Raw genomic sequence first — 288,358 nt, 5'->3', positions numbered from 1 at the left:
ATAAAATTTTGCCTATCAAACGGAACATCTAAAATTATATTGAAACAACTAAATGTATTACTGTGTTAAATATAAACTTCGATTAAACTTTGTATTCGTTAGAAGTATTTATTTTCCAATAAAAAATATTGTCATACCCATTAATTCATCGTACCTTTCAATAAATACAAAAAATATATTTCACACGCTATATGCCGATCAGAAAATGTTTGTAAACATTTTAGCAATTACTTGTAATACTCCAACGGTCACCTACTAGTTTGAAACTTCACTCCAGACTCTGGTAAAGTGTACATTCACGGTTTCGTCCGCTCAGATAAAAAAAATGGCTTCGCTGTCAATTAACACTCTTCACGTTGTACATTTAAGAGCAGAATCCGCTCCAAAACTTGGCTTTGAATGTCACGATCAATAATACCGTTATACGTGTAGCATAATAACAGTAATAATAACTAAGTTGTACACCGAAACTCTCTTTACACGTTTCGTCCTAATTTATATTGGTCGCCTAAAAAGGGAGTATAAAATTAAAATAATGATATAATTATTTTTCCTATATGGCTTGTCGATAATGGCATATATAATATATATAATACACTTAACTCTTTTTAACAAGGTTCCTTAGAAAAGTGTGCAAAAAAATATCGTGTAAAAAAATTTAGGCGACGTATGGTAAGCTCGGGAATGTTTCACAACTTTTAAAAAATCGATGCACTTCCGAAAAATATGAAGAAGAAGTAATAAGGAAGTCCGTATTAAATAAGTATTTATGAGACAAAAACAAATCCTTTTTATTACAAAAAAAATTAATTAGTGTACAATGAAAATTCGGTTCATAAACACAAACTTATTAAAATTCAAATTGAAATAAGGCAAGCAACTACTCATCGCTATCTAATAACAAGCGTGCACATTTATTCCGGACTGGATCAAAAATTCTATCATTTGTAATGTTGGATATGTTTATCACAACTGTCGAGTTGATTCAAATGTAGAAATTCGTTGGTTTTAACGGTTTTTTTTTATAAAGTAGATCAAGTCACTAACACATCTATTGGCATAAACAGTCCGACGGTTTGTTTACTTATGTGTATGGAGGGAGGGGGGGCGGTGTTTACAGTATTCCACCAATTGTATTTTGCAGTATAGATAATTGTTTGTGGAAACACTGTCAAAAGCTAGAATTTAAAAAAAAAGTTCGTTCGTGCTACAAACAAAAAATCGTGTAAAAAAGTATATTCATTGTTATTGGTGAACCATGTTTTTTCAAAATCATATAAATAAATACTGTGTAAAAAGAGAGTTGGGGTAATTTGGATTTTTGGCTACTTAGCCATCTTGTTTAACATTTTTATTTCAGGTGTAAGGTAGAATGTCCATTGCCGCACATTTTGACAAATTTTATACACCCAAATAGCTAAACTAACTAAATATTTCCCATAATTTATATATTTCTGAAAATGTTAAGTAATTTTAAAGAAAGTACTTCAAATTCTTGGCTAACATAGCAATCTATTAACGGATAACTGAAAAATAGTAGCGTGTTAAAATATTTTAATTACAGCGCCATCTATTATAAAATAACTTTACTATATCAACAATGATAGTTTTCGATTATGATCTGACAGTAGTTATTAAAATAAAAGCTAGATGGCTGATTACTCAAAACATCTAAAATTTATTAATTTATATTAGGACTGTTACTAAACATATCTAGTTAGCTCCATATATTCTACTTTTAACGACGTATGAATTGTGACAGATAGCACTACTTACCCCATTTTGGATATGATATTTTTCTTCACTTCTATTCTTACTTTTATAGCAAAGATATTGTGAATATATCTAATAAGTATATAATTTATAGATATGATAATGTTATGATCCATAAACGGTGAAAAATCTATTAATTATGTAATATTAATGAGAAAAATGAAAATAAGGGAGCTTCTTTTTAAAATTAAGGAACATGTAAATGCAAATCTTTGATAATTGGGTAGGTTAAATCTCAAATATATATGATACATTTTAACCTAATAAAAATAATGTAATATTGATGTTTTATAGACAAATAATTATGTAATTAAATACAGTAATATATTAACAAAAAGTAATATAAGTTGGTCATAACTATTATGCAAATTTTCAATGATAAAGTATTAAATTTCATCCTAAAATGATATAAATGTATATTATTAAGGGAATCGGAGAGTAATGTTGCTTTCTTAAGTTAAATTCATACTACTAGATTTAAAACAAGTTTTTATTTCTAATCGACTATATATTCACCTTCGTTATAAACAACCTTTTGCCATCTGGTACACACATTGTCAATGTCAGAGCCTTAAAAATCAATCGGTTATTCTGTAAAATATATCGACAAAAACGACATTACTTTCTGGTCTTCCCAATAGTTGTTTGTTTAAGTTAAATTTTCGTTAAGGTATATCTGTTGTTTATTGTTTTATAATTAATATTGATGTTTTCTATGAGAGTAAATAATGAATGAGCGACGAGCCAAGGAAGCTTTCATAGCCCAGTGGATTGTCAAGTTGAGATGTCATTGAGCAGGTTACAACACGCAAAACTAATTACGAAGTAGACCAAGGATTGTCAAGCGCAGCGTAGGATACCCACCCACAAGTTGAACAGATAGTCAAGTTGGAAGACGTTCGATACAGACTCATACAACATGTTCTGGTGGAAATCTACGAGGGGAGATTTATGTCTAACCGTTGACGTTCTATGACTGAAATAATGACAAGAAGTAATATAAATCCGTTACAATATTGAAAGAGGAACAATTAATAAAGACAGATAGATTTACTATCAAATTACCTTTGACGGAAATTCTAGCCAAGTTTAATCATATAATTTTCCAGGAGCTGACATTCTAACAGAAATGTTCGTTAGACCGTTAAATTGCCGACTATCTCGATCGCTAATTAATAGAGAACTGTCGCTAATATAATTGTTAGTTGTTTGACTTTGCACCTTGCGAGATTGAGGCAACACCGGCGGAATTATCTCATTTGCAGTACTAAGGATTCACCTTCATTCCGTCGAAATGCTTTATTCAATATCGAGTTATATAACTTTGTTATATTAAATGTAACTGGGAATAATTTTACTCTAACGTCTTATTCTGTTTAGTCATAGTTATTTAACATAATATATTTTATTTAACTGAATTGCGAAAAAGAAATAGAGTTATACTTTTTTTTTATGTACTTGTTGCATAAATCTCTTAGAACAAAAGATATTGAGTGATAAAATCTGTAACCAAAGAATAATGGGATTAATTGTAATTTCCATTTACGAAAATTTTGGAAATGTGAATGTTCTTGTACAGGATAAAAAGGCAGGTTAAAATTCAAGTTAAAGATATATGACTTAAAAAAAATCTGTTCCCAATAAAAGTCTGCAGTCTTTGAACATAACACATGTTCAAAGACATGCATAGGAAATGAAGTTACCGACGAGAAAGAGGAGGGCACGAGATATTGAAGAACAGCCGGCTTGATCTCTGTGCCTCGCTTCCTGCCGCTTACAAGAGGGGACTAGTACTTGTGCGCATGCTATAGTACGTACTAACAAATACATTAGATTTGATAAACCACAAATCACTCTTAAACAACACCGATACCTACCAAAGATGGTATTTAAGGTATTAAAATAAAAAATAAACCAAATTTCAATAGATATAACAGCTGGGTCCAACCATCGGAACGAGCCCATACTCAGACCGTGTTATAAAGTTTTGATACGACGCCATTTTGTATTATCACTTGAACGGTTATCAACATCATTACGTAAAAAACTTATTTATTGTTTTTATTCACGTGGATACCACGAACCTAAGACAAAGACGAATGTATGGTACAAATGACTTACGGCACTGAAACGAAGTCTCCCACTCTGGGCTCTTATGCTCAAGATTTCTATACGAGAGTGAATCATGAATGAGGAGATTAAAAAACGAACGTAAATGTAATATAAATTACATAGGCCAGCGGATTCGCCAAGCTGAAATGACAGTGGACAGGCCACATAGTCAGCAGAAAGGATGGTTGGCGTAGCGCAGAACGTAAAGAGTGGACAGAGAATCTTTTTAAGGTTGCTGGTTGCTAGTCGTTTCCAACTGTTAATTCTATCATTATTAAACTTAGAATATTTCTTCTGGCTGTCCGAAGTGTCGTAAAAAAATTATGAAGAGATGGACGATATTTTGAATCATTCTACCGAATTTAATACACATTTTAGGAAACAATGTGTTGTAACTCGAACGCTCTCTTTCTGGCTTAATGCGATATTAAGTTTTATCGTGTTACCGCTGAACATGTAAAAATGGCTTTCTAGCTGTACTACGGAAATTCAACGTAGCAGCTGTCTAGACCTGTGATATCCCTGCAATACAATAGGTCGCCGGTGCCGAGTATGCTGGTTAATTTTAACATGAACCAGTGAACACATTCGAGAGCCATCCGCGAGGTTTTGTTGAAAGATGAACACTCGATGGTAATGAGTGCTGTTATTTGTGTCGTTTTTTACATTTTTATTCTGCGTCTGGAACCACGGCCGGTTCTAAGATATTCTGTGCGCCCTGGGAGAAAAAAAAATTGATGTTCTTTCATATAAGAGTATACAAATTTACTGCAGATAATAAAATTGTAAAATAAGGCAAAGAATAAAAATGATACAATTAAGAATTGTCAAAAATACAATAGTTATAAACTTTCAAGCGGAAAAACATATTGAACGAATTTGAAAAGTTTAAAAAGTAACTTATGTTCTTCCTGTAGCATACGCTTGACATAAATTTATTGTAAATCTGTTTGTTTGAATCTGATACAGAATTATTATATTTTTCTATTGGTGCCTTCACAATTTGACGCTCGGTTTTTCCGCCCCTTTGTCCGACACTTTGTTGAACATACGCTAAAGCTTAAGGATAATTGCAATGTTTAACATTACCAGTTTTGGTTTTAAGTTCTAATTAGACGCTTTTATTTTCTGTATGGCTCACAATATTTCTGACGGGTATCTCTTTGCGGGGTTCACGCAAATAGTTTAAATAGGAACGGGGAACACTGTAGCCCTAATATTTACCAGGAGGAATGCACAAACGCGTTTATAGCCGACTGGCAATGTTACTTCCCCAGATTAGCTTTTAGAAGCAAGTCAGTTATTAACGAATGAAACTACAGCCGTGGCTGCATTGAGAGTAATTCGACCGTACCTAGTTTCCAACGAATCCGTACCGTATTTACCACTTGATTCCAATCCGTAGTTCCTGAAAATCCAGTTGGTTTGTTCATGGAATAAATCGCATACCAAACAGCTTCAAAGGGAGCAAAGGAGTTCGTTTAGACAAAATATTTTGTAAAATAAATTTAAATTATTTCTAACATCTATCTCAGAGAGACTATTTCAGTTATCCAAGGCAGCATTTGCAAAAGATTGTTAGGTGTATAATTCTGTTATTAGATTCTCTTATGAGTATTATAGGGTGCGCTTGGCACTGCAGTCTTTTTTATTTGATACAATTAACTATAAACATTTTGCCAAATATTAGCCTTTTATTCATTTGTGTATAGATTTTCTGGCAATTCACATTTGTAATAAAAACGGCGCTCACCGAGTACATACTCGTATACTTAAAACTATACTTGTTTCACTATCAACTTATTTTTGACAAATCATACTTACACAAGTCATCATTTTTGAACTAAGTATATATATAACTAACTATATACATAGTGTAAACTATCCACTGATAATATTAAACATTTTAAAAAGTGTCCAATTATATATGAAAGATCGAGAACAGATGATCTCTAGGGCATTAAGGTGTTGGAGCGGAGATTACTGACCGGCGAGCTTTACTTTAGACGTAAACGCGCAAGGTGGACAAACAAAATTGTGCATGTCGTCTTAAGACGTTAAATGATGGCCATTCCCAATCGGCCTTATTAAAAAAAATATGAGATAGGTCTATATTCGGCAGAGGACATTTTATGACTGAAAATATTGTAAAAGTGAATTACAAATAAATTTATGCACTAAAATCATTAGTGGCCCCTTGCCCACGGTAAGTATTAAAGCGTATAATGAGCACTGGAGGTAGTTCAAATAATATTGATAAATAATACGAATAAACAAATATAAACCTGTCATGATTCAGTAATAATACTACGTAATCAGTCTGTACAGTAAAATTTTTCAATTAACAGTATATTAACGAATTATCGTTAAAAATTGTAAAATGAAACATTCATTACAAGCGCTAATGGAGATCCGTTCCGATTCCAATTAAAAGAGCTTTGTCAGTGAAACTGTGAGATTTATCCGAGTGTGGGTGATTGAAAAATAAATTAGTTTCTCACAGTGACGCGTCAAGTACCCTCGCCTAGGTAAAACCGGAATCGGGAATGAGTTTAATAAGGACTTTTACTACGTGATTTCACACGTACTGTCGATTAGGTAGATTTATACCCGCAGACTGGTGATATCACTCCTGTACCCGAACAACTCGTTCAAGTACTCTAGTTTTATTGGTCGAAAAATTTTCGTGAAATCTATAAGGTACTTTATAAAAATTAAACTTCAATGTTACTATCATAATTTTAATTAATTTTAAAATCTTTACAAATGTCACTAATCAAACGAAAACTGAAAGAAGTATGCACCCATTTATACATAAGTTAAAAATTTACGAAATTAAAAAAAAATTAAGAGTAAAATTAAGTTAAAAGAAGCATTTACATAAGACGTAAAATATAAAAAGGCAGGAGACCGATAATATCACTGGCTCTATTTTGTACCCTACATGGCCATAAATACGATAAATATATAACCAAAAAATAATTAAACTCACGCATGGAATAATGCTTGCATATACACACACGCGTAGGCACGCGTGCATGTTAAAAGTTAAATATTACGTCAGGTGTTTCTTTAACTAAAATAAACCCTAATTTTGTATGAATTTATTAACTTCATTAACTGTGTCGTAAAAGGTAAATAAAATTACGTTCTGTCGCTTTCGCGATTGAAGCGTCGAAGGTCCTTAAACCATGTTCGATAAGTCTTACACAACACATTTTATAGTTCTCTCAGGAAATTTAATAATTGTGATGAATGATGAACGACACCGATAACGATTTGTATCTAAATCTATATACATTGTCATTTAGTAAGAAAAAAATTGGCTATGTGTACATGAAATTGTAATGAATATTTAAAAATCACTAGGCAGATATTTAAAAGTTATTTTTAAAGTTGGTAACCTTTGATGTACACGCCTTTCACGTTTACAACACGTATTATTAAATCGAATTTTACCAAATAAATATTTCATACATAGAATCTATTCATATACATTTTTATGAAATGTATACAGGGTGATTGGTTTTATGTGTAAAAGCTATGAAGTTTAGCTCGTTTGCTGTGAATTATTACATGGTTACACTCTATTTAAAATTCACTGGTTGGATAAATAATAAATAGCAAAATGATGAAATGCTATGAAAAGGCGTTTTAAAAAAATCAGATTACTGTGTATTAAATTTTTTTGGCACGTGTCTTCCCTAAAGATCGCTACAATGACCGGTCTTGCACTGCCCGCATCCGGCGACTTCCCAAAGCAAAACTAAATATAGTTTATTGTGTCCCCGCAGACTTTATACTGCCAGAAGTTAATGGCTTGTCACATTCAAATAAAAATTTCATTCATTCATTTTTCATTCATGTCAACTGATAGATGCCTACTGCATGTCACTGACCGTCTCCAAACATCGCCACACTGACCGAAATTAATTAACGTAACATACATCGCAATGATCACATTATATAAAGGGTAAATTGAAATAGGTGATAATGTTTTAAAGTTTTTTGTATATATATATATATATATACATATATATATATAAATATATATATATATATATATATATTTATATATATACATAAATATCTATATGGTACTTATGGTATATATATATATATACACCACTTAAAAGCTTTTAAACTTGTAACCAATCACTCTGTATAGCAAATTGCATAAAGTAACAAATTATATTTCTTAAATGTAATTTTTAAACAATTGACAACCCTGATAAATGCACATTTACTTTACATTAATTTAGTTTATTAATAAATATTTCTATTTTAATTCTACTCCATTAAATTTTTTGTATAGATTAATTCACCCGTTCCTGTCTGATATAAAATAAATCACAAAGCAACATCAGGAATCGTAATATCGGAGCAAGCCGCCTGCAATTTAGCTGTTACCAGCCTTAATAAAGGCGGAGTAGATGCTAAGAAGCTAGAGTTTGGAAAATCAGGTACAGGATTAATGATAAATAAAGAAGCTTTGAAACGAACCGTTTTTTATGCTTCATTATTACGGCCAGTGTATATTAAATTATTATAGGAAAGGTTTTATATTTGTGATACTATGTTACTGTTCTAAAAAGTCACCTTCTAGGTCTTGAAACACGCTGTCCACTTCAAATTGGCCCTATTAGAAATCTATGGGCCTGGCAAACTGATTTTCTACAGCTCTCGATTAATATGAGGGATATTTGAAGGACAGAAGACAAAAGTCTGCGACCTAGGTGAGTTTCGTGGTTTCTCACTTTGTTCATCATTGGAGAGCTGCTCAAATAGCCTTTGTAAAGGCTTTTCTCTGGATTTCTCATCGACATCCAGTTAGGAATAGGCAAGGACAATAGTCGAATGATAGGAACCGATATGATCTAGTGGAATGGTGAATTAGGTGTCCTAACGTAAAATAATTTTGGTTTACCAACTTCCAACAAGAATATATATTTCTCCAACAAGTTTAATGAAAAGCATGAGTATATATCATTTTTGAATAAAGAGCTTTGGATAGTGTGAACGGAACTTTATATCAAATGAATACAGGCTCAAATTTATTTCGCTTTGTGCTTGTTTCTCTCTAAAGTTAAATTACGGGGATAGTATTTCGAATTGATTGCGTTCCGTAGCGCGATATTATTCAATAATATATTATATCTAACATCTCTCATCATTTCTATGGTATATTTATGTGTGGTTGATTAATATCATGCAGAACATTTATAGATTTTAATATTATTTCATTTTACAATTTAGGAAAACTCCTAAGCTGTTAGTAAGGATTTAAAGTATAGAAGGCTATAAGTTTGCTGCTATGTATTAAATACTTAAAACTATGAGAAATCAAATAATATTATAACAATATAATACATATCGTTTAAGATGCATAGGATAAACAAATATAGCGTTATATTCATTTCTTTACATGATTATAACAAAAAAATAATGTATTTATTAAAAAATATAATAAAAAAAAACACACACACATGTGTGTGAGTTATTGAATGTACGTCTTATTGTGTTGTTAATAATAAAAAAATATAAACTTGTTATTGCTTTCTTTTAATTCGCACAACCTCAGCGTTAAAACTTAGGTACTTGGTAGTACGAATAAACGTGATAAGCCTCAAGCAGCAAGTTAGCCAGTATTTTAAAATGAAAGCATGATTAATTCTTCAGGAATCCTCAGTTCTATATTACGTTACCATTTGTACAGAAGATCTGTCGATGTTGTTCTGAAGATGAAGAATGAAGAAAAGTTTTGGGAATCAAAGTTAAGGGGGCGGTTAGTCAAAGAGTCTTTTTGAGGTAGCTTGAGACATACATACCTCTATCTCAAAGGATTGGGAGACCGTCGAGCTTTATTAAATCACCTAGGAGGCCGTTTCATGAAGTAACTAGGCCCATGGCCATGACTTTGGCATTCGATAGTTGTCAAAAATTTTAAATTATAGTTAGCCGAATTCGACTAAAATTTTGCATTTAGCCACGCATTTGAAGATTATTTTTTTTAAATAAATGATATAATCCAAACAATGAAATTGGAGTGCCTGTTTGTAATATTGAAATAATCACTTTTTACTATATTCATATTTGTGTACGGTGTTAATATCAAAATTACACCTTTTTAAAATTTTTGTCTGTCTGTTTGTTCCGGCTAATTTCTAAAATGACTGGACCGATTTTTACAATGAGTAATAAAGAGTTTAAATTAGATAAGAGATTTAAATAAGTGTTCCTAGAATATTTTTATTTTAGCAAAATTCTTGAACGAAAAAAGAATCTAAATATTTTTTGTTAAATTCAACGCAGACGAAATTAACGACACGGCCAGTCTTAGATTCCAAAATCCGTTAATTTAACATACAAATATGTTTTAAAATATAATTCTATATATATTTTTCCACCATTTATTTTTACGTATGTTTTCCAAGTCGCTGCTTATTTTGCTAGTCCTCTCTCGAGCATTTCTTGTTATTACAGACAGGGAAACAATTGAAGATGTAACGATATTGTCGAGCGCACTCAATAGTTGTATCAAGTTCTTGAGTGTTACGAAATGCATTGGTATTTATAAAGTATTTTAAAATTTGCAACGAATTCGTCTGTTTGTAATTTTTACTATTAATTTCACTGTTGTTAATTAAGATGGCAATTGTTCATAAATACCATCCGTTATCGAGTTTAAAGTAGAAAAATGAACATTTATTTTCGGTTGACACAACTATTCTGGGTTAGAAGTGACTGAAACGTAAAGGCACTTGGACAAGACCTCTTTCAAATAAATAACTTGCCTGGTTCCCTTAGGACTGTCGGTGCGAGTTGTTACATTATTTATTTCACGGAATATTTTTTCAATTAACTTTTCATAGTGGCTGGGTGAAATATTGTTTCGCAAAGGGGCGTGGTTTGGTCTCATACTTGCCTTTCATTTATTTATTTTCGCATATTATTATCTATTTACATTATAAATAATCCTATGATTCCATTACCCTTGTTTGTCATAGAAAAGCCCAATAGAAGCCGAGCACAAGCTAGAGGAACCCAATTTGATAGAAGCTAGAAAGAGTTTCCTCAATTAAACTTACATCATTACTTGCTTGACATTTTTCAATTTAAACTCTATAAAATCAGTTTTGTTGCGGTCCTTCCTGCTTCTTCTTCACAACTATAACGCCTTGCGAATAAGAGAAGAATCAGAGAAAAAATAGCTTAAAAAATAAATATGAAATATGCTGAATAAATTAATTTTACCTATATCTTTTACATTTAAAATAACGAAGGTTTAAAATTACGCCCTGATTTAAAAGAAGAGCCCACAATAATGTCACATCGTTTTTTTAAGCTGTATTTTCACACAAAAATCCTTCGTGAGTTTTTTTTAAAGGTTTATGTTTAATAAACTTCTTACATTTATTATATAAGACAGGAGCGTATTGTATAATAATTCCGAACATAGTTTCCAATAAAAGAGTCACTAATCTTACGAAGCGTAAAGAAAGGTATAGCAAGCCTATCTACATTTACACTGCTAACTTTGTGTACCTCGATATAATTCTTACATTTTTTATAATCTTATGCCTATAGATCAGAGTTCCCCAAACTTTTTTGGGTCGTAGACCCCTTGCCATGTTTTTCCGTGTTGGGTAGACCCTACTTACCTGATATTGATTTCCTGTAAATTTCTAACTGTAGTGAAGTTTAGTGTTAAAAACTTAAAGTAAAAACACATGTTAATTTATACATTTATTAGTTGAATTTAAATTAAAACTACTCAATATAAAATTTTGTATCTGTTATGTAAAATATACGTAACATTAAATAAACAAATTTATTACTTCATAGGTACTTTTATAAATAATGTAAATGTTTTGATATTATAAGATAGTATGATGTAAGTAAATAGGTACTATCAGTGTATGTGTTGAGATCCACTATCGTCGACCCCCATTTTCATTTCATGGACCCCCAAATTTTTTTTCTCTGACGTAGACCCCTTGCAGGTTGTCATAGACCCCTAAGGGTCGATATAGACTATGGGTCGATATAGACTATGGGTCGATATAGACTATACACTTTGGGAATCATTGCTATAGATATAAAATTAACTGCAACTTATTAAACTAATAGAATCAGTAACAAAAGCGCGGAAATATCAAGAGTTGCTAAAATTAATTTTCTTTCGGAAATGTATCTAATTTTTTACTGACTTTGATTATTGTTTTCTAAGAAATAAATTCAGATGCAAATGTCTATCAAACCTATCCTGATGCTACAATTAAATTAACTATGTAAGTAAATAGACAGACTTACGAACTTAGGTCCCGGGTTTGATTTCCAAGATAACATCTTGTATACTGCACACTTTGTGCATTTATAATTATAGATGGGATTGCTACTGCGAACAAATAAGTTTCCAAAAAATGTGCAGCAGCATCCTCTGTGTATTATAACAGTATACTGCGATTGCCAACCCGCCTGCCAAGCGTGGCGATAATGGTGAATCCCCCATAGACATTTTTGGTACACTGCGAATGCCAACCCGCCTGCCAAGCGTGGCGATAATGGTGAATCCCCCATAGACATCTTTGGTACACTACGATTGCCAACCCGCCTGCCAAGCGTGGCGATAATGGTGAATCCCCCATAGACATCTTTGGGGGAGGCCTATACCTTGCCTTGCAATAGGCGTCTGTGGACTGAAACGATGACATAAATAATGAGCTGAACAAAATTTTTGAATTTGAATTACATACATGGTTCAAGCTTAAGATAAACACAGTTTTCAATTATTCCTTAGTAATAGATGTTGCAGCGAAGTTAGGATCCTTGGCTATGTTTTGCGAAGATACACAGAACATTTTGTACATGAAAACCAACGCAATTGGAAAATACAAATGACAGAGGAACTATGAAAGAAATAACAGTATTGAGTTTATACGTCCATACTACAATAAAATACTTTTTAATAAATTACCACTTTAAAATAAACAGCGGCAGGGAATTTCACACGAGATCACGCCTAAAAGAAATAACCATTAATACTAGATTAATCGTTTTACATACAACGTTTAAAAGGTTGAAAGGTAAATATATCAATTTTTTCAATTTATTCCCATTCCATTTGTTCATTTACAGTATGTAATAACTTCGTGGAATTAATATAACTCGATAATATTAATTGGATACCACGGAAATATATTTTAAAACATTAAAAAATAGCATAATATTACAATAAATAAAATAAATTAATTAGCCAGAGCTTTCTTAATTGACATCGTCATTAGGTAGATCTTGACATCGTATGCCATTACTGGTAGAGGTGGAAAAAATTATTAGTTTGAGAATAAAAAGTACACAATAAACCAAGTCTTGTTAATAATAATTATATACTCTATACAATTAAACATCAGTAATTTAAAAGAAATCTTTTGTTACTGTATTAATAATAATTCACGTATAGTTCTGTTTGATTAATTTTATATTATTTTAATATATCGACGGACAGATAATTTGCTTGTACAAATATATATCTGAGTAAATTGTATTTATATGTTTCTATAAAGTTCAAGCGTATAATTATATGCTCACTTACAATATTACGGAAGTATGCTGAGTATTTAGAAGAAATATTTATTAGCAGTAATTATATTATATACATAGTTTTTTTATTCTCCGTGAATAAATTATTCAGAGACCCGTACGGTGGTGGCTAGTACGTAAAATGAGTCACAGGATTTCAAATTGATTGAAATAATTATTTAAATTTAGAAAATAAGTTTAATAATCACAATTGGGTGAGTAATTGACATGTGTTGGTTGCTAGTGTCGAACAAAATTTACCTTTAGCAGCTAATAATATATTGGTTACTTTTTAATTTGATAAAATAAATATTTATGTGAATAAGTCACTATACATTTCAAGTATCCTTTAAAAATTTATATTTGCTTTCATATCAAAGTAAGAAACTACACCGGATATTCGTTATTTCCAGCTAATGAAGCTGCTACAGATTTTCTAACCGTTTAGGATAAACGCTATTCGTGCCTCCATGGAAAATGCAAATGCGACATGAGCAGAAATGCAGGGTAAATAAAAAATCTATCCGCGTCCTATAGGCCCTTTAGTAACTAAGAATATCATAATATGTAACATACGAATTGTGAAGAAATTTATGCTATTAGTAAGGTTGTGGTATCACCCTTAAAATATTCACATAGTTCTAGCCGCTACCGGTCGGTCAAAACCATCAGTCGCGTGCCTACTCTCACAGCGAATGCACGCATAAATTATCTTTGGTAAAATCACTATCACTTACGCTGTCAATGTATAGGTCCTTTATTATAATAGTAAGAATTAGTAAGAAAAACGTTTTCAAAATTAGGATTACTACAAAGGTTGTCTGGTAGAGATCGCATCAAGCGATAATGCTGCCACTTGTACCTTTATATTAATTCTTTCTTTTAGTTATTATCTATGGTGTAGAAAGAAATGGAAATGTATAAATTACTACATATAAAACAAATTGTTTACTATCTGTTCTAGCTGATTTTGTATTGCTAAAATTTATTGACCTGTATTTCAGGGCGTATTTTTAGTATTAGTATTATAGTAGTATTTAGATATAGATGTAAAAGGTTTAAAGTTTTATTCACATTCAATTCTTTAAAGCTTTTTATCTATAACCGATCATTCCTTTACAAATAAGATTTGTACCTGTAGGTTAACTTACGATATATTTAAAGAACAGGGACTTGATAATTGGCAGGAATATTCCTTATGCGAAGTAAAGATCAGCTAACAACGAATTTCACAAAATACCACCCACGGGGATTGTGGGGGGCGGCCATTTAGGTCGCGAAGCGAGCGTGGGGCAGCTTATATATTAATATATATTTAATGTACCTATGATAAGAACATCACGTGTTTTGGTACATCATTATAATAATAACATATATTTTTAAATCGTTATTTCCTAAAGCGAACATATAATTTAATGTTAAATTATTATTATAAACATTTACCAGGTCTATGCGAGGGTGCAAATTTATTCGCATTCGTATGACAGGTAGCAAAGAACTTAAACGTTTCGTAATAAAATTTGAGTTTTTTTTTAAGAATCAATGAAATTTAAAAAAAGAGTGTACGTAGGCCAAAGATATACACCCGGCGGTAATAATTCACGCGTGAATTTGGCAAACAAGAGTCCTATTACGAAATGTTTACATTCACGGTTATCTGGTCTGCTTTAGATAAGGCGACGCAACAGGGTATACGATAATGCGCTGGCTCCACGCCAACGCTTCTATTGTTTTCAAACGATTGTTTAATTTAGGCACCATGAACTATCAAAAAGCTATCCTAAATGAAAGTTATATATAAGATATCAGATATTTCTTCTTAAATACAAATTTATAAAGTATTAACTTTTCGGGCTAATAAAGTTTTTTTTTTACCGAAAATATTTTAATCTTGACTTAAAAGTTTATGAACTTTTTTTTAATACTTTTTATTAAGAAAGTAATGTTGTATCGGCGTTATAACATCACTCAATTACTTTATAATATTAGAGTAAATATTTGTTTTAGTTATTGCATGACTATCATATATTTCAGCCAAAGCACGTCATCTGTTGGATACAGGCACTTTTTTTGGCTTCGGGAGGGAAATCTCCCGGATGTTCAAGATGTCATGCCTCTGGTGAGAGGAACAGGTTATGTGGGATTCTTACTAAAACCCCCTCGGTGATCGCCTTCTGCGCTATGCGGGGGACCGCAGTATTTCCCGGTCAGGTATTGCAACGCGGTCTTCCCTCGCGTTGTGCTGTTTTGGATAGCCCGTCCCGCGGTATGTGTGTACGGTTTACCCTACAGTATCGTTTAAGCCTTCCAGCATCTTACGTCATTAACAAGGTAACCTGTCTACCTTGCGAGTGAACGTCCTACGCTGCACTTGTCGGTTCAAGATCTCTACTTCAGAATCTTAAAGCCTCAGCGGCCATCTATTCTACGCGATAAGTAGCCTGTCCACACTACTTCAACTTACCAAAGGCTATCTCGGCTATTTTCGATCGTCTACGGATCACCCAACATGATTCAATCTCGTAGAGGAATCTCTAGCATAGCCTTCTTCATGGCTCGTTGAGGCAGTAACATATTGTAGGATTAAAAATTTTAAATATATCTTATATAATAATAAAACCTCTGTATGCGTTGTTTTTTTATATAATGTCTTTAATGAATATGTACTCGGCCTGTAAGGATGTTCTAAACGTTTGCTTCGATCACGTTTATCGTTGAGAAAAGTAAAATTATCTCTTTTGTAAAAAATTGCAGGGCATTTTGTCTGCGGCCCCTTATTTCATGTTCAATCTGCTACTATAAGTGAAGAATTGGAATTGAGTTTCCGTTGGTCATTGTTATATTTAACTTGCTGCGTCAGACTTCGTACGAAGGAGAATAATTGGTCTGACGTAGTCATTTCATGCACTATTTTAAAGTCTCAATAGCAAACAGCGCAAAATTACAATACAAAGTTTTGTATTTCATGCATTGCAAGATTATAATAATACGATGATGTTTAAATTCCAATGCTTTATGGTATATGATATTTTTTATTCAATTAAATATTTAAACCTTTTCTTCACGTTTAAGTTGACGTAAAATGTTTGACTAATAGTGACAGGCGATTTAATTTACTTTATGGTTTGTTTGGTAAAGTGTTGTATACGCTCGCTACATTTTAATTTATTCTCTTCATAAGTTCTCTTTGAAATTTTAAAAAATGGATTAAAAAAAAATCGCCATTTTCGTGACGTTCTCGGGCTTTGCGCTTAGCAATATATTTTGCGACTCTTTCGTTCATTTTAATTTGCTTGAGGTTGTTTGAAGCTGTAAATGGATACACCCACCAGCCTGAAATAGAATCTTTTTAGAGACGACGTTTGTATATCGGCTTTTGGGAACATTATAAAACATGTGGAGACATGTACTTCTTTTTTCCCAAATCCCAAACTCGGCTTGCGGGATATACTCCAGTAAATATCTTATGAAAGATACGTTGTCAACAAAAAATATTAACATCAAGTGATTTTCTATCGATTTTCAGATAAAGTGCCCTGTTAAAAAAAATTAAAACAATATAACATTTTCAAAGTTATTATTTCAATACTTACTGTGGATAATATCTCATATTGACATCGAATTGAATCTAACATCTGTTCGGATAATAAATACATGTCTTGAAAAACACTCGTGGGACTTTATATTTTTTAAAGACTTCCTTCCTATTTAATAAATATTGAAATAGCCTGCGAGTATATTATTTCCAAAGTGTGGTATTTTCTAGGAAGTGAGATATTATATTAACCCTTAGCACCCAAACGTTCTTTGATATTTTTTTTTATTTATCAACTGGAGCTCCCAAAGTATTATCTGTTATTTTATTATAAAGAATTGTAAATTCCCTATAGAAATATTTATCAACTCAGTGAAGTCAAGTACGTATTGAGTACGCAAAATTTGTTTTTGCTAAGTTTATTATGTCTGTATTTATTAATGTTGTACATTTACGATGACATTTGTAATATCCGGTTTAAATATCTGGGGAAATAATTTTCGAACATACACGTCATCTGACACATGTCTTTACCGCTAGCGAAATAGATTGAAGCGTAAGGTTTATAAATAACATTTTTTTACCCAGCAAAGGAAAATTGCGAAGGAGGATTTGTTGAAGTAAGGTTGTTGGAATATATTTCGCTGCGTCCGGTACTGTAAACTGACGGTTTTGAAATTAAAGCTAAGAAGAAGTTAAACTTGTTACAAAGCGGAAAATATTTAACGCCATTTGTTTTCCCATTGTAGGGAGTATATGGCTGGCAATATCTATGTGAATAATTTTACTTATGAATATCATTAAAATTTAGTAAAACAGCGAAGTAAATAGGATTGGACAAGAAATAAAGGTAACTGCAAGTACTGCAAGCTAAAGGTACTACAGTTTACTTCCATGAAAATTCTTCTTTTTTTTAGTGGTACACTCTAGTCAGAGTAGTTGTCACGCTCCGATTGGTTCTGGTGCCCCGGCTGCTCTAGCTAGGCGTCGCCACGTAGTTCGGTATTTGGAGTAGCGGGAGTATTCATTTATTGAGTTTTTAGAGGCAGTTTTAATGATATCTGTCCATCTTTTTGGAGAGCTTCCACGAGGCAAATATTCCATTGAGTCCTTATTACGGGTGACATATCCAAAGAACTTGGAGATTTGTATTTACAGTCGACGATAACATTTCTTTTATGTCGAGTAATTTGAGAAACGAAATGTTGGTTCAGTGCGCGGTCCACGTTTTGAGCATTTTCTAAATTAACTTGTAATAAATCCAAGAAGTTCACTTAACAACTCCTATTATAGTGTGAAGGATTTCTTAAGTGATAATAAAGTTAAGGAACGAATTCCTCTACCACTGTATTAAGGACTACCAAAAAAAAAACAGTCAGTGTTTATTTTGAGCTCTTTATTATTCTTATTACGTAAACAAATTACCACTCTAAAGTGATCCTTTATGGATTCTTACATAAATAAATAAATATGCTTCCACGATAAAATTATTCATATCTTTCCGTGTAAGTGAAAACTTAAATAAGGGTTGCTTTAGGACCTTAAGGGAACTAGATGCCGTCTTGACGAGAAAGAGGGAATCAATGATCGTGGTCTGGTCAACCATAGTAAAACTACCATCATGCCACCGCAAGATGCCTTGAGCTGTCCATGGCATGTGATACACTGTTTAATTTTTCTTCTACAATTACTATATATTTTTCCTAAGACAAGTCCCCAAACTAATCAAGAGTATCAATAGTCCTCTTAGCCTCTGGATGACGTCCTCAGGTGATTCAACTTACAAAGGCCGGCGTTAGGTGAAGTGGCCAGATATAAGGTGCGTTAGACTTCAGCGCACCTTTTCTTGGGAGGAGAAGGTTAGACTTTTTTCCATAGCGACGAGACTTCTTGGTCGATCGTTTTTGGAGTAACTGCAAATGTGTGAATACGCGTCATCGCTCTAACATGGAGTGATAAAGAAAGGACGTATGCAAATAAGTTTCTCCGATATAAAACAAAAACAAGGCTTTTTCCACCAAATTTTACCATATTTGCTATGCCTGGTTTTTAAGAAAGGTGTACCATTCGTCTTACGACACGAGACAGTTCAGTGGATGATAGCAACCCTAGCTTCACTGTCCATTTTTTTTCTACAAATGCTGTTAGGCATAACTACGACATTCTTAGCCAGACAATAAATAAACCAAGTATAATCTATACTGGCTTACCCAGGTTTGATACACGAAATTGCCTTGTGAAAAACTAACTCATGATATTTCTTTTTCAGCCATTTTATACTTATTCAGCGTGCATTTTTTAATTCTTAATTCAGATGGTCTTTAACATAAAGTTTCGTTATTCGTTCATAAGCTCGGACTTTCTTTGAATGTAGTTATTTTTAAAGCGACTGGAAAAGAAACGTTTTTCTGACGAAAACAAATTTTCGTACTATAAGAAATCTTCTTGGATCCTGGTTGCTGTTTTGTCAATAACAAACTCAGGCAATAATAACACAGAATCTGATTCTTTTCGTCAACCCCATTTTTCTGCAGACAACGTCATTTTAATATCAAGATTTTTGTACTGAATAGTTAATATGGATTGATTAAGTATTTGATGTACACGTGGCTTCATTATTTTTATTTGGTACTTTTAATGTACGTACATAATAGTACTAAAGATTGTAATATATAAAAATAGTTAAATACATTAAGCAGAGGTAACAAAATTGTTAATAAAACGAGTACCTTATGAATTTTAATAACCTAATGAAATTTATAGAACAGTTAATAAAGATTTCTGAATTAGTATTGAATTTAAAGACCTTTCATTCTATTAGAGGTCAGAAATATGAAGATAACATTAAACTTTGATCTTATTTCATTACCGTTTGTACAAAATATACAACGTTCTCCTTCTTTATCATGTACTTATATTTGTTCGTCATAATGGCAAATAAAACAAACATTTTCTATTACCAAATCGGCTACCAGGTTGTAAAACGTCTAGTTTGACTTGTGAGAGGAGTTTAAGAAAATCCATTTGACCATTAACAATTATATATAGGTAAATAACGTGAGGAATATCGTAATAACATATCCCTGTCAGACTGTGGACTTTTCATAGCAGTCATATTTGACGACAATCCAATCCAAATGTCATGTTTTAAAAACAGAAAACATTGTGTATTATAATTTATTGACATGAAAATAAAATGAAACTCTTGCAGTGTGTGAAACGAAAAACAATTTTGCAAGTAATTGTTGCGTAAATTTAAAATATTTAATTAATAAATAGAGTAATTACCCTGATAGGTGCATGTTTTTTTTGGATTGCGATAGTCACATAACTTTTACAGTAGTACTTTACAGTACGAAGTCTGTTAGGACAACTAGCAGTAATTTTTAAACATTTATTTTGACAGCATTGCAATGGTATACTCTATTATTATTATAAAGCCGTAGAAAGTAAAATAAAAAAATGATGATCATTACGCGCGTCGGTTTTTAAATAAACCAACAAAGGGACGAATCCTTTTAAAATGTATTTCGCACAATGCAATGGCACTCGATGGTGTAATCGTTTGACTGAATTTTCGGTATAAAAACAGTCGGCGGGAACGCCGCGCATGGATTACTACGCAAACAAACGCGTCAAGTGTTCAAGAGTTTTTAATTTCTTCTACGTGTAACGTTAATAGCTCCGCACGACAGTTTGTACAGCGGCAACCATTGCGATGATTGCTTTGCGTATATTAAACGCAATGCCGTGTACATATGTGTGTAGAGTATGATATATAACATTGCCAATTGCACACTACGATAGTATAAAAACTGTACAACTGAAGTAGCATTGAAGACCACATATCGTGTAGAGCAGATAGCCTCGGGAATTTAAGGTTCTGGATTAAGCTCTGGTTAAAGACTTCAGCCAGAAGGCCTAATCTTAAAGTCGTCGTAACACGTTGGAAGTAAGAAGCCTCCAACCGGTCATTTGCGGTTGTGGACATTCTACGGCTGAAATGAATTTGGCATTCTTAAAACAATATTTATATTGTTTTTTATTTTTAAAGTATATTAGTCTACATTATACAGATAAAGAGAACCAAATTGCAACATTTGTTTTATACTAACTTGGTATGAAGTCAAATGTAATTTTTGAAACTATCCATGAGATTGGTATTTGCTAAATATTTGTACGTCACAATTAAGAACTCACCTCGCACGTAGTATTCATACAAAAAAAGACGATCAAAACGGGGAAGAAAAAATTTGGAAGTAATCAGTGGAATGATTTGTGAATCACGTATTTTAAAAGTAAGGGACCGGCAGACTAAAGGAGACGCACGCACTAGTCCACGTTTAATCAATACGAGTAATACAGAAACAATTAGAGGCGCACAAACAAAGCAACTTAAGCCGTACTCAAAGAGAGATCGCACCGCTTTTTGTTTACCGAGGAAAAGTTTTTTTTTATTACCGATCAATTTATTTAATTAGCAGATAAACATGCTCAAAACACCAGAAATTTCTATTTTAGAGTACAACTTGAACAAGCTAGTGATAGTTAGGAGTTAGGTGTTAAATATCCAGAAGTAACGGCGTCATAATTATTAGGATTTTAGAGATTGTCTAAGCCTCTTTGAAATACCGTATCACAAAAATAAGATGGTCCTATCAACAAGACTCTACACCGGGTCATAAAGCTAGATACAAGTATGATCCTCATGGACAATATTTAAAAGAATGTTGAATGAGGAAACATAAAAAGGAATAAAAGAATTTGTGAAAGATGAACGCAGAAAAACACATCAAATACAGAATAAGTAAATAATTATTCATATAAAGGTTCCTACCCTTAAATACGTTAGGGGATTGATAAACCTCCAAAATGGAACTACAAAAATAAGGTGTGATAAAACACGCGCGTTTCTGACGTCATCTGAACACTGGCTGTCATCTATTCCTCTATCTTAATCCGCTGGCTTATGATTTATGGTCACATTTATGGACTCATAGCCTGATCTATAATTTGAACACCTTGAAATAATCCATTATGTTAGTAATAAAAAAATTTTCAATGAAGATACTACGTGATTTGGTTTACGATTGGCGCCAACATATACTTTATACTGTATTAAACCCTAGGGAGGTAATTTTAGAATGACCTTCATATATTTTGAACGTTGCTATAAAGTATCATTGTACAAAAATAAGATAATAAATATAAAAAAGGTATATGAATAGTGTAAAAAAGGATTTTAGCAATGTTATGGATAGACTACTAAGTATTGTAAGTAAAGGTGGTACTTGGACCTTTATGGTCCGAGCTGTTCAATATTTGATATTTTTCAAAACGACGGTTTTTTTGACAGTTTCAAAAGATATGCAAAAAGAATTTTTTTTAAAGTACTAAATATGTATTGAGATTAAACATTACAGTCAATTAAAAAAGAGGCTTTGGAACAATATCAATGTATTAAAATATAATTACATAAAAATGAAAAATGAATTCGGTTACATTTATAGAGCAACAAATAATCCTTCAAAGAGCCGCATGTGATTGGCGGAATGCAGTTTGGCCCTCCTTTATATATACCAATCTAATGACTAATGACGATGCCCGCGGTTGTTTAATAGGATTTTCAGCTTATAGTTTTAATAATAAATTCACTATTAATTATATTATCAGAATTAGATTTTAATTCTAAAACAAGTATTTTTTTTATAATCAAAAAAATTTATTGTAGTCTTTGTAATTTTTGTATGCCCGGAAACAACAAAAAAGACACTTGTTCGAAAAACTTTTGATTGACAAAATGCCACTTAGTTTGTTGAGCGCAATTGATACAATATAAACAATGAAGAGACAGAGCAAGGGAAAGGAATATGCTAGGAGTTTTGCTGTTAGATCAAATCAGAAAAGTCTAGATGCGCAGGAGTACAAAGATCACTGACGTAGCTCGAAGAATTGATTGCCTGAAGTGACAGCGGGCGGGGCGCAGGTTTTTGAGTAGCGACCACGGGTTCGGCGTGGGTAGGCCTCCTACTGATTGACCCGAGAACTGAGTTAAGGTAGCAGGAGGTAGCGCAGGACTGTTCATTGTGACGAACTTGGGGAGGAGGGGGGGTGCGCTTTGCAATGGGCGTCCATCCACTGAAACGAAAAATAACAAGATACATTATTATTATGAAAAATGTTCAAGTCGTGGTTATGTCAATATATTATTTTGTAAATACCACTGATATTTTTTTAACTATGGACAAAAAAGTAACTGTGATATAATAATATAGTAATTGTTTTATAATTTAATTATTTCAAATTATACTTTAGCATTCATCATACTACTTATTTTACGCTTGATATACGACATGCAAGTCAAGATATCAAAGCAGATTAAGAATTCCAGAATAATAACATCGAAGGTACATAGAGAGATACTAATAAATGTATATATCTACGATAACTTTTTTGACTACAAAACAATAACTTATATTTCTTGAAACTAAGTGTATATATGTCCCTACTGTAGGCCTACTGTGTTCTAGGCTATAAATGAGTGAAAGTTTAGTTGATTTGCTGACAATTAATGTATGGTACGTGCTATCCAACTGTTTATGGTTACAAAAATAATAAATTACGTTATTCGAATTACTACTAATTAAATGTAATTACTGTTAACTATCTATTCCTGCAGATTTTGTACGGTCACAAGTTATTGGCCTGTTGCATTTTAAAAGAAAAAAAAAAATGAATGTGCAATGTTTAAAAATGATCGTAGAGAGCGGATCAGAATTTTTTTTACATTTCTTCTTTGCAGAATAAAAAAAACATCTAAGTGGCCTGACAAAAATAGACATAAGTTTAAACGTCTAAAAAATCAGTAGAATTTAAAGTAAACCAACCAGAGAGAAAATATTAGTCTGCTAAACTTTACAACAAACAATTAAAAATAAATAAATATTAACTAGATGCATTTTTGCCGAATCATCCTAGAAAATAATGAAAGCTATTTTTCAAGGCATTTCGTATAAAAATAAATGCTTCACAGTATAAAATTTTATAGACGAATGCTCATTTCACCGGATATTACGTCCTCGGATCCGGTTTTCGTCCGTAATGAGGAAGGGAAATAATGTAAAAGCGATACCAGGTTGGAAAAAAATCTATATTTTTTATTAGTGAGTTCCTATTTTAAATAAATTTTATACTAAAATTCTGTTTTATACATTTAAAAAAATAATATTTCCCATAGAATAGCCATTGTTTGCAGTGAAGAAAACCGTCATAACCCAACGGGTTGGGAAGTTGAAGTGGTAGTGAGAGACCACGCGCGGGTAGAACTGTTGCTGGAGCCTGAAGATATTAGTGGAAACCATAAACTTGCAAACGCAACGTATACGCAGCGGATGTCCACCCATCTACAAGAAACATATACCTTTCGATCAAACATATAGGAAAGGCTCCGTGGCATTGGACGTCTTACGGCAGAAATGATTATGATAACCGTTTTTATTTGGCATAGAAGTTTAAAAATTCACAAATTATTGTTTAATAAATGTGTTTACTAAACTTTGAGTGATAATAAAAAAATGTTTTAAAGTTACTTTTTCAGTCATTGCAAGCAATTAATATTTGTAGTTACCGAGGATTGGAGGTTACATTACAATGAAAATACACAGCTTAAACCACTTTTTTAGTAACCAAGGGGTTCCTTTGAGATATGGGAGATATTCCATCAGATTGGAATGCCGAGCTCTTGAGCCGATCGGGCGGATGTTGTATGAAGTGAATGGGAAGGAACCGCTGCTTTGGTTGCCACTTGATAGACGTTAACCATGCCGGTTCGAGGTATAAGTTACATTTAAGAACGTATATGAACTCATTTAAGAAATTCTTTTTTAGTAAACTAAAACCTATATCGAAAATTTCAATACAAGATAGAAACGAAATTGATAATTACCTATGTCATATACTACGCGTAGTACTAGATATAGTTAAAATTATATTAAAATTCAAAAATTATTCATTCAACACGTCTAGTTGGATGTACTATCTTTTTGGATATGTATCTAACACCTAAGAAAAACCGGCGAAAGAGAAGAAACTCAGATCTGTACATTTTTTTTATCAAATTATGCTTCAAGCATTTTAAAAAATAATTTTATGTTCAAATAAATTAGGGCGCGAACACAAACTCCAAAGTATGACACCTTGTATGAATTAATTTACAGAGTAGTAACCATTAGTGTACAAACATATAATCTTTAACAATTTTTTTAAAATCTAGAAGTAAGAACCATTATCTATGACTATCTGGATATAAACGAATACGTGCTAATCTATAATGAGGTATATAAAATATTACTGATATTCACATTGATGCACTATCAACCTGGATAAACCAATAAAGTTTTTGTGGACACTTATTCAGAAACAATATAATAATAATCCTATTAAATATTTTTCTCAAAGGAATTTTACGTCTCTTAATATAAATAGCGCAAACAACTGAAAAGAGCTATTCGAACTGTTTATTATAAACATTCATTCCTTTCAAAAATCGCGTTTATTGCTGCAGCATTAATCCACAGAACGCCATAACATTGTGAAAGAAATATTTCCCAAAGATATTAGTATAATATCTCGTTATGAGAGAATAATTGCAAGAATTACTTCATTCGGACGCATTTATTAAAATAATATTTTTATTAAAATATTGACTTTTTAATGAAATAAAGAAATAAAAATAGTTTGAAAAGGAAAAGACGAGGTAAAATCTCGTATAACAAGGCACGGTTCAGGCGATTTCTTTAAAAAATAACTTCACCGCAATCGAGTCAACAAAGTCCGATGCACAAAGCAATGGTTAAGGGATAATTAGTTTCCTTTCATCGGCATCTAAAAGTATTTAAAATAGTATTAATATTTTATAACTAGCTAACGGAAAAATGTTTACATTGCAATTTTATTCATTACAGTGAAGGCTAAAAGTTACAATTAAAACTGTATCAATTAATTACGGAATTATTACGGATTTTCGAGCATATATTTATAGCTCACTGTTTTCAAATTACATTTATTCCTACGAATGTGTTGTGATTTTTAAATATATGAAGCAAAACAAGTATATATGCAAAGACAATCAATAAAACAGATTTTAATTATTTTTTAAATATATTATGATACATTACCAATTACCAAATATAGTAATATTACATGTCCATCATAATCATTAGAGGCGAATATCTTCCGACGACCTTAAAAAAATCATCTGTTTGCTTTATTGAAGGATGTCCAACGCTGTACTATTCGATATACACATATTGTATTAAAATAATAAAGTATATTTTTAGTAGTAGTCATGCTTTATTTTCGAATCTTTTTGGACTAAAAATGTCTCTCCTAAAATTTTATTGTTTCATGAAGTATTTGAAAAGAAGAAAGAAAGATTGAAATCTTTCAAATTTGGTTAATGGTGTCTGCAATTTCATGTGAAATAATTCAAACAGCTTCGTAATATATTATGTATATCTCAGACATGCACATTTCAATCAACGCGAAGCACTTGGTTGTTGGCGCTTAAAATTCAAATTACTTGCCTTCACCCCACCGCAGCGGGTTTAAAATCATGTTTCTATTTATAATACAAGCTGTGACAATATAATATAAGTGAGATTTTCACGCGGATTATATAAATACATTAATTTTAGTTCTTTACTATTTGATCTTCCGAAGGAATATTAATAGTCAAAAGTGATTGATTTATCGTAGTCAAAAATAATAAGTGAAGAAGATTGATTTATTAACAAGAAAATTCACAACACACCACACACGAAAACCTGTCCTTAGCTGTGAAATTAATAAACGCCAGTCAATCTCAGTCTGACTGAGGAGTTACCATACACATTATACATGTACATTATTAAATTTAAGGATGTCTAAATAACAATATCTTTCTTACAAAAAGGTGCTTATTCTCAATATAAATTATGTTCTTATGTGAACGGTTCTTAATGTTGAAAAATTTTAAAAAAGAATGAATGATTGATAGTTACAAAAATGTGTTATAACACTATTAATATATATATATATATATATATATATATATATATATATATATATATACATATTAGTCAACTAATATATGTATATATTAGTTGACTAATTGACTTAATATAGGTATATATTAGTTGACTAATTGACTTAATATATGTATATATTAGTTGACGTAGACGAACAAACGTCATTGCCATAGCCTATAGCTTTACCTAACGCGCAAAATGAAGGCTTCTGGGGCCTTAGAGTTCTGAAGTGCGGAATACGAAGCAACGTAAGACATTTACCCATAAAGTGGATAAATGATCATTGTAAATTCGTCGGGAGAGGTTGGATTCGTGCCGCTTCCAACTAGACGTGTTCGAAAGCTATGGCGGATGGTCTATGTTCAACAGCGGATGTTTTTATAGATATATATAATAGATTATATTTAAGACGTTTCATTAAAGAAAATTGATAGTCACTTGCTTAGTTCTTTGGTTAAAAAGATCTTATATTTTAAAAAAGCATTGTAATTAATTTTTCACCAGGATCGTGTATTTCGTTACGCAGGCTTTTATTAATAAATACTCTAATAAAAAGTAAGTACGAACGATAGGAACTGAGCGCAGTTGAGGGGCTTGTGGCGATCAATCGGCTCCAATGGAACCCGTCATTCGCCTGAAACCTAATACTATTCAATGTATTTATGTAATTAACTTTATAGGTGAAAATGATTTTTTTTTGCAATTATAATGCAGATAATCGTGAATACGAAGGTCTAGTCAATGTGTTAACGTTCCCAGTGAAGTCTTATGGCACTGAAACGTGATTTTTCACATGCGATGGAGAGAGCTACAGTCGGGATTTCTCTACGAGGTAGAATCATGTATGAAGTTTCGCATACAAACGGAAGTTGTCAAGGCAAATTGACAAGTTAAAGTGACTGTGGGCAGGTTTAACCGGCAGGCGCTGTGTAGGACGAGGGGTCTTAATGAAAGCCTCTGTCCAGCAGTGGAAGTCTGACACAAATCGTGACGACGACTGAATTACAAGATTTAGGCTTTCTCTACTACTATACTATAATAAGTGATAATGTTTTCATATATATCAAACATAAATCACAGTTATTCTCTGTTATTTTAATTCTTGAATATTATTGTTTAAAATGTATTAAAAAAAGCGTTTTATGCAAACAAGTATATGTAAGTACGAGTATTGAAATAATCGAATTTATGACCTTTGTTCAGTTTTGACGTCAAATTCATGACTTTTGCCCACCGGAGAGGATCATTCTCGAACATGCATTATTGTATTATGCCATATTATACTTACAGCTCATAAATAATAATGAGCCATGTTCCATATTTAATAAATGAAAGTACGAAAATCCTTGACGAATTTTTGTTAAATAATTTATTATGAAACAAAGCCTTTTTAATTTGAGTTCACTATAAAATTATATTACATCAAATATGTATACAATCGCTTGTATTGATCGGTTACTTTTGTTAGTCTTTTTCCACTAGTAATTCGAATATTTTTTGTAAATATAAATCTCACATTTTCATACCAATGCATTGCGAGGGGCGAATCATATTACAATATCCCGGATATTGTAATATGATTCGTGCATTGTTTTAAATTATGCCTGCATTTATAGTGTATAATTATTTTAATAAATAATTTGTTTCTACGTGATAAAGAAACAGTATACTGGTGATTGGTCAAATGAATCAAGGATTATTTACAAATTAGTGTATATAACCGCAGCGTCTGACTATGTTGTTAAAAAGAGGAGTAAGGAATTTACCGTTTTCGTTATAATGGAATTGTATCTTGTGAAATGAACAGCCTTTTTTTATGCTGTATTTCTTTTTAATACATTCGTGTGCACGAAATGTATATATATATTTTAATAGGTTTAGAGAACCTATTACTGCTGTGTGCGGTTCAAAAGGTTTTCAGTCTTTGATCGTAAACATTGTTGATTTTTCATTGTTCCTGTTTGTGCCCTGACCGGCTATTTAATTGATCGTTAACGGGCTTTCACGTCCATCGAGAATCCGATTTTGTTTTTACATTTCACCGGCGATTAGATATAACCAAATATATTATTTTAGATGGCGTCAATGAAAATTTTGATTAAATAAACTAAATCTACCATTACATGACAATAGTTATGTTTTTGCATTGAAATTTATCTTACTTTTATCTATAAAATCTATTCATTTTATAGATAAAAGTAAATATGCATGTAATCATGAATCGCATTGATTATTTCAGTTGAAGTATGATTTTTTATAAGATTTTTTATAGGACCGGTCACATGAATAGCTCTATATATGTATTTACTTATTTAAAAGAAATAGACTTTACGCTATGTAACCATTCTACCTATTAACCTGGAATTGTGCGGAGAAATCCTGTTGGCAGATGTATAAATATACCTTATTAAGAAAATCAAAATTATTTTTAATTTTTTTCACACCCCTTGTATTTGAGCTTTATATTATACTTTTGATTAAACAATCGCCGTACAAATATATGATCGATTCATACATTCTTATAACCTAGCCACTATCCGATTCGACTGCCCTCTTTACATATTCATTAACTATAAGATCTTTTTTGTGATTTTAATAAAATCATTTTATTATTTTATATCAGCGTCACAAAAAATAGAAAACTTTGACCTATGTTAATGTATATATAAATCGTTCAGTATATAATTTACACATTTACAATTTTCTAGTGAGACAACCCCTAGATGGCATCTCACATTTATCAAATATACAATAATTCGCACCCGGTCAAAATCAAACCACCGCCACTAGTGAGGTTTATTCGTAGACTGAAAGAGATGATAATTCCCAAATTATTATAGATAGAAGCCTTGCGTTTCTTTTGCCACACTATCTTCCAGCGTCGACGAAGAATACTACTTCAACAATCTGTTATGTATTTTTTTTTAAATAGTGCTAGATGGACTTAATACTGAAACAATTTAAAGCAAATAAAATAAGCAGAAGTCGTCATGAAGAAATGAATATATAGAAGGTTTTAGTACTATAAAAACACAGAGTGTTTTAAACGGTTAGTTCGATTTTCGGAAAAAGCTAACAATGTTAAAAAATTTCAATAATTACTAATCTTTAAAATATAATAAAGTATTTGTGTCGCAAATTATTTAATCTACAATATTTAAATTATTATTTGTAAAGCGTATTAGATTGGTAAATTTTAATATTACTCGAGTTTGAAAACCGGAGCAATGTTAAACGCATTTGTACAAAATACGCAACGGTACGTATGAAAGCGAATTAACGGAATTTGCATTAGACTGACGAAAGGTAATTAGGAGAGGCAGACGCGTGGAGTTGTTTCATCTGGCGTGTGTGCAAGCACGGCGACCATTCGACCGGACGGCGTTGGAAACGAGCTCACTGATCAAGTGGTTTAATTTCCTGCATGACGTGAAAGCGTACAGTTTCTGTTTGTCCAGACAGCAGTGTGATGCTGATTGCATGACGTTCACATTTCACCTGCTTCAACTGCCTTACGTAACGTTAATGCTCTGAATTTATAGAGCAAAGCGCGTACAATGTCGCAGTTTTACACGATCCTGGATCTTTCATGTTCGTATATAAATATAAATAAAAATGAATCATAAAATGTGAGAAGGGCGCGTCCAATTTGACAATTTTTTTTCACATATTGTTAAAGTATGCGGAAGCTTTGATGGTGGAAAAATTTAAAAAAGAAAAAAAAATTACTACAGATATAATGACTGGTAGATTAAAAAATAAATCCCTTGGAAAAATGTTCAACGTCAATTAAAATCAAAATGTTAATGCGTTGAATTGGTATCCAAGCGGTAGAAAACTTAAGGTTTTAAGTTGTAAGTTCGATTCTAGAGTTACACTCGCATATTTTTATACTTTGTGCATTAATTATAAAGAACTGCCACTGCTCACAAACAAGGCAGTACCGTCCTCAGAAATAATACCACACAACGATCGTCAACCTTCCTGCCAGGCGCGGCAATTATGGCATATCTGTCTTTGGCGGAGGCCTATGCCTTGCAGTGGGCCTCTAAGGGCGAAATGAAAAAATAATATTTCTTATCTTGTAGTGTTTGTAATAGAAAACTATTATTATTTTCATATAGTAATCATCGTTATTAAAAAATATAAATTAATACAGTAATCTCTTGTGAATTACATTGATTTATTTTCCCTATTAAACTACGACAGGGCAATAACTTTTAACAGTACGAAATCTAATATATATATATATATCTTAAAAGTAAATATGTATATATCTTAAAAGAGACTAAAAGGTTCCGGCGTACGAAACTCAGATTGTACAGCGAAATATTAAAAAGCAAACTAGGAACAAAACCTATATTATTTACGAACCTTAGAGCTACAAGCAAAGCCTTCTAACAACTTCATAACTTCAGTTTCATCTTTTAAGTTTCCCGTGAGACTTCGACACTGATGCCACTACAAGTTTTTGATCTGAGTTAACGCGTGTTGAGAAAATTTATGAAATGAAGGTTTTTAAAAAACACTGGAAAAATTAACATGAACATAACATTTATACGTTATATTGTGAAAAAATTGATTTTTCTTCGTGCATCATTTGAATTATAGTGAAGTAATAAGTAGTAAAAGAAGAACACGTTGTATATAAATGTGGAGAACGGTATAGAAAACTTATTTTTCTTAGTTAAGACAGTTAATGAAGTGATCAAACTTAAACATGTTTTTATTGTTTTCTCTTTTGCACTGCAATACATATTTTTGATAGTACGAAGTCTGACAAGTCAACCAATCATACTTGAAAATAATTGGTATATTTCCTACGTTATAACTACAAGGTAAGAACATTAAAAAGAAGTTTTTTTTTTCAAAAAATTCTATAATATTTTTAATAGATTACCGTTACGAATTTTAGTTAAAATTGTGAAAAGCGACCGTTTTCATCTTTTAATATTTTACATTACAATCGAACAATTGAACGCGACAAACACTCGGAATATTTATTACACTCTGAATAACTTCCGCCAGGTCCCTTCACTATATATATTCTTTGTTTAGCACCCGCTAGACTCGGAGAGTTACCGCATCAAGAATATCCCCAACATTTTTACAAAAGTTTTTCTCGCTAGTCAAGTTATGTTAAACTCAGTGTACGAAGCGAGACGTTGATTTTTGCAAACTTAAATAACGAGACACCTTTAGCGGCGCAGTTTGCGCATCCATGTAATGCACTCTCGTATGCTTTATTTTATCGTGAAGTGAACACACATAACATGAACCGGCAGAGCTACGAAAAATCCTGTGAAGAGTTACATAACATGGAAATGCATACCTGTCGCGGTTCCATCAACTGAATTAGACCCTTGTAGTACATCCACTCCCGTAGTGTCAATCACATCTCTACATACGGTTCTATACGTGTGATTGGAGTAAGGACGTGTAAATGGTTCTCTTTTTGTGTTTGTTTTCAATGGTAACAACGTATTGGAGCAATAAAATAGTTCCTGTTAAATTTTACTAAATTTATTGTTTTCAGCATTCTCTTTTGTAATGAAATAAATCGATATTAATTTAATTCATTATTACGAAATTGTGTTAATTAACTAATTGCACGAATTGGGCACATTTGACTTTTGTTCAATTCGTAATTGATATTGTATGAGGTCAATATTGAAATAAACTGGGTTGCCTAGGACAAAAGGATTTTATAGCTAGCTCTTGAAAAAATTGTAAAGGAAACACCAAAAAGAACTTAATATGCTTAGCTTATTAAATAATCTATAAATATAGACAATTAATTATTTTAGATCGCACTTTTTGGTTCACACACCTGCTTTCAAACATTGAAGCATTACACATATCATCAATATGACTATTTCAGCCATAAGACTCTCACTGCGAGACATAGGACTCTCCTATAGATTTCCGATCCAGGTGGCCAGTAAAAAACGGCCTGTAAAAACTTAAAGTTAAAGTTTTTGGCGCATTATTTTTACCATTAATTTTTTTGACTTATAAGTATTTATATTTTGGTAATTGTAAGAAATGTTTGATATAAGTTGAGATTTAAAAAAAATTACTCGAAATGACTAAGAAAATAAAATATATTACTATTTTTGTTTGTGTTTAAATGATACAGACGTAACTACAGCACTGTACGTGTACACTTTTCATTAATGTTTTGTGTTCGACCCTCGAGTTTGAGATCTAGCTAATGAATGTTTTTAATCCAGAAAAGTTGCTGTTACTGTGCTACAGGAACCTTCCCACCTTTCGTCCAATTCATAAGTTTATGTGCTGAGTCTGTGTGATAAAATCTATGACAAAGTTATAATTTTTAAAATATATACATAAACATGTGTCTCATTTTAACGAGCAAGTAAGAATTTTTTACAAGATATATAATTTATTTTTTATTCAATATTAGCCGCTCTGACAGACCTTACAGGCGTAAAGATTAAACAAAACGTCTTTCTGGATGAATTTTTTAGATTTAATGGTTTAATAATAAACAATGATTACTCGTACTTACAAACAAGTTCATTGTATTCCATTATTGTACACAATATATTTTTTTTAGTTTTGAATATCCGCAAATGTTTAACAACTAATGAGAGGTGATGTTAATTAAAAGGGAAAAGCGGACTGAAATTTTCACTTTTCTCCGGCCTTTTTTCATTTTTCTCTAAAACTTTCTAAGAAATATAAGAAGATTGTAAATAAAAAATCATTAGCAGAATTTGTTGCGCCTTTCTGGAGTTATAAGATATGGTAGAAGATGCGCAGTGCAGAATGTCTTCTCACGAGGTAAAAGACGCTGGATGTTCGCTTCCAACCGGAAATCAATGTGGGAGCCTTATTTCAAGTAGTTGAGGTTCTACAACTGAAATAATGATGATAATTAGAGAATATTCAACGAAGCTTTATTGTTGGAAAGTAGTATGTTCAAATTGCCTCTAATGTTATGAAAATGAATACAAAATTTAAAAACAATTTTTTTTTATTTAAAAATACAGGGAAAAATATTTATATCGTATTCCACATAAGCGTAAAGGACAAAAATGTTGGAACAATTTTTATATCTCCTGCACTCCTAAATGTATTTCACGTGTTTACGACTTGTTTAATTCGAGCATTAAATAAAGTTGTTTAATGGAAAATAGTTAGTGAGGAACGTGTGCCTTTGAGTTAAAATTAAACCATTATACCTGCCTCGCAAAGAGACGTTATCATGAAGCGCCCACGCTTTTTCATTCGGGTGCCGCGAAGTGACAGGCTTAAAGCGTATCATGATTAAAAGGGGATGAAAAGTGAAATAATTCATTAGCTCTTGCTAGCTGCTTCATAATGAAAAGCTTTTTATTATCTACACGAGTTTACTGTCTAGGCACCTATCACTTTGAATGTAAGAAATGAGATTGCGAAATTAAGGAGGCGACTTTAGAAGGTCTTATCATAACTTAGGTTTTAGTTTACCTGTCGCATGCAATAGGAGCTCTGTTAATGCGAAATTTCTCCTTACTAGAACATAAAAAAATATATGCGTTTTGCGATTCACGATCGTCATGATCATTTCAGTTATAGACATTTGAAGAATTAGAATTGGATTGTTTACAAGCGGCCTATATTCAACGATGACCTTAACAAAGTTGGTTGTTCGCCATGTCTAGACGTTCTACGCTGCGTTTGCCCTTCCGTGGTCTCCACTCCAGAAACGTAAGTACGCCAGTACCGGTGGCGATTTGTTCTGCGCACTATCTGGCCTATCCACTACATCTTTAACTAACTAATCCGCTTGGCTGTCTTAATATTATTGTACAAAATTTTATCACAGTAAAGTTTTGTTCTGAGTTCTATTACTTTATTTTGAACCAAGTTGTCCGTGGTGTAATACTATTGCTAGTGAATTGAAATTTAATATAAATCGGTATATAATACCAAATTTATATATAACAGGAGATTTAAGCTTATCAGTTGTGACACGATACTACAATCTATTTGTAATAAAAATGAGGTGACCATTTTCTTGTGTTCTATCATTAAGGAACCGGGTTTTAAGGAGAGTCATCATCATAATTTGATCGGCCCTAAAACGCTCACTGCTGGGCTTAGGTGTCCCTCAAAGATTCCGGTCACGACAAGTCGAAAGCGACTATCAATGTCTTTCGACGAACTTAATATGGTCTCCTGTGTGGTATGACGTCGTACGCTGCGATTGCCGATCCGTGGCTTCTACTCCAGGACTTTGAAGTCTCAGTGGTCATCTGTTCTAAGTGCAATTCGGCTAGTCACACTATTTCAACTTACCATTACAATTTTGGCGACTTAATCTAGTGAAATGAATATTTTAAATGCCCAAGTAGAGATTTCATACGTAGTTCTAGAGTTTAATTACTGCAAAGAAGTCTACGATAAGCTCCTTTAGGGCTACTGTACTTCAATTCAATAAAGTTATAAGTGGCAACGAGAAAAAAAATATTCCTCGATGACAAAAAAATAAATGTAAAGTTACTAAATATTTTATATTATATTTTCAATATAACCTATCGCTTTCGCTAGAATGAACTCAATTCAAATATGATGAACAATATATAATAAATAAATAACACATGTATTCAATAAAGTATTTTATTCACTGCGTCAAACAGCGAATGCTATTTATTAAGAACAGTATAGAATATTTCCATTGAATACAATTTCAAATCCATTGATGCGTAAAGCATTTAATGAGTCAAAAGTTAATTAATTGGGTGATAGATGACAAAGCTTTAAAAAATGCGTAAATAATATTTATTATGTAATTATACTTCAATAGGCAAAAGATAATTCCGGTGACATCGAACGTACTCCGTGGTAAATTTTGTAGCAAATTTAGAAAATTTGAGAAAGAAATGACTTATTGTAAATGGAATTGGATTATCACTCAAGGCCATCTTTCTAGGCCTTGTTAAGTTAGCGAAAAGTATAGGATGCTGTGGGAGGTATATCACCAGCAGTAAATGGCAAGAAATAAACAATTTAAAATAAAAAATTCCGCCGCCAAGGCACGGAACGAGAGGACACGATGTTACTATGAGCGCCTCTCTCTTCATCTCCTGACTGAAAGATGTTACTCTGCGGACGCAGTATAATTAGACCTATAGTGGGTAATAATTCACCAGAGGGGGCTGAAAAGGGCATGTACTCGTAAGTACTAGTTTTATGTACGCTCTTATGGGTGCTGTACATCTTTCCTTGAAAGATGATGAGGAGAGTCTGTGAGATTCTCCTCCGAGGTGTAAAGGGGCGGCAGTCGCTGTTAAGATTTTTATTTAGGGTCCTGCCATATAGAAATGACGGAGGAGCATCGCATTGTAGAGGTTTTAGTCGGTGAAAGTTCGATATAACCAGACATTGCCTCCGTAAGGAAAGTCTGCGTAGACATTAAGGAATATGAAACAAAAAAATGGGATGAATCTTTTACTCAAATTTTGGATCCAAGATTGAAAGGCGCAACAATAAAACGATAGCTAAAAACTTGGAACGTACTCTTAAGCGATCCAGGGTGCAATGTTCCTGTGAGTATGTACCAACAAGAGGATACTATAAAGGTCTTAAAACTGGTCTGGCTATTATAGCCAAAAGAATTTATCCTTAAAACATGGTGCCTACCATATTGTAATATACATATACCTCTAATATATCATTAATCATCAGCTAAATGCTTTATTATGTAATTGATTTAAATAAAAAATGAATGAGGATTCGAAGCAATAATTTTTAGCAGTAAAATTTATTATACATACGCTGTAATGTAAACAGTTTCACAACAACGATGTTGCAAGTAATAATTGGAAGATAATCCGTGACAGATTAGTTTTCAATTTCGGAAAACGCTATGATAGCGTGATATAAGCCGAATGTGTACGCAAAGCATATTGGAACAAAAAGATAGGGAGCATGCAACTTTAAGTTGGCAACACTTCTTGACAGTGTATTTTAGATCTTTCATTTTTGTAGTTCACTCGTATGGAAACCAAAGAAAATGTTTAACTGGATCGCTGTTAACAAAGTTCATATGTACTTCATATTATTAAAGCACCTTTAATAAAGATTTAATAGTTTTAGTAATGCTGGAACATATATTAAACTTAACATTGAATGTTCGTGGCCCAATTTCTAACCTCTAACCATCTGGCTTTATTTTAATGTTTTTAATTAATGTTTACCGGGTGGAATTGGCGTATAGAATTGTCGCTTACTCCTCCTGTGATGCGGCTTTTAAGCCGCCTAGGGGAAAATATTCTCGAATGATAAACAACAGCATCTCCGAAACACACTTGATACCCAATTGCACTTTACTCATTATTTGAAATAAAAATATATATATATATATATATATATAAATATCAATAAAACCTATAGAGGAGGCATATGTCTCGAAGAGGACACACTACGGCTAAAATGATGATGGTGACGATTCATCTTGCTCGACATTATTTCCCTCCCTGCTGACAACCTCAGCTCCTTCTGGATCAGCAGCCTTCGTGGGTGGCGTTCTGTTTTAACTCTAATTTAATTAGAAGATTTGGAATAAGATTCTCTGTATCTTATTTACTAATCAGGGTGCATACTTGTGGCAGAAGTTGTCTAGTGTAGTTGTATTTTTCACTAAAGTATCTTTTAATTTACTTTTCATTTTATGTATCATAAATGGGGCTATAAATATTGTTACAAGGATATTTTTTTTCTGGTACCAAAAGACGGTTCCCCAATGAATTAATATTAAATAGTAACTACTTTCTAGTACATCTATGTACACGGTTCCTTTAACCCAGACGCTCTCAGCAAGGCAAAGGCCAGCCCGAAAGATATCAATGGGGGATATACCATAACGCCACGCTTAACAGGTGGATTGACAATCGCAGTCATAATTTTAATATAATTAATACAAAAACTGGGCGAATATTAATCATGACGTTTGGTTGATTCAAAGGTTGTCTGGTAGAGATTGCCTTGCGCGATAAGACCGCGTCTTGTGCCTCCATATTTATAATTGTTTCTTTTAGTTATTATTTATAGCGAACCAAAAAGTGTATGTAGTATGATCAGTGTATATTCTATGGAGAGCTACCTCCATAGAACATACACTGCTTGACTTAAGCCTTCCCCAATATTATTTCGGCTTGATGGCGCAGTAGCTAGATTCATTTGCAAGCATGATTGTACGTTTATTGGAAATTGTGTATTCCAATTCTATTAAACTTTTTTTTTTTTAAATTGCAGTTGGATAATTAAAAAATCGAAGTCATTGGCTACAGTAATTGATTATCTTCAGTGGGATTTGTATACTTCTTTGTAATTTTGTAGTATACAGGGTGATTTGTAATAGATGTTTAAAGAGTTGAATGCGTATCCTAAATAAATGGTTTTAGCAATATTGAAAAACGAAGTGATAGCACAATAACAAAAAGAATATTTTAAATTCAGATTACAATGTATTTATATTAATTATTGTTTACTATCTGTGCCCGCAGGATTGGCGCTCCCAAAAGTAATTGGTGTGTAGCATTCAAATATAAAAAAATATAATTAATGTAACATATTGATGATTAGAAATAGATATATAAGCTTTATGATTTTTAGTGCCAAATGAGACATACATTCACCCCTTTGATGCTTTTAAACCTACAACCAATCAGCGTGTATACAGCTTCTTGATTGAGTCGACTCAATTCAGTTGTATCGTCTTTTGTTACAGCTTCATTTCACAGTGATATTATATTTCTTTTGTGTTTCATAACAATAGAAACTTCTGTAGGAGAATGAACAGAGTATATAAAGAAACGTCGGTTTGACTTCAGATCAATAAATACATATCCAGTTAATTGACAGAATCTGTCTTCCGTATTGAATACACATTTGAATGCTAGTGACATGAAGAGATGCGTCGAGGGCTGAGGCACTTCCATATTCAGTACCCGTATGCATCGATAGCATCAAGTCCTCGATGTTCAATCTCTACTAATATAGAGTTTCTTAATTATTTCGTATAAATAATTCATTTTGTTTTATATATACGGCGACGACAATTTAAATAACTTTATCTATATACACGACTGATTGTTTATAATTGTAAAAGCTCTAAAGTATTGTAATCACTTAATGCATCAGTCCATCAAAAACTCGATGATCATAAAAGTAATAAATAACCTATGATAAAATTATATATTGTGTACAGTCTGTGACTTTTTAAGGTACAATTGGCTTGTTCAATTCCAATATAAAAAATAAAATTATAGGAATATATTTAAGAGTGATCACTTTATATAACGTAAATGCAAATAGGTGCGAAGCTGTCAACATTTTAATGATAAATAAGCTACAAATTAATCTATTTAAAGCTTTTGATGAATACATAAGTTTCATATTGTATAAATAATCCTTTTTGTTAGCTGACATTATGCTATATGCAGCAATTTATTTAGTTACGATTTAATCAAGAGCGTGTATGCATCGTAATATGTTGAACATCAATGCTGCCAATCATTCGACACGTGTTAAATTTGGACTAATTACACGATAGTGAGATAGAAGCATAAAGGGAAGCTATCTTCAAGTATCTTATGAACCTTAAACGCTAATGCAGTTATTATGAAATTTTTTTGTAGATGGGAATATAAACATTTTATGTCATTCACAGAAAACGTAGTGCATTTGATGTGCTGCGTGTAATAATTTAATACTCTGAAAATGTACTAGACCTTATCTCAGTGCCACAATGATGATCTCACAAAGAAGAGAAGGATTTGGGATGGCAGCGAGGAGTATTCGAAGATCGAAGGTGGGATACGGATCCAACCTCGGATCGCGCTCGCTGTACGTGGAGTCGAGGGCGGGCGTCCGTCGCCAGAAGCGATTCATAAAGAGGAATCTTGATATATACAGCTGACTGGCTCAAGACTAGCACGTTATTTTTATCTGGTGTTTATTAATTAACATAGGTCTGTAATAGTGCATATTTAAAATTCAGTGAGCCATTCATCTGATTATTTAACTGTATATCTAGTTTCTTGAATATGAATCTTGCGCCAATACTTACATACAATCATACAATCTCTTTGGCTTGTAACGCTGCATTATTTATCATTGTCTTAGAATTACATTATCCTTTTTTCTTGTCTATATTTATTTAACTCTTTACTGTAAACCTCAAGTCATGGGGAAAGAAAACAAATCAGATATAAGCTTTCGCGACTTTTTCTCTTCATGTTTAATATGTCTTACATTTTTTGTTTCAGTATTTTGATTATCCGGTGTTTGAATTCAGATTTTCAATAAAAACGTATAAATAACCGTTAACAGGGGAAGCTAGGGCAGAGTTAACTTTATTACTTGTGCGGGTTTTTTAATCATGATTTTGTATTGGACGTGAGACCAACGCACTTTCGTAATAGAAGCGTATTTAAAGGTGCGCAATAGCGCGCCGAAAGTTTTGTTATCGATACAATATTCGACGGTTACGTGATGTTCTAAGTGAAGATCTTACTCGTTCGTGGTTGCGGCGGTTCCGAGCAACAGATTCAACAACTAATAACGTCAAGTACCAAAACATAGAAGTCGACGCGAACAGCTTGAAAAATAATCCGCGGCAAGTCGTGCGCAGGATAGCGACTGCTCTTCCTCCTTCTACTCAACGGCTACCCAACGCCATTATAAACGAAATAATGAAAGAATTTAAATTTAATTTCATTGTAATACATTTAATTTTCATTAATTATCTGTGTATTGTCTATGTATTTCATTATTAAATATATTAATCGATTTTAATATAGAAGGTATATCCTTATTCATTGTAGATTTCATAATTATTTTTTTTTCGTATCAGTCTATATTATTTTTTTTATTGAAATCCAAATCACATCAACCCATGTATAATTTGTAAAAAAAAAATTGCAAAGCGCAATAACACCGCAATTTTGAACTTCCGTATTAATATTATATTGTTTCTAATTCATTTTTATAAGATTTGTAATAGAGTGTGTTATTATTATTATTATAACAACCATTTGCCGAAAGGCAAATCAATGTCAATTTACTGATAATCTCTTGTTAATTGTTATTTAGTATGATTAGGTATGCTAGATAACAAAATTGATTTTAGTTCGTCATTAATTACTGATTAAATTATGATCAACAATATAATCTATGTCGTAATATCGTTTTTACTTGATTAACGATCATTTAGAACTTTTTTTAGAAAATTGGTAAATTTTTTCATTTTGTCTTTGAATAAAACATATATTTACTTATTAAATTAACCAATTTTGATTATTCATTCTTATTAAAAATTACTTTTTAAAAAAAATTGTTAAAATGGTTATTGATAGTTTGCAAAATATGTTAAGTTTTTTTTTGACAGAAGATCGCTACTGTCTCCCTAGCATTTATAGATTTCGCGGGTTCAACAGGATAGAGAGCTCAGGGCACGTCTTCTAGATCTTATTTTAGATTCCTTCGGCTGAGCCGTTACATATATTTTCGTTAGGCAATTAGAGTCTTTTTACGTTATTATAATTTTATAATACTTACATGTCTGCGAAATTTTTTTCTTTTTTTTAAGGTGTTTTAAAGAGTCTAACGCAAATCTTAATAACAGTACTTAGTATTTTTTTCTTAAACAAACATTCCAGGGAACCAAGGAGGTTAACGATATTATTAGAGTCGATTTCTTATATACTATGTTTAATTAATCTATCTTCATTGACATTTTAGAAACCGGCCGTTGGTGTTATGTTTAATGTAACGTTGCATCTAAAACTTTAGCATTTTTTTCTTCTTAACTAATTGTTATATCTAAGTTCGTATTACATTTACAGGACTGTCGCAGACCAAAAAAATAAAAAATAAAACGCACGTTGTGGATTAATATCAATTATGATACGCCATGGAATGATATGATTTTTTTTACAATTAATGTCTAAAACATTATGTGTATGCATCACAATGAATACACATAATGTTTTAGCAAAAACACGACATATTATATTGTACCCTATTTTATAAGGGATTTGGGATAAAAATATCGATTTTCATATATCGTCTCTGATAATGTTATTGTAAGGCCTATACACTCTTGTTAGGATTTTAGAAAAGATTTATTATTTTCACAAACCTCCAACAAGATATTCGGTTTGTGCACATTTGAAGTTGATTTTCAACTACGATATTAATGTTAGCGATAGAGTAAATACATTTTTGCTTACATCCTAACACGCCTTTTTCGGGTATTAATTGACGTTAAATTTCGAACTTCCTATTTTCGGAAAAATAGTTTCTTGTGCCTTAATGAAAACTTGAAAAATTAAGCGAATCAGTCAAACCGATCTCGAGTTTTGCGTTTTGAAATTAATTTAAATATCCATTCTGCTATGAGACTGGCTTATAAATGTATAAATAGCTTATAAATTTTTTGGCCAAAGAAAAGTACAATAAGTTGTAAAGTACAATAAGCAGCAATGTTTAATTTTTTTATTTCTTTTGTATTGTGTCTTATAAGGGAGCAAGAAAAATAATTAAAGATAAATAATTAAGTATCTTGCACTAACGGGTGTACTGTGGTATACATGCATGCATTATCTCATTATGAGGTTCTAAATTTTATATAATTTATATCCCATGTTCGGCTTATCTCAAAGATAGTGTGGGTGAATGTACTAAAACATTCGCTACGTCAAGTTTTAAGACGGGTGCTGGTGCGTTAGATTTTAAATTTAAACTACGTAGTTTTATATGGCGTAGTAATGAATAAGAAATGCGGACAACATAGTTGAGAAGTTACTTGAAAACTGACCTGTAGACATCATAAAGTTGAGTGTCTTGTCTCTAGGTGAAGAATATTTTAGAAAAGACGTGGTAAAATAGTAGTAAAAGACTGGCATACATTACATAGGGAGTATAAAGCATGGCCAATGTACACCAATGGCGAAAGAAATCGAGAAGATTCTTCAAGATAGTCTTCTAATGGTCGGAACATAACAAAGTTGATATTTACGTATAATTCAGCAAATAACATGTTAGAAGAAGTTTTTAACTTAAAATAATGAACATCTCTTAAAATAATAAAGTGATTTATTTTTAACTCTGTTTCGTTCGCTGTATCGAAAAGAAAGTTCGATATGATGTAGCGCAATATTACATAAAAACATTTAGAGCCCTGTTACTAATTACTTTAATGTGACAAAGAAGCTGTCCTGACAGATTTATGTCAGAAGCTAAAAAAATATATTAATGTAACACACTCATAGTCGCTTTATGGGCGATGCTCGCGATTTCACTACGCGATCAACATAAGAATCAACAATGAGGAGATACATAGACTAATGTAAGTAACAGAAATAGCCCAGAGGTCTGGCAAATTTAAGTAATAGTGAGGTCTCTCTGTCTGATCGACAGGCGAAGAGTTACCGGGTTAATAAGCGAAGAGTAACAGAGTTGTTAAGCCCTGGATTCAAGAGGTTTATGTTGGTGGTGATGATGAATGACGATTTTAGTGTTTATAGGTGATCACTTTAATTGATGGATTTATAAGAAAATATAAAACTTTAAAAACGTGTGAAGTTCATAGCAAACTGTCGAATAGCAAGGATTGAATAAACGTAATATTTATTGAAATTTTTTAAAGTTTACTCTTAGTCATCTAATTTTTTTCTGTTAAGAACCTTCTGTAAAATATTCGGAAACTTGTACAAATAGAACGAGAAATCAGTTTATATGTAATATGTATTTGTAATCACGATGTTCAGCTTATTTGCATTAAAACATATGTTTGAACATGACTCTGCTTTACAAATTTTCTCGTTCGTCTCGGTAACAAAGGCGGGCAAAAAAAGTAATGAAACTTTTGAGCTGCGGTCTTTTAGTCTGCTTTAGCTCTGTCACAAGCAGCGGCAATAATAACATGCACAGATATATTTATGTTAGGTAAAGGTGGATAATAAATGAATCTATTACAAAATGCAAATATCTATTTATATAAAAAATAACATTACAAAATTGTGGAGTTGTTTTCTTTGACTTTCTATGTGTCGGTTCAATACAAAGCTCGATGGAAAATGTGAACAATTTTAAACGCGCCCTTACTGATTACCTAAATCTGAATATTTTAAATTAACTTAAATAGATAGTCGTAATAAAACCTTTAACCTTTAACCACTGTTGCCTGGAGTCTGAACTCGGAGGTGACCAGAACGATGTATCTGGCAGTGCTCTTGCTGATAATTTTGTACGCAGCGAGTGTATGGCGCCGGGAGCTACGAAGTTGCTGGTACGCAGGCAGTTGGACGCGGTCCAGAGGGGCTTCGCTCAGGAAGATAAGATCGCGAGGACCCACAGGACCGCGTCCTTGCACTCTGCCCTTATCCTTGCCGGGCTGCTTCCTCTGGACCTACGGGTCCATGGAGCAGCCTAATTATTTTAAATGAAAGGAGGATTTTCGCAGCAAGTGGTAGGAGACCGGGATCTGGAGTTACCTGTCAGCTACTTGAGACTTCCACACCCGTCTGGGTAGTTTGGCTTGGAATTCTCCTGTCTGGAGGAAGATGAGGCTGCCCGACTTGCTAATGTGGCTGCCGATCTGATCAATTATAGCGACGGCAGCCGCATAGAGGATAAGGTAGGTGCGGAGTTCTGCGTAATGCTTTCCCCAAAAATCATTATTTTTGTCTTAAACTTCATTATATAATTATTGTACATCGATACATGTATGACGTACGACTATTAGACTATTACATCCTCCACCGTTTTTCTGTAGAATCCGTTGGAAGCGGCCTGTTTCAGCCTCGTTTGATGAGGTTAACAAAGTCACCAGTATATATCTTGTAATTAACTAATGCTTTTTTGTCCTCCTTTTAATCGTTTTCTCGAACAAAGCGCCCGCCCACTTGCGAAATCTTCAAATGCCTTTTGGGTAGTGTAAGCCAGGTCAAAACAAAAAAAATTGTTTGATATAAAGAAGTAAGTAGTTATTCATTTATTGTAATTAAGCTTTGCTTCGCTCCTAATCGAGTTAAAGTATTCATTTTAAATTTGACAAAAAACCCACCCGTACTTGTATAAAGTGAACACGGCTTTCTAATTTACTATGATCTAATTGGTATTTTCGTAACGTGAATACGTTATAGTGCCTTGCAGGCAATCAAGAGATGAACGTTTAAACGCTATTAAGGGATATTAATAGGCGGCTGTGGTGTGATGGCTTGTAAATTAACAATTCCAGCATGTTAATATACTGTGCGCGGAAGTACTATTCTCTGCCGCAGTGAGACGTGGGAGAACGATTAGCAAGACTTACACGAGGTATTTAAGAACAGACGGAGTGACGTTTGTTTACCTCCCTCGTTCTTCCACACGTATATTTGATCTAATTAGGTGGTCATTAGCACTTGCACACACTATATTAAATTTCATAAACTACCAATATTATAACTAGAGATTATACTCGTATATAAGAGTATTTTTCTGTAACGAGAACATGCGTTTATATTGAACGATCTATTCAACAGAGTACCGTACATTACGTTTCATTGTTTATACCTCAGTGTCGTCTTTTAATAGGATATCATTAGAATGGCGTCATTGTTTGCGTTGCGTGGGGAAATGTCGAGCCTTCTCCGCGACTATACCGCGCATAATAACGTGCTAATAAATACATATACGCTAGTCGTGACTCGCGGTCTCGCTTGTAAATAATTTTCTATTTTCATCTATTTAAATATCATCTACACATATGATACTACTTATTAAAAATTCTCTTGCAAACTTAGTGATATATCTATATGGTTGTGCGTAAATAATGATAGTACGAACAAACAGAATGGCTGATATTTTTTTATAAGTATTACGAAATTTCCAATGTGCAAACACAAAAATTTGACACTCCATGTAGGATATATGACGGAATCTGACCCGGCGAAACGATATTAGCTTATATTAAGTTAGTGGCCGAGTGATTTTATTGCCGTGATATTCACTTGACCGAATGTTGTACCACCGTTTAAGTACGCATATAGAGCGAGCATAAATTTTTAAATGAAAAGCAACTCTCATGTTGAAATTGAATTACGTTGTGACTGTATTTTACGTCTAGATCATCCACCATAGGTATATAGCTACATACACAATCATCATCAGAAAAGTATCGTTACTTATTCCATGGCAACAACCATATATCAAGGTGGACAGACGACTTTGTTAAGGTCATTAAAATAAGGTGTTTTCCTATGTTTTTCTCCGACAGAGACTAGAAGAGAGGTCTCGTTATATACTTAGACGAAAAGATATCAGATAAACTAAAAATCACTATGTGACCACCAACCAGAAGCAATCGATAATTTTGATTAATTATTACTACTATACTATTACTATTTAGAACAAAATCAATAGTTTAAGTAAAATTTGCTTTATCACAAATAATATGTGCTAAAAAAATATTTACTTTCATCTAGATAGCTGTCTGAATACGAAAGTCTTTGACCAATGTGTTTTGCGTTACGATGGACATCTTAAAAAGGTTTCAAGTCAAACAAAGATCTATCAAGAAGGCTTTGCTATATAATTTCGCTGCATATCATAAATAAGAAGACCTGCAAAATAATCAGGGTCACCGACGGAGCTTCAATAATTACTCGTCTGAAGAGACACTGGGTGGATAAAATCACTCGTGTAATTGATGGCAGTTGGAGTTGAAAGTTTCTCGAGTGGCGACCACGAGCAGACAGACGTAGAGTCGGTAGGGTGTGTAGTGATGAACTAGGTAGACCGACAGCATAAAGCCTGTACTTATTTTCAGCCAATAGACGCCTAATGCTGGGCATAGGCCTCATCCAAAGATCGCCACGACGACCGGTCTAGCGTTGCCGGGATCGGCCTTAACTACTTAATTCGCGTAGTCTTTATTAGCCTATTTTCATTTTTACTCTTCAACTTTTCTTATACATATTGTGCATTCTTACCTTTGCCAATAATATTGTTTGAAGCACCTCAGGGGCCCATAACACAATAATTCATACTAAGGTCACAGAGGGTTACTAATTATTTTGTCTATCCGCTGTTACGTCAATGCAATTTATTTGTAATTCTTATTATATGAAAGTGAATATTATTTTTTATTATCATTAAACATTATTCCACTTTGAATAAATTGTAATGATCGCTTGAGTACTTAATAAAAAAATACCGGAACAGCTGAATTTGATTGTAGCTAGTACCAAATTGACCTGTTTTATAATGATATCCCTCAGCTTAAAATAAAAGTACAATGATTTTTAAACGCGTCTTGATGTGAAACAGCCTATAACAAACATAGTCGAATTTTTTTGGGATTAAATTACCGTGACTTCAAAAGTCTCCAGGCGACGGCAGTAAATTACTTGCAGAACGAGATTTTCGATTTATGTTTATATAAATATATAATTGTGGTAGATAAAATTTTTAAATTATACGGACGTATTGTTTGTAATAGGATGATATTATAGATACAAAAGACAATCTACAAAAGGTCAGAATTAATTACGCATACGGAAGTTACTTAAAACAGACTGTTGAGTTTCTCTAAATATAAGAATTACCCGATCGTAGGCTGAAAATATACGAAATAGCTCGAATAATTATTCGTTTAAAGTGGCAGTAAGTAGGGCCCTTTTGCTTCGGCTTGTGCAACCAACTACAGTTGGGGAAGAAAGGTTCTAGAGGAGCGAGCGTAAGCCGTTAGATGCGGCGTGGGTTTGCTTCCCACTTGGTGGACTGACAACATAGCCAAGATTGCGGAAAGTAGACGTATGCGGGAGGTAAAGGTTCGATCATTGTGGTGATTTTTGATAGACGTCTACGCCTTGCATTGGGCGTCTATCAGCTGATAACTTACATTTTTAAATCAATATTTATGTAGATATAAAATAACGCAAATTTATGTGGTATATTATAAATATACAGTGATAGGAGAGTTCGCCTCGAGGAAGCATTTAGTTTCACTTTGATTGAGATGATTAAACTGTGTAGGCTAAATTATATCAAGCGTAACTCATAAACAATAGGTAAATAACAAGAAAGTACGCAGGTGACATATATATATTTTATTTGAGTCATATTTCCATGATTTGGTGTCAAATTGCTGACTCGAACGATAGACGGCCGTCGCATGTTACTCCGACGTTAATTCTTCCGTCGGATTCGCCGACGGCATCTAAAGCAATTTCAGTGATATTACTCATATAATCTATATTTGCGACTTAACTAAACTAACCCTTTTTAAATCTATAATCTTGTAATATTTATGTGGGTTTATCTCTTGTATTTTTTTAACAAAAACATAGAAATAGATTTCATATTGCAACAATAATTTTAACTTGCGATATTAGCGTATCGTTCAAGACTAAGGAATAAATTTAGCGTAAAAGAAATTACTTGAGCAGTAGTAGCCCAACGGAGTACGTTGGTAGGCACAGGTTCGATTCCTGGGATGCTATCTTACATAATTCACACTTGATAAATTAATTATATGGGATTGCCGCTTGTCATAAATAAGTTTCAAGAGGATTGGTAGCAGCGTTCACTGCGTACTATATACCACATTGTGAATGCCAACCCGCCTGTTAAGCGTATTAATTATGGTATATAGATATCTTTTGGAAAAGCCTATGCCTTGCAGGTGGCGTCTGTGGGTTAAAATGAGGACGACGACGATATATGACTATGTAATAACCTTTTCTAATCATGACTTAATTAGCATTAATTCTGTAATATAAAATCATATACAGGTCCAGTCATTATGACCAGATTATTGCCAAAGGATGCAAATTTTAGAAAGTTAAAATTGAAATATGTTTTTCAGTTACAAACGTAAACTTTAAACTTTATTATACTTACGCGATTAGAATGTAAATGGAGTTTTTTTTAACACAAACACTTATAACATTGCAACTCATTGTATATCTATCTATCTATGGGCTTTAGGCACGAATTTCGTATAATAAAATCTGAATGAATCTAATATAAATCATTATTTCTTGACTGCACTTACCTTTAATTAGACGGTTCATCTCTTTAACTAAGATGTAAACGAACTATTTTGAACATTAACAATTAATAATAATTGCTATTAAAAATTATGTTAATGTCAGTTACAAGTCAAAACTTTAACGTTTATTTTACTCATGCGTTTCATAGAATATGTAAAAACTTAATTGTATGCACTGATATTTCAAAAATTGACTCATAAATTAAGTTCTTTCAGAAGTGTAGATGATTTAACACCAAAACTCGTAACGGTGTCTATGAACAAGTGACTTCGATAATTTTTAATTGGATTTTTTTGAATAAAAGATACTTCATACACGCCTCTTTTATTTCTTTTGATTTTCTGTACAAGCCCGCAGTCAAACAGAAGCTGAAATTAATTGGTCCAACAGTTTGTTCATAGCTTCTTGGAAAAATATGATTAAAGTGGATCTGAACCATTTCAAATCAATACTAATAATTTGAATTTATTTCGCAAATTATTGTTTAATGCAAATTACTTGTTACTGTACAGTAATTTTTAATAACATATTGGTGATAAATTAGTATTGAAAAACAGTGAAATCACATAAAATATTTTTTTTCTCTGTTTAAACACGCTGTCACTTAAACAAAAGAAAAGTATAATGATTTATTCCACTTCTATTTGACGGTATCATGTTAATACTGTAAAATTCAGTTGTTTAAATGATAAAACGGGAATTGAACCTCATAATTTTGAGGTCGAGTACGAAGCAATATATTTTTTCTTAGAAATTAATTAAAATAAAATATTTCCAATTTTCCTTCTAGATATATACCCGTCCATATGTGGAAGCAGAGAGAATCACTTGGCATCGGGTGAAGCGTGAGATAGTCTGTCACCCCTTCCCCGTGGAAGAAAGTAACCTGATTGCAATATGTATAAATGTATAGGAGCAGAAGGAGAGTCCCGCCAATTCCGTCCAATCATCGGTTGCAGTGCAATTTATGGCGATGGACAATGTGTGTTAGATGCGATAGCAATACGCGAAGCTCCCAATGGCACAGGTCCCGCCCGCGACCGCCCGCACTCCGCCCGCGCTGTTAACTTCGTGCTACTTCTAGAGCGGCTCATTCGTACGCCAGTCGCCTTTCGACGCGGCGGTAAGCGGCGAGTAGTCGCTCCCTCGGCCCGAAAATGGGTCCCTCACTTAGATTACTTCTCTTTTTGAACTTACTGACTTTCGCGATCGGAGAAATAACCTGCCCGGCGAGATGCCAGTGCATCCGGAACGCGGTCCGCTGCCTCCACCAGGACCTCCAGGCCGTTCCGAAAACACCGACGGACGCTCACACTCTGTAAGTACGAAAAACTTTTGCCGAACTTTTTTCGGGTTTGCAGATTTAATGCACGGCGCGAGCGAAGCTTGCGAAAGATTTTGTCGCGTTTTTTCGGTTTTGGTGTGCCCGTATTTGCTATGCGAAAACCGGTTCTTGCAACTTGCATATTTAAATAGCCTGGTAATAAATACGCGGCGCCTGGACTGGTCCTCGAACGATGGTCCAAATGATTCAGCCGGTGTATCCTTTTCTTTCTGTATTAAATTAAAGTTTAGTGCTTGTAAAGTTCATAATTTCTTTAAAGATTTTCTGAAAGAGATTTCCACATCAAACCTTTTAAATCTAAAAAAATTGTGTTAAAAAATTTGAAACGTTTGAAACTTTTTATAAGCCTAATGCATAAAATTAAAGATGTGTGAACTATGATGCTTACGTATTTAAATGAAAATTCTTTTAGTTTTAAAATAGCTCGCGCCGTGCGCTGAAGCTCGCGAAAGTTATAGAAATATTATTTCTCTAACTTTCGCGATCATTTTCTTCGTGATCCGTATTTCTCAACGTTCGGCAAAGTATTTTTATTAATCGCTGCCTTTACGACTTTTTTATTATAGAAATAAGCTTTTATGCTATTACTTTTATTTGGCCAAAACTTGTTTATTATAGAATATTATACACAATAATTGATGAAATAATATTTATGTAGAAAGCAAAGGTAGCTGGTATTAAAGAAATAAAATAAATTAAAAATATAGTGTAAATCCGACGGCATTCGAAAAATTATTTATGGTTAAAATTTAAACAGTGTTATAAAATCGCGAAAGCGCTTTTTATAATTTTTTAATCTGATAACTTATAAAGAAGTACAATTGTTTTTCCAAAAAAAAAAAATTTTTTTTAAATATTATACCTCGTAATATTTAAAACTCGGAAATATGTAGCATATGTTTTAAAATACTCCCGAGAAAAGCAAAATATGGAATGAGAGAACGTCTTTATATATATATATATATATATATATATATATTCAACAATTAATTTAGTCTATTTAATAGTAATACTTATTTATTTCATTATTAATAGTCTTATTCGCATAGAATAGCTTATAGATCATTTGTGTACATTATGGTAAGAATGCCAGACGATTGCAATTTGCCAGAAACTAGAATCAGATTGAATTCTCCTGTAATTGCATCCTTGATCTTAAAGATACGAGGGTTCAAAAGTGCTTTGACTTGAGAACAGTCTATAAACAACGCCAAACGAGTTATTTTTGTGGTTACTTTTATAACAATCTTAATGCAATAATAGAGCATTAGGATATTTTATTTAAAGCAAGATAATTAGAGACATTAATACGGTACTAACCATTTTCCAAAGTTAAGATGCACGAGATAAAAATACAGCACAATGCAATGCATTTTAATCTTGGGTCGATATGCCTACTCTGAGCCGATACACGAATGTATACTATAGTCGCAATTGTGTTATTCTACGGATTGCCCTTACACACACGCGTTGAGTTTATTTTTAGCGACGTCTTTCGGCGTCGAACATGTTGTTTCAAAATTTACCGGTTATTTGATTGTTGTACAATCAGGACTATGATTTTTACTGACCCCTTGTAATTTTGTCAACAATTTGTAGAAACGAATCATGATAACGGCACGGATGATTTTTTTAATTTTATGATAAAAGTAATTTAATGAAAAATCAAGCTTATTTAAACAAGTTTCATTTTACATGTTAGTTTTACGGTTTATTCTGATTATAATATATATAACTGATCTTTTTATCTTATATGAAGGGTAGCTTTTAATCAAATGAGTACATATTTAAAGAAAAGGCATTAAATCCATTGTAAAAAGAAATAAAATATATAAATTAATATTTTATAATAGGATTCAAAAAAATTATTTTTTAATAGTTAAAAGTAATTTATTAATAGTAGGTAGGTAATTTTATTTTACCGTAATTAGAAATTTTACGAAGAATTATTCTACCAGTGACCAATGCTTAATATTTTAGATGAAAGTCATTAAAGTTGTCTAGCATATTCCGACAGAAATGAATCCGTTATTTTATCTCCTGTAAATCAGTTTTATAAAAGACTAAGTGTGATTGGATCACATTTATGTTTACAAAATCTTTTTGTAAATATAATTGTTTACAGAATTTGAAGACAGCAAGAACAGAAATGCAGAATATATTTATTTGCGACTAAAATATTATTTAAAAAAATTTTTTGGTCGCATGTGATAAGGTCGATCTCTTGACGCATTTCGACATCTTCCGGTCGACATAAATATTTATCAAACATGGGACATAATATTTTACATTTTATTAAAACGTTGATGCATTTTAAATGTTATTCAGACTTAAAGAGATTTATAAAGAGTTTATAAATAAACAAATTGGGAATAGTCATAGCAGAGTAAGAACGGGGAAGGCTTATGTTCAGCAGTAAACCTTATATTGCAGAAATAATAATGATGATGCTAATAATTATACAACGAGAGAGTACATTTGTGTGTTGCTTAGATCATCTTGCATCTAGCAATACATGAGTCAGAAGAAGAAAAGACGCAATATGTTTAATTTATATATGGAAAGAGCAAAGGAAAACGATATATCTTTTTATAATATCATCTCAGTAAGAAGTATACTTCCGCCCGGCCCATAGACCTCCTTATAGATTTACAATAGGACCAGTTGGATCCAGTCAGTATATAGAAGTTAAAAACATGCAGGTTTATAAAAAAAGACAAGAATTATATTCTTAACATAATAATGATTACACAATAGAGAATTTTCATATTGAAAATTGATAAGCTTGTATTCATCATAAGTTGTATAATACGTCTCCGCCAAGTTTCCTAGCAGTTACGTAGATTTCCCTGCAAAGATGAGACCCGTCTTTGTCTCGTTGGAGTGTTTGCCCGTCGATCCGTTCGTTTGTATGCTTTCAAGCTTGTTACGCGACGGTATCTGTATCATGACTACTAATTTTCAGCTGCGATATTTATTAAAAACTTTCCTAATTAGGCGCTAAAACCGTGGAAAACACCGAAATATTTTAACTATCATACGGTTTCGAAATAACTGCGAAAAATTATTAATTTTACCGGAATTCTAGTAAAAAGTTTGCGGATAACATATAAAGTCAAATATTTTTCAATACATCTTATATTATAATAAATATATATTATAATTTTATTCTATAATAACGGCCTTTAGAATATCAATAAGCATTTGTCTAGGTTTTTTTTTTTATAAAAGTTTGTCTATTATGTTCAACTTGTAAGAAGATGTATGCGATCTGTAATTTTAGAAAAAAATCTCTATTATTCGCTATGGATAATATATTACACGTTTCAAGATTCCATAATGGTTCATTAACTTTTGTGTTAATAATTTTAAAGTAACGAATTTTAATCAAATAATATAACAAAAGTACAATAATGCTATTTTTATGTTAGATTTTTAAAATAGTTAATGATTAAGAATATTAATTTGAATATTCGTTGGCAAATCGTCTTTCACAACGACGCCGTCGGTGTTCCGTAGTAATACGCATACATAATAGATTTCCATAATCTCACCTAATACTTAAAACCTCTTTAAGAGACTATTGCATTTCCTATTCGTTCATCTTTTGTAAAGAACGATCTTAATGTATTTATGAAAGATGAAAGCAAGGCACTGCCGACTAAAGTTAAAGTATTAAATCATGTACCGACGAAAACGATAAATCCGCCTCATTTCGTACCGGCTGCCTCTTCAAAAATAACGAGCTTCAAAATTTGCAACTACGGTAATCATTTAGCATTACATTCTTAAACATAAGTGTAATATATTTCACAGATATTAGTGTTATAACTATTTATTAATGTCTAAAATTCATTTTATTTTGGCACGCCAACAGAACAACGTATTTTAAATTTTCATACGCTTAATATGACATTGCATAAATTTGAATGTTTGCCTATTGTAGGCCTTTCAGCTTTGGTCATAATTAAGTTATTCAGAGCGTTAAACTATACGCTATAATATTATAAATTATTATTTAAAAAATATAAAAACAGATTTTTGAACAATAAAACTAACAACAATTTATTGATAGTAAATTAGTTCTTCAAAAGGTAATCCGAGACTAAAGAGTTTGCAGCAGTTTCACATTGTATTAAAATTTCCGTCGTTGGACTTCCACAGCTGACCACTTTGAAAGGAGACATTTTACTCTAGGCTGATGTCTGTCTCCACTACAGAACCTTAAGATCCCAGCAGCGATCTGGCATATGGCATTCCACATCTGCCATATTATAATCTAACAACTGTCCTATCAACTTGCATCCGCTGAGCTATGGGGTATTTTCGACTATCTACGGACCTCCCTTTTCCTGATTCAATCTCGTAGAGAAATCCTGCGCATAGCTGACGCGTTAATAAACTAAACTAGCTACTAATACAACAGTAATAAAAATAGTATAAAGGTTATATTATTATTCTAAAAAAAAATTATAAACGAAAAGAAAATAGAATATAAACTATGAAAACGCTGAGTTCACGGGTTCTGCAAATCTCTTTAAGACGATTGATTGCTAGTTCCTGTGGCAATATCGCGTCCTCTCAGACTGGGCTGCATAATACTAAATTAACTTGAAAAGTAGACTCACACTGGAAAAGTAAGGCTTCGCCAAATGTTTTGTTATTGGACAATAACAACGAGAATAAATAAAGATTTCTGATAAAAGTTATAAGTTTGACTCTCTTATTTGATAAATTTCTATTAAAGCTATTAATATTATTTATTGTTACATTTGTAAAGAACTAATTTTTGAAAAAAAAAATAATAATGTTTTATGGGAAAACTAAATAGCATTTAATCTTGTGTGAATTTCTATTATCTCGATATCCTAGTTATTTTTTTTAACTATATTTAATGGTTCCGAACCTCTTTTAATTCCTTACAGTTGTGCCAACATTTATGTTTCCATGAGTGTGATGGTTTTTGGTCACGGCTTCAATTTTAATATGCCGGAATACCGCCCTTACGTTGTTGGCGCCAACCTTAATTCTCGTTTTTAGTTAATAAGCTCGTGGATTCTCTAGTAAACTTTTTCGGTTCTGGCGGTTCGGTGCATCACATAGATTTTATGGAAGTAGTTGCTAGGACGAAAACACCATAGTTTGGCTTGAGTATTTAGTCGTTACGTGTTTAACATTCTGATTCAAGTGTGCCCGAAAATAAATCTCGACTTGATCGTGCTAACGGCACAGATATTTATTTTTACGTTTGTATAAGCGGTTCAGAGAATTGATTCGTTCGCCATAACAATTCCACCGAGACCTCTCGTTGAACTGTTCAAAATGACTAATTACGTGTGAAAAACTTTCATTTACACCATTGTTTATAAATATTATTAAGTGTTATTGAACTTTAGAACTTGCTTTTCAAATATAGTCATATTTAATTGCTTTTATTTGATGTGGTGAATGAAGTGCGGTGTTTTCTTTAATGTATTTGCGGCGTTTCTTTCAAATACCGATAGTACATACCATTTCCAAGGTATGTTATTATTGAATGGCGGCGGGGAATTATTGCGTTATATTGCCATTTAGAAAGATAAATTGAAAGGCTCTAAAATACTTATCGAAAAATTCCACTTACATACTTGGCAGGTATTGTTCACATACTTTTTACGACGTATACGTGAGAAGAGTCCGAAAAATAGATAGAGTGGAGCATTTATCTCTATACCGTCTATGAGTGGATTATGAATCGGTTTAATTAAATTGAAAGATTTTTCAACCACTGGTATTATTGATATTTCTTTATGACTCTAAAATATGACTAATTTACGGAGAAGAGGCTTTTGAAGTGTGGTGTTGAAAGAAAATATTACGCACTCTATGAACAGCAAAACGCACCAACAGGTTGATCCCTGAACAGACTATGTACTACCCACAATATGTTACCAACCAATATGTTCAACAAACTACTAGTTGTACGAAAAGTAAACGGCTGGTGTTATCAAGTCAATAACGGAACTCCGTATTATCATTGCTCCGAGAAAAGTAGAGAATATGCTATGGTAAGACCTCATCATAGATTACATCAATATGTTTCGAGACTGAAACGATATGAACTAATGAAGAAACGTTTGAGAATAGTTTTGTTTAAAATAGAATAGGTAATGATTCAAAATTAATGAAAATTTTACTTACAATTTAAGTTATGACTCGTAACGGAACAAATGTCGGCATATGACAGGAACGTTTGTACCTAACAGATTTGGAACGGAGCTCTTTAAGTATTTAGTGATTCACTTTACTTAAGTTTCCTCACAATTAACTTTTTACTTAATTCAGAGCGAATCATATTAATGAAAAAAAATTTATAAAACCACACATATGCTATCACGATGTTCTTTTCGATAATATTTAACGAGAAAGAAAACGTTAATCATTTTATATTTAGATAACTTAACCGCCGTACGAATATATAACAAAAACAATTATATAAATAGCAACAAACAATCTAGATAAATAATAAGGTAGTAATAATTAAGTAACATATACACAAAAAATAAATAACTTAGAAATTAGCGGTAGGGAAAAATTTAAAAATTTAAAGTAATAATTGTAAAAGATATTTGCCATTTGACGGATTATAGGTGGCTTAAATAATAAAAAAAAACTGACTTATACTATCATTTATCGGAACAAAAAGGAAGAGAAATTGGCACTCAACGTGGTGTCCGCCTATGCAATATAAGACCTCGGCAGCCTACCACTAGTCCTCGTGTGGAAACCGTCGTTGTTGTTGACTGTCCCGCATTCGGGAGGGCCTGAATCGAGACCGAACGCCGATTGGGCTTTAAAATAAGCCAGGAAACAATCTCCTCTATAATGAATGACGGACACAGTAGGCCAGCATTTCTAGTTTTGCAAAACGATTGTCAAACAAGTAACAAAAATGTATAAATGAAATTGATATTGGGCAATAGAAACAACAAAATGCAGAAATAAATTATATTAAATAATAATAAAATAGAATATAAATACCCCAAAAATCTGCGATAAATAAGAAAAAAAAATTATACTGTGATAATGTTAATAGTATGTAAAAATAAAAAAAAAACAATGTAATTTTTTTTCAAAAATAAGAAATAGGGGAAAAGGATAAGGCGGTGAACGAATGGCAATCAGAATAGAAGAGAAAGACCGATCGATTTGTGGTATAAAAGAATAGACTATGTGAAGGATGAAGCCAAGAATGAAAATAAAAAAGGCTGAAATATTAGTAATGCTATAAAACAACCCTGTCCCAAACCAGATAGGGGAAGCAGAGGTCCCCAATAACTGGCCATTAAAAATCCCTCGTGTAAATATCACTTGGGCGACAGGGTTAGCCAAGTAAAAAATAACACTTCTAAGCAATTTAAATATATCATGTACAATATCGGCAATTGTAGTCGCTTTAAAAATTTAAAAAGTTTGTCAAGTGTGCTGGTCCGTGGGTCACTGCCACTTCAACTTACCGATTCGCTGGGATAAGTCTGTTACTTTCATTCGTCTACGATCTCCTGATTCTCGTGGAAAAATCTCGATTACCCATAATCACATAGTCTATGGGTCGTTCAGTGACTAAGAAAGTGACTACGTTATTGCTTACAAGACCCGAAGTGAGAGGGCACGTTTCAGTGTTGTAAGTCATAACAATAGGGAACGTTTTATTTTATTTTAGTATCTTTTAATGGACTCTTTTACATTCTTTTCATGACGTAAACATATCACTATAAAAGTAAATTATAAAGCTTTAATAGGAGCTACATACTGTGAAGTCTTATATATATATATATATATGTATAAATGGTATGTAACAATAACCTACTTGACATCATTCTGTAAGACGTGAAGAAGTACGCTTATCTATTGTGGGAAATCGAACAAGAGATGAGGATATCCGCAAAAGAACTAAGATTACTTACAATGAAAGTTTAAAAATTGGTTGTACAAACAATGGCCTTTTGGGCGTAAAGGTTCTCTAGTGGCCTCGACGAGATAATAGACGTGGTAACAAATTGAGTGAAAGTAAGAGATACAACACTATCTCCCTTTTTGGTAATATCATACACAAGTAATAGTTTGAAATCGTTGACATATATTTGGCTGACAACACAATTCTGCAACCTATGCAAGATATTGTTATTCAATCTCATTTCACGCTGCACGATTTTGGTGAAACATGTTTTACATTTCAATACACCGAATGTAAGATAGTGATGTATCTTATTTCATGTTAATACTGTATCTCCATATAAGGTACGAACCAAAATAATAAAAAAAGTGTTTAAATAGATGCAATGAAAATTAATATAGTTTTCAAATATTTGTAAATATTTCCATTTTTGTAAAACTGTGTCAGAAATTATAACACAAATCCCGAGCATATTCATGTATGACTATTATAACAATTTCTCGTTTTTTAATGACTACCATAGTATAAAAGTTTCCCACATAAAAGTAAAAACTAATGATCTGAATAATTTAACCATTATGTAATAAGTTTGATTTTTAACTAGTGGACGTTCAACAGCTGAAATGATATGTCATGAATCTGTTACTAAAAATTTATATTTGATCGAGTAGTGGTAGCCCAGTGTTATAGGCTGTAACTTTCTATCGTGAGTCGCCGGTTCGATTCTCAAGAAACACTCTTATATAATTCACACTTTGTGAATTAGTTATATAGGATTACCACTACGTACACACAAGTTCGTCTTCTGCGTACCATAATATCACACAGCGATCGTCAATCCGCTTGCCAGGTTTGGCTATAATGATGTATTCCCCCGTAGTTCTCTTATTCTCTTATTCTCTTGGTGGAGTCTTATGACTTGAAAAAAGAAAAAAAATAAGTGGATACATGCATTTTAACAATAACAATAACATCTTTGACTTTGTTATATTTGCATTGTTTTTTCATTAATAATAATAATTAAAAATACTATTAATTAATGGTTAAAATAATTGTTCGATCTAGTAGGCTACGTTAAGGACTGTATCCATTTTTACCGAAATAAATAATAATAATTATTATCTGTACGTGCACACTCGTTCTTATCCTTAAAGAGTTCCAGTCTTTCGTATTATGATGTGAAGTACGCACTCGGTCGCCGCTGTTCTAATTCGAGTGCATTGCAGACGCCAGCGAACCATTACATGAATGCATGCAAAGATTTATGGACTCTGCGAGGAGTTCAGTCCGTGGTGTATTGTTACATGAGTTACGTAGGCTCGGTTTATTCTGCACACGAACTTATATAATACAATGTTTTCTTCTGATACAAAAATTCTCTTGAAATACGTTAATATGAAATAATAATAGACGACAAAGTTCTGTAGCCAGTAACAAGGCAAGCAAGGCTTTATCACATATTGTGGTGTTTATATTCACACTGTTCTGGAGAATGTAAATTGTGTGGTCACTTAATTCAACATGTCGCGGTATAAAACCGCAATGTATATTGTGGCTAGAAATATAAACATAATTAAACTGGTTTATTTACTTACATAAGTACATTCCTAGGAAAGCGTTCGCTTGTGATATTGTTTTAAAAGTATTTCAAATTTCATGATAATAAAATCACGTCGGGGATTGCTACTTGTTGCTCCGGGAAACTTAATTTACGCTTCGCTCTCTTTCGCAATTTTTAATTCATATCGAGATTGCTTCCATTGTGCTAATTTTAAAATGCTTATGTTTATGGTATATTTTGATATATCTCCTCTGTAAGTTGTTGAATGGTTTGTGTTAAACTTGACTTTTATTTTTTGTTTATCAAAACACCTAGTAAATGTCACTAGCTTTTACATATATATAGCTATTATATATAGCTTTTAGTACCTTTCGAAATAAAGACTCGTTCGGTATGGCGTTATATTTTTAAGGTTATGACTAAACAAGTGTAAAGTTTATTTAAATGTACCATTACTAACTTTAAAATTAGCTTAACACAATCCGATGATATTTTGATTATTAAAATTAAAAAAATATCAATTAAAAAAATAACATGGATGGCAATGGCATTTTTTCTTAGATATTGTTTAAATATATTTTTTTTGTTTACCAATAGACTATAAAAATTAAAATTCTGTCAATTAGGCACCTAATCTTTTTACTATGAAATGTAAAATAGTATTTACAAATAGCTCATATATGACATTTTAGAATTTTACAAATTTCTTATAGTCATGGCGCAATTCTCTAGAATAAATAAATGAATAAAATTTAAGAGCGTATATTTTTATGATTGAATTTCCTATTAGGAAACAAATTGTTATTATTAAAATTAATAAATTGTTTTTAATTATCGTATTTAGTTTCTATTTCGTACCCTGTAAAACATATAATTTGCTTCGCAATTTTTTTTTTCCGCAAGTTCTTTCCGTATCGTATAATGAAAATGTAAACGATTCGTGAATGAACACATTTACCGATACATCATTCTTATTTATATAGATAATAATATTATTTCATTATATATATATATATATATATATATATATATATATATACATACATTTTATAATTTGTAATAAAATATGTATGTATAAAGTTATCCATTTAAGAAAATTAGATACCGTTCTTTGTGATATTATATTATCATATAAAAAGCTATGGAGCTTGGGTACCATTATTCAAAAAACATAAAATTTTAATGTTATATTTTATTGTGTGAGTATAAACTCATCTCAATGTGAATGTAAAATTTCTGAAAAAGTACTTATATTTATAACAAGAGAAGTAAGGAAGTTCAGAATTAATCATTGAACTCCAGACAGAGCTATTCTCAATTTTGAATCAGGAATGCGGATATTCTTAGACGAATGAAAGTACATAGCCCAGTAGGTGGGTGAGTTGATGTGGCTGGTAAAATAGCGATCAAATGGCTGCTGGGCTCTTATTCTGGAGTGAATACACACTGGAAAACGTAGCGTAAGAGGTCCATCCACAAGTTGGATAGACGACCATGTTAAGATCGTCAAAAGACATTGGATGCAGTCCACCTCCAACTGGTCCTGTTGAAAATCTATAAGAAGAAGCCTTTGGTCAGCAGCTGAGGCCTTACTGACATGAGGATATATATTACAAGCTCCTGAAACCAGTCTTGCATCGTGGTTCACAATACTAGTTTTAAAATATTTTTAAAGTAGAGGCTTTGTTCATACACGTCTTAGTTAATGATCAAAAGTAATTGTTTCTAGTAGTTTTTTTCAGTGTAGTTTGTTCTCAGTGATTGATGGTCGAAAAAAAATAACACAATAAATATTTTGAATACCTAAGGAATGGAAAGCGGCATTGGAGCCGGTGCCTCATTATCCTGGACAAGCGCCGAATTTCCTATTCTCATTAAGCTCAAATTAAATGATCGTAGAAGAACGTCGCTAGTAAAAATATTCACGTTTTAGTTGTTGTTTTAGGTCTAAGAAGCACGATTTATAACAAATATAAAAATTAAATATAAATGTTTAGATAAAAATATAACCTGTAATAAAATACTATCTGTTGTAGATTTCCATGAAAGACTAAGAGTATTTATAATTGTGTGGGGCACATTGCATATGCAGCCGCGTTAGTTGGGCCGAAAAGTTCACAAGTGGTGATCACGAGCGTGTAGGCGTAGCGTAAATACTACGCCCACTAGGTCAACTGATGACGTAGTTAAATTCGCGGGCAGCGCAATGCCAGTGGTGATCTTTGTGGAAGGCCTATGCTTTGCAATGAACGGTCTATCTGTTGAAAAGAAGAAGAAGGAGTATACAATTTTATTAAATATTACTTCATTTACTTTACTTTATCCTATAAGTTATTAAACAATACATAAATTACAGAATTAATATTGACAGAAATAAACAGATACGATTCTTTTAAGTTCACGGACCCTTCTGCTCCATGAACTCAGTTCAGACCTGATAGGCGAAATTGAAACTAGAAATGACTTCCTCGAGTACTGTAAAATAATCATAATACAAGCAATTAATAAAAATAAAACTAGGTAAAAACAAAACAAAATAAAAACAAGACTGATGTAAAATAAATAATTAATTGTATAAGAAAACAACTGTGATAAATGTACCAAGTAAATAAGAACTGTAAAAAAATAAGAGGACGAAAGAAAGAGGAATAGAGTATAAGGGCATAAAAGAACAGAAATGTAACATGATAGACAGAAAAGAACGGATGATAAGATGAACAAGAGAAGATCATGAAAATAAAAAAAATTTATGTGAAAAAATAATTGTAAAAAAGGTCCCTGTCCCAAAAATCAGATAGGGGTACGAGAGGCCCCCAATAGCGGGGGTCATAAAAAAAAAAAAAAAAAAAAACTCAGTTCAGATGAAGCTGCAAAAGCCCTAGGTTTAGCAGCAACATCTACAGACAAAATGCAATGCAGATACGATTCTGATTTTTTCTTACAAAAGTCTTGTTGTAATCATTAGCACTTCATTCGTTGGACTTGCACTGCTATATATGGGCCTCCCTATAAATTTCCCGGTTAGAAGTGGACCTGCATTCTGTAATGGTCTCCACTCCAGATCCTCAAAGCACCTGTTAATTTCTATTCTTTTTGCTATTTTGTCTGTCCTCTGCCATGCGTGTCATCCTTTCAGTACTGGTTTTTAGTAAAATTATATATGATTTGTATGTTCTATTTAACTTTATCGTATTTAAACTGTCAAAAACAATACGGTTTACATTTCATTGGTAAACAAACAACCGATTAATCCTCTTAAGTAGACTTAGTGTGACGTATACTGCTGTGTTAGTTTCATTCATTGGTTAATGGATTTTGAGGGGTTGAACGTCAAAGGTTATCTACTCTCATAACAGTCGGATTAAACTGTTCACAGTGAAACATTCCAATAATCCTACTGTATTGGTAGCATAGGTAACGATCCGCACTGAATCAAGATATCCATTTTCATGTAATATTTTCATTCACGTTTGGTTACTATTCATGGTAACTTTTGTAAATTATTATTTACGTATTACGGAAATAAAAAAGTAATTAGAAATAATTACATTCTTGTAATCGTTAATTTATCGTTAATCAAAGGGAGTTTATTCATTAATACCGAATGTATCCCTGGGATCTGGGATAGCCTTTATAGAATATTCATTGCTTTTTTGTGCACACAATTTGCAATTAGCTATTTTATTATTCGCTACAAGATATAAATATTTAATATTTACTTTACTATATTTATTTATCAACAAACTCTGTTTTTATGTGGCATTTATTATTCACTACCTTAAAACATTTAATGTAATTTATTAGTACTTGGTAACACTACTGTATTCTCATATAACTTCATCGCTGTAAATAAGCAAAGACTACCATCTGACTAAAATTTCTAGTGAAAGTTGGTAGCGTACGTAATTTTATAATAAGAACGAAGTATGATACTACACGTGGTAAAATTACACTGAAAATATACCTTAATAAACTAATAGAATAACTTGATGAAAATTCCAAAATTATTAATAAACATATCACAGTGTGAAGGATTTTAAAGTGGTAATACATCCTTGAAATGAATTTCTCTAAACAAAAAATTAACAATAATTATGAGTGATCTAAAAAAATCACATATGCTTGTTGACGGTTCTTCACAGACCATATAGCACAAATTTTTAAGTCGAAGAATATTATCATAAAAAAGCTTTTGATATGATATTTGATTCAAGACACTTGGAATCCGCAAATCACAAAAAAGCAAATTTTTTTTTCTCTTTTGTTATCTGTGGTACGAATATCTTCGCGGTGACGTCAACGTGCATGGTCAATTTGTGCCTGTATGCAGAACATTAAAACTCATCGAACATGTGTTTGTTATTACTGAGTACTACTACAAATGTTTTCAATTAATTCTATTCATTTTATGATTAAAATTAGTCTCTTTGAAGATCGTATGCAGGCTGATTAGTGAAAAGTTATATCTGTACTGCCTTTTGTAGTTGTAAGAGCACTCTCATCCCTTTTGCAGGTGGGATCGTGTAAAATCCTTCTATGCTGACATCTACTCGGCAAAAGGAATATTACTTCCAAATTTCAAGTCTCTAAGCTTTACGGTTCCAGATATATCATTATGAGTCAGTATACAGTTCAAAGTTTACTATACATTTATAGATAGGTAGTTAGAATAAGACCGTTCTACACTATCGTCTCGCTACCGATACGTTTTTGGTGTTAATGTAAAACGTGCCTTAATTAGCATGAAAATTGTAATTAAAAACTTTTTCCATTTTTGATGGAGCACATTTTTGATACTTCATACATAGACTATTCTTTTATTATTTAAAACGCAATATTTAAATTTGTAAAATTTTAATTAATATTTTTTTAAATTTCAATTGTTTCTATTTCTTAAGGCGTGCCAAGTGCTTATTCAAAGTTTCATGTTACGCTTGCGACGTCAAAGTCGGTTACATAAAATATTGTTGTGAAATTTGATAATTCAGTCGATGTCAGCTTCAAAAGCAATAATGCAGGTGAAAATATTTTATATGAATTCAATAGAATGCGAAGTATTAAAATATAGTGAGAAATATGCGTTCTATACAAATGAGTCGCCAAATATGTTGCTGGGCACAAAAGCACAAAGCGGCTTCTCCATTTCTGATTATTAAAATATAGAGTGGACTGTAATAAAGCGCATTTCTGAAAATAATAAATAGTGATGTGTTTTGTCGATTGATTTTTTCATTAAACGAAAAAAAAATATCTATTCTATTCATAACATTATCATCAAGGGGTGGGGTCCTCCAGGTCTCCGGGATCATTCTTCCATACGATTTTGACGATCTCTGAAGGATTTCAAAAAATGCCTGCAAGTTTAAGCTCTTGATTCTTTTAAATTGATTCAGCAAGTTTTTTCACAGGGTTACAGCCGAATCTGCTCTTGATATGTCTCCTCAAAAACTAATAAGACAATTTAGGACTACGTGCAAGCCACCCAATGTCCTTATCGAAATTTTCTTTGGAAAAATTTTCTTACGACCTCCATGCTGGCATTAGACGAATGACAAGTTTATAGATACAAATAGTATTTTTTTTTTCGTTTTTCAATAAAACTGAATTAGTTAAAAATATTTCTTATTTGAAAACAGGAATGAAGAAGTCTTTAAATGAAAGCAGCCAATGTAACTCAACGAATGGACTAGTTGAAGCGGCAGTGGATGGGTGAGTAGAGACGGCAGCTGGAGCTTGAGGTTCTGGTGCGGAGGCCACAGGCCGATAAGATCAACGCAGGACTTTCGCCAACAAGGTGAAAAGACGGAACTTGTACAAATTACCTATTGCAAATTTGTCTTTGTCAAGCAGTGAACGTTTTCCGTCTGAAATAATGAAGGCGATGATATAAGTTAATACATAACATAAAATAACACAAAAGAGCTTCCTAAAGTCTGCGTGTGAGCAGGTATGAAAATTAACTTTCAAATGTTAGACACCTTTTCTGGTAATATTTATATATAGAATAGTATTTATGCCTGAAAATAACTTATTTACTGTCATACACATAGGGATATTCTTCTACAGAACCGAGCTAACTGTCAGGCTCGATAACGCTGTTCAAAGTTAGGTAGCAATGAATTGAAATTGACAGGGCGCCGAGGATAATAGCATTGACAAATGTAGAGCCTGTTTTGCGCATAGGAAGATGTAACGTTACGTTAAATTCATGTGGAAACAAAAAAATCTTTCAGCTTTAATATGCTGTAACTTACACCGATACAACTGTTTATTACATTCTGTCTACGAAAACAATTACGGAGTAAATATAACGACGGTTCAATAAAAAATGAAGTAATGAAAATAAGCGAGAATCGTCGGTGCTCCGCCGTAGCATCGCTTCCTCAACGCCGCCAGCTTTGCCGTTCATTAGAACTTTTTTAAAAGCTTAAATCTAAAAGCGTTTATTTTTTTTTCTTAAAGGCGAACTTACTCCATTACCGAGAGTAATAATAGAGCGTATATTAGGAGCCTGTTCTATATAGATAAAGGTTTTGAATTACATAAATCCGTAATTGAATTAACGAATAGCGAGCAACATATGCTGAAAAAAAAAGTATGGTAAATGCACTGTTTTGATTTTTTTATTTCATTTTATTTATTTACAGGATCTTTTGCGGAGGCCTTGTATATGTAGAAAATCTCAATTTGAGAGAAAATGGAATCATATTGAAATCCCCTATAAATGCATCTTTCTACTTAAATCAACGAGCGCTCCAAACGCGCCCTTGTTTGATAAAAATCTACAACAAACTCAAGGCTTATTTTGTGGTTATTTTAACCACCTCCTTAATACAGTAGTAGAGAAATAACTTCCCATGGTTATTTTTCACTTAAAAATCTTTCAATTCTAATAGGATTTTTGACAACTCAATGTTTTATGAACTTCTTGAATCTATTTTATCATAAATTTAAAAATATTATATGGGTGCATATATACGCTATCGAAATCGTAGAAAAAGTTTACCTATGATCTCAAATTCGCAGCAAAACTAAGTGGTCTCGTGTTTCTATAGAATTATCATGTAATGGGCATAGCGAGGGTGCTAGAGGAGATAGTTAATCCCTCTAAAACGGTTCCAGGCACAATGTTAGGAAAAACCGAAGTAGTATTTTAGTATTACATTTATTTTGTATAAATTGATATACTAAAAAGAAATAAAATAAAAATATAACAATAAAAAATATGCTATTTTTTATTTACCAAACCTGCTACTTTATATTTCGTACTCTGAAAAATTATTGACTTGGCCCAGTACTTACGGTACAAAAGCTGCAAGACGGTAGTAATAATGTATGTGTACATTTTCACTGTAATGCTATACTGAGTCACGTGATATTTTTTTACTCAAACGTTTTTTTATACTTTTTGTTTTGTTTTATGTTTTGTATATATTTATACTTATAAATTTTTGTTTATGATTGTAATTGACGTCAAATGTTTGACTGCTAGCGGTTCGTACTTACACTGTAGTTAGTAGATTTTTTCTTCATGAGGATCTTTTATATATCTTACGACTCGTAAACTAAATTAGCCGATTTGATTGAGCCAGTCTTTGGTTTTCACTCAGCGAAATGTTTAAGGATTGTTACTAATTTATGAAATTTAAATTTGTAACGCTAAATTTGGTCAATTATCTAATCTGTTCGCATTTATAATAATCGAGGAAATGAGGGGAAGTATTTATTTATAGTGATAGGTGACAGTTTTGAAAGCAAACTTTACATACGGGGATCTTTCTGATCGAACTGCTGAGAGCGTTGTCATACACCTATAAATTTTACATAAATTACAACTCTATTACCAAGAGGTAATGATGTCAATTCAAAAAACAGCTGGCTGCTTATCTTAGACATGCCTCGTCATCTTTACAGTTCCAGTAATTTAGATGTTTTTATATTTGCCGGGATAAATATTTTGCACCAGTAGAATGAAACCGATAAAGGTTTTATCTTTTTTATGTAGAGATATTTTAACGTGCATCAAACGCACTGTTTGCTTTCTACTTTATTGAACTACTGATATATATTTCAGTCAATTAAAAAAGAATTAAAAAAACGGAAAGCTAAAAGTGTATAAACCCAAAAAATACTAAAAACAATATTTTATATAAAGCATTTGTTTTTATATAAGTACTAAATATACATATCACATATTACATGTACATATTATCTAATGTAAAATTTACTTTTTTCTAACTTTTTAAAGCATTTTATTTTTCCTTTAAAATAGGTACAGCTTCAATGTAAGATTTACGTATTTTTAAAGTACGACAACTTGATGGCATAAACAAACAGTAGTAACACCACGGTTTCGAATTTCATACGTGATGTATCTAGTGATTTTAGAAAGATACGCATTCTGACACGAGATACACAGAGACACAGTGAGTACTGTAAAATTGTTTACTATATAGTAAACAGAATGATTATGTGAGAGTATAATCGATTCAAGAGATTCAGCAGAGTAACTGAGTAATTTTAATCCGTCATTGCAACGTCCTACACCGAAACGAATATTAACTGCCCTCACACATCCCTATCTTACTCCAGACTAGCTGTCGGTTATGCACTTGCAAGCATGCAGTGTGTCCAGAGGAAGCCGAGAGTCTCTACACAACACGCGTAAACATTAAGATATTGCAGACATAATACAGCTGTAAACAATATTTGTCAATCATCAATCTACAATGTGAACAGATGACCGGAAAACAATGAATGCAGCCCGCTTTCAATCACTCACGTCCAGTACTGGATATCCGGGGTAAATAAGAAATATGCCTAAAATTATAATCTCTTAATAATTCAATTATATTTGGTGTGAATAATTTTTTTTAATGAAATGCAGGTCATGATAAGTGTTTTTAAAGGTTTACACCTACTACAAATTTAGAAAAACTAACGCTCCATTATACCGTATATATCCGTGTGCCTGTGTAAATATATATACAAACTCTCTACGACAACTGTTAGATTGTTATAAATACTGAATTAAATATACGAAGTATAAATGTAATTCTTAAAAATTCACAAAAAAAATTACTTTTAGAAATCATACGCGTTAAGTCCGCCTTAGAATCATTGTTTGCCGGCCTAGACACGTTACGTATTTTAACAAATTATTCCTAATTAAAAAGTTCATACATCATGCATACTATGGAATGCAAAAGTGAGGTCGACGAACAATGACGAACACTGTATTATTAATGCGGACGGCCTGTTGTATTGATGATTTATTTTTTAGAGGCTGTCGAAAGAGACTTAATTAGAGAAGTAGCTTTTGAGACTGAGATCTCAGCTTCCCTCGATATCTATCTCGATATCACGTTTTATAACAAGGCAAATCGTGTAAATTAAAAAGATAGATGTCACTTGTTAAATATATATTTTAGAACGAATTGGCGAGGTCAGTGGACAACGATATGGACTGCATTATCAATACGGATGACCTATTCGTAGATTTTTTAAGGCAGTCAAAAATTAATGTCAGTTATCTATGTAGATAAATAGAGACTCCTACCTTTCCAAAATTTCCTGGCATTCGTAACAAGCACTAATAAGGTGCTGCATAGTGTTACAGCTGCACTAATTACAAACATGAGTAGCACTGATTTGTGGAAAGATTAAAATAACCAATAATCCAAAATAAGGTACAAGAAATTGGATAAATGGAAAACTAATGTCCATATGATATGACGACGATTAAATATTCAGATACTATCTAATAAAAGAAGTTCTAATTTGGATCTCACTAAAGTTCAGTTAGGCTTTATGTAAAGAGTTCAGCTTCCAATGGAACATCACTAAAATACACTTTACTCTCGTTAATCAACTTACCCGGCGAATGCAAAGTAGAAAAAAAGTTATCTATTTTGAAAGAAGCAAGAAGTAATTTTAATTCAAAACATTTCAGCCAAAGGCCGGGTTTTGCACGACTTGCTGTATTTACATTCATGTGTTTTTCTTTCACTTCTCGAACGAGATAAGAGTTAACTTTGTTGACACTGATTCTCAGATGGGACAGACTTATCTTAAAGATTGTGTGGGTGACTGTACTAAACACTCGCTACGTAAGGTTTTATGACGAGTGCCGATGCGTTAGATTTTAAATTTAAACTTTGTGGTTTAATATCGCGTGGTGAAGAATAAAAAATACGCACAACATAATTGACCTGAAGTATTATGAAGTTGTCAATCTCACTCTCGTATCTTTAGGTGGAAAATATTTGAGGAAAAAAGTGGTGCATTAGTAATGTTTGAGCCATCGTCATTCCTTTGTCAGACTACTAGGCGTAAACAAAAGTTTCATCTATACTTTGTTAACATACCCAAAAGTCGAACTAAACGGTTTGACAGCTCGTTTTTGGTGAGAGTCACCAAGATTTGAAACAACTGCCTGGGCCTATTTTTCCTGATAAGTTAAACTCTGGAGCCTTTAAGAGTAGAGTCAACAGGTTCTTTTGGATGGGCGTGTACCACAGACGTCTTCATGTACACTTTCCATCAGGTGAGATGGAAGACAAATGCCTATTCCATTACAACTATATATATATACAAAAATACTATATAGGAAATATACAACATTGCCAAAGTATTCATATAGTGAAGGAGAACGAAGCGTAATTCTCAAAACGATATGTACATTTTTGTATTATAATATTATGGTAGAAACATTCACACCAAATAATTTTTAAAAATCACTCGAAATGGCAACGTGAATAATCAAAATAAATTGTTTCTTTAGCGACACAAGAGGAAGAGTCCAGCGTTTATTTAATAGAATGTCTTTTTTTGGAAAATATTCAAAGTTTATTTTTGTATGTGAAACTATAATAGTTATCCGCCCAGACTTTTTAATGTCAGGAGTTTTGTGGCCTGTCGTAGTTCAATTTATATAAATTAATAAGTAGAAAGACTAAAAAGTTCTTTTAGTTACACATTAGATATTTTTAACTACGTAAATCATAACAAAAATTTTATAAGATTGCTTTATATGTTATCCAAGGACAATCGAACCATACCTCGCAACTATAGATCTATAGAAGAGAGGCCCATTGTCTACATTATTCAGGCAACACTGATAAAAAATCCACCCTCGGCGCGGACGATAGGAAAATCTATGTACGAATTTGCGCGTTCATTTTTTACAATCGAATACGCGCTATTGTTTTTTTGGATTACACACGTTGCATTAACACCACTCGATGCCGTTTTCGTGGGGTGAGGGGACACGAAAACCTGTCTAGTCGTTTAACATGCAGTCATTGCTTATGTTATTGCCATACTGTATATTTTGACATAAAATTTACAACTTTGTCTATATGAAGGTGATTGAAAGTTGTTGTAAATGGATAACCGTGTAGCTAGTCAGCAAAATCTTAAGATTTTTTACATCTGTTTCTAATCAGTCCGTATAAATATTTAATGGAATCAGGCGTTATCTTGCGGAAGTCCATCTTAAGTAAGAATAGAACCAATATTTAGCCACTTCCGCACATGCAGTAGTAGTCGTGCAACAAAGTGCGCCGTCCGCCAACTCGCTGATAAATGCGTATGCGGCAAACAATGCGAATCACACAACTGCCACCGCCAAATCACTCAACACGTGTTTCAACCCTCCACGCTGGCATCTTCAGGAGTTATATTACACCGATTAGTATCAAACACAAAGACTCTGTGGCAGACGCATTTATCAGCGGGCTGGTGGGCGGTGCACTTTGTTGCACGACTACTACTGCATGTGCGGAAGTTGCTAAATATTGGTCCTTTTCTTACTCCGTATAAAGTGGTTACTCTGAAATAAGACACATATTTTTCTTACTGGAATGCGACAGGTTAATAACTTCTGACAAGTTGATGTGCATTGATATTTGAATACCTAGCTGTATGGCTATCAGTTGATGTAGTTACATGGGTCCAAAAGTTTTCAATGTCCCATACGGATTGGATTAAAAATTTTTTTAAGTTATCACGTTTTGCTTCAGTATCAGTAAGTAGTTTTGCAGTGTGTGTAAAATTTTATTTACAATGTAATATGACATTGTGTTTAATAAATCTTTACGCAAATAAAAATTGTCTTTTACCTTTTATGAAAATATGGGATGTATAATTTACAGAGTCAAATTATAATATTCGTTTATCAATTACTTGAAAGTTTTGTATATTAAAAAAATATTTAAATAAACTTTTAAAATATAACAGCTTAAATTTAAAATGCAAGAAAAAATATCTAGAGAATATAACACAATTCACTTGCGTTCAGTTCAATAGTACAGACGTCTGCAATTGATAACACCAATATATAGACCGTTACCAGGTGTTCCATTTACATTGGTCTCTCTGACCACGGCATTGTGATGTTAACACAATACTGTTTGTAGTATTGAGTAGGGCGGCCGGTCATCGAAGGCGATTGTTCGGTGGTTGTCTTCATGTAGATTTTTATCTACTTTGTGGTGTTTAGTCAACTATTGTTTCAGTTTGATTGATCAAAGAATGTCAATTATTGGAAATAAATCTACAATATTTTGACAACCCGTTTTTAAAACCACGTGGATTATGGCACAATATTCTGTAAATTGAGCTAATTTAGACGTTCGGGTTACAAATTTACGAATTGCAGTTTTAAACATGTTTCTCTGATATGTTCCTTTCATATGAGCCATCTTTACCAAACATAATTTTAATAAATTCTCGTTTGATTTGTTCTTATTGCCTGTTTTTGGAAGCTTTAATACGGAACATAGAATTTTTTCAGAATTGAAAGTCAATTAATAGAATTTTATGATTTTAATACTGATTATACAAAAAAATATGTTTTATCTTTTCGTATCTTACCATCTGTTTATCTATCGAACATCACAAATATTTTTAAATCCATCTATTTGTCTATAAGAGATTTCTACGTATTTGTTGATTTCAATGATACACCATCACGATATCATTAAAACTCTAAGGCTTAGAGAGTTGGAATTTGGTAGGAATATTCCTTTCGCCGAACGGAAGTCAGTCGGAATATGCAAAATTTCTCCTACAAGGTGGGTTGAGGGGGCGCTTATTAAAAATGCATATTTTCAAAATATATTTCTTTTGAATATTACCAAGAGAAATGTTTTATGAAATTACACCCACAAAAGACGGTGTGGGCTACGCGAAACAAGCGGAGGATAGCTAATGTTTTATAGAGAAGGTTTTATAGATTGTATAATATAAATGAAAGTAGATAAAAAATTTGTGCGTGTTTTTATATATATATTTTAAATCAAAGATTATTAATTCATTTCGATCGATAGCCAGAAAATAGTATAAAAATGTACATTAATTTATTAACTTGTAAACAAAATAAAGTAATAGAATAAAGAAAGAAATATGTAAATAAAATTTAATGAATTAAGAAACTTATTAATACTCGGTACGAAGTTTTGTATATATCATTTATTTACTGAAACACAAGGATATGTACCACTGCTAATACCGTTTAGTTGTAAAACATGCAGAATTAATAACACGTTAAGCTGGATATTAAATCCCTGAGTAATATTGGCGGGGGAATAAAATGGTTAACAAAAAAATCCACCACGCGAAATGGAATGTTAAAAGCGTATGGAGTTAAACAGAAAACGCGGAACAGGGGCCTCTTTGCGAGGGTTGTTGCGTCCAGTTACTATGGAGAATTCACCTAAGCAAACTAGGCTGCTTGCAGATTCGATGGAATAAATCCAAAGCTCCTTACGAAACCACGAAAGGGTCTTGGCTAAACGCTTTTACCTTTTCTTCGTCTTAAAAAGTACAAAAAATATCTCCGTTCTTTCCTTTTTTCCTGTTAAAGACATTCCATTTAAATAAGCGAATAGATTCATCGTTGAGATGAAAGACTTAATAAAAAATTAACTCTTCAACACAGTAAATAAAAGTTAACAAATAAGTGTCGCTGCGGATCATTTTAAATAGATATTTGTATTCGAGTTAGGTTGATATTTGTCTTTAACTACTGCGAAAGTTGTCCGTCAGGCGACAAATTAACTTAAAACTTGATAATTACGTAGAAGCTGAATGTACAAACTCTGCAATTTGTTGTAGCCACGAAGCTCGGTACTGGCGTTATTTGAATTAACAAAGTTCCAGTTGTAATCGCTACTGCTATTTTAAAGATGTAAATGTAATGTTATACACATATAAAAAGCTTATTTCTAAGTCGAATCGGAAAACATTATAGATTTATGTGGGATGCTCCGTGTACAAAAATTTCCTGCTTCCCCATGGAAAATTCTATATATAAAAGATTCTCTTGCTTACTGATGTAGAAAGAGCTATGTGGGGACATTGGGTTTCTTGTTTAATGTAGGGATGACAAAATATGTGCAAACATAATCTGCCAAATGAGATAGGGTAAGTAAGAAGGGTTTTCTGGAAAGTTATATATAAAGGTAGCAGGTAGGTATTTTTTTTTTTTTTTTTTTTTTTTTTTTTTTTTTTTTTTTTTTTTTTTTTTAATGACCCCCGCTATTGGAGGCCTCTCGTTCCCCTATCTTGAGTGGGACAGGGACTTAATCTTTTAATATAATTTTTTCACAGAATTTTTATTGTCTTTCTCTTCTATCGTTCTTCACATAATCTTTCAGTCTTGTCTATCTTTCATGTTACATTTCGTCTTTCTTTCTCATTCGCTCTATTCTTCTGACATTCTTCCCTTTTTTCTCCTTTTTACATTTATAATTTTAATTTCATTTAACATTGTTTAACATTGATCTTATACTATTATTTTACATTTTTGTTCTTCTAGCTTTTTATTTTGTTTTATATTTTTTTATACAATGTTTGTTTTGTTTCTGTCGATGGCTTTTTTTACGATTTCTCGACATAGGGATAAAAATGTCTTTTTATTTTCGCCACTGATCAGGGAGGGTATTGTCTCCTCCCTGACTTGAATTCCAGACCGGCACTCGAAGCCGAACCGGAGTCCCCCGAATGCGGGACACCGGGCCACAAGGTGGATCACGGTCTGGCCCACGCCCGGTTCACAGAAGCACGAGGGGTCCTCCTTGAGCTTAAACCTATGAAGGTACTCAGAGAACCCCCCGTGCCCCGTGAAGAGCTGGGCCGAGACCGCGTCCACCTCGATGCTGCGGAGCACGCGGTAGGCTGAGACGGCGTCCGGGAAAAACATCCTCGTTACCGAAGCCGTCGTTCCTTCCACATACCTCCTGTTCCATTCGTCGAGCGACTCCAGTCTCAGTTGCCGCTTGACGAATGAAACAGGGCGCAGGTAGGTATTCTAAGGTACACAAGATAACCTGCTTATAGGAGAGAAAGAAAAGGTAATCGAAGAAGTCTTATGTATGTCTTATGTAATGCGGCAAATTGCACTGTTCTATATACGAAATACAGAGTTGTGTGAGCGGCATTTGACGGCAAAAGGAAAGATAGGATTCCAAAGCGGCTTCGGTGGAAGTTTTAGTCATTTTAGAGAGGCTCCTGGTCTCCTACAGAAACTACTGGTGCCGTTCAATACCATGTTTAGTAACGGTACGGAGAAAGCCCGATTTGCCTAGGACAGGGGTCCACTGTGCAGACTAACTTGATTTTACTTCATGTGGCGTCTCCTTGGTTCACTTTATGGATCGATGAAGGCTCTCACTCATGTTGCTCTATTCAAACTCTCTTTATTTTATGAAGGCAGAACCAAGAAGTAAAAAGAGTAATTTTCCATTCCTTAATAATAAAAAAAACACTTTCATATGATGTCCTAACATGGTAGATAATACAGAGAGAACTGAGATTTATTTTTAGTCCAATAATACTGATTTACGTATGTAAAGACGATATATTTAACAGATATTTTCTTTTGTAAATTTTCGAAATTCTACTGCGACGTTTCAAGTTGAACGACGCGAATTAGTTTTACCAATTGATTTAAAATAAAAGAGACAGCTGTTAGTGATGTAAATAAAAAATTTCCGCCCACAGCAAAATTGAAACGCAAACATTGAAAGACCTTCGTTTATAACGAACGCTTTCTAGACTCTTAAAAATTCAACAAAGAATAAACTTTTACACGCTTTACATGATAAAAGAGTTTTATGCATTTTAATATGAAAAACGTCGTAGTTCAAGCATTACGCATTTGCTTTTACTCTCGAACGTGACAAGGCCAACATTAAGTACATTTAAATTCCATTTACAAAATTTTTATAAGATACAGGCGTTCCTTTAAAAAGGATTTTGCTGAATCTCATCGCATAGGTTTATACACAGTTATGTTGTGTATAAAAATACACATTACACAGTGTCGTCATGTAATGGATTAAATCTAAAAAAAATCAGTCCGTCTAAATTTGTTGTGGCCTCACCTCAGATCAGGGTACGTTTGAGTCATAGCTTTAAGAATCCTACAGTTATTGTTTTTAGCAAATTAGGTTCTTCTGGCATTCTTATCATAAATCGTTTACGAGTGGTCACTGTATCTGTATAAATAAATAAATCAATAAGATATTTTTTATGAATACTACCAAATTATAAATAAATTATTTCATAGACAGGAAATAAATTTTTAATTTTTTCTAGAAAAGCGGTTTTTAAATTAAACAAGCTTTTAAAAATGAAAACAAACGAATCGATTTAGTATTATTTGAGTTTCATTCCCGATTCGGCACATCTGGTGAGTTTTCTGAAAGTATCGGAAGTTTTAAATTGGACTTTTTCTTTTCGAACTGAAAACTGTGTCAATGCCGGTCTTGTAGATTGTTAACAGGCGAATAATTAAAAAAAATGATTTTCTTTATACGTGTATGAAAAATTATATTGATATATTTGAAATGAGGAGTGATAGCCAAGCTGTAGAAGACTGTGACTTGTGATAGTAAGTAGGTCGTGGATTCGAATCCCAGGATGTAATCGTATATAATTCATCCTTCGTGCTTTGATACTATTAAGGCATTGCCACTGTCAACAAAATGTTTCCAGAGTATTCGCAGCAGCGTCCTCTGCGTACCATAACACCACAATGCGGTTGCCAACTCGCTTGCCAATCGTGGCGATTACGGTATATCCCCCCATAGAAATGCTTTGCAGTGGGCGTCTATGGGTAGATGACGACCGTTTCGAAATGATTACGTACATATTAATCAGGTAGGTTATAAAGTTAAAAATAAAGAAATAAAGATACAAGTAAATAATGTTAGTTTTTTATTACTGATAAAATTTATATGATCTCTTTTATTTAAATGATCATCACGTACTGTTTTTTTTTCTTAAAACGGCAATGTTAACTTTTTAGTTATAGTAGTATTACTTGTACGTATGTTTGAAAACGGTAGTGTTTAGTTTCTAGTTAACAAGTGACCAGATGTTACAATATTTGCGGTTCCATATGACGTGACACTTCAATTTGACTTTGTCGATGACACGTTCCATCAAAATCGGACACAAATTTCGCCGAACGCAGTTACACAATATCAGTATACTACTCCTAGCTGCACTACACCGAGTTGTAATTTGAAATCTTTATAATAAAAATTGATTAACTAAATAAAAGCTCCTTTTTGTCCGTGTTATCGTTGTTTTTTTTTTAAATACAACAAACTGACTATAAAAATAACATAATTGAAATAAATTCGCTATGTGAAATATATTGGGTCTTAAATATTTAATGGAATCAGGCGTTACCTCGCGGAAGTCCATCCTAAGTAAGAAAAGGACCAATATTTAGCCACTTCCGCACATGCAGTGGTAGTCATGCAATGAAATGCACCGCCCGCCAGCCCGCTGATAAATGCGTATGCGGCAAACAATGAGAATCACACAACACCCACCACCAAATTACTCAACATGAGTTTCACCCCTCTACGGGGCATCTTCAGAAGTTATGTTACACCGATTAGTGCCAAACACAGAGTCATATATAGGGTCATCAAAAGAGAATACAAAAAATATTTTTAAGTTAAGCAGTGGCATCCAGGCGGTAGAGGACTGAGACTTGCCATCGTAGGTCGTAAGTTCAATTCTCGAGATACAATCTTATATTATACACACTTTGAGCATTAATTAAACATGATTGCCACTGCTTACAAATAAGTTTTTTGAGGATAGACAGCAACAAATCATATTACCATACTGCAATCGTTAACCCGCCTGCCATGTGTGGCGATTATAGAAGAACCACATTTTATATCTGTGGGGAGGCCAATATTTGACAGTGGGCGTCTAAGGCGGAAAGGATGATGAAAACTCTTAAGTTCATCATTTCTGCCACGGGATGTCCACTGATGGACACGTTTCCCGTAAAGGTTTCTATAAAGATCGGTTGGAAGCGCGCTGCCTCAAACTTTAACAAGTTCGTCTATCCATCTCTACATATCTGCGCTTGCCGGTCTATGGTCTCCACTCCAGTATTTTAAAACTCCAGCGGTCATCGATAAGTGGCCTCCCTACTGCTAGTTAAACTACAGATCTCCTTATTCCAGATTCGATCTCGTATAGAAATCACGAGCATAGTCCTCACCTTAACTTGCATATGAGGTCTGTAGGAATCGTACGCATGGTAGGAAATTGCAATGTCAGTTGACTAAATTCTTATGTGTCCTCAGTTTAAGACGAGAGTCTGTCTTTTTAAAATATGTATCAAAATTGTGGGAGAGAGATAAAATATTTAAATTTTGTGGTATTTCAAAAGGACAAAAAATATATAAAACATGTTAAATAGTTACTGCAAGATTCGCTAAATTTCGTAAATATTTATTTAAAATTTAGTATGGTGCGATATTAATAGATACAAAAGCGTTGACATGCTATCGAATAAAGGCCTTGCGCCTTTGTAAAGTACTACAGCTTTTTTTTAATTAGCTAGCTCCGTCCGGATGGGTTTCCTTTTGCGATGGTTTTAACAATTTGTTCGAAGCCATGCTTATTTCTATGACTTCTTCAAAAGGCCTAAGTTGTAAAATGTTAAAATTTTGTAATTACATTTTAATAACATGATTAAATAATTTTGTAATATGATTAAAGGCGATAATATAGCGATGTATTTTATTTTGTAGGCTTATGTTTTTACCTTTTGCCCACACACACCGACACACGTAAGACCAAAGTGACATTAATTCATAAAATACAATTTACCTTTTCTTACATGTTGAATATCAAAATTTTTGAAAAATTTAACATATATCAATTATTTTGGTAAAAAGTCAACTCTACTTACTATCCATTGGTAAAATTAAGTCCGATTTGTGCTGTAGTTAGTAAAATTATGCATTTAAAAAATATTAGACATAAAGAAATATTCGTTAACTGGATATATCGATGAATTAACTTTTTATTTCAATTTAACTTTATTCATTTGAATAGAAATAAATTGAATACATGTCTTCATACTTTAACTTGATTTATATTGTAGTATTTATAACACGCATCCATTTTGTAATTTACTTCCTTTATAATTTTACAGTCTCGTTTGTAATAAAGAAAACAATAAATACTTATCCATTAGCGGTTTTTGGAGAATCAAGGCGGGTATAATTACGTCATCTTGTTTACCGACTTTAGTTGTTCAAAATTATGAGTGTTGCTTTGTAACGAATGCATTTATAAAACGCCTTTTCATAAACATTTTTATAAGTTAGATTTATACTCTCAATTGTTCATTAATTTATAATCAATCAGCATGATAAAGGTTACATATTCAATTAAGTGTAAATGAAATGGAAAGTTTAATACGCAGTTGGCAGGTCATTGGCTGTTAAGGCCATAAGGTTTTCTAGTGGAAATCACGGACATGTAATTGGCCAAGCAATAGCAAACAACCAAACCGATATTCGCCTTTTTTGGGCGCGCTTGTGTCGGCCAAACTAGGATTCCCAGGGCCTGGGCCATTCCCAGGGGATCCCAGAGCTTAGTCACTCCATAGCACGCTAACCGTAACGATCTAAGAGCTCGCCCTCACAATCCCGTAAAATAATAGTATGTAGCAGCCCGAGACAAGGCTCCTCCGAGACCCTTGACTTTAAAAATGGTCTAAAGGCGCTCTCTGCGACTTGCCACCTCGAACCCGAAGAATCTGCAAATGCCGTGTGGGCAGCAGTGACAGTTCGGTTAAAAAACAAAATACAGCCGTCCACCTACAAGATGGAGAGACGATCAAAGATTTTGTTATGGTCATCGTAAAATTATTTTCGTTCTTTTTGGAAATCCTATGGAGAGGTCCATCCGTGAACTTCCTATGTCTGTAATGACCGTTACTTATGCTGAAATTTTCTATTATTTATTACATTAAATATATTCATAACTACAATATAGCATTGCAGCTATGCATACAATCTTTAAAATTTAAACATAAGTTAGTTAAAGAAGTGACAATACAAAATTATATTGCCAAGCGGCACCTATATGGCTTAATCCGCTTGTGATTGTAGTGCTTGAAGTAGTTTATTTCGTGATAACAATACGAAGGTGCGGCCGGTCCGGTGAGGTTATGAGTTTACTGTATGCAAGTTGTCACGCATGACCGCCTTTGCGTTGGCGATCCTCAAACAATGTATTCAATTTATCTATGTACGATTATATACGTGTTCCATCGTTGTTTAGTTGGGAACAAAATTATCTAAAGATGTTATCTCAGTTGCTTATTTTACACTATATATATATATATAAATATGTATTTACAAATCTTTAACTATTATTACAAAATAACATAGAAATAGTTAAAAGTTAATTAGTATGTTCTTTAAATATTTTTATAATAGGAACTTAACAGCGCCCAACTAAACTTTTGATTACCAGAAAAGTAAATGAATGGCGATTCCGAAAGCGCATATGTGCAGGTTGGAAGAAGGTATTTAATACCGCATTAGCCGAAGCAATTCCCACCGTCCATGACACAGATGAGTCAAACTATTTGAACAGAGTCACAATCCTCAGCAATGGGAATACGGAGCGATCCTGAAAAGTTCTTCAAATATAATCAAAATAAATTAGAACGCCCGTCGATATTTACACATTAAGATTAATAACATTTCCGTAAACCTAATGTTTCCAATTAAAAAAAATATATAGTGAAAAGATTTTTTAAATAATAACAAACCTTTGGAATGGATTCTATTAACTACTGTGTTAATGAAAATGATCGTCAAAACAATTCGTCTGAGATTTTTGTGTGTTTTTATCATATCATAGCGATTTTAAAACCCTCTTTCTTAGCTTTATTCCTCAAGGGCATGGATGCACAGACCGCTGCCGAATTTGGTCGGATACTGGTGGCCCGCCGACAGCAAAAATAATACTCTCGTATATTCGAAAAATATTGAATTCTATTCCAGAATAAAACCAAAAAGAATTAATTACCTTTACTTCTGGCGGCCGCCGGCCCGCCATCAGTTCATGATTTGCCCGAATGGCCCCTAGTCTTAATAAGTCTGTGCAACCATGCTCTAGGGGAACTCAACTGCTTTCCAGTTTTTATCAAATTTGGCATATCGAGAACTCTCTCATGGCGTAAACAAATGTGGCGTTTATTACAAATGCATTCGAAGACATAATAAAACACTTTCTAAGGTGACAAGTAACTTCGTTTTAAAATATAAATAGAAAATGCGTAGTTTTTGAGTTTTTATTTAAACATAACGCACATAGGTGATTTTTAGATGCGAGAGATAAATAACAAGCATTCGATAAAGATTATTGTAAATACAATAGGTCACGTACGCGCCCATACATAGTTCCCGTGCATATTTTCCATAGTACAAGTTGAATGTGTACGCCATAAAAATATGTCTTTTTTATAATAGTTTTTTTCAATTGCGCTATATTTTTATAAGTTTATAATAACTATTATTTATCGTTTTCATTTATTATATTTTTAACTTATGCTGTTGTTTTACACACGTATTCGGTGAGTGGGCTTTTAAAAAAAAAACGAATAAAGCGCTTGTGTATTTAATTACCATATTTATGAAAGACTATGTCTACTCGCACAATTTTTAAAGTTGTGAAATAAAAAAAATAACTGCTAAATTCGCATTTCAAGTATATTCGAATTACATTTGCAATAATAATTTTTAAAAAAAATGTAAGATGGAGCTCTTTGTTAAGCTTTTCGGCAGATTTTAATTAACTATATTAAAAAGTTTTTATTTATGTTACTTGTATTATATTATGCAGCACAGACGGTGGAACTCCTTTAAGGTGGAGAGATTCGAATTTGAACTTTGACTATTTTGGTCGTATTTGTTTCGTCTCAAAAGATAATGCTTATTTCTTTGTTCCATAATTAAATGAGGAACTATCCTACAAGGTGGACAGTCAACCTTATTGGTCGTTAGAAGATGTTGCATGCAGGCTGTTCTTAACCGTTCCTATTGAAAATCTATTAGGAAGGCCTATATTCAGGAAATGATAATATCGTCAAATCAGATAATTTTAAATAGCAACATTTATGTTTAACTACATTAGACACGAGCAGTGGTATCCCAGCGGTAGAATACTGAGATCTACGGTTATAGCTCGCCGGTTCGTTTCCCTGGATAAAATCTTGAATTAATCACACTTTGCGTATTAATTATATAGGATTCCCACAGCTCAAAAACAAGTTTCCACAGGATGGGTAGCAACGTGCTCTGCAAACCATAACACCGTACTGCGATCTCCAACCCATCTTCCAAGCGTGGTGATTATGGTATGTGTGATGACTTTAGACATGGTTATGAAGCTGGATAAGTATACCATTGCATTGATAAAAATAATATTAAATAATAAAACAAGAAAACTAACGTATGGCAAACTTGTGAGCCATAAATCAGATATGATCGAATATCAGGATAACAAGAAGAGTAACAATAGATGGTAGATAATAGACGTGTATATAAATGTAAGCCTGAGTGCTCTGTTCACTCACCTAAGGCCCGTGATATATCGCCCGATGGTTTTAATTCCACAGCGCTACCGTACCTGAGTCTGTATCGATAAAATCAAATATGCGTCTGCGATAAAATAACCAGAATCGGAAATAGGAACTGTACTGTCTCAGGCATTCTATGCATCAGAGTTCGTGAACAATTTTTAAAAAGGTTAATTATAATTGCATAATTTTTTTGGTACCATATACTGGATTACTATTACTATTTTTTTAAATATACTCTTTTTATATACAGCCTGTAAGTTATTCAGTTTGGGACACGAAATCACCGAAGAGACATTCTATGAATTATTTATTTAACAGTTTTTTTTTCCTTTATATAAAACGGCGGCTTATTGAAGAAGGAAGTTTCTATCACTTAACCGTTTGGGCAGTGGAGAGATAAATTATTGAAGGTAAATGAAACAATATAATATAATATGATATAATATAATATAATATAATATAATATAATATAATATAATATAATATAATATAATATAATATAATATAATATAATATAATATAATATAATATAATATAATATAATATAATATAATATAATATAATATAATATAATATAATATAATATAATATAATATAATATAATATAATATAATATAATATAATATAATATAATATAAAGGTAAAAAAGTTAAATAATCACTAATAAAAAAATCCTCGTCGTTTTAGACAAATAAGAAGATGGAAGGTTGTACTCTATAATTTTCAGTTTAGTTTTTTGGCTACAGTCAGGACTATCATTTAATAAGCTTAAATCGATCAACAAACAATCCGTGCCTAAGATTAATAACAGGTGTCCTCGCTCGCTTCGAACTTAATACAGGCTCTTATAATCCCTTTGCGGTTAGTATTTAGTAAAATCCGTTCTTAGCTGACCTTTACTTAATAAAAGAAAAAATCTTACTAAATTTAAAGTCTCAAAATCTTATAGTTCCATAGAAATCGTTATGAATCAGTATATAGATGGAAATCTTATAACACATAATAAAATTTTTGATTGTCTTTCTGTATTTTTAAATACAAAACTTGTACATTAAATACACATAGCACCAAATTCAATAGTACTTAGTATTAAGTATATCTTTTTGATGTAAAACAAAGTGATAAATAAATATATACTTGAGTGTACCTTCTATCACGCATATCCTCTGCATCTTTCTAAGCTTCAAGATAAGTTGAACTATGTAATATGTAATATATAATATCATAATTGTCTTTAAAAAAAAGTTCACTTTCTCTCTCTGCCTCTGTGTCTCTTTCTATATACAAAGTTCCACTAACGAATCTATCCGCTTAATATTCGGAAAATGTCCACATGAAACAAACGCCAATTAGGGAGGACATATTTCAGTTATATACGTTTTGATACCAATCCACAAACAGGCATCTCCTTTCATGCTCGTAATGAATAGGATTTAGAACCGGCTAAAGCTTTATTAGTAACATTAGTTTTTGATTAAACATATCGAGTTTTTCTTAAGTATTTTGTGTTATGTACATAAATTGGTAAAATTAAATTTAGATTAGACGAGAAGCCTTTAAATTTAAAATTTTATTAGAGGTGTAAAATCATTATCGTCATTTTAGCCACGGGACTTCTATGGGTTATTGTCTTATGTTTTGATGTAATGAAACTAGGGTAGTTAATGTTGACTTATATACTATTATACGTAGCATAGATTACATCGATCCACGAGACAATTGAATAGGTCGATATTTTGAAGGTAGGGATGCATGTTTTCAAGTAGCGCCCGTCAAAGAGTGACGCCAGGGATCTATAGGTTTGCGTTTAGGAACATTAAATGAGTCGGCGAAAAAGTCACCACAGCGTCCACCGCTGGATATTTAATTAAAACAATGATACTCAGTATCAACACTATCTGTAAGTAAATTTTAATCGCTAAAATGTAATTCGTAAACTTTATACTTTATAAATGCTACTTGGTAATTATCTAATAGTCTAGTCTGAATAGTAAATATAGTTTTATGCTACCTACAATAATCGACTGTGTTTATTTTGTAAGGTTATATTGCGTTCAAAAAAATTTCCGAAAAATCCTCTATAGATGTCCAAAAAGACCGGTTCAAAACGGCTAGCTTTATGCGTCTCCTATAACGAGTTGTCAAAAATGAGTTAGTATTACCGAAATATTATATCGTAGTATTTTTTACAATTTTTTTCTATGATTTCCATAGACTCCAACTTATGTCACACAGTCTTTATTGTATACTGACTTCGCAAACGAACATTTTTTTTAAATATTTTTAAAAACAGCAAACGCAGCGTAGTGTTAAGATCACTGCTTCCATTTGGAAATCTGTAAGGAAAACCTATGTCAGTGACTTTCTACTGCTGAAACGATGATGATTTTTCCATTAATGCCGAAACTCGGTTACGGTGTTCATGTTACAAACTTTTGTTAGCGTGCTTAGTAAACTAGTTAAGTAAATATAAAATTCTCCTAGAATTGTACTGTTGACGCTCGCTTGCAGATCAAAAATTAAATTAGTGAACTGTCTCGGCTGCAGCGAGGACGCAAACAAACTTATAGTGGACGTTGACACTGGAATTAAAAAGTCATTCACAGTACCACTGTTCAAGCAACAATCGTCTTAGATCTTTTTATTTTAATAACAAATACAAAATATCGTATATACTTTTTAATGCCCTACGCTATTGGGAGCTTCTCTCTCTTATCTTTTTTTTGGGACAGGGCATTACAACCTTATTTATATTTTATGACTTCCTTGATAAAAACATTTACTTTCACAATTAAAAATTTTTTGCATTTATTTTAGCTTCATTTATTTTATAATCTAATAATTAGTTTTCAATTGTTATGTGTTTATACAAAAATTTATAATGATCAATAAAAATCCATCTCATCTTGTACATCAAATACTATCTGCCTCGCACAGTATTCCTTGTTTGAATTTTAGTTCTTGCTTGGATTTTATGTGATAATGATTACTTTTTGTGGGTGTAATTTCTTAAAATTAATTATTCGTCATTTTTAACATGGCAAAAAGGATTCCGACCAAATTTTATATCCATAAAGAGCTTTAAAATTATCCATTCTTTCAATGAACGCACCACGCGGGAGGAATATCGTAAAACCTTTTGTTGTTCTTTTCTTAGCTACGAGTATATATTGGGAAGAGCAATATTCTTTCTTAGGTTATCAAATTTCAAGTCTCTATAACTTCCTTTTTATATGCATAGACACACATACATCTGTACGTATATATATATATATATATTAAATATCAATAGTAATAGTAAGAAAGAAAAGGATTTTTAATTAAGATATTTTTGAGTTAACGCATCAGAAATAAGAAGCGAATCAGTAGACCACAGTGCCTGTTTGGACCTAAAGCGGAATTCGGCTACCAATTGAAGGGCCACGAATGAATTTAAACGAGGACATATCGAAAAATAGGTAGGGATCTGAGCCCGCCCAGCAATGATCACCTTTTCAGTTCTCGCTTCAATGTTATGGGAATTTTTATCCAACCGATTTCTGATTTACGGGCCAAAGTTTTTAGAACATAAACTAGTTTATAACACTGTTTAATATTGAAGCCCTGAAATTAAATTTATCAAAGCATCGATTTCCGATTTTTGCAACTTCACAAATTGCAATAATCAATTTGTAAGTCGATTCAATCAAATTAACAAAATAATAATAAAAATCATTAGAACGATTTCAAGACTTCATTTTGAATTAGATTTAAAATTATTACAATTTTTTGTTGATTCTCTGCCTTTTCGAAATTTTCTTTTGTTATTAATATGATTCATGTATTTATATATGTACAATGCACACAATATACATAATTATCATTAATTTATTGAAATCTAAACTTTGTTTAATTTCATGCAAACACAACACAGTAAAAAAAATTTCTCCGTTTGGCTAAATACGGCTAGTGTTGAATGAAAAGAATATTTTACCGATAAATTTGGAACATAAAGAAATCTGTAATAATTTCATCGACTTATCTCGAAGATTACTGAAACCAAAATTAGAAAGATTCATTTCATCGGAAATTTTTATATGCAAGCAATTTTAAAATCGGTTTTACATTTTTATTCGACGATTCGTTACATAATAAATTTTTCAACATGACAGGTTCTGGTGAGCGCAACTTTATACACTAAAAGATTGCGTAATATCCGGTGGATATTATACGTATAAATGCTGTCATCATCCGATTTTTGCGCGATATTAATGTTGTAATGTTTGCAATTTAATTTTTTTTTAAATATTAATGATATCCAAACACTTCCATTTAAGCTTTATTTTAAATATGATAGAGATACCTCTATCAAAATGTTCTCGCTTGAATTTTATGTGATTTATAACTATAAATAATAAATAACAAGAATAAAGAGTCCAGCCTCTTTCAAAGGTCACGGTGCTCGGTCTTGTGCTGCCCACATTCAGCGTCATCCCGCGACCTTTACAATGTCGTCGGTCCAACTAGTAGTTACCAAACTGCACATAAAATAACTAGTCAATTAATAATAGGAAAAATAGACTAAAAATAGAATAAGAGAAGCGTAGTAATGTATTAAGAAAGCACAACCCAAAGAAAACTGTGATAAAAAAATAGAATATGGAAATAATAAAATAAAATAAAATTTACCTAGCCACCTAAGAGTAATAAGATGATGGAAGAAAAGCGATGAAAGCAAGAAGGAATGAAAGAACAAAATGAAAGTTATTGTGATGGAAATAAGGCAAGAATAAAAGAAATTGAGAAGTGAGTAAAGAATAAAGATGAAAAATCTGAAAAACTTATTTGAAAACATAGACCTTGATCCCAACTAATTAGGGGTACGAGAGACCTCCAATAGCGTGGGCCAAAAAAAAAACTAGTAGTTACCAAGATTTAATAAACCAGTAGTTACCATTCAATAATCTTTTAGCCTTAACAGCCGTCTGTTACGAGCGATGTGCTCTGCCCTCAGCCTTCTGCCACTTCAGATGATCAATTCTTCACACGTCGGTGACTTTCGTTCTTCTTCAAACCACCTCATTTCTGATTCGTTCTTACATCGAAGCACCATAGCCCTCTCTGCTCTTTAGGAGATCTTGAGTCTTCTTATAAGGCCCTAACAACCATGTCTCAGATCCATAAGTCATCACCGGTAACACACTGGTCAAAAACCTTTGTCTTCAGACATCGTGTTATTTTAATTTACGGTAAGAGAAATATAGCGTATAAAATATCGTTATCTGTTTCCTTTCTATTAAACACTATTGAACCATTCGCTATGTTCTCGACGGACAATAACTGGCTCGAGGAAGCGGCATGGGTTCCTTTAAAAACATTAACAATAATTTACCAAATCAAGTTTAATACGAGGGTAAACTTTTTTGAACATTGATCCACGTCTTAAGTAAACAAAAAATTAACTTAATTTTAAAGTACATTCTTTTACCAGTTTATTAACGTATACTCTGATAATCAATATTAACCGTGGTAGTTTTTGTGTTCTACACTCTAAAAAGTTGTACGTCTATAATGTTAAATAAATGAAAAAAGGCTTAAAATACATTTAATGATAATAAGTGTTAATTCTATACGTTAAGGTTGTAAATTCTAACTTGACGTCGTGCGAGAACTCTTTATGAATTAGGTTATAACATTATCGTTGGTAACAAACGACGAATAAAAATTTATTGTGCGTATTTCAATTTCATGTATAATGTTCCCTATGACGGACTTAAACTCGCGTGCTATATAAATATATTTTTAACGATAATTTAACTTTAGGTACAAAACAAAAAGAATAAAACATTTAGAAAAGAGAACAATATATATTATAACGGGAAAGTTAGGCGATTAATGACTAAAAGACGAATAATCAAACAGACAGACAGAACAATGCAAAAAGTTTCTATTATCGCGTCTTAACGCGATATGAGAAATTGTTACATCAATTAAAATTAAAAAATAGCAATATTAGAATGATAAGATTTTATTGCAGTTCAACCAGAACCGCTGTACAGTTGGTACAGCTATCGTACAATCTTTTTGGTCGTGATTGTTTACGCATAATTTTCATAAATTTTGAGAGAAAACTATGCATAATATTATATATGACCTGCTGGAGAACCTTAAAATAAATAAATAAGTGTCAATTATTACGAAGTACCTCGACTAGTAGTAATGTGCCTTTGTTCTCTCAGTTAAAATGTATGCTTTAATACGACTTACATAACAACCGTAAATTTTTAACAGTTAATAATAGTGTTAGGATTTTTATGGAGACTTTAATCAGGGATGTTAAAAGTAAACAGAAAAACTGAGTTCACTGCGGTGACAGTTTGAAAATGATTACTGTAAATGTAGATGGACGGCGACCACGAAGCCGCGGTTTCGATCACATCCGAACCATGTTTAATACCAGAGTAGCCGAAGGTAAACATATCACCAAACACCGCCACAGATGGCGTAACATGGTGCGCCGCAAACTTACAAAGCATCACAATAGAGTAGGATACAACGTAAAGAGGAAATAAAAAAGAAAATTGTAATACAATTAAAAAAAAAAGAATCTAATTCGACTCTTTTTTAAAGATTTTAAATTTCGATCATTCATACTTCCCCCTGCTTTTACAGATACGAAGACATTAGCAACGGAGGGATCAAAGTCGAGAGCGTGTTTATATTTCGTGACTTATTTTTGTACACGGCCGGTTGCTAAGCGCTAGCGCTATTCGTATCTGGCATCTTGAAAATATTTATTTTTAAGACCACCAACGCTAATTTGAACCGTATTCAAATAAACGTAAAGAACAATTTTGCAATGTCACTTTGGATTTCAGTATCGTTAACAATTCACGAATTCACTGTGAACGCTACAATTTGATTACACTTGCATTATACTAAGGTGTCACGGAATCTTTATTGCTTTATAATAATTTCACTTGAATCTTTATGATTGTTATATATTGGAATTGTTTTATATAGGAATATAAAGGTATTTTATTATATTTGTAAATGTTTTAAGGGGTGAAACGAATAGCACATTTAACAGCTAAATATAAATGAATAATGAGCAAAACAGAAAGATAAAGCGTTTTAATAATTCATTATTGTGTACTTTCTCTGTCTACCAGAAGTTAATAGCTTTTCACAATGTAGAAGAAAAAATAATGTAATTTATTTTAGTTGCATCTTTTTATGCAGGCTGATATATAATTGGAATTAATAATTTTTACACCTGTATACAATAACCGTGTATATAAAAATGGAAGAGTTTACCGATTGAATTCATATTTTTTAGAAATTCCTTAATACGTTGTAGAAGGGTTCCTATAGGAAAATAATTTATGAAATTGCTTAGAAACTTCGAAAGTTACTACATACATACACACACATACACATATATATATATATATATATATATATATATTTGCCGGTTTCACGGTTAGTTTTGAGCTTTTTACGTGACAATCAACTTACAGTCAAATTAAAATTAACCTACAACAGTTGCATAGATCAACAAATAAAATATGGAATGCCGGGAAACCTCAGCTTTGCGTCAATTTTATATATATATATAAAATTGACGCAAAGCTGAGGTTTCCCGGCGAGTTCTATAGGAGTGCCGAACACCTCTCTTAAGGTACCAAGGACGACCATCGACCCCACATAACCTTGTTACTTGTTCCCCCTGAGTGCAGGGTATCTTGTGTTCACCCACACGAAACCAAAAAAAATACGACTACGATCTTTACTAATCTGTTCTCCTTAACGGTAAACATCCTAGGTTGCGTTTACCAGTCAGTGACTTCAGTACCTTCAGAACCTTAAGGTCCTAGCAGGCATCTGTTCAATTTAAATTTATACACAAAAAATTATAGAAGATTTGAATATCCCATTAGTCAATCCCAGTGGTTGTACCTTATGTGAATTATATAGTAACAACACAGCAAAATGATAAAATAATTCGTAATTGAATCATACGGCAATTTGGTTCCACCGCAGTCAATTTATACTTGTTCGTAAATATTATTTTAACATTAATTATTTCGTACATGTATAACATTTAAAACTGACTACCATACATGCAGATTTTTACACCTGTGTCCAATTTTTTTTTCAATTATTATGCGGGTTATGGGTTAGTAACTTCTGCCAGTAAAAATTCTGCAGAGACAGGTAGTGAACAAATAAATAATTTTAATATGTAGTTCTACGAATTTTAAAGTCGTTTTTTTTTGCTATATTATCCTTACGCTAAATGTTATTTCTGGAACTGTTAATTTTTGAATAGGTTGTGCCATCCATTCATTGACGGTAAACGCTTAAAGATTTTATACCTATATTCAATCATACTGTATACGCCCTCTTCCACCCATAGAACATTCTTCAATTGCTCGGTTCAAAGGCATATGTTTACTGTTTCATTAAAAGTATGTTAAAATTTTAATGTCTCGTTCAATTTAAAACAATTGCCGATTATTTTTTTAAGATTTAACGTCATAAATTACGTGGATATCACAACTAATTAGAGTCGTGAGTGTGAGGAGCAATAATTAAGCGCGTTAATTAACCTGTGCAGTCGCTTCGCGCATCTCTCGAGCCATTGAGACAGCGCGTTGCCCGTGGACTCCATTAAAATTGCTTTTATCACTGCATACATCAGTGACTTTAATTTTATTGCTAAGTTAACCGACTATTTAACCTAAAAACAAAATCTGTCACGTTTTAATAAGTCTTTAATAGGTTTTATTATAATATATAGTATTCGCATCAAACCAGGATCGCATCATGGTGATACCGAAACACAGAAGCTACATTCAGGAGATCTTTCAATCATTTCAGGAACAATATCCCACCGCCATGTTGAAGTAAAAATATTAAATTGAGCCTTTAATACCATTATAAAACCTATTTATAACAACTTCTGAAACAATAACATATATACTTTGAATAAAAACTTTTCTATGGAATACTATAATTTTGCGATTTTTTTTGTTTTTGTTTAGACCTCAGTGAATTGACGAAAATTTTATCCATGCATCTACACTTCTATTTGTTTTATTCATTTTTATTTGATTTTATTTTAAAATCTCGCTTTTAATGACGATTGCGAGAGATAATAGCCGGATATAAAATTCACTAAAATACAATTAGCTGGGGTCCCTTACTGAAAATCAGCACCGTATTACGTGCTAAGTTGTACTGCAGTACGTGACTGATTAAGGATTCCTATTGTTGGTACTTTTATGTTTTGCCTGTATTAACTTTGAGCTAAACCACCTACGAACCTTCTTTCTTTCTTTATTAAAGTTTTAAACCAAAAAAATTAACCACTCGATAACTTTAAAATAGAATATATTATTTAATGATAATTTATGGCTTTGTGATCGGTGACTTGTTTGACCTGCTTATAAATATATGACACATGCACTTCTAGTATACATCCTTTTGTTACAAGTACTGGTGAACTCGAACAAGTCAGTTTTCTAACGTTGTTCTTTTTTAAAAGCCATTAGCTTTTCAAAAATACTTGTTATTCGTAATGTAACGTTCGCAATATTGCGACGCAAGTGTCCTCTCTGAGAGAGGTCCCGTGCCGTAAACTCTACTAAAATATATCTTACTTCGGCAGATATCCGCTGCGGTTTGCTGTCACATACTATTCGGAAATTTTGTTATAATAATAGTTAATTTCTTCTCATGACGTAATATTAGGTAGGTGTTACTTTATTACAGCTTATGTACAAGTTGATTGGTTATTCGTGTAAAAGCTTTAAAAAAGGCGAATTAATAATGGATAACATACCTACATTTTAATATATAGGGTATGGGTACCCTATATAAAATGATCGATTCTGAAATAAAAAAAATAACATTAATTTTTTTTTCTATTAACGGCGATGATTGAAATGCTATAGGTCAATAATTTTTGTCAGCTAAAATCTTCAGGGACGTTAACAATAATTGATATTTGTATTTGGAAATATTATTAGGTTACTTTAATTGTTTTTTCTGGGACGTTTCATTTTTATAGGGTTTTTTATGTTTATTTGGCCAATAGGTGTCTACTGCAAGACGTAGGGCTCCCCAAAAAATATCTATGGAGGGATATACCATAATAGCAACACTTGACGAACGGGTTATCGATCTCGGAATGTTATTTCGGTTTTCAAAAGACTCTGTTGCTCATCCTTTAGAAATTTATGTGAGCAGTGGCAATCATATTTTAATAATCCACAAAATTGGAATTATATATGACTGTATCACGATATACTTAGATATATATAGATATTAGAATCGCAAACAAATGTGCTAAATACTTAATTTTTCAAAGCTTTTAACCTAACACTATATTTATCAACGATTTATAAATTTCACTAAAGAATTAAAGTAAAAAATATTCGAACCAGGTTTATTCACAAGCCGAACCGTTTCAATATTAACAGAATCGAAAACGCATAGGTGTGAAAATAAATCAAGCTCGCATGCGATTTGATGGCGGTTATATTTTGCAAGAGTCGCTATGCTTTAATAAATCCGAAAACAGTTATACGTAAATTATTAATGTTTCGATTTATTCGTAATCGATAACACGTATTGCAATCATTCGCTGTCTCTCTTGTTAATTATACGAGTTTGTTACATAGCAGCCGGTATAAAAGGAATAAAATTGTAACTTTCCCTTTCAATTCCTTTAATTATGTAATGCATATCAGCATAGACTTACAAAGAAGATATATATGTATACAGAAAGAAAGACAGTAAATTTTACATAAAAACAGTAAAAGTAGTTTATCATCATCGCCTATTTGACATCGATTTCTTCATAGATGTCCAAAAAGACCGATAGGAAGTGGCCTGCGTCCGGCATTTTTGAATGACCTTTACAAAATCATCTGTCCATCTGATGGTTGTTCGGCCTATACTACACTTGCTGGTGAAATATAATAATATAGAAAAATATGACTGACTGTTTTATGGACAATTATTAGGAGTTACACAAGAGAGATTGAAAATTATCAATATTATCAGGAGGCAATATCTTACACACTAAAGTACAAGTAGAAAGGGTAGTCGACGGGTAATTTATTATACATGCATTAAAAATGCATACATACATTTACTCATTTATTTTTTAGTCCATATGCATAGGCATTTACCAAAGATATCTATGGGGCAATACACTATACACGCCACGCTTGACAAGCGGGTGGGCGATAGCAGTCAGACTGTATCCCAGGAATCATCGCGGCTTATAATCGCAAATCTCAGTCTTCTACCGCTGGGCTAACATTGCTAGTCTATTTGTGTATACTGATATTAAATAAATAAACATAATTAGTATAAATTAAAAAGGTTACATAACTCCGGATGAATTTCGCATTTGCTTGAGAGAAAAAATATAATAACAATTGATGAAGGAAATAAATTATTTTAATAAAAAATTACGAGTAAAAACGATTTTAAAATTTTTAAATAGCGAGAAAAGCTTGTATTACTTAAAAATCGGTATTAATCTCTCTTTTATATGTAACTACATATAATCTGTTAATCCAACACAGGTTAATATTGGAGGTTTTCCAAAAAGTTTCAATGTTGCGTGTTTTACTATCACTGTTACAAGTATTTTCGTATTTTAATAAATTATTAGGCAAATTAGACATATCATCTACATGAATTTGAACGCTATTTTTCTTCTTTTTTTTTGTTTCATTACTTCTGCATTCGACTTTATTACTTTATTTTTTTTAACTACTCCAGTTTATGTCATTAAATTTAGACACGGATATAAGTTGAATCAAAATTTAAATACCTTTAAAAACATTTAAATATTTGACAATAAATTTTCAATGCGAAATTTTCGCGTACGTACTCGTATGTAAAAAACTATTTCCCTTTATAAATTTAAAACACGCATCGTAAAAAGTATTCGAATTTAGAACTTCACTATTTTAACATTAGAACTAAACGAAATAAAAAAAGAATGAATTATACGGGAAGCATTCGTGTGGGAAAATTCTACGTTTTATGTCCTCTTGTTTATGGAACTTTTAAAATACGGTTTTTAATATGTACTATTTCTCTTTTTTATTTATATTTTCAATAATAAAGTTTATTTTGAGTAAGGGTCTTGAAAAAATATAAAATTGCGCGTTAATTTGATAATTTTTGTTTGAATATTTGCGTTTGACAATTTCCTTTGAACTTCACGCCTTTGGCAGCTCGCTCGCTCCAAAATGATGTTGTCGGGTAATAGCGCCATCGGTCAGTTCATAAATAAAGTAATCACTTTGAAATATTTTGTTATCATTTTTTTCGCAACGGCATGCGACATTACTTGCTGTACAAAGTCGGTCGGCTAATCTAGTTTTATATGTATAATAAATTCAACGTTAAAGGAAAATAAGCGATAATTTTCCACAGCAATTTAAGCATAATTTTCTAGCAGAAAATAACTACAGTAATGTATCATAATTATAATGAAACGTTTGCATTAAAATAACATTCCGTAATCAATCAATAGCTTGATTACGAAATTTAATTAAGTCGTCATTGCCGTTATGAGAATTTTAAAATTGTTGAAACAATGTAAAATGGACTGAATGAAATGACTAGTAGCTAAATGAAAGCAATAGTTTGTAGTTTCTATATAATAAATTAGCTATCCCCCGTATGCTTAGAGAACTTAATGAACGCTCCTCAACCCACTTCCGGGTAGAAATTCATAAAATTCATTATTAGCTGACTTCCGCTTGGCAAAATGAATAATACTACCAATTTCATAAGCGTTTTAGTTTGATTTTACAATGTTTAACGAGTGTTTCCTATGGTTTCTCAAAAATCAACGTAAAAAGGAAATTGGATTGGATAGGACCAGAAGTGGTTAACCTCAGAAAGTTACTAAAAATCTTTTTTAAATCATTGCAATTAAAAAGTTAATAAATTATATGAATCTTCACAGGGTTTTGTTTTTTGTTTTACTCTATCTACAAATTTTTGTTTATTTTATAGTTTTACTTCATCTTACCTTCTGTTACTGTCAAACAAATTTTATATTACGGCCTGATTTTGCAGGAAAATATTACTTTTTCTATAACCATGTATTTTATTTGCTCAACAGTCGACATAAAAAACAATATAAAACAGTACCATGCGGCTAAAGTCACCAAGCCAATCAGTTTATTGAGATTGGATTTCTGCATAACTTCCGCTGTAACAGAAATAATTGATATCGGCTAGATAGAGTAGATTTGTTTTACCGACACAAATTTTCTGATTCAAATTGCCAAAACTTAATCAAAAAACAAATTAAGAATTTGTTTGTTCGTTGGGGGTTTGGGAAATTTTCACAGAGTAATAAAATACGGTCATGTCCATTTCATGTTTGCACGATAATAATAAATATTTACTTTGCACATACTGAACATGAAAGAAAAAGCCCCTGAGCACTTTTCTCCCCACAGTACGACTAGTTATATGGCTAGTCGATCAATGATTAGGTCCTCTGTTTCTTTTTTGGGGTGAACTCATTCCGAGCGTGACCGTCGCAATCAACGTGCCAGGACGTTTTTAATTTAAATCTTTTGTTAGGGTGTATACATACACATTGCATACGAATGAATAATTAAAAAATAATAAAGAAAACATTGCTTTTAACTTTTATTATTAGTGTTATTTTTACGATGATTTTGATACGTTTACTTTCAAATAAAAAGAAAGAAAAGAAAATGCATTTGATCATGATGAACCATGGCAAAAGGCTTTATTTGGGATTTCACTGCGAGATCAAATATTTAACCGACGAAGCCTAGCGGATTAGCAAGTTAAACTGACGAGAACACGCCACAAAGCGCGCAGAACTAATAACCACAGGGGCCTTAAGGTTATGGAATCGAGACAAAGGATTGGCAAATGCACCGTAGAACATACACCTGCATATTGGACATTTTCAACCGGACGAAAAGATGATGATTATGATGACGTTCTGCGCTATGAAAATGATTAAAGATTTTCAAACTTTTTGAAGTTTTATAAACAGTATCCAAAAAATATTTCAACTCTATACGTTCTCCTTATTTGTACATCACAATAAAATTAACACAGGTACAGTAATTATGTAAACGTTAAGAAAGTATCAAAGAATAACATAAAGAATGAGCTCCCGTCATTGTGTCTCAAAAGATACCGGAGACGTTTCAGCGCTTTGAGTATGAAATTTTGAAAGTATTTGAAAAGTATTAGCGAAGAAATTCTAAAGAAGATTAACCTTTTACAAGTAACATTATAAGCTTCGATTCAGTTACAGAATGATTATTTCAAACAGAATTTTTAAGAAAGAGATTTAGTGAAATACATTGTTTCATACAATGTATCTCACTAAATCTATAGTACAGTGTGAAGATCTTTAGATTTATTTATAAATTTGACAGTTTTCGATAGTGCTTTCGCATTTTGATTGATAGTTTGCTCGTCATCAATGTGATCATAGGAGACAAATTCAAATTGAAATGGGTATACCTATGGGCATTACATTCGTTAATCCTGTCTATACAAGTTCCTTCGCGTGAAACCTTCGAACTAATAACGCGTAATTAGTATACTAAACTGTAGTTCTATTGTGCAATTATATGTATATTAATCTTAAGTACTCTTGGAGACCATATTAATATCATGGTTTGATAAAACGTATGTTACTTTTAACTAAAAAATAAACTTTTACTGAAACATACTTAAATTATTTAAATTAAATACTTCGCTCTATCAAACATTTTATGATATTAAAAAATAATCTAAATTTTCTACATAAATTATTTATAGAATACACTTGCCTTCACCGCCCACTTCGCGTAGCTCTATTGTAGGTATTACCTCGTAAAATCAGTCTCAGTAATTTTTAAAATATTTAAAGAAATGATTTTTATGCATCAGAGTTACAGTTTGGAAAATTCTCAATTTCTCTTGGGTAGGATTTCGTATTATACATTTCGTGATTTTAACTGACTCGATGAAAGGAATATTTTTACCAAATTTCAAGTCTCTAAGTTTTTGTTCTATTTACATCGTACCCAGTCAGTGTATTGATAAAAATCTCTTAGAGAATGATTGGATATAAATGTAAAGGCTTCAAAGTGGTTAATGTGTAGATCATTTCATAGTGAGAAGTTTTAAAGCTTTTACTCCTCTTTCCAATCAACCTGCATAAAGCCATCATTGTGATACATGTTACATTGATTTCTTTTTTTATTGCTACAGATCAATAACTTCTTACTGTAAAAATGTCTGCAGTAACAGATAATAAATAATAATTATTGATTTACAAGGTTTCCGAATTTCTGTACGTATTTTTCATTCTTACCTTACTTGTTATTTCTTAAACTATCGATGTTTGGTTGGACTATAAATAACTCACTAAAAATGTTTACGCCCATAACTAATCAGCTAGTGTTTATGGGACCCTAGATCCTAGACATATAATCTAATACTTTTTAATATAAAAGTTAATCCTAAAGTGTCACACAAAAGAAATAGAAAAATTCATTACACAAATCATAATGTAAAAAATGAAATAAGCTTTAATTTCGTCTTCGCAAAGGTTTAATCTCAGGCATGTTCTTTGTTATTTGAATTAATAGACATCGCTGAAAAGCATGGCAAAAGGGTGCTTCTTGTTAAAAACTTTAACTGTTGCAGCTCCCTTTGCCACGATTTAACGTGCGTATTGCATTTTGTTTCAAGGCACTTCTCATGCAATATTTTGTATCAAACGAGCAGGGTAGAAGTTTTACAACTATTCTCATTACAACCAATAAAGTTCTAAAACATGAAAGTGTAATATTAAACGCGACTTTGTAACGTGCTCGTTCGCAAAGCTAAACGTTACATGATATAAAGCGAGTTATATAATTAGTTTCGTATCTATATTGTCCCCTCGGTAGCGTATTCGATGGATTGACGGGGAAATCATTAAATTACGTATAATAATCGTTCATCTGTGACGATCGAACCTCTCGCTGTCGAGTGTGTGTTCACCCTTGCATATACAAAATGATTGGTTATATGTGTAAAAGATTTAAACAGATAAATGTATAATTTATTTACTGTCAATGGATATATAGTATATCATCAGTTAGAAAATCAGTGATTTTAGTTATAGTAAACAAATTAACATTGTAAGAAAAAGCCTTTTAAAATTTTGTATTACTGCATATATAAATAATTAATGTTTTCTATCCGACCCTGCAGATTTGATTTTTGATGTCAAATGTTATTGACGCGTCGCATTCAAATAATAAAAAAAAAAGTTATTGTAATGCATCCCAGAGTGATAAATTTATTCATTCATTCACGTCAACAGATAGAAGCTCAAATCACGGCATAGGTCTCCCCCAAAAATCGCAACAATCTCGTCTTGAGTTATTCGCATCCAGTGACCTTTCGCAACCTTGAAACTGCCGTTGGTCCATCTTGTGGTGACCTCAACTATGCCGCGTCTACAGATTATACAGTTGTAACAAAATCAGTTTATACAGGTTGGAAATTTAAGGCTTTTATTAATACTATCTATAACCAATCATATATATAAAGCGCAGTGAATACGTGTGTATCGAGATATAGGTACCGATTTTAAACAGTTTACTTCTTCGCATTAAATATCAGATTCTATTAAATAAATGTCCAATCGATTCACACCAAACATTTTATACTGCCACGGATTTTAAAAAGGTTTCCAGTATTTTTTAAAACCAAAACATGAACTTGGCTTATGGAACGGAGAGGTAGCGTACTTATAATAATTGTATAACATACAATATTTTGTGTCACGAAGTATTGATAGAGATCTAATCTAATTGAAACATAAAACGATACATTTTATTTACCAGAGTTGAATGTAAGTATAAGTAGATTTACTACATATACAGCTGTTATAACTAAACATATTAATCTTGGCAAAATTATGTTCTAAAATTTATAAATTTAAAACTAGAACTTGTCGAAATTGCATGTTCAATATCTAACTTTAGTTATTGTAGTCCGAAGTCTCCTAATACTAGAAGTAATGTATAAGGGAGCATTCGCGACTAGTTATTTTTATTTATACTAAATAACAGCAATAATTGCATACAATTTTAGTAGATATATATATATATATATATATATATATATATATATATATATAATAGATGGTTTCATCCCACAGACGTTGATGAATTAAAAATAGTTAATAAAAAGTTGAAGTTAAACATCAAAATTGACAAATATTATTCTAATACTGTTCTAAATATTAATATAACAAAATTACAACTAAACGTTTTTTTTATACGGTTGTCAACAATTCGTAGAACTACGACCGCAAAGTCTAAAATAAATGATAAATGGATCATGCGCAAAAACCGCAGCGCTGTTCTTTGTAACGTAAACATGCACTCGGACATGTACACATATATTTGTATATATATAATTCTGATACTGTTCGTAAACAGCATGACATTGATCCTTTTTCGACTACCATTCCTTCAACGAAAACGAATCTGAATGATAATTTTTCTAAACATATTCTGCACACAAGTGGTAGGATTTATTAACATTATCTAATTGCGTTTAAATCTGTAGAAAGACGTTTTGGTATGTTATAAGATTTGCAGGCTTTCAGATTAACAATGCTATTGATATGTGATGTAAAATTTCTTTCTATTCTTTGATATATATGAATAAATACTAGGAGTTAACACGTTCCATACATACATACGTTTTGAAGGGAATCCAGAGCCAATAAATCAGTAGTGTCAATGACTATGCACTTGTATTTTCTAGATCGAATCAATAGAGAGGAGATATATATATATATATATATATATATATATATATATATACTATCATAGCTCAGCGTATTGAAGAGGCGGTGAGCAAGTTACACAGCTCGCTAAACAGATTGCCACTGGGGTTTTAAGATTCTGTAGTAGACCTACTTTGGTTGACGAACGACCCTGTTGAGGTCGTTAAAAGAGCTTCCAGCAGGATTCTTCTTACTGGAAATCTATCGGGGATCCAATTTCCAGAAGTGGACTTTTTACGGCTGAAATTATGATGATGACAATGTTAAACTCTAAGATAAAAGCTATAAGTCACTATCATCAGTATCAGTTATCTAATAAAATTAATTGACTATGAAAACACGTAATTGATAATATAATATCGTTTTCAATAATATAAACAGTATTAAAATATTTTTTCGTTAATATAAATAATGTAATACAATATTTTTGTCTTTTGTTTCATAAAATCATAAGCCTTAATTTTATTTAAATAATTTTTTGGGTTGCCACATTTTTGTTTCAGAAATAAACGTTTTATTAAAAAGAAAAAAAAGAAAATTTAGGTGAAAAATAAATTACATGAAAAAATTAAAAGATGTGTCTCTGTCAAAAGAAATAAAAATCCGAGTAAAGATAAAGTCTTGCAGTGAAAGAAATTGATAACATATTTCTATATAATGAATCACGTCAATTAAAACAAAATAAGTCGTGAAATGAAATCAAACAAGAAATATCAAGTACAAATATTATCATTGTTATCATATCAGTCTATAAACACTCATTGCAAGGCTTAGGCCTACTCCGAAAATCGCTACAATAACCTGTCTAGCGTTGCTCGTATCCAGCGACATCCCGCGATGTCAATAATGTCGTCAGTACTACCAAGGGAGGGGGAGGCTTACCCACGTTGCATCTACCTGCTCGTAGTCGCTACTCAAGAGCCTTTCATGTTGCATAATATTTATTTTTTATTATTAATAAAGACTCACACTAAACAGCAAAAGACATTCTTTGTTATCTCGCTATCCCTCATGCTATATTCGGGATTTCTTCGGGAGATCGAATTAAGAATGCGGAGATCCAAAGACATGTAAACTATTAACATAGTCCAGCGGTTTGGCAAGTTAAAAGAGCAGTGAGCAGGTCGCAAAGTGCGAAAAACTAATGGCCGCTCGGACTTTAAGCTCCTGGAGTGGAAATGACGGATCGACAACATATTGTAAGAGGTCCAACCGAAAGGTGAATGAACGATAATTGAGGTCGACGGAATACGCATGATACAGGCTTCTTTCAAACGGTTCTACTGGAAATTTATAGTAGAGGCGTAAGAACGTATACCTCTTGAGGGGTACGTTCTACGGCTGAAATGAAGATAAAAATGAACAGTATAAAATATAAAACATTTGTTAGTAATTATCGTAATAATATATCACAATATCATAATAATTTGATTACAATAATAAATCCGCAAATAAAGTGATAGCTCTGAATGCGTTTTGATATTTTTTTTCTATTCGGCCGAGACAAGCTAACAACTTGCAACTCTATCGCGGCAGCTAGTTATAAATAAAACGTATCCTGAATCACTATAATTAAATAATTGACGAAAATAGCGACATAATCATGATAATATCGCGGTTAAACGACCGATGATTACAACAAACTAACCGCAGAGTAAAATTTAAATATTCCATAACCTATTTTAATAATGCTCAACAAAATATAATAATGTTATAAAAATATTTGCCTATAAATTACGTTTGAAAAGTTATATCATAATAGCGTACTGTATTGCACCATAATATTATAAAACTCAGTTATATTTATTATCCATGCACGCGAAAGTTCGCCGGAAAATGTTTTTATTAGCAAGTTTCTCCGTCTTCATGAAACGGTCGGAAGTTTGCGCTTCGTACATTGTTGTTTAACGCGGCCAGCCGTCGGTGAAAACCAAAAGTGTTTTGTTTTAAAAGTAAAAACGGAGGCGTAGAGCTTTTCATTTAAAAATGTTTCCGCTGCTTCAATAGAGATAGACGGTTCAGGCGCTTGTGAAATAAATTGTCTAGATTTTACTCCAAGGCTTGATTACTTAATGATCTTCTCATCAACACAAATACTGTACTTGTGTTAGAATAATAATGACAGTGCCAGTTGCAGTCTAACAATAACTACTATTTGCATAAAATGTAATTTCGAGATATTGAATAAACTTCCTTATATTTTTTTTTAAATAACTAAAAAAAATATTGCATAACAAATGTTGTCAGCGATCGAACTTTGCCGTAAATGCTTTATTAAAATAACTTTAGAGTGAATGAATGTATGAACGAAATCATATTTCCCTTAATTACGCCTAACCTTGAAAATAACTTTTCCGATTTAATTCCTATTGTGTTATAAGTATTCAAAAACTTTGTAGAAATTTACAATAACGCAATAACTTAGAAAATTGGAAAGAAACTTTGGAACGGAAACAAAACATCAGATACTTTACGCGTTTGACAGTTTTCTTTAAACTTTGCGTTTTACATTTCACTCAGAGATCGTGATCACTCTGAAACTTTACATTAAATGATTTTATCAATTGAAATGTGGCAGGCAAATAACTTCTAGCGATGTTATTGCATCAGCGCATTTCAAATTACATAATTAGTAATTATTAATAACTTTTACCAGTAGCCTTTTAATGTATAATATAATAGGTTTGTATAAGTAGATACTTTATTTGTTTATGTGTTTTAAATCATATTTATTATTTTATGTGCGTTTAATATTGTATGTGCCTCAAATAAATTAAAATTAAAATAATATCTTACCATCCGAAATGAAGACATTTATAAAAAAGTGCACCTGCGGAGAATTATTTTGACAACTACGAAATGCTATTTTTTTTGGGCTTTCTTCGACTTTATAATTTAGTACGGGTTTCCTTCATTTCTCTCCGCTTTTTATTGTTTTGATAGTAAATGTACGTTTTCTGCCCGGAATTGAATTTGTTACCATTCTCGAGGCCTTTTCTAGTCCTATGGTTTCCATTCTAACAAGTGATTTCACTAGGAATTTCGTTTTCTAAGAATATGGCCAGCTCATTTCCGGTAGAGTTTTGACAATAATGCCGGAATTTGTGCCACTTGTTTTTCGTTAGTCTCCTAGAGTGACACCCGCCAAATTCCTCTCCATTGATCTTTGTGCAACCCCCAGTTTATGACATCTTTGATGATATTCCAAGTTTCTATTTCCTATGACAGATCGGAAATAAGCATAAGTCAAATATTCAAGCCCTCTAGTGGGCACTTAGTTTCAACTTAAAGACGAAGTCATTTAAGAATGCAAAAATGTAACAATAAAAGACAAGCACTAATGATATTTCATAAACATTGCTACAATAATATTTTGCATCATCATCATATCTATCGCATACTTTTACCATACTTTTCTAACAGACCCGGTTAGAAGCGGCTTGCAATAAAATTTTTCAAAGATATAAACATGCATGTATCAAAAAGTGTACAGAGCATAAATGTGCCGCGTTTTAATTAATTTCATAAGTTATATGCTTTGACACATAATAATTATTTTAAGAAACACATTTTTTGTTGTATCTAGAATATTGATTTTAAATTTTCAACTAAAGTTACAAAAGACGATTTTTTTTCTTCATTTTCTGTTCAAAAGAAAAACGCATTAAGTAAATTTAAATTGAAAACCAATGCTGTGAAATGAATACTGATAAGTGAGAAAAAAATAATTTACTCTTCACAAAATGTGCATCGAGAATGGAAATAATTTACAGTGTGGTACGGCAACAACTGACACAAAATAGACAGCGGCGTGGGAAAGTAGCTATTGACTTTTATTTAAATGTATACTTCAATGATCATTGCTACTAAGTTTCCTTCGAAACTTCTAATGTATGATTTCGTTTAATAATTCTTTATTTACGTCTCATGTGACTCTTTCGATTGAGAAAGATATTCTCCGGATTTTATTCCATAAAAACTGTACTGAAGATCTTTTTCACACTTCTTCTCTCAGCTCTAATCCTTTAGCCATACAATAGAAACTAACAAAGTTCGGTATACTTGTGCGACTTTGATTAGAAGTGCTTAACGCGTAGTGAGTGTCATTCCAAGCCTAGGTAAACTATCTATTTATATAAACTATAAACCTAGGTATACTCAGTCTCTACAAAGGGCACACCAAGTTATCTATGAGCTTAGCGACCTCCCAATCCGATGAAACATATGTTCCTGAGGGAGCTCGCAAATAAAAATTTACTAAAAAATGTGGTTGTTTACTATACATTCACTTATTTTACAGCAAGATCTAAACAGCCTATATACTAAACAAAGTGAACTGTCACCTTACTAGTCGTAAAGTATTTTTTACACATATTACATGTAAGAAAATTAGGCATAAAAATTTAATATGAGCAAATGACATGCTCTGTGTGACACATCACTATAAAAGGTTCCGTTGAAACCGAACTGTTGTAAACTGAACTGAACTGCTGTTTAACGAAAAATAATGTTATTGGCGATTGTACAAACAATATAAAACGTCACCAAATAAAAGTTACTTTTATCTGTGTGTAAATGTTACATTAACCATTAAAACATTTATTCATGCAATTAATTAGATAAATGCCTGTTTAATAAATAACAATATTCAAAATATTATATTAGTACTAACATCAAATTGAAATAAACGCTTATTAGCAAATTAATCTACTACAAAGGAAATCGAGGCAATTAAGTAAAATCGATATTTATTATCCACTTAACTGGACAATTTAATATTAGTATATTATATTACCTGTAATTCGCATCAACAATACCGGCCCGGTATGTTAAATAAAATTTAACTGGAATCAATTTAAATAGTACACCAGTATGTCACTGATTATTTGTCAACTAAATGAAATGTTTCGTTAGAGTGTTCAACATATCAATTTGACTTTTGTTTACGAGTATCGCTTTTAGTCTGTTGGCATTTAAAGTTTCAACAGGTTTTAGGCGGCATGAAACTGAAGGTACAGTGATTAAACTTAGGGGCAGTTTGGGAGCCTCGGCTTAAAATGTTGCTGTTATTCCATTACATTAGGAAGACCGTCGAGGTCCCAGGCCACGTATACGGTTGCTGTAATATTCCGATTAAGAGAGCCCGACAGGTTACCAATACGACTCGAAAGATTGTTATAATTAAAATTGGGAAAGAATTTTGGTGGTCATGATTTGTCAGGGAGCAAAAAATATTCGTACAGACTATATCTAAGTCTTTTGCTTTTTGTAGCTAAAAAAGTGAGTTCACGGCGTAGAAGACAGGGTTATAATCCACTAAAGTTAACCAAGGAAGTAGGAGAAAATTAGACCTATTCACCGGTGCGTTCGCGAGAACGACCTATTCAAAGTAGAATCACCACGGAGGAGGTTTTAGTGAAAGAAATTCCTTTTAAAGATCCAGCGTAATATGAATATTTCACTCCGTTCTTCCAAAAAAAAGAAAGACTTTGTGTGCTAATGATTGCGAAATATTCGGGTGATCAAACTAACAGAGGCCCTTAGTTCGCCAGATACCGTATTCTTCGTATTTACCATACTCTCTGCAAGCAAAAGATGTGGCTATACAGATGCGGCAGTATTTGGGTTGCGAAGGAGAATATTTTGCGAAATTAAGCACACTTCACGATGTCGAGTATACGCTTATAAAATTTATATTGCATCCTTTGTTTCGCGGATATCAATTTTATGACTATTATTGGCCTTTGGCCTGTAAACTTCTTTATCACATCTTATGTTATTCTTTTCTTCAAATGTCTTCTTTAATAAGAAATTAATTTTAACTTTCATTATAACATAATAGTAACGATGTGAACAGTGATAAAATTAATGAATAATGTTTTTCATGTAATTAAAAAAAAACTATACCCATGCATTTATTAACTTTTATTTAAAAATGTGATCGAAATTTTTTTAGCGTTTTTTGTAATAGTTTCATATTTTATCCAGCGCAAAAAAGCTTTTTTATATGAACAGTTACTCAAAATCCAATTATCGTCGAAACTATCCATGCGAATATTTGAATTTGGTTCGTGAAAGTAATTTACAGTCCAGAGTATCGTGTTTATTTAAAACATCTTTGTAAACTATTGACGTTGTAAAACGATGCAAAGTTTACACCATCATTCATTTAGTTTGAGAACTTTAGTACATCAAAGTTTCTTTTCCTGAGATATAGTTTGAGTAAAAACTTCGAAAGCATTTTATGTTTGCTTACAGTTTTCAAACCGGGCAGTCAAATAAACATTTACAGATTTGAAACATTAGCTCATTTATGTGATTTCATATTACATCCGGAAGGAGTTATCTTCTTCTAAATTCAAATTTTGATAAACTTATAATGTTTTTGGCCTACGAGATATATTTTAAAGGAAGTGTTGATATTATAAGAGTTTTGTATCTATTATATATATAATGATGTTATTATTCATAATCCAAGTTTACGAAAGCATCAGACTTTCGTTATTTTATGAAACCTAAAAGCTTCTTCTCAGCGAAAGCTTACAACATAGGTACAAGCGATAACAAACTATGAAATTTGACTTGTGGTGGCTTTGTCCAACATATGCTAAAGGTGTATAAAATTAAAACTGTTGTAATACTATGAAGCTAATTTTTTATATTTTCTTTGGAGTAACTACGAACATAAAATATCTCAGAATGACTTGGATCCACCAGATGGACAAACAACCTTGTTGATCGAAAGACGTTCGATGATGGCTGCTTTAAATTGGAAACATACGGAGCAGGCCTTTGTCCAGTAGTGGTTTACCATCGTAACCACTTCTTGATCAATATTTCTCTGGACACAGAGAAATTATTTTTGGCTTTGATCGGATGATATTATGATAGTATGTCCACTCTATGTAAAAAAATTTACGGGTCAATTTTTCGCTAAAACCCAAAACAAAAGGTATTACTTTACGTTCAAGAGTTGGCAGAGCGTGTGACATGAGCATCCAAAGGCAACGATGGTCGCTTATCATCGGATGGATCGTATATAAATTTGTCAGGCGTTTCATTCTAAAACTCGTTCTATACTAAAATCGCGAACGAACGGGATTATTCTCCGCAACAGCGGCGTTGCAATGGAATAAATCAATAGATAAATAAACAAGAGTACCGAAAAAAAAAATAGTGAATACGTGTTTTTCGCCGTGTTACAATCGAGATTTAGTCTCTGCGGCATTGATAAACAAACAAGCTCGGCACGTGTTGAAAGAAATGCGATTTTTTTTGGATTGAAGTATCAACGACATTGATGTTCGTAGAAACGCATAGGGTAAATTGAAATTTTAATTTATAGTTTCTGCCCATAAATCAACGTCAAAATGAAATTACCTTTTTACTTGATATTTGTAGTAGTATGAAAAAGTAATATTAACAATTTCTATAAAAAAAAACCAAATCAATTAACTGTATTAGCTATCATTTAACGTTAGTCAAAATAAAAAAGACGTAATAATATGTAATCGAACAAAACAATTCGAAACATAATGTGATAATTAACTAGATTAAATCAACACGGTAAGCCCATTGAAAAGATACAAAACTTAGATCCTTTTGTCTTATTAATTATCTCACGACTTTGTAAGCAACGTAAACAATTTAAGCTTATTAAGACTTCCAAGTAACCAGAAACTATAGCGTCGAAAGTTTGACTAAATGTAATTTAAGACTAACCTGCTTATTTTAACTCTGTAAAACTTAAGCTAGTATAAATCTAAATAAAAAGCGTGTACGAATATTACATAGAGTCTTCGCGAGAAACAACGTCCATTAAGATAAAAGATAAGATGGCGCTTAAATCATTTTAAGCTGCGACTGTCATGCCTATAACAATTGTTTCGAGCGCGGAGATTGTCGTAGGTTGTATTATTGTAGGTTACCCATGTTCATATCTGTACAAGTACAGACCCGTAAGTTTTTTGTGTCAAAAAAGTTATATATACACATAATTTAATTTAAATATTATGTTCAAAACACGCTTAAGGTTTGTAGGGTTTTATAGAAACGAAACACAAATTATAAACAATGATATCTTCTGTAAATATGTGACTTAAATTTATTAAATATTATTTCAAATAAAGAATCGATTTTTTCTTTCCTGGGGCGAAGATCTTCGCATGCCCGCCTTTCGACCCATGTCGGATTTGCGGCGACTAAAACTTACACGAAGTTGCTAAATCATTACTCTTACATACGCCGGACTCCATGAAACATTTTCCTACAAAGCCTCCTGATACGGGTCTAAATCCGCCGCCAATTAAAGCCATGAAATATAATTTTTCAAACAGTTCCATCACCGCCGCATAAGGAGATCGGCGCATCATAATACCGACTTCTTTCTCTTCTTTCTTTCTCTAGGCCACCTGAGAACAATCGTCGAGTACCAGACCTACACTCTCGGGCTTTTCGCGTAGATTTCTTTTGGTTCCCCGTGGGTAACCAGGCCACGGCTACTATGACCACTCCTCCATCCGTAACGAAAAGGCTGATTTTGGAGTGGAAAAAAAGTAAATCTATACCAAAACGTCTAGTAAAAAAGTAATAAATTTAATTTAAAGTAAATTGTTCCCATAAATGTCAGTTCAGTGATGTTATTATCTATTAAATTGCTGGCAGTATTGTCTCCAATAGGCAGTTCTAATAATGTATGCAAAATTTTGAATTTATAAACTTTTAGTAACTATTTAAAAACAATAAATATGTGTGCGCACATACAGATATTACTATTATATTTATATACCTGACAAGGCGTACGTAATGATTTAGGCGAAATGTAACATATGCAGAAATTGACAGTATTGTGATAAAATATTTTAAATCTCCAATTACTTATCTCAAATTCTTCTTACACTGTCTTTTTTTACACTATTAGTATTCTCATCGTAATTTCAGTAGTAGGCAGGGTACAGGCCACCCTAATAGATTTTCATTACGACCGGTTAGAAGTGGCTTACATACAGCGTCATCCTACAACCTTAACAAGGTAGGCAGACCTTGAATGGAACGACATGCCCGCTTAATGCCTGGTCAACCACACGATTGTTTTAAAAAAAAGTATTACCAATGAAAATAAGTAAACTATCCTGTAAACCAAAGAAATATGGTAGCACTGTTTACCCAGCTGTACACTTAAAGAATTACAAGAGAAAACATTGTCTTCCAAAGATTTTAAAGTACACGCGCACTCGAGTCGTCGCCAAACACACGAATGCACTTTAAATTATTGGGAAGCAAACATTTACGCTACAGATGAGAGCGATAGTCTTAATGTAAATAAAAACTCTTTGATTTATTTTCCAAATATTATATCTAATTATCAGAGTACATTTTCCACTTGAGGGAATCGACGGCCTTTTACGCATTTTCTGACTACAAAAATTCTTGAGCTGGTATTTAAAATTAGGACACAATAAAAATACAAAAACTAAACTGAGGTTATAAGAAAGATAAGCCAAAAGTTTTACCAGCATATTGTATATTGTTTATCTTTAGAAGACGTCTTTGTCCAGCTGTTGAAACTTCTTACATAGAAATGATGATGATGATTGTCTAAAAAGTTCCTGGTCTTCATCACCGAGAGATTGGACGTTTTGAGAATATGGGGTCAGCTGGAAACAATCATCTTTATACAAAAGGTTCTTGCGTAAAATATCGTGAACAGTTTCCGAACAAATCTGCAAATTCCGATTCGCCGGGTTTGTTAAATTAAATAATTACTATTGTAGCACCCTTCCTTCCGTAACAGTTATTCGGATGTCCAAATTAAAATTCGTAATAACAAGTTACAATATCAGGCGCTCTCTTTAGAGAATCTAATTAAAGTCAATTAAACAATTCACCAGGTTTGAAGTTATAAAATATCTCAAAACGCTCCTGATGCAAATATTTTTTCTATGACATTTATTGTTTGTGTTGGAAAAAACATTAAGAGAATTATTTAAATTTGAAATAAATGTTTTATTATTTTTAAACAAAGGAATTTTGAAAGGGATTCCAGTGGCCCGTTACTAAAATATAGCGGACACGAAAGCTTACTTACCTTAATGTTTCATACGCAATTATTTTATTAAAGTGTTTTATCAAGTTCAACCACTTCGTCTAAACGTTAGATGAAATGTTGATCAACAAGTCCATGTAGATCAAGTTCATACGTCGACTACAAGCTCGAAGCTTCTATTCCATGCAGAGACGAGCGAAAAGGTTCACTGGTAACGATGCTTTGGTAAGCGCTAGCTTTCATAGCTTGGAGATTTGACGAAAATTTGCCAGTTCGGTGTTCTATAGACTGCAATTTGTACTAATTCCTCCAAATTGTAACTAATTCCCCCATCTCTTTTCTTCAATCGGACAACAAGGTACACGAATTCAAAACATCCATACACGGTTGAAATACCTTAACCCCACAGTAATCAGTTTTATACTAATCTTATAGTGCGAACAGCCAAGATATGTAACAACCTACATGCCTCGTTGTTTCCGCTTAACTATAACTTAATAGTACTTTACTTCACTTCATCGTAGACCTCGTCATCACTTGTATCAGGCCAAACAGAAATCAAATGGTTTGTCGTCTAGTCAAAAAAAAAAAGTCATCCTGCTCGTCATTCCCTTTGCCGATATGTCAGGACCATACGACAGACAGGAGGCAACTGAAACGATGAGTATCATTATAAATTGTCGACTTGTAAAGTGAAGGAAAAATGTTAGAGAAAATAGAAAATAATGGAGGAGATATTTTATCATTCAAAGAACATATACTTCGACTTTTGAGCCGGTAAACACAGTCTACAAGGCATAGGCCTCCAAAAAAATAAGAAGATATTAAGATAGAACATATTAAGTTATTATATAATAATATATAGTTCAAATTCTGGCCTATACACTCTTCACTTAATTATTGCGTATAAGCAAAGTAAAGTAAAGGGCATAGTACAACAATCGATTTTTTTTTCTATCGACAGGTCAATAGAATTTTACGAAGACAATAGAATTATAAATACCTATTTTTGGATGCTTTGATATCCAGCGACGTAAATATTTATTAAAGCTTCCTATTGAAATATGTAATTCATTAATTAAACCAATGCCAGCCATTAATTAAAATTTTACCGAATATCTTTTATTGTTCAGCTTATATTTTGGCATTGCGTCAGTAACGATACAACAAAAGATTAAATGAATAATTTTATTTTATATCATTAAAATATTTTATAAAATGAACCGATCGTGATTGTAGCTGCTTAATTAGTTGACATACCTACGGTCTATATTGAATTTCAAAGTTAATTAATTAAGAGAAATTCGTGTACTTTAAGTGTGTAGTGCATAACAATAAATATATGTATGCGTATCAGCTACGATTTAAAATTTGCTAATAATGAGCATTGATACAAGATGCATATAAATATGTTTCTTATGACTTTGAAAGTTGTTATGAAGAGACAAAACGGGACAACACTTTTCTTTTCTCATACAACCCCGGGTGAAATTAAGATACTTCCCCTTAGTTCTAACATATCACATTACAGCACAAAAAGTTATATTAAATCAAACCGCAACCTAACAAACTGTTACAATTAAATTGTTATATTTAACAAAAAGTATTAATTTTTATTAGTATTTTTTATTATAAAGAAATTAATTCAATAAAGTAGTGACACTGACAAGAATTTTGTTGTTTTTTTTTTTCTATTGTACTACGAAAAGTTAACTTTTGACAGCATAAAGTCTCTCGGGGCAGTTTATCTAATATATAAAATTCTCGTGTCACGGTGTTGAACTCCTTCGAAACGGCTTGACCGATTTTTACCAAATTTTGCATGCGTATTCAGTAGGTCTGAGAATCGGCAACTATCTATTTTCCATACCCCTAAGTGATAAGGGTTGTCCACCCCCAAATTTTATTTTTAATTTTTCAGACAATTTTTTTGGTTTTTATTTTATTATGATACAGCATACAAAAATACATACAAACCTAAATTTTCACCCCCCTACGATCAACCCTTATCTTACATTTGTTAATTAAAAACTTTATAAAATTTTTTTTGCAAAATAACGTTTGCGGGATCAGCTAGTAATATATATCATACAGAAAAGGTGAATATATTAGGAGATAATTTTTGACGGTCTCTTGTCAATGTCATTCGCTTTTAACTTTGTTTTCACTTGAGGGCAACAACATTAATTAATAATTATATTTTTCGGACTCTAGTGACCTAAACTAGCGGAAGTGGCGGTGACCTTATACATCGCTCATTCAATCAAAGGTCATTTTGGCCAAAAGGGTTGACCACGAGTCGGTTAACTGCGGAGTAGGTGGGCCTTGGAATGAGTGGATTAACTAGATACATATTTAATTAGGATTTGTTCATTTTATTCATTACATAGTTAATTAAGATTGCCGGAAGTCGCCGGATACGGGCAAATTGATATCTTCAAGGGAGTCCTATGTCTTGAAGTAGTCGCCTATCGGCTGACATAGTAAGGATGGTATTACTATGTGATGACGACATTCACCCCGTTAATGCTTTACCACCTATTACCAATCACCCTGTATAACATTTCTGGCCAGTTTAATATGTTAAGTAATAGAGACATAAATTTTCTGATTATAAAGTAATATAATAAATATAAACCGCTTAAAAACCGTTCACGCAAGCTGTCATTACTGGCTGTGATATCGCATGGGCTACACTACGTACCTGAATATATTCATGGCGTTATCGATGGCGGACTTTCAGAGTTAATTGAAGTAAAATTAAAAGTGCATTTTGGGCGAGTGCCATAGGACTTGATGTAAGGCCGACGAAATATTCGATACGGTCCCTTTTATAGCTTTTAAAAATTGAAACGACAGCAACCCTGATTTTAAGCTCTGCCTTAATTAAAACAGGTATTTTATACCGAAAGCCTATAAAGTACGTAATATGGTACACCCTATTACGTACTTTAAACATCTTAAACATAAAATGATTCATCATGTTTATACAAAGGGTGATCGGTGATACGTGTAAAAGTTTTGGAGGAGAATGTTAAACTCATTTGTTAGTAAAAACCTTTAAAGCATTTACGGCTATTTCCTATCACCCGGAACATAGTGCCAATTACGTTTGACAGTATAAAGTCAGTAGGTACAGGACACTATTATTAATATTTCTTACATCAACGAAAACGCTTTTTCTATTCATTACTTTGATTTTTGGTTTTTTTGATTTTTAAATAAGGTGAGAATATACATTACCTGACAACAAATAAGCTAGACATTCGTCCTTTTAAAACTCTTAGATATATATAAAAAAAACTATGTAAATATGGTATTTAAAATATTTATTTTGTTAAAAAAAATAATGAGATTATAACAGTTGAGAATATCAGAAAATCTTTCTTTTTAATATATAACAAGAAAAGAAAACCGCGAATATATCTATGATGTGACTGTAAAATTCTATTCAAGTAATTTAACCTATCGTAAATTCAAAACATAGTTTAAGAAATGACAAGAAAAATGCCAGTTTCACGCCTTCATACTAAATTCTTTTAAAGCCAAGTGGCAATGTCTATTTTAAGAATACAAAGAACAACAATGCTTTAAGACATAACGACTAGTCTGTGAACATCTTGTTTGTACTCGTTTCGACATGATTAAAATTAATGAGGTTTGAAATAACATAACGCAGGATTTACTATCTTTACGTGAATAAATAACATCGAAGGTTATAATTAAATGTATCTATAACACTTTACACATATTATATAAATTCTACTATCTATATTGATATTCATTAATTAAAAAATAATAATTAATTAAGTACAAAACATAAAAGAAACTTTGACTTGAAATATATTGCAGAAATTAAAGTATTTATTCATAATGACAAAATGGGTTTTTTAATTACGTAGCAATGGAAAGATTTTTTAATGATAAAGAATGGATAATATATATCGATTATTTATATGTATATATATATATATATATATACGTATATTTATACATATGCGTGTATGCGTGTGTGTACGTGTGTGTGTGTGTAAATAAAAATGAATCCACCTAATTTGTTGTTTTCCATAAAACTAGTATAAGTAAGTAGAGAGCTACTTTTTATGTATTCCTTAAGGTACGAAGCTTATTCTGAGATAACTACAAAAACAATATAAAACATCACTTATTTTTCTACAAAATTCACATTTTTATTTAAGGAACGTTAATGGATACAAAAAAGTATGTTAGGATATATTCATAACGAGATGTCTATCCGGCAACCGAGAGCCAGTAAACGCGGCGTGCGCGGACCCCCCACAAGGATATAGTTAAGGCTACATATGAGGCTTTATATGGCTGGATGTGTGCAAGTAAGATCGGTTATCATGACTATTTCTGAAGGAGGGATATGCATTGCAGTGAGCGCTTATCCGCCGATAAAAATATATCAATAATGAAGAGAACACAAAAAATATGCAAAACCGAGCCTAATAATATATAGCATAAAAGCACGAGAGAAAAAAAAATATTCCGTAGCTATTCATTTACAATTGAACCCAAAACACTAATTTTATTAGGAAAGAGTCTAAAAATTTCACTTTTACAGTATGTCCCATAAATCAACGTCGAACTGAAATATTCTGAAAGAGCGGCACATAGCTAACCCCAGTAAATAAATAAAAATTTTACCGTTAGATTCATCGAATAATCTGTCTGTCCGTCTGTCGTTTTAGGTTGCACACGATGTCATTAAAGTGGGGAAAATTATAAAAGTTTTAAAAATACGTGACGTGAATATTTTTCGTGTTTTTCATTATTATATATATATATATATATATATATATATATATATATACACATATATGTGTGTTTTTTTATAGAGGTTTAAAAATACTTTTACGTATCATAGGGCCTGATGTTGGTGCCCCGTATGTCGGACTCGATCTAGACATCAATACCGACTAAAAACAATCCTCTCTCTTCGGTATCCCTGGTCCCCACGGCATGGCCGTTAGGCATTACTTCGCGGGGGGGATTTAGTTGCAGCTTTCTCTGATAAAGAGGCTGTTCAGGCCAACTTCCTCCGCTCCTGCTCTATTTTTCGCAACTCCTTTAGCACCGTCGTACAGTACGCGCTCGTAAGTTCCCAGGCCGAAGGCGAGGATAGCATTGTAGCTATCAGAGTTTTAGGATAGATTTTGCATCCTACACCTTCTTCCCAAGACCTCCTGGCTTCGTTAAATCGGGGGCAGACGAAAAAGACATGCTCTGCATCTTCAATCATTCCGACACAATTAGGACAGTCAGGGGAATCTTCGTATTTGAACCTATGGAGATACGCTCGGTAACAGCCGTGGCCGGATATCATCTGAGTCAGGTAGTAGTTCAACTCTCCATGATCTCGGTTCACCCATGGCTCTAGGTTTGGTATTAGCTTACGCAATATATATGTGTATATGTGTATGTGTATGTGTGAGTGTGTGTGTGTGTATAAGAATTCTACGTATAGACTTCGCTAACTAAATCAAACAACAACTACGCAACAAGGAAACTGTACAATCGTGTGGTAAATTGATCCCATAAACTCTGGAGCTTTAAAGCTGAGAGCTTCGAGCTCCCTGTACTCCCAAGATTAGGTGGTAGTACGTTCATTTAAAAGGATTAGCTGCGCCTTGATAATTACTAATTTACTTTGATCTATCTTAAGCTCTGTCTATGCATTATCCGGAGCATTTAAGTCCTCGGTCGTGATATGCAATCAGTCTTAACTATCTATGATTATTTATTTATTATTTTAACGAATAGTTTCACGGAATACCTAATCCCTTATAGACGTTCTATACTATAGTACTCCACCTATAATAAAATTGGTGCAAGGATAACTTGGAGATAGGTATGTGTTTGCTATAAATAACTAATACTACGATGTATACGTATATTTACTAATTATTAATTAATATGCACTTAAAGAGAACGATATAAAATACCCATACATATGTATATAGATCGAGCAGTGGCAGCTCAACGGTAAAGGAATGGGACTTGCGATCGCAGGTCGCGGTTTCGATTCCCGTGATGCAACACGTGCGTTAATTATACAGAATCGGAACTGCTCACAAACAAGCTTCCAGAGGATGGGCAGCAGCATCTTCTGCGTACAGTAATACCATACTGCGATCGCCAACCCGCCTGCGAAGTGTGGCGATTATAGTATATCCTCTTATAGATATCTATTGAATGGCTCATGCCTGGCAGTGCACGCTTATAGGCTAAAACAACGACAATAACAACGTTATTTTATTTAATTACTTTTTCCAATTTCATATTTTCCGTTACATGAATGGTTTGCTGAAAGTTTAATTCCGAGGAGATATTTATTCTAACGGAATATTATTAAAACTTAATAAAGTTTAAATCATCGTTCTCGGTAAAAAAAAATATTTTTTTAGGTTATTTAAAATGAAAAAAGGTTAATAATTCGTAAAGATTTCTTTGTATAAGTTATAAGTTTTAGTTTACTTTGTAATTTCATTTCAAATAGCCCGAAAAGAAAGATTATTAGATAAGAGGCTTATATTTCTTTTACAAAATGCGTATTGATTGCTATGTGTGGACTCGTAGTTCTATGAACCGGCTTTGATTGATTATTTAAATACGTCTTTTCTCTGTTAAGAACATAATGTAATACATTATTCTTTCATTTTTATAAACACACGCATAAAAACATCTTTGAATAACCTAACAATCTTATCGTTAAATGGGTTTATGTTGATATTAAGTGAGCCTCGAATATTTTTTAAAATGTAGCAAAGAAATTAAGTAACGTTTAATATTGTTTTATATAGGGTTTCAATGTATAATAAATTCCGTTAGTGTGTTATAAAAATTGCGTATTTTTGATAATATTGATATACCAAATGGATTTATAAATACAAAGAATATTACAATTTCTTTTGGGCAAAATATTTTCTTAACACTTTAGTTGACGTTATTCAAAATAAAAAATGTCTTTTTGAAATACTATAATAGCAATTTTATTACTTCAATCAAAATGTAGACGAAGTTATAGACGCACGCTGTAAGACATAGTACTCAAAAGATTACTACGATGACACTTCCAGATATTTTCCACGAACTTAACTATGCCCTCGGTCCACCAAGTGGTGGGCTTGCCCACACCGCCTCTACCGACTCGCAGTGGCCACACGAGAATCTTTCAGGCCCAACGGCAACCGGTTGCACCAACAATGTGCTTAGTGGTCACCTTGGTTCTTCTGTGGATTTCCTAATTTCTGATTTTATCAGCGATATTCCGTGCATAGCTTTATCCTTTGCTCTTTGAGTGACCTCGCACCTTTTAAGACCCACATAAGGCGATTAGGTCTCGGATCCGTAAGCTGTAACAGCACTTATTGTTTTACATATCATTAACAAAGTTACCGTCATTATTAAGCAAGACCCAAAGACTTCGCATAATGTTGTAAAGCCAGTTTACTTTTAAAAATATAATGTGTTTTAGTCTATAAAAAGTAAACACCAGAATCTTCTATTATTTATAAAAACGAATACTAAAATATCTTCATAAAAGTGAAATGTATACAGTATTAGAAATTTACAAATAAAAAATATCTCTTTCAATCTATTTAGATAAAGTAAAACTATATTTAATCAAAGTTATTAATGTTTAAACTGTGTTATATTATATTAATATCTAACCAAATACTTTCGATTGAACCTATACAGAACCAATTTTAAAAAAGCCCGCACCCAATGCTTTTATCGGATTAGACGAAATACACGAGAAATCGACGTTCTACGCGAGTATTAAAAAGGGCAATCGGATTTTGTCGGCCTTGTTGATGTACAATTTTTGACGATAAGCTGACAAAATATATGACGGTATTTTTCTGAAAAATATAGGTGTAAACCTACTATGGTCTACAAAATATTATCTTAATTAAAGCCTAGTTGACTCCTTGCAACTTCACAAAGCTAATGAATATCCAAGTATCTAACTCCAAAGATGTCAAAATAATTCATACATATGCAATGATTTTATTTTTAATTCCGTACGTCTTTATTTAATCTACAAGTCCGGCTCTGGCACAATTTTCAGTTGGAAAAGAAATGGTCCAATTTAAAACCCGCGATACTTTCAGCAAACTCCCCTGATGTACCGAATCGGGAATGAAACTCAAACAATACTAAATCGATTCGATTGTATTCTTTTTTAAAAGCTTTGAGTTCAATTTAAAAACCACGATCCTGGAAAAACCGATGAAGCTATTTATCGCTTTATTATATTAAAAAAAAAAACAAATTGAATTATTACGTATAATAATTTAGTTATCATTTCGATCTACGGTAGAGAAACGTGCCTCTCACTTGTGACCTCATTAGCGAGACCTTAAGGTTCTGTATTGAAGACCACGGACCAAGCGTAGCGAAGGGCTCCGATTGATCTTACTGAGGATAATGCTGAAATGCATGCTGCATCCAACCGCTCTTATTGAAAATCTTTGGGGGTGGCATATGTCCTAAAATGGACGTCTTAAGGCTGAAATAATGGTGATGATACACAATATTTATAAACATATCATCATCATTATATAAAAAATAAACAACATAAAACATCGTACAAAACAGAAAAATCTACCGAAAATTGTGTAGTAACGTATGAGGTATGTCACATAAGCATCCGATAAAATTCCTTACAAAGGAACGTCTGTATTTTATACCGGTTTTGTAAATAAAAAATAGAGCTTCATCATCATCATGTAAACTCATAGATTCCTGCAGCCAAGCATATACCTTCCCAAGAGATCACCGTGATCATCGATCTTACTCTGGGCCAACCAGTTGCTTCGCATTTCCTTAAAAATGTCTTTGATCTACCTACTATACAGTTTATACACGCCGCGTCTACCTATATCTTGTCCATATAAAATCAATAATATCTTTATAGGCAACTGTGTACACTTTTACTTTAAGCTCCCATGTAATACGAGTTACAAGATTTAATGTAATTAATTTAGTAATAATATCAAATAATAGTCTAAATAGCAGACCAAAGTACGTTAGATGATAATACATTTTGGAAATGTATTGTTTTAAGAGATGTATTAAGAATATTTAAAAAGTCATTGACAAAAAAGACTGTCATAGTTTGTGGTGGGTGCTTTAAAGATCAGTACGTGTTTAAAACCTACATATATTATGGTGAAAGAAGGTATTGGGTAGCACGTGGACTTTATAAACGGATTAGATAAATGAAAATGATGACAGTAATTAAATTATAGTTTTACATACCCTAAAAATAATATATAACAATTGACTGACAGAACAAACGAACACGCTAAACTGCAAAGCTATACGAACTGTCAAAATAAAAAGTATAAAAAAGAAATAAACATTATAAAGAGGTTCTAAATGCCTCAATCAGTCGCCAATGGATGCCATTACAGGGAAGTTGAATTTGATACAAATATCAATCTTACAGAACTCTTAAATTATTCTTCTCTTGATATAAACAGGAATAGTAGAAGTGAAATATTCAAAATGAGTATATATAAAATAAAACTATAACTGATTATAATTACATACCTAATCGTTAAAGGTTCGGCTATAAATATTAGGACTTAATTGAACATCCTGAAATACATATCAGAATAAGTTTATTTAAGTATAAAGTCCATAGAGACACATAAATTTTAGTTTTTCGCGTCCAGTACTCTAACATAACATATAATTTATTTGTTTCGAGCACTTAAATTTCCACAAACTTTATTCCAGTTAGTTCTGTTAACGAAAAGAGATCTTATCTGAGACATGCAAATTGTCTTTGTGGTGTCTACTTCTTTTCTTTTATTAAGAAATTATATTATTTTAAGTTATATAATAATTAAATTATATTATATTTACATTATATATATTTTTAGGCACAAGGATAGTTCTTAAGGAAAAAAGGTGAAATTCGGGTTAAAAAATAAAAAAACAACTATTCTTTTCTGTCAAACTACATTTGAAATCATTGAATACCAAAAAAGATTTGTTAGGACGTTTAAAAAAATTATGTCTTGAGGCATAACAGTCATAATATAATGACATTATTAACAAAGTCTAGTAGTGTACGAAACGAAACTTACTATGTAAGAAATCTTTGTATATTATAAAGGCATTAAATCAATAAAATATTCTAAAGTAGAGGCCATGGACCGGCAGGCGCAGCGTACGACGTCAATCCCCAAGGTGGACAAACGACGTTATTAAGTTTGTCTGCAGACGCTGGATGCAGACCGCTTTCTATCACTCTTAATGGAACTTTGTGGTGGAGACCTACATCCAACTCTGCTTAAAATGATGATGCTGAAATTAATAAATAAATAAACCAGTAACATGTACGTTTGAACAAGTTTCAAATATAACGCCATGGTTAATTATTGAATAATAACAATACAATTAGAAAAATTATCCTCGAGCAAGAGATAAAATATTAGAGAAATAATACGAGCGACTTTCATTTCTTCATCCCCGTCCGCGAACAAACCCTTTGTCTCATTTTCCGAGATGGCGCATCCTATGACATGCATCGATAAACTGTACCATTATTTTAAACCAATAATGATTATAGAAAAATAGTTACTTTTTAATATTATGAATTATTTTGGTTTCAGTTTTTTCTTTAATTTTAATTATAATTAAATTGATGTAGGCTCATTTGCTTTCAATCAACGTGTGGTACACTCTTAACAAAATTAATAGTTTCAAAGATTAGTACATAAAAGATTTAGTTTTTTTTTTCATGAAAATCTAAAAAATATTTGTCTTTTTTTAATAGTGTATTCACTTTTATATTGTTACATAATTGCTATATTTTTATGAATTATTTAAAACCACAAAAAAAAATATAAACCAAATGATATTATCATTTGTTAAAAAGGAAAAAAATAAAAAAGAAATTTCCATACTCATCGTTATATCTCTGTAGCGAGAATACTTAGAGACTTTTGCAGGTATATTCATTTGGCAGAGTAGATGTCAGCTAAAACCGACTTTTACAAAATTTTCGGACAGGGCACATCTAGTAATAATTATACTATATATACAAATTGTGATTATAAATACTTGAAATTAATATTTTAATGAAGTATACAATTTTATTGAAAATTCGATGTTATGAAAGATTTTATATTAAAGCTCTATCTGTACACCGTTATTGTAGGGGGATATTATTTTCTATAAGCATTAGAGTAGAAATTGAAATGTTACGTTAAAATAAATACATTTAAAAAGCTTTTAAGTTAAACGGTTTTTTGATATCCATATTATGGTGGTTGTGGAAAAATATATACCTAGTCCGCCATATTGGAACGGCGTCCATCTTGAATTTTAAATTTTGACATAATCATCGTGTTTTACTAGTGTAGCCTTTTCATTTGATACCCATATTGAGGGGGTTAAGGAAAAATATGTAATCCGCCATTTTGTATCGGCGGCCATCTTAGATTTATAATGTTATTGATTTTATTATATTGTATTGTCATCTAAATTAAATGTGTGTACCAAATTTCAGATCAATCTGACAACGGGAAGGTGCTTAAATTTCAATTTCTAATTTTGACCCAAATAAACAAATTCCGTACGGGTCGAACTAAATAAAACCGTTTAAAAACCAGGCACTTCAATCAGTTATTTGTTCACTAATTAGTTTCCGTAATAATTTCGGATTGTTATAGGTTCTATGAATTAATTTTATTTGTTCCGTAACAGTAAATAGGTATTAAAGATTTTTTTAATATATATTTAATTACTTTCGACAAAAAAGAAACAAAATTACTTAAACGTTATTTAGCTTTTATCAATCCCTCCTTTACCCTGTCAAAGGCTTAAAAAAGGAAAGTTAGTTCTTTTAATTTTCGTTCACTTGTTCATCCAGTATTAATTTCTTTTAAAATGTTAACTGCAAAACATAAATTAGTCACTTAGCTATTCCTTCGCTTGTTTTTATTTAGTATAAATCTTATATTTAAAATAGAGTTTTTATGGAAATTATTTGATTTTGAAGATTTGCGTTTGAACATTTTAATCGGTATACATTTTTGGCTTCCAGTTTTACAAAGAAATTGAAATTAAATAATTTGTATACCTTATGTTTCTTATTGTTGTTCATTTTATTTTCTTTGAACAGTTTAATAAAGACAGTTATGGAATTTTTAATATCACTTAATAAAAATTTCTACCAAGACAAATATTGTCTGAGCAGAAATATCAAACAGAGGAAAAATATCAAGGTTCAAGTTTTGTGCGTCTCCGTTTAATTACTGGTTTATTTATCTTTAGAGTATACGTTTCGATTTTTTTATTTTAATTTTTTTTTTTAAAATGCACTTAAAGTTTAAAAAAAACAATAACGTTACAAATATTTATAGAGCTAAAATAGATGCAAATAAACATCTCTGTATTTTTAAAGAACAGACTATTAAATGCGAAAAAGATAATAAAATCCGTTTTATATATAAAAAATACGCCAAGGAGTCGGGAAAGCAATTGTGACGGAACCACGCGGGATTTGTCGGATTAAAATTGAATTTATCGAGGTGCACCACGTATAATTCCATTTCGAGGACCATCCTGATTATATTTTTCTAGCAGCTTTCTTCCACGTCTTACTCACAACTTTCTTCGATATTAGTTTTAATGTCATTTAAGTTTATTTTATATATCTGTCGATAATGACATTACATTTGATGTGAATGTGATCAGCAACACATTTCGAATAGCCCCGAACCTTTTGTGTCGGAGCACTAAACACGACTCAAGTGACAGCCTTAGCTCCGTTCACCGCTTGGAATCCTATACATCGTCGCTAGAGATTCCACCCAACTGATCTAAGACTTCAACGATCATCCAATCGAATGGAATATCTTACCTAACGGCCCAAATAATAGCTTACAAATCGAATAGGCAAACGGCCAATTTGTGACTAAATATAGCAAATAATTTTCTTATATCTTAATTACCTATTCATTTTTTATATTTACACTTGTTAATTGTTCATATACGCATAATATTAAATGAATGATGGTGGCCGCAATAAAAGCTGTAGTCTTTATATATAAGTAGTATAATTAAGTTTATATATTTTAATTAATAAGTTAATTTAGATTTTGCTATAATATTACATATGTGTATTGATTTTACACAATTCTCCGTTCTTGTACAAAAAAAAAGTTAATTATAGTGTTACCGCAACGTCTGTACCGCACCCTAGGAAAACGCGAAGAGGGGGGGAGAAGAAAAAACAGCGGGAACTCCGCCGCCGTAGGCCTTGATGGTCAAATCCGGAAAGTAATGACGGTATAGCGCTATCGGTAGCATTATATCTAACCTATTTTGAAAAATTTTAATTAATGTTTTCTGCGAACTCATAACGCACCTATCTTTGATTTCATTAAAGTGATATCGTTGTGGGTAATGCATTGTTTAATTTATTAAAATATTTTGTGTTTTTCTATAGTTTAATAAATAAAGTAAAATCATGAAAAATAAAATTAATTCTCTAACGCGTGACATGCACAAAGATGCGACCCGTGATTGTGAGTATACAATGAGGGTAAAGTTTTAACGGCAACTTCGACTTTTTCGGCCCGCTTGATGCATTCACCGTGCGAACTATGCTCGCGATCCTTGTTGATTTAGTACGAAACTTTATAAATTTCTGGAGCGCGCAAACAAAATTAGTTTAGGTTTCCACTTAGAAACACCACTGAGCGACGAATAACCTTTATCATAAACATCTTCGTGATTTGACTGTCAATTCAAACTGATAAATAAAACAGCTTTATTAGTTCGCACCCGTTAATGTTAGTCGCCTAATTCAGCAAGGTCGCATTCATTGACAAAATACATTATTGTAAAGGCAATGTGTTTCAGTCGCAATAATTTTTCATATGCGGCGTAATAGCTGTCTCAAAATTTAAAAGCTCGTTTGTGTATATCACACTCTAAAACAGATGACAGCTTAATACAATGACAATAGATATGAATTTTAATAGTTGTTTTTATTTAGAAATAAATATAAAAAGTATTTTTAATAGATGTTTAACATTAGATGCTGATTTAAATTTAGTCTGTCGTGAACAGTGTCTGTGTGTTTTTGGCTAGAGATAGAAGAGACAATGGTGAATAACTTTAATTCTTTCGAATCTTTTTTAGTAATTCTTAATATTATCATCATATCAATGGACTGACCTCTGCTAGCATAGGTCTCCCCCAAATATCGTCACGAAGACCGATCTTGCCTATTCGCATAGTCCCGTCTAGCGGCACGCTATCGAAAAAAAAATAATCGAGAAAAAAATATCTTCCAAACTTTTATATACTACCTTTTTTGTTTGAAGGTATATATTTTATTAAGGAACGCCCCCTAACCTCACTCATTCCATTCTCTAAACCTTAGAGATGTGATAACTCAGTACAAAGGCGGAAACCTCTTACATATAGATAGATTAGACAGCTTAAGTAACATTGTCCCCTTCAAAATAGTTTATCAATTTCCTCGTATTTACTTTCTAAAGATGTTATGATATCGTTATGTTTGCCTCAAAAAAGAGTAAAAGGCTTTGCTTTGATAAAAGATAATCTATATATTTTTGTTAAGGTCTCCAGAAAAATATATTATATATCAAAAATATATTAAGTATATATTTAAAATAAATCAATTTAAGGTTGTCCGCAGTCGGATGCATGTCGATTCCGATCGACATTATTGAAAACTTTGTGGAAGACCTACTTCCACCTACTTACGGCAACGAAGATGATGATAAAATATATTAAATGTTTAACCCGTAACTTTAAATGAATATTTCGTTTATAATATATTTATAATGAAATTATTTATAATGAAATATGAATTTACTAACGCATGTAATTTAATTATAATTTTACAAAACTAGGTATCAGTAAAATAATACGTAAAATAGACTGACAGAACAAATGAACAAGACAAAATGCATAACGACACAAACTGCAGCTTCTGGGAAACGAACAAAATATCAATGCTGCTACAGTGTACAGGTCGTTTTCTGAAATTATAGAAGAGGATTTTTTGTAATCAAATCGAAAGAAAAAGAAGACAAAATTAGTGATAATAATATAGCATTCACAATGAGGTTATATTTAAGTGATCTTAAAAACAAAAGCCTGCATTAATCTGCTTATTGAACTTGAATGCTGATTAAGTTAGTAAAATCCCTAGCGTCTGAAATAATACTTATGCTATAATTTTAGATATCCTCTACTAAAGGCAGAAAAACTAAGAATACAGACATAGCTCGAAGAATTGTCCGTTGGAAGTGGCAGTGGGAGGGGTACATCGCTCGTGCAAACGATCGTTGGGTTCTCTTTCTAGAATAGTGATCACGAACCGATAGACGTGGCATGGATAGATTCCCCACTAGGTGGACCGTTGACATAGATAAGGTCACGGAAGGTCACTGGATGCGGAAGGCACTCATCGACAACAAAGCGTAGGCCACGCCACGCAATGCCGAACGAGGACGCACCAACCCCGAAAGGCATCAAAAGACACCCCCAAAAAGACCAAGGGGGCCACCACCAAGAAAGTCATGCACAAGGTGACAAGACACGCCCGAACAAGAGGGCGCACCGAATAGCAACTACCAGGAGGTAGTTGCGAGAAGAACGAAGACATCAAGAAGAACATCGACGCCGACGCGGATTCCAACACCACCATCGAAGGAGAAAAGCAGCAGCAGCAACACAGCAAGTCTCTCGCAGCGCACCGAAGTGCCGTAGGCGGAAAATTTTCTATTAGTTCGACGAAGTTTCAAGAGCCCCACAAGGCTAACAACAAGTGCAACATCCAGAATACAGAGCGGAAGGCACAAGACTGGTCCTATAGACTGGCAATAGGCGTCTATTGGCTGAAAAGAAAGAAAGAACACATTAGTTGGTAGTACCTTCATCCTTATATCACATAAAATGTATTCAGTTACGGTGAAAAAAATCAAATGAAACGCATACTCTAACACGTTTCTCTTTTCGAAAACTCCATCGTGTTCTTACAGTCATGCATGATGTAATCCCGTATGCATTATTTAACAATTAACAATTTACAATAGAAACTTTTACAGCAATATTTAAAAATCATTTTAAACCGTTTTACTCGGTATTAAGCTTCTACCTTGTTAATTCATATGTGAATCGCACAGAGCGTAAAAATTCCCTCGATCCTCAACCTTTTGAACTGAATAATTCGCTTACGAATAGATAAAAAGTACTATTTCCGATTAAAACCTCTATGCTGTTATACCGTTTAATTTTAGGAGAGTGTTGTTTCAAAGAATCAGTCGTGCATTTAATGTAGAACATTTCATTGCACATTCCTATTAACTAGATTACAGATGAACTATTTACTTAATTAGAATTGTGTCAAAACTCACTAGTATAGAGTAAATATATTTTTATACAAAATAATCGGAACGGATAAATTGAAAGGAAAATTATAATTTATTCCGTTATGCCGAATATACAGTTATACCATTATATTTTATAATGTATTATATATTAGATAGCAAAAAATATATATAGTTAATATATATGAGTCCTTTGGAATTAAAAACTTGTGAGGTTACAGTACTTACTCACTGTAGTTTTGTTGTCACTATAGTTTTCTTCTCATCGTTATCCTTATAATTAAGGGTCGTGATCCACCGGACATGGAGTTAACTTCGTCTTCATTACGCTGCGCTACCTAATCCTATGTTTGACATCATTTAACGTGAAGTATGGTATCAAGCGGCGAGTGGATTTGGTACCCTAACCGATGAGATTACAACCTCTCATTCGTTTGCCCTCGGCAAGTCATCATCAGTTGTTAAATTATATGACATATATAATATGCTGTCATAATCAGTTATTTATTAATAAATATAGTTGCTCATATTATAACAAAAATAACAATGTTTTATTGTAATATTCTTCTTCCAGGGGTTCTTAAATTTCTATTATTCGGGGCTCCTCCGATTTTTAATTTAGTTCACAATCACGTGTTATTTACCATTTACTTACATATATATATCGCTAGATTGGTGTTTAATATCTTACACATTAAAAAAAAAAGATTTGTATTAGAATAACTTGAAACGGAAAAGGCTTAAAAACTATCTCGACGTGTTTGATAAAGTAAAATACATAAGAATTATGTCGATACAAATGTACATATGCGTTTTTGCTACACGGGCCGCTGTTAAAGAAATACTGATGTGACATATTATGAAACGTTGTTATTCTGTAAATAAACAATCGACAGTAATAATAAATAACATCGAAACCCATTTATCACTCAGCAGGCCTTCCTTAACTCCATAGTAATTGCCGCTGATACTGACGTCATGCTATAAAATACGACACAGAATGAGGTCGACCGGGGGCGATTCCGATTTGCGATACGGTAACAATTGGTTTGCCTGCATTGTGATCGTTTGGACGAACTAATTTTCATTTAATACATCTCAAGGTTATACTACATAAAACAACAAGAAAATTAATTATACACTATATAACAGTATCGATATATTTTAGGCACTTACGAATAAAGTCAGTTAATAAATTTTAACCTTGTTGGCCTATTCCGGTGAAACTGTAATTTGTAACGTCTTGAGTCGAAGCTTACTAAGGAGACCTATAGCTTCGCTGCGTTAAAAGAGGTTTTAAGGTAATTGCCTTCTGCGCTCCGCTTATTCAAACCCGCAGAATATATAAATGCCACTTGAAAAGTAGTATGAGCACAGCAAGAAAAATAATTAAAGGAAAGTTTTTTTCTTTCTTCATTGTGTCATTATTAAACATAAATGAAGAGAATCGTTAGAAAGAAACATCTAGATTTGGAATGGCTATACTTAAAACAACAACAAAAGTTACTGAAATAGCCTAACGGATTAGTAGGTTGAAATGGCAATGGACGGGCAAACTAGAAAGTGACCCTTAAACCTTAGCCGCTGGAGCCTTAAGGCTCTGAAGTGGAACCACGGACCGGCAAGAGCAGCGTATGACCTACAAGTACAGGCGAACTTGTTAAGATCGTCGGTGCGCTGTTTATTTAAATTTATTTAATTTATTACAGAAGTCATCCTCTTAAATCAATTTTAATTGTCATTATTAATCTAATGTTTATATTTTATGTGGTTCAGACATTTTTTAACAAACGTGTGAACAGTATTTTTTTTTATTGGACCCTCACTGCTGCCCAAGTGGCATTTGCAGATTCCGCGGGTATGAAGTGGCAGGATGCAGAGAGCGTCTAGCCTAAGACATCTTTTAAAGTAGCAAAGCCATAAGGCTTTCGGGGTCAGCTTTGGCTCGGGCCGCTAGATGTTACTATTTTACCGGGGACCTCGGCTTGGACTATCACTCATTCTGGATTTTCAATTTCAATAAAGCAGGGATAGGTTTAATATTAACGTAAATAATATTCTTAATTTTAGCAAACACACGGACAATAGGAATGGATAATTATTAATATTATTATTTATTATTAACAAACTGTGGGATAATAATGAGGTAGAAGAGTATTTTACATTTCAGGTTAGCTTTTTAGTCTTGCCGCATTGAAACTTAAACTCGGCTTTTTCGCTGGTGTTATAAAAATAAAATTTTACGTCTTATTTCCAAGTAATAAGGACTAAAATAACAATCACGCAAAACTATTCTTTGAACTCTTAAAATAACTAGAGTCTAAATTATTTCATGAAGCGGCATCTAAGATAGATAGACAATTTATGTATTTAGGGGTAGATAACAATTTAACAGTTACATCTGAATATTATATCATTGTAATTATTAAACAGAAAAACTGATTATATACTGTGCAACTGTTCTGTTTTAAAATGGCTATTAAAAGTGAAAAAAAAATTAATATGTTATTTATGTGTCACCTTGACAGACAGCTCCATACAAGCAACGCGGTCTATTTAAAAGAAACCGTGTAGAAAAGCTGCGACCTATTTAGTAATATAGTGCGAATGAGAGCGATTTGGTTATTTTAACTAGTATCGACAATTTTGGTAACGACTCAAGAGATTAAATAAGCCTGTACTAAAAGCACATGTGCACATACAGAGATACTTGTTTCATTAACATGATTATCATTTCCACTACTAGACACGGGCTTTAGACCCCTAATAAGATAGGTTGGAAACGGCCAGCATCTTGAGTCATCCGATGACTTTAACAAGCTCGCCTGTCAATATTGCGGATGCACATCGTATGCTACGCTTGTCAATTCATACTGTCCACTCTGAAAATAGAAAAAGGCCAAAGCGGCCAGCTGTTCTGCGTATTATATGTCCTGTTCCCTGCCAAGTTAAGCAGCCATTCGTCATTATGACCACAATACTTTATTTCAAATAATTCTTGCGCGTTCGAATTCAAATTCGAACGAGGATTTGAATTTGGAAGCCTCCAGTAATGCAATCGTCGTCTTTTGGGATTTTTGAGGCCGAAATACATTCACGGTTAATAGTATCCAACGACCCCTTAAACGCGTATATTGGATACGAAGCGTTCTGAAATAAAAGCTATGAGTCTATTGTTCCGTTAGGTAATTACTATATTGATCAGAGACTTTCATATTAAGGCACTCACGAATATTAGAAGAGAAGGTGTTTCGTAGCTTCCCGAAAGTTGTCAAGCTGAGTTGGATTCGCTGATTAAACTGTTTTTTGAAGTTGAACTTCATCATCGTCACAAAGTCAGCCTCTATGGCTATCAGCCTATATGACATAGTTAAATATACTAAGTACTAAACAGATGCGATTTAGATACTTAGTTGTAAAGCAATTATTAATCGTTCAACCGAATACAGATGGATAGAACGGAAATGGTTTAGGTAAAGCGCAGGAAGTCCATTGGCGAAATTGACCGGGTATTTCAAGTAAATGTCGGGCGTTAATTGGCGGAATAATAATAGGGTCTTATGACAGATTAGGTTCGTAATATCCTGATAACTTTTGGTCACATAATTACCTTGCTTTTTAATACAAAGATCTTATTCGATTCTTGGTAATATTACAAGAATCATATTAAACTGTTGCATTAACTGTTGGGATATAAGGTTCCTCTTACAGAATTCTTTGGTCCGAAACTGCTGTTTCTCACAATGATTCCCTTCATTGTTTTTGATCCAATGTTTTTTTTTTTTAATTAACACACAGGTAGTGACAATGACAATCGAACCAATGATCTGCTATTGGACGTAATAGTCTTTTAAATATAAGTTACATTTTCACATTATATGAGATCTTTTTAATATAATTAAAAAAAAACAATACGTCAAATGTGTTTGTCTCGTTGCCGATTTCTTAAATATAATTGATTTGTATTGAATCCGATTTTATTTATTTTAATTCAATTCATATAATTTTGATTATATTTGATATATAATAAGTTTGAGGTAATCGGAAGACGTTAGATACCGGCCGCATCAAACCGGTCTTATTGGATATCTATGGGAAGATCTATGTCCAGTAGTGAATGGCTGAAATGATTATGATGATAAAATATGATAAACTGTTAAAGTAATATCATAATGTGTTGTTAAATACAAAACTCGAGAACGGTTCCATTATTTCTGTTTTTGCATATCTTCATTAAGGTACGAGAAAGATTCTAAGGGAAAGAAAAAATGGAAGATTGCGAGGAAAAAAGTAAATCAACTACTTTTTGTCTCCCTTTGCAAACCATAAATTACTTTGAAATAGTTGGCCTTCGCTGGAAGATAAAACCAAAAATATAAGCGGTATAAGGTGTAATTAAACAATATGTATCCTGTACTACAAAGGCTTCTTCTTCAATTTAGCCATAGGACATACATAGCTGGACGTAGTCTCCCCTCATAGATTCTCAATGGAACCGGTTCGAAGTGGTCCACTCTTTTTTATCATATACAAAACAACCATATACAAAACAAAAAAGTTATTATTGTACCTTGTTTATAATTAAGACAGTAAACGAATAACTAAAATGATCAACCTGAAATACTTTTAAGTTTTAATTGAATTTTTTAATTTATTATTGCACTGCGATAGACTAATAACTATTGACATTGATGACGAAATAGAAAATGGAGCGTCTGTTTAAGTGATCTAAAAGCTGTTCGGCCTCTTCTTTTAAAATTGAAACATGTAGCGGCCTAAATCGAGGTAACCCAGGGAGACCTCGAGCTTGGCTATCTTAAAACAGGTTTTAAACTAAGCACCTTCTGCGCCCTGATTCTTCAAATGCAACTCAGTCAGCACCGTATGCTAGGTCAAAGAAAATATCTGATAAAATATTGTAATAGATTTTAAAACCGCTAGCAACGTAGACTCACGCTTGTACTACGACCGAACCACTTCATCGCTCATAAATAAACGCTCTTTATCACTTCGTTTCAAAGCAATTTTAAATAGGGTAAAGTCAGCGCGAACACTGTAAGACTGAAAATCCCGTGCAAGTTTACTTGGCCCGTTTAAAAACGTAGGCGATACATTAACATAATGAGATTGCGGGTGAACAGTATCCGCTTTCTTTCAACGTCTAACATACGCTAATAGTGAGGGTAAATTCATTGCATTTATATCACTTTCATAGCGGACTTTTTAAATTATTTAAAATGCTATAATAAAGTATTAAGACCCGCTTTTATAAATAATTTTGTTATCGCGTGAATTACTCTATTTCAATGTATATTAGACTTTTTTTACTGCACAGAACACAACATGCATTAACAATTTATATAAGAGATACCATATGATTTATTAAATATCATAATTTTCTCTCTTCTTTGAGAAATTAATCTATAAAGGCAAAATACATTCGAATGATTAAAATACGTTCCCGGTAATAGTTAATGTAAACTAATTTCGGGAACGACCGTATGATGAAGTGAAATTTTAGTATCCAGATACGTATTGCGTTATTCACATGATGTAATAGGTTTTGAATTGTAAATATTCGTGCATTCCTAGTCCAACTAATGCAAACCAATATAAACTCTTTGGAGTTCTCAGAAGTTTCTCAAATATAATTACAGCTGGGCATAGACCTGTCTATATCTATCGGCGAAACCTTACCAAAAAGTGTATTCACAAGACGTACGTACAGACGACCTAATTAAGGTTGTTTGAAGACGCTGGATGCCAGGCGCTTCCAAACGGTTCTATTAGGAATATAGATGGCGTCCATGTTCATGTAGATAACGTGCAATGACTGAAAAGATGATCTTGAAAGTTATGGCAACAACATCACCGTTCCTTAAGCTTAATGGAATTTTTCCTTCGTTAAGTTTTTCTTTGTTTATTAACCTTCTATAAGAATTTATGATGGTACTGACCGATGACCCTCTGAGTTTTATGCTAACCAACTCGTTTTATGTCAAATTTTATTAACAGAATTAAGAAACGCTAATAAATGTTGAAAACTATTTAAAAATTAATCATGCTAATCAAATATAATAAAAGTGGCATCCACATATATTGAACAAAATAATTAAAAACGGAAATTTTCCGAACAATATTATTTGTTAACTGTACATAAATTACGAGAGGCACGATACAGATTTATTATTAACGAGTTCAAATATTGACCGTCCAGTCGGTAATAATTTGAATAAGGACTCTCATTCTCTCAATTGATTAGTCATCGATGTTACGAACATGTTTAATAAATACATTTCACAAACCACTTGCTACAAATACATTTTGTTTGCGTTCAATAAAGAATAGTGAATAGTTTCATAATAAATTTTTTAATAAAAATAAAGTCTGGATTGCTGTCTTTTATATCTATCATTTGTTTGTAATAAAAAAAACATCTTGAATCTTCGTGACATTGGAAAAGACAATAAATAAAACTACATGAACTTTATCAAACTGACATGAATATCACTGACAAGTAGTTTCAACGGAACCGTGTCGTGTGTCGCAGCCACCGAAACATTGAATCTATCGCAAACCAAATTTTCCGATAACACAATTTCCCGAAATACGGCTGTAAATTGGTCACCCCAATTTTAAACCGCTCACTAAAATATAATAAACTCGTTAAAATATAATATATACAGAATTTATCGTCACGAATGAAACACATTAAATGACGTAATTAACGAAGTAATTATAATTATAATTAAAAAATTATTGCTTTTAAAGTTGTTACTATTAAATTTATAATTTCACAGTATAAATTTTATTTGTAACAACTTCAAAAGCAATAGTTTCCAGATTTATTGTGAATAATTCATATTGATTTGTTCAGCCTTAGTGAATTGGAAAAATTGTATCCATATTTTTAGAGGGGTAACAGAGCCGGCTATACACATTTTAAAATACAAACGGGACCCTTACTGAAAACGAACACTGTATTACACGTTAACATGTTATTTTTTATTTTTGTTGGTATCCTTGACATGTATTGCATATTAAGTTACAATAAAGATTATATTTTTTCTTCTTTCTTTCTATAATTCAATTTGGCAATTTAGCTAATTGTTATTGGGAAATTTATAAAATATTATGACATCTGTTTGCACGATCTTTGTGGTCATCCTTTTTTTTTTGTTTACAATTGTCAAGCTTTACTCTTTCCAATACGAGAAAAAAATATTTTTTTTTGTACAAAAATCTTTATTTTATGTTAAAAAATAAAGTTACTGTTGAAATATCATTTCTAAACGTTTCCATAGAATTTCATGTCTTGCACAATATTTTACACCTTCGTTGAACACTGAGAATGTTACATAGCATACGGCACTCGACAATAATTCCAAGTATTTCAGAATAGCGATGACGCATACTTCTAACGTGGAAGTGAGCTTGCTTACTATAGAATACCAGGTCTTCCAGCACACGTCGTACATTTACAACGATAACGATGCGATAGAAATATGAGCAGAATTATAAGGTATATAAACAACTGCTAAATTCGAAAGCTCCTGGTACCTAATTAGTGTTGGACTTGGTAATTTACCCTGCTTATTTGTTCATTATGCGCTAGTTGCAAACGTAATTGTATTATTCACACGAATAATAAACATAATTAAGCGTTGTCGAACTATTCCAACTAAGATACAAATTTTTAAATATAAAATACTGTTTTATTAAAACATAATAAAATGGTGTTATTATAATATTAATTTTATGCACACATGCAACTGATATTTTATCAAATAACACGTCAGTTGATGGAATTACGTTAGTATGCAATTTAACAAAATACGGGAACGTGATCAAAGGATATGTCGGCGTTTCTATACTTGACGTTCACTATACACGGTACAAGCTGGAGTGACAATCGGTCTATTGCGGTGATATTCCTCGTTTACGACCTTTAGAGAGACCTTTACTTGGACATCTGTTTTTCGTACAAAAGCTTCCGACGTACTTTTTTCAGCATAATGATTAGGGTATCCTATGAAATGGTAATATGTAGCGGCCCGAGTCGGGGCACCCCCGGGAGCTCTCTACCTTTGCTACTTTAAAAGGGGTCTTAGGTTAGGCACAGTTCGCGCCCTGCCTCCTCAGAATAAATATTTATAAAAATTTTGATCTTTCAATCAAATATTTTTTTAAAAAAAAAACGCCCGCTTTCACCTGCGAACTTTGTTTTTGGGATGCGAACATCATTTCGAAATTCCTTCAAGAGATTGCAAGTATCAAACAAAAATTTAGTTTTAAGTTTCACATACCATTGTATGAGATAAATTGAAAATACATAATCATTCAGGCGTTAGAAAGATTTACTCGCTTAAATTACAACACTGGAACACAACCATACCACGGCTCATTAAGAAATTAATTAATTTTGCTGCTACAAAATTAATTAATAAAATAGTAAACATATTATTACTACCACATTAGAATTATTCTAACATATTTATAGATAGAGATAGCTGGGTTAGGTAGAACGAAACGCGCGTCTCGCAAAGTAACGTAGTAAAACATTAGTTGAAGAAAACTAAAAATTCAATTGCTAGCTAGGGCACTGCCTGGAGAATACAACGAGGAAACTTTTCTCCTCGAGTACAGATATTGATGTGATGGACGAACTGAAGGTATATATCGTACAGAGGATATTCTCTACACTTTTGTACTTTTTAGAAACTACTACGATTTTATATCACGGTTATCTTACAGATGTTTTAAAAACTGTGTTTGTTATTTATAAAATAAATAAAAGCTAGTATGTGCTACGTTGGTAACATCAGTAACAGCTAATCCCTCGCAGACAACATTCCATTTCTGGAACGCAAAATAGATGGAGCGTATAAGTCCAATTTAAAGAATTTTAATTAAAAGAGAACAATAGATTTTATCCGGGCGGGTTTATTGGATGTTTCATTCACAGCTTTTGTCGTCGGTCGTTCGTACTAGCCAATTAGAAGATGCCGAAATAAAAATATGCATTCGAACGTACCGGTCGACCGTTAGTGCCCTCAAATAAAATAACAGGGTTGACGCATCAAATGCGTTTCGACAATTGTCCCTGAACGAAATAACAAATTGACGAAGCTACCAACGCGATAAATTCGATTAATTGCCCGCTGATTGTTAAAAGGCGGTACTCGGACGATCTATGCAGTCAAATGCAGAGGAAAGTTTTTTTCTTGCTGTCTGGCTTTAATTGCGCACCCTTGATAAACAGACCGTGTGTTGACTTTGACATGCGACTATTGAAATCGCTAATGAAATCGGGTCTGCTGCTGTTAGAACATTTACTCTCTCGATCTAATTCGTCTTATTTACTTACTTGTATATTCTATTTGGGAAACGTTAATTAAAGATGTAACTACAAATTTAAAAATAATTCATACAGTAACAATCTTAAGTTAAAATGAAAGATTATGTTAGATAAGAATTCGATTTGTCTTTTTGATTCGATTTTTATTTATGTAAATTAAATGTAAGATAAATCTTTCACAACAAAAATTTTTATAACTCTAGTAGAATATTTTTCGGTTTGTTTTGATTTATCTGTACTAAAAACCAAATTATTATAAATAGAATAATATAATTATAAATACATAAATAGGAAACTAGTGGAGTGTACTGGGGACATAGTTAAGGTTGTAAGAAATCGCTAGATTCAGGTAGCGCAAGGCAGTGGGCGTCTAGAAGCGATCGTAGGTCTTGAGTTCGATTCCTGGGATACAATTTTATATAACTCATAATTAGGCTTAAAATACATAGGATTGCCACCGCTTACAACTTTCCAAAGCATTCTAGATATCTTTGAGGAAGATCTATGCGTTACGGTGCACGGCTGAAACGTTTTCGACACTTAAGACTAATACGCTCTCCCTGATAAGCGAAAAAGGCACCAAACAGTCATTCATCACCCTCTGCAGAAAAATCGTAAAAAATGCTATACAAAGAAATAAAACGTAAATATTACAAATAAATAGATAATGAAGACAAAATGATAGCAAAAGAATATACAGTACTGTGATATAAAATAATTATAGAATTTAAGTAATAAAAATGTGATATATAACAACAATGTAATTATGAAAATGTAAAAGAAAAGAGGAATGAATGGAAGGTGAGTGAAGAGTACGGAGTAAAAGGGAAAGACAGCAGAATTGTGGCATGAAAGAATAGACCGAAAGACAATGTGAAGTATGAAAGAAGAGAAAGTAAATAATAAAAAATTATTTGAATAATTAAATTTGCCCGTAAAGTCCCACAAAAGATAGGGGGTACGAAAGGCCCCCAATAGCGGGGGCCATAAAAAAAGACTAATACGCTTTACACTTATTATTAAATAATGTAACTAGATCCGGGATATGTGTACACCGCTTTCTACCACAAATGGCATTGTACGTGCCTCTAATGCTTATTTCATGTTGTTTTAATTTAATATCTTTATTAAAAGTTTAGATAAACCTTAACCATTGTTGATTTAACATATAATTCTTGGAAACACTAAATAAAATAGCAGAAAACTGTTTTAACGGATTAGATCGCAATCTTTTTTTGATTTACTCATAAATTTTTATTTGTTTATTAATTAGTGAATTTGTCCGTAGATAAGTGACGTCTATAACTTACATTCAATTATGTATGCTAATTACAAAATAATGTATCTATTTTTAATCACCAAATATGTGCTTGTTTACAGGAGTAAAAGTCTCTTCAGGCCGAATGTATAGTTAGCGGTCGATTAATGTATAAATAAATAAAGTAATGATAATACAGTAAGAAAAACGTTATCACAAGTTGGATTACAACAATATTAAGTTTTACTGCCAGAATATTAGCGTGTCGCATTCCTTCATACAAAAATAATGAAACATATTTTATTTTACATAGGTGATTGTGGGTGGATACATACACTCCTTTCAAGCTTCGTTTTTATTTTATATTATATATATATGTGTGTGTGTGTGTGTGTGTGTGTGTGTGTTAGTATCATTAGTTTATATAGTAGAACACAACTCTTTTACTGACGTATTAATTATTATTGTAGGTTCAATTTACCCAGAACGAATCGTAACTATTTTACGATTTAATTAATTTAATAACACCTGGAAGTTAATAGAAAAATGGACCGAGATAAGATTCGATAAATGATACTTTTATTTTATTGTATTAAAAACCCAAAACCCTCGTGGTGCTTTCACGATTGTTCGAGAAGTCGAAGCTATTTTACAGAAAAACCGATTAATTTTTACCGCTCCGGCATTAAAAATTTATATACTTGATGGCAAAACATTGTTAATAACGAAGGCGAATATATTTTTGATTAGAAATAAAAACGTAGTCGTGTGAATTTAACTTAAGAAAGTTAAACTTATACTACTTATGTTAAAGATTACACGAAAGATTTCCTATAATTTTACTAGATATCGAGCGATTTAAATGGCTGACTTACAAAGGATGCATCTAGAACCAAGTCCTTGCAGAAAAAAAAATGAAAGATCACCTAATTTGGATCCCCCAAACAACAGTTAATTTGATATTAAAATTATAAAATGTTATTCTTCTCGTATATGATATTGATTCCATTTATAAATTTCTCGTCAATTTCAAATGACTATCAACAAATAGAGAAGTTAAGATACGCTAATTCTTAGTTCGTCACTCGAGGTTAGTTTGCACGAAGTATCAACTCAGTCTTCAAGTTAATTAAAGCGATGCATCTAGTTAGAGCTTAGTAGATGTAGAGAAAACATATTTGTTCTCCACTCTTTAGTTCTTAGAGTTAATTCATTTATTTATTGACATTATAGTTTTAGATATTGAAGTCAAATGTTTCGTTCTTTAATAATAGAAAATAATAAACCATGTTCTTGTATGATTCATTTTTTCAGTTACCATACTGCTCTAAAAAAAAGTGTGTGATTGAATCTTATATAAATAAAAACAAATCGACAAATGTGTTGCCAAACGCTAAAATCGGGGATAGCTTGAAATCAGATTTTTTTTTTCTTAATTTTCGTTAAGACGGGTTCATTGTTTTTTAGGAGACAATTAATGTAAAATTGGCAGGAAAATATTAACAACTAATACTTAAAACACTTTGAAAAAGTTTTGTATAAACTACAGAGTGCATTAAAATATATGAACCTAACCGTCGATATGAAAAAGCGAGCGAGTAGAGTTAAAACAAAAAAAATTCGTGTAACTACAACATTACTATTAAAATAAACATTACAATAGAATGAATAGTGGTAGTCCTGCAGTAGAGAACTAGATTCGATTCCCGGGATACAATGTTATAAACTTCACACTTTGTGTATTAATTACATAGGATAACCACTACACACAAATAAGTTTCCAGAGGACGAGCGGCAGCGTCCTTCGCGTATCATAATACTACAATGCAATTTCTTTGCGGGAGGCTTATTTCTTGCAGTGGGCGCCTATGATTTGAAAAGAAGAATAAAAACAAGGATTTAAATAAAATCACGTTATTACTTATTACTCAATAAACAAAGTGATTCATGAAAAAATATCTCAAAATCAGAAAACCTAGCGACAGATCTTCCATCAATATTAGAAATAAGATACATAGAACTATCGCCATTGAAAATAAAAAATAGACTTACTGGATTTAGTAGAAGTTAAAATAATGAAACATCGAAGAACAGGCAGAGTGCATTATTTGTTATAAATAAATAAAGTAAAAGACAAAATTAATAGATGCGATTAAATTCATATTGACACAAAAATGACAAAGAGCGGGTCTCTATCAAGAGATAACGAACGTAAAGGAATGGGTAAACGAAGATGATGATGCCAAATACGTAGATGGAGTGCTGAAATATTAACAACAGAAGAAAATAAAAGAGAAAAGTGGTGGAGAATAGAGAAGTTTGAAGCTGAAGGAGAGATTTACACTAAGCGGGATGATTGCCTATGACGGAGAGGCATATATTGCAGCCAATTAAAAAAATTTATAAATTGTCGCAAATGGAACCTATTTTAATTATTATAAAATGATGACTCAAAATATGTTTTATTAATTTAGTTTTTCCACTGGGCTGCTAGGAAATAGCAAGGTAAAAATATGGAGAAAATCGACTTAATATTTTAATGTAAATTGTAAGTTATACGATTTTCCTATTACAAACAATTCAGTAACAGATATCGAACAAAAGAAAAGATTGAATTAGAGGCCGCTGGTGTCGCCTTCCTTGGAACGCTAAGGCATGCCAGAGGCAATATTCACTTAAGTCTAATTGGTTTCGAAATAGGAGAAATTTATTTCAACAGTGGAACGATGTTTACTTTAACAGAGTAAAACAGGAAACGATTTTTATTCTTTACTTTCTTTAATCAATTTTAATTCTATCTCAAATATTAAGTTTCCAAAACAAAGTAAGTAAATATTTACATTTCAATTACCGACTTGTCTTTCAATTGACTAATGATCTGGCTTAATTTAAAATTAAATTGTTATAATCATTTGTTTCAATTTGTTATTTTCTGTCTATTTCACATTTTTTTAAATATAATCAACCATCTTCGAAATGTCATGTCGGTCTTAAGTCCGTCGGCTAAATGCCCCTAGGTATAATTTTATGTCCAAAGTCTGTGTAATATTATTCTTATATTTGATTAGGCAATGATATACTGACATAAAGTGTTTACGAGTATGTAAGTAAATTATTTAATTTGGTAACAAACTGGGTCACATAACAATAACTAAAGTTAGAATGGGAAAGTTCTATACAAATAAGCATATTACGAGTCTTCGGCATGCCATTAATCCTAGTTTAATCTAGACGCTTCTAAAATCTAATTACCCGTGATAATTGTTATATCATCCTCATGATCGGTGTGTAATTTGAATTGTGCTGAAAGCGGAGTGGTTATTCTGTATTTATAATTCAAATTGTGCTTTTTATGTAGCACAATTTCCTTTTTGATTTATTAATCTAACTTGCTTAGTACTCGGTAAGTTCATCTTCGTGAAAGAGGCCAGTCGTCGAATTTAACTCGGCTAGATAACGTTCAGGAAAATACGAAACATCTTTTCGTCAAATATTGACTTTTGTCATTAGGCAACGAGGAATAGTAACACGTAACGTAACCTACGTAAATGTGTTACAAGTGCAAGCCTCATTGGCAAACACATAATCGCTCAGCGAGCTATGGAGTGACCTACGTTGGGGATGTCTCTAAGAGATCTAATCAGGAATGAGGAGATCCGTAGACGAACGAAAGCAGACAAGGCACAGCTGATTATCAAAGTTAAGTTGTACAGTACAGTAGGCAGGCCATAATGCGCGTAGAACTGATGGCTTCTGGAATAGAAACCACGGCCAGAAAAGTGGAGGATGTCCACCCGTGAAGTAGACAGATGACATTAAAAAGATCGTCGAAAGGCGCTTGATGCCAACCGCTTCCAATGACATCTATTGAACATTAATTAGATATGCGGAGGTCTATATTCAGCTGTTCAACGTCTTACAGCTAAATGACCATTATGAATGTTCGGGATCCTTTAGAGCTCTTTTAGGAGCCTCAACTCAGGCGAATACATTAGATATTTTATCGAAATATGAAGCAATCAATCTTTTAAATCGATTCGGACATCCATGGATTTCAAGAATAACCTCTGCTTGGATTTCCATTCAAAACGCGTTAAATATTTTCGTTAGAGGATGCTCGAATTCGACTCGATCGACTTATATTATCACCTTACTAATTTTTACAACTTGACACGATATCTATTTTCAAAGAACACTATTATTTTTGTTTGAGGTCTATTACGTATAATATATAACGAGCAATCCAGATCACAGTCGTAACAGCGACACATAAAAATATCATGACCTAAAAACTTGAAACTAGCAGTATATAGATGAAATATTATAACAATAAAATGACGAATAAAGACTGCAATGCATGTATTTGAACGCGGAACTAAGTTACCGTGCTATAAGGGGATAACTGTATCCTGATTTAATTTAAAGTATAAAGACGAAACTAAGGAATTACGAAAGCATATTCAGAGATTGTATAAATATACTAAAGAGAGCTTTCTTTTCAGGGACGTCCGCTTCAATAGAATCTTCGACATAGCGCCCGGCGTGTTCAGTCACCTCCACCGCCTGCGCTCTCTTTTGCTGAACGACAACCAGCTGAGGGAATTGCGCTCGGGTGCCTTCCACGGCCTCCGGCGCCTTAAGTATCTCTACTTATACCGTAACCGCATCAACCATATCGACTCTGACGTGTTCCAGGGCATGATACACCTGGAACAATTGTAAGTACTCCGCATGCATTATTTAGTTATTATTTCTCAGGTCATAAGGATTCTTCTTCTTACGATGCCTTCGGAGAATGGCTCTCATTTGGTACATTTGGTATATATTGTATCACTGACGCTGCAACTCTGAATAGCGCTCTGGCCTTCATTTTGAACCTCAGGATATACATATCTGCATCTTCTAAAGTTATCGGGAGATTAATTAAATAACAGGTAATCCAATTAGATACAGTATGAATTAATACAAAGATGGGTCTCTAGTATAAAAACACAACTAATGAACATCACTCGGTAAGTGAATCCATTTTCACAAACATGAACATTTTAATTGTTGTTTAAGAGAAATTATATGAATAATTAACAACAATTAAGTACACTGTGGTCAGTTAAAATTAAATTTTATTTTTAATTGACCACAGCGAATGCAAAGCAAATTGTTATATAATAACAGCATATTATGACGTACTTATTGCGCGGATACTTTTAACTTCAATTTTGTCTTTCAAATAACTTTATTATTTACTTGGTCACTTATTCCCGAATCTTGTTCTATTTTTGAATTGACGAAATCGTCGAGAAGGTGACTCCTATATACTCCCGGATGTTCCAAAGCCTAATTTTATGTCCCAAGCACCACCTTCCATTATCTATTTTTCATTATCACTTATCCACTATACACAATAGAATTCAAAAGGCAATCTCCTCTTCTTCTTCGGGGGGTACAGTTAATACGTACCCAAAACTGCAATGCGCACGCAGTAGTTATAATGGCTTTGATAGAAAAGTTAAATTGCCGGACTCGTTTTAAGAAATTATTCCATAAATTAGCACGGCAGGTTATAGACGAAACAATAAAATATACATAAAGTACACATGTCTTTAACTTAAAAGGTAGAATTGACTCGATAAGCATCGTTTTGTATTACAAATATCATAACTGAACTGAACTGCTACAAAAAATACACAAAAGTTAACAAAAGTGTTGATAAAATGTGCAGCGTTATTGTCTTAAATATAGAAATAAATAACAAGAAGTTTTTATGTGTAAGATCATGATATTCTGATATTTCTTAATTCTACCGGAAATAATACCTTTTTCAGTCCGGAAGTTCTACTACAGTTGCCTTTATAATTATGATCCATTTTTCTTTATAAAAAATCTAGTTACTTTTAAATATCAACCCGTATCAATATTAACACAACCGCCCGTTCGTTTAAAAAAGTCTATGGATTTCGCTGCATATTTTTTAATATCGCTCGGTTTATAGCGGATTGCTTGCTTAGCCCCAACAAGAATAATATTGTAGGTTGTCCCCGTTTAGGTAGCTTCAACACGAACGTTAGTAGATATCTATTGTTCATGCTACGATTACCTTCAACTCCATACAAGGCATATTATATAAATGTGGTAATTTAAATAGCATTATTTAGAAAGATTACACGGGTGTGACTACGATCCTTAGAGAGGGATATGCTCGGGATTTCTCTAATCAGGAATGAGGATCCGTAGACGAGCAAAAGTAACTGATATAGACCAATGCATTACAAGTTGAAATGACAGTGAACAGAGTACATACCGCGTAGTACATATGACCGCTGGTGCCTTGAGGTTCTGGAGTGAAGGCCACAGATCGGCAAGAGGAGCATAGAACGTCCACTCATGAGGTGGACAAACAACTAGTCTTAGTGAAATATTGAAAAGTGACAAAGATTGTATACTTAATGATAAATAACATAATTTAGAGACATTTAGTTGTGTTTATAATACTGTTGATGGTTTCCCACAAGAGTTACAAATTTTTTTAAAAAATAAATCGTTTAATAAGCCTATTTTTATTTCTAAAGCTAACATTATGTACCCCTACTTTTTACATTTGTTTATATTTTTATATCAATATATCAGATTAGTGGGAAAATGATTGGATATTTTATTAGATGAGATAGATCATAATCATTACATCAACCGATAAACTCCCACTGGTGCAAATATCGTCACGATGACCTGTCTTGACTAGTCAGACAACGTAGTGGAGATCCATTCCGATGTATAGCAACAAGTTTGTAACTAAGGCACTGGCCATTTCAAAATGAATTGGAATATAAATCACATACAAAGAATATGGCTATCAATACGAAGTTTAAAATACTCATAGGTTCACATTCACTTGTTAATCGTTAACCAAAGCACGTCAAACCCACATTCAGCCTCGGTGTTTTCAGTTTTAAAAGTTTCCTGTTAGTTTGTGTAACGACGCTTTGTACGTTTGAACTTTCTCTACACGCCTGCGGTAATTGGTTTTACACTTTTGAAAAGCTTACAAGTGTTATAAAACTTTTTTTTTGTTTTTGAACAAATAACTTTAGTATCGAATTTGGTTTCGAATGCTACTACGAGCATTACATTTAACGTACTTAACGTATGTGAGCACTGATGATTATGTAATTTTTACAACCAAGTGTCTAAGGTTGATTTTGACGATGGACTGATGGAATGGAACGGCCGCTACTCCTCTGAGACCCCCGTCTCTCCACGCGTGTACCTAAAGCGCCGTACAGTGGTTTCGGTACCACTATAACCTTTTAGTTCTTAAGAATACAGAAAACCATTAATAACTGGTCATTGTGAACTAGCCTTTATTATTTAGGAACATTTTAATTTAATACGCGTCATAGCAAGACCAGCGGACAATGATGCCAGCATTATTATCGCGAACGAACTGTACACATGTGATTATATACTCGTAGATATAGTTGAAAGATATAACAGGACAAACACGGAGACAACAAATTTACTTACTAGCGTCTCAGATGACATTACTGTAAAGTTTACTCACAAAGTGATGTCACTGTAGTCAGAATACGTTTTGTGTAGGCGATTAAAAAGGCCCGAAAATAGCTATAACACAATGAACAGTTTACTTTTTTATTATTATCTACGTTTTGACTATTGCAAATAATTCATAAATCTTTCTCAATTTCCAGAATTTATTGTATATTTAATATTAACGTACTTATATCTTCCAATCTTGTTCTATTGTTTGAATAGATATTCCGACTATACACACACAATAACTGACAACTCGATTCTCTTATAGACTACTTGAATTATTGGTTTAAAAAGTAACGTATCGAACTAAATTACTGTAAGTCGAAGCTATGTATCATTTTGACAAACACAACTTGATCTTTAGATTTTTATATTTATAATCAAAAAGTATCAACAACATTTTTGTAAACCCATTACCCAACTCTTCAAGCTATAATTTAAAAAAAAGAAATTGTTTCATAATTTTTTTTATTTTAAAAATTAAATATTCGATACAGTATTGTAAATAAGCTTTTCAATATAGACCAATGATAAAGCAAATATTCGCTATTCTCTTTCAACCAATCTGGTCTGTTCTTATTTATTCGGGGAACCGGCACAACCGGACTTGAGCATCGATCTTTTGTTTAAACAACTTGTCCATGACAAGCCCTGTAAAGTCCAATATTGATGTTCCATTTTTGTTATTTATATTGCAAATGCTGTATTGCACAAAAAACTGATTGATTGTTAAAAAAAAATTAAGACTTTATTGTTTAATAATGATTTATGGTAAAAAATATACTGTACACTAGCTGCACTGATAAATTTAGTACTTTTAAAAGTTGTAGCCCTATCGCATATTAGCAGAAAAGAAGAAAAAATCGAGTGTTCTTTTATTTATTAACATAATTTGATGTATATACTTCAGGACATTATTAATAATATGATTATAATTTCATTTAACATTATGGTTTTGAAAGACGTCAAATGTTTACAGCCAACAGCCTGGTGTTCTAATTACATCTATGGATTAAAACACATGTGAAAAAGGTATTGTTTTTATTATTATGGGCCATGTTTCGCGGTAAAACAGAATCTAAAGTCACCTTCAGGAATGTATACACCAGAGTAACCAATCTGATATTATATTAAGATAAGTTTAAGTTTCTGGAGTAATAGAAAGAGAATAGAAAACTTGCTAAAATTTCTCTCGCAATTATTCCTCTCCATAAGAAAAAATCCTTCAGACAGGTTACCTTTAGACTTAATAAAAATATAAAAACTAATAATCGGTCGAGCCATTGTGAAGTTTTACACTTAACAATACATTCAAGAATTATTTTATATTCATTGAGATTAAAATGGGAATATATATATATATATATTAAACCTAAATAAAAAATATTCTAAAAATATAAAACCTTAAAAATATTCGAAGCGTCACTATATTAGAGCACTATATTGCAAACATATCAAAAACAACAGTGCTATATGGCCAAATATCTCAGTCGACGAATTTATAAGAACATACCACTTGTCCAATTTACCTGCGTTATATACAAACACTTACGTGCAAGTGATTCTATAAATAGTGACTTGTGTCTTATAATGTGTACCTTTTAGAATATTCACTTGGTTCTAAATGAATGACGTTATTAACATGAGTTGGTAATTTACAAATTAAAAAGGGATTTATAAAGCGCCCAACGGCATGGCAAGGCACCGCGTAGATTAGATAGCCGCTGATATCTTAAAGTTCTGGACTCTAGACCACGAATCAAAAAGTTCTTCGTAGGACATCTACCCATAAATAGAACAGATGATCTTGTTAAAGTCTTTGGAAGACATGCAGACATGGATGCAAATTGCTTACAGCCGGTCTCATTGAAAATCTTTAAAGGACAGATTTATATCTCTCAGTGAAAGTCCTGCGGTTGAAATTAAGACGACGATGATGAAATTGAGCCAAAAGGTTCTCGAGTTGCAATAACGAGCCAGTAAACGCGGCGTGGATAGGCCCCTCACTATGTGGACCGAACTTAGATAAGGTCACGGGGATTCGCTGGATGCGGATAACGCATGACGGGTGACCGTGGCGATCTTTGTCCGTTGGCTGAAAAGAAGAATAAACAGAAGAAAATGTAATTTAGGTTTGGATATTTAAAACATAAAAAATGACGTTTTTAATAACGTAACTGTGTACTTTAACTCAAAAACTGTAATTGGCTTGGAAAGCTTAGATCATAAGATTCTCTTAACACTTAGGGAGGTAGCGTTTTCACAATTAAAAAAAATAAAAACGCTTACTTTAATCGTATCGACAGTTAGCATCAAGTAGACTGTAAGCTAGTTATTGTACACCAGGGAAAAGCAACACGTGACCCGTTAAACATGTTTATGAGCCCGCCCAGTATTTATAAAATTGAATTTATTGTATCGACTTTCTCTTTCATCAATTTATTGTTATAAAATTAAATACATTAAACTGGGAGTACATACCAAACCGAAACAATTAATCATAAACGACCATCGATCAAGACTGGATTATACATGGTTAAAAAGATACACGTACACATCTACCTTGTCGATTCCGGCTGATATTGATCAGCTTGTGTCATAAGTGCAGTGCCAAACTTATTAATACAATTTTGAAGTAATCGTTATATGTTATCTTCTTGTTTATTTTAATTTTGAATTTAAATTTGTTTATGAAAACTAATTTCTTTTAATATTATATCTTCGAATTAAAATGTTTATTATAGATGAAGTTTTGTAAATAGGTGTTACTTTATTAAGCTTAAATTGGCCCGTTGATAGTTGCTCGCTCACCCCTGATATAAACTATTTTATTAGTAGTAAATTACTTTTGTATACAGCGGAATTATCACCAATATAAATTTAATAATTTAAACTTTATTTAAATTGTGTTACTAATACGCCATAAACTCACTGAGTTTGAAATAGATTTTATTATTATTGTTACCTTTGAACTAAGACAGTGTCTATCACCTAATAACCAAATCTTTTTTAACAGATATCTACACGTCAACGAAATACACCAAATCGAACCCGAAACCTTCTCTCATTTACCACGGCTCGAGAGATTGTAAGTTGTTAAAATGAAAATTAGTAGCAGAAAACATATTAATGTAGAATCTATGATAATAATTATATTTTTATTTCTAGGTATTTACACAACAATAATCTGAAGAGAATACCACCAGGCTCGTTCCGTGGCCTGACCAGTTTGCGCAAACTCCGCTTAGACAGCAATGCACTAATTTGTGACTGCTCTATGCTCTGGTTTGTTCGCATGCTAGCCGACCACAATGAGATGGAAATCGCTGCCACTTGCTATGAGCCAGCCAGTGCTACAGGTGCTTCGTTGGCCACGATGAAGGAACAGGACTTCCATTGCCGTATGTTAAAAATAGCTCACACCAAACTGTGTTTATAATCAAACAAACATATTTATTTTATTTTATATAATAGTATGGTATTATCTAATTAGATTTATTCACAGTGACGACTTTTGTACGTCATAAGAATAATCTCGGAAGAGTCCAATTTGATAAAAACTAGAACCAGATTAAGCTCCCCTGTGAATAAATCTCTCAACTTAAAGATTCCAGGATTTCAAAAACACACTGGTCTTAGAAGACAATTACAACAAACTCATACGATTTTTTTTTGTAGTCACTTTCACAAGATTCTTAATACATTTGTAGAGCAATAATTACTAAGTATTATTATTACTTAAAATAATTTAAATAAGTATAGACTTATTGTACTAATCGTTCTTTTAAATTTATAGAAAAACCAGAGATTATGAAAGACCCACAAGACGTTATCGTTAACTTTGGTGATGATGCCGTGTTTACTTGTGTCGTAACTGGAGAACCGAAACCAGAAATCGTGTGGCTTCGTGATTCGGCAACCGTGCCTCTTGACACTCATCGATATGAAGTAATGGACAATGGTACACTGATGGTACACTCTGCCGATGAAAACGACGTTGGAATATTTGAATGCAAAGCTAAAAATCCAGCAGGCGAAGTAAAGTCGAAACCGGCAAAAATGATTGTACACACAAAACCAGACGCAAACGGTATGAAAAATTGTAATTTTTATAACATGGAATAACCTGTAGTTATAAGATATTTTTAATTTATAATTATTTGTAGGTTACCCGGTTTTTACTAAACTTCCACGAGACCAAATTGCAAGACTTGATGATAACGTAAAGTTCGATTGCGTGGCTACTGGAAATCCGAAACCTCACATAAAATGGTTCTACAACCGAGACCGAATCCTGTTGAGCGATCGTATGACGCTGCGTCATAACGGATCTCTCGTCATTGAAAAAATTCAACATAAGGATGCAGGACGATACACTTGTCAAGCTGAAAATACGAATGGTCAAATTACAGCTGAGGCCTCTCTTGAAGTCATGGGTAAATGTCAGAGCTATGTTAATTTTAAATATTGATTAGTGTAATACTTCTCATGTTTATATTAAATTGTTACAGTGGCACCGGCATTCATTGTGGTCCCGAAAGACGAAATTGTTACAGTCGGAGAAACAGCTGAATTTAGATGTACAGCGAGGGGTGTACCAAAACCGGTAATAACATGGTACAGAAACACAATGACCTTACCCGAAGGTGACAACATAATATTTTCTGATGATAATCAAAATTTAACCATAGTCCAAGTATCATCGGACGACGATGGGTTATACCACTGCAGAGCAGAAAATTCCGAAGGTCTTACTGAAATATCTGCAGTTCTTAAAGTGGAAGAAGCACAAATTGTACCACCTAAAATTATTTTAAAACCAGAAGATACTGATGCTTTTAAAGAAACTTCTGTGCAATTGCCGTGCGAAGTGGAAAGCGAACCACCTGCTTTAATAGAATGGAGAAAAGATGGAACCCATATAGAACAAAATGAAAGAATTTCCGTTTCGGTAATCGGTAGTCTGATAATTAATAATGTTACGATTACTGACTCTGGACGTTATGAATGCTCAGCTTTTAACGAACACGGTCGCGACACCGCCTCTGCCTTTTTAACAATCAAGGATCACGTTCTACCTGGTGATGAATATGTCAATATAGCTTTGACGGAAGCTACACGAGATATTGATCAGGCTATCTCCAACACCATGGCAAAATTATTCAGTAACCAAACCGCCAAAGCTGACCTTAGTGACCTTTACAGGATAACTAGATTCCCTAATGCTCCAGCCAGAGAAGCTGCTCGTGCCGCTGAAATTTATGAACGAACTTTAGAAAAGGTTAAGGGCTTTGTTCAATCGGGCCTAAAAATTACTTCAGCTGAACCATTTAATTATGAGCATATCCTTTCGGGGCAACATCTAGAGGTTATTGCCAGGCTTTCTGGTTGTGTTGCACATAGGGAGGAAAATAATTGTGCCGATATGTGTTTTCACCTGAAGTTCAGAAGTATAGATGGTAGCTGTAACAATCTAGCTCATCCCACTTGGGGCTCCTCGCTTACCGCTTTTCGGAGAATTCTTTTTCCTGTGTATGAAAATGGATTCAGCCAACCGGTCGGGTGGAACAAGGACGTTAAGTATAATGGTTTTAAATTACCCAGTGCCCGACTCGTGTCGACCATTGTCATCACTACCAAAGACATATCTGAAGATCTTGAAATCACGCACATGGTCATGCAATGGGGTCAATGGTTGGATCATGACATAGATCACTCACTTCCATCAGTGAGCTCCCAAACTTGGGATGGTGTAGATTGTAAAAAGACCTGCGATTATGCGGCACCTTGCTTCCCAATTGATGTACCTGAAAACGACCCACGTATTAACAACCGCCGATGCATTGATTTTATAAGAACAAGCTCAGTTTGTGGCTCTGGAATGACTTCCGTACTGTTCGGTAAACTACAACCTAGGGAACAAATCAATCAACTTACTTCTTTCATTGACGCTTCACAAGTATATGGCTTTGAAAAGGCAGTGGCTGAAGATTTGCGTGACCTGAGCAATGAAAGCGGTTTGTTGCGTGTAGGGGCTACTTTCCCGGGAAAGAAACCATTACTACCAACAATTGGATTAAACAGCATGGACTGCAAACGCGATCTGGAGGAAAGTAACCGCAATTGTTTTGTAGCAGGAGACATCAGAGCCAACGAACAAATAGGCTTGGCAGCAATGCACACTATTTGGATGCGTGAACATAATCGAGTTGCCACCCAATTGAAAACTATTAATCCGTTCTGGGATGGCGATAGAACATATCAAGAAGCGAGAAAAATTGTGGGCGCTGAAATACAATTCATTACCTATGAACACTGGTTGCCGTTGATTCTTGGACCCGAAGGTTATCAACAAATAGGTGAATACAAGGGTTATGATTCTAAAATCAATCCTTCCGTCTCCAATGTCTTTGCCACCGCAGCTTTAAGATTCGGCCATTCATTGATTAACCCAATTCTTCACCGCTATGACGAAAACTTTGAACCAATACCCCAAGGCCACTTACTTTTACGAAATGCTTTCTTCGCACCATGGAGACTTGTTGACGAAGGAGGAGTGGATCCGCTTATTAGAGGAATGTTTACTACACCGGCAAAACTGAAGACCCCCACTCAAAACCTTAATTCGGAATTGACTGAGCAACTGTTCTACAAAGCCCATGCTGTATCTCTTGACCTGGCTGCCATTAATATCCAAAGAGGACGCGATCATGCCCTACCACCGTACACTAAATGGCGGGATTTCTGCAATATGACCGAAGTTGATACTTTCGATGACTTGGCAGGCGAAATATCGAATAAGGAAATCAGAGACAAACTGCAAGAACTTTATGGATCTGTTCATAACATCGATGTTTGGGTCGGTGGAATATTGGAAGACCAAGTAGATGGTGGAAAAATCGGGCCCCTATTCCGGTGTATTTTGGTGGAACAGTTCAAACGTCTTAGAGATGGCGATCGTTTTTGGTATGAAAATCCTACATCTTTTAAACCTCAACAAGTGCAACAAATAAAGGAAACTAGTCTGGCTCGAGTTCTGTGCGACAATGGAGACAACATCGACACTATCGGAGAAAACGTTTTCTTACTTCCGGAAGTTCAAGATGGGCTTATTTCATGCGATGATTTACCTTCGATGGACCTCCGCTATTGGGCAGATTGTGAAACCTGTGGTGAAGAAGATGATGATGGTGAAAAGACTCGTTCACGCCGAGACGTCTCATCGGATCATGAGATTTACACCCAATTCGGAGACTACGAAGAGCGCGTGAATCACCTGGAAGCTATTTACGACAAAATGGGAAAAACTATACGAGATTTGAAAGAACGGCTTGAGTATCTAGAAGTCACTTGTAATGCTATATAAAATATTTCGTCAAATATATTCTGACGACTGAGCATTCATAACGGTCCGGCTATGCTTAAGGTTATTTATCTTTAGTGTTACGTAAAACTAGAGTTACAGCCTAATAAAAATAACTAGTTCGTGTAGTCTGTGTAAGAATATATTACTATCTAATTCACATTTTGTCATCTTTACTGTCCTCCATATCGCTATAGGTTTTCTAATCTTATCTGAAATTACTTTCACGGCCACTTATTACAGGTTCATGGTTTCTTTTGTTCTAAATAAAATCATCGTGTCATTTGTATATAGTAACGTATTCATGGCAGGTTTAATCAGCAAATCAAAGATTTCTAGTCCTATTGAAAAGAAATAGATATAAGGTATAACATTAATTATATCTTTATGCTTGTGTAAAATTTGCAATTTTTTCTCTAGAGACGTAAGCATGTGTTATCTTTGACGTAGTATATGTGTGTTTATATTATTTTCAGAATAATTTTGCTATTGTAGCTTCTATTTCTGATGCTGGTATTGACTGTTAAATGCAGTATTAAATAATTCATTTGCAATTGATTTATATAAAATTAACTAGTTTATCGTTTTGGACAAAATTATTTATAAATTGTATTGATGAAAAAGAGATCAGGTTCCGTCCTAAAGTTTAAATTGATAATAGTCCGAAACAAGGCTGGCGACGCTGCCTTAGGGGACTCTCTTATCGACGTAATTGTTATTATTCATGTTCACAGCGATGTGAGCAGAAGTAGATATAAGTATTACGTGTAATATATAACGACAAAAAAATAAAAAAAAAACTTCAAAAAGGATGATAAAATACAAAAATAAAATAGTTTTAAGGGATCGAATTCGGCAAAAGGAATGAAAAACATTGAAAGGTTGAAAGAATACTCAGGGGTGCCATTTCAATAAATGTTGGAAATATAAAGTAGATTAAGAATTATCTATTATTAACAATTAAATAGTATTTTAGAATAAGGTTGATAGTCAAGCGGATTGAAAAGAAAAGAAGAAATGCATCACAGCGAACGTAAATTCTAGAACGAACAGGAAGGAAGTTTTAAACTCTTGTACTTCATCATCTGAAATAAGTACTTAATCATAATATATAGAAGTAGGAATAACAACTAGAGTTACAGAGGGTTGGTGCTAGAGTGTTAAAAATATGGAATTTATAACTGATTGTTGTTCACGGATACAGGTACTTTAATGATATATAGCAAATATCAACGTACATAAAATGGCCGATATTAAGCTAACTATATCTACGACGTGAATGGTGCTTAAAGTCACTATTCCAAAACCGGAAAAAACACAGGAAAACGACAAAGAATTGACACTATTTTTTTGGAAAATTTAATCAAAATTGTAATCTTTAATGTCATTAGCATTTTAGGCTCGCTTAATAGGCAATGATCAGACTTTAACGATTAAATCGACAAACCCCGGACTGACAAATAAAAACGGTTTGCATAAATATTAACAGGCAAGTTAATATTTATAAAAGACTGATTTTCGAGATGTGATAGACGTTATATAACGTAAAACTGTAAAGGACAAGTACTGAATAGGCAATGCAATGGATACATATCGGACTTGACTATAGAAACACGAATAAAATGCAGGTAATGGATAAAGGGTGCGGTAATGCATTTTTATTCAGACACTAGTTTTGAACACAAACATAAAATCATCCGATCCATTGCAATCAAACATCGCTTAATAATTCTAGTTACTTCTTTTAATCGGTGTCGTAAACTTATATTAATGTTATTTGATGTCTAACGTATAAAGGTTGAAGTAACAAAAAAGTGCAACATTTGGGTTATGCAGTGGAAATTATATTCCTTGTAGAAGGTTTTATCCAGTTTTACTATATTGATGTGTAGGTTCGTTATTGGTGTCTAATATTTAAGCTTTTAAACTTAAGGAACGAAGAAATTATAGACGTGCAACATGTGGATCGATTTAAGGAAAGATATCGTGATAGGCTCCTTTTACATATAAATTAACTATTGATGTTTAGTGTGTAATTTGGTAGAAGAGAAGGGCAACATCTGGTTGGATTATTAACATATTAAGAATTATTTAGAATCATTAATATTTATTCATAATCAAATTAAACTGTATAATACATATTTCATAAAGATTCACATTTGATCACATGTAATAATTATTTTTATATACTTACACCGTTGTATTGATTTATGTTAACAATATTAATTCATGTTTTAATTAATTGGTTTTAAGTTTGTATACACGCACAGAATAAAGCATGTAAGGAATAGGATAAATCAAGGCTTCGTTTCTTCGTCGTAGATATTTATTGGATTATCGATGTTCTGTGTATGCTTCATTGGTTGGTGATAAAGTATGGTAAAAACATGGGTTGCGCAAATGAACTGTTTACTGATGACGGCGCTCTTTATTAACTTAGTAGTTGTTTAAATAACTCTTCGTTGTCGATGTTCAATGTATTTAGCTTAAGATTGATCGAGCGAGAATAAACGAGATTCAACGGGAATGGACAGGATGGTGAACGAATAAATACTAGTGATGTGTGTACTTTAAAAGTATCTATTACAGAGGTACAGCATCGTCATTGATTACCGATGTATCAGATATAATCACGTGTTCTTATTCACTAATAGATAAGACCACTAACACTCGTCTGATATAAACTGATCTCAGCACCTATTCCAATAAATTAGTTAGTGAATCTGTATACGAAAATATCTGATACATAGACAATTAAAGATTTTACGTACCGCTGCAAATGATGCTTTTATCGCTCAAAAGAAAGATCGATTTATGTGTAATAACATAACGCTTTCAATCAAATTACATTACTATTAATTTTGTTACTTTTCAATATTTCTTTGCAATTTAAAATCTAGTTTTACTATATAATTTCAAATAATTTTATTGAATCTTTTTCAAATTTTACATATGACGTTATATTTCATATTGCCTCAAGTAAAAAAAAACATTGAAGTTCACTAACCATTGTCCAGGTATTAAAGGAATGATTATATAAGCAGGATATTTATTCGAGTAGATAAAATAATTGTTGTCTTAGATATTTACTCTTTTGATGTTTAATTCTTAACGAGTTTGTAAGCGTAAAACGAAACGCAACACAAGAAATCACAGATAAAAAAAATGCTGGTTCGATTTGTTTAAATTTATTTCTGAAGCCGTAAATATTTTGTTTATTGATAGGAATAATGAAACAACCACAATGGAATGAAACAAAGCACCGAAACATAAATTTATTAATGAATAAAATATATACGGATGCATATTATATAATTTAATGTATCAGTTAAAATTGTGCCGTCATGCGAAGAAAGGTCTGGCCTTATCAATTGAAATTGAGTTAATCAAATGAATTCACAATTTCTTACAATAAAACTCTGATAATTTTCTTCTAATTTGCTTAATCATTTTACATAACACTATATCTTTATAACAAACAAAAGAAACTTAATCCTAAAACTAAATCCATATTTTTCAAATTCAAAGGCATTTCTACAAATGACTGCATAGTTAAATTTTATTGTTTTTCATTCAAATTGTTATTGGCTATCATTCAACCATAACTGTATTGGATAAATACAAAATAAATCAAAACATGTCCTGTTAATTCAAACATTGTTAAAATTTAAATAATGAAAATTTAAATACATGTATAACAATTGTTGGCATGGATCCATTTTAGATAGTTTCCCCCGGTATACATACAACCTTTAAACTGCTGGACACAGGCTTTTCCCAAACTGGTAATTGGGAGAGACCTATGTCCAGCGGTTCATAGGAAATATTGTTGTAATTAACCTGCAGGGTTTTGTTAAATGTGGCTGTCTTGAATCCTCTACATTCTTCATTATTCCACATTTCTTTGGATTGCAATAGTTTAAAATAACCTAAAATTTATTAAAAAGAATTTTCCAATATAAAATCATGCAATTACAACATCAACAGCCCTTAACATAACTCCGGTTAAACAAGCATTTATGGTTATGATGTCACATAACATGTACTTAGTGTTTATCTTCAATGTGTAACAAAAATAAATGAAAAATTTAATTGGTGTTTCATTAAAAATTTTCCCATACACAGAAACAAAAGGAAAAAATAAACAAAAGGAATAAGCAGATTATATTCAAAACAAATTATATTTCAAGTAAACAATTATTACATAAAAATTCTATAACTAAAATTTGATCTACTATGTAGCTATTAATTCTAAACATTGCATTTTAAACTCCTACATACTTTGTATGCCTACCTGTGGCTATGACTTCATTAGTACTTTTATTTCGAATTTCAACATCTAAGAATGCTATTTTCTTGCCAACCTTCCTAGTAATAGCTTCTACTTCAACATTATCACCTTGTCTTGCTGCATTTAGGTAGCTGAAAAATATTATTAAAAAGAACTGAGTACAAAACACACTTTATAGAGCTTACTTTTAACAATCCAAATGTAAGATGTTCGAGTATATTGTACAAACACAGATTTTACCGATTATTCATGGCACCCAACATTTGATTGGAAATGTCAGAAATTTCTTTCATTAAAAACATTATTTTTTAATAAACTATTGTTTATATCTTCCAATTTATTAATAAAGAGTTAGTTTTTATTGTGTTTGTAAAATAATATGTGTATTATATAATAAAGAATGTAAGGTAATTAAATATCCCACCTAACACTGAGATCTATAGAAACACCCCGAGTCTCCACATTATCATTGGCTGTGAGAGCATATGTTGATACAGCATCAACTAAATGAGCAATAAAACCTCCATGCAATGTCCCTCTCTGGTTTAGATGTTCAGGCCCAACTTCAAACTCTGTCACCAATTTCCCGCTAGTGCAGCATACCACCTTGAGCTGAGAAGCAACCATAATATTAAACATAAGTCAAACATCCATATTTTAAGACTGGAAATGGACATTTACATAAAAGTTTTATTTAAATTAAACCATAAATAAAAATGTTTATCAATAATTTAAGCTGAAGTCACAAATAATAATTAATACATCAGATTATGAGATATAGACAAGCTTAACAGTGGTAAAAGTTGATGTTCTCCAAGCTACTTAACTCCCAAATTTTATTATCACAATATGCAGTATTTCTTATTTTAATTGCTAGCTCAGAGACTTTAATTTATTACATAAAGTTGTACTTAGCAATATTGGAAAATATCCCAAAAAAAAATCAAAACATACAATTTATTGTATACGTATTGTAGCAATTTGGTAATAGCTAATACCAATAACCAAACTCTTACTTAATAGAATTAACAAATATACGTTTCTCTAAGTGTTAATATCTAAATTGTAACTGAAATATGTGTAGAGTACTTAGCATGAAGAAATTTATAGAAGAGTCACTTAAAACACTGAATTTGCTTTCATGAAATACTGAATATGTCCCATGCGCCGGCCAAGAAAAATCAATACGAATCAACTTTGAATATCACTATAGAATAGTCTTAGTATATATACCTGAATTTATTAAATTACTTAATATTACATAACACCAAATTTGAATTACACACTGCTGGACTATCCTAATTATATTTAAGAAATAAAATAGTGCTACTACAACTTCGCGCAATATTTCGGATCAATATTGTTACCTTACGAAGATTATGATCAAAACAATTCGTAGTCGCAACAGTTTTAGTAAATAACGCAGCAATCTTCGGCGCTTTATTACACATTGTAGAAATAATACTTCGCGATTAAATTTTATTAATAACTGTAAATTTACTGTACTGTTTTTAATATTTAATTTGAGTAAAACGTTCAAGTTCCTATCTCAGTCGGTATTGATCAGATGGGTGGGTCTAAATCTACAAGCGAGATTGTCAGCTAGCATTGTCACAGAATAACTAAAAGCGTTCAAGAAAAAAAAATGACAAACATGTTTCCACTTAAACCTCTAATAATTATCATAAAAAAATTATTTATCCATTTACATATGACCTTTAATATTAATTAATTTTTTTATTCTTGTTTACTTTACGAAGATATTTTTTCTGTCACCAATATCTCGTACCTATTCTTATTGTCTTCTATTTAAGAAATAAACATCTACAATATTTCCATTGTAAATAAGAGTACATTGATTAAAAAAGAATAACTATTTTTAGGGTTTTAAAACGCGATTACCAAGAAACTTTTGGAAACAAGTAAACATCATTTTTTTCAATAGAACAAAACATTGACATGCTGGAAAATATCATCTCATAAATTGCTCAATACAAAAAAAAGTGGTAAAAAATGGAAAAAAAATCAAACAGATGATGTTCCGCAAGATATTTTAAGATATTCTACTAAGTAACTTTCTAAAAGTATTTTTTATCGTATGAGTTTTGTAGTCATCTAGAAAATCTCTGTAAGTAATGATTTACACATATCATTAAAAGAGTTAACAACCACTAATTTTTTGTTTGTCAATAATACTTGTGTATTGATTTTTGATACGTCGTAAAATGTTTTTGTATAATAAGCTGTTAATTTGATTTTATTCCTAATTAATGGGGGAAAAATTCAAATACGCAATACTGTCATAAACAAAAGAATTGACTTATCTTTTAACACAAAATAACAGATAAAAACTTTACAGAGCTTAAATATTTACTGTTATTTATAATAAACTAGTAAAGGGTAAATAAGTAAGAACAACGAATAGCTATTATTTTTATTGGAAATCAAATTACTATAACCTTATATTGTATTGTCTATATTTCATAGTCTGATCACTGACTGCGAAGTTATAGATTATAATTAAATTTGATATTTTGATACAGTACTTTTTTAAAGTAGAAAATATTAAAAATTTAACGACAACTTATTAGAAGAAATAAGTTTATTTGTCCGTAAGAAAACTAAGATTTCTTTGGCATGATTTTTTTTACAAACCGCTGAATGGCCAAATTCACAGAATAGCTAGCAATTTTGACAGCTCTTAGCTCAAGAAAAAATATTTTGCGAAACTGTTTTCATTTGGTCGTTCGATGTTAAAAGGTTAATTGAAAATCAAAATTGATATTGTTGTATGCTTTGTAGTACCACAGGTTATCATCTTAAATGATAATTAATATAAGATCGTAAATTAACAATTGTAAATTTAAAATTTATTGCTTTTTCCTACGCTGATAGCCTAATATTTCATAAAATATATGTAATAATATATAAATATATTATAATTTTTTTCGAAAAAAAAAAATATAAGTAAAAGTGGTTATGTAAAATCACAAAAAAATATCGGCAATGTTGTTATACCATTTATAAACTAATTACAATAATTAAAAACTTGCAGGTAACTTAGCAGTAAGAATAGTAATTATCTCACATTGACAGGGCATGCGTTTGACGCTCTAACTGCGTTCGACTTTAATGCGGCCGACATGTTTGATGTCCATTTTAATTCGTTACAGAATGCTATACGTATACTAAGTTAAAAGTATTCTTCTTAATTCCTCTCCTCCTTAAATTTAATATTGAGGATATCGAAAACTCGGCTTACAACTCGAGCGGTTTATTGGATAAATGTTTAACAAATGTTTTAATCATCCTGCGTTATGTACAGCGCATATATAGTGTTCATGTTAGGATCTAATTGGAATATTGTAATTTATTATTATATTTCGAGGCAGGTAGCTTATTGATTCTGTACACTAAAAGATGTTAATTTAAACACTGATGAATTAGTGTTCTTCAAATTGACATCACTCTATTTTAGAAAGTGTAAACAGAACCTTAAAATGAATCGCAAATGATATTTCATAACGTTGAAATACCTTGAACAGAAGAAAATTGAATTTCCACGAGGTGGCTCGACAAACTTATTAAGGTTGTCAGTAGTCGCTAGATGCATCCCACTTACATTCTATTTTGAAAGCAATTATATAGTTCAGATTAGGTAACATGTAACGCAGACGTTAATGAACTTTTTTCCTTGTTAGGAAATATTTAGGTTTACTCTTGGTAGTACAGTTGTGGAGGTGAGAGGAATTAGCGCTTTTATAAACTCCTATTTCTCTCTCAAAAATTCCTAAAGGGCTTTCATTTAATCCGTCCTTACTCAGGCAGTTTTTGAAACTTGAGCCATTCACTCTTAGACAATAAATCTTTTAAAGCATTCTTCGCATAACGTGACCTAAGTACTCAAATTAGTTTTAGTGCGATTTTTTTATTTCTGGTTACCGAGACAAATATAAGCGCCTAGTGAAATAAGAAAAAACAAGTCAACTCGGAACGATTGCGAAATATCTTCAAGTGTAGAAAGCTATTTTGAATCTGTTCACCACAAGAAAGTTCTGTATTGCCATATTATGAAGAAAAAAACTTCATTTATATTTCTTTAATATATGCCATATTGTGATTACAATCAAAATCTTTGTTTTCAATTAGTATCGATCTTTAGTATAAAGTTGAAACTTACGTATCGGTAAACATCATTTATTATTATCATATAAATGTCTTGAAATTAACGAAGAAGGTGTATTTCATTGAAACTTGCTACCCACAACGAAGTGCTAAGGAAGGATTACAAAACTCCCCATATCATCATAGTGCTACAGAACGCAGAAGCGTAGCTCTCGTAGCACCGTCCTGTTTAAGATATAAACTGAAATGTATTGTTCGACAGTACTTCAATAGATAAAGCTCCTTACGAAATGAAACAATGTTTGTTATATTACTCGAAGAGAATAATAAACTCCAATTTGCGATGCACTTATGAGGAATATTATCAATTTATACATTTATATTAACCTATCTTGTGTGGGACAGAAACTATTTTGCCATTTTTTTTTTCACAAAACTTTTTATTTTTATCCTCTTCTCATGCTTCTTACGTTCATTCATTCGTTCCTTTCTTACCACATTTCTACTTTCTTTCCCTTTCGCTCTATGATACCTTCCATACCTCCCTCATTACTCATTTTACATTTTCTTTATTTTAAATTCATAATTCTTTTTCTATATCATATTATTTTCACTACTTTTATTAAATTCATTAATTTACAATTTTACATCAACTTTGGTTTTTGTTTATTGCTTCACTTATTATATTTTTACAAAGTATGAGGGAGCCGGTTTTCGTCTTTTCTTTTTTGATCAAGGAGGGTATTGAGTCCTCCCTGACTTTTTCACCAGACCGGCACTCGAAGTCGAACCGGAGTCCTCTGAATGCGGGACTGTGGGTTACCAGGTGGACCATGGTTTGGTCCACGCCCGGTTCATAGAAGCACGAGGGGTCCTCCTTGAGTTTAAACCGGTGAAGGTACTCAGAGAACCCTCCGTGCCCCGTGAAGAGCTGGAATAAGACCGCGTCCACCTCGACATTGCGGAGTACGCAGTAGGCTGAGATGGGATGGAGGGTGTCTGATCTTGAGACTGTCTGGAGGGCGGACCGCGAGTCACTTAATACGGCGCATTTCTGCGCTGACCCGCCGGCCGCGTACCCTGTCGCTTCCACTAATGCCAGCAGCTCTGCCTGGAATACAGTGCAGAAGCCGCCCAACTTGAGCTTTTTACTGTACAGCTGTGTGGCATCCCGCATAATGCAGAACGCCGCACCCACCTTTTCCACCTTGACCACGTCCAACTGCCTGCATACCAGCAGCTTCTTACCCGCCGGCGACCAAACACTCGCCGCATACAAGATGATCGGCTCGATCACCGCCAGATATATCGTCCTAATCACCTCCGAGTTCAGGCCCCAAGACACTTTAGCAGCCCTGTACAGCTGACCATAGAGGCCCTGGGCCTTCTTCCTCACGTTCTTCACATGAGTGTGGAACAACAATGGCAGGATTGTCTTTTAGGCATTGTCTACCAAACAGCTTTAAATGGCACAAAGTTATACAGCAAGGATGTGTTTAAATGTCAAGATAGGGAAAGGAGTAATACACTCAAAGAGATAGTGTACAATTACTTATTCTCTTGTTGAAGTTGATGCTGTTAGCCCGGGGGCTTGTACAACTTTATCGGAGCTGACTTCACGGAGCGGAGGGGGGTCCGTAATCTTAAAAAATTAAAAATAAACATAGCTGGGCGGGCGTGTTCCAGTTGCACGAAGTCGTTCCCACGTAGTAAGTCGCTATACCCGAGTAGAGCTGTGTAGTGTTGATGTGTATGCGGCTTGAGACCGCGGACCACAGGCGAGTCTAGGAGGGATCCGGATTCAACCTCAGTTCATCCACGCGATTAGGGAGCGGGCGGCCGCCCCCTAAAAACGGGTGTTGTGTTAGTGTACAATTACAATTTCCGAACTGTTGTGAATTTAAATGAATACATTTATCGAGAAATAAGCTTAATTGAACCATGTATAGTGTAGCGTGTGGCGCAGAACACAAGGCTCCGGTTTCGAACAGTGTGTACAATTTGACGGAATATATTCAGTTGACAAACTCACATTTAGTTGACAGCATTAAATCCTCATTTCTGTTCTACGGTTGAATGCTTTAATTATTTAATTTATGACACAATATTTTTAAATTATCATGTAAAATATTACACATTTTATTTAAGTTTGAAAATCTAAATCTGCGACTCTGTACAATAGATGTCAAATACTTGACACTACATTAATGTAATAAATAATATACCAGAGCATAACTGATAAATATAAAAAACAGCTAAGAACGGATTTAAGAAAATCCACCCACAAGGTGTTTTGAACAGGCATTCATTAAGTTCGAGAAGCGGGCAGGGGACAGCTAATATATACAAATTGCACATACAAATATATAAATAGTAAATATAATATTTGTGTAAAATAAGTTAAAGACAATTCTTCCAATAATACATCTCGAAACTTTTATATATAATGATTCGCAATCGGATTCCGAGTAGAAGCTTTTACCACAGTGGGATGTTTAGCAAAGAAGATACGGTGCCATTTTTATATATCTGCTGATGTACTACTTCAGTGTAAGAATGTAGGATCCTACAGGGCTACCCATACCGGATCGCCGAGGTGCCTCTTCGAGGTCGCCGGCAACATCAAGGCTTTGGGATTTCTCGAGGAGTTGGATTGGCTTGATTTAATCCAACTACAACGCAAAATGAGCACAGTGCCGTTTGGTTGCGGAAATCAGCCCGTTGAGACAAGACATGAAGTACCATTTCTATCACTTTTATACAACGGCAAAATAATGATATTACATACGCTACCTGTGGTGTTATTTTCAACATTATTAATATTATGTTAAATTTTCCGCAGTTAGTAAAGTTTGAAGAAACGACATCATTAAGAAGTGCGCAAAGTTTTAATGAGAACGTGTATTGGTATGCCAGAGTTAAATATACATTATTCTGAAATTCATAAGACTGATAATGCTATACCCATGATAACAACGAGGTGTTGCGAGTATTATATGGTATTCTTGAGTGTTTGTGATATCGTAGGCGTGTTCTTACGCCGTGGATGCACCTATAACTTGATTCAGTTATTCATGCGACGTATACGGTATATATACTTATTTTCATAAAGTCCGCTTTATTTTTCTAGTTCGAGCTTAAAAGTTTATTACACTAAAGGTTATTTCTATTAATTGAGAATAGTAGATAACGATCGTAGCTAACAGATTCGAAAATCCCGTTACGGGCGAACATTTTGCGTATACTACAAATTACTTATTAAACATTAACATTATTTCAACCGAAGCACCTTTACTGCTGAACCTTTGGCCCTCGCATAGATTTGTAATAGTACAATACTGATTATGAGTTATTAAATGCTTTTTAAAATAGTTTAATATATTCAATATATACATTATTCGTTACGCTGTTGTAAAGAAAGAAAATATTCTCTTCTCAATTAAGAAAAATCATTATATTCTGAGCTCCCAGACATTGAATTCTACTCAAAATTATTATCGTTTCACACTTTCGACCTCAAATTTCTCAGCTCTACTGTTCTACCTCGTTTAGCATATAATGCGTTAGTTTCACCCCAAATACTTAAAACATCAAAACCCTCTAATTGCATTATTGGATTTGAATTTTTGATTTTAAGGAAACTTGACATCTAATCTGACCTTAGAAATATATGTTCCGTTATCCAGTCGACAGAATTTTTTATCCGAGTCATCCACTAATTCAATGTCAAGCTGAATCCAAGTAATGAAATAAGAAGTGGATAACCTCATAAAATGTATTTAAAAATATGCTTCTGCTATTTTTAATTAATTTTAAAACTGCTTTAAATTACAGCTATACCAAAAATTTGTCATTTTATGTACATTACGATTTTTTCCTAATGACAATGAATCTGTAATTTTTTAAAAAAAATATTATTACCGTTAATAACTCTTATATAAATCACAGATAAAACCACCTTTTTTTAAAAGGAGTTATAATATGTAACAAATATCTCCTTACACTCACAAAAATGGGGTAAAAGATTTTTACCCGAGTATATTTGCAGATTCCGCGCCCTTCCCCCTTGCAGAGTGCTAAAGGAGTTTAGCTTACAACCTCTTTTAAGCCTCGACTCTCCATAAAGAGCGCTTAGCCTACAGCCTCTTTTAAGCCTCGACTCTCCATAAAGTGACAAGGGATCTTACGAGGGTACCTTGATTTGAGCTGTCACTGGTCATTAATACCCATTTAGCATTCAAGAATCCAGAACCGAACCTAGACTGATAGTTTAGCGACCTGACTAACGTTACTACCACTTCAAAAAGCGTAAAAGTTGAGAGAAGTAGTGACGGAAGAAACTGCACGCTTCTATCTAGAATGATCAAGGTCTAGAACGACAAGCCGGTGGTGAACAGCTTTGAAACGTTTTGGGTGATGCCCGTCTTAAGCTAGTCGCATCATCCGGAGATTTGAGCGCATGTCTCGGTCTCAGGACGGCGCGGCGTTGTGATTGTTTTGTGCATAGTGACTCCTACAATCAACGTGTTTGTGTGTTGTGCGGCTAAGTCAAAGTAACGGGTCAATGCCTGTTTTAAGAACTGGCGATCGTTTGCTGTTCCATGTCACACGTACCATATATTCACCTGTGGATGTATACATAAACCTATTTTGGGAAAATTGAAGACAGTGAATGACACTCCGATTTGCATGCGCGAAGTATGGTCTTGCGTTTGTGAGAACGGGTCAGATTACAGCTTTATATTGAATCACATTATTTATCAGTGACATTTTATTCCGCCTGTTTAATATTGTTTAATATAGCACAGCACCGACCGAGAAGGAACGCCGCCTCTTTTTAACAACGTGCGCTCTAAAGTTTATTTTGTCAACCAGGTCGGCACCTAGATAATCTGTAGAATAGTGTTAACGATTAATTTTATATATAATTTTGTAGGTTCATGAGATGAGAATCCTACATCGAAATGTATGATTTTGACGTAACAGAGAGACCATAGAGAAAGCTATAATATATAGAACATATCCTTGATGCTTGGTGTCAAATTCACAGAGTTTAAAGCTTTAACTTGAAACGGAAACAGGGATGGGTACACAAGGCATGAAGTCAAAGAGCACAACTTTCACAGGAGAATATTCCAACGGTACTTTGCAAACACGAGAGAGAGTTATTTGCAGTTCCGTCCTTGTAGTTGGCGTCAATTAATTTGTTCAACAGAATACAACCACTGATTATACCTTATTAGTACTTGATAATCTTGTTTGCTTTTAGAATCTTCTACAATCAAGTATTAATATACATCATAAATTATTAATTTTGACATTATAGTTCGTGTTTAATAAAATATTTTTGTCAATTTTAATAATAAAAAACCTACGGAGAGTGTACGTATACTTTAATTCATTGATTTTATTAACTGCAATATATTAACATAACTATCCACTATTTTTAGAAAGCCCATTTATTATTTTATTATTTTTTTAAAAAAATAATTAACATTGCAGTGTTCTACAATATGTCAACATACACGGAGTTGGGCAATGTAATGTGAACATATATATATTTTCTGCTGGCGAGGTGTCTAATTAAAAAAAAACATGCGTCAAAAATCCGTTTTAAAGTAAAAATTTGTTAATTTTACAATGGTCTTGTCTAAAGATGTAAAAATTATGATTAAATTTGAAATTATTAATTTATAAAGGTTGTGCCATAATCAAGTTCACTTTTGTTCCTTGAATAATTTTTTGCAACCAAGGCTTCAGGTCGCCACTATGACCGATCTCTCGCGTGCCGCTTCCAGCGAACTTCATTATATCGTCGATCTATCAAGTGGGGGGGCCTACCTACGCCGCGTCTACCGGCTCGTTGTCGCCACTGGAGAACCTTTCGGCTACCAATACCATGGGCAACACTAACGAAATATCTCGCTCACTGTTACTTGAGACAAGCAATTCCTCGGTTTACGTCAGTGACCTTGGTTGTTCTGCGGATCTTCTCATTTTGGAATCGATATCGCAGAGAAAACTACTCTCCATTGCTCTCTGAGTGATCTTGAGCCTTCATATAAGGCCCACCGTAAGCGATCACTAGCATACTAATCAAAGATCTTCGCCTTGCATTGCAATATTTTATAGGAGAAAATGACTCATTGTGTCTTTTTAATTAATAATAAGTGAACATAAAAGTGAATATAAACGTTATCAGTAATTTGTTTTGCGATAAAAATGCTCACTTTATGCTACTAACACGTAGATACAACAACTTTAGTGACGTTTCAATTTCCTTTGCATGGCTGTGTAAAAATAAAATGTTATATCTCTCTATGTCTTTAGCTACCTACCGTATTTTTATATTTTATGTAAATCAATTTACGAGCCTAGTTTAATATATATATGTACATATGATACAAATAATATATATATTAATATATGTGTGTGTATGTGTATATACATATATATATATACACATAACAAGAAATAATTTTATTTTTCTTCTTATTAAATGGGTTATTTCAAGCGCTGTTTATTAATGATTGTGCTTTTTGCTTAAGTAAATTAAAAAAAAATTAAACTCTAATTGATAAATGTTATTAAGTTTAATTTTCATCGATGAACGTTGTATGTACTTGACCATTGCTTTGACGTCTAACTGACAGTGCATTTTATTGGGAAATCCTTTATGTGCGAAATGTTAAAGCGAATCCTCTGTTAAATTTTTGATGTTTCGTCAAAGGAAACCTATCTGTAATTAAAGTTAAACTCATTCGAAAACCACAGTTATTGTCGTATAAATTAGACATATTTAATTTGAATTATATTGAGTATATTTGAAAACTGATGAGATAAATTTAATATTAGACATTTATTTATTTCGAGAGTTTTCTGGAATTTTTTTAACAAAAATTATGTTACGGTTAAAAGTGGTTGTATATATTAGTAGAGGTAAAAAAAAACAATAATATTTAGTCGAATGAAGACTCGGAAAAGTTCTAAGTCCTAAACTAAGTCTGGAGGCGAATTAATTGACAAAGTCTGCTGATTAAATTTCTAGTTATATGTATCAAAGGCAAAATGATTTGGAGTCTTTATCGATTTGACTACATCAGAAATTGTCCAATAACCTTTTTATGTATAATTTTCTTCATATTATTAATATAATTTAACATTTACCACTTGTATACGTCAAGAGAAAAATCTAATTTTATAGAATCTATAATAAGATTCTGCTCCTTTATATTGACATCCTTCTATTTAAAGCTAAGAGAGTTCTTAACATCGCCTGGTCTGAAAAAAAGGCTGAATCAGATGGATTTTTTTTGTAACCACTTTCACAGTATCCTGGAAAATTATCCCTGAAATTCATTCAAAAGCTATGTTACTACTGTAATTTTTTATACGTGTTGCGAATTAGGGATGAAGGAATTCGTAGACGAAAATTTTACAACATAGCGCGCAAAACAGATGGCCGCTGGGGTTCTTAGGTGGGCAAAAAGAAACAGAAGAGTGAGCGCAACTCAGAACGTCCACACAAAAGTAAGAAAAGGACCAATATTTAGCCACTTTCGAACATGCAGTAGTAGTCGTGCAACAAAGTGCACCACCCGCTAGCCTGCTGATAAATGCGTATGCGGCAAACAATGCGAATCACACAATTGCCACCGCCAAATCACTCAACACGTGTTTCACCCCTCCACGGGGCATCTTCAGGAGTTATGTTACACCGATTAGTGCCAAACACAGAGACTCTGTGGCGGTTTATCAGCGGGCTGGCGGGCGGTGCACTTTGTTGCTCGACTACCACTGCATGTGCGGAAGTGGCTAAATATAGGTCCTTTTCTTACTTAGGATGGACTTCCGCAAGGTAACGCCTGATACCATTAAATGTCCACACAAAAGGTGGAAAGATGACCTTATTAAGGATGCTGGATGCATTTCCTTTCCTATGGATTGTATATGTAATCCGTGTGGGAGGTTTGCGTTCAGACGTGGACGTCTAATGGCTATAATGACGATGATAAATAATAATTCAAAAAATGTTAATTTTTTGTGAAAATAGATATCATAAATAGGTAATTATAAAGCATCTTACGGGATGACATGAAATCTACGGCAATTGTTTAATGAGAAGCAGTAGACCAGAATGAAACTTATGCATAGGCGTCTCTTGACATGGTCCTGTACCATGGTTATAAACACGTATTGTGAATATTAGAAGGCAGTGTAAGAAATCTCCTTTATTACTAATAAGTTTTACATACATTCAGTTTTGAATATCGTGATAGATTAAATTTAATTTAATTCAAAGAATAATATTTTAAAACATACGATACCAGGGATACCACGAAATTAATGTTAATAAAGATACATTTTTCAATCGCTAATTAGCAATTAGCATCGTTCCAAAAATAAACCACCGTTAATTATGTTTTTACGTACAGCTTATAAATAAAATGGTTAACTGCGTTATATGCTGGATGTGAGGGTTATTTTGTAATTATCTTTACGGGAAGTTATGTAATGTTTTATTTTAATTTTTAATTATCATTTCTGAATTTAAATGTGTCACTGTAACACATTACCACTGACGATTCGCAGGCTAAGACATTCAGGCCTTTAACTATATATCTATAAAGGATTTCTATTTAAAAACAGATTCATTTACATATCTCTAAAACCCCAAGGTTAAGATATTTTAAATTAAATAAGAATATTCATTATGCCCATTAAAAGTCTGCTAAGAACAGATTTTACGAAATTACACACGCAAGGTGTTTCAGTTTTTAAAAGTGACCAAATATAGATTTTATGAAACTATTCCCACAAGAGGAAAGGTGAGCGACGCGAATCGGCCACGAGATGTAGTTTACGCATATATAAACGTTGCAAATATTATAATAATAAATAATTTCACAAATTTTACATTGTTATACCAGCGCATCAAGTTCACAGTATCTTCGCTGGAAATTCTTGTTTCTGTCAGAAGTCTCATTCATGCCACAAACCCAATAAAATTTATAAAATCAACAAAGTAAATTATTGGATGGTCAAAAAATAAAAGTAAAAAGTTTGACCAAACGATTCCTGTTCCTATTGTCTTTATTAATTATTTGTGTCTAAAGCCTTTTTGCTATAACAGTATTGTAAAACACGGCACAATTGTCCAAATCTGTTTGTTTTCATTAAAAATCATTAATTTGATACATTTTTTACAAGGTCTACAATAGTACATGCTTGCCTAGAAGATACCTATTCATTGTTGATTTGAAAATTTCAGATAAAGCTAGCTTGAAACAATGATGCCGGTAGGTAAATCCATCCCTTGGCTGTTCGCATAATAAAAATAGTAGCAAATTGTTTAATGCAAGTTAAAAGGATTTCAACCTTGTATGGATGCCGTAGATCCGTCCGTCTTGATGTCCGATGAAAGAAAGAATTCATGTAACTCCGACGCACACTCTCCAAGTTGTAGTCAATAGAAAATCGATAAACCATCAACTTTTCGCCGATGCTCCAGCTGGTATTACTTCGATCAGTTGCATAGATAGCTACAGTATGCTATACGTAACCGGACTTATGTTACGTACAGACCTAGGAGCTGTCCTGGTGTAGAACACTGCCGAACCTTCAACAGAATACCTAGCTTTTTGATAGCTAATTTAACTTTTCACTACATAAACGAACCAATTTCTATGCTAAAAAAGAGAACTGTTTTTTTAAAAATTATAATATGAATAGTAAAGAACTCTCTCAAAGAAAAAAAATATGAATAAAGTCTTACGACGGTATATAGTCGATATATATGATAATCTGATCTATAGGCATATGAATATTTTATAAGAAATAGGCGATGTATATAAAAGGTTAGTTCTGAAAATAAAGGTTAAATGTTATATTTTTAAAGTGCTCTAAACCAGTAACCCTTTTATGGTCAAGTGTGTATGGTGAATACACTCCCTTGTAATAACTCTGAATTATCATGCGATATATTTAAGCAGTTAATTAAACAAAAACTTGTTAAGAATTCTTCATGTGAAGGATTTTTTATGAGATAATAAATCTTAAATAAACTACTATCTATAACAAGGATAATTAAAAAGATTTAAAAAAAAACTGTCCGTTTTTGTCGTTTACTTTTTCTTAGAACAGAATGTTTTGGTTATCCTCATGTTTTTAAGCTCAAGGGTGGCAGTACGAGGGAACTGAATTTTATTCCAGTTTCTAATTAATTAGGCGCTTCTGGAATTTTTCTTATGAGGTGTTTTAGTGGTCACTGTAGACGATTCTTTATCGGTAATATCCTACTCAAAACAAAATAGGGCCCACCATCATTTTGCCCCTTAATTTATGTGCATACATGATTATTAAATTTTTACAATTAGTCGATGTTGAATTAGAGTTTTACACATTAAGTAAACACAAAATAACGTTCGAATTGTTTAATTTTATCGCAATACACTCAAATACACATTTTTAGAGAAAATGAGCACTAAGTAGACTGTCAATAAAAACTTTTATAGTCACTGTTTGTTTTAAATAAACTTGCCGGGAGCTTTTCTTTAGTATCGAGTAGGACCTCCTTTGCTTCGTATGCACTCTCTGAGTCTATCTGGTACACTCTCAATCAGATGAGTGATGTTTTGGTCGGGTATTCGTTCCCAAATGAGTTTCAGCGCGTTTATGAGGTCCTGTTGGCTGTTAACGTGGCTATGGGTCTCTTAAGAATTCTTTTCAATTGATCCCATAAATGCTCAATCGAGTTGAGATCGGGACTTATTGCTGGCCAAGGTAAAACCGAGATATTGGCATCAGAAAGTGCCCTCTGAGTGACCCTAGCTGTATGCGCACGAGCGTTGTCTTGTATAAACACAAAATTATCACCTACTCTTTGTGAATATGGGATGACATAAGGTCGGATTACTTGCTCGACGTAACTGGCTGCAGTTACCGTCCCTTCGTTCAAGATCACCAGCTCTGTTTTGCCTAACAAGCTTATACCGCCCCATATCATCACACTCGGGCCCCCAAAACGATCAGTACCGTGCATGCATAGTTCAGTAAAACGTTCTCCTTCTCTTCCCCACACACGTACACGTCTGTCATCGCTAAAAAACTTAACTTTACACTCGTCTGAAAAGAGTACTGTCCTCCAATTGTCCATGGTCCAATCCAAATGCTCACGCGCAAACCTCAAACGTGTTGCCCGGTGAGCCCTTTTTAATTTTAAACGAATAACACGCATCCTAGAATGTTGCCCGTCCTCGTGGAGTCGATTCCGAATGGTTTGACCACTAACGCGTGTGCCAGTAGATTGCCTTAGCCGGGATTGCAAGGTCCGGGCGGTTGTCGTACGGTCCCGGCGCGCAGTCAATCGAATGTACCGGTCTTCTTGAGCAGTTGTGGCACGAATCCTTCCTGATCCAGGTCTTCCAGCCACTCTACCTGTCTCCTGGAACCGCTCCCATGCGTTTCGAATAGCTCCCCGTGACACATCAAGGCGAGATGCAACCGAACTTTGCGATTCTCCCTCTTAAAGCAAAAGAACTGCCCTTGTCGAAGTTTCCACATCCATATGACGACGAGAACCTGGCATTGTAATCGGGAATAATGCCGAAACGAAAAAAACACAGCTAAACAAAGTGTGATCAAAGTATTGCGCTTAAAGCAAGACTGAGAACACAAACGATTGAAAATTTAAGAAAAGGATAAATTTAAGCACTTTACTTTTTTGTCTACCCACTTGAAATCAACAAAAAAGTTAACTTTTAAAACATCATTATGAACCAATAAACATGTGTGCTAGAAGTGGTAGTGCTTCATTTTGTCAATGATTAGTATATGAATTATTTATAAACGCGATTAGAGACAAAGTTGCGGTGGGCCCTATTTTGTTTTGAGTAGTTTATTAATAAGTCAATAAAGGTTACTTCTACGTAATTTGCTTTGCAAGACAATGCCAATGCTTAGTCCAGAATTATTCCGTAAACCAGTATTTACTGTGTAATTATATGGTTATGGATATATAAAATTATTATTATCATTACGGTTGTAAATATTAAAATTTGAATTTTATAAATTTGTGTCCAACTATCTCTCTGTAACTCGTAGAATTTAAAATTCCTCTACTCATAAAGAGGTTGTAATTCTAACGTTTATGGTATATCATTTGGTACGCATTTGACTCCGGGGAAAAAGCAGTATAAAATACACTCACTGTGTTGTAAAAGCTTGGTCTGTTTACCGGAAAAATATCAAAATCTTTTTGAGAATGCGGTACAAAATAAACTATAAATAAATTGCAACGTTTACTTTTGAAATGACATACGCGGGCGTAAATTATTGTAAATAACATTAAGCTGGCTAATACCGCTTTTAGAACCTTATTATCATTATTTCAGCCATAGGATGTGCGCTTCTGGATTTAGACCTTCGTCATAGTTTTCCAAAAGGATCGATTGAAAGAGGAATGTATCCATATTCAGAATGTAACAAAAGTAGACGGCTCAACTTATGCTGGCCGGTGCGGTATTGACTAATTACGGTTTTCTGCCTCTCCGAACTCTCTATGGTAGGGAAATTTATACCATTTTAATTATTTAACAATACAGTGTTGGTCTATCTAACTTATTTGGAACTTTATCGTGCGCGAGTGTATAAATATAGGTAAGTACAATGTACTACAATTTGGGGTATCGATTATCACATAGGCTTAATATACATAATGTGCTAAGCATTTTCTGGCTTACCATGGGCACCTGTCCACATTGGTAGAGGTTCTAAGCTGCACTTGCTGGTCTCTGGTCTCCAAACCTTAACTTTAAGGTTCTAGCGCCTATCTGTTCTATACGCTATGTGATCTGTCCACAAACGGTACGATTTACACTTCAAAAATACAAATCGAGTGAGTAAATATCATTGACTTTAAATATATTTATAACATAAGAAACATATTATATCCACATATCCGTACAATAACTACCTTGACGGGCGTCGTAAAATCAAATTTAATTGTCATTTCGCAATCCAATATGAAATATAAATGAATAAAATACATTCCAAAGTTATCACTTGTCATTTCTTGTCACCTGTCACTTTAATATTAATAAATTTTCATTGTGATGCTTTATGATTCACGTTATTTTTATATTATTTCCTTTATGTTAGACTGTCGTTGATTATGGAATGTCCATCACTTTCAAACGCGTAATTTATTATTTCGTTTCGTCAAAACAGCAATACAATTAGCGATTCAATATTATTCGTATAGAATTAATCATTAAATTAATCAGATCTTAATTCCTACATTAATTGCAATTACTCGGAATAAAAAAAATTAATAATATATATGCAAATAAACGTAACGGTTAATACTCCTAATAAACCTTCTTATATAGTTAAATCTGCTAGATGCAGACAACGCCGGATCTGTCGTTGCGGTGATCTTTGGGGGTTGACTATGCCTTGCAGTGAACATTTGTTGTCATGATGATGATTTATTACTATACAGAACTATCAAAAGTCAGATTACTACATATTAAAATTAATTATTATTTAATATTTGTCCCCGCAAACTTTGTACTGCCAGAAGGCATTCGCCTATCGCATTCCAATAGAAAAAATAAATTAATGTAATATATTTAAGAGTGTTCACTTTACGTAATGATTTAAATTAAAAAGAATTAATGCTTTTTGCGTTCAAATGAGCCATATGTACACCCTTTTGATGCTTTTACATCTATAAACATTCAACCTCTATATTACGTCAATTAAACTAGATACAAAATTTGTATAAATATAATCTTTATACACGCGGAAATTTCAATTGTCAAATATTGGCCATCTGTAGCGTTCAAAGGGATAATAAATCGCCTCGTGCTCCGGCTAAACGATGTTTGAAATTAATTACAGCGAGTACGCTACCTTCACTCGAGATGAGCCACGATTCGCATTTGTAATTATACAACCGAAATTCTATATTTATTTCTACAATAGAAAATTCATACGCTATTGAAAATTGAAATTACGTTCTTTATTTTTAATCCACTAATAATAGTTATATATTGCAACTTGCTATGGTGTCAAACTCAAAAGCCTCATTAGGCCATGTAAACAATATTTAACTTTAGGTAGACCGAAAAATTTCAATGTTAATAGAAACAAATATTTATAATTTGATTAGTACATTTTACTAAACATTTATAAGTTTTAATTATTGTTTTCGTCACGATGCTTCACATTTCTTCTCTGGTACTAATTTTTATATTTCAGGAGAAATTTTACTGACCGAGACTAATTTCAAAATTGCCCTAAAGATTATATAAACTGGTCCGTGAAAATGTTCAACTAGAGTTGCATGCGGTCCGCGGGTTTTACACCCCTGGTCTAAGTACCATACTATAGAACTGCATAACAATATACTACTTACCTGACAATTATACTTTTAAAGTACACATATACACACGAAAGAATAATTTGATAATAAAACTGCATTATTTACTGAAACTTTTTAATTGAATATAAAAATGTATAATACAAAAAATTATTTATTTCTTTGTACACTATTAAACGATTATTTAAAAACCATCATCATTTCAGCTGTATGACGTCCGCTACTTGACATAAGACTCTCTCATTGATTTCCAATGGGACCAATGGAAGAGGCCTGGATCCATATCCAAAATATAATAAAGATAAAGGGAAAAGGCTCAGCTTGTTCTGGCAAGCATACATAGTATTTACTTTATTTTTTTTAATTATGATTTTCTTGTCTTTCCTGACTTCTAATGTTGACTTCTTCTGTTATATAGAAATTTTGCTACATAGCGTAGGCCTACCAGAACTAACCTGATCTCTAGAGTGCGCGCGTTAATTGTGTTTGCTTATTAGTGTGTACGTGTTTACTTGTGAATACCTAGCTGCACAATGCACAAGATGGGCTACCAATTGTTATATGAGTTTAAAAGTTTAGATCTAGTTTCAGGTCAAGTTTCCTGCAGCATGCTGTCTCTTAATCACGATCTTTTAGTACTTCTTTTTGAATATCTGTTAACTTTTGTAAATTATTATAAACTGTAAACCTGCAGTCATTATTTAGACGACACTATAATACTACTATACTATACTATATACATAACAATCACAGCCTTTACACAAAAAATCACAGAAATAATATTAAAACTCTCACATTGAAATCGATAAATGATGTTCTAATATTGTCTAAAAATTTTAATAAACATTTAAAGAAAAAAGGAAAAATAGTAAAAAAAGATATTGAACACTAATATTTTTTTATGAATCGATTAGGCATATGTCATTATAAGTAACTTAATAAATAGTAATTAAAACTGAAAAAAGTATTGCAGTCTGTACTGGATTCTAACATCAATTTAGAGATTGGTTCTTTGGGCAAATCAAAAAAGGTATAACGCAGATAATTAACCACTAAACGGTAGCATTTATACTCTGTATTTGAATTTGCAATAACGATATTTCAAGTTAGTGCTTCGTGGAAAGTGAAAAATAATCGAAATTTTTTTTAAAATTTTCCGAAATTTTCTTACCTATCATTTTTAGCTACCTTCGTTTAAAAGATGTATTTATAAAAGTTAGAGTACGTCAATTGATGGATCTATGAGCTAAAGGTTTAAATGTCATTCATTTAAAATTGTAAACATGCATTTTATTAAATTATTTATGTGCGATTTTTATATCGTTCGAATTCCTCCCGAGCAATAATAATAATACACTTTCGCTAAGTCATATATGATTAATAAAAAAATCAATTATAATACCGAAGTACAATTACAGGTCTTATTGTATTCCGTGAACTCTTATAGACAACCTTTGGTTGGAATGAAAAAGATTTGTAACTTAATTATAACAGACACAAATCAGATGACAATTGTCAACTGATACAAAAATATAAGATTTGTGTAATGAAAAATTAATAAAATAAAATTAAATTGTGATAATTTCGGGTTGACCTTATGTACTCCTGAATAGCTTTATCATGATTCGCACGGATATTCAAAGGAATTTTTTTTCGAATATCAAAAAGAACATTTATTTTTTGTTATAAAAAGTAACTATTGCATAACGATAATGAATTTGCTGAAGCTTTTTATTAAAACAAAGTGTTTAAAATGGAATTTGTTCAATCTACGAGTAAACTCCCTTTTTCAACATAAATTTATTAACATGTTTCTTATTTTTTCATTTCATTTTATAATGTTATTATAAGTACCTAATTGTAAGAGATTTTATTACAAGATCATACATACTCGTACTATTTGCCCATGTACGTACTATTACTTATGCATACATTTGAAAAGAGTTTTTCTTCACCTTTTAATGAATAACTTCATAAGCTCTTTATTTTTAATTCCATGACATTCGATTCATGAGATTGTCTTACTAAAAAGCTATTTAAAGTTATATTCAAAGGATGTAAAGCCTGCGTTATAGCGGAAGAGGCTTTTTCTCGGAGCTCCTTTGCATCGCATAATACAAAAGCGGTGCGGGTCATTGTTTATGGTAATAGGTTAATTGAAATGTCAAGAAAGTTCCTCTGCGCACTCCATTAATGTTAAGAGTGATCCAATCTGTATCTATTTACAGAATTAAAAAAGTGATGATTTATTTCCCAAATATTATAAATGATTTTTTACATACAAGGTAAATGTAAAGTACATTTGTCAGCAAAAAGGTATAAATCTTTTACACATATTTACAATCACTTTATAAATTATTGTATTTCGAATAGTGTGCACTACATATTAATTAACAGCAAATGACCTACATTCACTCTACATCGACTCTAAGTGATTCCAACTATATACCGACTCATCACGATATCTCTTTCTTACTGACTTAGACGTAGAAACTTAAAATTTAAAAAAATATATTTTTTTTTACCAAGTAAAAGTTAACTTAGGATGAATTTTACATAACTTAACCCGCGAGGGAAGCTTAGAGGGTTTTTATTAAGTTGATGAATCGGGCAGAGCACATATTTAAAATAAGAAACGTGAACTGATACTGAAAGTATCAATATATAAATGATTTTTTTTTATCATAGTAAATATTCAAAAAATATATATATCGTTTCATCCTATAAAATAATTAGGGGATGCAGCGGGCTAATTCCTTTTCAAGTGTCTTTTCCGCGGCATTTTCGAACGCTTTTCCTCCTCGGCATATTGAAACCGTTTTAGAATAGAGAGTAAAGTTTTATTTTATTTTTTGACATAAATAACAGTCGCGTGGTGTAAGTTACTTTCAACATTGGTTACCCGTTGGTTACCTTTTGGTTCAATTCTCCGAATACAAACTTATATATTATTATGCAATTTATACATTAATTATAAAGGATTGTCAATGCTCGCAGACAAGTTTCTAGAAGATGCGCTACGGCATCCTCTGCGTACCATAATACCACAATACGATCGCCAACCCGCTTGCCAAGCGTAGAAATTACGGAACATTCCACCATAAACATCTTTGAGGGAGGCCTGTGCCTTGCAGTGGGCTTGAAACGACGAACGCTTGGTGTAAATTCATATATTCGCGTGTTAAATCCGTAATAATGCTCAAACATTATTATTAAGTTGTCACTTTTTTTTAAATGCATGTCAGAATAACATAAATGGCATATTTTAGAATTTCAAAATTATTTTTAAAGTGGCCAGTTTAAAATTTTCTGTGCCATTAACGTATATAGGTTGTCGTTAATATAATATTAATAAATACAGTAGCGCAACTGACGACCTTAGGACACAATTTCGAATCGAATGTTCACATAGATACGAGTACATATATTTTATTAATACCATTTCGCTCAACTAGTTAATTGTATAGATATGTTATTAACGAAATTCCATGTGTTAATGGTCTCCAATATCACATACGATATTGCACGAAAATTACTAAATATTTTATTATTAATTAATTTTGATAATTATATTTATTAATTTAGATGTTTGCCTTCGCAATTTTCGTACTGAACAAAATTATTGGCTACTCGCAAAATATAATACATATTTCAAATACTAATAGTAAATAATTTTCACAAATATAAATTAATTTTGCATTTTGTACACGGCAAGGCTTCATTAGTAATGTATTTATACGCACGAAGGGACAGGTGTTTTAATTTATTCTGTTGTTTATGTGGAAAAGGAAAAGTGTTCATTTAAATATGTTTCAAGAAAATTTTTCCGTTTTTCTCGTTCAATGACCTCCCATTTAACAAACGAGGGAAAAAGATAAATTAAAATAAATAGATAAATTTAGTGATTTCTGTTTTCATAGATTACTAACACATAGTGTTTTCGCTAGGAGATCGAATCAGAAATTTAGAGATCCACAGAGTAACTAAAATCACGTAGCTTGAACAATTGTTAATGTAAAGTAATAGTGGGTGAGGGACATCGTTCGTGCAGCCGGCGGCTTTTGGAGCCGAAAGTTTCTCGAGTAGCCACCAAGACCCAGTAAATACGGCGTGGTTGGGCCCTCCATTAGGTTGATAAATGACATAGTTAAAATAATAACTTTATCTATGTCATTTATGGAAGTCGCTGGATGTGGTCAACATAAAACCGCTCATCGAGGTGATCTTTGGAAGAAATCTATGCCTTGAAGTAAGCGTCTATGACATGGATGCACAGACCGCGGCCCGCCGGTCAAATACTGGTGGTCCGCCGACAGCAAAAATAATACTCTCGTACATTTGAAAAATATTAAATTCTAATTATTATCAATTCTTTATTGTCTTTTATAACCTATACTTCTGACGGCCGGCCCGCCATCAGTTCATGATTTGCCCGAGTGGCCCCTAGTCTTAATAAGTCTGTGTAACCATGGTCTATGGGCTGAATAGACGTCGTCAAAATACACAAATTCATGTATTGGTGTAGTTTGAAGACAATTGGAAGTATGAACCCTAAGTAAAAATAGAAGTGACATAGAAAAAAATTATTGCATTGTAAAAACCCTGTCCCTACCAAGATAGGAGTGAACGAGAGGTCTCCAATAAAGGGGGCCTTTAAAAAAATGTATGTACTCTGTAGTGCAATAGTAAAGTAACCACTAAAAAGCCGTGCAAGAATTTACGTAACAACATATTGCTAGTTTTTTTTTAAAATTAAAGTACAATAATAAGCAGTATTTTAGCTTAAAAAAATAATTTGATACTAACAACCTTCCACTGATAGTTTCATATAATTTTCATGTTTATCAAGCACGGTCCACAGCTTTACCGCGAATCTACAAATCATAGAATAATTAATAGAAACGTCTCTATGCCTGAAACAAAAATCTGAGGAGACTTAATCTATACGTAAATTAAAATATTATGTGTAAATATTTACTCAAGAGTCTTCAGAACACTGCGGTGTAAAACCACTTCTGGTTACATTTCGTCGTTATTATCATGCCAGCCGTAGGAGGTTCACTGATGGACATAAGACCAGTTGGAAGGGAGCTGCAAACACATTGTGGGTGAACGTCGAACACTGCGTTTGTCGGTTCAGGGTTCCCACTCGAGAACCATAATGCTCTAGTGCTCATCGGTGGACTGGTCATTGCCACTTAAATTTGACAATGAGCTGTAGGTTATTTTCATTTGTCTACAGACCTCCTTACACCAGATCTCTCTAAATCTCGTAAAGTAATCCCGAGCGAAGCGCTATCCGTGGTTTGTCGAGCGACTGTCAGCTGTCCGATGGAGCTCAGTGATATATGTCATCACCACATTAAGATAACAAGATGTTGTGTTACCCCCCTTACCTGATATCTTCCACAATAAGTCTTAACTTATCTAAGAAATATTAAGAAACGACTACCAAAGAATATGAAATAAATACATATGTAAGTTGTTGATACCAGTTTCATTATAAATAAACGTAAATTATAATTTATATTTGTAATATGATATAGCAATATGGACAAGTCAATTTAAGCGTGGTACTGTTTTATTATATTATCCAATATCATTTCAAATATAGATAATAAAATTCCTGCGCATTGAATCGTCAAAGGTTTACAATCTGTGTACGTTCATGACCATTGATTATTGAAAAACTGATACAGCAAATTTATAATATTGAAAAGGTAGAATAAGTTTTTAAATTAAAAAATTAATGTTATGGGCTCAGACAAATATTTTTGTATTAAATTTGTAATATAATCAGTCTTCTACATCGTATATTATTTTCAATATAAAGTCCGAGAACCTCAGTTACTTAATAAATCAAATAAGTATCGAATAAGAAACATAATATTGGTAATAGTTTTCTCTAACAGCTCAAAATTAAATTGATAAATTGCATAAAATTTGACCATGTCGTGCATATTCATATATCAATTGCATGATTAATTCTTGAAGTCATTGACTCGGTCGTATACCTGAGGCAAGTAGTCAAACTAAGTAATTCTAACTACGAGAAAGCTGTCAATAGCTGAATCTAGACTGGGTAACGTTCGGTGAAGTAAGAAATATCTTTTAGTCCAATGACCGTCAGTGCCTTGAAAAGGTCAACGACCTGTGATAGGAGTGATGACTTATGGTAGTGAAACGCGATCTCTATTGGATATCTTCAGGGCGGACCTATGTCCAGCAACGGAAATGATAATGATGATCAAATCTATAACTGGAAATTAAAATAAATAGCTCTTTTAGATACGAACTCTAACTCCTTCCTTTTTTCACTTATATTTAAAAACGTGAACATGGAGAACATAGTAAATGCTTTAATGGTCTTTCAATCCACAATTATAAATAAAATAATTAAAAATCGTTGATTGTAAAAAGTATTGTGATCATCATCATATAGGCCGATAAAAGCCTCTTGCAAGGCATAGGTCTCCCTAAAACATCGTCACGATGACCATTCTTTCGCTGCTGCATCCAGCTTCTTCCGGCGACCCTAACTTTATTGTCAATCCACCCAGTAGGAGGCCTATCCACGCCGCGTGTACGTCAACGTGTCGTGGTCGCCACTCGAAAACCTTTCGGCCCCAACAGTTCCACTGCCATTTCAGACGAGCGATTCCGAAGATTTAATGTTTTATATTTTTTTAAAGAAAACAAGCTGCGCCCGTCACCTTTATTCTTCTGCGAGTCTTTTCGTTTCTGTTATTTATTCTGAAATTTATAGCCATCCAAAAGCTATAAGTACTAAGGTGCAACAAGGTGCAATATCTCCGAATTGAGAGGCTGTCAAGCTTTTAGTTCGTTTATGTGGACGTTTAGAGGATTCAACGGATTTAGTGAAATCACAAAATTACATTTCAATATGCGAAAACGTAGAATTACATAATGTTGAAGTTTTTCAAGATGTATGTGAAACGCTCCAGTCACAAACAAATCTGTATATATCGGTATCTGTATATATGTAATAAAATTATATATATATATATATATATATATATATATATATATATATATATATATATAATTTTATATATATATATATATATATGTGTGTGTGTGTGTATGTATATATATATCCAGAAAATTATCGTACAATATGTTATGTATATAATAAATTCAGGTAATTTTATTAATTTCATGCTTTTATATACACCAGAAAGCAGAGATGTAATAAATATTACGAATTTCGAATTATATTAGTACTATTGAGAAATATGAAACAAAATATATAACTTAAACTTTAGATTGTAAGATGAATATTGCGTCGATTCATTTCAGTACCACTCAGCCAATAATTACGGTTTTAAATAGAAGTCGGAAGGAAACCAGAGCAAGCGCCTTCTCTACAAAGCAGGCGTTAGCTGCGAGGCGGGTCGGAGCGAATTGCATTTAATATCGGGCTTTGAATTTGTATCTATTTACACGGTCCACGCTTTCGAATAATATGTTCATTTAAAGAGATTACGTATTTGTTTTGCCTTCGCGTTTTATTAATATTGTACAATATTAATTAAATGATTACCTGTAACAGATATCTAAATTTGAATTATTTATACATATTTTTATATTTTCTTACAAAGGGAGCGAGAATTTTAGACTCCACTGTTTGTTACATCATCATTATTTCAGCCGTAAGAAATATAACTCTGGATAAATCCATGCCTTTTAATTGATTTACAATAACACCGGTTGGAAGCAGCCTTTATCCATCGTCTTCCGAGCATAACAAGGTTTTCTATCCACCCACCAGGTTGTTGCTGAGGTTCCCAGTCCGTGGTCGCCACTAAAGAACCTTAAAGCTTCAGTGGCCGTCTATTCAGGGTGTTATGTGGTCTTCTAGCTGCCGCTTTAACTTGCCGATTCGCTGGTCTATGTCAATCACTTTCTTAAGATGCCACAGACTAAATTTAAATAAAACAGGAGTGGGTGATAAAATATTCGCAATTTATATAAGATAATTGGTTACAGGTGTAAAAGCTTTAATGAAACGAACGACAAACTGCTCAGAACAACTCCACAACAGTATACTGAATTTACTGATGTCGTCAGAACAAACGATGTGCTATTCGATACGCTGGGCAACTATCGAATCTGATAATAATACGCTATCAAGCTTACATTACACCAGTTTCCAATCAAACAATATAAAGTGATCACTCTGAAATATTTTACATTAAATTATTTTTCTTTAGGAATTCGACAGGCAAAAACTTCTGGCAGTGCAAAGTTTACAGATAGTAAACAATATTTAATTTAATACGAATTTTGAAAACATTTTTTCTTATCTTATTATCATTACGCCCTTTATTATTTGTCATTGTTTATTTTTGGATAGGGCATACCATAAATTTATTGATAGGAAAAGATCTATACATTCAACCCTTTGAAGCTTTAACACCTACTCATATAACCAATCACCTTGTACAAACATACACTAGCTGTACCGACGAACTGAAAAGATATAATCCTATCGCAGTTGTGTTGCATTTTATGTTCAATACTGTAAAAATTCATAACCTTGAATAAAATACAGATCAATAGTTGATATTGAACTAAACAACACTGGTTGACGTAATATTACACAAATGAAAAATAAACTTTGCTTTGAGTAAAGTTCGTTTTTCTTTGCGACGTATATGTTCTGTAAAGTGACATCTTTAAATTTTATTAAATGAAAACGACATGGCACCTTTTTGATTTCTCTTGATCGTTTTATAAATTATTTTTATATAAAAAAACAAATATTGGAAATAACAAGAAAATAACGGAGGTGTTACGTAACTACCAAGATATAATTATAATATCGGTTATAAGGGATTGTTGAATATCATACAAAAGACTACGGAACTCTAACCGGGCAAAGGCTACTTTAGTTTCAATTACAGTGTAACAATAGTTGGATATACACTTGTGTAACACTGTTGAAATTTTGTTTGTGTGCACCGTACAAAGAAGTTATTTACGGTCATTATTTATCTTTTAATTTTTATTCTAATACAAATGTTAATTATTACTAATAATTGCAAATATTCTAGTAATAAACATAATAATTGAAGTAGGCGATTCGCGTAGTAATTGTTGAAATTATACATCTTCTTCAAAAAATTACATTTTTACATATTATAGTATTGATAGCTTTTAAGATAGGTTGGAGAAAATTAAAAAAAACATTTAACTATGATGAGCTACATAAGAACATTCAAGGTAAACCAAAGATGAATGGAGCTATGCTCGGATTTTCACTGAGAGGGAATCGGCGCAGCTCTAATTGCTTGTTTGAAGTGGCGATAGATGGAGAACGTCGCTGATGCAATCGATAGTTGTAGAGGTCGAAAATTTATCAAGTGGCGACCATGAGCCGATAGACAGTACGTCGGTACGCTCCGGACTAGGTGGACAGCGCAGGATCGGTCACCGTCAAGATCTTTCACATGCCTTGCAGTGAGCACCTATCAGCTGAAAAGAAAAAAAAAAGAACATAACTTTGGTTAAAAAAACTTATTCATCACGATTAACTCCGGTTACATCACCCTGAAGTATTCAGTTAGTTTGAAGCAATAAAAAAAATTGAAGGTCTAATAGTTACATCGTATCATTAAATTCTCTGTGGGAATCGGATATTCATAAAAAATCTCAAATTCTCACATATCAACCGAACTGAAAACTGCAATCATTGTAAATAGATATTCAGGCTTGTTTCACCCGCCGGTCCTGTAACACTCTATATATGTAAAAAATATACAACTTGATCTAGATCACGGGAATACAGAAACACTCAACAAAATCCCTTTGAATATTTTTTTAATTATTTTCTTTACATATTACCCTTGTACACGATATACTCAAATACACTTACACTACTGTGGTTCTCCTGTAAACAATTTTTCCATTTTTCGTTATTAACTTTTAGCACAAACTTTAAGAATGTGATATATAAATCTGAATCTGTTTGCGATAATACAATATAATTATAACTAATGGCACGGGGATTATTTTTTATTTTATTTTTTTGTTACGGATAGAATCCACGTTGTCTATAGATTTTCACAGAAGTTTCATTTTTCATCTGAATCTATTGTGTTGTTATTCTAATCTATTATGTGCATAAAGGAAAATATTTAAAAAATTTAATGTTTTTACAAACAGGACGATTGGTTTCAGGTGTACAAAAAAATATTAAAGTAAATGCATAGGTTGTAAAGTATATTACACATTATCCAAAACTATACGTTTTCAGAATAAACAAATAACGATAATATATAAGTAAGATAGAGCGTTTCCCTACACCTTTAACTAAATAGCCAAAAATAATTAATTTGACATATTACAGAATCATTTTATACAGAGTGATTGAAAGTAGGTGTGAAAGTTTTAATGTTAGTTGCTGACAAATAAGCTATATTTTCACGTCTTTATAGCTTTTACATCTATAAGTAATCCTCTGTATAAGCTAATTAATATTCCGTATTATTTGCTTTTGCAATACATCGTTACAGCTATGTTACTAATAACATATCCCTTATTGTTATGAGTCATGATATACTGCTTTAGGCAACGCAACGCATTCCAATGCATTCTGCTTTAGATTCTATTACGTTGGCTCTGATTGTTTAGTTGGGTGGATGCACAGTATGAATGGAATCGAACATTAATCCGTATTCACACTTGCATTAGCCACTTTGAAAAATAGAGTAAAAATTTCTCAATAAATACAATGGAATAAGAACTTGTTAATGAACTGGATTCCAATAGAAAAAAAAATAATAAACACAAAGTACTAAAGAGTGATCACTTTATTTATTAGTTAAATGTATTTTGATGATTTCACAGGTTCACTGCAATAATTTATGGCACACGCGATTTTTGGTTTCGATTGACGTCAAAAGTTTAGTGCTCGGGATAGGTATTTTAATTTACTCTGTGGTTTGTGTAGGGAAATAAAAGTTCTTTTAACTATTAACAAAGATATTTCTCGAACCTTTACGAAAATTTGAAAGAAAAACGGTATCCGATTCGGTCGACATATTCTCGAGTTTTATTCTTAGCAACACGTTAGGTGATTCATTTTTTATGTTAAATAATTATAACGCATAATAAAAATAATTAAATAACTTTATTAAACACTAATTAAGCAAACAACATGTTACCTACGTTATTAATCATGTAATGAAGGAAGTGTTTTTATGGAAGCTCAATTCGATTCTAGAGTCTGTAGCAAGATAAATAGAGTGTTGTTTACGAGTGTATAACAAAGGCCCAAAATATTTATTTTAGGTTAAGATTTGAAATCAGCTTAAATGTCCGAGAATAATTAAAGGTATTATTAACGGAAATATATTCCTGTGTAATGTTTCTTTATTCGTATTGTTTACGGTAGCGATAAAGTAAAAAATCGAAACGGTATCGAAAATTATTCAAAGTGTCGCCGTCGTGCAAGAAATTTTTGGTTTAATTGAATCATATCATACGTTTTTAATATTAATTTCAATTTCACATCAAATAGCTCATAGTTGTTTTACATCATATGTGAAAAAGGTTGATTACACCTATTTTCATTGAAATTTTTCTCTCCATGAAAATCTCAAATATTCATAACACAAAATACTACATCTATTCGTATAGAGAGTGATTGGTTATAGGTTTACATGTTTTTATAAAGCGATAAGCCACTAACTTATGACAATACAAAGTCTGCTTAGATAAAAAGTAAAAATATCAATTTTTATATATAGTAATTTTGAAATTGTTTTTTTTTTTCTTTATTATCATTAAGTTATTTCTGATACCATAATTTTTTTTAGAATGCACCCTTAGTAATCTGAGAGAAATAAATAATTTGAAATCGTTTATTTCTTTTGAAGCTTTTACAACTATATAAAATTAAACTATATAACATTTCATTTATTTTCATATGGCGGTATAGCATGAAAGAAAAATTGAGATTTGAAGACGTCGGAAGAATCTCGATACACTTGCGATGGACGTTCCAAATATATCGAGTCCTGTTAGAAGCACGTAAGTGCTTTGCCGTAATACAATTAAGTACTTGTGCGGAGGCGAGGCGTGTCAATTATAATTCAAAATTAAATTAGAGATTAGACGTCGATTCAATTTTATTATTAAGTTTATCCCTGTTTAATTATTCGAAACGAAATAAAATTTATCTTAAATTCCTACTGTCTACTATCTTTGAGACATATATTCGAATGCAACGGCAAATATTTTGAATTGTCTGGAAGAAATTGCATTTTGCTATAGACATAAAATAAATAAATAAAATAAAAGAAAATTTTAAGCAGTGGTAAACCAGCGGTAGAATACTGAAACTTGTGATAGTAGGTAGCGGATTCGATTCTCATGTATTCCGTGAATGAAATTATTTAAAAAAGTTACGTTATTACTCCAATAACTAAACAGAAACTATTATACTATTACACTGCACATTAGCGTACAAGTTTGATGTATATTTATCATTTAAAGGGGGGGGACATAAACCTACATTTATATCAGATTGGAAGGCTTACTTCAGTAAGTCGATTAGAACGTACTGCACTTCATTCAGAACAATCTCGGAACTCGAATATATATATATATATATATATATATATATATATATACATGTTGCAAGACAGGATACAATCTTATATTTTTCTCACTTAGTGCATTAACAAGTTTCCAGCAAATGGACTGCAGTATTCTCAGCATACTATCCGCACATAGATATTTGGAGGGGAGGGGGGTAAAGCGACAATTTTCTACCATCACAATACCAATATTTTCACTGTAACATATTATGTACAGACAGGATTCGCAAAAAAATTGGACAAGTTTTTAAACACATTTAATGATTTTTCAATAAGAATTAAATCCCAGATTAGCTTAACGAATATTACACTTAAAGATTCGAATTCATGGGATTAAATATAAAAAATATATATCCTCATTTTTTATTTTTAAATTAAGAGATAACGAGGTGGCGGAGATGTATGAAAATGTCAGAACGTCAAAACGTCTAGGACAGTTTCCACGAGGGACCCCGCATTTAGAATATGCTAGTGACATGAATATATGACATTTAATTAACTGATGTATATTTTTAAAGTCATGTTATTATTATACCTTCTGTATTAATGCTTTTTATTTTCCAAATAATATTCTAGCATGGTCTTCTTATTGATAACAAAAATTATGAAATTTTTTTCGATTTATTTATATTTTTTTTTATTTAATATTATTTATTGTACAAGTTAGGGTACATAAAAATAATAATAATCATTATAAGTAACGGAAAATTTCTCTTATAGTGCTTCTTATTTTTGTTACCATTCTTTAAAATAAAAAAATGACAACTATTTTGGGAGATGATACGGATCGAAACCTCCCGTTCATTTTGACTCCAATGTTTAATAAAAATAACAGTCACAAGCGTACGTCGTCCTAACAGAGAAAATGTGAGTGAAGTGTCAATGTGTATGTCAATGACGTATACACGGGAAAAGTCAGAATGTCTATATGGGTGTGATGTGTTTTGTAGTGGCCACTATGTCGATATACACCACCCCTGCACTTTACGCGTCTACCAGAGCGAGTAGTATAGGGTTGCTTTTTGGGGACGATTGAAATGAAACAGTATGAGATGGTTTAGTAACTGAAATAACAGTTGTAGGAATAGGTACTGAAGGAATTGCAGGCGGAACAACAGACGGAAGAGGAGACTGTGCAGAACCTGATGGCGGAGAAGCTTGAGGTAAGTCTTGAGTGTCGGTGCAGTCGACGTAAGCAGGATTAACTCTATCGACTCTACCTGCCACTTCTTTGCCCTTTACGTTGATGACGGCCAGTAATAGTTGGTAGAAGTGGACGCCATACACGTTTAGGAGTGATGTGTTATGTAGTAGATTATGTCGCCACACTATATATAAAATATCGCTGCGAGAAACTTTTTTCTCTTTTGAACCGGGATACAAATATATATATATATATAAATATGTAAATATATATATATATATATATATATATATTTGATACTAGGATATCTGTTTATTTAGCATATTGAAAACTCTTTTCCATACTATATTATCATTACGTTATTTATTGTTACTGAAACATTTTGGTAAGAGCGCACCCTACAATAAATTGCCAACAACTTAGTTATATATTCGCTCTTTTAAAGCATTTACACAAATAACTGATCGTCGTCGTGGCCGTCGTTTCTATTCAATAGACCGTCTAGAAACTTGATTGTGAGCAGTGGCAATATAATAAGTATCCCGGGAATCAAACTCACGAACTACGATCACAGATCTCAGTCGATAGAATGCTACGCTGGACTATAACTTTTCAAATAATTAATCACTATTTATAAATAAAAATAAATCATCAAATGCGTTTAAATGCGCTACTAGGCGTGAAAATCGAAACAGACTCGACTAAGTCGATAACTTTTTTCGTTCTAGCACAAAAGTTGTTATAGAAAAAATGCAAAAATGACCAGTATTTGTAGATAATAAAACAACACATTTATTTTTATCTTTTCATTAAAATCACTAAATAATTAAACTTGTCGCTGAACATGAAGCATATAACCACAATAAAAATTTAAAAACGTCAATCAAATAAAAAATGTCGCTTACCATAAACGATTATAATTAAAGTATTAAATATGATGATTGATTATAGGTCTTATAAGAATACTGTACTGATGTTGAAGCACCCTATAAAACTATATTTGTAAAGAGCAACTATTAAGTTTCTCGCCAGCTCTTCTTGACAGAACTGATGCTAGCTTCCTGTAAGAACAAAAATGCTGACATTTTATTTTGATGGACGATTCAAAAAGTGCTTGTCATCATACCTATTCAAATAAATAATATTTTGATTTCGATTTTAAATACAGAATTTTTAATCTTATGAATGTAGCATATTTTCTAGTATAATACATATAAACAATATTATTGAAATCTTAGAGAGTACAAAATAGAAGCTAATTTTTGCTGTGAAGATTATATATTAATAAATGATACAATCACTCTGAAAAACTTATTATTTATTTCTTGTAGTGGACTAAGAGTCTGGGAAAGTTAAAATTTAAACAACAACCACTGATTTGACTCCGAAAACAATTGCTGAATTAAAACAAAACATTCGAGAAGAAATGGCAGCACAGCAATTACAGCTTAGTACTCGTAGGCGTGTTTTTCAAAAAGTTCGGTGTCGTATTGAAAGCATAATTTTCAAAAAATTAAAAAAATAAATCCTTTGTTTAGTCAAGAAATATGTATTGGTTAAAGCACAATACGTGTTTCTTTATTTTATTTTCATAAGCTCTTTTGTGGCCCACAGTTTATAATGTTTTTCCGAGCAGTTGTAGCCTAAAGGTAGAGTACTGGGACTTGCGATCGTAGGTCGCCAGTTAAATTCCTGAGATACAATCTTATATAATTTCAAGTATGTGAATTAACTATACAGGATTTCCACTGCTCGCTAACAAATTTCTAGTGGATGGACAGCAGCGCCCTCTGCATACCATAGAGCGCACAGCGAACACCAACCCCTCTGCCAAACGTGGCGATTTTTGTACATCCCCAAATACCTATCTTTGGATTAGACCTTTGCCACGGTGGGCGTCAATGAGCTAAAACGACGACCATGGTTATGTTTTTAGAATCAATTATAAATAAACCTACATCCACAAATTTATGCAGTAGTGATTCCTTCTTATGTTTGTTTGTAAATGATCGTTCTAAACTAGAAGTATACATGGAGATTAGTTATACCTATAAAAGCTTTAAATTGGTGTATATATATATCTCGCTAGCTGTCAATTAATGTTAACCCTGTAATTATGTAGTAATGTGTACCCTTTAATTAAGGTTAACCCTGTCCAAAAATAAAGAGTTATAATTGTTCTATTTTTTAAAAAAAAATGTTTGTCAAGGCTCAAAGTGTATTTTTTGAAATTCATTTCTAAGCTAACCTTTACTATTGCTCAACCTATATATAGTATGCTTAAAAAAATAAACATTCTTCGTCTAAATATGAAATTAAAATTATAGTTCATTCTCCATCAGGTGGGCTTAAAATCACTGTATAAGAATTCGAATTTCCATTCTCTTAAAGTTTTTATTTAGTTTAGACAGTGCAAAAGTATAGGGAACGGAATCCGTCGCTTGCAAGAGGCTTTAGAATTCCCAAGTTTTAACTCAAAGAGTCAACCACGCTGGCCCTATTATGTGAGACGGTGCAAGCGGAAGCCGTAATAGGATTTGAACTCATCGCTATACTTAAGTGTCTGTTAATACAACTAGTCTTTATGCATACGTTATTTTTAACGAGGTCTTTAAAAAAGCATCTATTTAGAAAGTGGCTCACTGAAAGATTTTCAACAAATATACTATATTTTTAGCATTGCTGACACGATATATGATCTGGCGAGTAAAATAGATATTAATAATATATTATACAAGGTGATTGGTCATAAATAAGTGTAAAAAATATAAAGAGGTGAATGTAGAGCTCCTTTGTCCACAAAAATCTTTTACATCTATTTCAAATAAACTTTAATTGATTTATTCCTCAGTATCTTCTGGCAGAACATAGTACACTACCCGTGTAAAGAGTAAACAATCATTAATTTTAACATATAATAATCCTAATTTTGAAAACGATTTTTACACCTCACGTTATTGTTACGTATTCTTGAATTCAGTGTGTATAATACTTTCTTCTTCTTCGTTTCAGCCGATAGACGCCATCAGCAAAGCCAAGGCCTCTCCCAAAGGTAACCGCAATGACCCGTCTTGTGTTACCCTCATTCAGCGACTTCCCACTACTACTATATCTTAAGCCCATTTAGTGGGATCCAGAAAAAAGAGGTAGTTTAGTTTAAGTTTGCTTAAGGGTATTTGATGAGGATCATCACTAAAACAAAACTCGGCAAAATTTATTGCGAGTCGACCACATATCGAATCATCAAAGAAATAGCTAAATACTTTCATCGAAATAACAATGACATACGAGTATGAACCTGCGCCTTAGTACTCGATAAACCTTAGAAATATAAAAATTAAAGCAAATCCGAATGATACAATTTTTTAAAAATAAAGTTTTTTTATTAATTGTTTTTATATAAATATTTACAGATATCTCGGGCTTAAAGGTCGCCAACTTAAGTGGCTGATAGATATGAAAGCGATAGGACTTGGATAATCAGTTTAATCTGGTTCATTTTAGTGTATTAGCGGATTACATAAGTACCATCATGTGTGGTCCAGCGGCTGATAAAACATGGGTAGCCCGACGCCCACTTCACATCCTGTTCGATAAGCTTCGGGGATTTTAGCTTGTACTGCTGAGGAATTCGTAACTTCATGTTCACACGTAAGGAATGCAGACTTAAGACGGTCCTCACATATTGTTATCTCCTATTCAAATACATCCAGCTTACAGTGTCTTCTATGACTTTCCAAATCCTTTTTGGGCGTAATCCAAAACACTTTAACAAAACCAATTTTATGCATTGCTATCACGTAAAAAACATAATACGTATTCAATTTTAACTTCAAAGAAAGTAATATTTAAATAGAGCTAGTTTTAATAATTGCTATACGCGAAGTGACAGGCGACAGACTGTCTGGAATTGAAAATTCTTGGATAAAATTTTCCGCGGAAATCAAGTCATACGAAACTGACTTTAAATTGGGTTTCGTTAAAATATGAATAAATCATATGATACCATAACACAAATACAAACTAGTTATAGTTATTTTTAAAGTGATTATTATCAAACATAGCGACTGATTAGTCGACTAGCTTCATAATTGCCAACATGTTACAAAACATCTTTAGATACTAACTTAAGTCTTACTTTTTAAAAAATCTAACGGTCAACTTGAATGTATGTACTTGATGTATGATTCCTAGTGAAATAATGAAGCAATAATTGAACGCTTTACTAAGCGCCATTTAAAATTCAATTTACATTTACTTTTAAACTAGCGGTCTCCATACATATACTCGTACTAGCAGGTTCAGAATGTTCTAAGATGTTTGAGATTTGTCCTCATTAACTCTTCGCTATAGTTTTACTTGATTTTGAATTAATTTTATTTCATGTTTTTATTTATTAAATTTGATAGCTCACGTAAACACACAAACCCGAGGGTTTTTATTTTATTTTTATCGTGTATATATATACACACACTACATATTTATTCCCATTATTAATCATTAAAGTTTATTCACAGTTTGCCAAACATTATTTCCTTAATATCTTTCACAATATAAAGACCACTACCCTCTTTCAGCGACCTCCGCTGTTCTTACATCCCCTATTTTTTTTACTTGTTTCCTAGATGTGGGTCAGGGGCATTGCAGGATACACAAGCTATTATTGAAATAAATGTGATTTAAGGTTTCAGGTTACGGAGCCCACCTTAACAGTTGGGCATATATGTACATAAAATATATACGCTACAGCTAACTTTACCTAATTAATTTGCTACTTAAGTATTTACAGAATTTTATAAATTTAATTACATTCTCTTAATTGCTTAGCATTTTGTATTTATTTGACTTTTTTATCTATCTACACACACGCATATATATAGTATATAGTAAATACATATAGATTATTACATGTAATATACTTTGTCTAATCCCCAGGTCACAAGCGCACATCGGGTTGTCCCTATATTTAATCTTGGGCCCCCTGTCCCCTCCAATAGTGGCCTTCACTCCAAAAGTTTCTTTCGATAGACGACGTCAACTTGATTTTTGAAATTGATGTAATTATTAAGGTTAGGTTAAGCCTACTTATCTAAAGATGTATGATACGTAGCCTATTTCTCTATTGGCCTAATATACATAGATGTTAAAAAATCTAAAACCTCGCTTTAGTAGAGACATTTTCCGCTATCGAAATTATTTCCAGTCATTCAGTTATCTATTGTTAACAATTTATTGTCACATCACATGCCGATAAAATATCGTCGCTGACAAAATTATTTAAATGAAATTACCACGCAGCAAATTATTTGAATGATGCGATCACTCGGAAATTTGGTGAAACAAATTCCTACTCGATATAATATTATCTGCGCTCATAAATTTGACACGATACGTCCGTTATTATCCTGTAGTAAAAACAAAATCAGACTCAGTTTTTTGTGCGCTCTTCGCAAATCGGGACATATTTGAAACCTTCTAAATTCTAATTAATTAATTATAAGGAGGGTCAAGCTGGTATCAGTTTCTATCAAATTAGACTCTTCATCCATTATTCTCTGCACAAGTGATAATTAAATATTTCCCTCAGTAAAAATTAATTAATTTTATTTGCCAACTGGAATAAATTAATTATTACATTACGTATTTGATCTATACGGCCTCTTGTAACAGAGATTAACTATCAGAAAGTATGCGTATACGCACGATTTCTTATCGAATTAACTACGTCATCGTCATGTCAATAGAGAGACGCCCACTGCCAGGCATTGTTCTGCCCGAAAATCGCCATGATTATACGTATTGCGTTCCCCGCATCTAGCTATTACTAACTACTATATGATTATTAAATTGTAAACTATTAATATTTAATTATAATACATACTATTCGAATTAGTAGAGTACAAAATGATAAAATTATAAGTAACCAATACGTAAAGAATATATTTCAGGAAGCTGCTCTTTAAAACATTGTTTATGGCTCTCGAAAAATGTATCAGAGTTCCTATATTATTTAGTGTATATATTTTACAAAAAATAATTATCATTCCGTGTTTATTAGAAGACTAATTATTGATAACAAATATCAAACACTTTATTGCGACTTTGCAACAAATCCTCATATTTTAGCACCTTTATCTGTTTTTTAAATAAATGTAATTTATGTAAAAATATATACCATTTCTGTCTACCTTTTAAATACCTATTTAATTAAGGCTCTACAAGAATTTGTAATTTTAAAAAATGGCACGGATTATCAAGGAGGACAGTCACTCCTGTCATATTCACTTCAATTGTTAGATTGAATTTAAAAACATCAATTAAAATAGCAATAAAAAAGCAACATCAACCATAATGTACACTGCTGAACATAAGTCTCTCCCATTTAGGAAGGCCTTTCCCATTACCACAGCAAGAGGATCGATAGGAAGCGACGTGCATTCAATGTCTTCCGACGACCATAACAAGTCATCTTTCCTCCTTTAGGGGAAACGTCCTAGGCTGCCTTTTCATAGCCTCCATCCCAGAACCATTAGACTGGAATCATCTGTTCTGCGTGCATTGTGACTTTCCCAATATCACTTCAACTAGTTAATTCGATTTTATTTAAACTTTCTTTTAAAGGTACATTAATATTTATGTATTACTAGGTGTAACCGTTCACGCGTTGCTGTATTATGCATATAATTAAAAGTGTAAACAAAAAGTCAGTTTTAATATCGCAAACATAAAGTAATAAAAAAAACTGTTTTTCAAAAACCTTCCCAAATATACCCAATAATTTATTAAATTTTCACAGCGATTGGATTTATGGTTAGTACTACCGAATACAGACACATTCATTTTTATATATGCAGATAATATTTTTTGTATTTATTTTTTTACATACTGCATTGCGTATGATTTTTATTACCAAAAGAACCTCCAATTGTATCCATCCAAACTATTTGAAAAATTTTTGTCGCGGGGCTTAGATTTGACATTAAATCATAATAATTCTTTTCTTATTCTTTACACAGGTCTCACAACTTCAACATTCTTTCTTTATATTGATTATTAAATTTTTCGCTGTATAGGTTTTGCTAATCTTGTGTTGCATTTGTTTTACTCCTATATGACACATATTAATTATTAAAGGAACTAGTTTCTTTACATGCTTTATACATTGTTTATTAATTTTATATTAGTTGCTACATTTTTATTGTTTATATATTATATCTTCTCTTTTCGCACCAGCCCCTAGTAATTTTCCAATATTTTCCTATTATTAAATAGGTTGCCTCTAAGAAATAGCGGAATACAAGCAGATCGCCAATTGTACTTATGTGTTATATTTATATTTTACTATTTTACATTCATTAAATCACATGTAAATTTTTTATTGATATTATTATATTTTGGAATAATGGATATATTCAAATAATATGATTATTAACGATGTAATTAAACTGTATTTCAGATTAGCGAGCAGACAAAGGATATCGTTCAGTGGAAGTTGAATGACAAAATGAGCTAACATTTCCACCGTTAAATTTGCAGCGAATACGTACGAAATTGTTTATACTGCCAGTTGAGAGCACTTCGACTCTCAACGTTGGCGGGAAATGCCTGAAGCCCGCTTCAAAGCGCGTTAGAAACAATATACAATCTGATACCACCCATTCACCATTCGAATTACGTGTGTAAAATGTATAAATGTATTCCTTTAGTTGCCCATATATACAGATAGAAAAATGTTAACATATGCTGATGCCATTTGAAACTGCAGACAAGGAAAGCAGATGGTGCCAGTGAATACGTTAAAAAGACGTCGCAACGAAACCAAAATGAAATCAGTTTTATTTAAATAATCCCTGTTCGCTATTTGTTTCTTTTAAAATATATTACCATCGCATATTATCAAAGTGAAAATAAATAAATTCAATTCAAATTTAAAAATTCTTTGGTCAAAAAAGTATAGGTTATATCTCTTGCTAACGACAAGTTGAGATTACTGCCTGTTCGGAATTGCTAGAGACCTGAAAAGAACAGGTGAAACGAATTCAGGGGAACTATTTTTTTTGAAATAATATAGAATTACATATTTAATATAGTAATGGTATAGAATGAAGGCGAACATATCATTCTGAAGGTCAACCGTCAAAATGGTCAAAAGTCAATTACAGTACCCTCCAGCACACAACATTTTTAGTATTTTTTTTTATATCCAACAATAAAACTATTTACGGATTCGATTGTTAACAATACTTCCGTCACTTTGTACCTGTAACTAATGTATAACAAAAGTTTAAAAGTTTCACAAAACCTCCCATGCCTCGGTAGACTTGGTACGGCCATGGGCGTTGGAAATCACAAGAAAAATATTTTTACAGACCGAAATATAAGAATAGTTTTTTTTTTAATGGATCGCCACTGTTTTGCTATTGACATTCACAGATTCCGCGGTTTTGAGAAGGCAAGGCGTAAAAGGTTGACTAATGTCAAAGCTCAAGGGCTTCCTCGGGAACCACGGTTTGGGCTGGATTAGAAAGCTACCGAGGTCTTTGATTTCTGGTTTGGGTGGTCCATGGAGAGATCAGGAGTAAAGATTCCCGAAAGGATACCTTAACATGGGTTATCACCCAGAACGCGTTTTGTATTCCGACTCTGAGGAACCCAGGACTCCGTCACGCTTATTTATTTCCACATTTTTTTATCGACCGAGAGCTTTTCATTTCGCGTGTAGTTTGCTTCTCACTTCGGTATTAATTCTTTATATTACATGGTTATTTGCATATCTTTAGGTTAAATTTATTTTTGAGTTATACGTATATATTTTTTGTAGTGCTAGCAAAAGTGTTTTTTTTAATATGATTTGCTTTTTTGGAGCCTCCTCGTTCCCCTATCTTCACATCCTAGAGTTATATTATGTTTATTCTAGTCTAGGAACTGTAGCTAGCTTCACACGTGTATAATAATTAACTATTAGATGTAAATGCTTAGGTCTTAGGATTATATTTGTAACATTAGTTAAGTGGATGTTTGTATATTTTTTTCTTTCTTTGTGACGTAGGTAAAACTATAGCTCGTGTAACAGACGACAATTGAGGCCGAAAGTTTCTCAAGGATACGGAGTTGTTGGGCCCTCTATTAGGTGGACTGTCTTTGGGAAAGGCCTATGGGCTGACATGAATGAAAGAAAAATGGAAACAAGTAAAATCATCTCCTAATAATATTATCCTAGATACGGACAAGTCTTCGAGCGACATGTCGTATAAGGTTCTGTTTAAATGACAAGACGGGAAATCTATTTTCCGTTGCCGCGACCAAGTAGAACATCCTGCTAACGCAAATGTTTGTAATATTCAAAATGTCAAGCTGACATGCATGTAACAGTTGATTATATTTATCAGAAAAAATAATAATTTATACGAATTTGCTACTACTCACTTTCTATTAATAATAAATAAATTTAACCTACTTTTTTTAATATAACATGCTTCGCGGGTCTGTTTTGTGTTTTCTTTTTAAAATCTAAGGCTCCGTGTTAACCCCATTCTATTTTAATATTATCTATTTTCATAGAAAAAGATGCTATGGAGTATTATTTTGAAGAAACGATTAATACTACGGTTACGAATAGCATGAAAGTACGTCAATCTGTGAACATCTCATTCATGGAATAAAAACAATCAATTGCCGTAAAAAAAATAATGATAAATCAGTTTTCCGTGAATTGTATTGTGCTGTCATATGTATATATATACATATATATACATATATATATACACACACACACACACATATATATATATATATATATATATTGGCTTACTTAACTTTCCGCATCTGTACGCAGTAGAAAATTTGACTCTTTTTACCTTTGCGAACAATTCTTTACTTATTATACTATATATTATATATATATTTATAACGTATGATTATTAACGGTGTAATTGGAATTTATTTTTAATCCGCGAACAAAGGATACGCTATCGAACATTCGAGACTTAATGTTAAATTGATGTAGCATTCACGTCAAACATTTCGAACCAACTTCGTAATTATTTATTGGCGATTCACTTTCCATACAACCAGCATTTTGAAAAAGTTATTTAGTTTTCTGTGTGCTTTATTTGGCTTAAATTACTTAATACTCGTTGGTAATATATGGGCAGCCTAGTATTGACATTTAATTAATAAAAATGGAGCAAGAGAAATAAAAATAATTTATAAGAAATGCAATTTCTTTTTGCGGTTTGTTGATTAAATTAGCTCCCGAAGGATACCAAAGTCGGCAATTCTCTCATTTTTGCAAACATTATTGTATCCCACGGAGTAGTAACCAATTAAATCACTAGTAAGGTCAGCGACAAGTAGGCAGCTTTAGATGGTATTTACTTCTTTTTTTAAATCACACAGATCATACCGATCATATGGTGCATCTGTAGCATTTTGTGTTTTAAAATATCCTATATAACAATATCTTAATTAAAATCATCTATTACCTAGGTATGCGGACACTAATTACCGATGTATTATTACCAAATTTTCCAATAAACTAAGTGTAACCGTTAGTTCGATTAAAGATACTACATGACCCTCCAAATTACATGTCCGGAATATTGTTAAGCTAAACGCTATCGTTATCGTTAGACAATTGGAGCATAAAATATGTAAATAATTAATTCCTCTTCCGCTAATTTTGCTAGCCGTAGTAATAAATGCTTTTTATTTACATTTTTGTTATCACATGTGTAAGTTTACACAATGATACCAGACTTAGTTTACACAATGATCAGACCTGTACGAAGCAATTAATGCACTTATCAGTTTATTAAAGTTTTGCATTTTTTTTATAAATTTCATATAAGTTTAAATACATTTCACATTACATAGGACAAAATTGAAATGTTTGCCTCCTATAGGCCCGCCCGTAACAGCCCCGGCCATAATGTTTCTGGCTTATAAATAAATGTTATTAATGAATAAAATAGTAAACATAATAATAGACGGGCTGTCTTAATAATAATAAAACGTGTTATAAATAGTCGATATAAAAAAATCGATAATAATCAAGATCATATGAAGTATTTTATTCTATCATTGTGATGTCATAGAAAATAAAAATATGTAATTCAAATTAATAGTACAGAGTACAGAGCATTACTAATATCAATTCAGTTTATTTTCAAACTTCCACAATTACACAACGTATTATTGTTACAATTTTACATTATCCATTTATTTCAGATAATAATATTATGAAGTTCGATACGATTACTGTGACGAGTTTGTTATGAGATTATTCTGAGTAACCTTATAACAATTCAGAGATATAAATGTGATTCTGTATTTATAAACGATTACCATTTTTATAACAACATATCACATTTTAAAATAAATAAATAACAATACAATACTTTCTGATTCTGAATTTATAGGAGTCATTCAATTTTGTATGTATAATATATATCATATATAGTAGAAGCAATCCTAAAGGTAGACGGTAAAAGATGAAAAATAAAATTCTCCAAGTTACATTTACTACATGTTTATTGTGCTTGATCCTATTACATTCATGTTAATAACTTCTATTCGCCAAAGTCAGCAACAATATGCGTGTATATGTATATGAACTTTTAATGTGTATATGCACATATTAAAAACAAACGTATTATTTTTCATCGATAAGTGAAAGAAAATTTTCGTGTAAAGGCCGAGAATAGTTCAGTACATTTATTCATTAATTTTCATTTCCAAAAAAAATCTGAAAAGAACTGAATGCTTTAAAGAAAATAATACCAGATGATTTATGTAATATCCATTTTCACATTTTTTATGATATTTTATAATGCATTATTACATTGGAATAATTGAAGTGTTAATAGATTGTTTAGTGACTTTAATAGTAAAATTAAATTAATTTTATAAATCTATATTTATAAAAGTTTGCTTTAGTTTTAGTTTAGTTGTATTTCGGTTAGTTATAGTTTGATAACTTCGTGATTTAAAATAAACAATTTTCAGCTGCATATGTCTTACGTAAGCGACTTCCTAAGGTAACTGTATAGAAAACTCTTTAGTTTCGTGTTAAATCCGACTAGCTAACACTATGTGGGTGGTTGTACTAATAAATCACACATCCTTAATTTATAGCTTATATTTAACACTGTAATTTAAAAATGCGCGTTCTCCCCTTTTTTGATCGAGCTGGGGGGTCGACTTGCCACTGGAACCCATTCCTTGACCCGTACTTGACCCCAAAGACGTTTCCACACCGAAACGTAAACCTTCTTCTCTTGCCAAGTCTTCACCCACCGAGGCCGCCAAACGAACTTATTCTTCCAAAAACCTTCTTGGGTACTTTCTTCCAAATGATGATCACTAGGGCGACTTCTGTGGATAAAATAAATAAAAAATTAAAAAGTTAAATAAAATTGTTTTATTATTGACTGCTTTTTTCTTATTAATCAGGTCCATCAAAGCTTGTTATACTTTTCTACAGGTTTAGACCTTAAATAGGTCGTATCCACTTATTGGATGGGTATCCTACGCTGCACCTACCTATTCATGGTCTCAACTCATCAACCTTAAAACCCTGGAGGTCATCTGTTCTGCCCACTAAGTAGCCTGCCACTGCCACTTCAACGTATGTCATTTATTGCTCGTCTACGGATCTCCTCATTTCTTATGAGATCTCGTAGAAAATTCCTGATCATGTATACCTCTTTTGTCATGGTTCGTTAATCGACCGTGAATTTGCCAGTGAGGCGAGGTGAAAGATCATAGAGAACTCTGTGTTTGGCACTAATCGGTGTAACATAACTTCTGGAGATGCCCCGTGGAGGGGTGAAATACTTATTGAGTGAATAAACGGTGGCAGTTGTGTAATTCGCATTGTTTGCCGCATATGCATTTATCAGCGGGCTGGCGAGCAGTGCACTTTGTTGCACGACTACCACTGCATGTATGGAAGTGGCTAAATATTGGTCCTTTTCTTACGTGATAGATCATGTTTAGGCTCCTTAAGTCATAGCAATTCATTTTTGGTTAACATGTAACGGTTTTGTAATAAGTAATGATTTACTTTTTCTAACATTAATAAAACTGATAAATAGCTTAAAGTTAATAATGAATTATTATGTCATAGTAAAATCTAACATCTTTTTTTTATTTCGTGCGAAAACCTTCGGTGCCTGCACATGAAATCACGCCCGAGAGAAGGTTTATAAGCCTCTCATTGGTCATTCTCTGAAACAAATCTACCAAAATTATTAAAAATATTATTGCCACCAGCTGTCCGTCGCTAAAATATCTTACGTTCTACGCCTGGACAATTATCTTATAACAATTTATGCTAATTAAATTTATGTTAATCTTTGCTCGGAGGTTCATTTCTAAGAGATTCGCAGAAGGAACAAGGTCACCGCTGTAACTCGAAGAATTTTCCATCTGAAGTGGTATTGGGCAACGACGGGCTTTGCAAGATCGGTCATCGCGGCAATCTTTGGAGGAGGCCTTGCAGGGGGCGTCTATTGGCTGATATGATGATGATATCGATGTAGAAATATAAAGACCAAATATACATAAACACAAAGCTAGAAAGTACAAAAAAATCGCTGTTGAACAGTTTCTTCTATATATTTTTTGTTTTTAAATAATGAAGTCTAGTTAATAGCTCGATTACAAAGTCCCTTTGTACTTTATAACACTACTTTTCAAGTTATATGTGTAGGCGAGGAATCAATTTAACTTAAGATCTCACAGACATATATAAAGTCTTAATATAAGTCGGATATAAATACTATAGTTTGAACTACATTGAAGATTTTTAATTCGTCGAATAAAAATATTATCACCGAAGTATGTCAACCATAATTCTTTTCACATTATTTTTTGCCTGACTTCAACTTTTCATTCTAATGAACTACCGAGAGACATTATAAAAGTAGAACTGCTTGCATGAGAGCTTCAGTTTTATCTTCCAATCAATCATGAATGGCTGACATAGAATGAAAATAGATGAGGTGACATTTGGTAAAACTCTAAAAATGTCAAAAGCAGTTCCATGTTCTGCATGCAGACCAGTCTTCTCTATTTAAATACTACTAACCCAAACGAATAATCAAAATTATGTGTGATCACGAAATATACGTTATTATATAAAACTACAAATGATACTTAAGCAAAAGTTTAGTAAAGACAAAAAAAAATTCTTAACTACACTTTTGCTTAAAGGAAAAGTTCAAAGAAACCACGCTTTTGAAAATAGGTGAAAGGGACAAATAATGATAATGGACTTCAACAATACTATAATGAGATGTTTTCATCTCATTCATAGCTTTTACAAGTGGCCACTAATTTAAAAGAAACGATATCTTTTGAATTTTCCAATTTAATTGCCGTTTTTTTTTTCGAGAAACTCATCAAATCACAGATTAAACAGCAGTTAAGGTGAAAAGGCAGTAATTACATCAAATCACGAAATATGGGACACACTTCTGAAATAGTATGCTCGTATACAGGCTGTTTCAATGTTCATCAAAATCTAAAACACACCAAGAAGCAAGGTTTAAAAAAACAATTATTACCGCAACGACAAGTATAATATTATCAATATAAGAGCAAGAGAATGAGTCCGCACATTGCTTACAACAATGGCATGTAAGCATAAATAGTACATTTCCTACTATTAATTTTGTCCAGCGAAGAAAGTATAACAACAGCAAAGTTCATATTATGCCAATACCATTAAGTACTCATTAAAAGTACGATAAAATACTAACTCCCCGTTTTCATAAAATGAATGACGTGACGTAATCTTAAACTAAAATTATTAAAAGAATAATGACGTCACATACTTACCTAGAAGTACATGTACACAAAATACGTAACAATAGAAATACAGATAGTAAAATGTAAAGTATACTTACTGCGCTAAATTGAGATTATGTTTTCGTGTAGTCTTATGATTTTCCAAATTGAATAGCGCAATTGGCAGAATCATTAATCCGATGAATATCTAAAAATTAAAGTTATATTAAGTAGCATCGATCACATAGTGATATTGTTACATAATCAATTTCGAGCGTTGTACTAATATCAACACATCTGCAATCCCTATATATTTAATAATTAGTATTTTTTTACCAAAATTATAATCGCTGATTTGTAAATATATGTACAGGATGATTGGAAGGAGTTGTTTGAGGCTTGTTTGCTATTACTTGTAGACCAAAATTAAAAAAAAAAACAATGGTTTCATAAATAATAAACATGTAATTTAATCATAACAGTAATGAAAAAGAAAATTATTGTTTACTAACAGTCCCTGCAGACTGTGCTGTCAGAACTTATTGATCAGTCGCATTACAAAAAAAAACAATAAAATAAATTAATATATTTCATAGCAATCATTTTACAGAAAAGGCTTTAAATATGTTTTGCAGACATTACAAACCTCAATAAGGATTTTATACACATATTTCCAATCGCCCTTGTATCCTTGAAATAATTACCATAGTGACTCTAGGATATTTTTCATTTTCTAAACCTAATTTAATTCATATCTTTGAAATTTTGGGGTTATAATGATAGCCCACGGCTAAGTTAAATTTTTTAATAATAATTTTTGAACTTTTATTGCAAGTCGTTGCGCAAAAACCTATTAATTTTTCAATTGAAATTAGAAACGGCTAGCGCTATATTATGACAAGCAATTCTCATTTTTTGTTAAAAATATAAAAGGAGTTTAGTTTTCAATTTTTATGAGACCACTATTCAAATGTTAGGCGCAATTTAACACAATTTTTTAATTCAAACCTTCACATGTCATAGTAGATTCTTGTAAGAAACGCGTGAATTTAATCAGAATTCAATGGATTTCAGAGAAAAATAATTGAATTGAGTTGCGGAACAAACTGTTTTTTTTTTGTTACCAATCGTACGTTAGTCGATATAGATAAGGAATCATGTTTACTCCTCCTTGCCTCGTCAACCTCAATAAAGGATTGCAGACAGTACAGATATTGTGAAGAATAATAGTCGATCCATCTAAGAGATGTTGAAAGATTTCTCTCTGCGTCGTGTTTCTCACAACTGGGGCTCGTTTGTTTTTGGAAAATTAGTTGCGCACTATCTTACGCCATCTGAACCGATTTTCGACGGTGTGTATTGTTTCAACTGTGGTAATGTGCGTGGTTCATACCTAATTGAAGCAAAGTATGGCTTAGTGGTTGCCGTCCATTCACTTTCCCGCTAATCAAAAGCTTTATCATGAAGAAGTGGATAAATGTTGGTACATTTGGTATGGTTACCATCGTGTATATCAACAAAATATATTTAGTATAAAATAAGAAATTCACGTCACTAGTTTTTTTTTAATTCAACAGCACGAAAAATGATATGTTCGATAAACCTTCCCAAAGTAAACCTTTCACAAAATCATTTATTTCTAGTTCACCAAAGACGTAATAATAATAAGAATCATTTACACAATCACATATTTTCTATACAACACTTTAATATATTGACATTGTTTTAAATAATGTAATTAAATAATATGTGAAGAGCGCAAAAACCTACAAACAATGTATTGTTTAATTTAAATTGTGATAATTTTGCCCTACATTATCAAAATGAAGAAACCATAAAAAGCTATATAAACATTTAAAACCAAAATTTATACAAAAATATATATAATTACACGAATGATTTTTAAAACTTACTGACCATAAATATCATACGCATTTTTAATTTTAATTTCACTTTGAGTTTTCAAGAAAACCTTTGTTTAAGTCGATGCACTACTTTACAATAGAGAATAAAATTCTAACTGGTGAAAGATACAATCAATAAAGGGTCTTTATAGATGATTCCCACTGAATTGTTTGTCAGGGCAACTCAACCTATAACAAATCAGGCTCACTCACAGAGAAAAATATCTTATATATATTATTAAGAAAATTTAATCTTTTATTTATTAGTATTATTATTCAGAAAGGATCATTTAATGTGACCTATTCTGTACGTGAAGAAAACAATTTCAGAAGAACCCAATTTATTAGAAGCTAGCATCAGATTGACCTCCCCCGTAAGTCTTAGAACTAAATCTAAACTTAAACTTAAAGCTACAAGAGTTCCAAGCACGCACTGATCCACAACGAGCCCACAACAAACTTAGACAGTTTTTAGTGGTCACTTTTACAACATTGTTAATACAGTATTTACAGCAATTTATCGATAAATGTTATTGAAAAAAGAAATTGTAGGAAAAAGAATATTTAACAACACGTCATCATATTTTTCGAATTTTTAATTTATATTTGTGGAACAGGATCACAGCAAAAATAAGTTTTCAGATCCGGCTTCCGAATAAAACGTAACGTATATGCGTTTTTTCGAGAAATTTCTAAGGAGTTAAAAATATAACAAAATCACTTAAAAGTTGTGTTTTTTAACAAAGAGGATGTTGAACTTTATAAATTATAATAAACTTAACTACTTACTTTAAACTACTAACTTTAACTTTATATACCTTCACCTACCGTTGACAGATATTTTAATGAAACATTTATATTAATGGATTAAATTATGATTTATATATAATTGGTAAACAAAAGCAGTCGAGTAGTGAGTCGCAGGTCGATATCCGGGATTAAATCTTTGTGTATATATTATATAGGATTGCCACTGCTCACAAACAAGTTTCCAGAGGATGGGTAGCAGCATCCCTTGCATACCATAATATCACACTTCGATCCTCAACTCGCCTATCAAGTCTAACGATTATTCCCCCATATATGTGCGGTCTATCCCTTGTAGAAGACCTCTTTAGGCTGAAGCAACGAACGACGACGACGATAAAAAATACATACAAGTTCTAAAATTTCTTAATCAACATATAACATCCCATATTGACGTCAAGATGAATGGACGGTAAAAACTCGCGGGACTATATGGAATTTTATTAATATGAAAAGTTACATTTTTAATCAACATTGAAAAGGCCTGGAGGCGGATACATTATTCCCAAGATGGGATGTGCTATCTTCTGTGAAGTTATTTGGACTTAACCCTTAGGACACAAATGTCCTTTGTCATTTTTTAAAACATGTCTGGGAAAACTTTACCCGTAACTAGTTACTTACGAGCAAATTCTAAGTCTAAGGTAAACAAATTTTGTTTTTGCTTATTGTTATATATATAATGTGTATCTCACTTCCTGGTAAAATATTGTTTATTAATATCATATTTTAAGAATTGTCATAAACGCTCAACTTTTTAGTTCTTATGTTTATAACAAATATAATTTTTACTAAAATAAATCATTTCTAATATTCCCTTAAAAACTCTTATAATATTAATCATTTAGTTTTTTTATTATTTCACGTAAAAGTCTAATAATTTTATCATAAAATAATATGAATATTTTTATACGACATTCTATAAAAAAAAGTTATCGACATCTGATCTATGGGAACGGAAAATAAATCCATATTACCTGCATGCGAGGTAACGTTAACTTAAAATTGAAAATCAATTTAACATTACAATCGCAATTTACAAATAGTTTAGACTATAACTCGCTGTGTTACACACAATAATAGCATATACAAAGAAGGAGGCGGCAATACAGTTAATAATTTATTAACACTGTTTAAAAATTTATAGTATATTTACAAGGGATTGTGGTCACTACTAGATATATATGTACATAGAAGACTTCCATCAGATTCTTCTGTTTTCATAAAATTAAAATTATTCAATCTCTTCGCACACTTCAAAATAACACTCGTGCCAATTTTTTTCCAAGCCTAAAACACTTAAAATTATTCTTAGTGAACTTGTACACATCCACCTAATTCGATGTCGTCTCATAGATCGTAGCGTAGTGTTGTCGGTTCATTGCCCTCTACAGTTTCAAGAAGAAAAAAAAATCACAGGAAACCAGATGTATAACTAGGCGTTATCATGTTGCAAAAATCAATGTTTATTTCCACAAATCTGGGTGTTACTGGCGGATTTTTCCGCGCAAATAATTTGACAAAAACTCAATGCACCACGTCCATGTAAACGAAGAAGACTGTAAGGTAAACTTTAACAATCCTTCTAACTTGGTGAACTTTTTCGATCTTGAAGTATATAGCCATTAGCGCATTAGCCTCTATTGCGATGTATGACACATGATTCGTCAACAGTAGGACAAATTCTGTCGTCGGTGACAATGTTCAACAGCTCCGTGGCAAAGTAAATGCGTTGTCTTTTTTATTTGTTACTGCGCAATTTCGTTATGAAAGCCAAGATTAGTCTCACACCCGAAGTAATAGTAAAAATCAAATACCACGTATTCATCATCATCATCTTATTACTAAATAGGAGCCCTCTACATGGCATAGACGTTCCCCAAAGATAGACAGAAAAACCAGCCTTGCACTTCTCGTATCCAGCTACTTTCTTCTCTGGGTGGACCTTAACAATGTCGTCGGTCCACCCAGAGAGGGGCCTTCCCACGTCTCGACTAGTCGTGGTCTTAACTCGTATTCATATATCTAGAATCTGTACTTAAACTCTATTAATCTTCATTTCTCTTTTGCATCCATACATAGCCTCCTTCAATGCCGGAACGGTCAAAATCAATCGGTTTCTCTGTAATATAAGTCAACAGAAACGACATTACTTTCCGATCCCTCTAATAGTTCGTGTTCTTTTCGATAGTATATATTATCAGTAACGCCTTACACACTATTGGCATTGATTTCTTATTCGACATATGAAGTTCTTTTGATTAACACATTGACTTCACGACGATTCCCAGTTACGAGCAACGACAGCCAGTATTGTGCCAGCGAGTTCGCGTTGATGACTAATCCTTTATTTTAATTGTTAGAGTCTCTCTTTTATTTTTCCACAGCTGTCTTCGTCCCACAGAGAAGCGTTCTATCTCTTCAACAACTGTTGGCTCGCCTTGACCAACAGGCAACTCGCGTTGAAACCAATACGACTGTCGGAACCCTTTCGATATCATTCTCGCGAGTGTCTGAATGCCCGTGGAATTTGTTCCGTCTGGAATAATCATTAGAACTTCTTTACATTATTTTTCATCAATTATGATACATATTGTACTCTTGCATACATCCACCATGAAAGTCCTTATCTTTTTCCCAAAATTTTCATGTTTCGATCACTCCCGAATTTATTTTTTACTTAATTACTATAAATACTTTAAGGTATATGCATTACAAAATTATTACTGGCTTTCAATTGGATATATCAATTATAAACAAACGTATATTAAAAATTAAGATGTAAAATATGAAGAAACTTTTTGCTTGATCTATTATCATGACCGTTTATCTCGATTTCACTCTGCATAACAAATGCTTACAGGCATGGCTTTTGCTATATACTAAATGTCAGGATAGGGTCTCACCGCCGGTTTTTTTTAAATTATATGCTTGGTCACCTAATTGTTAAGAACTTTAATATATGATTGTAGAGACACAAGTTAATCGAAATCGAACAATCGTTAATTTCAAATAATCCCTATTTTATCTTTTCCTTATTAATCCAACATGTAAGCAGAGCGTGGTTAGATTAGTATCGGCTTATAGAGTCCTGGAAGAGATTGTGCAGGGAATAAAAGCATAGTACCAAACTCGGGGTGTGACACGAATTTCTATTGAGTTGAAAAAGTCTGCGAGATGAATCACGCGATGGCTTCAGCAGTCATAAGACTGGAGGGATCAAGGAACTGGAGCGTGTGGAAGTTCCAAGTCACGATCATACTGAAGGGTGCTGAAGTTCTTTCGGTCGTGAAGGACAGGGAAGTTTGACGGCGTGGTTTACCAAGGATTCCAAGGCGCAGACGATCATTATATCATCGGGTTAGTGAGCGCGTGTTGGTTCATATATTAACCTGTAGGACAGCATCGGAGATATGACGGAAGTTGCACAGCGTGTACGAAGCTAAGTCAGCCACGAGCACGCTGATGCTGCAGCAGCGTTTTCTGCAGAGCAAATATTAGGGTGGGGATCTTTCCGTTTTTCTGGCGAAGCTTCAGGAAATCGCATTGCAGCTGAAGGATGCTTGGCCCAATGGAGGTGGAGAGCATTGGAAGCTCAAGGTACTTCTTGCTCCTGAGAGACGATTGCCCAAATTGCCGGATCGTTTATTTCTTACTTACTAATAATGAAGAGGGCGATAATGAAAATACGAAAAATAGAGGAAATAAGGAACAAGAGTGGTAGGTTGGTGAAGAACCCTGAAAAATTGAATGAGTACCATATTAACTACGGTGAAGAACCTTGTAATTTCAGAGAAGCTCTCATGACACCAGATGTTGACGCTTAAAAAGATACAATAGACAAAGAGCTACATCAGCTGAAAGCGAATGGTACGTGGGACCTGGTTGATGAGGTACCTGAAGGAAAGAAGTAGGCAGTTCTAAGGTACTAAGAAGGAAGGATGATGAAGTTTAAGGTTGTTACAAAGCTAGACTAGTAGCTAAAGGTTTTGAACGGAACTGTGAAGATGTTAATTTATACGCTCCTGTAGCGAAATTTAACACTTTTCGTATTTTTGTGTCAGTAACAAGCAAACTTAGTCTAGAGGTTAAACAAATGGATGTATGTGGGGCTTTTTTAAACGCAAAACTTGATGAAGAGTTGTATTTGCAATTGTCTGAAGGCACTGATTCTGCAGGTAGCAGATTTGTAAGACTTAAGAATTCGATTTACGGTTTAAAAAGGTCACCACGTTATTGGAATGAACATTTCAATTCTGTTATGTTGTCAATGGGTTATAAGCAGTCTGTAAAGGATTGTTGTTTGTATTCGAAAAACAAAAGTGCATACTTATTGTTGTACATAGATATATTGTATTGTGGGACCGATAAAGATGAATTGATTAAAATGAAAAATGCTTTGTATAAGACTTTCAAAATGAAAGATAAGAGGCCGATAAGTAAATATCTGGGAATAGAGGTTAATCAAAATTTGGATAAAGGGGTTACAGTTATTTCTCAGAAAAGTTATTTGGAAAAGCTGTTATCACAGTACAAATATCTTGTTCAAAACATTGCAGTTACCTATCTATAAGAATTATAACTTCGATGTTTCAAGGGAGCGAATATCAGAGAGTTTAGAAATTGAAAATAAATGTAGAAAACTTGTGGGAAGCTTGACGTATGCAGCTATGGAGATGATGGGCCTGATATTTGTGCATCTGTGTTACTTTATATACTTATGTTAAAATAAGCAGCCAACAGTTGCTTTTTCCTCTACCGAGGCTGAATATATTGCTTTTGTCTAGCTATCAGTGAGGCTTGTTGGCTAAAAGATATAAGATCTGTCTTTGGGTTTGAAGTTAAGGTGACAATTTTTGAAGACAACCAGTCAACTATGACTAACATGGTTGTAGGTAATTTTAGGGTGAAACGTCTAGATATTAAAAAGGCATTTGTTAAGGAAAAGTTGGATAGTGGAATGATTGGTCTGGAATTCGTGAGGACCACCGACCAGGCTACTGATGTTTTAACTAAAGCTTTGGGAGGAACTTTGTTTGTTTAATTTAGGAATACGTTGTTTGGAAAATAGGATTGTCAGTTTAAGGGGAAGTTAACTTAAATTGTTAAGGGGAAGTTAACTGAATTTGTTTATGTTTTATTTGTATTATTTTTGTGAGAATTTTATGCGTTTAGTTTAATGCTCAGTAAAATATTAATTGAGGGGAAGTGTGCAAGTGACAATTAAAAATTTTAGTCTATGGTAATGTAACTTCCTGTTTGAGTGTTGTGAAATAAAATATAGCGAACGATCGTTAATTTCAAACAATCCTTATGTTATCTTTGCCTTATTAATCTAATAGACGGCTACAATACTTTTATGTTCTTTTATTCAAACGCCGATTTTAATTTGAATACCTAAGAATAGGTTTACTAAAAACTACTTAAGTATTGTAGCCATAGTGGCCACCAATGCGGAGCGTGAACGCTACTCTGTTATAATATTTAATATCTATCGTCAAAGTGTCGTTTGTTTATGGTACCTAGATGACAATTATTATTGGTCTCTTTAAATCTGTCAACTTCTCCATTTTGCAACGTCTTTGTTATTCATTTCTTTTAAACTAGGTAGTAAAATAACTGAAAAATGGAACCGCTGCTATTCCCCCACGGTAAGTATTGTTAGACCTTTTCACCAAATATCACTCACAATGCCTTGACAAATGATTCAAAGTAATATGTCGAATGGGATTTAGACAATAAAGACATCACAATGAAAGCACATGTCGGTCATCATAGGTGTAAGGTTGTAGAGTATCAATGCATGGCACTACGGCCAAATTTATTTGAAGATAAAGTGATAACTGCGACTACATGGCAATGGATCGAATAACACTGAATCTAACAAATTTATATAAAAACATTTCGATAAAATTGACCAGATGTGTGTATAAAAACCCACAAGGCAGATAACTCATATTACTCACGATAATATTGTTAACATGTGAAATAAAACGACAGACTAAGTGACAAAATGATTTAAAATTATAGAGCAGTTATATTCAAATGCTACTTGTAGCGGTTTGATATTTGAAGTTGTTATAAATAAAATCCAAGTGTCTGTGCCATGATTGATATACAACTGAATAATCTAAGTAACTAAAAATTCATTTACATATTATCTTTGTTTTCAAATATTTGCTTTTGTTTGCAACTATTTCTTGTATCATATTGTTTTCCTAATAGTTATCATAAGTTTTTATGTAATTATCATTTTGTTTTTAACTGAAATTTGTCCTTATGTTGGTTGTATTTTAGTGTAATATATTCCCTAAAGAGTTCTCAATCTTAGTAACTATTGCCATTAAGCTTTTTGGATAAAAGTCTTTTGAATTTCTCCATCTCTAATCCTTGAAAAAAGTAAATGTTACCATGACAAAAAATGACTTTCTGTCCTAAAATAAATATAATGATAAATATAATAAAAAATGCAATGTTAAATTAACAAATGAGAAGACTTTTTGTTATCATGTTTTAAACATTTTGCTTTAATGATAATTCTGTCTGCAGAATATTTTACAAGGTCAAACACAAACTCTTCTGAAAGAAGAATATTGTCTCATGAAGGGACACCACTCCTATCTCATATAGAAAATGATATAAACAGATCAAGAACCAGATTGCTAATTGTCTTAATGCTTCTACTCCTTGTTTCTGGTGTAGTGATTGGCACATACCTGATGATCACCATGAACAGATCAGGTGATTATTGTTATTATAATTTATCTCTGAGTTCTAGTTAATAGAGTGTCCTATTGACAAATTGTATGTTTTATTATATTAGTTAATTTCATTTTTATTTATCATAATAAAATAAACTGCAATAGATAAGATCTACATTCTTTATTTAACTTAGATTGTTTTCTTAATTATAGATCATCTAGAATAAAACAGATTACATGTCATTTTGTAAAATATCCATTTTCTGTCATATTCTTAAACTTTCAACTATACCCAATTTATTGCTCTCATTTTACAGAAAATGTTCTGCCTCCTGTTGAAAAACTAATATATTCGAAGAATCCCCAAGCAGAGAGTGAAAGTGTTGATCCTTCTACTTCGAAAGCCCCATTAAACACAAGCTTTGTCACACCTATGGAAACAAATACAATGCAAATGTCAGACCAACTTAGCACAGCTCATGAAAACTACCCAGGTAATTCAAACCAAATTAGTCCAAGCTTACAATGTTATTAAATTGTTAAGGTACAGTTATTAATTATTTCCTAACATTTTATTAACTATCATAGGAATCATTACACATGAAAATTCCTGTCTCATTTCATAAAGACCTAATATTTTGCGTCTTCTCTTTGTTTGCTATATTGCATGATCTTGTTATAAACTCTTTAAATAAAATTAATTAGTTTAAACTTAGTACATTTTTAAACATTTGTATGTATTTATATACATATGTATATATATAGATATATTTATATATATATATATAAATATATCTATATATATATATATATATACATGTACATATATATATATATGTGTACACATATATATGTAAATTATTTTTAAGAAAATGTAGTTTTTCTCTTTGAGCCTGCTTGGGGGTGGTACCATATGACCAAATTAATATGAATAATTTTAGGATTCATATATAACTATATTTTTGCCTTAGCGATATTGTAGTATAGTAAAATAGTTGTGTATTGTTTTTTTTTTTTGTAAATATTTTTCCTTCACATACACCTTCTTGAAAAAAATGTATAAAGTATCTTTGAAATAAAGTTGAAAGATGTTTAAAAATTAGTTTATTCACTTTATTTTTAAACTTTATGATATTACCTTATATCACCCAGTATATCATTTGTCAAATTGGGCATAAGAGTGACACTTACAGTGAAGATTGTAAGAGTTTGGTTTACCTCCAGTTCCATCATTCCTAACAGACACATCTTGACTCTTTTTACATCATGCCAAGTGTAATGCCTGGTATAATAACAATTGGTTGCCTTATGATTAAAGTGTAGCAGGTATTATGTTTTGGTTAATAGAGCTCACCGTTCTTGATTGGCAAGGCGAAAACTGTATATTAATATTTGCATAGCCTATTTGAAAATAACTGTCAATAAATAAACAAATATTTTAATAGGACAATGAGTTTTGATAGAATGAAGCTAGTTGTAGCAGTTGAGGAATGAATATAGATGCTAGTTATGGTATAAGTAATGACATATAACATTAAAATTATTTAAAAAGATTGCAATGCAGTTGACAACAATGAAACATGTCTATGCGAATTACAATTATTTGAGTTAAGCTTAATGCAGTGCTAGTGTTATAAGGAAAATGGTAGCTGATACTAGTTACAATGATGATTAATAGATTATTGCGAACAATTGTTATATGCTATATTGTTTTAATGTATTTATATTGTCATTGTTTCCATTGTAAGATGATGTACACTGCTGGACATTGTGTCCCACATAGATTTCCAAAATAACCAGTTGAAAGTGATTCCTATCCAGCATTTTCTGACAATCTTTACAAGGTTGTGATGTAAACATCCTACTCAGAGCTTGCCCATCTGTGGTCTCCACCCTAGAACCTTATGAACCCAGCAGCCATTTGTTATATATATAATTAAGTTAATAATACATAAAGGATTTCATCATTATAGATTTTTTTACACCCATAAGACATATAGTTACAATATATCATATCCAAAAGTGAGTGTGTTTATATAATGTATTGTGTGCACTATATGCCTATTTCTTATATATTGAAGTCACTTAAATGTTTGTTTTATGTTAAATTTGGAGTATAAGTGTGTTTTAATAAAAATAATATATATAGCTGTATGCGAATGACAAGGCAGGTAGTGGTTACCTTCAAGTAGCTTAAAAAATATCAGTATCATATTTTTTAAATTACCATCATTCAAAACAGTAAAAAAAGATTGTGAACATAGAATGTTCTTTTTTATTAATATGACCAAATATGTACTTTACTCATTTCTTTTTTTAACTTAAGAGAGCTTTCTGTAAAGAACAAGGATTTATATTCTATATTCTAAAGGAAATAAAACTTTTGGTCAATTCATTTATTTAAAATTCTTACTGCTGCCAAATAAACTGAAATAAATTTGTTCTTTTGATCAATTTTCCATGCTTAGCCCATCAAACTTTTAATCTGATTTTGCCCATGGTGGTTTAAAGGAAACCCAGAATTCTACTGGTAAAAAATTATTCTAACTCTTTAGAACAACAATTTTTATTTTATTTTCAGATGATCAAAACGAACCTCTCTCATAAGCCCTTGTTTTCATCATGCGGAGGGTTGTTTGCAGCTTTGGGGTTGCAAACATGTGAGTAAAATGTCATAAATGCTTGGATTTATGAGCCTTATTATTATTCTTATATAATAATTCAACTCCTAAATATGTAATGAAATGAAATAGAAAGTGATTTAAAAGAAATTTTGAAACAATGAACATGCAAAAATGAAAAATGAATTTGAGATTACATTGATAGCCAGCCATAAATAACCCTTCATAGAGCCTCATGTGGCTTGCAAGCCACAAGCCCTTCAGCAAGTCAAGGTTCCCCTTGGTATGTACTTCATAGTTTAATACAGATTTTTGTTCGTACTAGACAAAACACTTCAACTGAGGAAAAACGTATTTAACTGTAAAACTGCTCTGAGGTTATTGTTCATCACACCTCATTTTGATTGGTTGAGAAACATCACCTGATTCGACAAGTAGATTGGCATCCTTTTTTAATTACTAGGTTAATTCATTATTTATTATGATATGAAGTTAACATCCGAAAGTATTAAATATTTTTAAAAGTGTGTTTTTATCCATCTCAAAATAGTTTCTCTTCTTTTAACTAAAGCTCGGAACGACAACTCAAAACAAAAGCATTTAGGAAAAAAGCGTTTTAACAATAAACTTGTTTTATCTGTAACATAAATAATTCAAGAGTCCTACTTTTTTTTCAAAATTTCTTCAATTTTTCATGTTCCTGATGTAAAATGTTTTGTGTTTATTCTCAAAATATGCATTAACTTTGGCAATCAATCTTTTATTTAGACAATTTTCTTTTTTGTGTCTAAAAAATAACAGTTAATTAGGGGTCAAATTTATAGAAAAGTGGATATGAAAGGAATTCAAATTCAATTTAAACATGGTTTTCATTTACTTCTGAGATAATGCATTCTGTTAGTGCAACTGTACTTTTGTTTATGCTAAAATAGCTCTTCATTATCTATATTATGAAGAGCAATTTTTTTGATTTCTGCAATGGATTCTCTGTCATAATTTTTGGATTACTTTTAATATTTGAATTGGTACATTCCTTATGACTAAAAAAATTGTTATTACTTTATGAAGTTACTGAAAATACATGTATTAACTTCAAATCTTTTTCCTAATAAATGAACTAAACATTTACCCCTTAAAGCTTTTCCACCTACAACTAATCACCCTTTAGTAAAATTTCTGTACAAGATCCATATGCCCTCAAAGAACAATCTCCTTTTTTTCCTATATCTTTAGTTGACAGGGACAAAACATTAATACCAAGAATATTGTCTTAAATTTCTATATTTCATTGAAAAATGTGACAGTGAAAGTTTTTGTCTTTGAATACCTTTACATATCCAACGGATTGGCAAGTTAAAGTGGTAATGGGCAGGCCACAAATCATACAGAAAGGACCAACGCTGGGGCTCTAAGCTTCTGGAGTTTAGACCTCAGATTGGCAAGTGCAGCTTAGGACATCTGCCCACAAAATGAACAGACAATCTAATGAGGCTTGTTAGAATATCCTGTTAGAAATCTTTCTTATGACTGAAATTATGATGATAAAAAAATAATTCCCCTATGGCCTATTACATATCACATTCGAAATACCTACTAAAATGGATTATTTTCATTTTCAGCATGTATTATAAAGTCATCTATAGTGGTGTTCAAAACAAGATGTTGATACAATGTGTGTGTAAAATGTGCAAAATGTGTCAAGACTCTATTACAATAAGTACTTAATATTTAAAATAAATCTCTTAAGAATTTATTAGTTAAGTGTTAATATAAATAATAATAAGTGCAATATAGTATATACATTCTAAATAATAAGAAAAAAAAATTGTTACATATTTTTTTATAAATCTCTAGATCAAAAGTTGAAAAAGCTCAACTGCTGTTGAATCTCCAAATTCCTTATTATAAATATTTAAATGGATTATATACAGCAATGGGAAAGTGATTCTTTAAATTGCTTACATAGAAATTTTATATAATCGATTAATTTATAATAAATTAATAATTAATAATAGAATTAATAAATTATCATTCTATTAAAAAAAGGTGCAAACCAAGGGTTTGGCAAATAAATCTATAGCTCTGCACACAGGAATGATTTGACGTCTCGCCAAAGTAATGTAGTGATAACCCCGTAATGTAGTGATAACCCCGGCAAATATTTATAGAATGATTGGCACAATAATAGCTCCTCACTGTTCATTTTATCAAATCCATATCCAACCCTCTTATAATAACAAAAACATAACTTGCACAAATAAGAGATAAAAATGCATGTATTCAACATTTTATTAGTTTGTAAGTAAATTTTATATTATAGTGCTACCAGATTTGATGTACAAGATTAGCGTAGCACTCATTATCTATTTTTCTCGGCTTTGACCTGACCGCGTTTTCCTAAGGCACCATACACCAGTTTCTGTAGCCCTACAATTGGTGTATTTTTAAAAAACTGTGTCAATTTTATCTAGTCTCATAAGATCTTGTCCCATTCGGTTTTTATGGTCAAGTAGAGATATAATAATGTAACAAATTATAAGTACAGTGTCAAAGATTTATACAGGTTATTATAAGTTAAGTAATATAAATCATATTTATAAAAAATTATATGGAATTCAATTTTTTTGCTTTTAATTTATTAATTTTTAATATTTATTTGTATTAATTTTATAGCTACTTAAGCCGTTGAGAACATTGAATGTATTTATGTGATAAGATATTATTTTTCCCATTGTAATGAGATGAAAATATTAATAAGATTTAATTTTAACAAATAGAAGATAGGGCCATTTTGGGGCCTTTAGTTTCGAAGTAGACCCACAGATTAGCAAGCGTTTGTTGGGGTCCCCACCGAATCAAACCAATAAAAATTATAAGGATATCTAACTAATTATTTTATGTTAGTATTACATTATTATATTAAAATTGTTTAATATTTTTATTATATGTTAAGTAAATAATTGCCAATATGTGATACAGTGATTGTTGGTTTGTTATAAATTCATTAATTTTTAGTTAAACAATAATTAGTTTTCAATTAATTGGTATAATGCCACTTGTGATATTTAAAACAATTGCATTCAATATCCCATTTATAACAAACAATAGGTTCATTTTCTTTTTTATTTTTTTGGTATTAAGTTGGAAATTTAGTGATATATTAAACCACAATTCAATTTATTTTATAATATTTTATTCCCTATTAGTGCAATTGAAATATCCTATAAATATTTTATTATTTAGAGTATACCTTGTTCATATCTTTCGTATCCATTGTGTTATGATTTTTTCCTTTTTTTACTTGTTGTGTAGGACAGTATCGGTGTAATATATATGTGTAAGAGGGGAATTATCTGACTGTCCAATTGAAAGACAGACTGTGATGGATCTATATAAAAATAATTTTTATGATAACAGTAATTGAGGAAATCGTCAAGTACTGATAAATGATTTTAAAGTTATGCTATATTTAATTTTCCTATTGTCACAATATGAAAATATAAATATGATTTAAATGTAATAAATCAAACCTATGGCCGTTGTAGGGCCTTTAGGTTTTGAAGTTTGTCTTCAAGTACTGATAGATGATTTTAAGATTATGCTACATGCTGTTTAATTTATTATTGGTAAAGGCATGTGAATGTAAAAGCTAAAATTTCTAGTTTGTCCTGCCATTAAATGAATATTATGATGAATGTTGTATTTATTTAATGTAATTTAAAAATATTGCTTATTAAAAAAATTGAAACAATGAATGGATTGGATATTTGTTACATCAAAAAAATACTTCGGAAGGAATTCTACAGATTATACAGATGGTAAAAGGTAAAAACAAAATTCTCCAAGCAGTACTTTAGCCCGTACTAATTGTGCTTAACCTGTTACATCCATGTAAATAATGACAGACATATAACAGCAGTATATAGTATCTCGCTACAAAAATTATAGACAGTAACATTATTTTTGTGCACAGATGAGAATTTTTCGGTGATTTTTTTAAAAACTAAAAATAAGATTAAAAGGCATGAATTTAATAAACTCTTTAATGTTTGAAAGGATGTAATACTAGATGTTTTGAAATAGTGTTAATAGATTAATAGTTTTAATAGCAAAATTATACCTAAAAATGTGATTGGAAAATAATAAGAAGAATTTATTTGGATCAAGATCAAAATGGTGCTTGATACATGTCATCCCTCATTATGTGCTATGTGGTCCTGAATACAGATCTTAACAAACTACACCGCTCTTCCCACCTCAATAACTGCATTCGATGCTGTTTAACTTTCTAAATATTCTCTGCTCATTAATATAATCTAAAAAGTTGCCATTTACGAGTATGTTTCGTAGTATTTACATAATAAGTTTCATTTTTATCATGTATATATGGTATAATATGTATATTTAAAAAAAAATTACATTTAATCTCCCTGTCTACATTTTATTTCTGCACCACCTTGGGTTACTGGAGAGTGAGACAATGCCTAAGCATTAAGTCCGCAATTTGTGAAAATAGTGAATAAATTAACCCTTTATTGGGGCGAAAAACTCAACTTTTCATTGTTTAATTAAAAGTTGTTCAACTTCAACTCTTTCAAAAGTGTCAAGTATGTTATTGAATTCTGACATTGACATTTCAAAAAGTAATCAATAAAAAAAAATATAAGAATCGGTGGAATTGCCACTATTGAAATATAAATACATCGTAAATATCTAAGGAATTAATGAGATGGCTTAAATGAATTAGTCATTGTATCATGGAGCATTGAAACACAAAAATGCTTTCTGACTACAATAATTTATTAGTAAATAACATTACAATTATTCAAATTATTGACAACAATGTCTAAATATGAATTTTATTTGGAAACACTTAAAAAAACAATTACAATTTTCTAAAAAATACCCTAGTTATAAAAAAAATAAGTCATAAAATCTAAAAATGTACTGAATGTAAAAAAAATATTTTTATATTGACGCTTTGCATTATTTAGCGCCCCCTGGTAAGCCGCGCCTCTTTATCCCGCGCTCACAATAAGGTATATATTCTTGCCATAAGGGTAAGAAGCGGAATTTTATAACGAATGCACACGTCTTTTAATAAAGTAAATTTTCATCGTGAAAGTTAATCAGTTGTAAAGGCGCCAGGCCTGCATAAATAAAAACGTCGGTAAAATAAAAACTAGCAGGAAAAGAAAACATTACGTTAAGAAAATTATGAAGATTGAAACATTTATAAATTTAAATAAACCGCGCTAACGATCATTCGTTATGACCACAGAGTGTATGTAATAAATAATGAAATAAATAATTTGACGTCGAATCGTTATAAAATGGCACTGTTTAAAGCTATGGGTGATAGAAAATAAACACAATAAAAAAACTTTTAAGTTAAACGGTTTTTTGATACCCATATTGCGGGGGTTGTGGAAAAATATGTACCTAGTCCGCCATATTGGAACGGCGTCCATCTTGAATTTTAAATTTTGACATAATCACCGTGTTTTACTAGTGTAGCCCTTTCATTTGATACCCATATTGAGGGGGTTAAAGAAAAATATGTAATCCGCCATTTTGTATCGGCGGCCATCTTAGATTTTTAATGTCATTGATTTTATTATATTGTATTGTCATCTAAATTAAATGTGTGTACCAAATTTCAGATCAATCTGAAAACGGAAAGGTGCTTAAATTTCAATTTCTAATTTTGACCCAAACAAATAAATTCCATACGGGTCGAACTAAATAAAACCGTTTAAAAAACTAAATCATTATTAATATATAAAATTTGACAAAATTACAAATCAAAGTGTAATTTAAAATTAAAACCGTCTTTTGATCGATTTTTGATGAAAAAATAATTTTGATGTTGATGTTTCTGTACAATCTAAAATAAACGCGAATATTATAAAGCCGTCGATGATGATGTAAACTATTTGAATGCTGGTAATGTAACCGTATAACTAAAAAAACTATTATTGTACATCTGTCATGGATTTCTCCAATTTCAGCTAATACACCTCCAAATCTTCATAATCGACCACACGGAACAGGAAGTACTCCAAGCTGTGCTCGTAAAAAACGTATAGATAACGCTGAAATTAGAAATATGTGTCCAATCTGCTGTACACAAAAATTATTAAAAGCAATTTACTTTTTACCATTTTAACTCAACAAGCAGTTACACGTTACAAATGAAAGCACAGATTAAGAAGTCTGCAAACAGTAAGCCTTATAAGAAATACACCAATATTGGCTGCAGTTTAAATTTATGTCATGTAATTTTTGCTCTAACATCGGACGAAGTCGTAGAATTTCGACTTACGAGGACACGAAATTCATATATAATTATATTCAATTCGTTATTTTTAAGTACTTGTTAAATTCTGTATACTTTATTCTAGTCTAATGTATGGATATGGACTATGGTTGAGGAGGTCCTTGTGAAGACGTCTTGGTCAATTAGTTTATTTTTTCTTTAATTTTATAGTAATTCTTCCCAAAATGATGTTCGCAAATATTTTATTAACATTGAAACAAATGTTTACTGTTTCGAATAGGCTCTGCTAAGTATTTTGATCGTCAAAAAATTGATTTTAAATATGCTTATATTGAAATGCGTATTATAAGATATTTGAATTGGTTTTTGGTCATACTTTAGTCAATACACATTTAGTTAATACCACAAATATTACAACTAAAATAAGTCCAACCTTACAAAAATGTACCAAATTTCCTTTACCGGTACATATAGAATTAACAATTTCTCGCTACAATAAAATTTATATAACATAAGAGTAACTTGTGAAATGCCCGCTCGGATTAAGCTTGGTCGGGAGCAGACTTCCTAGATACGATGCTGGAACGTTCGATCGCACAGAAAGTCTGATGTTATGCATAAGAGATAGTATGGCATATCTACGTAAGGCTTGTATTGGAGTCCATTATGCCAGATTTCGTCTAACGCTTTAGTCACGCCTTGGAAGATGACTCCTGTGTGAATCCTTCATTCTCTTGTATTTGTATGTCTTCCAAGAATGTTTGGCGTGAAAACTGATCTGTTTGGGGATTGGAAACTCTTTCGCCAGTATAAATCTCCTAGTTAAGACGAGGATTAATCTTTCAGAGATTTTCGCCAAAAGTTACTAAGAGCTTTTAGAGGGCTTCAATATTTCTACGACATCCATAGTCTTGCACGACTTCGGGAAGAGTACATCGGTCGTGCCTGCGCTAAAGAAAAAAACTAGAACCTGGGTTACGTCGGTTGAGAGGAGCTTGAACATCTTATTGGTTATACCATCGGAGCCCGATAATAAAACTATATTGCAATTATTCAATCTGTTGACAACAGTGAACTATTTAACCTTATTTAGTGTTATTTAAAGAAAATATATTATTTGCTAATAAAAATTGTTGCCTTATTATATATTTAATTTATAAAATAAAAAAGGATAATGAATAGAAAAAATATATGTTGACACCCCTCAAATGTCAGGCCTCTGGGCAATCGCCCGGCATGTCCGGCGTTGATAATAAGTCATGTATTGTTGACAGTGACCGTAATGATAAGGGGCGGAACTTTACAATAAGTATACACGTTTTTTCAACAAATGTATTTCCATTCATCCAATTAGACCTCTGTCTTTTCCTCTGTTTAACTTTTAGATCGGAATGTTTTTATATTGTTCTAATATATTTTTTCCGGCTTGACAAGAAAAATCAATTAATTCCGTTTTTTTCATATTCTATAGCATTACAAATAATTACCAAATAATCCTTTATTAAACACGATAGTTTGCCACACTGATTTCTATTTATAGGTAGAAGTATATTTATTTTTAATTGTTTAATTTTTGACATAAAAAATAATGTTAAGGCAAAAAAATTGGTCACGCCTATTCATTTTATTGATAATTACTAAGAGTCACTAAGAGTCTTTTTATCGTAGGCTTCCTTCAAAGAGAATATTATTTATTTATAAGTTTTATTCAGTTGCAGAAGAAGGAGCAGGCCTGTCGACGCGAAATCACGACGAAATAGGACGTTTTATGTATTTTTATTAACAAGTTGTTCGTCCCTAAATATTTATTGGTACTTTAGGTATGGAGAACCTTGGGAGTAAACAGGGACTTAGAGATAAAATACTCCGCATGAATGCACCCTACGGAACAAGATTATGGAATACTTATATTTGTCAAAGATACATAACTAATTAAACACACGAGGGAAAGAACATACAGTCGCGCAAGTTATCGTCCTATTGCACTTCAGCCGGCGTTCAAAGTGACACCGACGGTACTATATTCCTTATCATTTCACATCTTACCTTATCTCCTTTATAACGTGATTCATATTTGACCTTGATATCTTCCTATGTTTTTCTTATTTTTACGTTACTTCTTCTTATTTTACAATTCTAATGTTTTCTTAATTATGTAACGGTAAAGGTACTTTGTACAATTTTTGTGGCCTTCGATTTTTTTGCTGTATTATGTGTTATATTCTACATAGATGGGCCAATGTATTAGCAAAAAAACTACTAAAATATATGGAGGAAATTGAGACTATAATAAACATAAATATATTTAAAATTATTTTTTTTACGTCCCGAAAACTCTTAGCAAAGCCTATTCGAAAGAATAAGTATTTGTTTCAGTGTTGCCAAAAAAATTTAAAACATCATTTTCGGGAAGGGCTACCCCAAAATTAGACAAAAATTAACCAATTGAACTTAATATTGCGTATTTAAGTAATTCTTATTACGTTTAATCTATGCGATTGTCCTAGTCTATACATTCATTTGTAACGGATAACTATTTGAGTTAAAATGGTAAAAATTAAATAGTTTTTAATAGTTTTGATTTATAGTGGTATATTGCAGATATTTGTACTTTCAGCGTGATCTACACGTTTTGTACGAGCATAACTTGGGATACTTTATCTTTCGTGTGCTTGATTATGAAAAGCTGGAAAAGTTTCAAGTGCTATTGAAGAAATCCATGTCGAATGTACAAGAATTTAGTTCAATCGTTACCTTAACAGCATTCGAATGTTTCAAATCATCGGCGGTGGTTTTAGAAAATATGATTGCAGTTTCTGAAAGTAAGTATTTATTTTTGATTGTACAAAAACTTGAACATCAAGATAACTCTGACGTCGAAGAGTCGCCGGAAAAACCGTTTCATTTCAAATTGACGTCGGATTCGAAAATGTGTATTTTATTTTTTAATGATAATTTTGTTTCTTATATTGTTCGTAACTTTAAAATGTGCCATTTTATAAAGACACGACTGACGATTACTTATTTCAAAATTCATTACAGATACTCTGTGGCTGTTTATGGGTGAATAATAGTGCAGTATAAGGTTATTTCGTATTTAGTACCTTTAGAGTTGTTTAAATCTGATATTATTGTTTTGATGATAACATCAGCTAGTCGCTCTAATCCTGCAATTTTATGAATATTAAATTTCGCTTTTCTTTTGTATTGTTTTGTTTCGAACGATGTTTGTGTTGTTAGCTCCTAGGCTTTTACAGCTTCGTCGGTCAAGAGTTCGGAGCGGAAGGACCCGTAAACTATACATTTTTCTTTCCTCTACTTCCATTGTTACTAAGAGGTAGATATTCTATACATAATTTTAAAATAATAAAGTTTGTAACTATAATAGTTATATTTTTTCCATTAGACTAATTTATTTTAAGATGGACTTCAACTCACATATTATTATCTGTTCATTCTTATCCTAAAATAAAGCATTATGTGAAAAACTATATGAGTACAACTATCTAATGTAGTGACAGTAAAGTTAGTAAATTATTAGTTGATAATAAAGACAGTTTCACTCATACATTTTTCTCAAATCCTTTGCTTTCTGGCCGATGTATAATATACCTGCACTGCATGACATAGTTTGAAGTCTTATATCACAAAAATAACTTATTTTGTGTTGTAGTAAATTATGGCTTCTATGTATTGTTTATTGTATTCATTCATTATGCTTAATAGAGTATTGTTTAAAAAGCCATGAAGTAATGTTTAATTTTAATTATGTATTAGAATAAATTCTATGTCATATGGAGGCCTACTACCTTTTAAAATAACAATTGAATTGGCATTAGTATAATTGTAGATATTCATTATTATAAGTTATCACTGGTACAGTGATAATTAAATGGTATATTGTAGTGAATGATACTCATAAGGTGCTATCTGTAATGCAGGGGTTGTAAAGTGCCTTGCTTATTTACTGAATCAGGACTCAGATTAGCAAAAATGTAAAAGCCCTGAGCTCAGGCATTATCAGAGTTTTATGTGGACTGTTGCAGTGGCTAGTCATATATTTAGGATAGCAACCTCTTTCTTTTTTGAATTATATATGTTCTGATATTCTTATGATTTAATTATATTATTGAATGTGATTGTAAGAAGTCCAGTGAGAAGCTTCACAATAGCATTAAAGCTTTTATAAGTCTCTTAGATATTTTCATGATTTACTAGCAGATTTATTGTTTCAGGTCTGTCCAAATTATAATCATGCAATTATAATGATTGAGTATTTTTCTTCAGTAAAGATATTCAATATGTAAAGTATTTAATATATATTTGTTCATGGCTTTTTTCTCATCAAAGCAAGTTTTTGCACAGCTTGATATGGTAACATCTACAGATTGACCTATAAATCAGCATTAATGGGATCAGGTTACCTTCTCACATGATTTCGGCTTGATGTTTCACGTAATATGTTTCCGTATTTATTCTTAGGATATACACTTCATGCCCTCTCATATGGTTTTAACTTTTCATTGATTTATTGGATATCCTATAAATACAAAAGGCAGACTATATTAAAAGGCATCTAACATTTTACCATTTTGTTAATATTTATTGGCAAATCTTATTGGCTTTTATGGCTTCATAGAGCTCAGGTTTCCAGGGGCTGAATTAGCAAGCTAAAATATGTTTACCATTAGAATAAATATAATATTTATGTACAGATATTGTATCAGAGCATCTAAAAACTTTTCTCCAAAAGTTTGTGGTTAAAGAGAAATGGTCAAGATGGTCAATCACACTAGGTGTTTGCGATCAAAAAGTTGGTACTTATATCAGTCATACATTAAAGCTGCCATATTTACATACCACCCCGGTGCCGGACATTATCAAAGGTGAGTATTCTAATAATTATATTATTATGACAAGTACCTGCAAATCCATCTTACGGTTACAGTTATGAGTATTATACACCTTTCAATATTACCACTGTCGGATGGTACCACCTACTTAGATACATAAATGATTTGTATCAAAATAATGAAGTCCTTTTTAACAATTATATAATGATAATATGATGTTCAACTGTATATTTTTTTCGTCATTTAATTTGAATTTTGTTTATATTATGTAATTATGTTCTGACATATATAATTGGATATGTTAGTGGTGTAGATGTAAATGTGGAAGTATATGTCGCTCCATGCATAAAAATTACACAAATCGAAAATATAAAATGGTTCAGATGAGGAAAAATACAAGATGCTAAATATTGTATGTATAAATACCTCTATCTTATATACTTCTGGAACCTGCTGCATATTTTCAGTTTCAAAGGTTCTATGACAATTGAAAGAGAATGCTGCCTTGCATTAAATTGAATATATATAAAAGTTTAAAAAATAGATGGTGTCAAGACATATCTGGAGTGGTACATGCACCAACATACATGTATAGTTCATCACCTGTACAGCCAATTGCTGAATATGTTAAATGTTTAGTTAACATCATAAATAAAAAAATTATGTATTTACCAATGGACTTGGTGGTGGAATCAAAAGATGGATTACTGTGTATTATCCCATTCGTTATTAGTGGTGACATGTTTTATCCATTCAACCTTTAACCTCCAAACCTCAGTTTTAATTATTTTTCATTTCAAGTTTTACCAAATTGTAATTGTAAAAATAAATAATAAACAAGGTTTGTGTCCACAGGCATACAAGAACATTTTCATGCTCTTGTCCCTAAAGAGACAATGGAGTTGTGCATTGAGGCCCAATCTAGCTTGGGTGAAGACTACTCAATAATTAAAGACAAATACAATCAGTCAAGGCTGAAAAACTTGATGATAAGAACAGTAAAACTGCAAGATCAGTTACACAAGGATGTCGACACTGCCTCCACGAATATCAGGTAATTATCACATTTCAAATATTTCTATAAGACAAATAATTTTTGACAGAATATTTCTGAATGTTGATTATTTATTTATCTAGGTGCAAACTTGTATTACTAAATCTTTTTTCATTCAAATATCTGACAAATATTGAAAGCAATAAGAAATTGTGGACATAAATAAATAATTAAACAATCTCATGCATTGTATTTCTATTTATTGTAAGTCTTTATAAGTTTCAAGTACAAAAAAGGGTGTCTGAAAAAAAATTATACCAGCCACAGTTATAATGTATGTATATTGCATTTAAAGCTCTCATGTAAAGAAATATTTTCAATTCATTTTTAAATTAAATGTCAACCATATTATATATAGTAACAATTATTTTCTTACAGGGAATTGTATTCGAATCATTTTCCGGAATTGGTCACTATCGTTGAAGATAACTATTTATATTCTGAATGTGTGAAGTTCATCGCAGACAGGACAAAGTTATCAGAGGAGTCATTCGAGCCTCTCTTTGAGATCCTTGGGAACTCTGAAAAAGTAGAGGCTATCATTAAATCATCTAAAATGTCAGGGGGCAAGGATATTTCTAAAGCAGAATTAATTAACATTAATGTGTTTACCAAAAAAGTTGGAGCTCTTGTCAAATGCCGGTACCAAATTACTTTTTTTATTACATATAAAGATGTAGACATATAATAAGCATGTAAGATAGTTTAGCTTTCACCGCTAGTAGTACTTACTTTATTGATGATATTCTGTGCAAAGTGAAGGTTTGAAATATAATTTAAATGTTTAAGTGTGATGTGTAAGCCAAAGTACTGATCAACATGATGAGCTTATTATTTTAGTGAACTAAGAGAAGCAACTTCATGATTTTATAACCAATTCTGATTAAAAACTGCATATTATTGGCATCTGGTCTTTCCTAGATGCTATCTAGATAGATTGTATCTATTACTATGCTCTACATCATCATGTTACTAACCGAAGGGCTTAAGAACTTAAATATTATTCGGCACCTGATTTGGCACGTCAGAAATAAGAAACATTTGTTAACGGAATAGATTTTAACTTCTATGAAGATTGCTGTTTGATAAAGATATTTCCAGCAATTCTCATTCTTCTACTCAAAGTGCCAAATGAAATTACATATCTCTTTCTTACCTTGTCCCAAACTGGTTTAAAAAGCTGCTGTTGTTTGCACATAACAAAAATTGATTATCTATTTCATTAAAGTGTTCTGTTTATTGTAATCAGGAGACAAATGGCTCAATATCTCAACCAATTGATACAGTCTGTTCTATCTAACCCCACAACATCAACCATTGACCAAGTTGGTTCCTCGCATGCATCATCACACAATTATGGCAAGTTAATTTAGTATATATATATATTTCTGCTGTTACATACAAGTAGGAAATTTAACACCAAAATAGGTTTAGACAATAAACATTGTCAAATCTGAAAACCTTAAATAACTTGAGCGAAATGGTGAAAGAACCATTAACTGGCCAATTGAGACCACAAAGAAAATTGTCTATTAACTTATTTATAACAGCTGTGCCTGCTAGTATTTATAAACCACAAAATTAACTTATTTAGTTAAATAAAGTGATCACACTCATATATATGTAATATTATTATAATTTTTCTATTGGAATGCAACAGCCCAATAACTCCTGGCAGTACAAAGTCTGTTGGGACAGTTTTTATTACATAAGTATTTGTTCATTTATCATGAAATGTGAAATGTTAATGAAATATTATAAAATGATTTCAGAGGATCCCTCATCATCATCATCGTCTAAGGAGGAACGCGACCAGGTCATTAAGATCTGCTCAAAAAAATTGTTAGATGAGAAGTTTAAGCAGGAACTCGGCTCATTTGTATGTGTAAGGAATTTATATATCCGCCTCAGCGAAGAAGCTCGCAAGGAGGCCAAGGAGCTTTCAGAAGCTGAGGAGCTCGATGAGGCATATTTCGAAGAGATTGAAGATCTCGAAGAAGCCGTGGAGCTCGTAACGGCTGAACAGGACGAGGTAATCGAAGAGGCTGAAGAGGACCAGGAGCTCGAAGAGGCTGAAGAGGACGAGGAGCTCGAAGAGGCTGAAGAGTACGAGGAGCTCGAAGAGGCTGAAGAGGACGAGGAGCTCGAAGAGGTTGAAGAGGACGAGGAGCTCGAAGAGGCTGAAGAGGACGAGGAGCTCGAAGAGGCTGAAGAGGACGAGGAGCTCGAAGAGGCTGAAGAGGACGAGGAGCTCGAAGAGGCTGAAGAGGGCGAGGAGCTCGAAGAGGCTGAAGAGGACGAGGAGCTCGAAGAGGCTGAAGAGGGCGAGGAGCTCGTAGAGGCTGAAGAGGACGAGGAGCTCGAAGAGGCTGAAGAGGACGAGGAGCTCGAAGAGGCTGAAGAGGACGAGGAGCTCGAAGAGGCTGAAGAGGACGAGCAGCTCGAAGTGCCTGAAGTGGTCGAGGAGCTCGCAGTGCCTGAAGTGGTCGAGGAGCTCGTAGTGCCTGAAGTGGTCAAGGAGCTCGAAGTGCCTGAAGTGGTCGAGGAGCTCGAAGTGCCTGAAGTGATCGAGGAGCTCGAAGTGCCTGAAGTGGTCGAGGAGCTCGAAATGGTTGAAGAGGTCGAGGAGCTCGAAGAAGTCGTCGAGCTCGAAGAGGCCATGGAGGTCGACGAGTTTGAAGAGGCCAAGGAGGTCAAAGCCAAAAGACGTCGCATAACAAAAGTGTACGCGATTGCTTGAGCAGCTGGGTCAATCTTTTCACACTTTTCTTATGATGTTATAGCGGCTGTGATATTGATTCGTTTCCTATTTAATTTGATTGTTTTTGTTACATTTATATATAATGGATTGTTTTGTGATAAAAAAGTTTATATGAAGTTTTCATTACATTAAATTTGTCTTCTTTATTAAAGATTTCTTTTATTTCCTTTATCTTTATGTTGGTATGTTTTCTCCGAAGGTTAGCGACATTCATTTGCTCAAGCGAGGTCTATTCTATATCCAACGGTGAGTTGAAAAAGAGCTTTCACTTTTAACCTTCCTCTCTGAGAAAGTCGCGAAAAGCTTAAATGATAGGTGTAGCGCTTGACTTTGGTTCAGTGTACTCCACCAGCTTGTGAATGTATTGCTCATTTGGTGTCAATTAATGTATGACGAATAGACTGTTCCAGAAATAATAAATAATGATAATATAGCAAAAGAAACTAGATAGATGCCCACTGCAAGGCACTGACTTTCCCCAAAGATCGCGACGATAATCGTTCTTACGCTGCCCACTGCCGGCGACTTCCCGCGACCTTGACTTACCGTCGGTCCACCTACACCTTCGGCCCCAACGGCGGTCGGTTGGCTGAGTGACCTTTATTCTTCCGGGAACTTCATTTCTGATTCGCTATATGGAAGATTTTCCGGACACCAACTGGTTCGAGATTCTTGTCGCCCTCAAACAGATTAAGATAAAGGCCCCAGAATATCGGAATTACGGTTGAACTTCTGAAGGTGGGTCTTAAAAAGACTTCAGAAACCGTCCTTCACGAAGGCAAGACGCCAAATATATGGAACAGTAGTGTGGCAGTGCTGTTCTTCGAAAAAGGCACTACTGAGCCATGTGTACAAGTTAATTTCGAGGGTCCCCCGAACAAACCAGTCGCCGTAAAGTTTCAACACCATAGACGTATGCTGCAGCGTTCAGCGATTTTCTTTTTGGCCTTTGGTGATTACGAAAAAATTAAAATTCATGGCCTGTGCTGTGAGAGGTTGCACTCTCCAAAGATGTATGGCTTGTATGAAAACGTCAATACAAACGAACCAAACGCTTCCGCCCTTGCGGCATTTTTTCTTCCAGAAGTTATTGGCCAATAGAAAAAAAGGTTAATGTATCATATATATATATATATATCAGAGTGATAACTCTATGATTTAAAACTTCGTTAACCAATGAGCTACACGTTCACTTTAAAGCTTTTTCAGCAACACCCAATCAATCTGTATTTATTTCCGTTTTAAGATTACATTCAATGTATTAGTATCATTTCATTTGGGTTCAACTGTCTGGATGTATTGCCAAAGCTCCAGGAGTTTTATTTAGCAAGTTGAAGAAATAAGGCAATCGTTTTTTTTTAAATTCATTTAATCTAAATTAAAAACATTACCAATTACAAAAAACGTTGTGCTAACGAGCCATCGGATGTAAAATTTGTCATGTTGATGTAAATTTTTACGTAGTAAATATTTTTTAAGTCGAATTTATACTAATATTAATTATTTGCACTAAAATTTATGAAACCTTGTATAGATAATCTCAACTCACATGTGTGCATGAAACTATGCAACTGTATTGCGTGCCAGTGACGCGGCAGTCGTGCGAGAACTGACTGTACCTAAGTGTGACTGACTGTACTTTCTGTAAATAGTCCACGAACTAAGCATTTGTAATTTCCGACTATTCCAGTAGTCATACAGATTAAATTAACACGATTTTAATTAAGCCGTTGTATAACGACGTGACCGTTGGGACTAAATCTCCTTAAAAACCTGAGTAAGGACATGGGATCCAAGAGGTGATATCATTACATAAAACAAAACTCTTCACAGTAGCGAGATGAGGTCTTGATATATACAATTGACAGAAAAGACACAAAGAGGAGGAGGATTACTGTGAATATAGTACTTGACTGTACCTTCTGCCACGCACACATACTGCTGTCACGTTGTATATGTTAGAATTAAGTCACGCACACAGCGCCGCGAGCCGGGATGAGTCAAAATATATATCCACCTTTAGTCTATATCTAGTTTTCTAAAGCTCCCTTCCACTGATACTGTGCCGTTTGTTATGGTCGGACTGTTTCTAGACGAAATAATGCCTCTCGTACTGAGTATCTCCATGTCATCTAATGCAAGGAGTTTCTTCTTTTGCTCTGATAGCAGTTGTTTTGTGTGGGAGATCATTTCTTGCAGTTGCAATGGGCCTCCGTAGATTGTAGGCAGGCAAGATGCGTCTAGGTTCTTGTGAAGTTGTTTCAGGTTTGCGTGAATCTAGAATAAGTATTTTTATTATTTAAATTTATATAGTAATGCAATTTACAAAAAGAATATAATTTTTTTTTAATGCTCATGTAAAACATTTAAATAAAATATTTAGTTATTTCGATTAATCTAAATACTTTAATTACATGTATTAATTTTAAATATATCAGTAAATTAAATAAATAATTCGTATGTTCTATTGAAATGCGAAACAACTACGTCATCGGTTCCTACTTAGGCCGAATCTATTTTTTTATAAACGGCTCGTGGTCGCCAAGAACGACGACGACAAGACCTTTCGGCTAGCAGTTGCATTAGCAACGAGCCACGTCACGATCTTGGGTCTTCTGCAGATCTGGTTTCTGATTCAATCTCGCAGCGAAACTATCTGGGTGACCTTTTTATAAAACCTATTGTAAGCGAACATGTCTCGTTCTGCCGATTTAAATGAGTGAAATTTCAGGTGTCGTATTTTATAATTAGCCCATCGCGCAGAAAGCCCGCTGGAGCTTTAAGGTTTTGGAGTGAAGAACACGGACCGGCAAGTTCATTGTAAGCTGTATCCACACAAAGCGGACAGATGAACTTATTAAAGTCGAAATTCGCCGTGACAGCTTCCAACCGGTCTTGTTGGAAATCTCTAAGAGAAGCCTATATCTAGTGGTGGACGTGTTACGGCTGAAATGATCGTGATTATGAACGGCCTTTATCTTGTCATTACAAATAATCTATCTAAACAGTTGTGCATTTTATAATTCATTTATTGTAATTTTCATTTATGCTACATCTAACAAAGTGTATATCGGTGTTGTTTAACTTAAAAAGACGTGTTTTTGAAGAGTTGCTGCTATTTCTTCACAACTGTAACACCCTGCGAAGCAGAGTAGAGTTAAAAATAAAATAGATTTTTAAAAAGTTATCGATCAATGAGAGTCTTGTTACAACTTCCAATGTAAATAAATAAATTTTATCTTTCCTATATCTACAATGTGATCAGGAACAGACATTATGTACTCACATCCAGTCTTTGTGCCATTTTGGGTGTTACTTTGCTCACAGCGAAGTCGATGATGTACTTAATGGTGGATGGTATGTTAACGAGGTGAAGTTCCTTGTGACGCATAGGGAGCGATTGCTGGAAAAAGAAATCAATTAATAACAATAATATTATTATTTCGCACATAAAGCAAATATTTGAATGAAAATTCAATTAAAAAAAGCCATGATATAAAATATTAAATACTAATTAAATAATTAAATACTAATTAACTAATCCAAGTATGTGCGGTTGTAATAATTTAAAAAAATCAAAGTAGAATAAAAATAGTTATTAATACATTGTATTAACACAATTTAAACAAAAGATAATGATTGAAAGAAACAAAAACCAATGTAATTTAAGACATCGTCTTACGTGAACTCTGACAAAAATAATTAAAATTAAAAAAAATAACAGACAGTGTTATGGTATTTTGTCGTTTCAGTCTATAGGGGCCCATTGTAAGGCACATGCCTACTTCAAAAATATCTTTGGCTAGATATACCATAATCGTCACGTTTGGTAGGCAGATTGGCGATCGCAGTGTGGTATATATTACGCACAGACGCTGCTGACCATCCTCTGAAAACTTGTTTGTGATCAGTAGCAATCCTAATTAATTAATGTACATAGTGTGAATTACATAAGATTGTATAATGGGAATCTAACCCGCAAGTCTCATCCCTCTACCGCTCGGCTACCACTGCTCGTTAATAATATTTAGAAGTATAAATTCAAGCAAAAAAAACTTTCTACCCGAGGTCCGACACTTGACTCTTAATACAATGGAACATGTAATATGGGCCAAGCTGAAAGCTTTGAACTAGCTCTAATATCCTGCCACTTCAAATCCGATCAAGTTATAAAAGAGATATAAATGCCATTAGCTAATAAAATAAAAGTGTAGATAAATTTATCCTTCGTACAAAATTCCTGATCGATGATTTAAATTTATGTTATAATCTATTTGTAACATAAAAAAATACTTTTCGACGTTTATTCTAATAGTTTATTATAAATGGATATACTTTCTGTTAAAATGTTTACAATAAATGATAATCTTCTATATTAAATTGATTTTTTTTTTGAATTCGACTGGCTAATAATTGTTTTTAGTACAAATTCTGCAGGAAAAGATAATAAACAATACTATATTATCAAATGTTTTTTTTTTATCTTTTCAGAACCTTCTAATTTTTGAATAGGGTGTAACATATATAATATAGACAACAAATGAGCTATAAATTCATCGCTTTAAAGCTTTTACATTTATAACCCATCACCCTATACACTTCTTTTCAGTTATCACATCAATATTTTTAGTCTAGTTGGTTAGATAATAGATATCAATTTTATATTTAACAAAAATCATTAATCAAATATTATATTCGAATCGCCTTCGACGTCTATAGTCAACATCCATTACATAACAACGGTTCGTTCCATAAGTAAAGATAGGCATATTAATTCCTGTACGCAATAAATTCTTTACATAACACATTACAAGACAATTTGACCTTATAAAATTATATACGCATTAAATAAATTTTACTTCAGAAGGTGAACTTTGTTATGGCATTTGATTATACAGGGCTGTCATCCTAATAAACGTCAATACGAAATCAGGCGTATGGCTTACCGCAGAAAAGTAATAAAATAATGAACGACATGTATTTCTTTAAATGTTATACAATAATGTTAACGTTTACAATAAGCCTTATAAGAAAACTCAAGGCTATACAAGGTTAAAGAGAACAATGAAGCGGACTATACGCAGACCTTCGCAGTGATATCAAAAATGAGGTGATCCGCAGAAGAACCAAGTTTATCCGCGTAGGTCGAAGGATTGCTTGGCAGTGTGTGAGGCACATCGCACACTGCCATTTCTCACGACGGTCGTAGGACCCGAAAAGTCCTCGTGTGTCGAGCAAGAGATGGTAGACGCGACATGGATGGGGTCTCCACTAAATGGACCACGACATAGTTAAGATCACGAGAAATAGCTGGCAACGCAAGGCCGGTGATTAGGGCGTCATCACCCTGTGATGCGATTTGTTTCATATCTCGTGACTTCAACTGTTACCTAAGTTCGAAGGGTCAGAACGCAGAGGGAGTTTGGCCTTAACTTTGTACTTTCTTTTCAACTCTTATATTTTTTTTAGTTTTTAGTAACCAATTTTTTTTAGTAACCAATCAACTTTAATCAACTAAGTAGAACAAATATCTACGTTCATCAATTGATTATACTTACACAGAAATATTTGAATGTTAATAATATATTAAATTATATAATTAATCGCATTATGTGAATGTTTCACCTCTATAGATGCAAGGTGATTGGGTACAGGTGTAAACGCTTTAAAGGGGAGAATGCTTATAAGCTGTTAATTGATGTATAGCACAACTTATCGGAAAATCGACTGTATTAGAATTAATAATTAACGTAATTAATTAAAAATTAATCATTGGTTACCATCTGTCCCTATAGACTCTGTACTCCAAGAAGCTATTGGCCAGCCGCATTGTAATAGATAAAATAAAAAAAGATTTTTTACGAAACATACTTTAAATTACTCATTTTATAGAAGATGATAAAAAAACAGGTATAAGAGCTTAAAATTGTTTGTAGGCAAACAAGCTATACATTAACCAATTTAAATCTTATACACTTGCAAAAAAAAAACAGCCCTTATAAAGCGAATTTTTTATATTTTTAAAAGGAAAGAGATAATAACTTTTTCATTAAAAACCGGATGAGTCGTTATCACAGACCATATAACTAAAGTTCAGTAGTTTTGTACAAGGCAAGCCTCGTTATATGTCGATTCATATCCAGCCATCTGTCACAGATGCTCTGTTATTTCATGTTACGTAAATACTATCAAGTCCCTTGTTTGGTAATACGTTGACGGATCAAATTACGTATTCTTTTTACCAACATAGTTGCTGTAAAAGATATATATTCATTTTATACAATGTCGACAAGCGGTTAAGCTATTAAGTAAGACGGTACTAGAAGGATCCATTCTAGCTTCTTGCTATCAGTTAAATACGCGTTGAAGCGAATGTAAAAGCATCTCCTATAAAAATGCCAAAGCAACAGGGTGAACAGATGATCTTGTTTCTTAAAAGAAAACACTGTTTGCTGGCCGCTTACAACAGGTTCTATTGGACGTCTATATGTGAGGACGTTCTACGACTGAAATGATTATGATGCTAAATAGGTATATATAAATATGTATATACTGCTGCGAGCTTATATTTTGATTTAAATCGTAATTAAGGCAGATGTTTATTGTTAATTAAAAATTTTATCTAACCTCTCCCCATTTGATAATTCTTGCAAAGTCCGTAGGGTTCCAAGCGGTGATATGTGATGCTGTTACACCACTACCATCGCCGACGTGAATGAAACCTAGAATCTGGTCGGTAGGGTCCTCCAACAAGCTTTCGTATACCACGACATGCACACGACACATGTCCCAACAAGTATATTTGTTAGCGTTGAACTTGCCTGTAAGTAAAAAAAGTTTCATTAGTTTTATAATAAAACGGCGTAATATTCGCCAGCCAGCGCACAGAATAGACCCTCGCTAGGGCTTTAAGGTTTAAGGAATAGAGACCGTTGTCTGAACAATAAGTAGAACGTTTATTCGCGATGTATCATACAAACTTGTTAAATTCATCGGAAGACGATGGATGTAGTACGCTTCCTCTTGGTGCTAAATGAAATCTATGGGTAGGCGTATGTTCAGCTGTAGACCTATGACTGAAATGATGATTATGAAGTCTGTATAAAACTAAGTATTGTTTAACAAAAACCATAGATTTTTTATTTAATATAACATTATTTCTTATAAACTTAGCGCGACACGAAAAGACGCAAACATGCGGTAAAATTATTTATTACACGACAAAATTATATATAACAAAATAAATTATAGAAGAACAAACAAGAAAAAAAGAAAAGTTTGTATAGAATTTTGAATTATCCCGTCAGCCAGGCTTAAATTCTACATAATTCGGCCTAAAAACAAGTGAAGCCAATTATTCTTAAGTAGAAAAATTATAAAGGTGAATTAAAACTAGAATCACTGTAATTAGAATACTAAAATTATTCATTTTTACGTTATTTCTAATATTTTTTACCCAAAACATTTAATAATTTTATTGTATTGTAGTATATGCTGAGTGACCACTATGAATAGTAGTTGGCGGGTGTAAAATATCATAAAAGTTTAACATTATGTATGCTATCAATGATTACTTCGGCAGTAAAACTTGGTCTCTTACTTTATGTCTCATTAGCAAGCATACAGTCGATCAACGAACCATGAACATTGCTATTGTATTTCTCTACGAGATTCCACCAGAAATGAGGAAAACAGTGGACGAACGAAAATAATCGTTATAGCATAGCGAATTGGCAAGTGTAAATCGCATTGGGCCACATAAGGCGTCTTATGATCCTGGACTGGATAACACATACCTGATGAGTTTGTTACGTTTATCAGGATACGCTGGTAATCGGCAGCTTCTAACCGTTTTTATTAGAAATCTATGAGGTAGGCTTAAATCCAACAGTAGGCGTTCTACGATTGTAATGAATATTAAATACCAACTTGATAACATATTACACAATAGTCTCACAAGTAAATATAGCCGAAATTTTTATTTAAATAAGAACTAAGTCAGTGATTTTTAAAATTTTTAATGCATAATAAAAAATAGTGAAGAATTTGTAATTTAAATAATAAATGCTAGCATATAAAAGATTTACATGAAATAAGTAAATCAGTGAAATAAATTCTCATATTGTGTTGTGAATAAATACCAAAAATAAAACAGATTATTCTTACTCATATTGTATACGATGACACGACGCCCATTGCTGTCTCGAACCGGTGAAACAACGATGTACCTTGAAATTAGGAAATTATTTTGTAACGAAAACATAAGAGAAAGCTGTTATATAACAGTGTTGCTAGTTTAAGGTTGTGTAGGTCGAGCACGGCCTGAGCGGAGACGGTTCATCTGGTGCGTAATTAAGTGCAAATTGGGCAAGCTAATTGCAAAACATCGGTGCAAATTTCAAAACTGTTTTCTCTGTTCTCGTTTTTTTTTTTGCATCACATGGACCCGTTTAAGTATGGCCCCTTATTAAGTGTCTTATTGTATTCACGCAAACGCTGTAGACATTAAAGAATTAATTTTGTTGAAATTAGTACTTATTTACATAAATAAAAAGTCAATAACTAGAACGACGTTGAAGTAAAAAAACCAAAAACAGCACGATCAATTCCGCTTTTTTTCATATTTTCACTGAGCACTGAAAAAGGTTCTAATAAAAAGGTAAAATAAAAAAATTAAAACATCTGCCCGTAACCATCAAACATATATAAGTCAAAATAAAAAAGAAAAACATTTTACAGTGTGTGTATACTGAAAATATTATGTACCGTAAAATACAATGAAAAAGATGATTTAATAATGATATTATTACGAAATAAATAACTTAAACTCGATCAATAATCTTTGTACTAAGACATTGCATCAGTAAATACGGTGATTAAAGAAAAACATATTATCTACAATATTAATTATTTCGATTGGAACGCTATAAACCAATAACATTATTTATATAAATATACAAATAAATATTTATAAGTAATTAATATGAATACACAAATTATCAACAATATTACGAGATGAATGATAATCGCTTTTAAAGTATATACTGTATAAATTACAGGTGCAGAACATTTTGGATAATAAATAAATAAAGATTTAAAAAAGACTTTTCAACCCACATATATAAAAAGCTATAAAAATAACCGTTAAAAAACTTACCCGCTATTTAATATATCCGCTATTTTAGGATCCTCACAGTCGAGATTCGAGAAACTTTCCGGATAATACTTCCTCAAGCTTAAATATTTCAGTAACGTCTGTTGCGCCATCGGTATACTGTATTTCTTGTGCCTCAGAAAGCGTAATAAGAATATATCATCTGAAACAAGAATAACATTGGTTAGATGAAAGATTAATAATATAAATTTGTAATTTAAATATACTATGCAATAATCCATTTTCTCTCTAAATTTTATAATAAAATAATGGGAATTGTTTAGGTTATAAAATAACGTATAAAGGTATATTCATTAATCATTTATTCTAAAATTATATTTTTTTGTCGCGTTAAAATGTCGCAAGTCGCTGGTAATCCTTCCAGAAGTTAGCCTAATCTTTTCCAATATTGTTCGGATTGTCACCAAGAACTGTTTTAGGTCTTTTTTTTGGGTCGGACTACGCTGCTGTCCAGATGGCATTTGCAGTTTCAGAGGTTGCATAGGAATAGAGCTCAGATGGCGTTTAGCCTTAACCTTTCCCTAGGTAGAAAATCTCAATGGCACTCTCGGGAGTTTTGACATGGATCTTAGATGTAAGTGATCTACGCGCCGGGCGCTTTATTATGTAACTTGCTTATCTGGCTCGGAATGTCAGTCAAGACCCGCTAAGCATTTTTTCTTTTCCGATAGACGCCCACTGCAAGGCATAGGCCTCTCTCAAAGATTGTCGTATCCAGCGACTTCCCCTGACTCTAACTATACTGTCGGTCCACCTAATAAAGGGCCTATCTCCGCAGTGTTTACCGGCTCGTGGTCGCTACTCATGGATTTTTCTATACCAATGGCCATCGATGCCACCAATGCCGCTTTAGACGAGAGACGAGTAATTCTTCAAGCGTCGTCGGTGACTTTAGCATTTCTAGTCGAATCTAATCTTCACTTGGCGGTTGGTTATTTCTTGGTTTTGACATTACCACCACCATGTAATATAATCGCGTTGGCATTCCCTGTGTCATAGGCCGATTTACTTTTTTAAATGGCCGAGTTCAATATTTATTTTTTACATCTTAATAACTTGCTATTATTACTTTTGCATGGCTCAGAAATGATTCAGATTTTTTTAAACAAATATTTCCGATAGCCTAGCAGTTATCATGTTAAGTCTACGCTATACGATATAATTAATCAACTTACAATTACGTCATAACCTTAAAACTTTTAAAATTAGAGTAAAGCAACAAATGATTTGTTATATTTATTTTGTTGCTAATAATTTTTAATTGTCTAACACTTTTTTAACGGGTTAAATCATAAAAAATATTTAAGAAGAGCTATACTGATTAAAACTTTAAATATGTTTCATTTAGTTTCAAGTCCGATTTTGAGAAAGATGTCGATAGTCGATTTCAACTCGACCTGTCAACATTCTGGAAAATAAAAAAATCTTCTAGTTCAATATCACTCATTACCTATAGACGAAGGTTTACAAACATAGTGATGATTTACGGCAAAGAAAAATTGTCTCTGACTTCGGGCCTTATTGGCGCTCTTGCAGTCGCTCAATAAGCTATGGAGAGGATCAAGCTCGGTATTAGTCTGATCTAAAATTAGAAATGAGAAGATCTACAAACAAACGAAAGTTACTGACATAACTCTGAGAATTAGTAAGTTAAAGTGGTAGAGCCACATAGCCACATAACGCACAGAATAGATGGCCGATTGATTTTTAGATTCTGGAGTGAAGACCACGGATGGTAAACCGAAATCTAATGGGTAGGCCTATGCCTATAAGACCGAAACGATAAAAAGAAAGAGCTTTCTTTTTTAACCAGTCAATGTTGTCTAACATGCCAGCTATTGTTATAAATAAAATGAGAAAGTTATAATAGTGTTTTATGAAATAACACAAAATAGAAAAATGATAAATATTAAAATAGTCAATTGAAAAAGAATATATGTAGGTAGAATATATATAGCATAATTATATTAATGACTTTAGTTGAATGAACTTTTACTTAATTATTTTTAATAAATATAATTAAGAAAAAGTTCATGTATGACTTCATTGTTATCATCATCTTTAAGCCGTAGGACTCTGTTATATCACATCACATCACATCACATCATATAACTCTGTTATATAGCCTTTGAGATGTGATTTCTAACAGAACCAATAGGTAGCGACCTGCATCCGGCGGCTTTAAAAAGCCGTCATTTAGCCGTCATTGTATTAAAAGAATAGAAATCCATTATAACAACTCCGCATTCTCTGTTAGAGAAATAACACGTAATTCAATACGTCAATGTGTTACTAAACAATGGACATGGTAATATTTATGTAACATGTAATAACAGGCTATTTGTTTTTGTGTTGGAAATAAATTTAAACGTAACGAGGCCAAAGATAGTCTGTCCAAGTTTAGGGTGGACATCCTACCTTGTATTTACATGTATTTCTCTAATTAAAATCACTGTTATAATTAACCGATATATAGTAGATAACGAGATTTATTATACCGTCTTGAATATCAAAATTAACAACTTCATACATGAGAATTTATGAGGAATTTTACGAATACATCGTTAAAGGAGTTCATACTGAAACTATTTTAAGATCGCTGTTACTAAGCGTTCAAGCTATGCATACTTCCATGCCAAAGATGCGAGGTATTCAGTGCAATCATAACTAGTGATATTGCATTCGATCGATAGTACCTAAGTTAAGGGGTGACGACGCATGCGCAAAAAAGAAACTGGCTATTATATTATGTCCTAGAAACTATATATTAAAAGGGAATCCTCCCTTTTAATATATAATAATTAGTTCCAAAACATAATAATTTAACATTAGATTGCAATGCTTTTAATTTTAGTACTTCTTCCTACCTACGTCGTATCCCTTACAATTGAGGATAGTAACCATTTTTTTAAAGTTTGTAGGGCATTATGTTACACCATCTGCCTATTGCTATCGAAAATCTTCACACTTACACTATGTTAAGACTGATAGAATTTTGGCGTTACCCTTTGTTGTGATGATTGATTACAGGTGTAAAAACTTTAAAGGAGTGAATGTATAGCTCCATTGCCGTTAAAAATGTATGATAAAATCAATTCAAAAATAAATTGTTACCAAAATAATAAACAACGTAATGATAATTACATTAACATTTCAGCTTGCGAGGTCCGCAACTGATCCTAGGCCTCACCTATAGATTTCCGATCTAGCGCTATATAATTAGAAAAAGCGTTTTCGAAATTCGGGTTACTACATGTTGAAATTATTTATTATTTAATACATGTCCAAGGGGACTTTGTACTATTAGAAGTTATCGGCATGTCCCTTTTCAAAGAAATTATGATGTTAATGATACTACACACTGTTGGTTACACTATGTTACAAAATGTTACACCACGCTGACCCAGCGCGGTTTACCGGTAGTCAAAATACTTTGGAATTTGGACCTTAAATTTATGATCAAATTTTTATTCACGGTTTGTGAGATTTTATGATATAATGCACGGTAATTTATAATTATTTAACAACAAGGGTTGAATGTTTAGCTTATTGGCAGCAAAAACACATATTTATAATAACTCTGTATTAAGTAACTACTTTGAAATATGTTACATTAATTATTTTTTAATAGAATGCGATAAATCACTAACATTTTGGATGGGAAGATGAAATTAAAGTTTACTTATAACCAATTGAACACGTGAATACGTAATTCACTTTTCTTAACTATGAATATTATATATACTATTGCATATTACCATTAATCATTACTTAAAAATGTTTAAATAAAATTAATATATGTTTACATAATAGCGCGATGAATTTTCTTAATCTACGACCGAGAACCGATCACGCAAGGGCTATATAATCTTACATTTAGCCTTAAGTTTCTGCGTTCAATGTTATGAAGTTTAATAACTTAGTTATAGGCAGCGTTTGTTGTATTAGAGCGCGATGTTTCCGGTATTAAACCACTTATCCTGATTAACGAAGGTTAATATGACGATTATGGACAGAAATTATTATATTTTATAAACTAGGTTTCCTTGGACAGAAGGCGAAGTCAATTGACGGTAACAACGAGTACCCCATCCTGTAAACTCTTAATTTTGCGTTCGAGAGTATGTCTTTTTGTTACTTAAAATTTATAGATTTTAAGTATAAAAAAAAACTATTTTGATGAACAAGCGCAGACATCCTCTCACAAGGTGGACAAGAAAACTTGTTAAGGTCGAAACACGGGCGATGTATACTTAAAGTTTCTTATGTTTTTTATTCATACTGTATAAAATTTTTCTTTTGTGTCAACTACCCTTTCATACTTCTTTTGGGTGTAATTTGGTAATATCGACACTTAACTAATGTTTGCTTAATTGAAGGAACATTTCTTGCAAATTTCAGGTCTTTTAGCATTAACGTTGTAGAGATATTGTTATGAGTAATTTTAAAAAAAAATTACAATATCATAAATAGTGATATAATAATCAAAAGTCGTACCTTGTCTAACGTTTTTAATATCTGTATTTTGTTGTATCCACTCCCTCATAATGCGGAGTGCCTGCTCCCTCCCAGACGGAGTCTCCCGGAGCTCGCGTGCTGCGACGGCGCTCGTGTTCCACGGAGTTCGGCCCACTCGTTCATCTTTCTCGCAAGTGTCACTAGTAGTACTCCAGGTTGTACCAACCGTGAGCAAAACACTCGCGGTCGTCATTTTCTACTCGTACTGTTTCTGTTGACAAAATATGTCCATATAAGTAATGTTATCAACAGATGTAAGACCTGGTCTTTATGCACAAGATCTTTAACAAAGAAATTACAAAAAAATATAGGCAGCAATGTTTTTAATTGACTTACACAATGTCAGGTATTTGATATACATATTTAGAACAGGATATGTACATATACTGGATATTGGCATTTTTCTATGAATGTATAGTGGACATAATTATGTAATGTAATATGAACTTGATACAGTCTGTTTTACTTCTTTTGGTATAGGTAACTTTCTCTCGCTTACTTTTGATAACCAAAGACAAACCTCAGTATAAAATAGTTTGATCAAAATCTGATGGTACTATAAATGTAATTATAAACACATACTCTCACACATATAGATAATACACTTACATTCACGTAATCCTAAGTGACCTATATGCACTTATTTTCCTTTAAATTGTTGTGAACTATGCTCGGGATTTCTCTACAAGATTAATTTTGGGATTACGAGATTCGTAGGTTGGCCACATACTACGCAGAACAGATGGCCGATGAGGCCTTTATTCAGATTCAGTGCTGGGAATAGGTAGACAGATGACCATATATATATAGTCATCTGTCCTTGAAATATATATTTTTTTTCTTCCTTTTCTTACAATTAAGGCACGCGTTTTGTAAAACGAGAACAAGAACCAGAGAATAACAAAATTCCTTAGGTGTTGCCATCTAAATAATCATTAATATATTAATAAAAAGTTTTATAATTAAAACTCCAATGTAAAGTTCTAATGATTTATTTTAGTATTATTTTAATCAATACAGTGACGATGAAATATGTTTGTGTTTTTAAACTATTCACTATATCACTATTGACGGTCGAGATATTTCTAGAACATACGAACAATGAATTATGAGGTCTACTTCTTATATAAGCATTTTTATAACAATACATAATACTATGTCAAACATCGTCTATTTACGAAAACAAACATGTTTATCTAAGCGTGAGAAACATCAGTGCAGTAATTAGTTGGTCTATTGTTGTAATTGTAAATGCCAATTGTATGTCACGAATCGACTTGTCACAGTCGATCTATTTATTTCCTAACTTATCAAGAACTTTCTTCGGCAAATATTTTGCAACCAAACCTATTTCTTCTTTTACGCCATCTTTCCAATACTCCGCTGGACCGAATGCTTCTTTCTTCAAAGCTAACACTGCAAATCCCACCATAACTGGCGGCTTGCATTTTAATTTACCTATCATTTCCGCTGCATCTTTATATTCAGATGGATGAATTCTTTCTATTTCACTTCTATTGAAAGCGCATAGTATATTCCTTAATGCTTTTAAATCATAGGCAGTGTAATTTTCTGGTTCTTTAGAAGAAAATTCTTCTTTTACTCTTTCAGCTAAAGCCATTAATTGTTCTTCGGTAAGGTTGTAATCTCGACCAAAATTTTCTATTACATCTATATCCGTAAAAGTCATGTTTGCATAATCTTCTGCCGGAACTCCCGTGGTCACCCATCGAAGATTCATAAGTACTTCATCAGGAATATTTGAAACAGCCTCATAATGGTTGACTAAGAATTTCCAAATTACATTCGCATTGTTTCTCGATAGATCATTGCCATTAATTTTTTGTAAACAATTTAGAATGAAAGATGTTTCTATGGTTTCGTTTTTGGGAATTACTTTAAAAGGATCCATCATATCATTACAAGTCATACGCTGGGCTAATGTTGCTTTAATTATAATAACAATTAACAAAAGCATTCTGATGTTTCCTGAGCTATTGTCTGAAATGAAATGTACATTTCACTTCGATCGGTACAGTCCATTTATTTCATTTTCTATTCATGTGGTAATTAATATTAAGGCTGAAAAAACTACTAAAAGGTTTTTAAGTATAAAACAAGACTACGGTAACATGAATCTATTATGTATGGTGCCTTATACCCAAGGTTAATAACAACCGTAAACTCGACAAATATAGGCATTCTTTAAAACTAATTTAAATAATGTCTTGGAATATTAAAGTACAAACTTGTGCAACGAGCGTATGAATATTTTGTAAATTAATTATTCACTATGAATATGAAAAAAACACGTTTTTATTCAATTCAATGTATCAGAGTTTATTTAAATCGTCTCTTAAATCTGATTCATATGAATTCCACTTGCATAATCTTTCCTTTAAAAGAAATAGAAGTTTATAATAAATCAATCTAAATCACATAATTACATAACTCAAGATTTGTATACCTTATTAAGGTCATCATCGAAAAAACGATGCATCCGCCTTCTTACCGATCATATTAGAAATCTTTATAACGTTCTATAGTAGATGACGATGACGATGAAGATATTAAATGTGATGTTACTTCACAATACATTCATAAATTAAATCATCTCTCAAATTCTGCAGCATTAATGAAATGTTTAACAAAATTATTAATATATATCTTTATGTAACTGATCATCCTTATTTTTATCCACTATGGATCAATGTTCACCGCACGATATCTGATGTAAAAGGCAAGAGAAGAATGAAGAAGATTCCAATTCATTACAACTCTCAACTGTAATGACATTCTTTAACTTTAATTTTATTATTTTATTACGAATGTTCCAAACAGGTCGTGATCGAATAAGAACCAACAATAAACTCAGTCGAGTATATTTATGATCAGTCTCAAATATTATTATATTTAATTTATTATTATATTCTTATTATTATCGTCTGTCTACTGTATTATATAAAATACAGTAGACAGACGATATCATGTCCAAGCTGTTTTATCACTTAATTTTTTATAACAGTTTATTTGAATTTATTAATTGCACAAATATTTTATTAAATAATAATATACATAATCCTGCTAAGTTTCCGCATTTTCTTTACATTTATAAGCAGTTTATCATCCGAACAGGTTATAGATTCATCTTGACATCTAATCTATTACAAATCAAATAAAAAAATATTTAATTTGATTATTCAAAGGTTTTTTACGGTGATTTATTGTAAAAGCATTCACGGATGCCTAGAAAGGAGTCATATGATTTTATGTAGTACCGATACTGCACCGATAAATCATCTCATTAAGAACAATTTTTAAAAAGCAACAATGTTTTATTACTTTGTATATCTAACTAGAAACCCTTTCATTAAGTCATTATAATATCGAAACGTAACCTAAAAAATAACTGACAGGAACTTCTTGTAAAAGGCCGATTAGATAGAAAACTGTGATCAATATAGGTCAAGACCCACAAGGTGAACATTGTATAGGTCATTATAACATGCTGTACGCAGACCGCTTCCAACCGGTTCTATTCGAAATTTATAAGTGAGGCCTACAACCAGATGTGGACATCTTAGTTGAAATAATGATGATAATATGTAATAGGAGTGATGTGTCATTATAATCAAAGCAATACGGTTATCATGAAATATTATATCACAGGTAAACGTTCTGATATGTTCTTAATACAAAGTTATTTAAATAACTCTTTAACGTAGTGCCTTATTCTGAAGAAATAAACGCGTGTGTTTTATCGTATGCTAGCGTCTATATTATGTTCTAGCAACGAGCAATAGCAACCCAGAGGTACACAACTGAAACATGCGATCGTAGGTCGCGGGTTCAATTCGCGTTTGGATTAATCATATACAATTGCCAATATTCATAAACAAGTTTCTAGACGATAGGCAGCAGTTTTATAATAGCACACTTTGATTGCCAGGTCGCCTGATAAACGTTGGGATTATAGTAAATACTCTCGGAGATATCTTAGGGGAAATCCTATGCTTTGCAGTAGGCGTCTATGGGTTAGGATAAGAATCGTTTACTGTGACCACGTGGATCTCAGTTTAAAGGTAGGGCACAAATGTTAAAAAAGCGGTGAAGGTCATATTTTAGTAAGTAGTAGTTACGTTGCTTTCTAATACTGTCGTAAATTATTTCTTTAAAGAGTTGTTGAGAATAAATATTCAATTGTAAAACGAAGGCCACTTATAATACAAACTTTAAGAACCAACACATTAGAGTCGTATTTGATTCAAGCAATTTCGACGCTTGAATTTAAGTAAATATTTAATATGTTAACTACACGGAAGATTTTGGTATTTCGACGCGTGACGAAAAAAATCGTGCGACCGAATTAGCATTTGCCATTTCGCTGACAAATCTGCGTCATTTACTTCTAATTCCTTATATACGACCAGCCATGAAGATGGTTATTTACAGAATTATGAGATCGAGTAAGGATCAGGATAAGGAGATCCGTACGAACGAAGTCCAAGGGAACGGCAAGTTGAAACGGCAGCAGTCACATGACTGATGTCCGCTGAGTCCTAAGTCTCAATACCACGGACCGGATAAAGAAGCGTAGGATGCCTAATCATAAAATGGATATAAGACCTTTTTAAGGTGGCCTTAAAATACTGGTTGCAGATCAGAGATCAGATGCAGACAAATAAATCACAAGGGCTATGATTGCTTAAGGCAACTTGTGTTTTTGTTTTTAAATAGACAATTGCATGTGCTTGTTTCAATGTTAAAAAAGTGTCAACATTATTTATTCACGCTTCATAAAATAAAAATAAAATTAAAAACATTACAATGAACACTGTCTCCGTAAAATTTCAAATTGATTGCTCATAGCTAAGAAAGTGTCTATCGGGGCAGTCAAATGCATGTCTAAAATTTCTAAGTGTTCTACCCGTCGTCTGTCATATAAAACTCACGAATAAAATTAATGCCTCGCTTATACGTTTTGTATTAAGCTAAAGAAACAAAGGAGATTTAAACATTATTATTTAAATATTTGCATAATTTACATTATTATTAAAATAAAGTGATGTTTGTTTAGTATCAGGAAATCTCACATGTATAATTTACATAACTACTTCCTGTATACGTGTTATAAGAAAGAATATGCAAAATTATCTACAGCTACATAATAAAGTGTTTTTATGACATAAATTTTTCGTCTATCAATATATTTTATCTACATTAAAATATAATATAATTATTATAATGTTTATTAATAAAAGAACATATTATATCTCAGATCTTTATTTAAATTCTCTTAGTATAATAGTAGATGAAACTTGGTATCTGGACTCTATTGGCGGCTGTGAGCTAAGCCGCTCAACGGGCCATGAAGAGAACTCTACTCTATGCATGGGATTTCTTAACGAGATCGAATAAGTAATTAGGAGATTCATAAAACAAAAGAATAATAATCGCAGCCCAGCCGATTCACAAGCTGTAGTGGCAGTAGCCAGCCCACATAGCGCGTAGAACAGATAACCGTTGGGTACTCCAGGTTCTGGATTGGAGACCAGTCACAAAGTAAACAGATCACAGGGTAGTCGATGGAATAAACTATATGTAGGGCGCTTTTAACGGGTCTTATTGGAAATCTATGTGGAAGGTTTACATTCAGCACTGGACTTCTTAGCACAGTCAAGGGCATTGCTACGTTATTTAGAAATGATGTTCAAAGTACAGTGGAAACTAGGCCATCCAAGAGAAGTTACTAAGGTCATACAGTTCAATTTTAATCCAAAAGAGTATCTAGTTAACAAAATAATGTTAATAAGAGTATGTTATCGCTTTAAGGTTACTTAAAAATTCTATACTAAACAGTGACGTCTTTTCTATTTATGTCCGTAGACAGCGTGCATATTTAATACGGGCCTCGTTGTTGCATCGAAAACATCGCGTGGTAGGTTGCTCTGAATCATTTAAACTGCATCGTTTTGTAACTATTAGTTACGGTGCCTATTTATAAATGTTTTATTAATATCTAATTGATTTATTAAAAGGTCTTTTTCTATATAATATGTATAAACTTGTAATAAAATCTTCTGTCTTTACAACTTACGTCTGTATAAAAAAAGGTTACATTTTTATGTTCATATTAGTATAATAACAATTCGAAGTGTTTTACATTTGTTTTTCTTTTTAAAAATTGAGTGAAACGAATGAAGTCATTTTATGCGTTTTGGAATATTATTTCAATAAAAGGATTACATTCTATGCGAGTCAATAAGAATAGCACAATGTTAGTTTTGAAGCCCGTTTCCAATTCGGTAATTTTTGTCTCTTCCTAATTAAAATAATCTCCCTACACGTTAATCAAGATCGGTATATCAGTACCTACGTAGATAAAGAATTAAAGTTTAATTGCTATTGATGAGTACTCGTAGTATAATGTGGATCACGTACGATAAGAACTTGCGACAAAACTCCTGATTGAAGGTCGATCAGGCTTCACAGACCGCAAAACAAGGATTAACTTGCGAAAAGGCGATGCTCTATGTATGGTGGTAGTAGAAGGATTTATTACAAGCTTTTACCGTAGTGTAGAATCATGGATTCTAATCTTCACTACCAGTAACTAATGAATGAGAATAAAGCAAGAAGTTAGGAGAAAACGTCGAAAACGTGTTCCTACCTCATGATAACGCTGGAACACACACTTCTTTGTGACTATGAGTACCTACACTACAAGAATTAAGCCTTTGGCTGGGAGGTGATAATGCTTCCGCAACACAGCCATCGTTGACCATATACTTTCAGTTTTATGCTTGTCTGTTTTGGCACTGTCTAAAAGAATGCTTTAGGTAGTGTCAGGGTAACAACAAAAGAAGGCTGCCCGACTTAAACCTGTAAGATTTCCAAACACCTTCTAGAGTCCAGTACACAGAATAAAATTCTGTCCGATCTTTTTGGTTGATGACTTAATCAACGTTTTCATAGTAGTTAGATATACCAAGCTGTATTATCATTTCAAATCATCTCTCTACTATATAAGAATATTTACGACGCAGACAAGAATGAATTTAATAAAATGAATGAACGCTTGTGATATAAAATTAAATGTTATAAAATCAACGAAAGTATTACATATGATATAACACATACTTATACATTTTAGAAACTGACCTCGGACGGATGAAGCAATGTTGGTATTGACCTTACTATGAATTTGTTAAACCAGATTTTAATTGGATCTAATGTTTGTTTGTCACACATTTTTTGTCGAGTTTTTCGAATACATTTTGAAAGAATTCAATGTTATATTTATTTAATCTATGTTAATCCTGTGTATTTTATCATTTATTCACATTATTATATTCAGAATAATGAGCAGCGTTAGAGTTGTGATCGTGTCGAAACAATGTTAATTAATTCACATTTTACGCATTAATTATACGGAATTTCCAGAAACATGTTTCCCGAGGATGGGCAGAAGCGTCTTCTGCGTACTACAATAACATACTGCGATCGCTGACCGCCTGCCAAGCGTGGTGATTATAGTATATCTATCCTTAGATATCATTGAGTGACATGACAACGATGAAAATTATTTACTGTAACCACTTAAAACTAAATTTACAGGTCGGGCACTTTGTTTAAAAAAAGTTTAACGTCTTATTTTAGTTAGTAGTAGTTACGCTTTTTTCTAATACTGACGTAAACAATTAATTTAAAGAGTTGTTAAGAAAAAAAAAATAAAAAACCGCTTGAGTGCGTCATGAGGAGAATGATAGAAGAGCTCAGTTTGATAGAAACTATAACTACTATGACTGAACTCGTATAAAGCATTTTTTAACAAGTAACGAAGATTTCAAACACGGTTTAATCTCAGCAGAGGACACAACAAACTCAGAGTTTTTCGTTGTCACTTTTAAGATATCGTTATTACAGTAGTAAAGTAAATGATTTCGAAGCTTTATTATCGATAAATATTCTACACACTGTTTACAAGACAATTTACTACAAGATTATTTATAGATATTACATAGAACTGTATTAATGTACGCAGTTGCTAAAGTTATAAATAATTAATATGAATATTGCAATGACGCAATCAAAAAATGAGAAAAATAACCTTTTTAAAAATTAGTCTCCGAAAAACGTGTTATCTTATATCTTGATAAAATTTCGCCCTGAGAAATCAAACTGTCATCTAAATAAAGGAAAAAAAATACTGAAGAAATTTACATCACAAATCGATTACGTAATACCCATGTTTCAAAACGAATGAGCGGGAAGTGATTTACCATACAAAGACAATTTGACGTTTCTATAGACGCAGTGGTAACAGGTGCCCTGTTCTTCTTACGACATCAATACGTAACATATTCAACGCAATTTTTTCATTGTTGCGTGAGAAATAAGCTATATGAAATTTTATTTATAGCTACTGGCCATTAATAATGATACTAAACATAATTTGGAAATTTTAAACAAACGACGTATTCAACGTGTTCATTATGTTAAAGTTATTTATCAAATATTTTAATGAGAAGCTTTCATCTGTTTACACCTATTGGAGATGATATAGCGTAAGTAGGCGATATACAAATTTAAATATCGAAAGAAATAAGATAGAAACTAATAATAGAACCACGAAATACTAATGTTAATTATACTAAATTAAATAGGAAAAAGTAACGCGAGTAATAAACAGAAAAAACTCAATGTGTAAAGAATTCACAGATACACACCAGGTAAAGTAAGGACTTGAAGTAGCGCTGGGATATTGTCTTTTGCTTTGATATAATGAAACCAGGACAGTTGACGTCGACTTGTTTATTGTAATACATTGCTTATGTTACCTAGATACACAGGAATATCTAACAGATCGATATTTCCAAGGCGGGTCGTGTGTCTTCAAGTATAGGGCGCGAAAGAGTGACGTCAAAAGCTCAAGGAACATCGCGTTCAGTTTTGCTTTCGAGAACATTCAATTATTAATTTTAAATGGACGAAGAAGCCGCTACAAATTTAAAAAAGTACAGAAATATTTTTTAATATCAATTATAAACGTATAAATTGAAATGTAAATACTTCTATAATTAACGATATTTACATATATGTATAAATAAAAGTTAATCACCAAATACCGCGCGAAAATGAAATATGTTTTTCTATGCAGTCGTTCTTTATCATTAAGACATTAAATCGATAAATAAAATTATCATTCCGAAACATAGTTTTTTAGCAACCATTAAACTTTGACACTATGAATTCTGTTATAGTAGCTTGTACATAAATAAAAATGAATCGACAAATTTGTTGCTTAGCATAAAACTCAAGAATCAGTCTATCAATTCGGGTCTATTTTTATTCATATTTTAGTTAGAGTACGGCTAATTTTCTGATGGAGTGTCAAATAAAAAAAAAAGGATGTTAGTAAAACAATATATATTCTTCTTGAAAAAGTACAGCACAAATTAAATAATATTATCAAGGGTGTCAATAATTTAGCATAAAACGAAACAAAAGAGCGTTAGCGTTAAGTATAATTAGCCTTATATTGTACGAAATAAAAAACTTAGTTTCGTAGGTAATCGTTGTTCCATATTACAACATTAAATCAAAAGATTACTCCGAATTTCGTTTTATTTATTTTTCCTTTATGACTGCGTCTGACCAATAACTTTTGACATTACGAATTCTGTGAGACAGCTAGATTTAAATAAAAAATAAACATCGTCTCTATTTTGAGGTCATAAAGTACGTAATATTTAAGTTACAAAGTTAATGTTATCAATGATTATTTAATAGCAATCATTATCATATACATGGAATTACAATCATCTCTATACTTGACAATGGCCGTTTTACATAACGGCATACAAAACTATTCGTAGTTAAGAACATTTATGGAAATATTACGTTGTTATTACAATGTTTTAAGTATTTATATCTGTTTATATTCATTGCTTTTCGCATATCGTATTGTATACGAATAATGACGACATTAAAGTGTAAGAGATATAGCCATATAGCCTTACACACTCGCATTCGTATTATGATATATACACACACGAATGTGCACAGACAGAATCAATACACAGACTCAATCACATAAACATACACAGACAAATCGACACTAACACGCTGCATAACTTTGGCAAGTGCTTTTATTATATGTTTGTTTAAGATAGTATTGGTAAAAACATAAATCAATTGAATTTTAACTATTCTCTGTGATACAGGCCTCGAAGCCCAGTGCTAAGATCAACAGTAAATTTAATGGTACAACGTGTATCTACATTGTAAATAAATAAATACTTAAGCCATGTTTGTTAATGCACAAAAAACATTACTGATTTGCCTAATAACATAAATACCAATAGAAAAAAACTGTGTGTACAACACTCAAATACATCGATTGAGCTATTCTTTCTATGGTCAACGCTTTTTTAATAGGATCCCAGGTATTGTTCAGATGGTTTATATTTCAAAAATATGTCAAAGGACGTTTGCTACAGTTTACTATACCGTAAACAACTTCATATCAGATAACACACCTCAGGCATGATGTGTTGGTTAAACTATGAACTACTATTATCTATAAAACACATTGAGCAGTAATAGCCCAGCGGTAGAGGACTGTGATATGCGATTGTAAGTCACGGGTTCTATTCTCAGGATACATTATTATATAATTCACACAATATGCCTTAATTATATAAAAAGGTCATTGCTTTCAAAAAGGTTCTAAAGAATGGGCAGCAGGGTCTTCTCTGTGTCATAATCGCCACACAGCGATCGCCAACCCGTCTGCCAAGCGTGGCGGTTATTATCCCCATAGATACCTTTGGGGTAGGCCTTGCAGTGGGTGTAGAAAAATACATAGTCTTAACGATAATCATAAACTATATAATAATCATAAACTTAACGAGTTTATTTTTCCTGTTCTTCTGAAGTCTGAGGCATTTCATCTGAATAGATGGAAGACTCAATATCAACAAGAGATGTAACGCACCATGTGTCAAATAATGTATTTTTTCTTTCGTACTTATTTGCAATCTGTGTCAGGCTATAAGTAGATTTATTCCTGGTCTGTTATTGCATTTAAGACGCTTCTCAGCAGGAGATACCTCATCCTTCACTATCTAAAAAGTTTTTATATATCATGGCAGAATTTTGAAATTTGAATATTACATTTTGATACGGACCTTGAACTTTTTTATAATGTGAGTAAGATTAAAAATAATGAGAATTGAACCAATAATTCTATAAGTGATCGCTATTGTACCACAGTATGCTTAATGGGTCCTATTGACTATGTATACAAATGTAAATGAATATATGTTAATAATTATTAATAATTTAAATATAAAAAATATTCGTATTAACTAAATTGTGTTAGTGAATTGGAATACAATAAATGTGATACGTCGGTAATTAATCATATGTGAGTTAACCATAGCAACTTATTTCAATTTTGACGATAAATAACAAAGAAATGTATATTACTTTAAGTAAATATTCTTTGTAGATAAGTGTTGCAATAACCTATTGTTCAAGAAACATTATTTGAAATGATGATTGAAACATGAATAACATTGTTAGTAATGTATTTCATCCGTTACAAATGACATAAGATTTCCAGCCAAGCGCGAACGTCGCCAACTAAAAACTTTCTTTTTTTTTTGGTTCAGATGGTGGAAGCATGAGATGTCCTCAGAGGGGAAGACATAAAGTTAACGTAACTTATTCAAATTTAATTACTATCAACTAATTTATTTTAACATCTACTTTATTGTACAATAACAAAAAGAAATACAAAATTCATTATCATCACCAACCACTACAGAACAATGGCGTCCCAATTATTTTCTAATAAAACAGTTTTAAAGCGGCCAGTATCAAGCGTTTTTTGATGAACTTAACATCGTATCCATCTTGCAGGTGGGTTCAACGCTGTACTCATGCGTTGGTAGTCTTCACTTCAGAATTTTCCCAGAGCAACCTTGTATCCATAGTGAACGATTTTTCGCTTGCCGCTAACGGAAGAGTACCAAATTTTTTAACGATATGAATTACTTAACACATAAGCCACACGTAAACATAACAAGAAACTACTAATTCCGTCTATAATCGCTCTACAGGAAGGTTGTTCATGAAAAATAGTCATTCATTAAAAAAAGAGTCAAAACTTTTTATGTTTAATATTTAAAATCTATTTTCGGACTGCAAAATTATCACTGACAATCGTCATCATAATTCTTTTTGCCGATCTTCTCCATAGGTTTCCGACAAGACCAGTTCAAAGCGCCCTGCTTTAATTCTTTTCTGATGACCTTAACAAGGTCATATCGGTGGGTGAACGTTTTACGATGAGCGTGCCAGTCCGTGAACTCAGCCTAAGGCCAAAGCGGCCATATGTTCTGCGTGCTATGTGGCCCACCTGTATACTGTCACTTCAAAGTGCCAATCCGCTTGACTATGTCTGTTATTTTCATTCGTCTACAGATCTTTTCATTCCAGAAAAATATCTAGCATAGCCTTCTCCGTGGTTCATTGAACTAATCAATGAGGTTTAAAGTGAGAGATATGCATAATTAGACAATTAATCTATGCATTATTTCAGTGTTTCGGACATACAAATGATTAACCTTCGTAAGAGATATCGAATTAAAGTGTTGTTATATGTAAATATTGGTATATATATGTGTATTAATATGACATAATAAACAAAGAAAGGACACTAATGCGTATTAGAAAAAAAACAAGGGTATCGTAACCCTATTAAAAAGTTAAATAAGTAATTATAAATATAGAAGTTTTGTAGTGATATAAGAAATTATGTACCTAGTATAAAAAAATCAATATAGAATATTTGTAAGCACTGTATATAGACAGGTTTTAAGAAGCCTTTACACACATGGAATAATATAAAATAAGTTATTTAATAATATATTTAACTTTTCAACAGGTGTGAAAACTATTAAAGGTGTAAATGTAAAGCTCATTTCTAGGTAGAAAGCGTAGAGATTAGTAGTTAACTATAAATAATTTTAATAAGTAGAATCCAAATTTTAAAAACGCTTTTTCTAATTAAATAGATAATATAATAAGGATATACCTAAGGTTATATTTCTGTATCTATTGTTTTTTTTTAATAAGGTGTAACTCACCTCAATCGACTGCTTGACTAATTACGCTATAGACATATAAGGCGCAGTCGCAAACTAATTTATAACAACAAGTATTGTGATACGTTTGCGTGTTAAGAAAAACGTCAATTTTCAAAACAAACATTTGCGGTTAAACAGGTTTGCCAATGTTAGAGGTTTGTGGGTCACCTGTCGGCATATCACGAGGGGCATCGCTCTGACCCTTGTCGCGCACGAGCATTTTACACAAGGACCCAGTCAAGTGTGATGTAACGGAAACGCCTTCGCGTTAACTGGGCTTTTGCGTAACGTCTGTAAACAGAGTCCACTCGCAACCAAGTCCTGTAACTGTGACATAATGAAATGAGAAATAATTCGCGAATGAGAGCAATAGTATTGTGCTACGTAAATTTGATGTTTATTTTGGCATAATTATCTAATTCTAGTATCATATAACAAGAGTTGGCAATCTATTATACCAGAATAGACGAGTATAAAGAATATAAACGATGTTTCGTTCCGAAAATGACAATAATTTACACACACACACACAGAGTGAGAGAGAGAGACACGTGTGTGTAAGTGTCTATACATACATATATATGTATATACACACTTATATATGTATGTATATATATATATATAGCCATTTAGTCTAACCTTATATATATATATATATATATATAAATATATATATATATATAAGGTTAGACTAAATGGCACATACTCCAGAGGACGTCCAATTTTGCTATGAATAGATTTAGATAAAAGCGACGATGTAGTTGCACAGGGTAGAGAGAAAGGCCCAAGAACCAAAGGTCGCCCAGCTATGAAGGAACGTGTAGCTTCTTTACCATGAACGGTTTGTTAAGTTCGTCATTTAAATTCATATTATTAATTTTAAATAAAATTAACTTTTTGTAACATACATTGTGTATGTGCATGCCGTAAACGCAAGAAATTGTAACACCCTTTAAATTAAGAATATTATAAATTGAAATACTATTATTATTATCATCATTATTATTATTATCATCATTGCTAATTTTTATTATTATCATCATTAGTTAACCAAAGGACGGCCGCTATTCGCACTGTTCACTGGATACCCGGAAATAAGTCTCTTCCATATATTTTCATAAAGATCGATAGGAATCCTGCATCTAGCGCCTTCTAACAATTTCAATAAGGTCGTCCATCTTGTGGGCGGACGTACTACTCTGCGCATGCTCATTCATGGTCACCATTCGAGAAGCTTACGCGACCATTTCTTTTGCGCGCTTTGTAGCCTGCCCACTCCCACTTCAATGCTAATTTTAAACTAAGTAAATTAAAAGCGATTGATTTTATAAATAAAATGCCTTTATAAAGATATTTTAAGCAAACAATTGACGTGATAGGTACATTCTCTACCTTGTCATTGCAAAATATATTTAATCCCTCACGATAATGTAAATTAGACTTAGGTATATTGTGATGATAATATTTAAAATTATCCATAACAGCGGCCTTTAGTAATGGTCAAACTATTCTCTAATGTGAACGAAGGCCACCAATTTTATTTAATTGCATATTCAATAAGACTTATTATTTGACATAAATGTTAACAGGTTCAACTTTGTATTAATTTTAATTTATAATTCGTTATTAATTATTAAGGAAGTTATACAAATGTTTTTTTTGAACATTAATCAATAACAATTTAAACATTTGCAACCTGTTGACCTTGAGCATTAAAAGTAATTTTCTATATATTTTTTCTTGCTAGCTCTAAACATGTTGTAAGTAGGATGCATGGATGGTTCTAAAATATGTACTTTGCTTCTGGGCCATATCTTGGCCTGTTAAGGTTTGATTTTTTTTTAATAAATGTTGATGCAATGCGCTATTCTATTAAACATTGTACTATATTTGAACCAGTTTTTACTGATAAGGAATTACATCATCAACGTCCTAATAAACCAGACAATACAGCATTTGCATTTTCATCATCAACATTTCTATCTTAGGATATCCGCTGTTGGTTTTAGCCCTCCAAAAACCTCAAAACGACCGGTTGAAAGCCGTCTAAATTAGGCGTCTACCGGCGCTCATCGGAGTGACTTTTATTCTTCTGGTGTTTTAGGGTGTTTAAATTGTAAATATCGTATAAAACATCACAACGTTTCATGATTAGAAGAAATAAATAATTCAGTCAAAGGTTAAAAATGCAATAATAATAACAAACTTTTCTCTCAGCTAGTACATCTAAATATTTTTAGTTATGCTTTCCATAGAAAATTCAACAATCATCCGGAGTTAACTTTGCCTAATACGAATTTGAGCGAATGTATAAAACCTGTTTTATAAGGTACCAAAATCTACACATTGTTCTATCCTACCAAACAGGCTTTGATACAGCTACTCATGAATATATATAGGGGCCACACACTTAGAGCGATTTCGTGAGAGGCTGTAAACAAATATGTTGTTCAATTTTTAAGGTTCTTCGAGAGCATACGTTGTAAATTAATAATCTATTGTATACGTCACTTCGCTTAAGTTATCTTTATATTGAATAAATAAGAGCGCAAAAAATATATTTATTATTCAATGCACTCATTATTTATTATAATGTTTTGCATTTAGATGCGATGTAAAGAATAATTTAAATAATTTTGCATTCGTTATATTCAAATATTTAATTAGCTTGAATGCGACTCTTTTTTATCTGCGTTTTGATGGTATAATGATATTTCTCATGCAATTTACTACATAATGACGTAATCGTCTCACAATTTCATTAATATTTATAATTCAAAGAACAATTAAAATCTCGCTATTGATACACAAACGTATGACCTTGATAACTTAGTCCTGTCCACGTTTTTTGTGATGTCTGATGATTTTGTAAGAACAAAGTATTCCTTAGTTCCCGGAACAACGAAAAAGTGTATATAACTAAGAATTTATTAATTTATAATAAAAGTGAAATAAAATTTTAACATTAACATAAACTTGAAAATACCTAATAATCTTTCGACAAATAGCTTTCAATTTATACACACATATTTATACAGCATCGTTTAATATACTTGTAAAACTTTTAAATGAGCGGTAAAGTACGCCCTATCCCAAAATCGATAGTTTCAGAAATAATTTACGTGATGAAAAATATAGTAAGAAAAAACGTTATAAAAATGTGATTACTGTATTTATTAAAATGGTATAATTGAGCAGTAGTCCAGTGGTACAGAGTTGATACTTGCGATTATAGATCGAGAATACGCTTCCGGAGATACAATCTTATATAATTAACACTTCGTGCTTTAATTACAAAGGATAGCCACTGCTCACAAACAAATTTCTAGAAGATGGGTAGCAGATTCCTGGGCATACCAAAATACCACACTACGATCGCGAAACAGCCTGCCAAGCGTTGCGATAATGGATATCTTTGGGAGAGAATTATGCCTTGCAGTGGGTGTCTATGGACTGAAACGACGACAACAACATATTGAAATCAATCATTATTTACTATCTGTTTCTGCAGGCTTTAAGCTACCTGATGTTATTGGCATGTCGCATTAGAATTAAGTAAATAAGTTATGGTAACATATTTCAGAGTTATCACTTAAGGGTAATTTTGAATTGGTGCGAAATATTTAAAGCTTTTTGCAAACATATAAGTGAAACATTTTACCCTTCATAGGTTGAAACCGACCCTATTCTAGCCAATAACCAAATAACGTGTATATGTGAAAAGATATTATACATTTAAATTTCAACCGATACTAATGAGCGTATATTATTATAATATTAATTAAATTGTATTTTTATATTAAAAATATGAATTTCAATATAATAATAATAAACTGACAAGTACATGGTGTTGATGTTAACATTTTATGTCATACTCTTCTATTTATTAAATCAAATTTTATATATTATTTACATTAATATAATTCATTAATGCGTAAACATACTCAGGACTATACTATACATTTTCAATTCAAAACAAGGAAACCTGGCAGCGCTGGCATTATAATTCGTAAACATAGATTTCCTTAAACAAATACGTAATAAAATATATCGTATATTATATGATGTAGATATTGAAACGTTTACTTCTACAACATTCTCAAAGATAAATTAATATTCATAGGAAACACATATTTAAACATCATATTAATATATACAAGTTTAGATATGCTTTGTGTTAAACATTCAAGATTTCCTATGTTACTTTTATTAATCTAGAGAAGGCAATTTCATAAAGAGCATTCTATTAAATTTAATCGGATAAATTTTCTTATAATTTGATAATTTATTTATGATTTTAATTTATGACGTGTGTCAAAAATAATTATATCCAAAAAATATACACTTGTGTTTACGAAGTTTGTTGTTAAATTACTTTATTTTTATTACATAAATTCGTAATAAAATAATTTATACAAACATAAGTAGTATTTTAGTAATATTACTAAAATACTACTTTCGTTTGATGATCTATCTAGATCCGTTAATTATTTCACCATTTGTTTGTTTTTATTTTTTTAAAGAAATCTTTATTAATTTTTCTTATTTTTTTTTATTATATTTAGCATAAATTATCTGATTCTGTGTAATAAGTGTGTGTATATAATCGTAGACACGTGCAAAGGATATACCGGTGTTTTCAAATATATATTAATAGTTAAACTTATCCTCTGAATATGTAGCTCAAAAAATAATTTTATTTCCAATTTAAAATAAACAGTTTTGCTTACCAATATAATAATATCCTATCTACGTTTCAACTATGTAAAACCAAGAGTATATAGTATATATAATCCAAGAGTACATATATACACTCAATATAAACGGAAAACATAAACATGACATTGTTGTATTAACTACAAATATTTTAAAATTTTCTCAGTCACGGTTCTTCGTGGTGTAACTTGTTTTAAATATAAACAAAATGGAAACCTATGCTATCGTACCTATCACAGTTAAATCGAATACAAAAGAGGAATTAAATACGTTTTATTATTACAACTCGATGAGCAGAAACGATATACTTCAACCAAAATATTATATTAAACATATAATATACATAATAAAAAAAAATTCGCAAGTAATAAAAAATACGCAAGCGTTATTATTTTTTAAATAACATTTTTTTATTATTTAAATAATAATGTTAAAATAATATTTATTTAAGACATTAAAATATATCTGTTGATATTAAAAAGAAAAACAAATAAAAAATGAACTTACTTAATGGAAAAATTGAAAATGATAACCTTCCCGCCTTTACGCACGCTGCCTGTGCGACGCACAAACGTACAATGTCCGTCAAGACTTCGTTCACGTCTGCCTCCTGTACGTTTTGTAGGTTTGCAATATACCTCCTCTAATGTGGCAACGAAATAATAATCTGATTTGAACTATTACATTAAATTGGACTTGGATTAATCCAATTCTTATACATTACATTAGTAAGTCCTTTACATACTTACATTTCTAAATTATGGAGTATGTAGTTTTAAAATTCTAAAATCTGAAAATGGAAATCAAGTTATACAGAGAGTTAGTCAATTTAAAAAAAATATATATAAATCCGTATATGGCAGTCCCTGTACATCGCAGTGTATTCTACTATTTATTTTAAAATATAAATAAATAAAACTAATGAGTACTAAAATAATCATTACCATTTGACTATTGTATCTATTGGAAACCCTTTTATTACATACTTTTGGATTAATGGTAATGAGTCAGTATATCCTCTGAAAATATAATACTTTGGTAATGTTTGTGTTAGGGCGATGATACGCTTTTGCAAAAGGATTCTAGATAATTTGTAAATTTAAAAAATAAACGAAGTAAATAATTAATACACTATATACTATTTATACTATTATGTGTGTACTACTATGTGTTTACCTCTAGTATATTTCAATGTTAATTAAATATGTAATCTTACGGTATTTAAAAAATACATAAGATTATTGCGTTTTCTTCGCCGGTTCTTATCAAGTCTGAGGCATTGCATTTGCATCAGGCGCAACAGGTAAAAGATCGAACCTTTGAATTTGGATTACATAAACAATGTGAGTATTACTATATATGCTAATATTTTATTTCATATTTATGAATAAAAATATAACCTTTATTATCTGTCTCCATTAGATAGATTATGACTAAAAGCTTTTTGTTAAAAAGAAAACTTCTAAATGCACAATATTTTCACATGTTAGTTAAAAAAGAAAAAATCGCTTTAAACTTTGTAAATTACAAAGAGATGAGAGAACTCAAAGCGAAAAATGTCGAATTTAAAAGTTAACTTTCACCCCATATTGGTGTCATGTTACACAAAGAAGAGTAAAGGGCAAAGTTAACCTTGAACCAAAAACGTATTTAGCTTAAACTTTCAGTTATATAATATTATTTTTTGTTATAATATAAATTAAAATAAAAGGTTATTCACTGGATAGATTAACACGTTTTTTTAAAATATATCTGGTCCATGTCTATGACTAAATAGATGTACTTCCGAGTTATTTCCTCTCGATTCATATTCATTATCATCATCATCACCGTGGAACTACTGAACATTGGTTGGCTCCATGCATTTCCAAAGGATCAAGAATTCCAAGAATAAATCACGGACGCAGCTCGAAGAATTGCGCGTCTGAAATAGCAGTGGGGGGATCACATCGCTTGTGCAGCCGAAGGTTCTCGAGTGGCCACCTCGAGCAGTTATACGTGGCGTGGCTTGGGCAGGACCTCCTTTAGATGGACCGACCACATAGTATAGGCCGCGGGAAGTCGCTGTATGCGGGCAGCGTGAGACCGGCCATTATGGGCATCATAATTCTCACGTGCCTTGCAGAGTTCGGTTGAATAGAAGTGGAAGGATTCCAAGGATCGATTGGAAACGTGTTTTGCGCCTTCTGGTGACATTATCAAGGTCGGCTGTTCATTTTATGAATTGCCGTCCTAAGTTGTTTTTGTTGACACTTAGAGTTACCGAAACCGCTCTACCGTACCTTAGGTATGTACGTGTTGAGATGGGGAGGGTGCGGGGAGTATAGGCCGCCTCGTGCAAGCCGCAATGTAACAGCTTCATCAGGTTAAAGCTGGCAAAACGCTGATGGCGCTTAGACTGGTTATTTTTATAGTTACTAAGCTCGCTTTACGACCTTTGGTATGACATTCTAAGTCAAAGTCCAATTAGTCAAAGTCCAAAAGTAATATTGCTCCCTTAGGGCCTTATTGCTCCTAAACACTCTTCAAAATTCCTATAAATAAATAATAACTAAATCATATGTGATTAACCTTGCTATGAAAGTCACTAGAATTCTTTTCGGGAATAATATTGCTAATACGATTCGAGTCATAGCCCGTGGTCCCCTGAAACAATTTTAAAAAAATAATTATTCAAATAAATAATGCCGCAGACCAAAAAAGAACAGGCGAAAGATACTCAGCCGTATTACATTTTTTTCAAAGAATATAAGATATAGATAAACCTATTGTAAAAATCTATCCGTTACCCATAAAATAAAGTAAATAAAGATTTTTACTAACACGATGCAGTTGAGTCTTGAATAAAATTGTTTCTGATATTTTTTATTATGAATCATAGTTTCAAGAAAAATCGATGTTTTAGTGGACATGGGTCATTACACTTTCGTACAAGCAGTCCATAAATTCATTTGTTTAAATTTTATTAATTTTGTTTCCGCCTAGATACGTTTATTTAAATTAGTACTCAAGCAAAATAAAATTTATCTTATGTTATTTGAAATGAATTAAAATTATGCCCAAATCAAAAAGCTCTTGCATAAATCGGAGAGCAGATCACTTTGGTAATAAGTAACTCGATTTATCAGCTAGATTAAATTCGCAAAAAATTGGTTTAAAAGTAAATCATTGTACGTTTGCAAAATTACACTTAAATTACGTAATAAAAGTGCTAAATTTATTTGTCAATTTCACTCTTGCCAGCAATACGAAAATAGGGTTAGTGGTGCGATCACTTTCTAGAGTTTTAGCAATAACAATAAAGGTGACAAAGTAGCATGAATTTGCATGTTGAAATATATATAAGTGAAATGAGTTCAATAATAAAAAACAATATAATCATGTTATTGTGACAATCGCGAGTTACAAGGCCACCTTACAAAGAGATGGCAAATTATTACAGTAAGGTAAACATACACCTTTCACATACTGGACAGGACTGGTATGAAACTCCTTGCATCCAGCCTATTCCGAGAACTGATGAGATTGCCGTTGTCGCTTGCGCTGTCTACACTTTATCTTGAGAACCTAGCAGCCATCAGTTCTATGTGCTATATGGCCTGTCCACTGCTACTTCCACGTGGCAGGGTGTTGGACTATGCCGGTTACTTTCGTTCGTCTATTTATCTTTTCATTCCCGAGTATAACCCTTTCCGTAGCTTGTTTAACAACTGTTAGCTTAACAATGAAGCCCGAAGTGATAAACCACGTTTCAGTTTCGTAGGTTATCAAGAACTATACACAAATTAAAATAAAACAACCAAGTTTTCAACAGTTCAGTAAGTAAGTGCTCAAAAAAAGTCAATAAAAACGTGTTTTTTTTAAAAACTTCATTTTCAGCCATCGATGCTATTTTGTAATATTTTTTGACCCTTTCATATCTGTACTAATTTACATTTCAAGATTATCCGTCCATTTCGAAAAATTTTGTATATGTTATTGTATTAGTTATTGCTGTATGCCCGTTGCCTTTCCTTAACCGATTATGAATTACATATAGTGCATATCTTCAGACTAAATTCAAGGTTTATTATAGTTATGTAACATAAATTTAAGAAAAAATGTTAAAAACTAACGAAGAAATCAAGTAAATCACCACGAATTACGTTTCTGTCGTATAATTGCATAGGTGTTGTCGTGACAACAAAAAAATACACCTTCTTACAGTAAACTCCGATAGAGGGCTTCCATATGCACCTCCGCTCAAGCCTTTACATTCGTTATTGCATTGTATTTATAAACACCCCCTAGAATTAAGGTAGTTCTGGCGGAACATACATGGTATGACTGAGCACGTGGACTTTTGGGAAGAAGCCCCGGATTGAGCTCTCACTAGATATGCGCGCTCAATATTTTGCAATTTCTTAATAAGACGTTTGTAAAAAATTAAACGACGAGCCTTAGCGCCATCTTATCAAAGTTGTTCAATTTTTATCTACAGATAATATTGATATAAAACATTAGGTAGCGATGTTTAACATTTTGATAGTACTATCGTAATATTATTATTTTTATTAATTTTTTTTATAAAAAACACAAAGGTTTAACAGTAAAAATATAATTGTTCGTAGGAAACAAAAGCTAGTGTAATAAAATATGTTCAAAAAGTTTTTTATGTGAAATTTTAAGGAAATACTAATGTGGATATACATATTGTACTAACTGTTTCCCGGGTAACATATATGTAAAATAACATAATTAACGAAATAACTAGAATTAACGTCATAGTATATTTATATGTAAAAACGAACATCACCATTGGGAGGAGTTTGAAATTTGGTTAGTTAATAAGAAGAATAAAAATAGTTCAATTTCAGTATATACAAATAAAACGCTATATTTCGTTAAATGAGCTATCAAATCCCTTTAAAAATAAAACGCTATTTTGAATTTTATTCGTCATATGCTAAACATACAACATAAATTTATTATCGTAGTGATTAAATCGAGTAAATGTCAAAACTTTTAGGTTATATGTCAATTTTTGTAACGTTGAGTGACACGTTGAAATAACATCACAATATTTGAATACCATTTCTGTCCATTTGTCTTGTTAGAATTGCATGATCGAATACATACTGCGTAAGAATAAATGCATTAAATTTGCGTAATGTTTTACTTTGAATTTGAGACAGTATTTTTTAAAATAGACGCACAGTTTTCATAATATGTATTTTGTTCCAGTAAAATTGTTCCATCCTAGATAAATCTTAGTAATGATTTAATTATTTATTATAACGCTTTAATTTAATTATATTTTAAATATAATTAATCCAGAACTTATGAATGTGTAGCTTATTTGCAGTCAATTAATTTATGATAAAGCCTATACAAAAATAATAGTTTCAGAAATAATAAGTATCGTAATGATAATAAAGTATGCACAGGCGTTTTCAAAATTCGGCCTACTAAACATAATATTAAAATTAATTATTGTTCACTAGCAGTCTCTGCAGACTTTGCCTGACCTGCCTGTCGAAAAAATTTATTAATGTAATTTATGTGTGCTACCCTTAACTTATCAGTATCAGTTGATCTTTTACATTTTTAACCAATCACTCTGTAACCTAGATGTAACGAGAATTATATATCTAGAATGTACTTGTACTTTTCTGATTGTAAAAAAAAACATTACAAGAAGGCACTGTAATTTAATTCTAAATTATAGATAAAAATAGGTTACCACAAGGAAAATTGAATTTTACTAAATTTAATTAATTACTTTTCTACAGAATTGTATCACGATTAAATCGACGAGTCACGATGATGTTTCACAAAAATTAAAACCAGTAATTGGCTTCAAAAATTATCAATTTTTATCGGAATCGGATAATGACGTAAATTAATATTGTTAGGAAGCAATAATTCGGATAGATATTTTCCCGAAAATTAAATGTCGTTTTAACATAGATAACTAACTTTGATACGGAAAATAATCGATTTTATTGAATTTAATGTTTTAACTATAGAATTTATTATAATTTTAATTGAAAATTTGTTACTTCTGTTATGACTATTTTCATGCCAGGTAATTCGATCTTTCCGAAGCCCAATTCGATAATCTTGAGCGATTTCGGATTTTTGTGTGATTTTTTATACGCCTTCACCAGAATACTCGGATTTTACGTTGATGATCATTTCAGTTATTGGACTTCAGTTCAGTTGGTAGACGTACTTTATATATTTTTAATAAGACCGATTGGATGAAGCCAGCATTCAGCTTTTTATGAGAACCTTGACAAAGTCGTGTCTACCTTGAAGGTGGACCTCTTATGCTATGCTTGCCGGTTTGGTTTCTACTCTAGAACCATACGACCCCATCAGTTCTACATGCTATAGGACTACGACGGTTACTTCCAATAATATTCGGACCTTTTCTTTCTAGATACGATTTCGTAGAGATATCTCTAGCATAGTCCTCTTCATGGCTTATTGAGCGTCTGTGAGTTGACCGACGTTATGATACAAACACAATAAAAAAATAAATAAAATAATGTTGTAAAGATCGGGAAACAAGCAGAACATTTTGTTAGCAGCCATTGTCTTACCTTCTTTGCACCGTCTTTGTCGTACCTTCTGTATCGATGTCTATAATGCGGTATCAATAATAAAAAATGCAATTTATTATAAAAACATTCATTTAATTATTATAATTATTATTTTTTTAAAATTACATTGATATTTAGACATTTAAATTGCACTGTCATACAAAAGTTTGTTGACTTCCGTAGACAATTATTTTGTACAGAGTTGAATTGAACCTGTTTGGTGAATATTGATGGGTATTCCGATAGTAGTGTCCTGTATAGCGGTAACAAAGGTCTATGGTTGTACAAACTTTTGTACAGCAGTATTTCATTGAATTATAATCTATTCGCATTAAGAAAATAGTGACCAATTAGATAATAAGGAAATAGAATCGTTTTTTGTCAATTTTAAAGATGGAACGTTCACCTATAGGTCAAGGTGAGTGGCTTAGCCTGACATCAATGTGCCGCTATTTTCTTGACGCATGTACAACAAGATATAACATTAAATTTTATAGAACCTGTAAATATACATCAAAACACCGCGGATAAGCTACACCGATATTTTAAAAAGATCTACACCGTGATACATTTAGTCTTAATTACTATGACTTATACAGCTCCCGGAACAAAGCGCACATGATATAATCGCACGTGGTCAAGAACTTTTTACATTTGAAATTGCTTCCACGGGAATTACAATTGCATTTTCTGTGTTATATTACCGAAATATTTCAAAAATTATTTATCTACATTTTCTTTCTTTTCCAATCGATCCGAATATTACCAATTGTACTTACATGTTGCTGGTAATTTTCTATGTTTATAGATTCTACTTGGTTGAGTTAGGTTAATTATTGAGATACCGTAACAAATATACGAGATTACAAATTACTTTCCAAACTGTCTCCACGCGATTTTGTATGCAGCGAGTGTATGGGCGCCGGCGGCTAGGAAGCTGCTGGTACGCAGGCAGTTGAACGCGGTCCAGAGGACCTTCGTTTAGAAGATCGCGAGGACCCACAGGACCGCACCCCTGAACTGGGCCATTATTCTGGCCGGGCTGTTTCCTTTGGACCTTCGGGTCAATGAAGCAGCCTATTTATTTGAAATAAAACGTGGCTACTCTCGGCATGTGGTAGGGGACAGAGACCTGGAGTTGCCGGTTAGCTACCTGAGACTTCCACACCCGTCTGGTCAGTATGGTATTGAATATTCCTGCTTGGAAGAAGGTGAGGTGGCTGCTCGACTTGCCACCGCTTGCCGATCTGGTAATTTATACCGACAGCAACCGCATTGAGGATAAGGTGGGTGTGGCGTTCTGCGTTATGTGGGATGCCGCACAGCTGCACAGCAAAAAGCTCAAGTTGGGCAGCTTCTGCCATGTACACCAGGTAGAGCTTGGCAATAGCGGAAGCCACAGGGTGCGCGGCCAGCGGGCCGGCGCAGTCATGCGCCATACTCAGCGACTCACGATCCGCAAGATTGCAAGATCGGACACCCTACATCCCTTAGCAGTAAGAGTAAAAGAGAATGTTATGAAGGCGAGAGAGAATGGAATGTTAGTTTGTACTGGGTGAAAGCGCACGCGATGGCGGACTAACTGGCCCAGGACGCGGCCCTGAAGAGTAAAAGACGACCGGAGTACGAGGAATGCCCCATCTCATTCGTCAAGTAACAGCTTAGGCTGGGAACGCCTATACTTTCGGATACAGCGGAGAAGCTGTAGGGGATTGTTAACACAGCCAAATTATGGTTGACCAGTCTTGTAATTGTGAGAACTCACTCTTGGTTCCATTATTCTCTAGGTAACAAACGCAGGGGTTGCCCACTATAGGTGGAGAGGCCGAGAAATAAGGTTTGCGATTCCAGCGCGCTTTTACTCGGAAGATTAGTAGCTATTTACCCAAATTCAACAAAAAGGTTTTTTTTTTTAAATAAAATTGGGTTAACGTGCAATTTTTCCACGTAAAGGTATTACCAATATTTTTACGAAAATGTTCACGCGCGGTTATTTCACGGCGATTTATTACCGATAACTGACTTAACAGTACATTAATCTTTATTTAACATCGATTATGTTACGAATTTGAATACATGGCAAAATCACGGATTAAAGGGATTTGGGACAACATTCATATAACATCAATAATAAATCGTAAATATGCATTGATTAAACTAATTATATCTAAACATTACTGAATTTGGATTTCATGAAAACAGCTGTAATGATTATATTATATTACGAATTTTTATAGAAATTCAAAGTTCAATATTTAACAAGGAAAAATAGTTTATTATTAAAATAGAAATCATCAGGAATATTTTCCGTAAAATAACATTTACAAGTGAAGAAAACCGAGCCTTAAACTAGCAACATTTAGAAACCAACATTTACAGCAAATAGGAGTAAAACCGTAAAGAATTGTATCTGGTCTTATTGACCTATGCAGGTGGGAATTCTCGAAGATATCGACAGAGTAAAAAATAAAATAAAAATTATGTGCATCAAATAATAAAACCATATATACAATATACTTATACATTGTCACTACATAACAACTTGACATTTTATTAAAACAAATATTCAATTCCTGTACAAATAAAAAACTACCACAAAAATAGAGAAATAAAGAAGAAACGAAATAATACAAGTCACAAATTTGTTGTATTTCATAATAATCATTATAACTATGCGATTGAATTGTGTTAATAAAAATACCTAAATTAACTAAAATGCATTCACTATTTAAAATCGATTAAAAATGTAAAGGATTTAACAAGGAGCTTAAATTATTTCTTGTCCTGAACAAACAACACGTAATTAAAAAAAATGATTGGTTATAAGATTACTTGTTCACTCAATTACATGCATAGTCTTTTTACTGTTTAGAGATTAAGAGTAAAAAACATATAATATATTGTAAAGGTACGATAAACAAGGAGGAAAGGATATTAAAAAGGCTATGTTATGCTCTTAGTGCTAAAAATAAACATAAGTATAAAACATATTTGTATACTGCAAATGATATTATGACTTTAAATAGATTTTTATAAAATTTAATACATGTAATGTTCAACAATGACCCTATATAATTATTGATTAGTTTTTGTTTTCATTAAAATTTAAATAATTATTATAAAGTTTCAAACATTAACAAGCAAACAGTAACATGTTAAATGGTAAACAATATTGGTTTTTTAAATAATTAAAAGTATTAAAATAAAAATAAATTACAAATCAATTTCATTGTCATTAGCAAATGGACATATAAAAATATTCGATGTTAAAATCATTTAAATGCATTAATTTATTACAACCTAATTCAACAAAATTTTAATACAAAAAATTTTAGATAAAACAATCAATAATGTTCACATTTTTTGGAAAAACTTAGTTTTTATCAATAAATAGAATAGTATTGAGATAGAACACGAAAGATTTCACTAGAAATATTTACCCAAAAAAGGTTTTTACTGAAATATGTAAAAATATTAACATGATAAATAATTACTATAGAATTATAATTTATGTATATACAGACATCCCATCAATCAACATAAAAATCTGGCAATGATCTATGTTATTTCCTATTTAAAAATTTTAGACATAATATAAAGTCAAAAAAATATTATTACATGATTAAAAAAAAATTAAGACCATTGTTGTTACAAAGGGTCACATGTACATAACAAAAAATAATGATGTGAGTGTGTGATATCATAAAGCATGTGCATATAATTCTTTTATTGTTTTGAATGGAATTAATTTTAAAACATGTGACATTTAATTTCGACTTGAAGTTGATTTACGGGAATCCTGTATAAGCCTGAACATTTTAAAGTGAATTGCCTAAAGTGGCATTTACGTTATTATAAAAACTTTTAAAAATATTTAGAGACCGATAACCATAAAATTAAATATACATACACATTCATATTGTAAAAACCGTGTATATATTGTTATTCATTAATATTTGATATTGACTTCATACACAATTTTGTTAGTTTGTATTCAGCTAAAAAAAATATAATAAATATAAATATAGAGTTGAAAATTAATTATAATAACCAATAATATTTGTTGCCATTAAAATTAAAGTCAATATTAAGAACATTAGTGTATTATAAGTTTGAAGTGTTCAAAGTTAGGATATTTTTGGAAGTGATCATTAGAAATTATGCATAGACTCGGTGATAGGACTCAGTTCAAGTAGTAGGACAAGGATCATAGGGGCATTATTTTGAAACGACATTATTTTTATTTAGATATGCTATACAACGACACATGAAATGTTTATGGTAAAACATTATAAGTTGGTTAAATAAGTATCAGTGACCAACATTAAAATTAATTACGTGAATAAATTTTGAACAATTATAAAATTAATTAAAACAGCTCTATATTAAAAGGTAGAGTTGAGAAAGATAATTTAAATGTGTATGTGTGTACTCAGTGTGAGTACTAGTGACTACGTTTTTTTTTAATAAATTAATTATCAATAGAACTAGCCATTGTAATATTTGTAAACCTGAGTAATATCTTACTGAAAACGTTTCATTTTCCTCTCCATCTTCTTACGCTTTTTCTCATCTTGTTCGGTATCCTCAGGTGCTTCTTGGAAGAACCAAGGTCCCAACAGGTTGGTCCAAAGGAGCCAAAAAGCCCTCACCGGAATTACGAGCAACACCAGCCAGAAGTAGTTAGACACCAGAGCCAAAAGATGAGTAATTGATGAAAGTATTACAACATCTTTTATGTGCCTGTAAGAGCAGAAACAATTAATACAAAAATGTGATTTATAGGAAAAAGATTCTAAAGCAATTTCTAAATTATTAAGAAATATTACTATTTATATACATGATCACACTTTATTTATAAATTACTAGGAAAATAAAAGTCTCCATTTCCCTTTTGGAAATAAAAATGTGGTGATGACTTTGATCTGAGAGGTGACCATTTACAGTTTATAAGAAGGCTCGAGGTAACCTAAATATCATTGGAGACCCCAAATAGCGGGGGCCATTAAGAAAAAATATCATTGGAGAGAGTTATGGTCGGTGTTTCGCTACGAGGTTAAATCAGAAATAAGAAGTTCTGCAGAAGAACCAAGGTTGCCACAAGAACTAACGTCCTTTGAGGCCGAAAGATTCTCATGTGGCGACCAATAGGTGTAGCGACACCTTGTGGTCGCCAAGAAGCGCAAGACTGGTCATCGCAGCATTCTTTGGGAGAGGCCTATGCCCTGTAGTGGATGTCTATTAACTGACATAATAAAAGGCATTTATTTATCTTTAACTAACAAAAACATATTGGTAATGGCGACAACCTTTTACCTATTGAAGCTTCATAAATTAAATATCTGTCCATTCCATTTTTAAAAAAAGACTAGACAATATACTTACATAAAAATTTTACTTTACTATGTGAGACTTTACAAAATATTCTTTTCAACATAACAAAATTCATTATTTCGCTATAAATAAAACCATACTAGTGAACTTACTCCCCCATTCCACCTTCCATATTAAGGTCGAGACCATGGTCAATCAGTTGGAAAGTTTCCGAAGAATACCGAGGTCGGCTGATGAACCGCATCAATTGGTAGCAAGTGATATAAATCACCATAATCAGTATATTCATAACCTGTTAAAACGAATTCACAAAATAGAGTGTATATTTACCTAATGTGTTTAATTTTTAATAAATTTGAATATCAAATTAATATGAAGTGAACTAACAAAACCATACTACTAAAGGTATTTAATTTTGGCATTTCATAATTTAGTTACTTACCATGATGAATGTAGACATGTGCTCATAGAAGAATATGAAGAAGAATATATTATAGAATGCTCCTGCACCCAGTGACATGTTACGATAGAATAACACTGTGGCGGTGTTTTCAGCCATTATCTGTTTAGAACCCTTTGTGGGGGTTTTTCCTTTATGTGGCTGCAAGGAAATTTAGTAGTTTAACTACCTCATACAATGTTTAATAGCATAAATAAATTAGATAAAAATAAAGTGTCCTATAATATTTGAATGTGGAATAGAAGTGGTCTTCCCCATAATTGTTACTATTATAAATTATTATTTTTCTAGAGAAATATTTGTTTCCATTGGCATGTCTTTTAAACATGAAAACCCTATCAAAATGAAGATTAAACAACGAAAACTGTAGTTCAAGTAACGATAATGTATGAGATATTTAGAAGTCACCATAGCAATCTCACTTCAAAGATAGAAAACCATTCAATAATAATACTATGCCTACCATCAGGTAGACCATACATCTAGGGTGCATGCAAATGTTTTTTTTAACTAACTTACACTACTACCTAAGTGGAATTTAAAGTTTTCACATTAGTAAGGGGGCAGTGTTTAGCATAAAAGACTCTTATAACAGGGCCAAGCTCAAGAGCTCCCTGTGGAGCCTTGAGCTTTACTCTGTTATCCTATTGGTGCCACTACATGCTTCTCTACATTTTCACCAGATTGGGAGGGCACTGCACTCAATAATTTCTAAAGTGGAAGCCTCTGAGGCCCTTAAGCCTAGCCAGGCTTGAAGGCCTCCAGAAAAGGACCTTGGCTTGACTTGTTGGTAATACTCATTTAGCATTCCATATCAGGGCCTGCAAAAGCCAAATCTCAACATGCTTTGTTCCTATTAGGTAGCTAATACCCTCGCATTGGCGCTGGAAGAAGAAGGGGCGTAATAAACTTCTGCAATGCTTTTATAATGAATGAAGGATATATACTCAGACTCAGAATTCATTGTGCTTTAGGCAGCCATCTATTAAACATTATAACTTAATTTGATTGCCAATATTTTATGGACCATATGTTACATATTTTTTCATATTTAGCATTAAATTTTATAGCTTTTTCAGCATTTTGGAATGAATAAACATCATGAAGATCATCATCCAGTATTCATAAGCTAATATGATGAACACAACATGACCTGAATGTCAAGTATACATGGTAAAGAAGATAAGATTTTTTGCCGCATGCGTTACATACAACAATGTGACGTGATTATATCTATATATACTATAACATTGAAAATCTGACGCCTAAGCTATAACAGACAAGCTGACCTGCTGGGAGAATTTGAAAGAATCATCTCAGAAATCTATGTCCACTTTTGAACTTAGAAATACAGTTTTATTTCAAATGCCTATTTTTATATAAATATTAAATAAATATCATATATAATCAATGTTCTGCTATCTTAAGTGTATTAAATTTATAAATATAAGGCATTTTATACTTACAGGAGGCATGTTTAACGTCTTCTAAACTATCACTTCAATTAATTCTGAGATAAAAAATATTTAAAAATTTAATGACTATATTTATTAACTTTTTATATTGTAAAAAAATACATAACGTGTCACAAATTGGTCAATATTGATTTTCTTATATAGAGCGAAAATATATTACATCTTTAAAGAACATGACATTTCATTTTTACGTCACGTAATTATTAATGGATGTGGCAAATCGTTCGGAAAATATAAATTAATTTAAAGGGACCTAAAATTTTAGATAAGCAGGAGTGCTATATTCGGCCTTTAAGTCTAAATGCGATACCTATACTGCCTTCTATGATAGTAATTGATACAGCTTTAGCGCAGCTATCGATCAATAACTGTATTCGCCGGACACAGTTAATATAGCGCTTATTCAACCACCCTTTCCAAGGTAAGGGGAAGGGACAGATCATGTATTTTATGTATTTTATGTGGATGGTAACATAAATTTTATTTTTATCTGAATATCGTTTAAATAAATGACAGGTTAATCTTAAATAATTTGTTTAATTTAATCCTTACATATTCATTATTTAAATTACTGTCAGTTGTTGGGTGTAATCTTAACATGGAAACAATGATCCTAAATTAATAATAAAATTTAGGGTCATTGTTTCCATGTTAAGGTCCATGGGATAATTTTTATAGGTTGATTTATTAATTATTACAGTTTTGTAATTAAGAGGCAGTATTAATTTTATGAGTTTGAGTATAACGTTTTTATAATATTTGGTTCAAAATAAGAATCTCAATATAAAAAAAACTGTTTAGTGAACTGATGCAGGGAGGAGGGGGTATTAATTTTTTATGCAATGAAAAGACATCAGCAGAACTTTTCTCGGCAGATGTAAATAATAGATGTAAACGTAGATTAACTGTTTGTCCTCAAGTAAACGCATCCTCGTTACTTCGTTGTAATACTACAATATACGTATGATTAACAAATGAGATAGGTTCATTTATAGTATTACTTAATATTCTACTTTTTAGTTAGCCCTATATTATTAGAAATAAATTCATCTCAATAACTACAGTATAGTAATAATTCAACAAAATTATTTGCATTTTATTATCTAATAACTAGAAAAAAGTTTTCATAATTATAAGTATTTTAATTTTTTTAATTATTTGAATTTCACCTAGTTAATGAAGAATATTAAATAAGTTTAATTAAAATATAAATTGAATTATATTATTGGTTGCTTTTAAAACATGTCGATGTTTCAATTCTGACACCTCAAAAGCGATTCTCTCGATGCGAGAAACGGAAACGGTTCGAATGCGTCACTAAAGAAATTTAGTTGTAGAGAGTGAGAGAGCTATTTCGTATGGCTTTATTGATTTTGAATGAATTAAGTCAGAAATGAACACTGTGTAAAACATTATTGAGCATATCGCTTATTTAATTGATTAAGCATATCTTTTAGCAATAAGTTATGTTAATATGAAACTTGTAAAACGATTTATTTCGACGCAACCCTGACCCTCACATTAAGTTGACTTCGTTTTAAAAGAATTCCTCAGGTGGGTTTATAGTTAGTATTAAACTAAAATTAATATTCATTTTAATAAGTTACAATGACAATAAAAATAAATGCGCTGGCGTTAAAAACACTTGTTTATTTATTTAATCAGCAATTTTTAGAAAGATTGATTAAATGAATTATATTAATTGGCTTAAGGTTTACAATAAATATGCCGCGAATTGGATTTAAATCATCATCAATATCTCTTGATTTAGTAAAAAGACAATTTATACTATTGAAGTTTGCACTTTAAGCATAACTGCTTTTGGTGGGAACTATTATTGAATTCCAATTACGTTCACTCATAATCTATCGTGAAAAATTATAGAAATTTTCTGTAGGTTATGTTTTTTATCATGTAAGAACTCCCGCCTCTGTACATGTCATGTATTTTAAACAATTATCAAAGCATATTCTCCAGTCTGTAGAAGGTATTTTCTTGTGGCCCTTATTAAATTCAGTGGAGTTGGTTAATTCTAGCAAGTTATAAGAAGTCATTTATTGATTGTGGAGTGGGGCTGGAAGACTGATGAATAGAGAGACAGTTTTCCTTTCATAATGACACTTGTTTGAAACTTTATAAACCCTAATTCAATCTAGAGAAAGTGTTGAATTTCCGTAAATATCAATAGCCTAAATAGTATTTTTTCTTTATTAACAGCAGTCAAAAGTCTCGCCTCTTCTTCCTTCTAACTTAATTTACTTCACTTAAACAAGTAAAGAAAATGTAAGAATCATTGCTTCAAAATGTTCCAACAAATGTTTTTAGGGCATTTAATGTCTGATAACAATTAAAAAATTATGTGATATTTAAATTAGGAATAAATATGTTTTTAATAATTAATGTATCATATATAAATAACAACTACTACTAAATTCTAAATACTAATACTTTCTTTTGTAAAATATTCTAAGTGGCCAGATATAAATCTTTATTACATGAATTGTTTTTTATGATAAATGCATATACTGGGACAAATAAATGCTGCCATAGAAGAGTAATATTCAATTATTAAAATTTATAATAGCACTCCTTAAATTGTTATGTTATACTTTTTTAAAATACTATATGTGTATATTACTAGCTAATATGCTAATTGTTTAAAAAATATTTTTTTAATCATATGTGTTTGATTCACTAATAAACCTTTTTTTTTTCTTTATGATAAGCTAGTTATTTTTTGTTTCACTAGCTTATATTATTTAATGGCAAAAGCGATTGTTATGATTTATTCTGTGTATACTTTTCTTTGCCTAGTTTCTTCTTTATATCAAAGTGCAATGCATATATATTGTATTAACTTGTCTACATTTAAATAATTATTTACTAAGTTTATTTATAAAACTTTAGTTCACTTATACTTCACTGCTAACTTTATCACCCTTGTTATAGTGATAGCGCATAGCTGTGGCATTTATTTATATCCAATAGATAGAAGAGGCCAGCAAAATTTTGATTCAAAAAACTAAATGTACAAAAATAAATTTCATTCAAACAGCCATTTCTTTAAAACCATACTTTACTTTTCTCCAGACATTTTTATAAAAATATTTGAGGTTTTATGGACATACTGTTGCATGTGTATGCTAAATATATTTAATCCTTTTTAACATTTGCCTTTATTATCAAAAATACATTTGTTTTCAATAATAATTCCATATGTATCTTTAATAACATTATTCTTTTAGGTAAAAAGAAAGTGCTAAATGATACGTGAATTTTATGATAGTTCCGATGAAGATGAAATGGATAATCAATATCAGATAGACCCAGAATGCTTAGTGCTTACTCGGCCAGACAAAGATATGCACAATCGATGCTGTGGTGGAAAAGCATGGTGTATAAAAGTGAGTATCTTTATGTAGCACCCTCAATACTCCTTACATATATAATGAAGTGTACAGAATGTAGTTTTTATATCAAAAAAGTGTGAATGACTTTAATAACATCATTACAATCAGATTGTATTAATTACTTTTTACTTTAATAATAGTAGCCACTGGACTAAGTAATTAAATATAAAATGGTGTGTGGTGTGTCCTCCGTGTTCTCTTGAATGCAATTTTTTTTAAATACATAATCCCACACTGCACCATGTCTACACTAATCAAAATATCATCTTACCGTATCAGTAAGTACATCAAACACCCTTCCACATCCAAGGCTCTAACCGAGGGATTTGCTAAGAAGGATATACCAATTTAAAATTTAATATAAGTGAGTTGTTATTATGTGTTTATGATTTATTAGTCATTGTTATAGTCACGATCGACTGATTTCCACAACTAAGTGACATTGAGCTCAGTTTGTGTTGGAGTTGGCCTTAATGTAGCCAACCAAACTTCTCCAGGAATCACAGTAGACTCTTGATGCCACTGGAGATTTTGGGGAGGCACCTCCTTGAACCAAGGTTGATAGCCTTGTAAGATGCTACCTTTGTACTCTGGAGGAGTATCTGCACAGAAGACTGGCTATAACATCTAGAATGTATAGATGTTTGTTAAAAAGACCAAGATTGGTATATCAGAAGAACATAACTTATCTTTGCTAAATTATCCCTTTAAAGTTAACAATTTAATCTTATATACTGCACTACATTCTTATACATATTGCAATACTGTAAATATTGTTTCAGGACATATGTGGTATAATTTGTGCAGTTCTAACATGGCTTCTGATACTGTATGCTGAGTTTGTAGTCATGATGGTGATGCTTTTGCCAGGGCTATCGACATACCCTTTCTATAGCTATGTGAACATAATAGTGTTCCAAGCGTTAGCTTTCTTAGCTTTTGCATCACACCTTCGGACAATGTTTACTGACCCTGTAAGTAATTATACATAAATTTATTAATTTTTTATTTATAAATATTTGCACTTTAATGTTGTGCTTTGGAATGTAGACAGGCTGATTGGTTATAAGTGTAAAAGTTTTAAAGAGGTGATTGTATAGATCATATGTCAGTAAAAAGCTTTAAAGCTTCTTCAATTATTTTAAGTCACTCAATATAAAGTGATGATTCTGAATCAATATTCATTAATTTTTATTACACTGATACTTCTGGCAGTACAAAATCTACAGGGACTTTAGAAAAAGCTCTCTTGCTATTTTATCATTATGTTAGTTATTTTTTTCTTAAATTATTATTCTTTGGATAGAGTGTGAGAATGTATAGTAGATTAATTAATACCAAATGCGCTATACATACATGCATTGCTTTAAAGCTTTTTCACCTTTTTTATTAACTATGTCAGTGAATTTATTTTATATTTAAACTATTAGTGATTAATTTACAATCACACTATCTTGTGTAAACAATTTCACCTCTGCTATAATTAATTATATTTTTATCTTTTCTATATAAGGCCACTGCTAAAGTAAATAAGGTCAGAGTTTATCATTGGCCATTTTATAATAATATTATTGATCAAGACTTTAATTACTTTCAAATAAATATTAATAGACACATAAAATGCCATATAAAAAGAAAGATTAGCAGACTACATTGTAGTGATAATTATAGTGATGTACCTTATATACATTGTAAGATCACTTTAAATGTTTAATTACAATGTCTCTGTCGAAAACTGCATGCCTGGATGACGTGCCAAATTAATAGTACCATCATAGCAAAGTTTAAATACTGATTACATTATCAAAAAAGAAAGAGCTATACCGAATGAGAATGAACTTTGTGAAAATCCACCACCTTCATCTTGAATATATCACAGAGATAGTCTCTTCTGATGTTGAACAAATATCAGATAATGATGTTGATAAAAAATATACCATAAATTAATTTTCAGACATTTGAAGTTGTTTATTAAGAAGTCTTTTCTTTTTGCTGCAATTTTTTTAAGCATTTTAAAGTAAATTTTTACTCGTAGTTTTGTATTTAAGCGATTTTAGTGAACTACTTTAAGGCGCTAGTCTTTCTATAAAACTTATCCACCACGTAAAAGATCTTACAGTATATAAGAGGAATCCTTGTGAAAATGTCTTTAATATAAGCGAATAGACGCTTAGCAAGGTCTAGTTTTCCCAAAAGATTATCACAATAATTGATCTTAGGCTGCCCGTATCCAGCGATTTCTCGCGACCTTCACTTTGTCGTCGGTCAACCTATTGAACCAGTGGTCGTCATTCGAAAGAACCTTTCGGCCCCTATTGTCATTGGTTGTACGAGTGTGACGATCAAGAACATATTTATTTATATACTAATTGTTTATTTATCTTTATATCATAGGGTGCAGTACCTAAAGGTAATGCAACAAAGGAAATGATTAAGCAAATGACTTTTCGTGAGGGTCAAGTCATCTTTAAGTGCACAAAATGCTGCAGCATAAAACCTGAGCGCGCTCACCATTGCTCGGTTTGCCAACGGTGCATCAGGAAGATGGATCATCACTGCCCATGGGTGAACAACTGCGTGGGAGAGAACAATCAGAAATATTTTGTGCTGTTTACTGTGAGTTTTTTTATTCGTGCATTCTCTTCACAATACATCGCTTGTAGTCACTACACTGATTGTGGTTAACCCGCAGAAGGAAAAAAAAATGATTTAATATTTTAAGAACTTGCTTGCGATAAGACCTAAGAGGCTTCAATATAACATCTTTATGCAACACCACTAGCGAACTCATCACGCTATACTCCCCTTTTCTCCTCCAAGACCGGAAAGAGACGTCCTAAAAACGTCTTTAGTGACCCCATCTCAGGGTATCCACTCATCACGTCATATCCTCCTCAGTCACTCGCAACACTGCAAGCGCAGACCTCTCATCAACAACAACTCTACCCATGACTTATCACACTCGAACACGAGTACGATACCAGCCAAGCAGCATACAGTTCACAAACCGCTTCGAGTTCGTCTCTGCCTCCGGCACAGCGAGGGTCATCCGAGGTAGGACCCGTATCCGGTCTTTAATCACCGAGTACTCCTCGCTGTTGCACTTTCATGCAAACGTCTTCGTTCAACTGGCGAAATCAGGCTAGTTTCATTTTATTAAGTTTGTGAACTCAGTTCCGATGAAGCTGCAAAAGTCTCTGGGCTAGCAGAATTGACATCAACAGATTTCTTAACCTTACTAACTACTTAACCTAACACTGCTAGATTACGATCACTGGTAAAAGTCTTATATTAGGGAGGTTTCAAATATGTTAATACTTTACTACTGCTGTATATAAGACAGACGTAATTTCAGAAAATTTTATCTCATTAGTTAGTGATAATGTTTCAAGATGCGTTTACATGAATCTATCATTTGCATACAACACGTTCCCTTGCTCTAATTGCAACGATTTTTTATTTTTACAATTTTAGTTTACAAGTTAGATGGTACAACATTAACATAGACAAACACAAAAATCTTTAGTTCCTCGTAAAAATATGGCTTTCATTGATAAAAGACGTGCACAAAATTTTAATTAAATATTTGTACAATAAAATAGATTTTCCTATAAATCTGTAAGATACCAAAAAAGAAAATGATAAAAATAATAATAAGGCTAAAGATACAGTAAATAAACAAAACAAACATCACATAGTCAAGAGTTTTAATGGTATTTTGATTGTTCCTATTGTACAGTAGTTCTTGAAGTGTCTATGTACTGATATGTATTAAAAATTGTGATATGATATGTTTTTTTCTTTGGTTCCTATTTATGTGACATGTGTTTCTCGGACAAAGATGGCGAGTACAAACCAGCAACAGATTGGGACAAGTATTCATTTTACTAATATTACCAATGTATGGCAAGTGATCTTTACTGTTTATTTTATTACTATCTACCTATGATCATTTTCTTTGATCTCTTGTGCATTTCATGGGAAGAATGACAGAAGTACACAATTTGAGAAAAAAAAATTGCCACATATTGAGCTTCTGTATGGCATCATACAACTTAAAGCTATACGAAGGAAGTTAACGCAACTTAATCTGAAAAGAGCCCACAATAAATATCAATATATTTTATACAGTAATAGACAGACTACCAAGCTTTGTTATTTAACCTTTAATACTATAACAGGATTTTTTTAAAATAAACTTCTTATACTTATTATATGATAATTCAGAGACATTACACACTAAATGTAATATCATGTACAGTATTAGCCACAGTTACTAAATTTATGAAGCCTAAAGAAAGGTACAACAAGCTTATCTCTATTTCTTCAAACAAGTAATCAGGAGAATGAATTATAACAATAATATGACTTAAAAGTTTGTTAAGAGAATTCTTTTTTTTTAGTTCTACATAGCAGCCATCTCGATCCATTCACTGACTCTGTCTGTATACCAATTTGTGACCTGCATCAGACATGAGTGGCGGGACTGCAGTACCTACTCTCCACCTGCGACGGTTGTCCTTCTCCTCTTCCTGATTGCTGAAGCTCTACTGTTCGCCATTTTCACCGCCGTCATGCTCGGAACGCAGTTGCACGCTATATGGAACGACGAGACCGTAAGCTAAAAGATTCTTTAACTATATATAATTTGTAACTACAATTCATCTATTAAAAATTCAATTAGATTAGGTTTTTATTAAATAGAAAAAAATAGCACTAAAACTAATGCGATGGAAGCTATAAACTGCATATAGTTCTTTTGCGTTAATAATGACGCGAATCATTGTCCGTGTGCCAAGCACCCCGTAACAAATCTGATTGTTGGACGTAAATGTTGCGTCGAAAAATATGTTTTCAAAAGATCTTCATGTCATTCTGCTTTAATAATTAGAAACGATTTGATTGGTTACGGGGCTTGAATAGTTCAACAGACAATAAGTCTCTCCATTATTAACGCAAACGAACTATATATGTACATATAATTCAATGACGTAGTGTAGTAAAAATCTTTATTACGTATGCTTTATTAAAATTGCGGCCTATTCATACATTTAAATTTTGTTTTATAATAAATAACATGACTGTTGTATAAAATATGTCTGATTTGTAATGATAATTTGGTCGATGGTTCGATTTCTACAACATCTATGTTAAATGTTTTGGCTTCAGTACGTCCCTGTTAATATTTTACGTGAGGCCGAAAGCCGAACCACCTGAGCTAGGCTGATGGCCGCGTTCCACGTGGAGCGAAGGCCGAATCCTCACACCCGCACTAAAGCGGAGAGCATCGTCGTCGTGGAGGACCGAGTCGAAAACCGAGTCCAGCGTACTGCGAAGCCGGGAACCATCCAGTATATACTTACAGCCTGCAACATACCTGAAGGGCACGCTAGTTACGTGCCTGAAAGGGTACATAATTGTCCAATTTTAAATTGTTTTCATTTTATATAAAATGTATGTCTCTTCAGATATATTTGATGTGAAAACTTTCTTTTTGTCGTAAATAGCGATGAGAACTATCACCGAAAGGATGCAAATTAACTACTATAGTGCATTTGCGTTAAGAAAATAGACACTCATCCTTGTCACTCAGTTACCCCACTCCATTAATTACACCTGTGCTTCCAAATATGTTTTCGTTAGCGTACCCATTAAAATTCTGAGTACTCCTCCTCTGATAGCTCTATACCTATTTTTTAAAATATATTTGGTTTCTCTTATCTATTGTTATTCATTACTTAGTATTGTATACAGAAACTAGTGACCTATAGAGTTATTGAAAGATTTCTATTATAAATTTATTTACTTTTTATTGTTCATCAACACAGAATATACAAACAAATTAGTTGATTTGGGCAAAAGATAAAGTACAAACGGCGGTGTTATCGCTGTATTTCTAGACTACCATTGTACTTTAAGAAAAAATTATTGCGGTTTCAACGATGGACAATGTTTGTCATGGATAACTGTCAAGAATTATTTCAATTTTAAAAATATTTAGAAGACAACCTGTGTTTGAATTTCTAAGCCTCCGAATTGCCGTTAACCCTTAATGTGATTTTTTATATTCTCGGAAAATATGCGTATCTCAGATTTGGAATCGCTGAAAAAGTCAAGCTGGAAATCCGTATTCACATTGAACACATAAAGCAGGCTTAACTTTTTTGAAAAGAGTGAATACTTGGTTAAGGAGAAGTGGTTTCGCTAAGTTATGACGATGTATCACTATTTTCTTAACGCGAATGCGCTGAAGTGGTTAAAATTGGTGGGAAGAGAAATCAGGCAAACAATCTTTTAGCACGAAATTGTCAGCGTTTTTAAAAAACAATTCATACCCAACGTTCCGTCAATTCATATGCGCGGGAAGTTTGTATGAATTTGGATCCTTTCATATTTTCACGTAACATCTTGCATGCTGTTGGTATGAAAATTTTATGTTCTAAATGTTTTCTGTTCGTTTATGTCCACCTTTCATTAGAAAGCTTTTAAGATTATGTGTTGATGTGTAAGTAGGTACCTCTTTTATGGCTACATATGTTGTAAATTTTGTTGTCTCTTTTCATTTTAGAACGTAATTTTCCGAGCGCGAACTGTGCGGTAATATTCTGGTTCCAAATTCAAAATACTAATGCAATTTTTTTGTTTTAAATTTGCGAACGTTAATGTAGCTAACATAGTAAATATATATATATATATATATATATATATATATATATATATATATATATATATGCACAAGATACATTTACTTAATTTCGAGATGGATTTACGGTAATGATTCTCCTTCATTCTAGAAGAGTTGGTTTACATTCTCGCGCACGGATTATCGATTTAAAATATATTATTTTAATAGATAAAGTTATGACTGAAAATTTGATGTTGTAAAAAATACGCTGAAGCGATGTTAATGTTTTTAAATAGAAAGATTTAGTGTTGATAGTATATTTAATTGCAGGGCATCGAACAACTGAAGAAAGAACAGGCGAGGTGGGTCCGAAAATCGAGATGGAAGAGCATCCAGTCGGTATTCGGTCGGTTTTCGATATTGTGGTTCTCTCCTTTTACCCAGCCATCGCCGAAAACGAAACTGGAGAGCTATCTGTACAGTGTGTAGATTGTATGATAGAAGGTTCAACGAAGGCGCCGTAAGATTTTGTGCAAGCGATGACTTCATCCGTAAGTCGTCTTATATTTTTAAACGAGATGTTAATCAATTCACGCTTAGGACCAGATCACTTATATCAACTGTAATCGAAGCAATATTTATTATAAATTTTTCGTCTTGTTAAATTTGTGTCGTATTAGTTGTTCGCTTTAAGAATGCATGTTAGAACAATATTGGACTGATTCACAAATTTTAGATTTTAATATTAATACCAAACGTTCGCATTTATAGGTTCTGTCTCCATTCATGTTCCCCATTATATTTTATGTGGTGCAATAATTTGATGTAACGTATACTCTTGTTATATATTTATTTTAGAATATATGTCGCACCGAACAATTAGAATAATTGTTAAATTATACATATGATAACGTCTAGCTTAAAGGCATCTGGTTAGCTGCTATAGCACGATGACGTGTATATTAGCTTTATGTGGTGACTTCGTTTTAAATTGAATTAATACGAATTTTTGGTACTTACTTATGAACGCAACCGTAACTGCTAAAAATTATGAGACAAAACATAACATAAAATAACTTATTTAAAAAAAAAACTTAAAAAACCTTACAGCTGCGGTAGTATTAATATGTAGGTACCGATGTTAAGTCGTTAAAGTAGCAAAAGCTTGAACGACTGTAAGAATTTGTTTGTTGTAAGTGACATGTTGTGAATTCATTGCATTAGCTAACCTCGTGTGCTTACAGTATAACAATAGAAAACACCATATTTACAGTAGTGCCTTATATACAAGGTCTTTAGACGACAACAAATAATAATGGCCTTAAATCTCCTTTATCTGACTTCTCACTCTACAATGTTAGTGATGCGTGTTGTGTAAAAGTTAACGATTTTTAATTGACGTTTAGTTTTTTTTCGATACTTATTTGAGCTGCGATATTTACAGTATGAATCTGTTTTTATGACCTATTTAATCGATAAGCGATATCTTATGATTTAAATTTAAGGAATATAAAAATATCATTTTTTTAAAAGATATATGATCAGTGACAAAGGTATGACAGACATAAGGTCTAATAAAAAAGTTGAAACAATACTCTTGTTATAAATTAATTCACAAAGCGTCAATACTTTGATAAAACTATCGTGAACCGAGCAAGCTAGAAATTTAGATAATTATTTTGGGAACACTAACGGGGAAGAAACATTTATTTTTAAATTTCATCACATTTTAATTTTAATAAATATTTTGGTTCAGTAGCATTACATCCTGTAAAAGGTATGCTTGCTAACCGCTTGATTAAAATTAATTCCTAATTAATT

At 32.3% G+C, this 288,358-nt stretch overlaps 7 protein-coding genes across 9 annotated transcripts; 4 read left to right on the top strand and 3 right to left on the bottom strand.

The window, feature by feature from the left end:
* The first annotated feature begins 50,238 nt into the window (after window positions 1-50,238).
* Pxn (Peroxidasin) lies at window positions 50,239-155,390 on the top strand. The gene is made up of 7 exons (XM_068764960.1): window positions 50,239-50,442; window positions 142,329-142,544; window positions 148,391-148,462; window positions 148,543-148,775; window positions 149,171-149,464; window positions 149,541-149,810; window positions 149,886-155,390. The coding sequence occupies exons 1-7, from the start codon at window positions 50,282-50,284 to the stop codon at window positions 152,738-152,740; spliced, it is 4,101 nt and encodes a 1,366-aa protein (XP_068621061.1). The 5' UTR covers window positions 50,239-50,281; the 3' UTR covers window positions 152,741-155,390.
* Window positions 155,391-156,927: 1,537 nt separating this feature from the next.
* Window positions 156,928-158,598, bottom strand: LOC137920850 (acyl-coenzyme A thioesterase 13-like). The gene is made up of 3 exons (XM_068763905.1): window positions 158,396-158,598; window positions 157,453-157,640; window positions 156,928-157,159 (listed from the first exon to the last, which is right to left on the bottom strand). The coding sequence occupies exons 1-3, from the start codon at window positions 158,477-158,479 to the stop codon at window positions 157,003-157,005; spliced, it is 429 nt and encodes a 142-aa protein (XP_068620006.1). The 5' UTR covers window positions 158,480-158,598; the 3' UTR covers window positions 156,928-157,002.
* A 53,774-nt stretch (window positions 158,599-212,372) lies between these two features.
* Window positions 212,373-219,335, top strand: LOC137919179 (uncharacterized). The gene is made up of 5 exons (XM_068762173.1): window positions 212,373-212,461; window positions 213,360-213,551; window positions 213,829-214,005; window positions 216,093-216,171; window positions 217,752-219,335. The coding sequence occupies exons 1-4, from the start codon at window positions 212,437-212,439 to the stop codon at window positions 216,116-216,118; spliced, it is 420 nt and encodes a 139-aa protein (XP_068618274.1). The 5' UTR covers window positions 212,373-212,436; the 3' UTR covers window positions 216,119-216,171; window positions 217,752-219,335.
* A 5,552-nt stretch (window positions 219,336-224,887) lies between these two features.
* Window positions 224,888-231,220, top strand: LOC137928586 (nucleolar protein 56-like). Of its 3 annotated transcripts, none has more exons than XM_068771670.1 (6): window positions 224,888-224,962; window positions 225,030-225,234; window positions 227,128-227,298; window positions 228,121-228,319; window positions 228,698-228,961; window positions 230,092-230,204. In XM_068771670.1, the coding sequence occupies exons 1-6, from the start codon at window positions 224,960-224,962 to the stop codon at window positions 230,117-230,119; spliced, it is 870 nt and encodes a 289-aa protein (XP_068627771.1). In that variant the 5' UTR covers window positions 224,888-224,959; the 3' UTR covers window positions 230,120-230,204. The 3 variants fall into 3 exon arrangements, with proteins under 3 accessions (XP_068627771.1, XP_068627690.1, XP_068627608.1); XM_068771589.1 differs by having other exon boundaries at window positions 229,569-230,163; XM_068771507.1 differs by lacking the exons at window positions 224,888-224,962; window positions 225,030-225,234; window positions 227,128-227,298; window positions 228,121-228,319 and having other exon boundaries at window positions 228,831-228,961; window positions 230,092-231,220.
* Window positions 231,221-232,477: 1,257 nt separating this feature from the next.
* Window positions 232,478-263,244, bottom strand: Cralbp (Cellular retinaldehyde binding protein). The gene is made up of 7 exons (XM_068762347.1): window positions 263,154-263,244; window positions 244,753-244,984; window positions 240,238-240,397; window positions 239,247-239,308; window positions 237,708-237,901; window positions 234,367-234,483; window positions 232,478-233,357 (listed from the first exon to the last, which is right to left on the bottom strand). The coding sequence occupies exons 2-7, from the start codon at window positions 244,964-244,966 to the stop codon at window positions 233,100-233,102; spliced, it is 1,005 nt and encodes a 334-aa protein (XP_068618448.1). The 5' UTR covers window positions 244,967-244,984; window positions 263,154-263,244; the 3' UTR covers window positions 232,478-233,099.
* A 9,484-nt stretch (window positions 263,245-272,728) lies between these two features.
* On the bottom strand, window positions 272,729-276,670 carry LOC137919203 (transmembrane protein 208). The gene is made up of 4 exons (XM_068762205.1): window positions 276,494-276,670; window positions 275,010-275,168; window positions 274,720-274,859; window positions 272,729-273,976 (listed from the first exon to the last, which is right to left on the bottom strand). Exons 1-4 carry the CDS (start codon window positions 276,500-276,502, stop codon window positions 273,757-273,759), a joined length of 528 nt encoding a protein of 175 aa, XP_068618306.1. The 5' UTR covers window positions 276,503-276,670; the 3' UTR covers window positions 272,729-273,756.
* A 1,182-nt stretch (window positions 276,671-277,852) lies between these two features.
* On the top strand, window positions 277,853-287,693 carry LOC137933321 (palmitoyltransferase ZDHHC3). The gene is made up of 6 exons (XM_068777238.1): window positions 277,853-278,056; window positions 279,748-279,906; window positions 280,695-280,886; window positions 282,307-282,528; window positions 284,316-284,528; window positions 286,868-287,693. Exons 2-6 carry the CDS (start codon window positions 279,766-279,768, stop codon window positions 287,024-287,026), a joined length of 927 nt encoding a protein of 308 aa, XP_068633339.1. The 5' UTR covers window positions 277,853-278,056; window positions 279,748-279,765; the 3' UTR covers window positions 287,027-287,693.
* Window positions 287,694-288,358: the final 665 nt, after the last annotated feature.

Source organism: Battus philenor, unplaced genomic scaffold (assembly GCF_028537555.1).
Source record: "Battus philenor isolate CCGP_79_NKW_IND1 unplaced genomic scaffold, ilBatPhil1.0.hap1 SCAF_1, whole genome shotgun sequence".
In the NCBI taxonomy this organism is placed as follows: Eukaryota; Metazoa; Arthropoda; class Insecta; order Lepidoptera; family Papilionidae; genus Battus; species Battus philenor.
The sequence above is the reverse complement of the archived record's forward strand: the minus strand, read 5'-3'. Positions and strand labels throughout refer to the sequence as shown.

Bases quoted from the DNA above. Each gene is read 5' to 3' on its own strand.
- Pxn (XM_068764960.1), top strand. From the start codon at position 50,282: ATGGGTCCCTCACTTAGATTACTTCTCTTTTTGAACTTACTGACTTTC. The intron at 50,443-142,328 runs GTAAGTACGAAA...CTTTCTTTTCAG, and splicing joins CCGACGGACGCTCACACTCT to GGACGTCCGCTTCAATAGAA. The intron at 142,545-148,390 runs GTAAGTACTCCG...CTTTTTTAACAG, and splicing joins ATGATACACCTGGAACAATT to ATATCTACACGTCAACGAAA.
- LOC137920850 (XM_068763905.1), bottom strand. From the start codon at position 158,479: ATGTGTAATAAAGCGCCGAAGATTGCTGCGTTATTTACTAAAACTGTT. The intron at 157,641-158,395 runs GTAACAATATTG...GTTGCTTCTCAG, and splicing joins TTGATCATAATCTTCGTAAG to CTCAAGGTGGTATGCTGCAC. The intron at 157,160-157,452 runs GTGGGATATTTA...AATATTTTTCAG, and splicing joins TCTATAGATCTCAGTGTTAG to CTACCTAAATGCAGCAAGAC.
- LOC137919179 (XM_068762173.1), top strand. From the start codon at position 212,437: ATGGAACCGCTGCTATTCCCCCACG. The intron at 212,462-213,359 runs GTAAGTATTGTT...TTCTGTCTGCAG, and splicing joins ACCGCTGCTATTCCCCCACG to AATATTTTACAAGGTCAAAC. The intron at 214,006-216,092 runs GTAATTCAAACC...TTTTATTTTCAG, and splicing joins AGCTCATGAAAACTACCCAG to ATGATCAAAACGAACCTCTC.
- LOC137928586 (XM_068771507.1), top strand. From the start codon at position 228,922: ATGTGTTTACCAAAAAAGTTGGAGCTCTTGTCAAATGCCG. The intron at 228,962-230,091 runs GTACCAAATTAC...AAATGATTTCAG, and splicing joins GGAGCTCTTGTCAAATGCCG to AGGATCCCTCATCATCATCA.
- Cralbp (XM_068762347.1), bottom strand. From the start codon at position 244,966: ATGACGACCGCGAGTGTTTTGCTCACGGTTGGTACAACCTGGAGTACT. The intron at 239,309-240,237 runs GTAAGTTTTTTA...CCTAATTTCAAG, and splicing joins GCGGATATATTAAATAGCGG to GTACATCGTTGTTTCACCGG. The intron at 237,902-239,246 runs GTAAGAATAATC...TTTTACTTACAG, and splicing joins TGTCATCGTATACAATATGA to GCAAGTTCAACGCTAACAAA.
- LOC137919203 (XM_068762205.1), bottom strand. The intron at 274,860-275,009 runs GTAAGTAACTAA...TCGTTTTAACAG, and splicing joins ACATGTCTACATTCATCATG to GTTATGAATATACTGATTAT. The intron at 273,977-274,719 runs GTAAGTTCACTA...CTGCTCTTACAG, and splicing joins ATGGAAGGTGGAATGGGGGA to GCACATAAAAGATGTTGTAA.
- LOC137933321 (XM_068777238.1), top strand. From the start codon at position 279,766: ATGATACGTGAATTTTATGATAGTTCCGATGAAGATGAAATGGATAAT. The intron at 280,887-282,306 runs GTAAGTAATTAT...TTTATATCATAG, and splicing joins GGACAATGTTTACTGACCCT to GGTGCAGTACCTAAAGGTAA. The intron at 284,529-286,867 runs GTAAGCTAAAAG...ATTTAATTGCAG, and splicing joins CTATATGGAACGACGAGACC to GGCATCGAACAACTGAAGAA.